Source organism: Paroedura picta, chromosome 7 (assembly GCF_049243985.1).
Source record: "Paroedura picta isolate Pp20150507F chromosome 7, Ppicta_v3.0, whole genome shotgun sequence".
Classification (NCBI taxonomy): Eukaryota; Metazoa; Chordata; class Lepidosauria; order Squamata; family Gekkonidae; genus Paroedura; species Paroedura picta.
In genome coordinates, this window is record NC_135375.1 from 59,503,869 (window position 1) to 59,792,226 (window position 288,358).

A 288,358-nucleotide genomic window follows, 5' to 3' on the forward strand; every position below is an offset into this window, starting at 1 on the left:
AACAGGCAAATGTATGATTACAACTGTGTTGTGTCAGTTACTGTCTGGCTGCATGAAATCAGATTTTGCATGCATGCTGTTATATTTCACAATCCAGTACACACATGAATGAGTAACCTCTACTAAGAGCAACAAGAAAAAGATTGAATTAATTTTTTTTTACGGTGGCCTAAAACGGTAATGACTGGGGAAGGGAATGGCAAACCACCCTGTATTGTGTCTGCCAAGAAAACACTAGATGGTGTCACCCCAAGGGTCAGACCTGACTCAGTGCTTGCACAGGGGATACCTTTACCCTTAACTGTTATCTATGCCCTGTCCTTGATAGCCAAGGCTAGCCCAATCTTGTCAAACCTCTCTGGCAAGCGTTTAGATGGGTGATCTCTGAGAAATTTTTATTATTTTTTTCTCTAAAGGGGCTGAGATATCTGCAGTTAATAGTTAACACCGTTCTAGAAAATGATATGAATCTAATGGTAATGAACAGTATAGATATCTCCCCTCCTCCCCATGACTACTTCTGTTAAGACGGACTTCACAAATTCAGTTTTTGCTATTCAAATAGAAACGGATAGGTTGTCAATTGATTGTTCCATGACACCACCAGCATATTCCGCATCAGATCGGTTTTACTGTTGTCTTCAAAATATGTATGGGATGTAAACTGGTATTCAAGGCAAATGGCACATTCTGGTTCATAGTTTAGCTAAAGAACCTATTAAACCACAGTAAAAAAATGCTACATCTTCTCAATCTCAGTTGCAGATCTTGGTCAATGCTTACAGATTAGCTGCAAAGCACAAGGAAGCTGTTAAGTTAAAAGTGGATGTAGGGCTGAAAAGCTTTGATTTTTAAAAATGCTTTTGAAATATGATCCTGGCCAGGGCAAAGAATGGTGGACTATCTTTGTCCTTCCGCCACTTTTTCTTTTTTTTAATCCTCCCATATGGTCTTCATTACTTAAAAAAAGGGTTCTGGGGTGTAGGCAGCTGCTGATCTCTGAAGCTGCTACTGCAAACCAAGCTTGCATCCTGTGATGATTCACAAAATCTACAGGAGCTATAAATGCTACTTTAGCAAGAGAAATATTCAAGGTTAACCCCAAGCATTTGTGTACTTAACAATTTCAGTGCTCCAGTAAAAGGGGACATGTCTGGAAAGTGTTTTGGGGGTTACTTAGCATTCTTTATAGCTAGACCTAGAGCTGGACCCAGATCTATAAAGATCTAGATTTAGATCTGCTAAGAACAAGCACAATAAAAATTCACATGAATGAATCACCTTAGGCATCAACTGAAGAGGATTTTTAGACACCCTTTATCATATATAGCATTTTGTGCCTGATAACCCCAGCTTTAATACCAAAAGTATGTTGCAGAAGCCAAGCACTAAATGGACCATTCTGTTGTTTCATCCAGACATTAATTACAAAGCAAGTTATGCTGAAGTAGCAATTCAAATATACTGTGTTAGAGAAGTAATATTAAAATGTTTGAGCACCAAGGATCAGATAGGTGTCACACTGGCTGTCAGTGAGTAGAATTTACTGGTTTATTTTTCTTCAAAGTGGATTGTCTCTATGTCAGTCTCATTCCACCCCATGTAATTAGCTGGGGTGAGTCACATTTCTGTGTCCCCCCCCCCCCCAAGTTAAAGACGAGTGTAGTATTTTATTTTTTTTTGCAAGGACTTGAATGGGAGGAAGTGGTCAATGTCTACTTTCTTAATTTTCAAAGTTGTTGCATGGGCTTGCTAAGTAGAAATGTTTTAGCCCTCATTTAAAATCAGGCACCTCACTTTTAGGGTGGCTGTAGCTATGCTACTTCAGAGAGACCAACATAAGCAGAGAAAAATTAGATGATCAATTCAACTGAGAGCCAGTTTGGTGTAGTGGTTAGGAGTGCGGACTTCTAATCTGGCATGCCTGGTTCGATTCTGCGCTTCCCCACATGCAACCAGATGGGTGACCTTGGGCTCACCATGCCACTGATAAAACTGTTCTGACCGAGCAGTGATATCAGTGCTCTCTCAGCCTCACCTAGTCCACAGGGTGTCTGTTGTGGGGAGAGGAATGGGAAGGTGAATGTAAGCCGCTTTGGGCCTCCTTCGGGTAGGGAAAAGTGGCATATAAGAACCAACTCTTCTTCCAACTTAACCCATTTTTGATATTTACCAAATGGTCGGTTAAATAAGCTATCCCCACCAGGGCTGTTAAGGAAGGGAGGGATGGTCACCTTCAGGATTTGTGGAAGTCAGTAAAGCCATGTGATTTGCTTACAAATTATGTTTGAGTCAAGGTGATGGGAAGAGGGTGCAGAGAGAATCACTGGTATGTTGTCAGAATGGTCCTGATCCACACAGTTAAATCAATGTAGTGGTTAAGAGCATTTTCTTCTGATCTGGGGAGCCAGGTTTGATTCACTGCTCCTCCACATGGGCGACCTTGGGCTGGTCACAGATCTGTTATAGCTGTTCTTGCAGAGCAGTTCTTTCACAGCTCTCTCAGCCTTGATCTTTCATAGCTGACAGCTGTCAAAAGTTATTTTGCCTTACTGTGTTCTGTGACTCTCAAGAAGTACAGAATTCCACCAATGGAAGACAGTTTTTAAAGCAGAGACTTATGAATGCAAGCAAGATGACTGATAACTGGGGGGTGATCCTAATTCAACTTTTCCCCTGTAATGCTCATTCCCAGACAAGAGGCCAAGGATTCCCAGAACTGAGCCTCTGACTATTCCTGCATTAGGAGACATACCTAATTTTAAACTTGCTTTGGATTTCCTTTGGATGCTGCAGGTTGACTCTAGGCTTTCTGTATTTCTGTACTTCCTCCCCTTGTTTCCCAGGCTGAAATTCACAATTTGCTTTCCAAATCTGAGTCTGACAGAGGCAACCTCCCATCGTGCTTTGATTCCTTCCCCTTTTCTATCCCCCCCTCGCGAAATGGTGCCTGCTCATACCTTTCTTTTTGTTTCCCCCTTAATTCCACCATTGTGCACCCTCAATCACTTCCCCCAAGAATAGGTTTTTTTTATGTGGGTTATCGCATTATAGCACCATTGCAGTGCAACACAGAAGACTGATGCTGTTTCTTATTGCTAGAAACAGTGTTGTAACACAATAACCCCATGTTTTTCAAATCAGATTTTCAGGAGGGAGGGAGGATAGCAGTGCATAAAGAGGCATGCACAAATGACTCAAGTGGGCACAGGGGTAAACCCCCTGTGTATGAATTTCTCCATTGGACAGCCCTGGATTAGATTTTGCCTTGTCTCATGAAATTGCTGTAACCAGGAATTTCCAAAAGGCACAGTAAATCAAAGAGCTATTCAGGTCGGTGCCTCGAAATGTGAATTTTAATGCAGAAACAGATGGAACAGTCTGCCCTGTGAAAATGCAAATTTGAACAATATCGCTAGTGCAGAAACTCTCCCAAAGGAAACACCCACCATCTAGACAGGGAGCTGAGCACATGTGCCAGTGCTCTCTCCATCGGGAACCCTGGCCTTTGCCCCTCTAGAGCAGGGGTTGTCAAACTGTGGCCCTCCAGATGTTCATAGACTACAAATCACATGAGCTCCTGCCAGTGTTCACTGGCAGGGGTTCATGGTAATTGTAGTCCATGGACATCTAGAGGGCCGCAGTTTGACTACCCCTGCTCTAGAGTGTTGACCAACCCTTGCCACACACTTTCTATCCTGACTTTTCAGCCATTATTTGCTCTAAAGGAGAAAATCCAGAGGGCTGCTTGATGCTACTTTCTGTACCAAATACCATTGTCTTTGTTTCTAGTATATAATTGCTGAGTACAAGTAGCTATAACTCAGCAAACTTAAGAAAAAATGAGCAAGGTCCCTGGATAGGGAGTATAGAAACATTCCAAATAAAGAAAGGTGAACCAAGGCCCCACCAAATTGTACTGAAATTGTATGCAGCGTTGCTGTAACCAGAACATGCTTGATCTTGTAACCATGATATTTTCTAATGCTAAATAGGATATAGAAACCCATTCACGGAAAAACCATTTCCCTGCCATATTAGCAGCCATTCTGCTTATGTTTAAGCTCCATGTATTCGATCTGGATCAAAATCTGTTCTGTACGGAAACAGTCTCTTAAAAGTTCATCCTTCGTTTGACTTGAAGCATCTTTCTGGAATTTGTTTCAAGCTTACTGTCCCTTTCAGCCAGAAATTTGACAAGTTAAATTACAGCTCACAACGAAATAAAACACTTTTTTCCCTACAATACTTGCGCACGTTCAGCTTTTTGTCTTGCTTGAAGTTATTGGCTCAGTCTAACCCTGTTCTTCGTATAAAATGTCTTATAAAAATACAATTATATGACAACACGTTCTCACATTTATCCCGGGGTCTGTAGAGTGTGAAACGGCAGGCTGTGTGTTGTGTGGTACCTTAGTGTTCATGCCTGTGCATTTAGATACATGCTCAGTAGGCAAGAGATGCTCCCACCACCATTGCATTAAGAAACTGGGGTGATAGTTGAACCCTAAAAATTGGCAACTCACAGATGTTACCAAGGCATTACCAAAAGACAGAAACAGAACAAAACAAGCGAGAGACCTGCAAGGATTTGCTGCGGGCAGTTCTCCTTCTCTCACTCTTTTCTCTCGCCCTGCCCTGAAAGTCCTCATAACCTGTCCTCTTTCCTGCTTCCTCTCTCCACCTACCAGCTGACCTAACCTTTATCAACCCTCCCCTGTCTTCAGCTTTCCGACTGTCTCTCCCCTTGGCTGCTAGGAACACTCTCACTGAGTTGCATAGAGCCAGCTGCCTGGACCTAGCCAGCATGATGTACTGGTTAAGAGTGGTAGCGGCTTCTAATCTGGTGAGCCAGGTTTGATTCCCTGCTCCCTCATATTCAGCCAGCTGACTGATCTGGGCTCACCACAGCCCTGTTAGAAACTGTTCTCACCTACCTCACAGGATGTCTGTTGTGGGGAGAGGAAGGGAAGGTGGGTGTAAGCTGCTTTGAGACTCCTTCGGTCAGTTAAAACTGAGATATAGAAGCCATCTAATCTTCTGTCTCTGTCCCTCCACCCCAATAGCCACTCCATGGAAAAATTCGGAGTGGTTTCAGATAGAATGGCGCTATATGCCAGGTTGAATCCAGTTGCACAGCTGGGAACTCACAAGGATTTCCAGAGGGGCCTTTGCCCACTCTCTCCTTTCCCATGACCCATTTTCATCCTTATCCTCACTATTTCTTTCTTTTTTTTCCTCTCCCCATCCACTAACTAATCAATCTTTTATCTACTCTCCCATATTGAGCTATATTTATTATTTACTTCATTTATCCCCTGCCTTTCTCTACAGTGGGGACCCAAAGCAGCTTACTTTACTCTCTTCCATTTTAGCCTACATTTTAGCAGAGAGCTTGTGACTGGTCCAAGGTCACTTATTGAGCACCATGGGAGAGGGGGAATCTGAACCGTAACATCCAGGGCCACCCCAAGGGGGAAATTGCTGCATCACTACGGTCCCATTTTCCAAAGCTTACGGTAATATGCTTGACATGACCACCCCATGAAAGCCAGTGGTTTTAGACCAGGATTTAGGTTGTTGCTGCCATGAAGTTAATTTATGGACAGCCATCATACAAATGCCTACCTTAACTCTCTGTCAGGCAGAATATATGAATTACCAGAATATATACATTGCCTGACAATACCTGCCCTTAGAAGAAAGTTTGAGTCCAGTGGCACCTTTAAGACCAACAAGGTTTAGTCAAGGTATCAGCTTTTATGCGAAAGTTCACTTCCTCAGATGTAGTGAAACAGAATTTATTCAAGCATTACATATAGGTGGTGATGGTGGGGTTTTAGTTGCCAGGAAGGGCAGGTTAGAATCAAGATGCATAAGTAACTGGGTGATAATATGATATTGGATTAAGGTGGTTGATCAGATCTGCTAACCAACAGATGTATGAATGAAGTTTGAGTCTGGTGGCACCTCTAGGTTCAATTCTAGGGCCCATTCCGCATGACTTTAATGTAGCAGAAGGCTTGCAAATTATAAACACTACTAATTGGCAGTTCCACAAGACGTCGCACACAATCTGCAACACTCCCGCGAAAAGCGATTTGTTGTAGCGCTTCTAGGGAAATCGGGAAAAGTGGATTCACCCTCCGAAAAGCACTACACTCTTGCGAACAATCTACAACACTAGCGAAAAAGACCTGTGCATTCCCATTGTTGCGGTTCCAGCCATGTCCCTCCCCCTGGCTCTCTCCTCCGAACTTCCGGTGAAGCGATCGCCATTTTTTTTCCTCGGAGCGAGTGGAAAGCAACGAACCAGCGAGGCTTCATTCACCCAGCGAGGCTTCTCCGGCTACAGTCCCTCCACAGAAGGGCTTTAAAGCTCCCCTAAGTCTCCAAGCACAACACAGCCCCGTTTGCAAGTTCCCTTTATTTTCGGCTGAAAATCGTGCCCGTGCGGGGGGGGGGGATTTTTTTTTCACATGGGGGAGCATGGTAACGATGACTCGCCAGCTCACATGCCAGCTAGATTGGTCTCTACGTTAGGAAGAATCAAGGCATATTCGTTGCAGCATGTGTTTTTCTTTTTTTTTAAACCTGTGCTTAAAGGGAAAGGGGCTTTTCGGGAGCATGATAACGGCCGCCCATTGGCTGCTTGTTTGATTGACAGCCAGGGGAGGGAACAAGCACAGAAAAAATTGCTTCCTTTATAGCGATTTTTGTGAGACCGGAAACCTGTGGGAAACGAATGAAACGCTACTGGATTCAACTACAAAGGCAGGTATGCATAACGCCGAAATTGCACTTTTGAAAATAGCGTTTTCGCTTTGTGGAACCAATTGGCAACATTGGTCCTTGTGTGGAAACACCCTAGGTGTGAGTACTGAGAAACTTAGTATGTGTAGATGCAATTCCTTCAGATACATTGAAACAGATTTTATCAAACATTACATATAGGTAGGGGGGCTTAATTGCCTGGAAAGGTAAAATTAGAGTCAAGATGCATGCATGAGCAATAAATACAGCCAAAATTGGAATTACACATTTGGTAAGACATGTGAACAGCAGCAAATTGTCATACAGATAATAAAGGAAATTATAGATTAGTATACAGCATGAAGGTGGTTAACAGATTCAAGGACCAACAGGAATAACAAGCATATTTTATAAGGCCACCATTTGTTTGGGTTTAATATGGAGGAGGGGAACATAGTGAAGAAAATAAATATGTCAAAATACAAATGAGAGGGCTGAATACGGTTAGCATATGTTGTCAGATAAGAAACCAATATCCTTGTTAAGTCCTGGGGATTCTGTATTGAGAATTGCAATAGCTTGCAATTTTGGCCATTTCCCTTTCCAAGTCTGTTCTTTGTTGTAATAAAACTAAGGTCTCCCATTGAATCTCCAGGAAGGTCGAAGTGTATTCCTACGTTTCTCAGCCTTGTGATTCTTGATGTCATTAAATGATGTAATTAATTTATTCTTGTATTTAAAATATGATGCCAAGTAGCCCAGCCACCCATGACATCAGGGTCTGCCCCAGGGAGATACACCTGACCACTCTGAGCAAACTGGCAGATACTCTGTTCCCTCCTTTCCCCCCTCTGAGGTGGTGCAGGTTCTGACCCAAGGCCTGGCCCTCTCCCTTCTTCTCTTTGCTGACATCTCACATAACCATGGTGAGTGGGATGGCTGAATGAGAAGGATGGTACCACCATGCCCGTCATCAGGAGATGATGGTGGGTAGCAGCTTATCTCTACGGTAGCGGGGAGCAGGGGTCATCTTCCCAACTTCCAGTGGGGGATGCAAGGAGGGCAGGCATCAGCCTGTACTGCAGGAAGGAGCATCTTGGGGACCCTAGTCTAAAGTGCTTAAAATGCTTGGGTGTTCCTGGCAGAGGAATAGGACAGAACAAGTTGTGAAACTATACAAGCTTGTTTTTGAAATGAAGAACAATTCAAAAATTCTCAAATTATATCAGAGGGAGAGAGAAATACCATGAACAGAGAGGTAAGCATGGAGACAAGGCCTGTATCAAGACTAAGGAAATGTCTTTGTCAAACTTCTGCTAGTTTCCATTTATAGAAGAAAAATGTCAAAGTATTGTAAATACTGGATTTGCTAGATCCTTTTGTTCCCCCCTAGTAATCTGCAATGTGTCTAGCTGTTTTCTGATTAATCCCTATATATCTGTATTTTGCTTCATGATAGAGTTTATGTGTACATATTAAAGATCTGTTTTTAAAGAGATTCATTGAGATCTGACTGATCTTAACTCTTAGCCTTTTACCTAGTATTAAGAGACAACGTGGAATAAAGGATAGGAGGTGTTTCATTCCCACTCAGACATATACAATCTTCTAGTGACCCAGGCTATGGAGGAAGAAGGGGACAAAAGTGTAATAGAAACTCTAGTTGGTGGCTACATACAGTATTGAAGCTTCCTAACACTGGGTGGGGATTGGGAATGAAATTGTTGATGTGGGACACATCTTCTGGTGCACCTCGTCAAATGGAAATGTAGATGGACTGTCATCCCACCTAAGAAGCACAGCAGAAGATGAGAAGGGTTCAGCCAGTGGCTGCGTTGGCCCCTGGGGCCTGGCCAGTTGCTGCACGACCTTATATTTCTCTACCCGAAGGAGGCTCAAAGCAGTTTACAGTCGCCTTCCCTTTCCTCTCCCCACAACAGACACCCTGTGAGATGGGTGAGGCTGAGAGAGCCCTGATATCACTGCTCAGTCAGAACAGCTTTATCAGCGCCGTGGCAAGCCCAAGGTCACCCAGCTGGCTGCATGTGGGGGAGTGCAGAATCGAACCTGGCATGCCAGATTAGAAATCTGTATTCCTAACCACTACACCAAACTGGGAAAGAAGTATGTGTGTGTTTGTGTGTGTGCATGCGCACAAGCTTGTGTGTATTTGCTTGCTTGGTTGGAGGGAGGTTGGGAACCAAAAAGTGAAGGGGGAAACAGGAGGGGGAAGAGGAGGGTGTGTATGTGTCTGTGTGTCTGTGTGTGTATGAGGGAGGGAGGGAGGGCAGAGGAAGCAAGGAGGAGGTTAGGAAACCAACAGCAAGAGGGGGAACAGGAGGAAGGGGAGGGAGTCTCTGTGTATGTATGTGTTTGGGACGGAGGAAGGGGCCCTGACAAAGTCACTCCACAGCAGCTATATGTCCCATGTACCCTTGGAGAGTCAGACTGTCAGGAGAATTTTTTTGTTTAAAGGGTACAAATGCTCCCACACCCGCATACCAGATGCTTTGTGTTGCTTATGATAGAGGGTCAAAAACAGCACTGAGAGGGTGAATATACAACAATGTCAAACATCTCCATGATACCTAAGTAGACAATAAGGGAAAACTTTATAGATCATACTGAAATGTTCAAACATGCACAAAAGATATAGCTGTACATCCACTCAAAAACATAGTGAAAAAAAACTTCTTTTAAAAATTATCTAGGATTTTACATCTTCAAGATGTATCACTTCACTATCACAATATGTTACATGACTCTTGAGAGGTAGGTGAATTAAGATAGGTCTGAACCAAACTCACAGATGGTACTATCAAAGGATTGTTTTATGTTTTCTGTCACTGCTGTATGCAAGCATCCCAGTTACTTTTTACACTCTAGTTCAGCTGCCTATGACATGGATTTGAAATCTTGTGGGAAAGGAATCAATCCTGACTTTCAAGCATTTAATTTTCAAGACTGAGGAAAGAAAGATCTCTTTTACTGAAAGATTTGTTGTGGTCCGGTGAAATATTTTAGTTGGGTCAGCTACTGACAGCGTGCATTAGTGGAAAATATACCCAGACATAAGAGCCCCTTATGGCGCAGAGTAGTAAGGCAGCAACATGCTGTCTGAAGCTGTCTGTCCATGAGGCTGGGAATTAAATCCCAGCAGCCGGCTCAAGGTTGACTCAGCCTTCATTCTTCCAAGGTCAGTAAAAAGAGGACCCAGCCTGCTGGGGGGTAAACGGTAATGACTGGGGAAGGCACTGGCAAACCACCCCGTATTGAGTCTGCCATGAAAACGCTAGAGGGCGTCACCCCAAGGGTCAGACATGACTCGGTGCTTGCACAGGGGATACCTTTACCTTTACCTTTATACCAAGACATAGATGGACAGAAAAGTCAACTTGGTGTTGCCTGGTCCCCTTGTCCACCAGCGATGGATGGGAGGGGTAGAGTTGCCAGATCCAGGTTGGGAAACTCCTGGAGATTTAGGGATAGCGCCTGGGAGGACAGGGCCCTTAGTGGGGTACAATGCCATTCTCCAAATCACAATCACATTCTCCAGGAAAACTAATATTTCTAATCTGGAGATTAGTTGTAATTGGGGGAGAGGGACCCCCAGATCCCTCTGGAGGCTAGCATTTCTAAGCATCAAAGATGCCCCCAGACTGAAAACTTGTTCTCGGAGAACTGAAGACTGTTCAATACCAGGATTGTTGATGTCTGACTTTGTGGTGCAGTGGCTAAGAGTGACAGCTTCTAATCTGGTTTGCCAAGCTTGATTCTCTTCTCCTCCACATGCAGCTAGGGCTTGTCACAGCCTTGATAATGCTCTTTTGACCAAGCAGTCCTGCCAGAGCTGTCTCAACCTCACCTACCTCACAGGGTGCCTGTTGTGAGGAGGGAAGGGAATGCGACTGTAAGCCATATTCAGACTCCTCCAGGCAGTGAAAAGCAGGGTATTCAAACCAACTCTGACTGCTCTTTAGAAGGCCAGATCCTGAAGATGAAACTCAAATACTTTGGCCACCTCATGAGAAGGAAGGACTCCCTGGAGAAGAGCCTAATGCTGGGAGCGATCGAGGGCAAAAGAAGAAGGGGACGACAGAGAATGAGGTGGCTGGATGGAGTCACTGAAGCAGTAGGTGCAAACTTTAAATGGACTCCGGGGAATGGTAGAGGACAGGAAGGCCTGGAGGATCATTGTCCATGGGGTCGCGATGGGTCGGACACGACTTCGCACATAACAACAACAAAACCAACTCTTCTTCTTCTTTCGTTTTAATATGTTGACTAATTTTAAAAACTTTTATTTTTATATTTTGATTTTAACTAAACGTTTAATCGTGTTACTATATGTTTTAAATGATGTACACTGCCCTGAGCCAATGGCAATTCAGGATGACTAGTAGGTAGTGTTCGAATAAACATAATTTCATTTTGGGAGCTACTTAATACCATGCAGTAATGTGTTTAAGGCAGGGTCACCATAAAAACCAAGCACACACATATTACTGCTTTCTGTGTACCTAGTAAGATAGGATAACATAGTGTGGCCGTCTTTAACACTTGAGGGCCAATTATTTATGGGTGCATTTACATGTTACAGATTTAGCAGATTCACAGTCTATATCAATTGTGTAAAATAATCTATATATTCAGTGCATGTTCACGTGGCAGAATGCAATATCATCTGTAGCTTCCAGAGTACTTAAAGGCACTAAAATAAATTCATTCAGCCACTGCACACATGACAAGTACAACAGATATGCCCTGTTCTGTAAGATGGAAAGTGAACTTCTATGTGCTTTAATTTATTTACATATTAGTAAGATACTAGTCTATTTTTAAAAGTTATTTTACTCTAACTTTAAGGTTTGATAACAACCAGTTTTAAAATCCAGTGCTCTAAAACTAATTATGATTAAGTTGCTTTAAAAAAATACAATGCCACTGCAAACACTGAGAGTATATGAACACTGATTATTGCAATACTTGCAGAAGGATATACTATAACAAGAAATAAATCCAGTCAAAAATTACATTGACTGATGATTAACAATTCACATAGCTCAAAGGTCAAGGATTGACCATATTCAACAATTCACAAAGAGAGGAATCAGGATATAGCCCTGTTTCCAGGGATGCTTCTTAAGTAAACAAATTCCAAGTAGACAAAAATGTTACTATGACCACAGATGAAGATGAATATACTCACAACACAACAATAAAAACTATATATTGTTTTTTATTTAAAACAAATATAAAAATAACTCTACTGAGCCTTATTTAACACAACTTCAGTTTGAAACATTCCCTTGTCATTTAAAATTGCTAACCTTTTAATTTTAATATAGAATTAATCATTCCTTTGTAATACCCTGTCTGAAGGGAGTTACAAAAGTTCACCAAATTGAAGTTTAAAAGAGTTTCATCTGTCTTGAACAAAGAGATAGGCGTCAACAACAGCATTTAAACATATTCACACTTCTAAGTCAGGAATTAGTGAACTATAATGTATTCTATAAACCTAAATGTGGGATCATTCATTTTGACAGATGATCCACTCATCCCTCTTAGCTTTATCAAGACATGCATCTCTGAAAGGTCTTTCCTTGAGAGTACATAAAAGATAATTGAAGTTTAATTATTGGCTAAATTGAAAAAGTAACACCTTTCCTCCTCCAGGCAGGTGGCTATGTTTTGGAACTTGTATACACATAGCTCTTTAATCATTTAGAAATACAGTAGATCTGAGAAGGTTCCAGATGGAGGCTGAACCTAAGACCCCCTTAACATGAAAACATCTCTGACACCAGTTACACCATCTGTTGGTCATAAAGCCGCATTCTCTATCTTTTCTTGGCTCTTGCATCGTACAAAGCTGAAGGTTGAGATTTGGGACTATTCAAGTTTATCCGGGAACTTTAATGCTGAACACATTTCCACCAGGAGAGAACAAAGCACAAAAGGCCTACACTTAAATTTGCATTCTTCATCAGTGAAAACAAAACAAAATAAAATAAGAAACAGTTGCCTAAAACTTGTTATTTATACTCAAAAATCTTTCTTCATTGTGTGTTTTCTTGTTCTGATATTTTTAAAGACAAATATTTATCACCTTAAAAATCTTTAAGTTTTCAATAGCTAGAAGTTATTCAAAATTGTAGTTTGATACCTGTAAAGCTATCAGCAAATTAGCAAAGGTATTACATGTTGAAGTTGTATATTCTGGCCAGAAAATGTATCTCAAACACATTAAATTTGTAGAATGGCTTTTACGAGAGAGATGCTAAAGCAAAAGGTTTGACGAATCTCTTGTATGACCCCCATGGGACCGCTGGCTGATTTTTGTAGTGTATGGCTCCCACTCACGAAAGTTAATTTCCGATGACAAATGATTTCCAAGAAATAGTGGACATGCAAAATTTTACCAGAATTACTTTTGTTGTTTTAGATAAAGCTGCAAGAGTGCTTTAGAAGAAGAAGAAGAGTTGGTTCTTATATGCCACTTTTCCCTACCCGAAGGAGGCTCAAAGTGGCTTACAGTCGCCTTCCCATTCCTCTCCCCACAACAGACACCCTGTGGGGTGGGTGAGGCTGAGAGAGCCCTGATATCACTGCTCGGTCAGAACAGTTTTATCAGTGCCGTGGCGAGCCCAAGGTCACCCAGCTGGTTGCATGTGGGGGAGCGCAGAATCGAACCTGGCATGCCAGATTAGAAGTCTGCACTCCTAACCACTACACCAAACTGGCTCTCAGTTGAATTGATCATCTAATTTTTCTCTGCTTATGTTGGTCTCTCTGAAGTAGCATAGCTACAGCCACCCTAAAAGTGAGTTGCCTGATTTAGGCAGAGTGCTCAGGTGAACTGCTGTTCAGGAAAAACAACTTATAGCAAAGTACATGTATGCTTGCATATGTGTGTGTGTCTATCATCGCCAAGTTTCTTCCCCGATGTCAAAGTGGCACTAAACCACTTTTAAATATTATAATAACATACATCTAGTGACTGAACTTTTGACTCATTCTGAATAATATTTTCTGTTTATGGTAGTGTGTTTAATAAGGCTATGTATTTATAGTTAGTTATGGTGATTTTGCATGTAACAAAGAGAGGCTGCAATCCTGAAATCTCACGGAGACCTTAGATACAACCATCCTTTGATATCAGAGTTTTAGGATTAAGGGATGTAATCTCCCCAGGTGCATTCAAGTTGCATTCTCATGGAAATCTATGAGAACTCCAGAAACATGTTAATGAGGGCCGTATTATGTGGTCCTCTCGAACTTCTCACATCCTGGCCATAAGTAATGAACTGAGCTTGCCAGGCAAGAATTCCATCTCTCAAATTCTCCCTCATAATGTAGATTCTATCAGTAGGAAGAGTCCTATCCCCATCTCTTGAGTCCTGAATCACTGTTGTCAGACATTTGCCCCACCTGCCACTCAAGTGATTCAGTCATCTAAAGCAGGCTGATCTCCCTCTCTTTCTCCCTCACCTAATCAGCATCTCCTACAAACATTCAAATCTTCCAGCCACAAAAGCCCTACAAGGGGCTCCAGCTAATAGCATCAGTCTTCAGGTAATCCATGAGGGATGTGAGATCTCCCTCACCCATCCACCTTCTAGAAGGCTGGTAAAAGGTACATAAAAAGACTTCCCAACCTCATTTTCTTCTTCTGCCTCCATGTCTTTTAAACATTCCCACCTCATTCTTCCTTCCTACCTCCCTGCTACTAGCTGGCTTTAAAATCCTCTGTCTTCCCAATGACCCATTATGCACGGGGGTTTTAGCGCACATTCGGGGTGGAATGGCGGCGACTAAAATCACGGATAACGCACGGAGCCGGCTGCAACCGGCTGCAGCTTCGGTGCATGCCGCCGAAAAAGCCGCGTCAGTGAAACGTGGAAGAAAGCGCAGCTTCCGGGTGAGCGGGGCGCAACCAGAAGTGGCGCCGGGATCGCCGTGTGCATAATCGGTTACTCTGGGTTTTGCCGCCGTCGCGCCCCGCCCCGTGCATAACCGGTATGCGTCGCGTCTTCCCCCTCCGCGTTTTCCACGTGACCCGAAATCGCCGTTTCGGCGGCCGTGCATAATGGGCCATAGTCTCCTCCCCTGTTTCCCTTTAGCCAAACTTCCCATAGGTCCTGCCATTAGTGTTTGTGTACCCATTTAGTGCAACCCCCAGATCATTCTTCTCTCACTGACAACTGTTCTCTTTAGAACAGCCATTTTTGAGTTAAACCATAATTTAAGTTTAAAGTAATGACCATTTAGACACTAGGATGTTGCAAAGTTTACTAGTGTGTTGCTAGTAAATAGCTGTAATATTTTATCAATTTCACTGGTTTCTAATACTATCATTGTATTTGTCTTTACAAATCTGGGCCATTCTGCACCCATTAAATGTAGTGAAATGCTTACCTTAGGTAGTCGTTATATTCCAGCCGCTCCGCATGACATCGCCAACATCCAGCGTCCAGGCAGCAAAACTGCTCACTACATCCTCCATTTTAAAGCGCTAGTTGGGGAATCGCATAAAGTGGATTCCCCAACCTAAAAAGTGTGAGCTACAGGAGAGCAACCAACAGGCCACCAGCCAAAGAAATGTGTGGAGGCGAAAAAGTGCTACCTCCACCTCCAATGTCCTGCCCTCGCACCCACCTCCCTCTTCCTTCTTCCAGGGGACGGGAAGTGCTTTTTAAAAATTAAGAACTGCCTCGAACAACAAATAGGAGGACAAGCGTGCAGGCGATGCCAGAAATAATTTTCTCCCAAAGTTGTGACACAAAACATGCCTCTCTAACGCCCCCCTCCCCAATCAGGATTGAAATTATTTTTTTAAAGTATCAAGACTCATGATTCCATAAAGTGTGGCATTCAAAAAGCACTATACATCTATGATTAGATGCATAGGCATTTAAACGGAGAAGTATTGAATTTTTAAAATATATTAGTGGGCATTGTGGGCCCTTTAAAACATGGAGAAAGGGGATTGGTTGCCAGGATTGATTGACAGGTGGAAGAAAGTCGGGTGTAAAACACGTTGCTCTCTTCCGCCATTTCCAGCAGGCAATGTGAAGTGTAAGAAGTGCAAAAAGACAGCAGATGCAAGAAACACATCAAGAAGATGAGGAATGGCTGGAGGTCTACTAATTTTTAGTGCTACACCATTCTGCTGGCATAACACTTTTTTTCCCGATGTACAGAAATGCCCTCTGTATTTTGACTAGTTAATATACATTTTCCCTCCTTATTCCCTTACAGAGGAATATTAAGCTATATCCTCTGGGATTTAGATTAAGGCTCAATATGTGTAGGGAGGAGTCATTCATATGTGCATATCCTAACTTGCGATCTAATTTGGAAACAATAATTTCCTGGGAATCAGCTCCATGGAATAAAATAGGACTTCTGAGTAAAGCATTTTTCAGATTGTTCCCAGTGTCTTCTAATTTGAAGTTGCAAAGGTGATGAAACCCCTATGGTTACAACTGTTAAGCTGTTGCCTATTGTGAGTTAAACAAGTAAACTATATATAACAGAGACTTTAGTGAAGGTGGCCAATCACACTCAGTAACTTTGCAATCCTGAGCACAACTTACTTCTGAGGCCATAGAAGGGTGGAGCTCTGCTTAGGATTTCGCTGCCAGAAATGTAAGTGTGGCAGGCTTAGCAGCAATCCAAACATTCAATAAGCCATGTTGAGGAACTTGAAAGGCAGAGTTTCCACATTTAAATGAATTTTGTTGCTATATAAATACTTGATTGCAGAGTGAGAGCCCACTCAGAAGCAACCCCCTACACTATAGGAAAAAGGCTTGCTTTGGAACCTCCCACCATTTTGTGACCAGCTCAGCCCTTGTGGCAGTGATTTTGTGACTAACTCCACTCCAGGCAGCCCTTTGTGATGGCTTCACTACCTTTCCTCAAACTTCCAAAAGTATGTAGATGCATAACTTTACTAGACTAAAGCACCATATGCATGTTCCAGTTAGCTTCTTATCCCAGTGGCTACCCTTTAGGCCCTCCGAAGCACATACCCTCTCCATCAGTATCTACCTGCTAGAAGGAAATATATTCTAATCTTGGGATTTGTGCAGAAGTTTTTCACAAATTCACACAAACAGATCTGATCGTTGCTTAGCGTACACTAGTATCTGGCCATTCACTCTATCCAGAATTTCTGTACTAACAGTGAATGTCAATTTCTTGGTAGCACCTGGGTGGTGCCTGGATATTGGTAGGTGTGAATAACTTGCTTCAGTAATCTTTTATCCCATCACTTTTTTTCAAAAAGGTCACAAGTATAGGGTTCATTTGTGTTTGTGCTAACATGCTACAGTGAGGGCAGACCCTCCTGGCCTGTCCAACACAGTGCATGATGTGGTGACCGTGAGAACACTGCGGGCCATTTCGCACGGCTTCAAAATAGCACAATGGTTACTAATTGGAAACGCTACTAATTTGCCATAACCCACGACGTCGTAGACAATCTGCAACAATCCTGAAACCGACCCGCAAAAAGCGCTTCATTGTAGCGCTTTCAGGGGAATCTAGAAAAGTGGATTCACCCTCCGGATAGCGATACACTCCTGCAACCAATCTGCAACAGTAGCGCTAAAGACCTGTGCGTTACCATTGTTGCTGGTTCTTCGAAGTCCCTCCTCCTGAGCCTGTCCTCCAAACTTCCGGCGAAGCGATCGCCATTTTTTTTTTCCGAGCGAGCGGGGATAAACGCACCAGCGAGCCTCTTTCTGTTTAGAGGCTTCCCTGGCTTCAGTCCTTCACCTTTAGTCACTAAGCACAAACCACATAAAAGCCCGTTTGCTGAAATAAAGTCCCTTTATTTTTTACACATAAATTCAGCCGAAAATCGGGCCCGTGAGAGGGGGGGGGGGATTTTTTTTTATCACTCGAGGCAGCGTGCCAACGATCATACAATCAAACGACGGCTCACATTAGGCAGCTGGATGGGTCTCTCCGTTGCAACGAATCTACCTAGATTCGTTGCTATGGGTCTGTTTTTTTTTTTTTTAAACCTTTCTTAAAGGGAAAGGGGCTGTTTGGGAGCATGCTAATGGCTGCCCATTGGCTGCTTGACGGCCAGGGGCAGGACGAGCTTGGCAATAGCGCTTCCTTTCTAGCGATTTCTGCCGAGACCGGAAGCCTGTGGGAAACGCTAAAAAACGCAACTGATTCCACTACAAAGGCAGGTATGCATAACGACGAATTCCACTATTTTAAATGGTGATTTTTCATTCCGCAAACAATTTGCAACAAAGATCCCCGTGCGAAAAGGCTCTGCATGTCTAACCTTCAAACATTAGACAATAAGGTTTGTAGTTAAAAATATATCATTAACAATGTATCAGCATACAGCTGCACAAAAAGGCAGCCTTCTATAACTGTGCACATATGCAATGCTAATTTTTATGTTTCAATAAAAACCAGCCTCAGAAGATTTGGGGGAGTCAGCTGGACCAACTCCATGTACGTGTGTATCATTCCAACATGCTAGCAAGTAACTGTATCTGGCTGGAGGCTTCAGGGGGAAAGGGATGTTGGATCCAGCAAGATCTTCTTATGTTCTTATAAGGAGAGTGAGGTACTGGAACTGGAGAGAGTGTGCAGTGACTGAGGATCTCTGTGCCATGTCCCCTCCCCTCTGAGGAGAATGAGCAAGGACCAAACCCTTATATATGAATGAGACTTTTACTGAATCAGACCCTTGGTCCACTGAGGTCAATATTACCTACTCAGACTGGCAGTGGCTCTGCAGGGTCTCAGGTTGAAGTCTTTCTCATCACCTGCTGGCTGGTATTTGAACTGGATGTGCTGAGGATTGAACCTGGGACCTTCTGCATGCTGAACAGATCTTCTGCCACTGAGGCACAGCCCCTCTCCATACGTACTATTATATTTGATACTGAGAACAAGAAAGCTGTAGAAGACTCATGTAACCTGACTACACTAGCAGGGAGATTGTCAAGTGGCCGAGAGAAAAAGGTCCAGTTGCTTTTTAAGAGAAGCTTAATGGGATGTTATTTATTGCCATGCTATGGAAAGCTTCATATGCTCATTCCCACACTATAAAAGAGCCAGACGTTTTTCTACAGGTCATTTGGCAAGCAAAACTGGCAGCCAAGGTCAGGGAAGAACAGTTGGGGGAGGGAGGGAGGGAGGGAGGGAGAAGCACCTTCGAAGCCTGATTCCCTGAGGCAGTATTCCAAGTACACAGCCAGAATACCCTGATGGCCTGCCCCCACACACTTACCTCTGGGGTCGCCACTGGAGAGCCAACATCATAGGCCGGTGTAATATAGGAGTGGGCTGCATGCCCTGTATTTCAAATAGACTTTGGGGGCTATTGTAAACTGTATTTTGTGGGATCTTCTACATTAGACATTGGGAAGAATGTTCTCTACAGACAATTCTGGTCCAAAGCTATCTCTTGATCAGCATTTAAACTCACATTTATGTGGAAACTTCCCCAAATAACATTTCATTAAACCTATAAACTTGTAAGCCAAGTGTGCAAATCAGGATTGGCAACATCCAGATGGGCCTGGCAGTATCCCTGAATTACAGTTTATCTCCAGACTAGAGGGATCATTCCCCTGCAGAAAATGGCTGCTTTGGAGGGTAGACTGGATGACATAATGCCCCACTGAGGTCCCTCTCCTCCCCACCCTCCCTCAGCTCCAACCCCAAATGTTCAGGAGTTTCCCTACCTTCTGGAGCTAGCAACCTTAGAATACCTTCTCAACTGGACGCCTGGTTGGTTTGTGGCAAGTCAATCATTTGAAGGTGACCAGGCCAAAGTGGTTCATAACAGTTTTATCCCTATTAAGCCACAAATAACACACCATGTCCAGCATGTCCAGTGAAAATATCTGCAGGTAGCAGGTTTTTTAGAGGTGTTTGCAACATTGTACTGGGTATTTCTCCCTTTTAAAAAGAACACCTCACTATTTTCAAACAACAGTTATCATTTCATAACTTTGGGCATATGATTTTCATGGAACTGTTCAGATTAAGTGGGAAAATGTTGTTTTCTGCTGACTTCCTCTGTGGGTTCTAGCACAACTCTGTCTTATTAGATCAGCACAGACAGGCATAAGTAATAAACTTTTATTTGTGTAGCACTGCTGCAATAAGATTCTACAGTTGACAATACAATCATTGTTTCTCTCAGGACTTTGGCGGGGAGGAAAGATGACAACACAAAAGCCACTCTGGGACTTCTTACATGGGAAAACACTGATAGAATTACCTTGTAAATGTTAATGTGAGTGCATTCTTCTGCAGCACAGAAAAACAAAGCAGATAAATGATGACTTGAGAAAAGATACAGCTTATGAATTGTTCTTTCACCTATGAGATATCCTTGGTAAGAGCTCATGGCAAGAACAGTGATTCATGTTTCTGTGCAGGGTAATTCCACAAAATATGCTATGTGAACATTTAATCCCTTTGTTGGAAGGTATGTGTGTGTGTTTTTTTTTTGTTTATATAGAAGCTAGTTACAATAGTTTGGATACATATGTCTGATTAGGATTTGCCAAGAAGGCTGTAAACTTGCTCCCAGGAGAATCCTCCTCCCCCACAGCCCCCCTAGCATTTGAGATTTTATTATTTCCATAAGCTTTCCATTTTATGCAGCTCTTTGTTTCAAGCCTCCCCATCCCAGGTCTTTTGAGTTGTTGTTTTTTAAATCAACTTAATATATTGCATCAGATTTTAAAATAAATGCTGACAGCAGCAGTACTGGACCCTAAATACCAGGCAGATGACACATGGTTTGAATAACCAAAAGAACCCCATGGAGTGTGGATCAAATCAAAATCTTTGGACAGTTATTGCTTAATGCTGATTCAAATCTCTGTCTTTAAAACTTCTCCTTGATTTTTAAGTAGACTCTTTGGGGGGTATATCCTTCTCTGGATTTATTTATGTAATTCCCATTGAAACTAATGAGAGTTTCCATGACTTCCTGGAATGGCATGTTCAATTACTTGGTCATCTAAAATCCTCATTCTGTGCTGGCAACCCAGTGACTTGAACACATGTGTTGGCATGTTATCCTGAAATGGCTGGAGCAATGTCCCTAGAAACCAGCAGGGCCCATTATGCACACACTGGATAATGCACTTCCAATGTGCTTTTGCAGCTGTATTTTCCTGAAATACAGGAAAATTAACTTATAAAGTTGTAGCCTTGCACTGGCTTTTTTTTTTATACTTATGTAGAGATTTTATACCCTCCTTTTCTTCCTCAATAGGAAACCAAAGTATCTCACACAATCCTTCTCCATTCCACTGTTTTATTCTCAACAATCTTCCCATGAGATTAGGCTGAGAGAGAGGGACTGGCCCAAGGTGATGGTGATGGAAATATGTAGAGATTTGGGGGTAGAAAATATGGATGGGGTTTGGAAAGGGGGGGGACTTCAATCACTAATCACTAATCACTAATCACTAATCACTAATCACTAATCACTAATCACTAATCACTAATCACTAATCACTAATCACTAATCACTAATCACTAATCACTAAATATTATAAAGTTGAAGTTGCACGCAAACAACTCACTGCCTACCTGACTGGCCCTCCATGGGGGTGTGCCACAAATAGGGCAAGCAGGCATGCACACCCCCAGGCAGTCAGGCAGCAACACAGAAACATGCTATATGGCTCTGAGCTGGGGACTGTCTTTACCATCCCATCTCTGCATCAGTATTAATTGGATGGGAGCATTTTCCTAAATTTCTTGTCAAGAAATTGGAAGGGAGAAAAATTGTTGTCCACGAAATCAGGAGAATCGGGGGGAAAAAGAGAGAGAGAGCAAGAGAGAGAGATGCCTGCTATCAACCATTAAATGGGCCTAATCTACTTGGTATGTATACCAAAACCCTTGGCTTCTAAAGCATTGCCATAATTCTATGACATGTAAAGAAGATAACTATGAAATATAATGCTTTTTTATAATGAATGTTTGAATATATATAGCAAACTTTTAAAAGCAATGGAAAATATAAACTCTTAGCTGAGATCTGAAATGGCGCCTTTGTTTACCACAAGCTGAGCTGAAATAGTGCACTGTACCACAAACTTCCTCAGTGTGATTGTGTATGGAGCAGTGGCATGCAGAAATCTCAGCTTCTGCCCATGATGAATGAGCCAGAAAACTATTAGCCACAAGAAAGGATCTAGTATGGGTGCATGAAAAAAAATGGGGTGGTATATGGACAATGTGTTAATAATATGCATTCACCCTTGTTTTCTATTAAACATGCCTAAAATCACAGCCTTAGAACCAAGCCGTTAAACAAATAAACTGAAAACCCAAATCAAAAACTCCTTTATCAATCCTTAGCTGAACATATGGTAGCATTTGTAGAAGAGAGACTTATTTGTGTGGGAGAGGTTTTAACATCATAATGAATCCTGACACCAACTGAACATGGAAAAAGGCCCCAAATATTTGTAATATTTGTGATACTGCAAAAGCTGTACCAGTTTTAGTGTCATTCAGTATAGGAATAAATAAAAGCAATGGAAATTTTATAGCACTTATATTTACACTTTGGAGGAATGACCCATAACCCACCCCAGCCTCCCCCCCCCAGCCTCCCCCCCCAAATCTACTAAGTCTCTGAGGGATATTATAATGAGGAACTCCAAGCTCCAACTCCAGCTCTAGAGGGGGCAGATCTTTCTTCCCGACCTCAACTAAAAGCCTGATGGAAAATCTCGGTCTTACAAGCCCTGCAGAACTGAGTCAGCTCCGACAGGGCCTTTAGCTCTTCCTGGAGGCTCTTCCCAGAGTCTTATTTGTACTCACAGAAGCAGGACGTTCTCTTTCTCTTTTGCCATTGCAAGTACACTGCAACATTGCTTTTTATGTATGGAACTCAAATGAACCCAGTTCCTGGGTGAAAATGGAGGCAAGCAGCTGTTTCAGAATTTTAGCGGGCCTTGAAATACACCATAAAGGAACTACAAGTGGCATGAATAAAAATGGAAGCTCACTAGCTCACTAGCTGCTGCTGTTCCATTAGGATGGGGCAAAAGGGCCAACTGCTCCCCATGTATGCATGGGGGAGGGGCACGCCCGGCGCATGCTGGCTGCGCTAATGCAATGGCCCCACGCTTTCAACACAGGGCAGGAAGTGCCAGGAGCGCTCCGGTACTGCAGCAGCGGTGGTGGGGGGGATAAGGGGCATGGTGCCCCCACTGCACAATGGTAGGGAGCAGCATGATGCTCTCCCACCATGGTGGGGGGATGCCTCGGTCAGCTCCGTAGAGCTGTGGAGCTGGCAGGGGTGAGAGGCATCCCTGCAGGGATACCATAGGTCGGGGGAGGAACCAGGCCGAAAGCCTGGCTCCCCCGATTATGCACAGGGCTAACCCGATCTAGCTCTTGCCTGCGCCCACGGCGGATTCTGGCGCATGGAAGAATCCACATTTTCTTAACCCGGGTCTTCTGAGGGCCTGGGGCAGGCCAGGCCTTGTAAGGCGGCAATACCATGCATAATCGGGGATTTTTCCCAAAGCACTGTCACCACCACCATGAGCATTCCAGCTTGTGCATAATCAGTCCTTAGGGCTAGGCCTGACTAGAATGGCCATCTTCAGATTGGAAAATTCCTGGAGATTTTGTGGTAGAGTCTGTGGAGGGCAGGGTCTGAGAAGAGGAGAGGTCTCAGCATGATATAATGCTATGGAGTCAGCCCTCAGAAGCAGCGATATTTCCCAGAGGGAGAGATCTGTTGCCTGGATTTTAGTTGTAATTCTGGAAGATATCCAGGTCTCAAATGTAAATTGGCAGCCCTAGGTTTAGCAACAACCTCTGGATGACTTGAAGCTTCCAAACTCGAATGACACAGCTAGATCTGACTGCTTGCTGCTGTTCAACAGCAGCCACTCTTTGAAAGTCAGTGTGGTCTAGTGGCTAGCGCTTCAGGATAATGTCTGAGACCAAACTTTGAATTTGCGTATAAATGTGGCAGATTTTTTTTGGAGGGGTATCTTTAACTGGGACCCCAGAAATGTAATCTGCCCCCAACCTGGAGAGATTATAGCTCGGAGGAGTACTGAGATCCCTGTTCTGATGCATCTAGAAACTAGCCTTAGTCAGCTAAAAACTCAAGGTGAGTACTGGTATTTCAAGAGAAGGGATCTGGGTATTGGAAAAGTTGTACCAGCCTTCAAGAAACCAAAAGAGTTAGAGAATTCTCAAAGAAACTATAGGGAAATGTTTGGAACAAAAGCCTCTCAACATCAATATTTAAGTCACTATGAAAAGCATAAGAAATTACTCTGCAACATAAGAACTAAAGTCTGTGCAGGTACTGGGTTTACCTCAGATTTCACTAGACCTTTCCACTCAATGTTAAATAAAATATCTTATTTGTATGAATTTCAAAATGCCTTAAGTGCCAATTATCTTTATAAAGTTTTTTTTACATTTATACCCTGCCAGTCCCTAGAGGTTCAGGGCTCCTGATCCTGCCCTCAGCTTCCTCCACAGTGCCAACAGCCAAAATATTGTAATGTGCCAGGATGGGACAGCCAGAGTTCTTCAACAAAGAAGAAAACATATTAAAGGGGTAACTCAGTCAGGAAAGGGAAAGAAAAACGGAGAGAAAATCTTGCCTCTGAGGGAGGGAAGTAAATGGGCTGTCATACCATGTTACTTCAAATACCAAAAAAAAAAAAGAACTATGACTTAGCTAAATGAAGGCAGGGGGAAATGAAAGAAGAAACTTGAATGCTGATCACAGAAAACATTCCAAAATAAGAAAAAACAACCAAACTGCTCCTGAGCAAGCAGTAATACCTAACAGCCTTGGTTGGTGAAGATATTTCCACTGCAATATATATATATCTTTGATGTTTCACTGTGGTAGCTGTATTAAGTATGCATACCATATGTGCTTAAGAAATGGACTGCAATTTTGCTATGTGCCGCTGTCTGGCTTTCTCTCTGCTGGCTGAGTTTGCCTTTTGTAGCTCCTGATGACTTCCTGGTTACACCCATGACAGGATATGGCAAACCTCTGTTCCATGCCCTGATTCTACCTTCCTTAGTTACTTTTTCCCCAGACATATGTCATTTTCTTTTCTGGAAGACATATTCCAGGATGCAGCAGGGCAACAAACTAGAAAGTTCTCTGTGGACATATATCCAGAATTCCTTTAGCAAACCTGTTTGGTTTACAATTCTGTTAATATATCGGACTTGGTATCAGAGATTTAATTAGATGTGATGAGAGATCTACAAGTATTTATTTGCATGTTTGATCATTCACACATCACATAGAAGGCAAGAGGATCTTTTTTTTTTTCTTTCTGAGGGGTAAGGAAACTGAACATGTGGGTTATGGTGTTAAATCCTGTCCTTCATTACACAGCACTTATTTGTTTGAAACATTTTTCCTTTGAGCCACATTTATTTCTGGTAACAGGGAAGTTTAAAAAATAGCATAGTCAGATAAGCAGCAGGTTTACATGGACATCCCACTTTTGAAAGAGCAAATAAAAAAAAGCAAATCCTATCTTTGCTTTACATGGTTAATACCAGTACCTTGAATCCTGCCCTGAAAAAAATTGGGAGCCAGTACAGAGAGGCCAAGACTGGAATGATTTGACCCATTCTTGTCAACATCCGGGCTGCAGCATCTACACCAATTGAAGTTTCTGAATACTTTTCAAAGGTAGCCTCACATGCTTGCATGGCAGTAATCTAATTGATCTATATTAATAGCTAACTAGTTATATGAAGGCCACATTGGCATTGCCAACATAGGACTTTTATTTTGTTCACAGTTCAGAAAAATCATGGCCTGACATCCCAGCTTCCTTTCAAAATCAATATACTTTTCCAAACAATGAAATCTGCCTCTTGGCTGATAGATGAAAACAGACATGAGCCTATGGCATACCGATGAGGACATAGGAGACAGGAAATCGTATTCCCTCTGCTGTTCCCTACTTCCTACCACTGAGGTTTTCTTCTTTGCCCCAGTTTCACATGCTGACACAGCTACTTTCTTCCTCCTCCTTCTATCACCAGCCTTCTAGTGACCACAATCTTCTCTTCTTCCCTTCAGCCCCTCTTTTACTATCTGCAAAACAGACAAACAAAAATGTTAGCTTGGGTTGCTAGTCAACCCCATCATTCTGATTGACTATCATAGGCTTTTTTAAAAAAACGTTGCAATGTGTGCACACCACTTCTCCATTGGAGGGTTAAGCCTCTTTTTTGTAAAATGTTTCTACAAACCTGGCATCACAACTCAGGCTTTTCCCTCTTGTATGGTACAAACCCTTCAGCCTGGAGGATTGTGTAAGATCACCAGCACTCTCCCCTGTAAAAATGTGAAGCAAATCTTTTTACACACGATTCCCTAATCCTTAACCCAAACCTTTTTCAATCTTTTGGCCATGGAGGAGCCCTTGAAATAATTCCTCAGGCTTCAAGGAGCCCTGGAACTGATTCAGCTGGCCACACCTTCCTGCTGCTCACCCCCTTGAAGAGACAAGACATCACCACAAATATTAACAAGCAGGCTTGAGAAGAACTGGACAGAGAGACAGGAGGCAGTTTAAGGTGCCTCCTCGCAGGCTCCTCTTGTGGTACAGGGTGGTAAAGTAGCCAATGTGCTGTCTGAAGCTCTGACCATGAGGCTGGGAGTTCAAGCCCAGCAGGCAGCTCAAGGTTGACTCAGCCTTCTATCCTCCCGAGGTCGGTAAAATGAGTACCCAGTTTGCTGGGGGGGGGGGGGGTAAACCACCCCATATTGAGTCTGCCATGAAAACGCTGGAAGGCGTCACCCCAAGGGTCAGACATGATCCGGTACTTGCACAGGGGATACCTTTACCTTTTACCTCCCAGGCACAGAAACCACAAAAGAACTCACTCATGCTCAGAAGGAGGAGCAATGGAAGTGGTTGAATCCCTAGCTTGTGGCCAATCCATTAAAGCAGGAAGGGAAAGTCTGCAGACCCCCTGCTTGCCCACGGGTTTGCAGAAAGCCTGCAAAACAGCTAAGCTGTTTTAGGCTGTCTTGTACTGTCTCTTTAAACTTTAAAGTGACTGCAGAAGACAGCTCAAAAAACAGCAGAGTGGCTGTCATAGCACATGTATGAACAACAACAACAACAAATAACAAGTGTTGTGACTCCGTGCAGCAGCCTCAAAGAGAAAAGGGTGGAATCTTTGGTTTTATACCTTACTGAGGTCCCAAATCTCCAGGACTTTTCCAACCTTGATTTGGCAACGCAGTCCCCCACTAATGGCCAAAGGGGACCTGGCAACCCTACCTGAACTCTATTGGTTTAAAAGCCAAGATAGTAATGCTTCATATGACCAGAAAGACATAACTGTTGTTAATATCTTAGTACAGTTTTTATAAAATTATTTTTATATTGTCCAGTCTCAAATGCCTCTTGGAATTGCCTATTATATATTGTCACACAGTGGGACAAGCGGAAGCTATTGGAGCATGTGTGTAAAAAATAATACAGGAGTAACTCCTCTCTCTCTAATAAAAACTGCTTAGGAGATGCATTCATGGCTTTCACAGCACCCTTGATTGTTCATGTGAATGCATGTGCATAAAATACAAGATGTATCTGCCTGTATTCTCAGATATTCTAATTTGGCTTCTAGAAAATATGGGAAGAACTTGAACTCCAAAGAATGACACTGCTAGCAACTCACGCAGATAAATATTTATGATGACATGCCCTCACAAAACAATCAGGTTCTAAATATAGACAGTGTTTTCAGGACAGTTATCAGAAACTAGGAACCATCTAGTAAACAAAAAAAATGGAGAACATAAAGTTTAATAGCTGAAAAAGAGTATTAGACTACATACATACATATATCAAGAAACTCTTAAATCTTTTGGTGCCTAGAACTAAAACATTTTAAACTGCCTTATTCACTGCATGGCAACCAATAATAGTAGCAAAAGTTATAATTATCTTTCAGTTTTCATGGCAAGAGCAACTAAAACATTTCAGAGCAATCTACAAAGAGCTACAGGAGGAAAAGAGTCTGGCATTGAGTCACTACCTATTTTTAATGTGATAACCTCCCTGTTTTTTTTTCCATTTTTAAGCATCGTCAAGACTTGTTTCCAGGGCCATTGCAGTGTTCCATATTTAACCTGCAGAAACAACAGGCACTGAGAAATTAGTATGAAAGGTTCTCCCCTCCCCTTTTTATAAAAAAGAGAAGTGTTTCTAGTTTTATGAGGGTCAGTAAGTTCAGACTGCAAAATATTACTCAGGATCTCATTAATGCAGATCACTTGGGAATTATGGGAGTAAAAGCTGTTCCTTTGAACATGTTTGGACCTTTCTTTTTCAAAAATAATAAAATAAGTGTTTGGTTTTTGCTTTTGTTTTCAGGAAGGGAAATGCCAGAAATACTATATGTGTACCCTTTCCCACATATCACTTCTGATGACATGAAAGCTCATCAGTATCCATCTGCTGCATGGGACTGTCCAACATCTGTTCCACTACCATGTGGTATGTTTACAGGAGCAAAAGAAAGCAGGAGACAGCTGTCTTGGGTGCAGACTTGAAAGAAAAGGGAACATGGAGCCAGAATGCCTTGAAAGTAGTTTTAATGATTTAGGATGCTTACAAAAAAAAAAAAAAGATGGAAGAGCTCTATATTATCATACAGGGAAAAGTATGTGGCTAGCTAGCTATATGAAGGCCACATTGTAAAAAGTTATCAAAGTTGTGTGGCTTGAATGCTGAGGAAAGGTAGCCTCTGCAACTGAAATGCTGCTTTGAAGGAAGATCTGTGATTCTTGTGCAAGAGTTATGACACAACTAAATAATTATTGCTCTAAGCAAATAATCTCAAAATGGTTTTAGTGCCCAGTCTTCTACAAACTATCCTTGTAAAGATCTTCCAACTAGTGATGTGTGATCACCTTCTGGCTCAGCTTGTGACTGGATCACCGGTGACAAATAGTATCTGCCAAAGCTCTGGAAATACAAGATGGTTTTCCCACATGCTCTCAATATAATCTAACTCACAGATAGGATTGTCAGTTCTGGCTGGAAAGACCTGGAAATTTTGGAGTTGGAGTCTAAGGAGGATGGAGTTTGTGTAGGGGAGGGCCTTCAGTGGGGTATAGCATCAAACAGTCCACTTTCCAAAGGAACTATATTCTCCAGGTGAAGTGCTGCCTGAAGATCAGCTGTAATCCCAGGAGGTTGGCAGCACTTCTCACAGGTTGCTGTGAGGTTAAGACAGAGGAAAGGAGAACAATATAAGTCACTTTGGGACTCAGCTGGCAGTTTAAATCAAGTAAATAATTTATCATCCTGAATACTTCTTTTGACTTGCTTTTATTTTCCTTCCTTTCCTTGAGAATTGTGTATATGTATTCCTTCTCTAGCATTTGACAACAGTACTCTGGATGTGGGGTGGGGGCAGCAGCGGCCTGCTCCTTAGGCATTCACAAATGGATCCCTTTCCATCTACACATGCCATGCATCCCTGTGCTGTCTTCACTGGAGAATTCAGACAGCATAGGTTTCATTGGATTCACTTATTATTGCATGTGTTTATTAGATTTTATATATCTTCACCATTAAAATAATGTGTGTGGGGGGCCCGTACACCTATGTCATAGCTAAAGAAAATGTTGAACCAAATTAGAGTCTAGTGGCACATTGAAGACCCACACAGTTTTCTTCAAGATGTAAGCTTTCCTATGTATGTGCACTTCCTCAGAAGATTGTATTATCAGAGATGAAATGGATTTCTGCACAGAAAATGTACGCCCTACCCGGCTCCTATTTTGAGACTTTAAAGGGAGCATAAGTGAGGCCTGTGTCATATCCTGGCACTCCACATAGTGATTGATTTCACCGCAGCCTGCTGAGTTGAACTCAGTAGTAAAAATAAGTTTCCATTTTCAGTTGAAACAGCAGGTCACATCCCATTGAATTTTACACAAACTACTGGAGTGTTGTATACAGTTTGAGTTCTTGCTCCTTCTAATAATGCAACTTGCTTATTGGATAGTGGTTTAATAGAGAGACAGATAAGTTATGTTTACAGCTAGAGAAACACCTCCCAGCAATTTTGTTTATTCCAGTTATGGTATGTGACTACCAGGTTTGGCTGGGAAAGTTTCCTCATGCATTACATCAACTGTAAGTGGATGGTGATTCATAACAAACTGGAAATGAAAGAGGATAATCTGTGTTGCTGTTTAGCTTATCCTTGCTTGTATTCTTCATTGTTGGTTGAATTTATTGCACTGTTGCTGGAGAGCTGATGTTTTCCTCAGTGCACTGACTGCTTGGTACCCCGATGCAAACTTCACTGATCTTTCAAGCAACCTAGTTCTTGGTGCTGGCAGAATTTATGTGGAAGGGGATGTCAGGCCAACTACTCACTGCATACCTTCCTACATACACCCCCTCTCCACTACCAGCCACTAAACAGGGATCAGGGAAAGGTTCTGCTCATATTCAAATAAGCAGAGGGCAATAATGGCAGTATATGCTGTGTCTAGAGCCTCTTGTGGCGCAGAGTGGTAAGGCAGCAGATATGCAGTCTGAAGCTCTGCCCATGAGTCTGGGAGTTCAATCCCAACAGCCTGCTCAAGGTTGACTCAGCCTTCCATCTTTCCGAGGTTGGTAAAATGAGTACCCAGCTTGCTCGGGGGTAAAATGGTAATGACTGGGGAAGGGAATGACAAACCAACCCGTAATGAGTCTGCCATGAAAACGCTAGAGGGCGTCACCCCAAGGGTCAGACATGGCCTGGTGCTTGCACAGGGGATACCTTTACCTTATGTTGTGTCTAAGGTGCCTGTTCATCTGTTTAGAATTTGCTCAGGGAAGAGCTACATTATGGCCACCTGTGAAAGGATCACAAATCAATGAGTGGTTAGTTTGATGTATGTCATTTAGAGTCTACAATAGTATAAAAACTATAAAACACATTTTCCCTAAGGCTATGCTACTGCAAATCAGAATTGGTAGTGCTGACTGAGATGGATCCATAGATTTGCAAACAAGAATGACACTCCTTTATATTCTTTTTTTAAATCTCTGCCTTAATGCCATATGCTGCCAGGACTGACAGGTTTTATTTTACTACTAGTAATCAAGCCCGCTGCAGCTAAATGCAGCGGGCGCTAGGGACTCACTGTGGGTGGGTGCTCCCTCGGCGCCGTTCTTCCGGCAGCGGGGGCGGTGGCTGCCCTGGGTGGCGTTCTTCCGGCCGCGTCAGGCCGGGAGCAACTGTGAGCCGCGCTGCGCGCGGCTCGCAGTTGCTGGGGCTGGGAATCGGAGGGACCAATCGGCAGGCGCTTCACGCCTGCCGATTGATCCCTCCAATTGTCTGTCGTGAGGAAGGGTCCAATCCGGACCCTTCCTCAGCACGGACAAATCCCACCTCGGCAGCCCTTAACCATTTATATAGTCGGTTTAAAGATAGGAGTAGAATAAAAGAAGAGCCATGCCCATTAGCTCTAATACTCTGTTCACATATGGTGGCCAGTCAGTTGTCTCTAGGAAGCCCACAAGCAGGATGACTGTAACAGAATCTTCCAGCCCCTGCTCTCCAGCAACTGATATAAAGAGGCATCCTGGAGGGAGCAGTTAGCCACCATGACTCGTAGCCCTTGTTAGACCCATCCTCCAAGATTTTGTTCACTCCATTTTTAAAGCTTTTCTAGTTGACAACCATCACCACATCCTGTGGCAATGAGTTCCACAATTTAACTATGTAAAGTACTTCCTGTCTGCTGTCCTGAATCTCCTGCGCTTCAGCTTTAGTGCTGAGTTCTAGTTTTATGAGAAAGAAAAGCTTTTCCCCGTCCACTCTTTCCACATTGCACGTACTTTTATAGACTTCTGTCATGCACCCCCTTACCTTATTCTAAGCTAAACCATTCTAAGTGTTTTAACCAATCCTCAGAGGGCAGTTGCTCTTGTTCCCTAATCAGTTTGATTTTTTCTGCATTTTGTCAAGTTCTGCAATACCATTTTTAGGTGCAGTGATCAAAACGGCGCACAGCATTCCAAGAGTGATCTCACCATAGATTATATATGGCCATATGATAGTAGCAGTTTTATTCTCTTTTCTAATGATGGTCAACATAGTATTTTCATTTTTTGTAGTAGGGGCATAGTTGACACTTTCATTGAGCGATCCACTAGCACCCCAAGATCCCTTTCTTGGTTGGTCTCCACCAACTCAGATCCCATCAGTATATATGGGAAGTTGGGACTTTTTGGCCCAATATACATCACTTCCCACTAGTTTACATTGAATCTCATTTGTCATTTTAACCAAACTGTTTCAGTCCCCCAACCATTCAAAAATGGCCCAAAGAACCAAACCAAACAAAGGTCAGATAAATATTCAGGGAAGGCACCTTTCCCAAACATTGGTTTTAGGGCTATGAACTAGGCCAAGTATGTGCTGAATTTTGGCTTGTGAACCAGTTTGTGCCTATTCTTAGTAGCTAGTTCCACGGTAGTGCTAGGAGAATCAAGTCTCTAACAAACAGCTAACTTTGGTAGAAAGTTAAGCACCTTGATCTAGAGCAAGTTCCTAGCAATGCGGGAAGCAATGCTGATATTTTATGAACTAAAGCTTCAGCAATACCAGAGCTCAACAGCATCCTTTAATAACAGTCAATTCAAGGATAAAGCATCATATAATTTAATTTTGTTTGAATGTCCGAAGTTTATCAATTGCTGAATTTGGCTGCAGTACTAAGCAAATAAGTCCCACAGAATCTAGCAGCAGACAAAATATGTATTGAATTGAGGTGGTGATAGTCCATTTTCCAAAGCATCTAGTGATTACAGATACCTCAACCACATTTTTAAACCAGATGTCCATGCAAACGGATTTCTACATAGATCTTTTTTCATCAAATATAGGAAGCAAACAGCCTGGGACCAGATGTTAAACAGCACAAGCATATATTCTAAGATGTAAAGGAACATGGAGAACAAAGCAGAAGTTGTCAGTTCTTTTGTGCTTGTGTCCTCCCACTCTTTTTCACCCTGACACAGAATAGAAATTATATTGTGGGGGTGGTGTTCTTCTTCACTCTTCTTAGGCCTAGGCTAAGCTGCTTCTTCTAGCTACAAAGGGCATAATCTGAAGCTGCCCTCGCCAGATCATTGGCCATAATAGTGCCCCCACACATCAGAAACTAACCATACACCACAGGCTAACACATGCAATACAACTCCAATGAATTCCCCCCCCCCTTCAGGAAAAGCAGCTTTGAGAGGAGCAGCAGGCTATGAGAGGCACTTTGCTTTCACACTTCACCCCACCTTTTGCCAACATTTTTTTTTTTGCATGCTGCTGCATGTAATTTTATCTCTCAAGCAAAGGTCCATCCTGCTGCTTGGAAACCTTTTAACTGGAAGTAATAGGAACTCAAACTACAAGCAAAATATGTATTTTACCACTTAGCTGCAGACATTTGGTGGGTTGATATGGAAGAAAGAAGCACTGTAGCTCTAAAGATATAAGCAGATATGCCAACCATTTGAGAAGATAAGCCTTGGATGCCACCACCATCCTTGTGTCCCTATGGAATCTTCAACTTTTCAATAACTAGTTTGAACTGCAAGGCATTTTTAAAGCTGCCTTTCAAGTCAACTTTCCCTAATCCACCAGGGAGTACTTCTGCTTGGGGAAATAAAAAAAGCTCAGCTAAAATGAATGGCATTGGTACTCAAGATCTAAAGGAATTTTGAAAATTCAGCTTATTTATTATTATTATTATTATTATTATTATTATTATTATTATTATTATTATTATTATTATTATTATTTATATCCCACCTCCCCCCCCGAAGGCTTGAGGTGGCTCACATAAAACCCCACCCCCTAAAATCCATAGCAATGAACAGTAAAATTACAGTAATTACTAACCAATTGGTCAACAATAAAACCACAAGTGATGGCATAATCCTAATCATCCAGTCTCTGCATCCTCAACTGCAGGGAGGTGGAGGGAAGCTGACACTCACTACCGCCAGTTTGTGAGGGGGGGGCCTGATCCTCCTCGCTGCCCGGCCTCAACCATAAGCCTGGCGGAAGAGCTCCGTCTTACAGGCCCTGCGGAATGCTGGTAATTCCTGCAGGGACCTCAGCTCTTCCGGGAGCTCATTCCACCAAGTCGGGGCCAGGACCGAAAAGGCCCAGGCCTTGGTTGAGGCCAGGCGGGCTTCCTTGGGGCCGGGGATGACCAATAGATTAGCCCCCGCAGAGCGTAAAGCCCTGCAGGGGGTATAGGGTGAAAGGCGGTCCCTCATATCCGCTGGGCCTAGACCATGGATGGCCTTAAAGGTCAAAACCAAAACCTTGAACCTGATCCGGAATATAACTGGTAACCAGTGCAGGACTGGCTGCCTCAGGACTGGCTGGATATGGGCCCTCCACGGTTTAGATGTGAGGACCCTAGCAGCCACATTTTGGACTAATTGCAGTTTTCGGATCAAGCCCAGAGGCAGGCCAGTGTATTTAGGCATTGGTTGTATTGTGGATATGGGAATTTGGATAGTTTGGCATACAGGGGTTAAGCCAGTGTCATGTTGTGATTACAAGGGCTTTTCTGCATTTTTGTTGTTGATTCTGGCTCCATACTGTTTTGATTTGTCCTCAGATTTCTGTATGGATTTTTGTGCCTTTAGTTTATATCTGAAAGCCCGTTGTATTCAGGAATGCAACGGGCGCTAGCGGTGGTCGCCCCTGAGGGCTCCACCGCCACCCTACCTGGTGTTCCCACTGGTGGCCAGCATGATGGCTCCACAGCCAGTTGGGCTGGTGCACAGAGGGTGAGCTGGAAGTCCTGCTGGCAGCTGGTGCGATGGCTCCGCAGCTGGTCAGGCTGGCATGGCTGCTGGTGGGCAGGTTGATCGGGGCTGAGGCAGGCCACCATGGGAGCGCCCTTCTCAGTGGGCAAGCAGGGGCTGGCTGTGAGGCTGGTTGAGTGCCTCACAGTTGGCTGAGCGCCTCACGGCACCCATGACGGCGCCAGCGCTGGGTGACCTGGTGTTCTCGCTGGCAGCTGGGCTGATGGCTCTGCAGTCGGTTGGCCTGCCGCATGGCAGGCGAGCTGAAAGTTGTGTTGCCGGATGGGTCATCAGCTCCGCAGCTGGTTGGCCTGCTGCAGTTGCTGAAGCCTGGGTAGATCGGCAGCTGAAGCAGGACACGGCGGGAGCACCCTCCTTGGTGGGCAGGCAGGGTCTGGCCATGAGGCTGCCTGAGTGCCTTGTGGCTGGCTTCTGGAAGTGGGCACTCCAGGGGCTGGCCCAATCAGTGGCCAGTGCAGGCTAGACACCCAGACGTGTCCTGGACAGCGCTCCTCTCAAAAGGCCATTTTACAAATATTAATGGTTAGGATAAGCATGAACAAACATTTAAAAGGAGGTTGTTGGGACACCCCTGATGAAAACAGTAGCCTCCCTTGATAATCCTGATTATCCAAGGAACATGCAGAAGAAAATTAACTGACTTAACAAGTGTGAAAAATACACAGAGAGGGCAGAGATGCAGAAGGACTGTGCTCAATCTAATTCCAACTGCCAAAAAAGTCAGGAGTATCCAGAAAAGCCTAGGGTCAAAAGGGAAACCCAAGTTGAAATCTCCACTCTTCCATGAAGCTAAGAGCCTAACTGTGCAGTCCAGGGTCACACTGTGGATCAAATGGAGAAGGAGAGAAACTTATCATATTAAGAACAAAATGTTTTGTAGGATTTACTGGGATAAAAGGAATACATTTTCATGTAAATGTGAAAGGTTGGATAACAGAATTTCTAAAAGATTCTCATTTGTTTCAATATAATTTCCCCCCCCACACACACACACACTAATAGTTTTAAGCTTGGAGTAATGGTCTCCTTTTATAACTGAACACAGATTCTATTTTTCTATGAGGTATGAATAGTTTATGCTATGGTCCTTAAAAAGGTTGACTCAGCCTTCCATACTTCCGAGGTCGGTAAAATGAGTACCCAGCTTGCTGGGGGGTAAAACGGTAATGACTGGGGAAGGCACTGGCAAACCACCCCATATTGAATCTGCCAAGAAAACGCTAGAGGGCGTCACCCCAAGGGTCAGACATGACCCGGTGCTTGCACAGGGGATACCTTTACCTTTACCTTTATGGTCCTTAAAACCACCTTTCATATGTATAAATTGAAATGTCCTTCCAGCTTTAGCTCTTAAATTATGAGATAAATGAGTGGAAGAAATGAAGAGGCAAAAAATCTTTGTCAGGATATTCTCAGACAAATCTTCCTGTAGACATACTCTTGAAAAAGAACCTCTGGTGATACAGAAAATGGGATTTGGACTAGGCAGTTTCCTCAGAGTTCCTTAAAAAAAATCTAGGTAGTCACAAGTTCTGAAAAGACTTTACCTTCAGGCTAAGGAACATAGCTTTGTATCTATGGTCTTCTCCTATGACATATAGTTAGAATGTTTCTGTGGTTGCTTTTGGGGAATTATTTCTTCAAATGCCAGACTCTTCATATGCATATAATACAAAAGAGCCCAAATAAGCAGGGGAACATGCTGTTTGAATTCTTTTCCAAATGACTTTGACAACTGTAATAAATCATTTTTGAAATGTTTTGCAAGTTTCAGAGAACAAACAAACAGAAAGAATTTGCAGCCCCTTAATGGGTAAAGTTACCCAATTTACTTAGAATTGTGAAATGCGTGAAATGCAATCCCCTGAGTTTTCAAAAGAGGCTCATGTTCTCTGTGATAGCCTCATCATAGACCGCATGTTACTGTTATAATGAATCTGGACAGTTTGTTAGAAAGAGTAATTGGGTTTTGATCACTTTACACACAAGTAACATAGGTGCTCCATCTGCAGCAAAGAACCAGAAAATGAGCTAGGGGTAAGAGTAGGTACAAGTGATGGTATACAGATATATGACCATATTCATACAAGTTTAAAGGATTATGTGCTCCTGGAAAAAAAATTTCCCTTCCTCTTGCATTCTTGGCCACACAGTATGTGTGACAGCTCTTTCAAACACATTAAGGCCTTGATATATGACTCTTCTAATGCATACTTCGGGCTGATAACTGGCTTAGGAAGCAATCCTATGACACTTGGGAGAAATTCTATTAGATTCAACAGGACCTACTTCTGAGTAAACATGCATAGAATTATTCCAAGGACAACCACTTGGATAAATTCCAGTGTTCCCTACTTCCCCACCACTGATCCCATAAAAGATACTATTAATTACCATATCCAAAGTCACTATGTATAGAATCTTTTCTGTCTCACCTACAGCAGGTTTTCTTGAGTTTTCCAAAGCTGAGCAGCTAACCTGAAGGTTGCTGTTCAGACATTGTTGAATTCACTATGAAAATTCAAACTGACAGGATTGGGTTTATGCCATGCTGCCTTCCCTCCTGTTAATCTGAATACTATATCCTTAATCCATTTGGGATGATGGATTGATACCTGTTTGTGTTTGGAAGGATGGTTTTAGTATTTACATTAATTGGAGCTCCACAAATCTATAGTTGGGCCTGCTGTCGCACACGATAATTAATTAAATAAATGAAAATAAAGCAAATAAATAAGTAAATTAGAGATGGCTCTTCCAACTACTGTCCTGATCCAAGTTTCTCTAAAAACCTTCAGATATTTTACTTGATGTAGGTAGCAAAATACTAAATCAGAACAGCCTGCCTTTATAGACTATTTCTCAGTGAGAAGTTTCAGAGCTTGTTATCAGGTCCCTCTGGCCACATTGGGAAACTCCTGAAGATTTGGGGTGGAACTTGGGGAGGACAGGGACCTCAGTTTGATACAATAACACAGAATCCACCCTCCAAAGTATACAATCCACCCCCCCAAGGTAACTGATTTCTGTAGTCTGGAGATGAGCTGTTATTCCAAGAGATCCCTAGGCACCACCTGAAGGCCGTCAAAGAAGCAGGAGACCCATCAGCCGAGGAGCAGAGAATGAAGAAAATCAAGCTGGTGGTGGCATCAAGAAAAGTTTATTTATTTCAAAGTGTAAAAAAATATCCCCTAGTGATTGCTCGCCTTTAGTTCTTTCATCAGTGATCCTATATATGAGTGAAACATACAAAACTGAAACTTAGAAATATTCAAAATAATTATACAATTATACTCTTACAACAGTATTCTAGTCTCCACCAAATGACACCAGCTCCACCAAATGACACCAGCTTCAACCTTACAGTTTGCAATTTACAAATATATTCTACAATATATATATACATATTACAATATATATATATACAATATATATATACATATACATATTCTTTTAAAGGTAAAGGTAAAGGTATCCCCTGTGCAAGCACCGAGTCACGTCTGACCCTTGGGGTGATGCCCTCTAGCGTTTTCTTGGCAGACTCAATACGGGGTGGTTTGCCAGTGCCTTCCCCAGTCATTACCGTTTACCCCCCAGCAAGCTGGGTACTCATTTTACCGACCTCGGAAGGATGGAAGGCTGAGTCAACCTTGAGCCGGCTGCTGGGATTGAACTCCCAGCCTTATGGGCAAAGCTGTCAGACGGCTGCCTTACCACTTTGCGCCACAAGAGGCTCATACATATTCTTTTAAAAGTATATAAATAAAATGTCCACCACATTACCTGTGTTTGTGTTGTTTTTTTACATTCACAATCCAGTAATTCAATAATTTTGACAAAATGAGGTTGTGATATAAATAAAATATTATAGTTTCCAATTTTCATAATAATAATAAACTGCCAAGCCCATGATCATATTGAATTAAAAAAACCTTTCAAAAACCTTTCACTTACCTACAAATATTCACATAATGATAGTGTGAAAGTTTTTTCTGTGACTCCGTGGTCATAGCCTACAAATTGGTTCCCTCAGCATTCAAGCCTCACCGTGCTAAATGCTGTTCATCTAAGTCCCTGGAAATTCTGCTAAAGGGTCCTAGTACTAAATACATTCATTAATAGTCCATGAACAATCTACAGATAGATCAAGAATGCTATCGAGACCAGAAGGTTGTAAGGACTTCAGTAGGAAAGTGAAATAGGCTTCATGGTGTGATGGCCATAGTTCTGTGATCGCGATCCTCCATGTGTTCGATACCCATAAATTGAAACTGTTCAGGATTATGGTGTTGTTTCAAGTAATGTTGAGTCAATGAGGCATCCAGAGTTTTTTAATCTTGATAAGTTTTAGAGGACGGGTGGATATTTCAATATAAATCTTTTCACAAGGACAGATCACTCCATAGATGGGGTTTTTATTGCATTACAGTTAATGTACTTGGTTGGTATTTTCACATTCATCACAGGCATAGAACAATTCAAATAATTAAGTCTCTATCATGTCTCGCACCTAGTGTTTCTGGGGAAGATGGTAGAAAGGGCTGTCACAAACCAATTAACAGCATTCCTAGAAGAAGCTTCAGTCCTAGACCCATCTCAGTCAGGTTTCCAGCTACAACAGGCTTTAATTCTAGTCTTGAATAAAACTTTGTTGGTCTTAAAGGTGCTACTGGACTTTAAATTTGTTCAGATTTAAGAGGAGTTCAAGGAAAAGCATCCTTAAGTTGCCATGTGGGCAACCTTATTGGCCAGGAGGCTCCGTAACTTGTGAATGCAAACTTCAGGCAGTTTGGAGCTATCTTCCCAGCTGAACAAAACCCTGTCTTGCCAGTCAATCTCCCCCTCAACCTTGGCTCAAACTCCATGTCCCAGGAAATTAGAACTCTTCCTTTCTGTTGAACAGAACAAGTTGAAGTTCCATGGGAACACGCAAAGGAGTCTTTCCTATCTTTATCTTCTATAAAACCTTGTCTGCACTAAAACCAGCTTCCTGAGCACACACTATATATATGTATGCTAAAGATATCCCTTACTCTGGAGCAATACTATAGTATAGTTCTACAAGTCTTAGATAAAATACTGAAAGAGTGTCTACAACAGATAGACTATGTCCTGAGTTTTAATAAGATGGTTGAACTCCAAGTGTTCAATAAGATGGTCCAGCACTCTAAATGTAGTTTGGATTCTGGCTTATTTACTGTGAAAAGTTTTAATTGCCAAAGATTTGGTATTGGATGATGGTGCTACCCTGCCCCCCCCCCCCCCCCCCCGTTTCTTCTTTTCTTCACAACTGAAGCACAAATTAATTGTCTGGTTTCAGTTGGCTGATGAGTTGCTGAGTGACCATTTACGCACTGGAGGTTTCATGTCAGCCTGCAGGCTGGAGTTTTAGTCATGGCGGATTGTTCCACTCTTCCTGCACCCACATGGGGGAGCATTTGGCCCAGTGCACCTCATTTGCCCCTGATCTGTGCTCCTGCACGGGACCTGAGGCAGTGAAGTTCCCAGTGTGTAAATGGTCAGTGAGGCATTGTTTGGTAGAAGAAATAATTTTTAACACACATAAATTCTTCATGTTGTTCTTCCATCCTAAATTGTACTGTGCTGCACCTGTTGACCATAGAGACATCCTGTTTTGTAAAGCAGGGGAAATGGATGACTAAAGGATGCCAACCTGAGATGCTTGACGATAGTCTTGAGTTAGGCAGATTTTTAGATAGCAGTAGTAATGTTTATTATTTTATGTCTATTTCGTGATTTATGCTGTGCAAACCGCTTGAAGCTAATAAACTTGATTTATACTTCAGAGAAGTCTTGAGGATTTGACTTGGATGTGGGTGTACCTCAGGCCAAACCCAGATGGAGGGAAGCTGTGGCCTTGGAAGGTAAAGCTTTCACTCTTATAAAGTAAAAAGGAGTTATACATCCTTATAGTCCTGAACAGATGGTCATGACACAGGGATAAACAAGGCATTTTCCATTTACTTGTGCAGCCGTCATTCTGCACTTCATATTGTGATTCAAATTTTCTCATAATATGGATATTGTTCATTCTACTTATATTTCTGTCCCCTGCACTTTCATTTTTCTCTGGAACTGTTATTATTGTATTCTAATTAATGGACATTATTTTACCATTATACAAGTTCCATTTTTCACTTAGGCATTTTGCTTCACTTGGGCACCCATATCCTCACTCTGCTGGTTTTATTGCACACATATCCCTTTCCCCACCCAACATCCTTTTGTTTTGGCATTTACTAAACTCAACTGATCTGTTGCCTTTCTGAGATTGCACACAAGCACCAAATGTCATCATGTAGACAGGGAGACCCACTGGAGGCATGCTTTGATTCCTTGTGAGGATAGAGAGTTGCAGAATAACCATTTTTTTCATCTAGTGGTAGAACAGATTGTAGATAATACTTTTAAAGAAAAAGTATTTCTTGGCTTTATGTACAGACTCAAAAGAACAGCCATTTGTAATAGACATGCATGTATGTGTGTATAAGAAAACATTTTGCTTTTATAATGTATTAGTAATTGTACTCATGTTTGTCATTCTCCTGATTTTATAGTGCTTTCTTTCCTCCCATGCCCCCCCCCCCGATCTTTGCCTTCTCAATAAGACTACGTTTCCCAAGGTGCACTTGGAGAGGAACAGAAAAAGAAGGCAGGAGGTGGAGAAGAGATTTTGTGCCCACTGTTCCCCCTCTTGGTAACAGTGAGGCAGTAGCCTAGTTACAGTACAAGCCCCAAGATATTTTGTCATGTGTGCAGAAAGTTACTTTTTCCTTCTTTCTATAAAATGTTAGAATGCACGCTCACTCCACTACAGCGGAGAAAACAAGGAATTTCTCAGCCCAAACCCCCTCAATTTACAGAATCTACTGCCACTAGATGCAGTGAGAACTACTACAAATTGCCTTAGACGGGGATTAGCCAAATTGACGAAGGATGCTGTCAGCCATGATGGCTAAAGGAGCCTCCATGACCAGAGACAATGTATCTCTCACTAGGAGGCTAACAGGCCAGGACGCTTGGCTTCTTGTGGCCACGCAAGGCCCTTCTTTGTCGACTTGCTTAGCTGCCATTATGTTAAAGAGATGCTCCCTCCCCCCGCCATGGCTTTCTCCCCCAGGAGTGCCACCGTCCCAAGCGACAAAAGGGATTGCTCGTCGTCGCCTCGCCAACAGGTTGCGCATTCGTTGCTCTTCCTGGCTGGGGCCAGATGGTGCCCCGCGGGCCTTCGGCTCTTTTGGCGGGGCCCAGGCGAGGCTTCCCCCCTTCCTCCTCCTCCTCCTCCTCCTCTCACGCCAGGGATGCCGGAGGAGGAGCCACCCCTCCCCCCCGGCCGAGCTGGGAGCCAGAGAAGCTGCTGGCCGGTGTGGAGCGAGGTGCGCGCCCGCCAGGCGGACTCAGCGGCTCTTTCTCTCCCGCGCACTCCCCCCCCCTCGCGGGCATCCTCCAGCGTGGCCAGCGCGGGGCGCAGATTCAGTCCGGGGAAGGCGCCGCCTGGCCAGCTAGAGGCGAGCCGGCGCTCGGTCAGGCAGCATCCTTGGAAACCCCTGGCTGCTGCCGCCGCCGCCACCGCGCCCAGAGAAAGAAGAGGCGAGAGGCCACAAAGGGCTCTTTGTAAGGCGCGGCGGCCCCTCAGTCCCTCGGTCGTGGCCGGCGCCAGCATGGGGGCAGCCCGCGCCGCCGTCCTAGCCCTGCTGGCGGCGTCCTCCCTGCTTCCCTTCGACGCAGCAGGTAAGAGCGAAGCGCCCCCGACGGCACCTCCTGCCTTGAGGCTGGCGCAGGAACTCCTTACTCCAGAGTAGCACTGCAGGCTGTTTGGGTATGGGGCAAAGCGGGCGTGCCTTGCGCAAGAGTAGCTTTCCCCAGTGGTCAGGTCCTCTCACAGGTCGATGGAAATGCCAGCCCGTTCCTCTTGCTCTCGAGTAGCCTCGGTCGGATCGGCGGTGAGCCGTGCTGTGGCGCGCCGCTGACTCCAGAGTTGCTTTCCAGATTTCAGTTTCGCCGCGCGCTGCAAGAGGAGAGGAGACTCCTCTAGGTCTAAGAACTACGGTGGCAAACCAGGAGAGTAGCCTTTTACCCTAGAGTAGCCGTATTAATCTCAATAGGCAGAGCTGCCTAGCGAGCCGGTCCTTCCCAGGGCCGTCGGCGGACTGGACAGCGTGGCTTCTGCAGAGCCCCGAGTGAGCCGCAGTGTCAGGGCAGCGGATGGGGGGGGTGGGGGGGCCGTTGGAAATTCTCGGAAGGTTGTCCGCCTGAAAAGTCCCTTGTAGCTCGATGTTTGTATGTTTACTTGGACTGAATTACAGGGGTTTACTCCTAAGTAATATGTGTAGGGTGTTAAGAATAGGCTGCGAGTCTTTGTTGCTTGCCCGTAATCTCCTTGGGTGAGATTCCAGTTCCGTCGTTTTTTGAACTCGATCCTCGGGCCAGCTCGAACACGCTAGCCGGGAGTCATTCCGTTGCCTTGCCTTGCATAAGAATAGGATGTGGAAAAGACCGCTGATCGCTCCTATCTGGTTTATGAATGCGGTTTAGCAGCGTGCGCCATTCAGATTCAGGAGGCTTCCTTAAGGGCTGGGCAAACTCTTTATCTGCAGATCCTCACCCCCCTCCCTACACAGGCGCACTCTAAAAGATTGTGTGTTAAAAACAGAAACTTGTGCTGTAGAGGGAGCTGAGAAGGTATGCTTGAGGAGCAGGGCTGTTAGGAAAACGTTATGTGGTTCTTTTCCGCATTGGCTGCCCCCTTCTCCTTCTGGGAAACATGATTGCTGTAGATTGTCACCTTTTGGGGCAGGACAACCTAGAGGGTGCAGGAAGAGAATTGCCTCCCCCCCTGTATTTTCTAGGCCTTGTTAGAGTCTGGCGAACTGGGAAAGCTCTTTTATTAATTTTATATAAGAACTCAGGATTAGCCAAGGGTGGGGTGGAAATGCAGTTCCTGTGGCTTTCTTTCCTCCTGGAGTGGCTTTAATGGCCGTTAGTTGACTTGTTGAATGTAGGTGGAGAGCAGTTCTCAGCAGAGGCTTGTGTGGGAGAGCAACTCTCTTAGGGGGCTTAATTGGGTTTCTCTCCCCCTCCCCCTTTCCCATGAGTATTTGAGTTTTTGGAGAGTCCCATTTCCTGTGTGTACCTGGCTGACCTAACCCAGAAACAAAAGGGGAAACCTCCGGGACCAGGAAACATTAGGACTCGGTTCAACAAGCCTTGCAATTGTTTGGAGAGCCTGAATTCCAGCAGCCCTATTAACATCTGACCTTGCACTGTGGTGGACTGACTGACTGACTGCTGTTGCCGCTGGGGAACGGCTGCCAGTTCGGCATCACTCTCTGTCCTAACAGCAAGAAGATTTATGGGAACGCTTTGGAGATGGAGGAGAGGGGAGTGTGTTGAGTGAATGGCCTGTGGTGCAAGCCTTAGCGGCTTGCAAAAGCAATTGACTGATTTGGTGCTGTGAGTTTCATTGAAGAGCTGTGCCAATCTCTTTTCAAAGTTGACACAACATAGTTCACAGTTTAAGTTTTCAGCACCCAACTTCCCAAGCAGGGAAGAAAGTGCCGGGTTCTTTGATCCCTTGCTAAGTCACTAACTGGTCAATTCCCCCCCCCCTGCTTTTCTGTGACAGTTTTGCCCCCCCTTACATTTCAGTTCTGGAGTAGGACTCAAGCAAACAGCAGGGAGATGAGAAATGCCTTCTGGAATCATGCATAAACCACTTGGCAGTAAGGTAATGTGGCTGATGGCCAGTGGCCCATCATTTAATTTTTTTAAAATTTGGCATTAGATTTGCTTCAAAAAACAATAGCAAACATGCCTTGTCCAAGTGGAGGCCAACACTGCAGATAAGAACAAGCCAGTTAATCAGTTATATCTTTAAAAGGACTTTGCTTCCTTTTGTGCAATGCTCTAATCCATTTACTTCTCCCCAGGAGGTGACAAATGCCTGGATTCCCTGTTATTCTGCTCTGGGGTTCCATGGGCATGTCGTTTGTTGCTTTGGTGGGGGGGGGTTGTTTCACAGGGTGGGTTTTTCTGGTGCGGGGGAATGACAGCACGGCTGTCTTAAAGGATTTTATTTGAAGTCCAGTGGCATCTTTAAGATCAACAAAGTTTCATTCAAGGAATTAGCTTTCGTGTGCATGTACACTTCCTCAGATACAATATCATGAAATGGAAGTAACTTTCATTTCAATACAAGTAACTTCCATTTCATCATATCATATCTGAGGATGAGTGCATGCACACAAAAGCTCATACCTTGAATGAAACTTTGTTGGTCTTAAAGGTGCTAAAGGTAAAGGTAAAGGTATCCCCTGTGCAAGCACCGAGTCATGTCTGACCCTTGGGGTGACGCCCTCCAGCGTTTTCACGGCAGACTCAATACGGGGTGGTTTGCCAGTGCCTTCCCCAGTCTTAAACACTTAAAGGTGCTACTGGACATTAAATTGTTCTGCTGCTTCAGACCAACAGGGCTACCCACTTCAATCTATCTTTAAGGACTAGAGAAATATAGCAGAGTTTTAATGGTCCCAGTACCCAAAGCTGCTTCTGGGGTGGGGGGAGGAGTTCAGTCACTGTAGGTTACAACTCTAGGAATGTTCCAGGTGTGAGAACAAGGCTGAAAGATCTCCAGAGCAGAGATACTGTTGCAAAATATTGAAGATTATTTATACAGACTTTGCAGAATGACTTGGAGAATGCCCCACAGAGGGTGACAGGCACTCTGTTTTCTCGAGTGCCAGCAGCCTCAAAGGAGACGGAGCCTTCCAGCTCCCCCCCCCATTTCCTTTGAACAGCTGGATCTATTTTAAAGAGGCCAGGAGTGAAGGACATGGAGGCTGGCCTTTTCTGCCTCTCCCTCCAAGAGGGTCTCCTTCCTCTTCTGACAGATTTCAGGCAGTTCTGAATTTCCTGAGCTCTGTGTCATAATGGAGCCTTGTTCTTTTTAACTAGTGTTGCTTTTGCTTTGATAACTTTACTGACCTTTGTGCTGTTACGAATAAAATGCTTGTTTCTTTTCTTTCTTCCTCTTTTTTTTTTAAATTGAAACTACTTAGGAATTCTATCTTGGCAAAATGTTGCCAACATTTTAATTGAGAAATAGGCACAGCTGGGTGCCTGTTTTCCTTCAGCTAATCCTCCCATTTCCCCTGAAATGCCTAATTTTAAGGAGTCTGTATTCCTCTCCTCTCTGTGGATATGTTAGATGGCTAAGTTTCCAAAACACTACTCCCAGGCAGTGGTCTCACTGTCCTAGCTTATGAAGTAGAGCTGTGTGATTGCCTCCCCCTCCCCCATCAAGTTCCATATGGCTTCAGGTAAGGATGAGATGTTTGCTCTGTTTTGGGTATTGCACAAAGTCTCTGCATGGGATGTGCTGGGAATTAGCAAAGCAAAGGATGAAGAGCACCAGTCAAATTATGATTGAGTAGCACAGAAAATATACATGTGTTTTTGGTTTGCTTAGACTCAAGCACTCATTCTGTAACCTTTTACTGAGGCTTTCTGTGAAGGTATGTGAAGGCTGCTTCCACAGACATGTTTTGCTTTGCCTTTGCCAGACTGTAGAGTTTTCCCCCTCCCCCTTTAGCTTCTACCAAACCAAGAAGCTACAGCTTCTCCTTGGCTGGAGGATTTGAGTTAGTATATATGTTCTAGGATCAGGGACTGGTGCTGATACTTGGAGAGTGCAACTGAAAGCTGTCAGTCACTGGGAAGAGATACAGTCATGAGGAAGTTCCTCAAGATGGGGACTGTAGTTCTCCAAAATAAAGAACTTGGAGAAAATGGTGGCTTGGAAAGACAGGCTACATGGCATCTCATCGTCGTCGTCGTCGTCATCATCATCATCGATTTATTTCCCTCCACTATCTAACTGGCTCATGGCGGGTCACAATGTCTTTAAAAAAAACATTAAGATTCCCATTAAGAGACTTCAAATACCCCCAACATGGCGGAAAAATCCCATTCCCACCCCCACTACTAAAGGGTGTGGAGAAGGAGGTCCAATGATGTTCACTTCAAACCCCAGGGGGGCGATAGATCCACCTCACCAACCCCAGCCTCAACCGTAGATCTGGTGGAAGAGCTCCGTTTTACAGGCCCTGTGGAACGGTGAGAGATCCCACAGGGCCTGTAGCTCACCCAGGAGCTCATTCCACCAGGTAGGGGCCAGGACAGAGAAGGCCCTGGCCCTGGTTGAGGCTAGGCACGACCAATAGATTTTCACCCACAGAGCGTAAGGCCGTGCAGGGGGCATAGGGCAATACGCGGTCCCGCAGATTTGTGGGTCCCAACCCACAGAAGGCCTTAAAGGTTAAAACCAAAACCTTGAACCGGATCCGGGCCCTACCGCCAAATGTTGCTCTCCCCAGGAATCGCACTTAAATAGCCAGCAATTTCCTAAAATGAAGTTGTAATCCTGTGACTCATTATGATCTCACAAATTGGTGCCCTCCCAAACATCCTATAATCATCAACAGCCATACTGAGGTCTTGCTCAGCATGGTCCAGATCTTGTTGGGTCTTCTTCTGTTCCAGTTGCCTTCAGATTTTCCTTGCATTGGTGTCTTCCCATAAAGTGGTCAAAGTAAGACAGCCTCAGTTCAGTCATTTTAACTTATAGGGAGCGTTCAGCCTTGATTTTATCTAGATCTAGTGGAATTTACTATTGAGTAACTTTGTATATAATCCGGGGGTTGGGTAACTGCTGCTAGTGCTGCTTATGGACTCTCGAGGCTTCACCTACCTTTGTGATGCATTTACTGAAAAGTCTTCTCTGGATCTAAAACCTACCCTTCTTCATTTACAATTAGAGACTGACAACTGTAGCATCTTGTCCCTGAGCCAAGAAGCAGATAAGGATTCCAGTGCAAAGAGCCGCCCAGTGTTCTGATTTTGTAAATAGCATATCTGTCACCAATGCTTTTCTCCACTGTGTCTTTTCTTTTGCAGAAAGCATAGAAATGCAAGAGACTGGAATTAGGGGGAAAGAAAAGAAGATTGACAGACTTGAGGGATTAATCCTGTTTAGGGAACTTTTTGTTGTTTGCAGGAAAGATGATCTTTTTAGGAAAAAGCCTTTTACTCAAGGATTTGGTAGCATTCATTGGTAGCTTGTATGGAAGCAATTTGATTGCTAATTACAAATTGAACATTCTCAAGTTCTGGGTGGCTAGGGCATGGACATGCAAACTGGTTTTGTTTCTTCTGTGCTTGATAAATGCATCTCTTTATTAACATTTATTAGGATTTCTTGTATGTAGCTTGAATATTGGTTGCTGAGGAAGAAGTTGGTGTTCAGTGAAAATTATATGTTGCAAGCAAGTAATGCCACAAGCATATAATTAAATGCCAGAAAAATGTTTTGTATTTAGTACGTTCTTTTCAGAGCCCCAAACATTACAAGCTCAGCCAAGATTTCAAACAAAACAAACCCACTTCTAACTGGTGTGTATCAAAGTGTATTTGCAGTGTGGTATCAATGTGTCTTTAAATTTCTGTTATTGTTGTAATATGCTTCTCATATGGGAAGGAGGAGCAGTTGAAGTTTATTTATTCTCTCTGGGATTGTTACTTTATAAAGGAAGCTATTATTAGGCTCAGTGTGTCTAGAAAGTATGCAAGTGCCCAAATCTTAATCCACTGAGTCCAAACTTGTTAGGGCTTCAAAGATAAGGAACTGACTGGCTTTTACTGCAATGAAAGAAGCAGTGTTGTTCGTTAATCCTGTTTTTGTTTTGCTATTAGCTAGTTGCTTCTTATAGCATCTGCGGTAACTATTTGGAACAAATAGCAGTTCAATTTAAATGATGGTCTTCCCTTTGATTTTTGGCTGAACTATGTGAAAGGTTAGAAGTCAGTGGCCTTTTCCAGTTTATGTTGCCCTAACGTTTTGCGAATCCTCTTGCAAATAGCAGTTTGAGTCTTCAACATTATTGCTTTAGCCCTGATCTACTATGTGGCTTATCTGTGGACACTAGAATGTTCAATGTGAGGAAGCGATCTTTAGCTGGTCAGATTCACCGTTTCCATCCAGATTGGAGCTGGTAGATGTGGAGGTGGGATCTTTCCAGGATGACCAGCATTTGCTTATCTAATCTCCATAGCATCCCAAGAACTGATGATTCTGGGGTCCCTATTTCACTGATAATTTGCAATACCAGGTTACAAAACTGCCCCTCTGTCTAAGATGATACAGGAAGAGAAAGTTGGCTTATATAACAGAGAGATAGTTGGAAGAAAAGGATGTGTATCTCTCCCCGTCAACTCCACCAGGTTATGGCTAGTGCAAACTATCAGTGGCATTGATAATGTGTTGCTTACATTTGGAACTAAGAATATGTTAGGAAGACTATTTTTTGCTATTAAGTCACAACTGACTTATGGTGATGTCATAGAGTTTTCAGGATACTGTTCAGAGGTGATTTGTGATTGCCTACTTCTGTATAGTTATTCTGATATTCCTGTGTGCCCTCCTTTTCTGCATGCACAGGGATATCCGTTCTTGGCTTCTGAGATCTGGAGAGGTGGGCTATCCAGGTCATGGTATTGGTATTATTTTCCAGCTGCCTAGTCCCCCAATAGGGACCCTCCATGAGTTATAACCAATATGCTATCAGGTGTAGTTCTGAAAATACTTTAGATTGTTCTAGATAACTCCAGCATAATGGATGTTACAACTCCTGGGATCAGTGGTGGCCACTTCTTGTACGTTGGATCCTTGTCTATCCTGGCTTCTAAAATAATCTAAAGACCATGTCAACAAATCCTTAGTATCTATTATAAATCAGTAACTAACTTAGGGCACCTATACCCACCCACTCAAAAAAGGTGGTTTATCCATCATCTACTAGCCCCCCATCTCTAAAAAAAATGATGTAACTAATTATTGCCCTGTCCCTACTCTACCCTTCCTAAGCAAAGTGATTGAGAGACCAGTAGCAGATCAACTCCAGGTGATCTTGGACAACTCATTTGCCCTAGATCATTTTCAGATTGGTTTCAGACCAGGCTATAGGATGGATATGGCTCTGTTGACTTTAATTAATCACCTCTGTCTAAATGAAGACAAAGGTCAGGTCTCCTTGTTGCTCCTACTGAATTTCTCTGCTACTTTTATCACTGTGGGCCATACCTACTTCTGCTTCTATGTGCTTCAACAAGATGGCACAAGAGGTTGTGCATTGGACTGGTTCAACTCATTCCTCATGGACCAGACCCAAAGAATTACCTTTGGAGATCAGTATAGCCCTTAGGCCAAGTCATTTATAGTTTGGGGGTTGGCTACCATCAATATATATAGATCACACAAACATACAGCCCCTCCACATCTCCTGGTAATATAGAGTAGCATAAGTTGCTGTCTGGCTGCTGTGATTAAATGGCTAAGAGGGAACAAATTGAAACTAAATCCTGAAAAGACAGTAATGCTAGTTGATAAGGCAGAAATGTAACATTTTTGCTGCTGTTCTTTCAGAGGGTTCTATAGCACAGTCAGATTCAATATGAATTTTAAACCAGCATAGACATCTCCCATTTCTTTTCAAGTCACCCAGCTCTCTAATAAGCTAAGTGGTCAGGTTCTGCTTCAAGAGTAGGAGAGGTCAATGAAGGGCAACCTTGTTAGTAGCTTCAATGAGTTTCATTTGCCAAGCTCCTACCTCAGCCTCAGCAAATTACATATTTGAAATCCTAAAATCCCCAAAAGCCTTTTGGAATCCAGTAGGGTCCATGTACAGATCATCAGAACTGTGCCCCCTTTGCAGCATTCCCATTCACCCTTGCCTAGAATCAGCAGTGGTCAAACCATGATTCAAGCCCCAACTCCAACCCTGAAACTCAGAGGCTTAGTTCAAAAGACTAAGTCTAAGGTTTGACCTCTTTTTTGAATTGAGCTCTTCACAATTTGTGATGGGCTCAAGGCAGTCAAAATACTTGGCCAGCCCTGGTGAGGTATCCCCTTATCAAATGTTTATCTTTATGTCATTTTTAGTCCACCTTCCTTAGAGGGATTTAAGGTGGATTACAATAATCAACATGATGGAGCATTCATAAACAGTGAAATATGGCTTGGGTTTTAGAGCCAACCAGAAATCTTAAAAACAAAATAGAACAGAATCAATGCATAAGTGAATATGATATAAACTAAATAATGCAAGATTTCATAGGAACTTATAGGAAGCTACCCACAGTAGCACAGACCACAATCATTAATAATTTGTCCAAGTAACTTTGTTAAATATTTTGTACAGTGCTATTCTGTTGCCTGCATAGAAAAGCCCTCTTGCATAGTTTGTAGAAAACCTGAAGAATGGGAACCTTCCTGACCTCTTCAGGAAAACCATCCCAAAAGGTGGGGACCACAACACAAAAGGCCCAGGTACAAGCAATTGTTGATTTTGCCTTTTTGCAGACTGGCACCTATAAAAGTCCCTGTTCAGATGAGTGAAACTGTAGTGGTAGAGCACATGAGGAGAGACAGTCTGACAGATGCAAGTGCCCAAGGCTATTAAGATCTTTGAATGCAATTTGAGGTTCGTTACTGATGGGCAACAGATGGTTAATGGGAGTAATCTGCATGCTCCATCTAGCTCCTGATAGTGTTTGACCTGCAACATTCTGCACCAACTGGAATTTCCAAATTGGTTTTGAGGGGAGACCAATGCATGCTGCATTATAGCAGTCTACTCTGGATATCACTATGGCATGGATTCAGTTGGCCAGATCAGCAGTTATCAAGGTAAAATGCCATTAAAAAAAAAACTAGGCTAAAACTTGCAACAGTATTAACTTGCTTCTCTCTAGCATGTTGGATGCAGTATAACCCTGAGGCTCTTAGCTGAGTTTGCAAAGGTGGGATAAACCCTTCAGAAGTGGGGAGGATAATGTCTTTCAAGTTCTCTGCTACCATTGCACCAGCTAGTTCATGACCACCCCAATTGTTTAAGGTAGCATCTGCTTAGTCCTAAATCTGATCCATTGTTGTATCAGGAATAGACAATTAGTTGTGATACTTTTTGCCAAGATTTTTGCTAATAAAATATTGCGAATACACTCTAATGTTTAATATAGGTCAGTTAGAAGAAATATCTAACACATTGCCCAGTCTGTTTATAAACTATTTTGACCCAGTTTCTATGATTGATGTTGACAGGGTTCTGTGATACGTACATGCCACAATTTGGGCTATGTATCCTTGTCCATCCTGGCTGCTAAAATCATGTAAGAAACACATCAAGTGATCCCTTAGTGTCAGTTTTAACTCAATAACTAATCCATAGAGGCAGTTATTTGCTCCACTCCTATAGAAAAACAATTTTACCAGTTTTTTCTCAGCCATAAATTTGAATTTTCTCATATAAGTGATTGAGAGGAGGGATGGGCATGAACTGAGGCATGAACCAAATTCTCCCATAAAAATGCCCCATTTCATGCCCCTGAACCTCAGTTCTGGGGAGACACTTGCCCCGAACATTTACTGGACGTTTGTCTGGTTTGGGAGTTTGATTGGCTGCCATTTCAGGTTAACAGCAAATGGACACGCTTAAAAGTGTGTGTGGGGGAACCAAATGGATTGCTAAAATGGCTGGAAACAATTTCAGACTGACAGCAGATTGGTGTGCTTTTCAACTGTTTTCTTTATATGGTTAGCAGTCCTTTAAACCCTCTGATTTGCTTCTGAGTGTGAGGAAGCAAATAAAATTGATAATTAAAATGGCTTGCTGCTGTTTTAGCCTGACAGCAGAGTGGATGTTCTGATATGCTTGCAGCCATTTTTGTGGTCTCCTTTGCTTTCCCTCCCTCAGTTTTTTCTGGGACTTTGGGCTATGTTTAGTTTGCATGATCAGTTGATGAAAAACCTGAACCAAACCAGAATTTTTCTGGTGTTCATCCCTTTTTGAGAGAGCAGCAGTGGGCCAGTTCCAAGTCTTTTTGGATAACTCATCTGACCTGCTTTCAGTATAGCTTCAGACTGTGTTGTGGGACAAAAATGGCCTCTGAATGTAGATAACATGTATGCCTATTTCATACTTATCCTGGTTTTACCTGCAGTCATTGATACAGTGGACCATACCATCTTGTTGAGGCATTTGAAGACAGATTTTTTGAGATCTGTATTGAACTCGTTCAGATCATTCCTCGTGGATCAGAATCAGGGGGTTACCACTGGAGAATTGTAGTCTTCAGTATGGAACCTATTCCATGGAGTAACAGAGGGCTTAGTCCTTTCTCCAAGTTTTTAAATTTATGTGTAAAACCCTAGGCTATCCTGATGCGTTTAACAATACTAAAATATGTAGAGTTGAAAACATGGACAGGAGACAGGTTTCTTTTGTGTCAGTTCTCCCCTCTCCCCCTTGCATAATGAATATTTTGGTGTGAGTTAATCAGCATGTGGGAGTGGGGGGGGGGGAAATCTACATAAAAGTAACATTTTCACTCCTATCCAGGTATGCTTTTGAACTCTGCATATTTTCAAGCCAATGTTTTCTGCCACTGGAAGTGTTTTTGTTTGTTCTGTGAACTGTTAATACATTGCATTTTCTCTTGGGATGCAACCTATTTAAGTTTTTTACAGGATGGTCAGAGGGCTCAATCATGGTTTGTGTTTATGCCTGGGCTATTCCAGTGTTTGGTTGTTCTTTGACTGTAAGCATTCACCTAAAATGGAAAAGAGGGCATTTAAAAAGCTAAATGCTGTTAAAGAATTAAGTCTAATTGACTCAGAGCCGAACTAGATGTGATTTAAAAAACAAAACCAAGAATTAAGTCTAGGTTGTTTGGACCCAGCTGCTGCCCCACAGACAATGACGCTCAGGAGGATGCTGTCTGTATTCACACCCCATCCCATTTTTTCTGTGCTGGGGGAATTATTTGCTTGTTTAAGATAAGATTCCCTACATGGAATATTTTATTAGAAGCAGAAGAAGATAAATCTGTCTCCAGTGTGTCAGAATGAAGGGATGATCCTGGTACAGATAGGGATTCTCCCCTCCAGAATCCCAAGGAAATCCCCAGAATTTTCTAAATTGTATATTTTAAAGTCAAAACTTGATAAGTGTCTGTACTTATTTCAACCTTGTAATGCAAATGAAAACATTCTGATAAACAGCTTGCTAGATCATAGTTGGCATTACACCTGGACATTTTGAAACTAATGCAATCTATGGGAGGGGGAAGGGAGGATACAATGTGAAAAGATGGGTGATAGCTGGAAAAGAGTGGGCAATGGATAATGGCTGTGGTGGTGGTGGTGGTGGGAATCAGCAGCAGGAGTGAGATGTGAGGAGTGGTCTGAAGTGGCAGCAGGATGGAAGAAAGACAATGTGGTGGAGGGATAAAAAGAATCAGGGATCATTAGGGGTGGGTAGTGCTACTCTATTCCACTGTTGTCTGGAATTGGGATTTTTTGGGAACCAGGAAAGCCACTTTGGGTTTCCATTGGGGATGAAGATTGGGTCTGAAATGCTAGGTAACACATGCTGAAATGCTATGTAACATTTTGTTGTGGGTCCCTCCTTGTCAAATACTAAACATTTTACTAATGTAGTTTTACAGTATTCCATCTGGATTTTATCTTTTTTTGTTTGTTTGGGCTTGTATTTTCCCAGGCAATCCATAAGTGTATATGTGGAGCCTTGTGGAAGCTCATACAACTGCTGTATTGTACAGAGCAACATCTTTGGGAATATCAGCATCTCAGTTCAAAAGAGTCCTGCAAATATTATTGGCCTGTGTATTCATGTGCTCTTCTGCTAATTGTGGCACATTAACAATGTCTTAAGCAGAGTTGCACCTTAAGTCCTTTCACTTTGGATGGCATTGTAAATGGGGTGGGGGGAAAGAGACAGAAAAAACTCTCTGATCTATAGAGCTGTCTCTGCTTTTCTGCCTTTCTTTCAAAGAACAAGGCAGATAAATATAATTATCTTTTTAAAGGTTAGTCTAAGTTGGTATAGAGCAGCGGTCCCCAACCCTCGGTCCGGGGACCGGTTTCGGTCCATAGATCAGTCGGTACTGGGCCACAGCTCCTCCTCATCCACCGCCCTGGATGCTGCCTCGGGGGCTGCCCTTCTACTCTGCCGCCAGCTCACCTTTGGTGCTCTCCAGTGGCTGCCGTGGCTGGGGCTCCCCCTCGACGTGGCACTGCACAGCTGCTGCTGGCAGTGCTCCCCAGCGGGCGGCGGGAAGCCAGGGGTGCCGGCAGGAAAGCAAGTGGAGCAGGGGCTTAGGTGGCGGTGACGTCCCTCGGTAAAAGACTACTCCCCTCCCGGGCCTCAGTAAAATTGTCAAGTGTTGACCAGTCCCCGGTGATAAAAAGATTGTGTACCACTGGTATAGAGGACTATGCAGAATACCTCAAATCATTGAGTGTCTGATGCCTGTATGATTGTGTTTCTTTCAAAAGCCTGCATAGTCTTACACCAACTTAAGTCTCCTCAAAATATCTCATAATAATGAGAACTTAAAACATTTTCAACTGTAGTTTAAGGCCAGGTCTGCTGGTCCTAGTAGAGTGGTGTTCAGTGATTCAAGTAAGACTTCATATGGTAAGTATTATTTCAGTACGAAGTGGATCTTCTAACGGAATTTCATAGCCTTTTCCAGTTTAATGCCCTAACATTATTTTTCTATGCTTTTGTGTATTTAACTAGAAGGACCTTGCATGCTGCATAAAGAAAGCATAATTCTACCGGAATTTGAAGCTGGAATTAATTGAGTGTGAAAGCTAACTTTTCAGCACAGACTATATAACTGTCCAACTAAATCATAAACTATTCCAGAAAATGTTTTATTTTTGCCTTGTAAAGATCATCATGAGTAATATTTTTGGTTTAGCATAATAATCACAGAAGTAGGTAATAGATTTATAGAAAAGAGAATGGTAAAATAAAAATCACCTTTGAAGTATTTGATGGGGAACCTCTAGGTCCAATACAACTTAAAAAGCATATTGTGTAAACTGTTCCATTGTCCAAGGCAAGCCATCTTATATATTTGCTACTGTTTGAATGTATAGCTTATATTAAACCAGATTAGCATTTTTCTATTGTCTACTGGTGAGTGCTGGGACCTAAATCATATACTTGGCCACAGATGCAAACAAAGATAATTGGCTTGAGGGGCTACATTTAGCAGCTGTATATTAACTTTCTGGCTGTCCCAGGCCCTCAGGATATCTGCCCGGCCTTGGCTCCAACCTGGTAGAATGAGATCCCGGAAGCGCTGAGGGATCTCTCTGAGTTCCACAGGGCTTATAAGATAGAGCTCTTCTGCCAGGCGTTTGGTTGAGGCCAGGGTGGTGCCCAGAGTTTTGATCAGTGGAGCCCCTTCCCCCATTTCTAATGTTTACTCAATCAAGACCCTTGGGTCATTTTGCTCAGGGTCTTCAGCAGGGTCCATTGGCTGGAACAGTGGGGCTAGGCACAATTGGGTTTAGATTTTAATTAAGCCGCCATCTGTTGTTGTTGTTATATATTGTTGTTGTTGTTATATATGGATTTTATATTTGGTGTAGTGGTTAGGAGTGCAGACTTCTAATCTGGCATGCCAGGTTCGATTCTACACTCCCCCACATGCAGCCAACTGGGTGACCTTGGGCTCACCACGGCACTGATAAAACTGTTCTGACTGAGCAGTGATATCAGGGCTCTCTCAGCTTCACCCACCTCACAGGGTGCCTGTTGTGGGGAGAGGAAAGGGAAGGCAACTGTAAGCTGCTTTGAGCCTCCTTTGGGTAGAGAAAAGCAGCATATAAGAACCAACTTCTCCTCCTCCTCCTTCAATTTTGAATAAAAATATTTAAATGGCAGAGCTTGAGTCTGCACACTTACTTATATTAGCTGCTGCTGAAGTGCCCACAAGGAAACTCTGAGTGTAGTCACCCAGCAGCTCCTCCTTTGACCAAGGACAGAGTGGAAAGTTCTGGGAGGCCCATGAGTCTTTCTAGCAGTGAGCAACACAGGAAATTCTTGTCTTCCATGCGGGGGGAAATATCCATATGGAAGCTACCGATGTACCGAGTTTCAGCCCTTTTTAAAAGCTGAAAAAGTCTCCCTCGGCTTATATGTGGGTATTTAAAAAGAGCTGCCAGACAAGAAAGGAGGGGGGGGGAGACAAGTATACTTAACTGAAGAAGCAGATGCCGGAAGAAGCAGAGATGCAGCAAGCCCAGCAGGGACAGTGGGAGGGGAGGGAAAGAACAGCCTCTGCCTCTCCCCCTCACTGCCAACGAGGCTAGCATGAGGCTAATACGTGCTGCTGCTGCAGGAAGCTCTGAAGCCTGTGTCTCGGAGGCAAAGCAGAGAGCAGAAGGAGGAATTGCCCCTAAAGGAAGGAATGAAAAGTGGAGGGAACAGAACACCTAACTAAGAAGGGAATTGGATAAGAAGAAGGATTGGATATAAAAAGACAAGAGGGGTCAGAAGGAAAAAAAAGATCCTGCTCAAAAGGGAAGGGGAGGGGGGAAAGCCACTATCCAAACACCACCCTCTGCTTATATGTGAGTCAATAAGGTTTACCAGCATTTTGTGGTGAAATTAGGTACCTTGGCTTATATGCGGGTAGGCTTATATGTGAATATATATGGTATATGTAATTCTGTACCTCACATCACATAATATGAGACCAAGTGCTTTACATCTAGGTTAGAGAAAGCTGTATAAGAGGTATTTGCACTTCATCCTCCCTGAATACTCTGTTTGAATCTCAACTCTGTTAGTTTTGAGTGCAGTAAGGATAGGAAGAAGGGCCAGAGATTTGGTCTCAGTAAACGAATGCAAGCACCACAGTCTATTTTATTGTTCTTTTTGTCTGAAAGAGAATATGGGATAGACATGACATGTGCATTTCTGGTTTGCAAATGGAAAGCTTTCAAACTAGTCCAACAGCCTATTCGCATGGTTACTTTGCATGTTTACTTTGAAGCTCCTCCTGTGGGATTTCTGAGAATTAACAGGATCAAGCTGCAAGTTTCGTTTTCAAAGGAGACGTTCATTAGATGAGTAAAAAGAGTTATATTTTTAGGTGCGTTTTCTAAGTTACTCGAGCTTAAAGTTGTCTTATCATTGTTCCTTTTGGGTGCAGGAGATAATAGTGGCAGGTGAGAATGATTTCATCCATGTGGGAAGGAAGCATGGGTCAGATGTTTCTTTTTTTCATGCAGAAGACCCCATATTTTTATCCCTGACATATTGAGCTAAAGAGGAGAATTGGGAATGCCCTGAAGTGGCAAAGTCATCAAAATAAGCAGTACTATGCTGCACGGATCAGTCTTCCGACTGAATACCAAGCAGGTTAAACAATTTCATTTGTTCAGTGAAGAAACAAGGCTTAAGTATGCTAAAAATTAAGGGATACAGTGTTTCAAGGAGTCAGATGCCTCCTTGAACAAAGGATGCCCCCTTTGAACAAAGCGCTTCTATAGTTGAAGGGATTCTTTGCGAGGAGAAGGCTTAGAATCTGTGAAAATGTATCTGTGCCTAAATGTTCCCTGTTCCATGCAAGATGTAAGAATTCTTCTGGAGGAGGTTGCCTAGGAGGACAAATGCCATAAGATGTGCACCCTTTTGCCCTAACTCCCCCTTTTCTCTTCTGCTTGCGTTCCAATTCCTTGACAAATTAAAGGCACCATGAATATGTAGTGCATGGGGCCAATGCAGGTCTTCTCTGTGTGTCAAAGAAGGTTGATTTTTTCCCCCGTGCAAGGGGAGTTGAGTTCCTTGGTCTTACTCCAGTTTTCAAGCATCTCTGTATGTTCACATCCCAATATAAGGAGCGTTTTGATTCAGCAGGCCTTTGATGCATATTAGATTTGGATTCTCAAAGGCTATGATATTTCTACTTTTTGTACTGTCTATATAGTTTATTTTATTTTATTTATTTATATTTATATACCACCCTCCCCCGAAGTCTCATGGCGGTTTACAGGGAACAGGAAGCAGGTACAGATAACATAAGGAAACACATGTGACAACAGCAATAACAGTACAGCAATAATAACTCAAGCATGATAACAGCAGTAATAATAAGATAGAACTGCAAAGGAGCCTCAACTCAACTCTTACTGGGACCCAGCGTGTTAGGCAGATTAGTGGCGGTCATAATAGGAGGCGGGTGGGCCTGAGAGCCAATTGGAAGCGATGGTCCAGGTCAACCTCAACCAAATGCCTGGTGGAGGAGCTCCCTTTTGCAGGCCCTGCAGAACTGTTTGGGTTCCATCAGGGCCCTGATCTCCTCTGGGAGCTCGTTCCACCATTTGCCATCTGGCATTTCTTCATTGGCCTTGCTGTAAGTCATTAGGTTAGAGCAGCTCTCAACAGAAATCTTTCCAGACCCAATATACTATCAGTATGCCTCCATTGTTTTGTATATTTTGGAATGACTATATGGGGATTCCTCTGCTAATTCTTAATCAGGTTAGATCCTAGATTTCTCTGCATGACACAGACTGCTAGATTGTACTGTAACACATGATTTGGAAGCATGTCCAAAAGGGCTGAAGTCTTGGCATCAAGCATATCTCATTAATTTAGAACCATGACTTGGAATAGAGCTATAGGTCTCCAGGGGTAAAAATCATTGGTGCTTTAATTTTTTTGCTGTTTAGTCATCATCCCCCCCCCCCACTGGCCTCTTATTGTGAAAGTATTAAGCTTTACACAGCTTAAAATACAGAGAGAGAGAGAGAGAGAGAGAGAGAAATGAGTTCATTTGGTTTAATGGTCTGTTCTATGATGAAGTGTCCTGTGCCGGTCATAGTTTAGTGTTTAACAAGATATTTATGATGTGATAAAGTTTCTCTACTCTGGCCAATTTAATCTCTGGGATAGAGCAGGAAAAGTTACTTCATCTTCTAGTTAAAGCTCAGGGCAAATGCACATTATACAGTTAGATGGAATACACAAAAGCTCTGTTTTTTAGAAGCTACTTAGATCAGCTGATTTATTTTAGTTCTCAAAGTTATAGTAAGTTAACCTTTATAATAGGAAACAGTTGATTCTGTATGAGTTTATATCACACATGGCCATCTTCCAGCAAGATTCTAAATGAGAATGCTATGTTAATCTTTTTACTATTTTTATGTTTAAGTATATATTTGCTAAGAGCCTCTTGTGGTGCAGAGTGGTAAGGCAGCAGACATGCTGTCTGAAGCTCTGCCCATGAGGCTGGGAGTTCAATCCCAGCAGTCGGCTCAAGGTTGACTCAGCCCTCCATCCTTCCGAGGTCGGTAAAATGAGTACCCAGCTTGCTGGGGGGTAAACGGTAATGACTGGGGAAGGCACTGGCAAACCAGCCCGTATTGAGTCTGCCATGAAAACGCTAGAGGGCGTCACCCCAAGGGTCAGACATGACCCAGTGCTTGCACAGGGGATACCTTTACCTTTACCTTACTATTTATGAATTTTGCTATATATATTTGCTTCTTAACTATGATAATTGTGAGGCCGTTTAACTGTAGAAATTATACAGAAGAATTGAAATACTTTATTTGTCTTAACGGCTGAGAATGTCCTCTAGGACTATCAGCTAACCTTACCAAAACCATATCAAGTGAATTTCAGAAAGCCTTTTGTCATTCTAGTCAAAATAACAAAGGAAATACTCCTATCGATCAAGAGCTGGTTCATATGTTGGAAAAAATGAAAATGCTTTACTATATTATGATGCAATAGTCCGGGATAGGCCATGCATAGAATCCTGGTGTTGAGATGAAGATGATGTGTTTATTTATGCGTACCCTATTTTTCTCTCCACCTGTGGGATTCAAAGGTGGCTTAGAACATTGTTCTCCCCTCCTCCATATTTCTTCTATGACAACCCTGAAAAAGTGGCCAGTCTGAGAATTTGTGTCAGGCCCAAAGTCACCCAGCGAGCTTTCATAGTAGATTTGAACCAGGTCATCCAGAGTCCTAGTCTGCCAGTCTAGCCTCTACACCACATTGGCTCTTCAAATATGCCTTTGAGTATTGCTGAATAGTTTCCATCTTACAAAAAAGTGAGGGGCTCTGGATAGCTGGTGAAAGAGCATAGCAGTGGATTCAGTGTGACATGTGTGAGCTCTTTCTAGGCAGTCTGGGGAAATGTATGGTCCTTGAAGCAGATTCGTGACCTGAATTTGTATAGGCTCTGTCTGCCACATGTCTCAGTACTTGATTCATGCATCATTTCTTCTATGTTACCACCACCATTAAGTTCCATGCAGGGTCAGCCATTCAAAGGAAAATCAGCAAAACTTTATGAAAGAGAGTTGTTTTTTCTTGAATTTAGGCCAATTCTTTTTCCCTAGGTGCTGTAATCCTATGAAACTCTGGCATAATATGTTGTCTTAAATTAATAGGGATGGGCATGAACTACATTTTTTGTGGTTCCCTTAATTACTAAAACATGAACTGATAGGCTGGTTTGCAAACGGAACCAGTTTGTATCAATTCATGAACTATATCACTTTCCTACTGGTGCTAAAAGTGGCGAGGAAAAAACTCTTGAGTAATGCCATAGAATTTTAGGGGAAGTTCAAAGTATCAGCTGATTCACTGATGTCATGATTGGAATATCATGTTCACACCTTGCCCTACCCTGAATGCTCCTGAGAGTGCTAGGAGCCATCTTGGCAAATCCTAATTTACCTTTATAATAATGATCCCCTACTTTCGTTTTAGTTTAGCTGAGCAATCCCTTTTCTTCTCTGTTTTTGTGGCTTTCCCACAAATGGTTTTAAAATATATGGATATGTAACGACTCAGCCTAGGGAACTGGGGAACCAACAAAAATCCTTCATTTGTATATGTCTGATAATAGCACATAATAGGTTAATATTAACTCAAAACAGATTGCTTTATTTAACTTCTCTGGGGAAATGGTCAGGTAGGTATCAAGTTTAAACTTGGCAGGTAAACAGGCAAATAGGAATGAAGTAATGTTATTTAACTACATACAACAGATAGTTTATCACACTAAAGTAGCTGTTTTGTTACACAGACAGACCTTTAAAACTGTGGATAGTTCTCTTGGCCGTCACTGCTTAAATAAACAAGCATGAATTTATTTTTCTCAAACGGAGATAAATTAGTGCAGGCAGGTACACATACACAGATTCCATGTTTCATTCTTTACCACTTGGTAGTAATCATCCTCTCTTCCATTACTAGGAGCTTGTTCTCTCAGAGAAGGGCTACATATCCCACTTCATTATTCGAGGATCCTCTCTCATCCTCTCACACTTCTTCAACTGTCAGTCTTAAACGTCCCACTCAACTGTAGAATTCTATTTAAATGCTTTCACTGTCTGTTACCCTATCTCTATACCGAGTAAAGTTATATTAGGCCAGTTGGCATTAATCTACCCTCATTGAGGATTCCAGTCATAATTTTATATTGACAGTGAAGAGTCTTCTGGAAAACTCATTATGTTGACTTGAATGTTTAAATATTATTTGGTAAAGAAGCATCACTAATTAAGCAATATTAATCTTTGTTTATGTGGGTTAATTATCTATCTCCTTTACTCCACCTCATTGATAAGATGTAACTATGGACCTGCACATACCAAGTATACAGAATGTCCAACTCTGGGTTGACTGACAAGCAGACATACTTTAGTCTAAGTTGTGATATTTTCCTTATCCTGCATACATTTACAGTTTACTATGCTATGGCTACCTAACATTTGGTTTGTTTTAAACCTAGGGCTCTAGGAAGATTACCAAGGGGCCTAGGAAGATTCTGGTAGACAAAACTGGGAATGCTGCAAACAACATTATTTCATAGTTTTTATGCATTTTTAAAAACTTTTATATACTTCAGTGTCTACTGTTTATTTATTTTAATGCCAGGCTTTGATTATTGTAGTCTTGGTTGAGAGATGAGAAGATCTGAAAAACAGAAAATAACTAGTACCATTTTGGATGCAGAGTCTTTGTTTAGATAAAAAGCATAAAATGTTTTTTAGTGAATTTTAGGATTTGTTCATTTAAATCTTTATTGACTGGGAATAGCCCTGTCTTATTACTGGCCTTGGATCCCCTTCATTATAATGTGCATCCTCCAAAGACTTTGCATAATTATTTCTGCTGCAAACCTGTGGTACTAATAATTACTCAGGTAAAAGTTGAGCTATTTGGTTTCACTGCAAATAATTCAGTGTACAATAAAACATTTGCTTGGTGGTTTGAGAATGTGAGAAAATAAGAGCGGTTTTTCTATTCTTATTTTAGAGGAGACTTTCAAGAGTAACTTTGCACGTGGTTATTTCTACATGGACATTATTCATGGAGTAAAATAGCATGTTGTAAGGTAACATATGATAAGTGCATATATGTGCTGTTTGCCATATGCCCTGTCAGTTTCCAACTGTGCATCTGTTTAAATTGGTGGTTGTTACATGTGATGTAATTATTTCTATGATGTCCATGTGTGGAGAGGTCTGAGGGGTTTGTTGATATCCATACTTTTGTTTGCTGCAGGCTACAGCTTTAAAAGTTCATGAAAAGTTGCTTTCATGTGCATTGGTCTTACTACAGTGTCAGGTCCTAACTATTTGGGCTGTAGTCGAACAACTAGATTTGAGCCCAGTGGCACCTTAGACATCAAGATTTTTGGATATAAGCTTTTGAGAGTCAAAGCTTCCTTCATCAGGTATCTGATAATTGGAGCGGATGAGAGGAACTTTGACACATGAAAGCTTTTATCCTCAGTGTCTTGTTGGTTTCTAAGATGCTACTGGATTGTAGCCAGTCTTACTGCAGTTACTTGGCAATACCTGGGAATATTGTTGTCAGTTGACTGGAGTGCTTGATCTAATCTAGACTTCATGAAATTATTTCTGTCTTTATAAAGCTTCATCTGCCCCATTGTGTATAAATGCCAATATTTCCAGCCTAGAAAAGACCCAGGTTAAATTTTTAAGATCCCTGCTCCATGTACCAACCAGCATTTCCAATGCTTCAATTCGGGTGGAAACAGGAATGTATTCTGTCCAGACCAGAATATGGATATGTACATCCATGTACTGGTTAAAATTGCTTTTTTCCACAAAGGGTTTGTTTTACCTAATGATATCTGAATCATTGGTTGTGCCGTGGATATCCACTCTTGAGAAAAAACTTTGCTCATATGGTCTATCCAAACAGTTAATACTGTCCCTGGGTTTCAACTGGGCAAAGGAAATGATAAAACAAAGAATCCTAGATATCCATCGCCAACAGGATTTCAATCAAGTAAAAAATCCACTTTTTCCAATGCCTCCACTTAATAATTTGAGGCCATTACCTTATTTATCTAATCTTGTTTTCCCAGAACATAGGAGATCATTTACTCTCTTACAATATAACATGCTCCCATCCGCTTTTAGGGAAGGCTTATTCAAAAAAATACCCATCTGTGATCGTTTATGCATCTGCCAGGATGGGAGCATTGAGACATCTGAACATGTATTACTCCAATGTAGGCTATACGATCAATTCAGGGGAGAACTTATATCTTCCCTACAGAATAAGCCCAACTTAGAGGCAATCACAGACATGTTGTCAGACAAAAGCACAGAAATAACTTCGGTTGTGGCCAGATTTGCTTGGAGAGCAATTAAAACAAGGAAGAGCTAGTTGGATTTGGAGCAATTTAGGTAGAGATAGTCTCAATTGCTTGAGATAATGCTTGTGAGTTTTAAAACCAGAATGATTCTTATAGCTGGAATGTTTTTATCTTTTATAATATTTATCAATGATTCTTTTATCTTGTTAATGCCAGATGTTTTTATGTACCTTGTAATTTGACTACTGGTCTAGTATTGTAATAATAAAGACTTGACTTCATCTGTCCCCATATCCTTCCCACCTTCCAGAACACCCACTTAACTTTCTAAAGATCTTTCAAGACTGTTCCTATCCAAGTGTGAAACACCAAGAGAAATAAAATAATATAGCCTAGTCTCATCAATTTTCAGAAGCTTAAGCAGGTAACAGCAAGTCACTTCTGAATGTCTTGCCTCAAAAACCACACAGGGTCACCGTATCTCAATTGTGACTTGACAGCAAAAGAAAAAAAAATCCTTTCCCTGCTTCTTGCTAATGTGTTAAGGGGTCAGTATGATTCCGCTATGCTTTCCATGTAACTTTGGTTATGTTTGTTATGCTATTATTTTGCCAACTTTGTAAAACAGAAATGAAATTGGCTTACATTTTGTTCTTAATGCCCTATTTTTTTTGGTCAACTGTTGGATCTTTTAACATTTTAATTTAATAAGGCTGAGTGGATGTGCTTGGTTCTTCTGCTAGACATTTTAGATTCTTTAAATCACACTCACATGGCCTTCTTTGGGAAGGGCTCTGGAAAATTACTTGATGAGAGAAGTACTTGGAAGAGAGAGGAGTTCTATGCAGCCAGGCTTCTAAAACAGACTGTTGTAAGAGTTATAATCCTAATAGTTTTCAATGTGCATTTATGATAGCATACATTTAAAAGTCCATATGGTGGATGGTGAACTACTTCTGTTGGCTTGAGCTTGAAAGGGAGCACCTATGTGTCTCATCTCTGTCTGTGCCTGTTCATGGCTGCTTTAAAAAAAAAACCTTTGGGATTGGCAGATTTCACTGGATTGTTCTTTTCCAGGACCCGCTTCATTTCTTGCAAACAAAATCATTGCCCCTTTTCCAGATATTCTCTTATTTATTTTGGAGCATTGTCTGTCTTACCTAAGTATGATAATAACCTCTGTTCTAATAAAATAATTTCTAACAGGCAGGAGTGCCTTTTGTCATTCATTTCTGCATTTATGTTCATTTAATACAATAGTCTGCTATAGGGTCAGATATAGGGCTGTGAGAAAATTTTATTTGTTGATGCCCCAGAACTGCATTTTCAGGTACCTTGGAGGTTTTTTTCAGCCATGTGATATCTTATCCTATAGTTAAAATGTTTTAACAAGATTTTAACACAAACACTGTTTAATCAGCATTAACAAAATGCATATTAAAGCAGCAAAAGTGGGTATAAAAAGTAGGCATACATTAAATTGAGTTGAGTTTTTGTGCCAAGTAGAAGGTTATGCCAAGGGTATTGCACCAGAGTACGAAAGACTCTGGCTTTTTTCTCTTGAGAATGCAGGGTGTCATGAAACAAACAACTGAACGCGCAGGCAGGATCATGTGGGAGCACGTGGTCCTAACCAGTAAGCAAACTGTTGAGTAGAGAAGTAAATTTTTCAGAAATGTTGAAGCCATGGACTGGGGAGTAGATGGGAATTTTGGTGAAAATACAATTTTATGACATACTCTCCTATTGAACCTACTTACACATAAATATATGGTGCATTATTTATAATGAATTGCCAGATTACATGTTTTTAAAAAGTAACATGGTCTTTGCTCTGTAACCCAGCCTGGTTTCCCTGCTATCACATAGCAACTGTGGGAAAAGTCAGAAAGATAGGAGGTAGAGATGAACTAAGATTTTTTTTTTAAAAAGAAACTCAGTCTGAAGTAGACTTGCTTAGGATTGCGCTCAAAGGCTAGTTATGCTTGGCAATTTTCATCCCAGGTTGCAAATATGAATCTGATCACCTGAGCTTTTTTGCATGTACCTAGGTGAATTGTGATATGTGTGAACTGCATGCTTGTCTATGCTGTTGCAGGATTATTAGTTTTCTCACATTTAAAAGGCAAATTGAAGATAAAGATAGGTTTAAGAAGTTGTTTTCAGTTGATTTTGGGACGCTATGTGCCTGCCAAGGAACCCACTTGAGAGTTTTATTTAAGGTATTAGCTTTAAAGCCCATTTGTAAGAACAGGCTTTGAAAGCGCCCCCCCCCCAGCCACTTCCCCACAGCCCGCAGAGCACACTCGGCGCCTCACAGAGGACAGCCATACCGTCCGCCACCCCCCCCCCCCCGGCGAGGCTGCGGCTTACCCGGGCGCGTGGCCTCCTAAGGCGGGTGCTCCAGGGGCCAGCCCATTGGCCCGCTGACCCAGACATCACCCAGACAGGGACACATACATGGCCCTTTAAATTTTATATATAGGCCAATGGTTAAGATGAGCTTTGGTGTGCATGCACACTTCCTCAGATACAATATAACGAAAGCTCATACCTTGTTGGTCTTATAGGTGCCACTGGACTCTACATTTGTATAATCTAGTATATAATTGACAGGTTACAACTAGGGATAGGCAACCCCAATGTGTCTCTTAGTTCCCTAGCTCAGATCAGTATTCAAGCCACTGAGGCACTGCTAGTACTGCTGGGATAGTGGAGAGGAATAAGGCAACAGGAGTGACTTGTGCTGCTTAAAACCTCCTAGACCTGCACAAAAATTAGCCAAGTCCAGTGCAAATCCCTTAGGTACTGGTAGCTTAGAAACAGAATTGGAAGGGGGCATATAGGCCATTTAATTCACCCCCCTGCTCAGTTTAGCTCAACCTCCTGCCTAAAACTTGCTGAATTTATCTGGCCAAGAATAAGGTAAAGGTATCCTTTGTGCAAGCACCGGGTCATGCCTGACCCTTGGGGTGACGCCCTCTAGCGTTTTCATGGCAGACTCAATACGGGGTGGCTTTGCCAGTGCCTTCCCCAGTCATTACCGTTTACCCCCCAGCAAGCTGGGCACTCATTTTACCGACCTCAGAAGGATGGAAGGCTGAGTCAACCTTGAGCCGGCTGCTGGGATTGAACTCCCAGCCTCATGGGCAAAGCTTTCAGATTGCATGTCTGCTGCCTTACCACTCTGTGCCACAAGAAGCTCTCAGTTCTACTTATATTTTCACTGGCAGACTTTGCATTTTTTCTTAGCATCTGGGCCAAAATGGTTCTCTACCCTTGTTCCCAAACATGCTCTTTCAGGTTTGCTCTACCAAGACCCTTTCTGTTCCTCTGGCACCATGCATGTTTGCGATGGGGTAGTTTGCCCTGCCTCTTCCCAGGTCCAGATGGGGGAATGTTTTCCTTGCCAGACCTGATCTGAATCAAATTAGTGCCTCCAGACGAGGCATCTGGGGTGGCTCTGAGCACTTTTAAAAAATGTTCAAGAAGTGATTGCATTACAATGCAACCCCACCTTTTTGGGAAAAAATGTCCCATTTGGCTCCGTGGTGCTGTGCAGCGCCACGGAGCTGATTGAGGCATTTTTTTGTCTCCTCCGTGACACTGTAGTTAGGGGAGGAGCCTGTCCAGGATGACCTTTATCTTCCCTGTCAGGTGGACCTGGCCCAACATGGGCCCTGATGCTGCCCATGGCAAGGAAGGGTTCGTGGAAGAATCCATGTTCCCTTGCCACAGGGCAACCAAGGGCCTGAGTCAGGCCAGCCTTGGGCTGATCTGGGCCAGTACTGACATAATCTGGAAGTAGGGATTAGCCCCACAACCAGACATCGTCTGGTTCAGATGTTTGATAATTTATTTTATAAGTGGACTGAGCATAATGCAGTACAGAGTACATATTTATATATTTCATTTACGATAAGTTGTTAAAGGAATCACTTCAGATATGCTATATTTACCTGTTTGCCAGTCATCAGGGTTATTTGGTGCAGTGGGCATGGGATGTTCTGGGTATCCTTCCAGTTGTAAATAAAAGAGCTGGAAGTTTATGAATCTGGACAGTTACAGAAATGGCTTTGTTTTTAATGTAAAGTCCTATCTCACTCCGCAAAGGATGCTTACAGAGCTGATGAAGACCTGTGTGGAACTTCTGAGTTCTGCAGTCCCTAGGCAAAGGTATCCTATGAGAAAACGTCCATGTACTACCAGTTATATATTTAAAGACTCAGTTGGAACTCCATGCAGTTTGTTGCAATTGTAACTGTGAATGCATTGTAATAACTTTTTAAAAAATCGCCTACCTGGTTTTTCCATTTCAGGATAAAAAAGGTGATTTTTCAGCTAATGATGCATGTCAGTTATATCATTTAGACTTTGAATTTGGTAATGAGCCTGACTTTTCCGGAGAAGGGGTCCCATATATATCTTATTTTCACTGGCTGGGAGCTGGACAGGTTAGAATGGCAGGAATGTACCATTGGTTCATAGTTGAAGGCTCAGTAACAGTAGAGTTATAACATGGTTATTGGGATGTCTACATTGCTTGTATCTGATCTTTGCAATGTAATGAGCAGGGCAAATTTTTGTGGTAAAATTTTAAAAAATGGCATAAAGCAGGTTGATGATAGCAGATTAATTGCATTTGTTGTTTCTCTAGCAACATAATCTTGGTTAGGCATATTTTTCTTTTTGAGGTTTGCTGCTCCTGTCTTTAACATTTTTGTTGTTATATCCCTCTCCCTCCCCCCCCCCCATGTGATGTTACACACCAGGACCTATCTGTCTGTTGGAAAGCAGAGCTCTTTCTAGCATTTGCATAAGTGGGGATTGTACCCCCCCCTTGATGAATACTGTGAAATCTCTCAAGGAGGTTTATGCAATTTACTTAAAGCTCTCTTGCTATCATGCCATTAACAGTCTTCATGAATTACACAATCTAGACTGAAAAGCAGAGTTAATGGTGCTTGTGAAAATGCTCCAAGACTTGAGAACTCTGGCGTTAGACATCTTGTGGTTTGTGGATCGCCTCTAATGGTTTGAATCTAGGCAATAGCTCGCACTGCCTCCCTCCCCCTTCAGTTTGCTAGTGCTGGAGAAATATATGTTTCCCCGCAGCAGAAGTTAGGAGGGACTATCCCAATAGCACTGTGAGAATTTAATAAACCAGCCAAGAAATATCTGACAAATTTAACATCCACATGGCTGCATCAGGGAACTACAAATTTACAAAACATTGTATTGGTACAGAGTATATTTGTTCCACATTGCTAAAGCGCATCTTGATTTTATACATAATGAATCAATTTGTCTTCTCTATGCAGCTGGGCAAAGTAACACAAGCTGTAGCTTTGTGAATTAATACTGGCACCTGGAAGGGGTAAATCTTTCCCACAATCAACCAGCTTATTGAGCTATGAGGTCTTGCTGAGATCTGCATGTCCCAAATTTTATTACCTGGCAGAAACACGATGGGTTTTGCATTTTGCGTGTGTGTGTGTGTGTGTGTGTGTGTGCACTATCAAGTCACAGCTGATTTATGGCGACCTTGTAGGATATCCAAAACAAGAGAAATTCAGGTTTGTCATTGCTTGCCTTGGTGTCATGACCCTGGTATCCCATCTAAATACTAACCTGGGCTGAACTTTTGAGATCTGCTTAGACAGCTTATTTTCCTTGATGCCCCTTCCCAAGCCCCTTTAGGATGAGGATAGTGGCCTTAGTGGAGGATTCCAGAGAGAGTGCAGTGTGTCATCTCCAGCGAAGCCAGACCAGGTGCTCTGCTTGGTGGGCAGGTGGAGGGTCACAGCAGTGGGCCGGTGTGTAGAAGGTGCCCACCAAAGGGCTGTTCTGGTGGTCCAGAGCTGCACACTCATTGAGCCTTGAAGGAAGGAAGAGCAGCTCGCCGACAGCCAGAGTAGTTCAGCAGTGGAATAAACTGCCTAAGGAGGTGGTGAGCTCCCCCTCACTGGCAGTCTTCAAGCAAAGGTTGGATACACACTTTTCTTGGATGCTTTGGGCTGATCCTGCGTTGAGCAGGGGGTTGGACTAGATGGCCTGTATGGCCCCTTCCAACTCTATGATTCTATGATTCTATGACTGTCGACACAGCACATGGAGGGAAGCAAGGGCTGGGGCAGGCATCTTGCAGGCACTCTGAAGCTATCGCCATCAGCCATCCTCCATAGGCTGGGACTCAGATGCTGTCATGGCTCTGCACCACCTCTGTTACCACTATCAGAGGCATGAAGCAAGGAGCAGAACAAGCCCCCCACCCCAGGTCCGCTGCCTTCTGTGGCTTATTCCTCCCTTTGCCTTTCCTTCCTTTGCCTCCTTCCCCCCACTGACCCCATCCCCTTACTTTGGAACAATAGGAGGGAAGTGACACAGCCTCACCCCAGCCCAGCCCGGCCAGGGGCAGTCAGGCAAGCTTGCAGTTTTATTGACAATGTATCTCCTTTGGTAGAGCAGCTGGCATGTTTAGGAATATTGAAACTTATCCTCATTTAAGCTATCTTTGTGAAGCAGGCCTTAAGGTGTTATTTCAATACGTATGAGATGATGATTAACAAATATTTTAATTATTGATAAGCAGTTTATAGACATTTCAGTTCCAAAGAATTTAAAAACAATAAAGCACACTTTGTGTTGAATAACTTTCATTAAACATTTAATACTGTTCTATTCAAATTGAACAAAGGTGTGATTGAAAACAGCAACTGTATCTCTACAAATAATAAAGCCGTAGGCTGAGTATTTCTATGTAGACACTTATCAGGGTCTCAAAAACTTGTCAACCATGAATGGTATAATCAGTATTGCAAAATAAGATAGCCAGGTCCAGCTGTGTTTGGTCTAATGCTAACACAATTATGTACAGTGTTAAGCTGATTAGAGTTCACAGGATCACAAATGTAGCTGTAGAGGCCAGAGCTAATGTTGCAATATTTGGGTCAATCCAGAGAAGCAACAATAGAATTGTGTTCTGCAACAGATCTTTCCCACCTCCACCTTCTCCCAGCAATTACTGAGGTCTCCAAAAAGCCATGCAGCCTGGAGACCTGTAGTGAGAAATGGGAGACAAAAATCCCCATCTTTGCTCTTTCACCAGTGGTACCTCTTTCCCCAAGAGAAGCACTATCAGTGTTTGAAAACTTTCTGCTTTTTTGACTTCAGAAGAGAAGACAGAGAAATGCCTCTGAGCGACATCTTTATGATCAGGTATGCTCGTGAGAGGGCAAGTTATTCTTCAGATACCTTGGGCTCACACTAATTAAGATTCTGTAAGTCAAAACAAGTAGCAGTGTGTGAGATTTAAACCAACTATGCTCTGGAGGTCTTTGGCATCCTCCTTTGCAACTATTAAAATATGAAAGAGGAGGAATATCCTTTTGGTCTGCTATATCATGGTCCTAGATGAAAGTAAGGTAAAATGGCTGTGATCTGATACATTGACTGCCATGGGTATCTTGCTGGAAACATCACTGTAGGACAAGAATACACTTAAAATGATTGTCATGTAGACTGTGAAGTAAATCTAATAACTACTCAGAAGAAAACATGGATAAGAAATACAAAAGAACTGACATTGAAAGTCAGACATAAATAAAAACCCTGAAAGCCCAGTGAATTCTAATCTGATGGCTACTGGCATACTTCAGATTGTCTTCTACAGAGAAATGTTACTCCTCAGATATGTAATATGCTTCTTTCTTTCTTAAAGTCAGCAATAAAATGAAGAGCTGAAGACACCAGTTTCTCTCTACAGGTTCTCACAATGCAAGATCAGAATTTTTTTACAGGTTGTTTTGAACTATTGCCCCTTTTATCTCAGTGCTACAACTCAGAGCCAGCTTGGTGTAGTGGTTAGGTGTGCTGACTTCTAATCTGGCAAGCCGGGTTTGATTCCCCGCTCCTCCACATGCAGCCAACTGGGTGACTTTGGGCTTACCAGAGCACTGATAAAGCTGTTCTGATTGTAAGCCGTGACTGAGCATTAATATCAAGGCTTTCTCAGCCTTGTCTGTTTTGGTGAGAGGAAAGGGAAGGTGAATGTAAGCCACTTTGAGACTCCTTTGGGTAGAGAAAAGTGGCATATAAAACCAACTCTTCTTTCTTCACCCAGAATGCTTTTGTCAGAGCTTTAGAACTTGTGAAGTAGAAATAGAAAGATCTAGTGGGCCTATCCCACAAGAAAAATCTATACATATGGCATTGGAGAAGAGTGCTTTTAGGTTGTTGGGAATAACTCCAAAGGTAGTTTTGGCTTGGTCAGCATTTCTTTTAGACATTAAGCAATGTGTGAATCCAACGAAAGAAACTTTGTTCCTAAGCCAACTATGCCCTCTCTAGTTGAATTCTTTACAAAAGTGTGAAGTGGTAACTTTTAAAATGAGATATGTTCCCCAAAGGAAAAAGGGGGAAGTTGTGGAGAGAAATGAAGTGTAGTAGAGCAAGACTATGTTTGCTGGGGCCAGGCCAAGTGGAAAGTTGATGCATGTCAGAACTGATTGAAGAATTCCTTATTGTAAGAGCACAGCACCTTTATAGGGGTGAGGGAATGAGGAGAGTATAAAGAAAAATACATCTTTGGATAAAATATTGTTTTACTTTAATCAGTTCTAAACCTGAAGGAAGTTTTTTTTCTTGTATGTAACCTCAAATGGATTGATTAAAAAAATCCTCACGATGGACATCTTTAGACACCACATTTTCATTCCAAACAAATTAATATTACCATTGCTTTTGAAGTTGGTGTAAATGTACAGGGCATCTTGAAAAACTGCACATTGCAATGTTTGATACTTAATTGTTGCTGTACAATAGAAAGTGTATTAACCCCAACAGAAAACTATGAGTATCATGCCCCCACATACATAGGGGTTAGTTATATCATTAGGCTCCTCCTATCCTGGTATGGATATACTCCTGCACTCTGAATTATAGCTACTGATGATCAAAAGGTGCTGATCATAAGGATGCATATCAAATACCTTTAAGTAGGAAGTAAAACTCGTGACCACAGTAAGTCAATCGATCTCATCTAGGCCTTTTCAAAAAACGAAATATCTCAAACTGATCTACTTGAACTTATTTGGTCCAATCACTTTGGGTACAAGTCTTCCAGTCCTTCTGATCATAGTTTGGTAAAATGGGGACATGGCATGAGTTTATGTCCAACATCCATCTTCCTACTCACCCTTCTGTATTCCCCCTCCCCTTCACACACTGTGTATCGTTGTTGCACCAGAACTGGGCAGACTTTTATATGTGTGCAACACCATTTGTCTGCAAACTTGAATTTGACCAGAACAGTAAACTACCAAGAAACTTGAATTCAAGGCAAACTTTGGATTGCCTGGTATGGAAACAGTGACATACAATTGCTTGCTGGGAGGAAGGAAGTATATGGGATGGCATGATACGAGAGTTTAGCATATTGGGTATGAGCTGCTAAACTGTGGTTGGCTACTAGAAGGGACAAGTGGGGATCCACAAGAAACATGAGGAAGCAGCTATCCCATTCCCCCCACCATTTCTTCCTTCTGTGTCACTGACACTTTCTCCCGCTTACCATCTGTTTTCTTATTATTTTCTCTGCTTCCTACCTGTCACTTCCATACTCTTTCTGCCCCATCCCTCTTGCTGTCACCCACCTGCTTAACCCTCCCCACAGCCGTGACTCTGCAGGACAGTGGATCTTACTACTACAGAGAAAAACTCCCCTTAGGGTTGCCAGCTTCCTGAAGAATTTTGGGAGGAGCCTTGGGAGAGCGATGTTTGGAAAACAACACAAGCTCAGCAAGGTATAATGCCATAGGGCCCTTCCTGCAAAAGGTCCATTTGTATTTATTTATTATTTATAATTGTATTTGTTTGGCCCCCCTCCCCCAGCACAGCTGGCTTGGGGTGCTTTATATGAGATAAAAACCATACATAAAATAATTGAAATTCAACCCCCCCTCCCTCCCTGCAGCTCACTGGACAGTCCCCCAGCCTCCTGCTGCATCGCAGGGTGTTTATAGGAGGGACCCAATCGATAATCCACCATCTGGCCTGGTGGAAGAGCTCCATTGTACAGGCCCTGTGAATTTGTGAGAGTTCCAACAGGACCCTTAGTTCTTCTAAGTGCTCATTCCACCAAAAAGGCCTTGGCCCTAGTCGAGGCCAGGTGTACTTCTCTTGGGCTGGGAATCACGAGTCTGTTTAAACTCGCAAAGTGTAATGTTCTGCAAGGGGCATAGGGAGTCGATGATCCTTTAGATACGCATATTGCCTTAAAGGTCAAAAACAAAGCCTTAAACTTGATCTGGAACACAACTGGCGTTTTGGGCCAGCTGCAATTTCTGGGTCAAAGATAAAGGCAGGCCTGTGTAGAGCGAGTTACAGAAGTCTAACCTATAGGTCACCATTGTGTGGATCACAGTGGCTAGGTGCTCTATAGCCAGAGAGGCACTAGTAGCCTCATTTAGTGCAAATGGAAAAATGCCACCTTTATGACCTAAGCTTCCATAGAAAGTGAGGCATCAAAGGTCACCCCTAAATTCCTGGAAGAGGTGAGATTTCAAGCTGTACTCTGTCCAGGCAAGGGATATTTGCTTCCTGATCCAGGTCCTTCCTACCCAGCCACAGGGCCTCTACCTTGGACAGATTGAGTTTCAGGCAGCTCTGCCTGAGCCATACCATAACTGCTTCTAGACAGTCTTCCATGACAGACTATGATCTTCTTACATGTCTTGTAAGAAGATCATAGTCTGAGGAAGAGTGCTTGCACTCAAAAGCTCACGCCTGAATAAATCTTTGTTGGTCTTAAAGGTGCTACTGGACTCTGATTTTATTGTGCTTCCAGACAATTGGTAAATGCATCCAGGGGAGAGTTGGGCTGTCTGTTAGCTGTCATCGGCATATTTTCTCCAGGGGAACTGATATCTATCATTGGAAGAGTAGTTGTAATTCCAGGTGATCTCCAACCCTCACCTGGAGGTTGGCAGTATTAGTTCCCCTGGCTGGTTGGTATGGAGGAAGAAGTCTATGGCATATCTGTCCAAGTTCCCACTTCTCCCAGCCTAGGCTCTACTCCTCAAATCTCCAGAAATTTCCCAACCTGGAGTAGGCAAAATATATGTAGATTGGTTCATTGGAGGTAATTGTTGCTACATTTTAGCTTCATTATTACTTTATTATGCTTTATTATGCCAGTTTGGTGTAGTGGTTAGGAGTGCGGACTCCTGATCTGGCGAGCCAGGTTCAATTCTGCACTCCCCCACATGCAGCCAGATGGGTGACCTTGGGCTCAACACAGCACTGATCAGAGTGTTCTGACCAAGCAGTAATATCATGGCTATCTCAGCCTTACCTACCTCACAGGGTGTCTGTTGTGGGGAGAGGAAAGGGAAGGTGATGTAAGCCTCTTTGAGCCTCCTTCGGGCAGAGAAAAGTAGCATATAAGTACCAATTCTTCTTCTCCTTCTCCTTCTCCTTCTCCTTCTCCTTCTCCTTCTCCTTCTCCTACGGATTGTAAAAACATGTTGACTGTAATCTGATGATTATTTATTCGTGTAGATGTAGATGTAATAGGCACTAATGAAGGGGTGTTTATTGAAAATGAGTTGGCTGGCATATTTATTTAATAAAACCGGATTCTTGGTTTTGATTTTAACATCACACCAGCTTCTTCATAATTTGGTTGAAGGGTCTTTTAGATTTTGTGCTGTTGAACAATAGCAGGCAGCCAGGCCTACTTGAGTCATGCAAGTCAGGTAGTATCCAGTTACCCAGAGGTTTTTGCACATTCTAGAATTGCCAGCCTACAGGTGGGACCCGGAGATCCTCCAGAATTACAACTGAACTCCAGACATACCTCCCTGGAGAAAGTGGTTGTTTTGGAGGGTGAGTTCTGTAGTATTATGCCATGCCTCTTTCCATCCCAAACCCTGCTTTCCTCTCCTATCCTTACAAAACCAACATGAATTTCCCAACTAGGAGCTGGCAACCCTAGCCAGCCCTGGCCCCAATGAATCCTGCCTCAAAAGCCCAAATAACCCTGAAAAGGACCCTGTCCCTTCCCACAGAAATTGAAGCCTGGAATCCTTTGGCTGCCTAGCAACAGTCACGGAGGAAATCTATTACTAAAACCACATGCAATTTCTTTTAGATTTCACATTTTCCTGCAGACCTGGGATTTTTATAGGTTTGTAGAGTGATATGTCTTATCCAGTCACCAAATTTAAGCATCCAAAGATATGGCTGACTTAGCTATTGCATTATAAGATTTTTTGGAAAGGCTTGGTCTTTGTTCACATCTAATTCTTCATGAAACCTCTGCTGATTTAATTGAGAATTGACACATTTTAGAAGGAGAAATAGTATGCTTAAAAGCATTTTCTTGAAGCTATGTATCGAAAAGACTAGGGTCTGTGTGGCTTCGTCATACAAAATAAACTACACTGCACTAATCCTGTGTATTAATCTATTGTGTCTAATGAATATACAGAAGTAGTTTTGCCTGTTGGGAATTCAGACTCTTAAGAAATAAATTGAACTTGAAGCTTTGATTCTCTTACCAAATATTTTGATATTTTGAGAACCTATTTGGGGGTGGAGTGGGGCTGGGGCTGGTAGATTGATGGAAAGAACCTATTTGTTTTAAAATACTTGGTTGAAACATCATTTTTGAAGGCTGCTCAGTAATTGAATTTATGGCAGTGATTGTTTTTTAGAAAAATAAGTATGAGCCCTCAAGTTTGTGATCTCAAGTATGTGACTGCTACTCAAGGAAATCATATTACTCCTATGGTTAATATTCCAAGTCTGTGGCTGGCAGTTTGAAAAATAGGGTAACTGGGCACCAGAGGTGGTAGCTATCAAATTGGGTTGATACTCAGTTAATCGCATGACCATTTTAAGATTAATATTATTTCACGTGATTTTATTTCTAATCCAGTGTGCTCTTGTGCACACACAAGCTTTAGTATGCTCTCTCCACTGAATGTTTTCATTCTTCTTGGAAGCTCTGCTTATATGGAATTTAAAATACAACAGGAAGTGCCGTTAGGAGGTACATTCCTGGGAAACTCGATTATTATACTTGCAAACTGTTTAAGAAAGTAAATCGCGTCTGGCAAAGGGTTTATATACCTCCTGCAGCTCTCCTTGCTTAATTCTGCAGAAAAAAGGACGCGGTCTGAAGGATTTGTGGACAAAAATGTCTCCAGTCACAAACTTGATTCTGCTTGGCATATTAACCTTACAAATTTAAGTTGTATGATTGGCTAAAGTTTGATTCTTCTTTCTGTAAACCTAAGATGAATATCTTATTGATTACAGTGGGATAAGAAATTAGCCCATTATATATTATAAATCTGTATAAGATGCTCAATGCAGAGTAAACAGCAGCACTGTTATAATTTGGAGTAGGAATTTTAAGCACTGAAAAATATTAGTTGAAAAGAATCTGCAATAAACTATATGGACAAACATTCCTTCAAAATATTTTATATCACAAATCTTTGTTAGTATAAGTTACTTTGAACTGGCAGTGAGTGGAATTATCTAGTAAGTTTTGTATTTTGTTTGTTTTATATTTTGTGTGAAAAGTGTAATACATTTTATATCTTTAAAGTTTTTAATAACGTCATTTGTAGTGAGGCTTTTGAAACATAGTTCCAGCTTCTGGCAAGCTTCTTTTTATTCTAAATTAGTGTTTGACAGACAGGCCAAAAGCAAATAAACTTATCCCCTGAAAGCAAGTAACCATGTCTGGAGCATCCTTTTGTGGAGCATTTGCAAAGAATGTGCTTTGAAGTGAGCTAGACACTTCACTCTGAAAAACAGATTAAACTTGAAGTTTTGGTTTTAAAATCTAGTACATACTTAATTTGAGTTAGGGTGTACTTGAAACATGTAAACCAACAGTTAAGAAGAAGATAGCAGCCCTGAGCATATACAAAAGTCTTTTCTTTCATGATGGAATAGTAACTAAAACCAGATTATCTTTAGGCTAAAGTTTTCAAGGTAGTAACTTGACATTCAGCTGTGCTTGAGTGAAGATATCTGTATTTGCAAATCAAATATTTGTTCCCTTTGTGCTAAGCGATGTACCACCAGTAACTGAGTTGCAAGGTCAGGCACAGTCAAAGGTACCCAAACGATTATGACATTCTAGTCAGTGGAAATCAAAGTGATCCACATCGGATACATGAGAAAATTCAGCCTGTATGTGCATGAAGGTAAGCAATTCACCATGGAAAGGTTATAACAAAAGGAAGTGTTAATAATCACAGTTCTTCTTTGACTTGCTGTTCACTTTAGTCTTGTGCCTTTTTTGTAAGTAAACAGAAAAGCACAATACCTCTGATTTTTTTAAATTAACAGTAAAAAGAAATACATGTTCTGTTCAAATATCTTTGCATAGCTAAAAGGACTGTCATGTCAGTTTCATTAAAATCTGTCAATTCAAATAATAGCCTATACTGTCCTTTTCCTTGAGCAAGGATTTTTATGTGCTGAAATTAGCTCTGCTGAAGCAGCCTTAAAGAGCAGATCAAAATGTAATCACTTTTTTTTCTGGCAGCTTGCAAGCCATATTTGGCTGTTGGTCATCAGGGAGATAACTATTGCTGAGAACTGATATACGAATATTGTTAGATATTTTTAAGACTTTGCTTTTTGGTCTCAGTAACCTTTTGGCATGGGATGAATCCCCAGTTTGGGAATTTTCTTTCACGGTGATCCAAAACGATTTGCTTATGAATGTTAAAAAATAGCCTTTAGTTGGGATCTTTAATAGGGGGCAAACTAGTCTAGATCCATGATTAGAATATTTTTCTCCCTTAATCCAGTAATCATCCCACATGTATGGCTGAGGCCAGGACAATCTGAAGTTATATTGGCCTCCCTCCACCACCTCTTTTGTGGCTCCCCCTATTTTGATGTCATCTTTAGCCCGGGGATGTGAAGAAGGGGGCAAAGAGGATGAGGATGGGGTTTTAAATTGTATTTTAAAGGTAAAGGTAAAGGTATCCCCTGTGCAAGCACCGAGTCATGTCTGACCCTTGGGGTGACGCCCTCCAGCGTTTTCATGGCAGACTCAATACGGGGTGGTTTGCCAGTGCCTTCCCCAGTCATTACCGTTTACCCCCCAGCAAGCTGGGTACTCATTTTACCGACCTCGGAAGGATGGAAGGCTGAGTCAACCTTGAGCCGGCTGCTGGGATTGAACTCCCAGCCTCATGGGCAAAGCTTTCAGACAGCTGCCTTACCACTCTGCGCCACAAGAGGCTCTTAATTGTATTTTACTTAATTTTATTGAATGTTTTTTTATAGTTGTGAACTCCCCTGAGCCCATATGGGGAGGGGCAGTATACAAATTGAATATTGCTATTATTTGTAGTAGTGGTAGGGTACTCCGTATCATTATTATTATTATCCATATTTATATTGTGCCTAATGTTGTACTAAGAGCTATTTGGCTGTGTCAGCAGGCTTGCAGCTGCATGGTACATAAAACATGGCATTGTGAGGAAAGCAAGAATGCCAGGATTTTCTTTCTTTAGAATAGAAGCTGTAATTGATGTACTACGCTGGAGTTTAGAACCTTGGATCTGCTGTGTTGATGGCAGAACTTTCTGCCAGTGCAAAGGAGGCTTCCCCCACTCCCGCCTTTGTGTCTGAGAGTGCTTCTTGCACCCACAGATCTGCAAGAGCCAATCCTTTGATCTCTTATTTTAGTAAGTAATGGGAATTACATCCACTAAATTTCACACTAGCTGACAGTACAAAATGTAATAGCTTTTGGATAGCACCATGGGGCCATTTTGCAAGGAACATGTTCCCATTTTAAGACAAAAGTTAATTTCCTTAACATCTTTAAGCAGTACTTGCTCTTGTGGGTTTTTCTTCTTGAATTTAGGAAATTATCAAATACAAGGGACAAAACCCATTGCATTCAGAAATACAATGGGTGCTAGATTGGAAGGGGTGGGTGGAAGAACTCTCCGGATGGCTCCTCCCCCCCCCCCAGGACCTGGAAAGGCTGCAGACTGGAGGCCCCCTGGGAAGGGAACTCAGTGGCAGGGGCAGCTCTCACACAGCAGGGATCTGCAGCCTCAGAGGGAAATGGAAGGTGGGGGTGGGGGTTAAGGGTGGGGGATGTAAGGCAATTGGCTGGCCACTGGACAGACAGGCAAGCTGGCTGGAGGTGAAGGCACTGAGGGGTGGGACAGCAGCCCTGAGTGGGTGTTAAGCGCTGAGTGATACTTAAGGTTCTCCAATTCCTTACCAGAAATATATAGTGGTATAGATAGTGTCCGGGTGGCATGGCAAGCTCTCCTTCTTAGTGGCTGTCCCTGGACTTTCCCTATGGATGTAAAATAAACTGCAGGCTTCTCTAAATAATAATGGAAGGCTTCAAGGCAGGATTGCTGACAGTGCAATGTGAGTGTGTAGGAAGGCAGAATCTCATGTAGCCTTGGTGTCCTTGTTTTCTTACGAGACAGAAGGGAAATCAATTTTTCTGGAAGGAATGTTCAGCTAGCAAAAAGGGCTTGGTAAAAACATGTATACCTATGCATTGATATCACTCCTCTGTGTTCTTATGTATAAATCACAGCTGCCTTCATCTTTAGGTTTAAATGGAAAATATCCTGATAAGTTGACAAAGCCTGTTTGTATAGGGTGCTTTATTTCTCCTTGGACATTTGGCTAGCAAAGCCAGGCCTATGGCCTTGCCAATTTGACAGTAAAGGTAAAGGTATACCCTGTGCAAGCACTGAGTCATGTCTGACTCCTGGGGTGATGCCCTCTAGCGTTTTCTTGGCAGACTCAATACAGGGTAGTTTGCCATTCCCTTCCTCGGTCATTACTGTTTCCCTCCCCCCAACAAGCTGGGTACTCATTTGACCAACCTCGGAAGGATGGAAGGCTGAGTCATCCTTGAGCCGGCTGCTGGGATCAAACTCCCAGCCTCATGGTCAGAGCTTCAGACAGCATGTTGGCTGCCTTACCACCCTGTGCCATAAGAGGCTCTTAATTTGACAGTATGTTTGTATTATATTTGTACGACAATACACACATTGAACTGTGAGATAATTGAGGGTAATTTAGTATATACATTAAAGATAAAATTCTGTATTTGTAGTCCTATTACCTTTTAAAGAAAAATGAGTAACTTTTGATCAATATATTTTGATGTATCAGAGGTAAGCTCACTTACTTTGGATATATCATACAGTCAAACTCGTTAGAAAAATCATTAATGCTCGGCATGTTCAATGGCAAATGGAAACGTGGTTGCCAAAGGATCCACTGGCTCGACACGATCATAGCCGACACAGGGATGATCTGAATTGGGCCTCTGCAATGCATTCGGATTAAGTTTCCATGAAGACCATGCTAGCCTTCTCTTTGATGACAAGTTAGATGCAGTAACTTCTGGGAAACATTGGACATTACAATTGACAGCAGGCCATAGGATCCCAATACAAAGGAACTGGCATTATTGGATCCTTAGCTCTCATAAGGACCAACAGTCTGCTTGGCGCCAGTTCTCATTTACCTTCAGTGCAGTATGGCTGTGTGCTGCATAGTGCTGTTGTGCTGCTTAGGGATAGGATGTCCTGTAAGCCTGTGGAAGTAGTGCTGACTTCAGGAAGGGTTAAGTATGAATGTATCCATGTAAATGGTTAGATTGCTGTGTATGAGTCATCTTTATAAAGGAGACATTAGCACACTTTTTTGAAGTATCCTTGGGTTTTGTTAAAGGTTATTGGATCTTTTTATTCCTTGGTAGCACCTCATGAAGCCAATGTGTGTCCCATAGAAAGTGTTCAAGTATTCACAATGAATTGCCCCCCTCCCCACCTTTACCTGAGGAGGTCATTCATTGCCTCAGTACAGCTCTTAGTAAAGCTACTAGTAATAACTTTGGATCATAAACATTAAAGAGAAGCTAAAATTGATGTAATCAAAAACTGCAGTTAATTAAAGGAATCCACAACCAGCCACCGCAAGAAAACCAACTACAAGTTTGGTGGCCACAGATCTGAATGCTGTCGAGATAATATTTTGTTCACCTAGGGGAAAACATTTATGCACACCAACACCAGGTTTCACTTAAAATCTGTTCCATGACTGTAGCCAGAAGCAATTCCATGTTGCCTGAAATAATGTATTCCAGAAAGCTGAAATGGGAAGGAATTTTCTTCCTTTTGACATCTGCATTTAACATTTGATTTGGCTTTTCTCTAAAAGCCAATGCTTTCTAGTTGGAGAAACCATGACCTTAACACTCCTAGTGATTTTTAAAAAATAAAAACCCTCAAAACTTTCAAGGATATGTCACTAGGTGGTCAATTGTGGTATGATATAATTATTTGGGAATAATTGTTTTAGGATGTTTTGATTTTGTATAATTCATTTATACATATAAGTATGCTGGGGGTATTCAGAATATCACTACTGGAGCTTTCTTGCCTCCCAGCTCCTCTGCCTGCAGATGACTGTATTCAGGAATGGTGCTGGATACAGTCAGGGAATCTGCAGAGAGAAGGGGGAACCTGTGGAAATCATTCTCTACCCACTATAGGGAAATTACTACTACTACTACTACTACTACTACTACTACTACTACTACTACTACTACTACTACTACTACTACTATTATTTCTATTTATTTCCCGCCACTCCCAAATGGCTCGTGGTGGGTTACAGTGTCTTAAAACCCCATTAAAACTCCCATTAAAAGACTTAAAAATACCACAGCATGGCGACACAATAATAAAATCCCCTTCCTACCCCCCTTCCTAAAAAAAAAGGGGGAGTGGAGGAGAAGGAGGTCAACGGTGTTCAAGAAGAAGCCCGGGGGAGAGCAGTCGATGTACCACAGCAGCCCCAGCCTCAACCATAGACCTGGCGGAAGAGCTCCGTTTTGCAGGCCATGCGGAACATAATTCATTTTATATATTGTAATCCATTTTATATATTGGGGTCCATTATTATATAATTTATTAGGTGTATGTGATTTGTGATGATTGTGAAGATGTGGGCTGGATTAAATGTAGGCTGGTTTACACATGCATGCTCTTTTCACTTCATACAGTAGTTATCAATGTGAATGAGTTATCATGGATCAGGTGATCTCAAATGTACAGTATTTGCTGGCGTATAAGACTACTTTTCCCCCCTGAAAAATATGCCTCCAAGTGGGTCATATTATACGCTGAGTGCACTTCAGTTGGGATAGACATAGCTGCCCATAGTGATCCATAGTACTGTATTTTGAGTGGAAATGTTGGGGGGTCATCTTATATGCCCTTTCTCCCTTACTCACTTCTCCTCTCTCTCTTTCCTTCTTTCCCTTTTCTTTCTGTCTGTTTTGTTCTATGTGTCGTTTTGCCTTTCTTTCCCCCCTCTTTCTGTCTGCCTTCCTTCCCTCCTTCCTTCCATCTTTCCTTTCCCCACCTGGAGTTCCTAGCTCCCATTGTATTCTGGGGTACAACTGGCTTTGCCCCTAATCAGACTCAAAATTGGGGAGACTCAAAATTGGCCACCAGCTTCAGAGTGACTGTTTCAAGGCCAAAATTGAAAAGCATGGGAAAATCCTAGGCCAGATGAGGCAAATCACCACCACACCATGTTACTTGCAACTGAAGCAAAGGGTCTCTGTGACAGGAATAACTCATCAGAAAATAGTGCTACATATTTGAAAACTGGCCACCAACCCCAGAATGATGATGGACATTGCAGTGCCAAAAATGAAGGGAATCGAAGCACCTTGAACCAGGTTATCTTCACAACAGGGAAAACATAAGAGAGCTTTTAAGTAACTTGTTATGTGTCTCTAATACTCCGATCCCCAACCCACCAGGGTGATATGCCCACCATGGTGATATGCTCTGTCTAACTCACAATATTGTTAGGATATTGTTTTAATTTATTAAGTTTATATACAGCACTTCCTGAGGGATCGGGGCAGTTTATATCAGGAAACAAACCTGGAGGGCAGGAGAACAGTGCAGCTTTGGATCCCCATTAGGAAGAAAGACTGGGTATGGTATTTGTTATAAATCTTATATAGCAAAATAGCCTTTGCAAACAGCTATTAGATCACAGTGCCTGAACTGGGAGTTGTAACTTCTGTTCCACATGTATAACCACTCAACAGATTAATGTTCCATTACCAGGTATGTAAAGACGTGGAGAGCATCATTTTAGTACTTGGTTACATCACAGGAAAATATTAACTCCTCCCTTCTATTCATAATATTAACAATGGTTTGCTACTATAATGCCCTTAAGTACATTCTGTCACCAAGCAGGATTGGAATGAGAAGATGTTGAGAACAATTAATTGAAAATAGTGGGGAGTGCATGGAAAATTGGGTTACAGATAGAAGTGAATGGGGGAAAGCATGGAAAAGACAGAAATTAAAGGAGAGGGAAAGGTAGTTTATTGCTTTGCAAGATATGGCTGAGCTTGGTGCAAGGAAGGAGAGAGAGAAAGGTTAGACTATTATAGAAAATGACTTTGGTTAATAGGCTGGAGGTTGGAAGTTAGTGTAGCAGCTATCTGCCAAGGGTTGTTTGTTTCACTCCATTGCTGGAAAAGTCTAGAGCCAGATAGAAAAGTGACTTTTACTGTGTTGAGACTTCCATGTTCCCCTAGTGGCTGCAGTCAGAATTGCATTAAAATAAATGGAAAGACATTTGGCTCAGTGCAGCATAACACTGTCTTCAAGGACCCTCCAGGTATGCCCCCCCCCAATTTTGTCCCATCAGTCTTCTCCTGTCGGTGTCCCTGACAGTAATAAAGTTATCCATTACTGCCCCTTGTTTTGCTTTGGCATTGTGTGCGAATAAAAGAATAATAACAATGTATCATTTTGTTTTCAAAACACTGCATACTCATCATCTAGTAATCCTTAAAACAGTCCTGAGGATTGGAAATTACAACTGGCAGTAGGGCAATGCCCTTGTATGAAGCTATGCTTCAATGGCATTTGGAACATTGTATAAATATCTGGTCACCTCTCAATAGGTGTACAAAGGAATAAAGTTATGAGCAATAGACAAAGGACAGACGGATGTATGTGCTTCTTTGTACAACATATGATTAATTTATGGAAGTTACTGACAGAGTACGTAATGATTTCCATTAGTGTCAATGGCTTTACAAAGGGATTAAACAGATTCACAGAGAATAGTCATAGTGACTAAACTAAATGGAGATTTCATGTTCACAAGTAATATAATGTTGAATTCTAGTTGTTGTTGGAGGGGGGAGGGAACAATGACAGTAGAGCATGGTTTTGTCCTCTTTACCCATGCTGTTAGTTGGCTATCATGATAAGGGTAATACTGGACTTGGAGAAATGTTGATCTATGTCAGTGGGGGTTTTCTTTTGTCTGCTAAGTAATGTGAATGGATAGCAACTCTTGCAACAAAGACAAATCTAGAGAATCTGACAAAATAGGCTTGGGTTACCATATTTTGAAAATCAAAAAAGGACATATTTTTCCAACTGACTACTTCAAATAAGTGACCACTATGACAAATCTAATTTTAAGTACCCTTACTATTTAAACTGTGATAATTGCAATGAACTAAAATATTTCTAACTTCCCAAGCCCAAAAGGACATTTTAATAAGTTTTTTTTAAAGACCCCAAAAGAGGACAGACACCAAAAAAGGACATGTCTTTTAAAAGAGGACATCTTATAACCTAAAATATGCTCATATTTAAATTAATATAATATCAAAACTTCATTTTGTTTTGCTTTGATTTTTTTCTAACACAGGATGTTCCAATAAAACCCAGGCTTGCATCATATATGAACAGCTATATATTTTGCATTGCAGTCATCAAAACACAGGAATAATTGTATTTCAGTTGTAATATTTTGGGAATGAACACATTTTGTGAATGCTTTATAGTGATGTAGAAGCAATAATGAAGAAAGTAATGGAGAGGAAAAGGCCACCTGCATGAATTTTTCCTTTTATTTTCTTATGTTCTGTTGAGCAGGATTTATGCTTGATTAAGTTACTGTCTTTTATCATAATTAAAGAAAAATGTTGTGGAGAATAAACCAAAAACATAGCTCAATGAAAAACAGATTGCTAGACCAGCAGTGAACAAAGGTGCCCTGTCACACATGTTGCCTCCTTCCCTCTGAATAATGACCAGTCAGTCAGAAAGATTTATCTGCTGTGAGAATGGATCAACTCTGTTTTTTAACCATGGGTGGGAGGAGGAGGAGGAGGAGGAGTGGGGAGAGTTTCAAGAGTTGGTGGGAAATTACCTTGGGATGATTTGCCAAGGAATCCCAGCAACAGTACTTATTTTTAAACAGTTATTCATTTGTTTCTACTGTTTTCGATAAAAAAAACTGGTTAAATTCAACAGAATGTAAATGAATTGTTCTTTATGCATGATTCGTTTTAAGGAATTAATTTCTTGTGATACTACAGAATCTTCCATATTTAAAAAGGAAACCTGTGAAGAATTATCTGAAGTCAAATCCTATTGAAATCAGTGGGTCTAGACTGGATACTTGGCATAAATTGCAGTGTTAATTCCAGTTTTCTTCATATAACTATCTACATAGAGTAGTACACATTGTGAAAACTGAAGTGTAATCCATACATTAATGGAGGGATGTAATATGTATCAAGGCTTTTATTTTTAATTTTTCCTTCATGAAGATTTTAGCAGATTACTGTAGGCTAGAATTAAATTCAGGGTATGGAGGGGATCATTCTTATTTTGGAATTATTTAACTTTTTTACATATTTATAACTCTAATTCTACAATATTACATCTAGTCTTATTTTAGATGGATGTTCATTTTGTTATGTTCCTCAGAGAAATCATGATCCTTGTAGTGAATGTATCCCAAAATTAAATTATTCATGACTTCTCACCACATATCCTAAGGCTATCCTGAAGCCATTTTCACTTCCTGTATACCATCTTTGCAGGCTGCTAGGCTGGGAGAAGTAGCAACCATTTTAGATGTAACCATTGAGCAACACTTTCTATGTAATTCAGGGCTATAATTCAGGGGACTCCTCTGTCTTCCCAGTAAAATCTCCTGGAAGTAATTCTGAATTTTCTACAGGTGATCAAGTAATTATTTACAAACTTATCCTTATCTATGGTTCCTCTATATATTTGTGAAACAGCCTGGGGGGTGGAACGTGTCCTGCTGTCCAAGTTGGAATAGGGCCCTGCCCTTGCAGCTCCCGCCCTCCTAATTGTATTCTGCTCCATGGCACCATTTCTGGGGTTTCTCAAAGTCTGAAGAATATTTCAGGAGTTTTCTCAACAATAGAAAGCTTGAGAAAGGCTGGTCTAAATACTAAATACAATTGTTTGAACTCAAAAATCTCTTGAAGGTTGAAGTAAAGTCACATTTCTGAGGTTTGCAGCTTAATGTAAAACTATTTAAATTTTTTCCTCATCTATTTAACTTTAAGAATCGCTGAAAGATCTATTAGTGGTGAGCCACAGATAGTCACCCTTAGTTCCTATTGAACTGTAAGATTCCATGATATAAATAAAAGCTAAGATTCATCTGTTTTTCATTTAGGACACTACCATCTCATACTAGCATAGGAATTACAATGGAAACACATGCACTTCCTTTTCAAGAACTAATCTACAAACAGGTTTCTTTTAGAAGATGGGGCTGGGTTAGACTTTGTTAGGAGTATAACTGGTGATAGCAATGAAAGATTATATACTGCCGTAATCTGCCTAGAGATTTGTTACACAGAGTGATTGTTTTCTCCCCCAGAATTTAAAAAAAAACACATACACACAAATGTCTAGGAACGGGAAGCAGAATGGGCTACCCGGCAAGTTGTGATGTGCACCTGAGTAAATAAAAGTTTTGGATTGGTTACACTGGATTCCAACTGACTTCCTTTCTTTCTCCCTCAAACTGAGATTGTTCCCACCACAAATGAGATAGTTTTGCATGAGGGAGAGCAGAATCCAGTGATATTTGCCTGGAATATTTGGAACCTTAACGACTACACCTTTCTCCTCTCCCATGAGAGGGAGTAATTATTTGTAATTATTTGAGGGAGTAATTATTTGTTTTGGGGCCAGTGTTTTAATTAGTTGAATATAATGGCATATGAATCATTTGCAACAAGATGTAGTGGGTTGAACTACAAGTGGGTTGCTTTTTATGAACAGTTGTAAATAAGCAAAAAAAGGGTGAAGAATTTTAAAAACTTTAAACATTTTACAATGCTAAGTTTACAATGCTAAGGCTTAGAAAATCTGTAATTTTAATGTACATTTCTTGTGGGAAGAAGGTAATAACAGATACTTCACAGTTTGAAGTTTCTTGTTTTAGGGTCAGAGCAGACAGGAAAGGAAAGAGCTGACCCATCTTCTGGTTCAGGAGGCAAACCCAGCCAAACTTTCCTAGTTGGAAAAGGCCTCCTAGTTCTTGGCACTTCTTATTGACCACAAATCTGTTCTCCTGACTCCAGAAAATTTTCTGGGCCTAGTGCCTACCCCTTTCACAGTTGAATGGGTTTTGCGATGACTAGAGTAGTTTTTCACTGCCTAGTGAGACATCAGACATAATGCAACAACAGCAGGCCAAGGATTCATCCAGTCCACAATAAAGTACGTAGTGTCGGGGTCTGCTTTGGCCCATCTTCAGAGGATTCCTTGGAAAAAGAAGACTTAACAAGGGGTGAGAATTTCCCCTCTGGCCATCAATAGACTTTTGGATTCTTATTTTTCAGGACCTTCAAAAGAAGAACCCCCATCTTCTCTTCCACAGCCAGTTCCAATCAGCTCAAGCAGGGGTCAACAAACCTTTTTAGTCTGTGGGTATTTTTGGAATTCTGAAGCAGTGTGGTAGGATTAGCCACAAAATGGCTGTCCCAGCTTACTTTGTGCTGCAGTGGCAGATGCTGATAAAGCATCATGTGTAAAAATGTGCAGAGCCAGTCAAATCAAATCCATTAAACAATCAGAAGTCTTGCTGGTTGAAAACCTCACCTACCTTCTAAAAACAAATAGCAGGTGCCAGTAAAAGTTTCCATGGCCACCATGTCTCCCTATAAGCATATCACTGGGTACTCCTGAATTAAAGATTCAGCTAGATCAAAAGTCCTCCTCACTGTACCCCATATGTAACTATTTCAGCAACTTGTCAGGGGACCCTAATGAGCATACTAACGTATGCATGGTAAGAAGGTGGCCTCTTTCATATCCTTGACAATGTATGAAATCTTAGCATACAAGCAAGACAACAAAACATTTAAATAACTCATCACCATGCTTAAAAAATTAGGTTGCTTTAGCTTCTCCCCATCAGCTATCTGCCTGAATAAATTCACTATCAGTTTCTCCATGCCAATCAGATAATCTCACAATTGTGAGACCATGTGCCATAATTTCATATTACAAAAAACAAAAATCTTCCCTCAAATATACATTGGAAAACATTTTGCCTAATTGTCAGTAGTAATGAGCTGAATTTTCTAAAATTATGAAACAAAAAAGTAACAATTGTTTTGCCACTAATATTCCATAATATATTACATGCTAAATAACGTCTGATATTCTGTGGTTGTCTTGTAGCAGATTTCATAATCTGGCAAAAATAACTGCTGTGTACATTTATTTAAATACTGCTCAAAATGGAGCCTTATAATTTTGACATAGTATCTTTTAAACAGCCAAGAATTGGTTACGGTGGTACATATTTGCAAAATGGCCCACTCACTGAACATCTCAGTTATTTATCTGTTAAAACAAATTAAAAAATAATAGAATAAATAAGAAGGAAGTATTACTTTCCTGTACTTTAATATACCTTTTGAATTACTTGTTGGGAATTTTATTCCTGTCCTTGCCCACATCTAGTGGTACAGGTTTCCTTGTTTTATCAGTGGACACATGTAAAAAGTTGTTTTGTCCCTCTTACATTCTGAACAATAAGGTATATTATCTGGGAATAGTCCTGCTCTTAAGTAGGAGACAGCTATTTTGACTTTTTAGGCAGATGTTTCCTTTAAAAAATAGCTTGCACAGTCTTGGAATAAAGATGTTCAAGAAAATATGACTATGCATTAGCAGTGAACATACAGGCAGATAGCAAAGTACAAGCAATGGAGAGGTAATTACTGCCTTTCAATACCCATTAGTTTCAAATTTAGATTAATTTTTCTTTGGGGAAAGCTTCCCATGCCTTTTGGTCTAACAAAACCACTATAGTTTATGATTGACAGGGTGATTAATTTTTCAGCATTTTCCTCAGATCTGTATGTAAAGGTGCCAAAACACTTGATGGCCTTTTTTTCTCTTTTTAGCTGTGGGCTGGAAAGTTGCTGGGAAACATGTAGTCATAGCTAAACCAGTTTTCTGCTGACTTCAAACTGGTTTGTGGTTTTGTAACAGCAGACTACAGGGAACCAAAAGTTATCTAGACTGCCTGTTATCCACCGATTCCTGAATTGCTGACTATTTCATGTGTATGGGTTGTGGGAAGTAGGGGCACATTTATTTGACTCAACCCCAAAATTGAGTACTATGAGGTCGAAATCCTTGATTGTATGAAATTAAAATTAGTTCCAAAGTATAGTGTTACAGGCTTAATTCCTGGCAGCAACTCAGTGAGATTGTGAGGATGATGTTTTAGAGCAGGGGTAGTCAAACTGCGGCCCTTCAGATGTTCATGGACTACAATTCCCAGGAGCCCCTGCCAGCATTCGCTGGCAGGGGCTCCTGGGAATTGTAGTCCATGAACATCTGGAGGGCCACAGTTTGACTACCCCTGTTTTAGAGCATGGACATGAAGGGCCAGATCTGACGTGACTTTGTTAGTTGGGTCAGGTGCCATAAAATGTAATGCCAGGCACCAGAGACATAAACTTCATAAAAAGGTAAAGGTATCCCCTGTGCAAGCACCGAGTCATGTCTGACCCTTGGGGTGACGCCCTCTAGCGTTTTCATGGCAGACTCAATACGGGGTGGTTTGCCAGTGCCTTCCCCAGTCATGACCGTTTACCCCCAGCAAGCTGGGTACTCATTTTACCGACCTCGGAAGGATGGAAGGCTGAGTCAACCTTGAGCCGGCTGCTGGGATTGAACTCCCAGCCTTATGGGCAAAGCTTTCAGACGGCTCCCTTACCACTCTGCGCCACAAGAGGCTCATAAACTTCATAAAGAACACAGGAAAAGCCAATTATTAAAAGTCAATTATTAAAACATTAACTTCCTTACATTATTTCCTTTATTTAACAGTCTATGATGATAACTGGCACCTTGTGCTCTGAATTAGGACATCAAAATCCGAAGTCAACATCTTTGCAAAAGCAATCTTGGGTATGCTATTTAGATGTGTATCTGTAAGCTGAGGATATACTTTTGAAATAACTTTATTTTACTGATTGACTTTTTGATGTATTACAGAAAAGAGCTGTTCACAGATGTGCATTGTCCCAACCACAGATATAATTTCAGAAGCAAAAAGCCTTAAGTTGGGGTAATTTGGCAGAATTTGCTAATAACAACTTCAGAAAGTTTATCTTTCAGTACAGCATCACTCTGCTCTCCCATTTGCCTGCAATTTGTGGCATCCTTTTGTTGGTAAGGGGGGAGCCATTTAGCAAATTCTACTGAGTCACTATGTGTAATCTAACTTGAGTATGTCTCCCACTTTGGAGAAACTTGTCTTGTCCAATTCCTCTCCCTCCCCAGCACAAGTAATTCCAGCGATCTCTTCTCTCTCTGAAAATAACATTTCCCCACTACACTAGAAGAAGAAGAGTTGGTTTTCATTCCATGCTTTCCCTCTCCCAACAACACTGTGGGGTAGGTCAGACTGAGAGAATTCTGTCAGAATCGGTCTGTGAAAACAACTCTAACAGGACTCATACTAACACAGGGACACCAAGCGGGTTGCATGTAGATCAGTAAGTTTTTCTCTACAACCCTGAAAGCATTTTTGTATGTGAAGTAAAGTTTCTTCCTTACAGAGAGGAAGAACCACCTCAAAACATACCCATACCTAAGGTAGCGGTCCCCAACCTTTCTCAGGTCAGGGGCCGCCTCTGGGGTGAGGGGAGAGCTGACGGCCCAGGTGCTGCAAAAATGCGCACGTGCAGTTGCCACACATGTGCATTTTCGCCACCAGAAGACGCTAACGTGCAGGCGCAGCAACTGCGTGCATGTGCGTTTGTGTCACCGGCGTGCCGGCGGCTGTGCCTGCCTCTTCCCTTCCTTCTCGCTGTGGGTGGGGGGAGTCAGGTGCGGCTGCCAGCAGCCTGGTACCGTGGCCTTTGCGGCCCGGCACCGGGCCACGGACTGGGGGTTGATGACCCCCGCTCTAAGGAACATAAGCCATCATCCTTAACACTTGCTGAATCCACCATTAAAATCATGAACCCTCCACAGATTCACCATCCACCTGTCAGTGACCAGAGCTGCTCTTTCCCACTACTATCTCTGTGTGATTAATCTGTACCACTCCACTCTCTCCAAATCTCAAGGCTGCTCTCAGTGGCAACTCCAATACATGCACTTAGAGACCTGATCTTCCACAGACATGTACGCCCTATGATGCTGATGTTCAAACTTCGGGACTAGCAATAGGACTCTCCGGTTCATAAGCCTCATTCTGCCATGGAAGTTGCTGGTAACTTTGGGTCAGTTACTCAGCCTGACATACACTGCACAGTTATTGTGATAATAGAAACCTAGATGGGGATAATGATACTTGTAATCCCCATTTGGAGAGAAAAGCATGGTACAGATGCCAAGAAAATAAAAATGATATAAAAAACTGTCATGAAGTCTTTAACGTTGCTTAAAACTGCTTTATCATAGCCTCCTCTGTTTCTGCATTCCACTCCCTTCAAACACAAAAACTTAATTCCTTCCCTCACCCCAACAGTTACATTTCTCCTCTCTTTCATTGTTTTCCAAGTGCAGTCTCTCCATGCACCCATTGCATGCATTTCAACTCTTCCCTTCAGTCCTTATAACTTTCCCCCTGTTATCCCAATTGTAGTCTCTTAATTAGTTTGGGAAAATCTGCTTTTAATCAGAGACCTAGTAGTAATAATGTCTATGGTAGGCTTTCTCAACCAAGGTTTCATGAAATCCTGAGGTTTCTTGACAGCCCTGGAAGGGTTTCCTGAATAGGTGGGATTAAAATAGATTAATTTCAAATATATTTCAAAAAACTGTTAAAACATTTATTGGGTGGTATAATCGTATATGGTCATGTTGACCTGTCCCCCCCATGGCTAATGGAGGGGTGGTGAGGGGAGGGGCCCCATGTGGGTATGTATACAACTATGCTTCCCTAACATATGCTGCATGATCACACCATTTCTGGGGTTTCTCAATGGTAAAAAACTTGAGAAAGTCTGGTCTATGGGTATTTCCCTTAAAGAATTCCCCTTAAAGAAATTCAATAACCATGCTTTTTATTAAGGTGAATTACAATGCTTTTTATTAAGGGGAATTAAAAGGGTATAGCACACACACAAATACACTAAAGAACACAAACAAGGCTGGTTAAGAAAATAAGAAATCACAAGGGAGATAGTATTGTGGGAAAGGTGGTATTTATCACAATGTGGTTCACAGATTCAGCAGTGAAAGTGAGTGTTTCATGGAGGAAGAAGGTGGACATGCTCACATGTTCAGGTGTTTTTATGGTGCCCAGAATACACACACACACACACACACACACACACACACACACACACACAAAACCGGGGTAGAATGCCTCAATAGAAGGAAAATGTTTCCTGGGGTAGTGCTAACATGTGAGCCTCTAAAACAGTGTGGTGATGAGAACTCAGGTGTTTGACAATGATCTTGGGAGATATGTGATGGGTTTGTCCCCAAGCTTCGCATCAACGCAACCCCTTATGGGGGCCTCCAACCTCAGGGGAGGCCAGCACTCAAGCAAAGCCACCCTGAACTGATCCAGCCCATGTGCCACAAACCACAGGCTGTGACAGTTAATATATAATCCATCTTTTTATCATAAAAAATTGTAACTGTAAACATTTCTTAAAAATTCATAACGTTTATTGCTGCTCCGGCTCAGAGGAGGGAAAGAGGCAGGGCCCGCAGTGCACGCTCCCTAAAAGGAGATGCCCACACAGCCGCCCCCCCCTTTTTCTGTTGTGGAGCCGCCACACTGCATGCCACCCCAGAGGCTCCTGGTGCGGGCCGGCTGGCGCACCACCAGCGTCTTTCTCAGTGCTTTACCCCACAGCAGCAATCGGCACCCTCGCTGATACTCGGGTACATTTATTAAGATGTTCCTTATTTTATTCCTCCTTGTTTATGATTATTGCACCATTTATTTTAAATTTATTTTGAAAGTTTTGTTGCAGTTTTCTCTGCATATGAACAGCGAAGATTCGACCTTCCCTCAAGTTCACAGCAGTTAGTATATTGACTCCACCAAGCAATGAATGCTTCCTTTGAGGATCCTAGAGTAGGATTTGTTTAGCACCATTGGATGCGTTGAGTATCATTATGGACCCTGATTCCATAATTTATGTATTGGGAGATCTAATAGAGGAATAATTTCTTTTATTAGCTAAGACAGATCTCCACCCCCCCCCTCCCCCATTGTGTTTAAGAAGGCTTTATCAAAGAGTTCAATTGATCCTGCAGGGAACTCGTCATCTGGGTGAAATTTTAACATGAACAATGAACAACATAACATGTAAAACTGTACACATGAATCTTTTATTGTTGTATAGATATAACACTGATAGGGGATGATTGTGAATGATAGAGTGAAGCCACAGTTTTCTGAAACAGCTGCTGGCTCATATAGCATGACTGGAAAGCTTGCTGTAAATATATGGTACTTGTGGTTCCCTTCTTAACCAGTGGCGCCAGGAATTGGTCCCATGGTTTTAATTTTTCTTTAAAATGCTCCATATTTTGTTACACTATTAAGGGATTTTTGGTGCTATTGTTCCATATTTGAATTTTTAATAGCCTTCCATTTTTATGTATGGATGTCATCAGGATCCCAAACAGAGCATGTATTCTGTATCTTTATTTAACCAATATTCTTGAATCTCCATCCACATTTGAGTTATTAGGTTTCCCTCTGTTAGAACAGAAATTCGTCTAGAATTTTTTGGGGGGAGGGCATTGTACAAAGGGGCCTTATTTCAGTTATAGTTAGTTTTACTGTCGACAGCATATGACTTTATATTACTGTTTTTTTTTAAATGTAGGAACAAGCCATTTATTTTTATGAATGCTTCAGTTGCAAAAGGTGCAGTATCTGTTTATGAATTATTAGGTTATATTTGAATTGAGTCCCCTAGTTTTTCAGTTGCTTCAATGCACTGTAACTTTTGCTATATATTATAAATCTGTAGCATGGTTTCATCATGCACCTCACTTTCTCACACCCAGGTTTTATGACCCACCTTTCTGCTCAAAGCAGCACATAATGTGAATCTAGCTAGACCTGCATGTGAACAAGGGATGAGTGCAGGAAGAAGGACAAAAATAGAGAACACTGAAGCAGATTGCAGATGATGTAATGAATCAGGATACAGGGATCTAGGCACAAAACATTAAATGTGAAAAAGATGATCACTTTGTTCATCACCTTTGTACCCGTGCATTCTAATATGGATTGCCGCATTGTGCAGGTCTGCTGCAGAGATACCAAATACTCCTGAGAGTGTTCATATCTCCACATTTCTTTCCCACCTTTCCCAGTGTAAAGCAGAACACCCTTCTCTCTTTCCTGCCATAGAAAGAAGTTTCTTTTCTCTGTAGTGAGCAGTTGATTTGCATGGTGAGATTACCTGAAATCAATGTCTGTTGTTATGACTAGATGTGACCACAGGCTCCTCTCTTAGACCAGCTTCTCTGTCACCATTAGTCTGCAGAATCAGAAAATGATATAGCACCAAAAAAGAAGGCTACAGCTTCCTACAGCCAACTCGCAGGTCACCAATGCAGTCAAGGAGAGGGAAAAAAGGGTTCTTTTGCCTTTGCCTTCAAAATTTCAAATTAACAATGTATAATGACCAGTTACCAGTTTTTCCTGTGGGATGATATAGCTCCCTAACATAGAATTCCAGACAATAAAAACCTTGCCATGTTTTTGATACTAGAAGCATCAAAACTTTGAGAGCCAGTTTGGTGTAGTGGTTAGGAGTGCGGACTTCTAATCTGGCATGCTGGGTTTGATTCTTTAGTCCCCCACATGCAGCCAGCTGGGTGACCTTGGGCTTTCCATGGCTCTGATAAAGCTTTTCTGACATCAGGGCTCTCTCAGCCCCACCCACCTCACAGGGTGTCTGTTGTGGGGAGAGGAAAGGGAAGGCGACTGCAAGCCACTTTGAGCCTCCTTCGGTTAGAGAAAAGAGGCATATAAGAACCAACTCTTCTTCTTTTCTTCAAGCTCCATGGTCAAATGCATGGCAGGTTGTGTTGGTCTGCAGCCTGGTGACCACTATATCATGATGATGCCATTCCTGGCTTTGTTCCACAGTTGTACCAAGTGAAATTCAAGGCAGAAATGAAGACATCCCTTTTGATGGGAACTGAACAGAAGAGGAAAGAAACCTTTATGGCCAAAACCTTAGGCCTCATTCCTAGTGCTCCAAACCCACAGAGGCTACAGCCATACTCCAGGCCTTATCAAAACTGCTGTGAGGCAGGGGACAGCAATTTCCGTCAACAACTCCTATTAGCATCCTTAGGAACCACACATTCATCCTATTGCTCACTATAGGAAAAGATTACCCTCTCAGAAGGGACCAGGTCTCGATCCCCAAATCCACCCTCCCAAGCATGGTTCTTGACAGTTATTTATTTTCCACCTTATCTCTTGGGACTCAGGACAGATTACATCAGAAGTACAATTACATATAAAATTAAAGATGCATATGTCCATGTTATGTATAATAAAGTTCCCCAAAATTATTTGTTGTCTTTTTTAATACATTTTCTTTATTCTAGTAATTTGGAAAGATCATATGGGAATGACCACATTAAAATCTGATTTTATATGGACAAATGGAAACCAGCCTGAAGTTATATGGACAAATGGAAACCAGCAGGCTAGGGAGGAGAGACTGTTGTGAAAGGAAAAGATGGGTGCTGTGAACTACAGTCAAGCTATATGCTCACATTTCCCATTATATTGTAACACCCAGCAAATAAATACATTTCCTAGTATGTTGCATTTATACATATGGCTGTATAGAGCTTGGTGTGTTTATTGGTAAGGCAGCTTTCTTCCCATCCTTTCTATCTTTTATTCACATAGATGAAAGTTTAGTTGTAAAAACAAACTGATTTCTCACATGACCCATAAATGCCATAAGATTGGTGTGAGCAGCCAAATGGAGTGTTGAAGATCAAAGCAGATGCCCTTCCGCTTTCTTGGCCAGTTTGCCTTATCCTCTTGCTACCCAGGTTCATTGTGATGTTGATGCATATGTGATCGTGTTACGGAACATGGGCTGCAATTCTTGGTGATTAACAAGGATGAGGGTGCTAGCAGATGTTCGGTACAATCGTAACAAAGGAAAGAAAATGCATTAAAGGAATAAGAACTGGGGTTTTTATATCCTACATTTCACTACTTGAAGAAGTCTGAGAATGGCTTACAATCACCTTCCCTTCCTCTCCCCACAACAGACACCCTGTGAAGTAGGCGGTGCGGAAAGAGCTCTAAGAGAACTGACCCCAGATCATCCAGCTGGTTTCATGTGGAGGAGTGGGGAATCAAACCCATTCCTCCAGATTAGAGACTACCACACTGGCTCTAAACACACACACACACACACACACACACACACACAACATCTGAGGAATGGAAATTAGCAGGCTTGAGCAAATTGTTTAAACCGGAGTGTTTTAATGAAGCCAATAATGCAACAGACTGTAGATTAAATATATAGTCTAGAAAGAGAAGTAGTCTAGCAGTGCCCATGAATATGCTAGCCCAAGAAATGGGAGAATGGTCCTTAACTTTGAGTCTATCTGTGTTGTGTTCATGTTTTGAACTGCCCTGACAGAAGGAAACATGTCAACCTGTCAGTGTGTGGGGAGGTGGGGGGGTTGGTGGTTATCATAGTTTTATGCTTTTATTTCTGGTTTAACTACACCGAATTCACATTACTATAGTGACATGAGTACTACAGAATAGCTAATTTCTCATGTCCAGACAGTGGGATACACTGACGCAGACACTGATCAGATCCCCAGATGAAGTGAATGAAAAGGGTTTGTGCAATTTGTTACAGTTCTTTGCTTGTATGAGACACATGATCCTTATATAATTGTTGTTTCTTTTGAAAGGGACTGCATGCATATATTCCAGTTCTAGTACATGTAGTGTGTACTGATGTGGGAAATACCCTCTTTTCCCTTTCTAGAAGAAAATGGGATTGCAGACATTTAGGAGGATTCCCTGTAGCTCATGTATTCCATACCTACTGTCACAGTGCCAGGGTAATGATGATAAAAGGGGCTATAACTTCAGATTATGCGGCTGCTTTTGAGCCCACCTGTTGGAAATGTGTTGCTGGAAGGAAAATAGGTCTAACATTTCTGGAAATGTTGATGCTCTCAGTGCCAACCTGCATGGCTTATGAACTTCTAGCAGTGCTGTAGGGAGGGTGAGACCCACCTCTGCTAGAGCAGAACCCACCAGACTGCCCCCAGGTGAGCCACTGCCAGCATTGGGAATGGGAAGGGGTGGGGGCTGAGTCAGTTTGCTGATGCTACCTGTAGAGGTGAGCTGCAGCTCATGAAAGCTCATAGTGAACTATATGGCAGGAGTCTTTAATGTGCCACTGGACTTGTGACATATTTTGCAGGTGAACAAAACTGGTCCAGTGGCTCCTGGACAACACTTATCCCTGCATTAACGCCCTTGTGTCAGAGTTTGTACCTTTGGATGTGCAAAGAGGGAGAACATTCCATATGGGAAAATCACAGAAGGGGAGAGAGGAGTCGGGGCAGAGATTAGTACAGTATTAAGGAATGGGGCTGGGAAATGTCAAAGAGCAGCTCTTACCCATTTCATGATGATCAGACAGGGATGAAGTTGCAGAATGCTTCAGGTGTTGTGGAGAGTATCCAGTATATTGTCTGTGCTCTGGGAAGCTGCTTTGGACAGCCATGAGGAGATAGAGCAAGCCCTCCCTATCACAGCATGATTATGAGTTGTGAAGACATACTGGATGGATAGCTGCCGAAGCTGGTATACTGCAGGAGTTGGGCTGGAAACAGTGAGATGATAGAGTGGCAGGAACCATACTGTTTAGTGCAGCCATCCCATGAATGTCATCCTCCCAGGTCTTCCCGATGTTGAATCACTCTGTACAGATGCCAGACAAATATATGCAATAATGATGATTAACTGAACAATGGTCCTGACCACTTAAGCCATGCTTGTAGGGTTCCAGTAGGTTCTGTCAAGCCCTCTTTGTGGAGTAAGGTCTTCATATGTCAAGATAGCACTCCCATCTCCTGCAGTGCCATGTCCCCCTTGTGGGCAGAGGGGAAATTCTGGCAAAGACCAGTGCCAGCAGCCTAGTACAGGTCTGACATTATTATTGCCCTATCATTATAACTAGCACCCTTACATACACTTTCCTGACAGAATGCCTCATTGCGTGACATGGGGAATACTACTGGGTATGGCTTCCTTTGGTTGCTTCCATGTTCACACCATTAGTCTTGGCTGTAGGAGCCTGCTTAGCCAGGGGGCCCGTGGTGCGGCGTGGTGATGGCGTCTGGAAGGAGGCCAGGACGGAAGTGGGCAGACACGTGGTGGGGCATGGCCGGCGAGGGCGAGGTGTGGTGCTGGCAGCGGAGCGGGTCAGCGGTGGTGTAGGCTGCGGGCTCCAGTGGTCGTCAGCAGGCCAGCGAGGAGTGGTGGGCGACACGGGCTGCAGTGGGAGGTAACGCCTGAGGCCACACATGGTGGTGGCAGGTAGGTGGGCCTCGCGGCGTGTGGGCGGCACAGCCGGGGACAGCTGGCCAAGCGGGCGAAGTGTAAGTGGGGGCGCAGAGAAGGCTTGGACGGTTGGGGTCGGGGACAGACGTTTGAGCTCGGGGCCAGAAGGGCGTGGGCGGCGGGCGGCGGCAGCCAGGGAGGCGGAGGGGCGGTAGCAGCAAGGTCCGTGGGCAGGGAAGGGCTGTTGCTGGGCGTAGGGAAACTACCTTTCCCTGAGTCCAGCGGCGTGGGGTGAGCCTCCTCCCCGGCAGCGATCCTGCGAGGATGGCGGCTCAGGAGGACTGGAGAGTCGGCGGCTTGCTGTTCGGGAGATGGGTCAAGTAGCCAATGGGGAGGCGCGCACTTGGCCCTGGAGTGCCACTCGCAGCTCCTGATTCGCTCCTCTGAGTTTTTATCCTGGCCAGAGCCCGCCCACTCTCCTCCCACTTAGCCATTACTCTTTTATTTAATATCGCTGAGCGGTTTAAAGATTGGTTCCCCAGTGCATTTATATTTTTCTATACTTGTCTGTAGGATACCTCTTGGAATTCATAGCCTAAGGTACCAGCCTCCCATAATAATTCACTTAAGGAGTATAGTTTAGGAAGATTGTGGCAGTTTTTTCGTGAAACTGTTGGCTTGCTAGGCATTTTGTAGATGTACCTCTGTGTAAGAATAAACCTGGCATAAATGCTGTGTATATTTACTTCACATAATTTGTAAACTTCCAGGGTGATCAGGGGATACTTTTCTCTTATGAATGTGCTACCTCAAAGACTAATATCTTTCATTGCTCTAAACTTCCTCATTATGGAATGTCCCTTTCTAGACTCAAGTGTTCTTTAAATCTAATCTTTTTGAAGACTCAAGGGAAATTTCTCATCTAGAATAAGGCCAGGTTTAACAGCTGTATAGGTCATCAAATGGTGAGAGGGCCCCAGCTACATACAAAGAAGCAGTATAATATTTCAACTCTACTTTTTGAAGATACAAAGATTGTTCTGTACTGGTGAAAAGTCTTACAAATTTGAATGGATGGAAAATGGATGTGTGAGAGACAAAGATTGAGCTTGTCTTTTGATAAACTGCATTTTATTAAGAAAAAATGTGTTTTCAGTGTTTTCTTATCTCTAGCCTAAAAACATTGAAGCAAACAACCCAAGAAATGTTACAGTTTTCTTTTTGCAGCGTAGTGTTTCTTTCCTTTTTTGCAGTGTATCCTTATCTACATTTTAATATTTATAACTTTGTTTTTCAGTAAGCTTTGTGCTAACATGAAGCATGTAATAAAAGTATTACATTTAGAAAAGTACAGTGAATTGTGTCTGTTAATGCAGACTGCCGTTTGGTGGGTGGGTAGCCCTTGTGGGGCTGCTTTGAATGGAAATGGGGATGGAAGGGATACTTTGTTTTTCTCTCTCCTGTTTGTCTTGTGTGGGGAGAAGAAAAAGGATAGAATGTGACGGGGGGGCAAGAAGGAGGCTCCTTTTCCTAGGATACCAGCTTTCCCCCCTTTGTTTTGGCTGCTTTCATGAGAAGGAAGATATGGGCTAGAGTGTGCCAGAGATGGATTCCTCCTTTTGCTTGCATAGTCAGGTTTCTCTCTCTCTCTGATCTGTTATAAGAAATGCAGAGGGAGGTAGTGCATGTTCCTGAAGGATCAACTAATATGACACCATCTGCTATGACCTGCTGCTCTTGGTCCTTTTATTTAATTGGAGCTCTGCTAGTATAGAATAGCATTTTGATGAAATAAGTACTAGAATAATATTCATGGTGAGAATGGAAGAAGGCATAGTACACAGTTTATTATATGTAAGGTATGTCAAAGTATGCACTAAACGTATTACTAGTAGCATCTTAGTTGAGTGGAGGGGAGTATCTTTGGAGGATTTATTTGAGCAATAATGGCTGTATGGGTGTTAGAGATGGGTAAAGACCAGTCTATGTAACAAAATATGTGCAAAATTTAGGACAGGTCAGGGTCTGGGAAGCAATGTTCTGTGAAGCACATGCTCCATGGATATGCCCTGAACTTTAAGGTTTGCCTTCACACTCCCATGCAACAGTGTGGATGGAATTCTCTCCAGCCTTGGAAATAGCATCTGGGACCCTCCAAAGCTTGACAGTCACTGCTGGTTGCCAGTTACAGAGCTCTCATTCAGCTCCATGGTATCTGAAAATGATAGAAGAAGTGGGTGCAGGTCCATGTTTGTTGGGGGTTTGCAGCAAGTAGGAGAGGATCAATATTGTCTTTGTGAATTTGTGATTAATTTATGTGGGTGGGCATGTACACAGCTTTGTTGCCCAACCATATTCTCCATGATCGTGCTACTTCTGGGGCTTCTTGAAGCCTGAAGAATGTTTCAGTGGTTTCTCAGTGATAAAAAAGTTGAGAAAGGTTGATTTAAGGTGTAGAATTTTTATGATATGCTGATTCTTTTGTATGTAATTAGAGAACAGCTGGGAAACACTCAAAGTGCAGCTTTTTCAATGCATAGTTCTCAAATCTCTTGTAGAATCTCACCGTCTTATTCTTTATTATTATTTGTTACAATCTGCAATTAGATGAAATGATTCAGAACTTAAAGAGTGTTAAAGTTATGGAGCCAGACATCCTGGAATGTGAAGTCAAATGGGCCTTAGGAAGTCATGGCCTTGTCCATGGGGTCGCGATGGACACGACTTCGCACCTAACAACAACAACAACAAAAGTTATGGAAATGAAACTGAGATAAATATGTTGAGAACAAAAGGTTGAGAACCAAGATGGCAGCAGCATGAAAGCGTCCTGTGAGTGCTCCCCAGAAACCAGGGATTTTTCCTGGTTTAGACCCTGACCATCTACCTGATTTGCTGCTATGATCACCTGTTTGCATGTGTCCATCTCACCATCTGACTGATGTTAGCTACTGGCCTCCAACTGTGTACTGAGTCCAAAAAAGTTATCATCAAGGACTTCCATTGGCTGTGGTTAGGATGTGAATTGGAGACCATGGTTGAAACTAGGGTTCTGTGAGACAGCATCCGAATTGGCTGTTCCAGGCTGACGCAGCCAGTGCTGCGCTGTGGGGAGGGGGGAGGGGGGCACTGGTGCATCAGTCAGTGCATCTACATAGAATTACTTTTTTAAGATCCAAACTAAAAACAACTTCTAGTTGGGGGCCTAAGCTCATTTATTTCCATTGATTTAGGTAATTTGGTGTGGCACCATCAGCTGTTGAATTTGAAAGTTTACAAATGGTCCAGCTGCTGTGTAGGTTTCCCAACCATAATCCTATTCCTGGATCACCCCATGATTTTGTTGTATCCAGGATAGTAGATTGTCTTTTGGTATCAAGGAAGAGCATTTTGACTCTTTCAGGCCTCGTGACAACCATTGATTCTTGATTTTTTATCTGTATAATCTGTTGCTATAGCATTGGTGCTTTGCACCAGATTGTGGAATAGTAATGGGTGCTGATAGAAACCGATTCAGTGTGACAGCTCCCAGTCACATTGAGGTCATAGCCTCTGAGGGCTACATTGTGAGAGAAGAGGTCAGGAACTTGGAGACTGTTGACAGTGCCATACTTTATGTAGCGTAAATAACAGCAAAAGCAAAATATGGATGACCTTAGTCCATTTTCATTTCCTACAAGTATGTTCATGGGTATTTGAAGGTGTTATTTACATTTTTCATGTGGGAGATCTTGCATCTGCACAGCCATCAGGTTTGTTGTATATATTTCAGAGTTGGAGAGAGTTGTTAAAGCCAAGGACATAGGTTTCTATGGAAATGAAAGATGAAGTCTTTTTAAGTAAAGCAGGGAATTGGAACAAATAGTAAAACAGCAAATGACAGTATCTAAGGAAATGCTTAATTAACAACTGAACTTGTTTTAGAGCCGACTGGGTAACCATAGGCCAATGCTGTAAGGCATTGGGGAGAAAAGTAGGATAAAAAGAGATAAATTCAGAGTATATTTATATTTGTATATTTATCATTGTTGTCACCCTGTCTGGGTCCACCTTCTACCCCTCCCCCATTTATGGTATGCGAGTGTGTAATATGCAAGATACCCACAACCTACAGTACCAGGCCTTACCCCCCCCCCCCCCCACACACACTTTTCAGTCTACATCCAGTATTCGTTGTATTATTAAATGGACTGAGTAGAAAGGAATGATTCTGTACTGTGAAAAGGCCTCCTGTAAGATCAAAATCTGTAAGTACATGATGACTAACTTTCATGGAAGATACAGAAGGTACTTACTTCATGTACCTCACTCTAAAGAGGGTTGTCCTTTGAATACTGACTATGGAAGAACCTGAGTTGTCTCATCTTGCAAACCTGGCATAATGTCATGGCAGGCAAAAGAAATCTGAGTACAAAGAAAATTGCTCTTGTACAACATGTACAAGAAAATGATAATTGCTCTAAGATACAACGTGTACAGAAAAACAAAGTTTATAACAGAAGAAAGCACACATTGATTCAATATTGTATTGCAAGTCATATAAAACAAGGTAGCCTGTGGGTTTAGTGACATAAAAGTTGTTGTGTATTTACAACAGTACACACTGAATTGCACTGGAGATGGGAAGAAGAAAAAAGGTATTAGAAAACGCTGCAGTATATTTATTTTACAAAAAAAGTTATTTACAATATTTATATCCCACCCTTTTGCCCTTACAATATATTAAATAGTCCTTTTCTAATGTAGAGTCTGTTTCTAATGAGAGCAGCATGACATGAGCAGTAAAATTTAGGACCAAATCTTAATCCTGTCACCATTATCTGAAGCCCAAATGGTGTCTCTGAATCCTCCAGCTTCAGCCCACCCATAAATGCAGACATTTTTGCTAGCAGACATAAGGCAGAGCAACATTCTTTGGCTGAACTGGAAAAGCAACAATTTCCTGGTAGGGAACACACTTGGACAAGTTATAAAGTGGTTTCATTTGAACAGAGCCCCTGCTATCAACTTTTATTAGGGCGCTGTTTATCTTGGGCTCTGTGAGAGTCAAGAAGAAGTCATTCATATGGAAAATTTAGGTAAACTTCTGCACTGCATCTAATGGGCCATGTCTTTGTGAAATATGCATTGAGAAAGTGTTTTTCGTAATGCCAAAGTCAGCTTTCAGCTTTGAAAGGTATTCTTTGAAAAGTAAGCAAATGTTAAGTAAAACGTTTAGTTCTACATGTGTAAATGGTATCTTCACTTTATTTACAATTTATAGCCATAGGTGTTTGGAATTGTTGCCTATATAGAATCATATAATAGAATAATAGAGTTGGAAGGGACCTCCTTAGTCATCTAGTCCAACCCCCTGCACTATGCAGGACACTCACAACCCTATTGCTCATGCAGTGTAACCTGCCACCTCCTTGAACCTTCACAGAATCAGCCTCTCCATCAGATGGCTATCCAGCCTCTGTTTAAAAATCTCCAAAGATGGAGAACCAACCACCTCCCAAGGAAGCCTGTTCCACTGAGAAACCACATATGTTGTATACGTTATTGCATCAGTGAGGCTTGATGATAGTTGATGATGTAAAGTGTTGTTGTGCAGTAAGTTGTTTCTGAGTTATACTATACATACTTCCTGCTATGGATTTTTTCTGTTGGTTGAAATTGCTTGACTTATTCATGAGTTCTGAGAAACAGAATATAATGTTGAATAAAGTGTGAGTGCAGTGGCATCTTTAAGACCAACAAAGTTTTGTTCTGAGTATAAACATTCATGTGTATGCACACCCAAAATAAAACCTTGTTGATCTTAATGGTACCACTGGACACAAACTAGTTCTGGTACTTCACACTGACATGGCTCCTTACCTGAAAATGTAATGTTGTAATACAAGGGTACTTAGGTACAATCAAAATGGAGACCAGCCAGAACATTATATACAACTAAAAGAAGTGGTGCAAGATCAAAAATCATGGTGACACTTGAGCCATAGGCTTGCCAAGAGTTGGACTCAACTGAATGGTTTAACATCATCAATGCAAAGGTCTGAAAGGGGCTGGGTTCTGAATATAAAGAATGGAATGAAGAAGGGGGAAAATGTTGCTTTTTTGCAAGCCTGTTAAAACAGTTTCCCTGCTTCATCCAGAGACCCCTCATCCCTCCAAAATGGCAATTAGCAAACCAACTGAGTTTCAAGCTGGTGAGGGGGCTTTCAGTTTCTTGAAGCATTTTATGGGAAAGATGTCACTGAAACTTGATCCTTAATACACAGCTAGATCTAGGTGTATCTTTTCCTTATAATTCTACAGATTCAAGTGGGTAGCCGTGTTGGTCTGAAGTAGCACAACAAAAATAGAGATTTATTCAAGGCATGAGCTTGTGAGTGAATGCACTCTTCCTCAGTCTTAAAGATGCTATTGTACTCTATTTTTATATAATTCTATTGTTACACAGAGCCTCTTGTGGCACATTGAGCCTCTTGTGGCACAGAGTGGTAAGGCAGCCGTCTGAAAGCTTTGCCCATAAGGCTGGGAGTTCAAGCCCAGCAGCCGGCTCAAGGTTGACTCAGCCTTCCATCCTTCCGAGGTCGGTAAAATGAGTACCCAGCTTGCTGGGGGGTAAACGGTCATGACTGGGGAAGGCACTGGCAAACCACCCCGTATTGAGTCTGCCATGAAAACGCTAGAGGGCGTCACCCCAAGGGTCAGACATGACTCGGTGCTTGCACAGGGGATACCTTTACCTTTACCTTTATTGTTACACATTGATCACCTGATTTTACCTCCTAACACTGCCAAAAGGTGTAAATTTCCATAAGAAGAAGGTGCTGCTGGCAGATTAGAAGAGTCAAAGCCCTGGCCTGAAATGCTGGGAAATGAATATTCTTGTGGGACACAGAGGGTTCATATGAGATGCTGAGGCTGAAAATGAAAGAAAAGTTGGAAGAGAGGTAAAAGTGTGTTGTCCAAATAGGGTGCAGTGAAAACTTTAAAAAGTAGCTCCGAATAAGGATGTGGGCCCAGTCAATATATTGTCATACAGCGTACTGCCACCAGTATGCTGATGACACCCAGCTCTATCTCCTCATGGACGGCTGCCCGGACTCTCCCCCGGAACCATTTGCCAGATGTTTGGAAGCAGTGACAGAATGGTTCGAGCAGAGTTGCCTGAAACTCAACCCCTCCAAGACGGAGGTCCTGTGGCTGGGACGTAGGGGGCGGAACAGGAAGTGCGTTTACCCACCCTGGGAGGGACGCACCTTACCATCGCGTCCCAGGCCAGGAATTTGGATGTGATCATTGACGCCTCCCTGACCTTGGAGGCGCAGGTCAAAAGAATAGCGGGCCAGGCATTTTTCCAGCTTCGCCAGGCCCGACTACTAGTGCCCTACCTGTCCCCCGAACACCTAGCCACAGTGATCCATGCAACGGTCACCTCCAGAATAGATTTCTGTAACTCGCTCTACGCGGGCCTTCCCTTGTCCTTGGTCCGGAAACTCCAGCTAGTGCAAAACGCAGCTGCCAGGGTCCTCACTGGTACACCTTGGAGGGCCCACATTCAGCCAGTGCTGAGGCAGCTGCACTGGTTGCCAATTGCTGCCCGGATCCGGTTCAAGGTTTTGGTTTTAACCTTCAAGGCTTTACGCGAGTTGGGACCCACATACCTGAGGGACCGCCTATCGCCCTATGCCCCCCGCAGAGCCTTACGTTCTGCGGGAGAAAATCTGCTGGTCGTTCCCGGCCCCAGGGAAGCACGCCTGGCCTCGACCAGGGCCAGGGCCTTTTCGGTCCTGGCCCCTACCTGGTGGAATGAGCTCCCGGGAGAGCTGCAGGCCCTGCGAGATCTTCCATCATTCCGCAGGGCCTGCAAGACGGAGCTCTTCCGCCAGGTTTACGGTTGAGGACGAGGCTAACATCTATGCCCCCCCCGGGGACCCGGGACCTGAGATTGAGATTGGGGATTAGTACCATCAGAATCCCCTCTCCACCTGCTTGTAGTAGGAGAGGGAGGTTGATTAGCCTATCTTGCCAGGTTAGCTTGCTAACCGATAATGTTATATTGTAATTGTTGCTGAGGGTTTTTAATGGATTTTATTGGGGGTTTTAAAATGTTGTAACCCGCCACGAGCCGCAAGGGAGTGGCGAGCAATAAATCGAAAGATGATAACAACAACAACAACTACTACAACAACTACAACTACAACAACAACAACAACAACAACAACAACAACAACAACAACAACAACAACAACATGACCAGAGGCTTTACTACTTTGAAAACTTTATTACTCATTCCAGCATCAGCTAGAGGCAAAAATGGGTATTTGTTTTAGAACACTGTTACAAAAGAATGTAGTGGAGTCTGGATTACCTACATGCACAAAGTGGAAAGACACTATCCCTGAGCAATGTCAGCCTAATCAAGATAGTGATTTTGGAACAGTAATCTGTATAGCACCATAAATTCTTAACATGATAGACCTAGTCTGATAATACCTTTTCTAGGTTTTTACTACCGCCTAGGAAAGTCAATAATTAACAAGAGAGCTCCATCTTGTTAAGTATTGATGCTGCTGTGTAGATGATTTTTCAAAGCATGCATGGAAATTCAGGGTGTGCCTTTAAGAATTTACCAGGTGCTATCACCCAAGGATTTAATTTTAAAAAGAGTGCACTTTAAGTTTAAAACACAAGAAGAACCTTGATGAATGAGACCAAACATCTTATGCTATCCAGAGACTGAGTAGAAGCCAACAAGAAGGCAATAATTTCCACTTCCTCCACTGTTGAGGTACAAGGATATGTTCGCTTTTATGCAAAACACAATCTTGTAGCCTACTTTGCGTCCCTGTTGGATATGGAAGCAAGATATAAATATCTAAATTAAATATATAAATTATCTTTGGAACTTTCTTATACTGTTTTCTCCACATAATTTTGAAATGGAAGAGAAATTCATGTGTCTATGGACATGTCTTAAACTGCAGAAATCTGAGAATTTGATGCAACAAATGTGAATATCAGCTAACACCAGATTCTTTTGAGTGATTGAATGTGTACAGTTTATCACACGTAGATGTCAATGGGAGAGTATGTTCATATCAATTTGCCATTTATGGAGTTTCGCTTTTTTTAAAATTTCCTTTTTTATGCCCAGAATTGATCTGCTTTTATAGGAGACAGTTGCTATAGTTTGGCCTAATTGTTAAATTGCTGTTTTGTGCTTCTCCCCTCCCCGCAGGCTCTGTTTAATTGACAAAAAAGAGAGAATGCCTGGCATTCAGACTACCTCCTGTTAGCCTACAATCATGAGGTCAATTTGCACTAATTGCACCATGGCAGCTGTTGCTCCAGGGGGACAGGCAGACAGTATCTCAATAAGAAGCCAAAAGGAATAAGTTGTTCTTTCAGGGCATTCTTCAAAAACACCACTAGAGAATATGAGGCAAAATGAAAGGGATCAAACAAATCTACTTGATGCATCAAAGGTAATTAGGCCTTTACATTTTGACTTCATTGTAGATGGCAAGCGATTTTCCATCAAACTTTTGACAAGTGCTTCAGAGTGGCATCTCATAAGAAGCCTACTGTGTACAGTTTATCAGACAATTGAAATTTTTGTGTGCTCAGCTGTATTGAAGCTTTTGAAATGAACAAAGATACTTCTGTAGCTTCCTGTTCTCTACCTGGAAGAGAGTTTTAATGGATGAATTTTCATCTTGAATAATTTTTATGCAATTGTTACATTTAGGCTTTGGGTGCTACATTGCATGCTGCATTTCAGACCAAGGTCAGTTAAGGCTGTAAATTTCTTTGTGAGGTTAGGCATGGAAGGAGAAGTACAAGAATCCATGCAAAACAATGATATTTGTCCCTTGAATAGTTTCAAGACTCTGCACATATTTAATAGTGAGCACCTTGTAACTATGCTCTGTATACTTCAAAACCCCCCAGCCCTGAAGTCCTGAGGATTTCTATAATCAACATCATGCACCAGATGCCTGATTCTACATGCTGAACCTCAAAAAAAGAATAGTAGGTTAGAAAACTAGTTGTAAATTACTAGTTGGCCATAGAGTAACTGTTAGTAGAACAGATTTGAATCAAGTTGCACCTTAGGGACCGAGAAGATTTGATAGGGTATAAGGAAATACTGGAATGCATAAAGCATGATATATCAGAGGAAGGCAAAATCATGAAACTCTAGCTCACTTACTTTGGCTATATCATGCAATCCAAACCAGGCCGACAAAGAACATGATGGTTAGACATGATCAAAATGGGCACTGGCCAGAGCATTATACAGCTAACAGAAGTGGTGCAAGATCGAGCCATAGGATTACCAAGAAGAAGAGAAGTTGGTTCTCATATGCTGCTTTTAAGAGCCTCTTGTGGCGCAGAGTGGTAAGGCAGTAGACATGCAGTCTGAAAACTCTGCCTATGAGGCTGTGAGTTCAATCCCAGTAGCCAGCTCAAAGTTGACTCAGCCTTCCATCCTTCTGAGGTCAGTAAAATGAGTACCCAGCTTTCTGGGGGGTAAACGGTAATGACTGGGGAAAGCACTGGCAAACCACCCCGTATTGAGTCTGCCATGAAAACGCTAAGAGGGCGTCACCCCAAGGGTCAGACATGACTCGGTGCTTGCACAGGGGATACCTTTACCTTGAGCCTCTTGTGGCGCAGAGTGGTAAGGCAGCTGGGAGTTCGATCCCAGTAGCCGGCTCAAGGTTGACTCAACCTTCCATCCTTCCGAGGTTGGTAAAATGAGTACCCAGCTTGCTGGGGAATAAACGGTAATGACTGGGGAAAGCAATGGCAAACCACCCCGTATTGAGTCTGCCATGAAAACGCTGAGGGCGTCACTCCAGGGGTCAGACACGACCCAGTGCTTGCACAGGGGATACCTATGCTGCTTTTATCTACCCGAAGGAGTCTCAAAGCACCTTACAATTGCCTTCCCTTCCTCTCCCCACAACAGACACTTGCATAATTGTCTGTATGGTTGGGGTCACTATAACATGAGGGACTGTATTAAAGGGTCGCAGCATTAGGAAGGTTGAGGACCACTTCTGTAGTCCAAAGAAATGAAAAGTCTTTATGGACGACTAATGAAACTCTTAATGCTGCTAAATATAGACAAGAAGCAAAACTAAGAGGTGACCAATAGAATTAGAAGTATGGATTTAGTGTTACAGCTACTGGCACAGAAAGACAAAGAGAAATATTATAACAACCAGTGTAAAGAAATAGAAGGGGAAAAAAAGGAAGAACGAGAGACCTGTTCCGAAATTATTAGGCCTGTTGAAAGATCAACATAGAGATATATTAATCGAGTAGGAACAAGACAAAGGAACAGTACACTAAAGAAATGTATAGATGAGAGGAAATGATGACTAATTTCTTCCAAGAATTATCTATTGAAGAAAAAACTATGGTTTTAGAAAGTGAAGTGAAAGCAACACTAAGAGCAGTTGAAAGAAACAAATAACCAGGAGTAGATGAAATATCAATATGTCAAGCCACAGAAATGAAGTCCATAAACTGATTGTGGTTCAGATCATTAGCTCCTTGTTGCAAAATTTAGCCTTAAATTGAAGCAAGTAGGGAAAAGCACTAGGCGACTCAGGTATGAACTAATATATAGTAGAGGTGACAAATACATTTAAGGAATTACATCTGATAGACAGAGTGCCTGAAGAACTATGGACGGAGGTTCGCAACATTGTACAAGAGGTAGCAACTAAAACCATCCCAAAGAAAAAGAAATCAAAATGGCTGTCTGAGGAAGTTTTACAAATAGCGAAGGAGAGAAGGGAAGTGAAAGGCAAGGGAGAAAGATACACCCGATTGAATGCAGAATTCCAGAGAAAAGCTAGAAGAGATAAGAATGCCTTCTTAAATGAACAGTGCAAACAAATAGAAGAAAACAATAGAAGACCAGAGATCTTTTCAAGAAAATTGGAGATATGAAGAGAACGTTTCATGCAAAGATGGGTATGATAAGGGACCAAAATGGTAGGGACCTCACAGAAGCAGAAGAGATTTTAAAAAGGTGGCAAAATTATACAGAAGAACTATACAAGAGGGAGCTTAACATCCCTGATAACCACAATGGGGTAGTTACTGACCTGGAGCCAGACATCCTGGAATGTGAAGTCAAATGGGCCTTAGAAAGTCTAGGCAACAATAAAGCTAGTGGTGGTGACAGCATTCCAGTTGAACTATTCAAAATCTTAAAAGATGATGCAGTAAAAGTGCTACACTCAGTATGCCAATGAATTTGGAAAACTCAGCAGTGGCCACAGGATTGGAAAAGGTCAGTTTACATTCCAATCCCAAAGAAGGGCAATGCCAAAGAATGTTCAAACTACCGCACCATTGCACTCATTTCTCATGCTAGCAAAGTTATGCTCAAAATTCTACAAGCTATATGTGGACCGAGAACTTCCAGAAGTACAGGCAGGATTTCTAAGAGGCAGAGGAACTAGAGATCAAATTGCCAACATATGCTGGATCATGGAGAAAGCTAGGGAGTTCCAGAAGAACATCTACTTCTGCTTCATTGACTATGCTAAAGCCTTTGATTGTGTGGAGCACAACAAATTGTGGCAAGTTCTTAAAGAGATGGGAATACCAGAGCATCTTATTTGAGAAACTTATATGCAGGTCAAGAAGCAACAGTGAGAACTGAACATGGAATCACTGATTGGTTCAAAATTGAGAAAGGAGTTCGGCAAGGCCTTGCCTATTTACTGTCTCCTTGTCTATTTAACTTGTATGTGGAGCACATCATGAGAAAGGCAGAATTAAAGGAGTCACAAATTGGGATCAAGACTGCAGGAGAAATATCAACAACCTCAGATATGCAGATGATACCACTCTAATGGCAGAAAGTGAAGAGGAACTAAAGAGCCTGTTGATGCGGGTGAAGGAGGAGAGTGTAAAAGTTGGCTTGAAACTCAACATCAAGAAAACAAAGATCATGGCATCCGGCCCTCTCAATTCCTGGCAAATAGATGGGGAAGAAATGGAGGTAGTGACAGATTTTATTTTCCTGGGCTCCAAGATCACTGCAGATGGGGACTGCAGCAAAGAAATTAAAAGACACTTGCTCCTGGGGAGGAAAGCTATGGCAAATCTAGACAGCAACCTAAAAAGCAGAGACATCACCCTGCCAACAAAAGTGTGTTTAGTCAAGGCTATGGTATTCCCAGTTGCAATGTATGGCTGCGAAAGTTGGACCATAAGGAAGGCCGAGCATCAAAGAATTGAGGCTTTTGAACTCTGGTGCTGGAGAAGACTCTTGCGAGTCCCTTGGACTGCAAGGTGAACAAACTGGTCAGTCCTAGAGGAGATCAGCCCTGACTGCACCTTAGAAGGCCAGATCCTGAAGATGAAATGCAAATACTTTGGCCACCTCATGAGAAGGAAGGACTCCATGGAGTCCTAATGCTGGGAGCGATCGAGGGCAAAAGAAGAAGGGGACGACAGAGAATGAGGTGGCTGGATGGAGTCACTGAAGCAGTAGGTGCAAACTCAAATGTACTCTGGGGAATGGTAGAGGACAGGAAGGCCTGGAGGATCATTGTCCATGGGGTCGCGATGGGTCGGCAACGCACCTAACAACAATAGCCACAGTTCGAGATTGTATATATTTTCTTCTATTTTATGTAATTTTATCATTTTATTATAAACCACTATGAGCCAGAATGGTCCAGAAGTGGTGGTCAACAAATACAATAAATAAATAAACAACCAAACATTCATGTGTGAACTACAACAAAATTTACATACCCAGTTACACATTTTATCTTCCTTGTTCATGCTGTTGTCAACAAGGCAGTGGGGAGGCATGTTGGAAAAAATGCTCAGATCAGCAGTTTCAAGTGATATATCATTTTTGGTTTGTGCTGCAAGAGGCATATATGTATATGTTGTCTGACTGAATTGTTTTCTGTGCTTTGTATTCTGCCGTGTGTCTCAGTTGGAAAGACAAGCTAAAATGAAGTAAATTAATCAGATTTATTAATGTGATCTGAACTGAGTCTGGTATACTCCTGGAGGTGTAGGTTCTTTTGTTGTTGTTGCCATCAGGTCACAGCTAACTTATGGCAATTCTATAGAACTTTCAGGGCAAGAGAAGTTCAGAGGTACTTTGCCATTACCACCCTCCATTTTACAACTCTGGTATTCCTTGGTGCGTATCTTTCCAAATAACTAGCCGGAGCCAGTGGTGCTTAGCTTCTGAGATCTGAAGAAATCCTCAGAGGGGTATCCTAGGTCAGAATTCTAAATAATGATAGTATTTTTTTATTTGCACATTTTCTAATATTTGATGTATTTTGTCGGTATTTTATGATACCAATAATTCATTTTGTTAAAACAGGCACCAGAAGAACTAATTTGGCACAGCCAAGCCACGAGAAAGGCAGGGATTTGTTGACATTGTGAAGTGTGAAAATTGTATGTTATGTTATTAAATCATTAAAATGAAAAAAGTTGCCTTAGGATTTCTGGACATGGTAAACCTATACACCTGGACAATGAGTCATAAAAACAAAATAGCGAATGATTGTAGTTCTATCTAATATGAAGTAGCCTATCCTTTGAATCACTTCTCACCCTTCTAATTAAAAGCTAAGTCCTGAAGTGGGCTATAAGTGTTCTATTTCATAGCTATTTATTCTGGTGTTCATTGGCTTTGGAAAGTTGAGAGAAATTATGGAAAAGGGACAAAATCATAGTTAAAAAGGGACTGAAGTTGAAAAAATCAAAGAGGGCAATCAAGAAAATTTGAGAGACTGATGTTAAGGCTAGTTGATGTAGTGAAGGGTTTCTTCAGATGAATGGGGGAGATTTTCACTGGTTGCCCCTCTCTCACTGCAGACCTCTGATTCCCTCATTTTGTTCTTCTGCAAAGGGTGTCCTCTTCCCCCATGAGCAGTATTTCAAAGGACACTGGTGGGCTGTAGCAGGAGGGGACTGCAAGTCATGCTGCACTTTGGTTGCCAGCCTCAAGGTGAGGCCTGGAGTTTCCCCCAAATTTCAACTCATTTCCAGGCTAAAAAGATTACTGTCTCTGGACAAAATGTTAGTTTTGGAGGGTGGATTCACAGAACCATAGAGTTGGAATCACAGACTCCATGACATCACATCTCTGCTGAATTTATTCCCCTCCCCAATCTTTGTCCTTCTTCTGATATCTGCTCTCCACTTCAACCTCCTTTGTGGAATGAAGGAATATTAGGGCAATTTCCAGCAAAACTTTCTTGCCTTCTGAACATTGATTGAATAACAAATTAGAAATATCTGCTATGAACAATCTTAAATGGCATATAGTTATTTGGTGTTGGTTCTTCATTTAAACTTTTTTCTTGTAAGGAAGCCCTTGGAATGGGAATAGCTCAAGTGTGGTAAAGACCTATGGAACAAGACGATTAAATGCCTTAATCGGAGAGAACAGTACACTTAATACAACTTAAGTCACCAAAGATTACAATTCCAAATTATTGGCAGGTATATGCTGTATGTGTCCTTACAAGAATGTGAAAGCTTCCTTTCATAAATTGCAGGAGTTTATATTTCACTGTAAGAGCCAACAATTCATAAAAAGTAGCTTTATTTTGTCTTTTGCAGCTGAACAAACAAAAAACCACAAATTAATCTTCTTTACTCCAACATACTTATTGTGGTGTAAGCATTGAATTGATGATCCAGAGCTCTCTTCAGCATGAATGTGGGAACCTCATGTACACAGAGAATAAGCAGAAGTGTGTGCATGTGTGTATGGAGTGGACATAAGCCCCAAAGACTAGGCAATGGAGGTGATTACTGTACAAGCACATATTGAAAAGATCTAATTTAAAAAGTAATAGATCCAGTTAGAGTTAGTGTGGCTCATTGGCAAAGCAAGATACTCAATCAGGAATAATTATGTCTGCAGTGACAGCCATTCGGAGCTGCTGCTGAATCCACAGTTGATGTTGGGTGTCCATATAATCTGCTTGTATATGAATATGATACAGATAGGCCTACCAGGAAGCCATAATGAGCTGCATCTCTCTTTTGATGGTTCCTGAGTGACAAAACCTGTCAATGTGTGAAATGTCATATCAAAAGCTTGGAGGAGTTTCCTTTGTCTTTTCACTCATGTGTATTTACTTGGCAAGTTAAAGAAGTTGTTCTGTCACTATTGTTCATACAGCACCCTTAAAAGGCAGTTGTATCTTTGACTTTGTAAATGCACTACCCTGGAAACCTGATATTTTAACATTTCAGCTGGGGAAACCAAACTACAATAGCTTCCCAATGCCAGCCTAAAATATTGGCTGCCTCAAATAACAGGACTGTGCAGCATGGAAGCTGCATCCAGCATCCTTTGCAATATTCTTAGCAATTTTGGGGAACATATTTTGGAGTATCTGATTATTCTTATGTCCCATGCACCCGCTTGTACATTAACCTAGCCCTGACCTGTCCAAGAGCCAGTTTGGTGTAGTAATTAAAAACAGTGGCCTCTAATCTGGACAACAGGGTTCGATTCCCCACTCCTCCTCCACATGCACCCAGCTGGGTGTCCTTGGGCCAGAAGGTTCTCTTGAGGCTCTCTCAACTTCACCTAACCCATGGAGACCATTTCCACACTGGCAGTTTTGTGCCAGGCTACAGGCTGGAGTTTGAGGTGGGGCAGGTTACCCCATCTCTTCCTGCCCCTGCATGGGGAAGCATTTGGCCCAGTGTACCTCGTCTGCCCTGGATTTGTGCTCCTGCATAGGAGCCAGGGCAGTGTAGGTCCTGGTGCAGAAGTGATCAGTGTCTGTTTTGGAGAGGAAGGGTGGGTGATTGTAAGCTGCTTTGAGATACATTTGGGTAGTGAAAAGTGGGGTAACCCCCCCCCCCAAATCCACCCAGCTACCAGCTGTACATAGTTTAAAGAAAAGACTGCACAAACCAGTAAATAGGAGCCAAGCCACAAATGATTGCTAGTGTTATATTTAAGATTATTTGTTAAAATTTATTTTGGGTTACAGATGGAAATATAGTTTAGTATCTTTTCATAGAAATTCCTATGGTATAATCTTTCATGATTCAAAGGAAGGTTCATCAGATCTGTAACTGAATCTTCACAGCATTTTTTAAAATACATTTGGGTGTCCACACAAAAGTTCATACCTTGAATAAAACTCTGTGTGTCATAAAGGTGCCACTGGACTCTACATTTGTTTTTCAGAGCACGTGCATTACCACAAAAGGGCAAAAGCATCACTTTACATTTTCACTTTAGGAAAATGGCATGACAAGGGAGGCTGGTGCTGCAATACTAATCAGAATTGGGTCCTGCTACAGCTGAGGAAACTGCCATGTTAATACAGGGAAAAAGTATCATATAGCTTGTTCCATTAGTAGGGACCAGGAGTGGCTCACTTCACAAATTTCACCTTGGATAAATCTTTGTTGGTCTTAAAGGTGCTACTGGACTCTGATTTTATTGTGATACTTCAGACCAACACAGCCACTCATTTGAATCTATCACTTCACAAAGTATTTTATTTATTTATTTATTAGATTTATTATCTGCCATTGTCATAAAACATCTCCTGGCAGGTTACAGAATAAAACCCCACATCAATTAAAAACATTAACAATAACAAGACAACAGACTCCGGCAGCGAAAAACTGATCCCCCCCCCCCCAATCAACCTCCACTCTTTCAACGCTTCAGGGCATGCGAAGTAATTGTTCTTCCTTATATATTAATATATGTCATTCATCTTGCTTTTTATATTCTGAATTCACAAAAGCTTACCCCACAATTACTTTGAGCATTTAAGGTATCAGAAGCCTCATAGGGTCTAGAATAGAAGTAAGTAGCTTGCAATTACTAAGGAATCTTTAGATTTTGGTAATTGGTGATGGAAACCCCTTCTATATCTATATTTTAGGATAAAAGAACCCAATTTTATGTGTTTTTGCTATTACAGATGTTTGTGTATCTGATTGGTGCTTTCTGCTCTTACGTCTTTTGCCACATAATTTGTCTTTTCTCTGTTTGCTTACACAAAGGGCAGCTGGAAAACATAGTGTTTCAGTCTCCTGACAATCAAGGAAATATTACATTTTCCAGCAGAGGAACAGAATCTGTGTTGTATGGGTTAACAGGCAGGTCCTGCTTCAAGAACAGTGTTCACTTTGTTTATCTGTGGATTAGTGAAAATCCCGTAATTCATCACTAGTCTGTCAGAAACAAGTTTTAGTTGATTTAGTGCTTCATTCTACACTGAAATGTATATATTTTACCTTAAATGTTTAATGTTCTTTCTCAAGTACTACTTTGTGGTATCATGTTCTATTTCAAATGCATTTCGTTTACCTTTTCAGATGACAGCTCATAATAATGAATTAAGCAGTGCTTCTTACAGCATTGCTAGGAAGACAGATATAGGGCCTGATAAAACTTCTGCAGAAGACAGTTATAATGCTCAATTCTAGGGAGACTGTAATTCACTTATGCATATACAAGAACCCATCTAAATCTTGATTATAAAAGTTTCAAGCAGATTATTAAATGTGCACTTCTGTTTTGGAGTTGTAGTATATTCAGCTCCCTCTTCCACCCACAGGAGACTCTGGAGCTACTGTATGGGATACGATAGTCCATTAACGTTATCATCCATTCTCTCTCGCCCCATCCCTCCCTAATATTAATATGTGCAGGACAAAATATGTGAGAGTTACCAGAAGCACAGTGTTCTTATGTAAGCATGTATTAAAAAATTCATTCAGAACCATACTTGAGAACATACATTAAGCTGTCTGTTGGTGCACACATAATTTATCAGAATCCAGGGGGTTTCTTTTTGCTCTTGTCCCACCATAGCAAATCTCTATCCCAATAGCAGCTTCTAGGTATGAGATTGTTAAGAACCCTCAACTAAGGTCTTGGCTTCTGATAGGAAACCCCTATTCCACAGAGGTCATAGCTGAATGCTGCATGCTGAATGCTTGGACCTTACCAAGTTAAATTATGAGTTCCATGACATCTGTGTTGGGTGAGCTAAGAACTAGGTGGTCAGATTAAAAAATAATGTTTTGAAATCTGTTCCACTTAATATATTTCTGGTAAGGCCTTGGAGGAGGAGCATGTCTTCTTGTCCTGCCCCTGAGTGCCTCCTCCTCCAACCTGCTTGCCTGTCTGTCCAGCAGCCAGCCAATCGCCTTCTGCCCCCCCAACCACCTCCTCCTCCTTCCACATCCCTCCAATGCTCAGAGGCTTCAGATCCCTGCTGCATGAGAGCTGCCACTGCTGGTGAGTTCCCTGCCTGGGAGGCTCCAGCCTGCAGCCTTTCGAGGTTCTGGGGATAAGGAGAGGCCATGCACCCCCCCATCCCCCAATCTAGCTTCTGCTGCATTCCTGAATGCAACGGGCTTTGCCCCTAGTATGGTTATTAAGGATTTTAGTTTTCTTTGTGTCTAAATATGGTAGGTATTCTGGATGCAAACAAGCTTACAGAGTGATTCAGGGTATATAGGGATCCAGAGAGGTAAATCCAAGTAAGTATATTTATTTTATTTTTCAATTTATACCCCACCCTTCCCAGCATTTCAGTTCAGGGTGTCTTCCAACATTGTTACGTAAAAACATATAATAGGTTAAACATATAAAATTTAAAATATCACTATTATAATCATGGCAGCTGTGTAGACAAACCTCAGAGCATCTTGATATTCAGAGAGCGTATCCGAGTAGATGGGGCCCAGGTTGTGTTAACCTTAAGTCTTCCTGTTCATTGGCCCCAACCAAATGCCAATCAGAAGAGCTCTGGCTTGCAAGTCCTGTGGAACTGACTCAGCATATTGATACTTCTGCCAACAATCTTTAGCTAATGTATGATTTCCAGGAGGTTTGTTTGAAATCCTTGACATTCTTCTTGACATTAAAATGTGTGAAATGAAACTGCTTATAGTTGCTGTGGTCTCCTTGTGCCTTAATATTTTCATTTTTTTTTCACTATGATACTGCTGTCTGAGCACCGGCTTGTTTGGTTTAGTGGTTTAGGAGTGTGGACTTCTAATCTGGCGAGCCAGGTTCAATTCTGCACTCCCCCACATGTAGCGAGCTGGGTGACCTTGGGCTCGCCACGGCATTGATAAAACTGTTCTGACCAAGCAGGAATATCAGGGCTCTCTCAGTCCTACCTACCTCACAGGGTGTCTGTTGCGGAGAGAGGAAAGAGAAGGCGACTGTAAGCCGCTTTGAGCCTCCTTCGGGTAGAGAAAAGCGGCATGTAAGAACCAACTCTTCTTCTTCTTCTTCTTCTTCTTCTTCTTCGTAAAGTTTTAGGAACTCAACTTCTTTAAAGTTTTCAGGAACCCATAAAGCTCATTCACTGAGAAACTGAAAGAATATCTTCTATTTAATGTATGCAAACAAACAAAAATCCTGTAATGTAAAACAATTAAATAGGAAAAATAGATTTAAAAAAAACTTAATGGAAAGTCTCCATTGATTAAAAATACTGATATATTGGATTTGAAAATAACTCAACAAATTCATCTAGTGTTGCATCAGTTCAGATGTCCATTTTCTTAGAGATTATTATAATTCCTAAAATAGCCACATTACTGTTTAAACAACTACTATAAATAGTGAGCCACTCCATTACCATTAATATAAATAAGCCAAGAAATGTAAAAGTTCAGTAGACCTAAAAGTTTAGCTTATGGAAAAGCTTCAACAGCTGTAATTTGTAGTTCCTTGAAGACTGAGAGGTGCAAGTGATGTGAACTGTGGAAGTCAACATTTGGTGAATGTATATATTGTCATTTTGCCAAAAGTGCGGGTTGCATCTTTAGCTGTGTAATATTTGAATTTGAATAGGGGTACATATAATAAAAATAGTAGATTAGAATATAAGAATGTATGTTTTGTTTATAAGCCTCATATGATTATATAGGGTATATGATTATATTGGTGAATAACCAAGCTGTTCGCATCATCAGCAAAGATAATGGGTATGGTAGCAAAGAGAAATCATTATTAGACAAAATTCATTAGAAGCTTTTCTGTCCAAAACCCATTTAGAACTGTTTTTAAAGTTATAAAACTTGGCATTTTTATAGAAAGCAAAAGAACAAGTTACAACATCACAAATCCTGGTCTTGTCACTCATCTCCAGTTGTCTTGGCCATATGTATTTAAGCCAAGACTCTCAAAGTGAATGAAGACAAATGGCTTCACGCCGCCAAAGTGGAATTTTCTTCTGAAACACCATCTTTTCAGGGTTTCAGTGGAAGCTTAATTTTAGTTGTGAGCAGAACTGGATATTAAGGAGGCCTTCTGTTCAGATTGATCCAGATTTCCTTGCAACATTGTTAGATCTTGCAAACTCATACTCCCCTTTCCCCACAATTTCCTACCACGACCATATCATAGATTAAATGTTCAACATGTACTTTTAAATTGTGTTTTAAAAATAGTATTACAACAGAATTTGAACTGTACATGTCAAAGCATTGTGGGATAATTAAATATAAAATGCTAACTTCAAGTCATGGAGCTTAGTGTCTCAAAGTACCTTGGTTCTGCTGATCGGGTACTTTGTTTTCCTTGGAAGAGTAGGAAGGTGTTGCATTCCTTTAAAATATGTTGGAAGAGTAGGAAGGTGTTGCATTCCTTTAAAATATGTTTGTTGTTGTTATGTGCGAGGTCGTGTCCGACCCATCGCGACCCCATGGACAATGATCCTCCAGGCCTTCCTGTCCTCTACCATTCCCCGGAGTCCATTTAAATATGTTATGCTATGGATAAAAAGCAAGTTTCAGAAAATCTTTCAAAATGTTCCATCTTCTGTAATCTAACTTCCATTTTTTGAGGGGGGGAATCCTATAAACAGAATCATCATCATCATCACTTATTATAATACCTGTTTCTCAGTAGAAATTGACACCTGCAGAGTTCCACTTTGTTCTATTCAGATGGAGTCTATGAGTGGCAGCTTTGGTGGCTTGCTGCTATCATATTTTTAATACTGAAGGATATGTATAGTATGTATATTCTAAAGCCTCATTTGAAACACCAAGAATAAGATTATTCATCATAGTAGCGTTTAGCATAAAGTTTTATAGTGACGAGGGAGGAAAAAAAGAGGTATTTTCAATATTGGAGAGGAAAATAGCAATAAAAGGAAAACTCATAAATTTAGGGATTTAAAAAATCCAGACAGAGCCTGGTTCATATTTATACATCCAAAATATTTGCAGGCATAGCACAACTTACTTTCTGAATGTAGCCCTTAATCCGTGGTGATAGTGGCCTGGGTCCAAAATTCCAACTGCAGGAGCCACTTTCACTTACGAGGAATGTTCAACTAATCTTCCTCCATCTGCAGCCCTTCTCTAAAAAAGCCCTGCTCTGATTCAAGAAGTAACCCTTAAGGACACATCTCTGGGTATGAGGAGGAAAATCAGCAAGTCCGTTGTCAACTCTCACAACAGAGTCTTTTGGATCCAAATCTTGGAAGTGATGCAAACTGTTCATTTAAAAGACTTTGTATCTTGTGAGGTAGGTCTTTGAGTCAATTCTTTAATATTTCTGTTCTCTTGGTTATAGTTATTACATCTGTTAGGAAAAGGTCCCTTTGTTCATTTCCTCCAAAAGTGGACACCTTTATGCAGTTTGTATGTGTGTGCGTTTGTGTGTATGCTTTGTTTGTTTTCCAGCTGATTATGATGAGATTTCCAGGCATTGTACCTCTTATCTAAGTAGTCCTTTCTGCAAAATTTCAAGCGGATGGGAGAAAATGTGGGCAATTAAATTTCTCACTTGCACAGAGGCTGTGAACGGATTTTTCCTATTTTCTAGGATCATCAAGGAGGTGTTAAATTTAATTGTAAGTAAACATGTTGCATTCTGTGTTCCTTTACTGTGGTTGGTTTATTTCAGTACTTTCCTTGCTGACTTTGCTCACTTCTCACATCACTGCCTGGCTGGGAAAAACTTGTTTCAAGCACTCCCCTGCGTACATGGGCCGGCCCAGCATGGGTGCCGATGGCGCCCATGGCAGGAAAGGGAAGCTGAAAAAATCAGCATTTCTTGATAAGGGGCATCAGAGGCCCTAAATGGAGCCAGGGCCAGTAGGGGCCTGGGCTGGCAACAACAGTATATGTAAGTGAAGATGTGCATTGATGTTCTTGACAGACAACAGAATGTTATTGTATTAAATGTTCCAGAAAGTCAATATAAATGTAACATCAACTGGCACCTCATCTACAGCTCCTGATTATTATCTTTCAATCCTCTTATCAGGTTAAATTAGTCTCTGGAATTGCATCAGACTCACAGAGATATTGTGTCAACTAGACGTGGAATTCAGTAGAATTTGCCCTGTGGCTATTAATTACTGATTTTGTACTCTTGGAAAAATTACTGCAAGTTTGTAACTTTAATTTAGGCACAAAAAAGATTTAAACAATTTTGAGCCAAGACCCAGTGGATCTTGGCTGTTTTACAAAGAATCCCCCCCCCCTCCACTCATATAATCTCAAGGACAGAATAGTAGTTTTGTATGGATATTGTCTTTTAATGCAATGTCCTATTCATTTATAAAATTTTAACATCATTATTTATGTAAACTTGGGAATGAAATTGTTTATTATATATTACAGCAACCCCCAACAAAGCCTGTTGGCGAAATGCATATAGGATTTTGAAAATTTTAACTAATAAAATATATATATATATTACCTTACTTTGCACCATTGGCCTTGGCCTTATTTTTTTCTCTTAATGAGTGATGTTGTCCATTTTATTTTGTCTTTGAGGATATGGGATTTTCGAGAGGAGGGAAGGTGATTCAGAAGTATGGTGAGATAATAGAGGAAAGTATCAGTCACTGAGCAACTTGGCCATAGTTTTCCCAGGGAGAAATGCTAGAAGGGGGGGGAGGAGGAAAAGGTAAGTAGGTGTGTGGGAATAAAAGAAGCAAACAAACAAAAGGGGGAACCTTTGGGGGCTGCCAGGGAAGGGAAAGAGGGAATAGTGAGAGAAAGGGAAATGAGAAGTTCTCCCCCTGGATCGGAGGACATCTGCAAGGATGGGTTTTCCCTTCGGCTTCTCGGGGAGGCAGGGGTTAATTAAAACATCCTCCCTCACTTCCTGTCCTGCCTGCAGCGCCTAGAGATAGGGAGACAGCACAGAGATCTCTGCTACTTTCATTTCTCTAAAGCCTTTTATCTCAAATTTTCTAGCCTTCTTTTCTTCCTCCCACCCCTCCCTTCTCCCCTGACCTCCAGTTTCATTGTTTGCTAGTCAGATTAGTGGCTAACTACCGCCTGGAGGGGAGATTAGTGAGAGCTAAAGGAGAAGGCCTGCTTGGCCTACTTGGCCTGCTCCTGGCTTTTTTTTTGGGGGGGGGGGGGAAGGAGCTGTAATGGCCCCTTTGAGAGCCTTATTCATTGCAGCTAAGCTCCTTTCATCCCTGATTGAGTTCTTCTGGGACAATGAAGACTTCCTCTCAGGCTCTCTTAGGGGCCTTGGAAAGAGAGGCAAGGGGCCCCAGTGAGCGACGCCCCACGCCCACTCCAACCATGGCAAGAAAGCCCAATCAAAAAAGCTAGCCTAAACAATATCCGCCTTGGGCGAGGGCAGCTCTTCTTCCTCCAGGGCTTTTTATAAACAGCCGGTCCAGCCTGGCGGCCAAAAAATAAAAAAGCATAGCAGAGGATGATTCCAGCAGAGCTCCTAAGCAAGGTGCAGCTGAGGCACCAGATCCTGCTGTGGCTCCAAAAGACACCGTGGACAACCATCCAAGGGTTCACATGAGTCAGGGGGATAAAAACCCCTTCAGTGATGAAATGTTATCATCTTTTGTAAAACCATGAGACAAGAAATTGGATTTTTGTCAAAATGCGGGTCACATTTCTGAAGGGGGAGACTCCCCACATCACTCAACTAGCTCTTACGGGCAAGATTATAATATTGGCTGTGGCCCACAGAGTTGCCCGGAAGAGGGGATCCAGTGCATCTGTGCATTATGACTCCTCTGATATTGCACAAACCCTCAAGTTAACTCAGATTTTCCTTTCAGATGGTAAAATCACTGAGGAGGTATCGGTTCCAGATCAATCTGGCAGGCTCCTTAAACAGGATGGTTACAAATACATGTTAGCCATAGCCATGGCAGCAGTCAATTTAAAACAATCTGAGGAACCTGATACACAGGCAAGCCAAAACTAAAAAGAGCAGGACAGCTGTGGATGTAGAGGACTTTTTCCCTACTGCAGAGGCTGCTCCAAATTGCACCCCCTCCCTCTATTTTTTACTAATAAATAAACAAACAAAAACCTTTCATTAACATTAATTTCTTTTGTTTATTAAAAAAAGTCTTGCTTTCTTCACCAATATGGTAAAGAAGTACTTCAGGTCTCTTCCTTTGAGGTCCCTGTGGTGGCCATCCACTCTCCAGGTGTAGTCTCTGAGGAGGGAGAGGGAAACATTAGAGATACAATGGCTCTCCACAGAGCGCATGAGGCAATGGCGATGATGGTAAGAGCAATAACAATAACTTCTATCCTTAACAGGGCAGCTATCGTGTGGGCAAGAAACTTGATACAGCAATTGCCAGCTGACAGCGCCAGGTTTCTTGAAGAAGTCAATAGACTCTTAAAGACTGCTTCCTCCATGGCAGATGCAACTTCAGAAGCATAATATTTAATTCCAGGGCCATGGTGTACAGCACTCCGGCAGGCAGGTTTCTTTGGCTAATAGCATGGCCTGCAGAGATAAAAACATAACAAGTAACTATCAGGATAGCTTATTCCTTTGTGGGAGATCATCTATTCGGCCCTGGAATGTATCCTCATCAAAATGTATCCTCATCAAAATACGTGAGGCGCAACACTGATAACAGATCTTCCCCTGGTGCCCTTTGCACACAGGGTGCCCTACAGGACCTTTGCCAAGACAACTGCAGAGGATTGTGGTCACACCTCCAAAGGGGGCAAAGAAGAGGCAACTTCTGCCCCAGATGAAATAGGGGCACAGGTAACAGAAGTGACAAGATAGATAGAGGACAGCTCCCAGCCCAGAGCATGACTGTGGAGCGTTCCACAGGTAGACAGCTGCAAAATCAATACTGTGGAACAAGGTTACAAGATAGAATCAAGTACATTCTACCAAATAGATTTTGATCTGTGTAATAGATCATCTCTCCATCCAGGCAATCGAGGTAGTTCCCATTTCAGAGTGCTGCTGAAGTGTACTCTTCTTCCGGTTCCATAACTAAATGGGGATTGGAGAACTTTCCTGGACCTGAGGTTCACAAGCAGGTACATCAAGCCAAACAAACAAACAAGCATAAAAACAAAAATGTTTTGCATGGACACACACTGCTGCATTGCTGAATCCCTTCAGGATGTAGCATTCCTCACCTCTTTTGGACCTCACTGAGTATACATTAATGTACCCATCTACCTACCCCGCCGCAGATCTTCTGGTTCTGCAGAGGGAAGATCACTACCAGTATTGAGCCTTCATGTATGGCCTTGTGACTGCACTGAGTTTTTTCTCTAAGGTATTGGTCAACCTAATCCTGATCTTGAGGACATCAGGAATGCATTTGCATCCATACCTCTATGACATTCTTGTGAGATTGAGGGCTTGAGCCAGCTCGCAGAGCAGCACCTCACAGGTGCTGAAGACCTTACAGGATGTTGGTTCCATGGTCAACAAGAGTAAGGGATTTTTTCACCAACACAGTCGATTCTCCACTTGGGGGTAATCATAGATACGCTACAAAAGAAGTTCTTCCAGGGGGGGAGGGAAAGTTCCTCAAAACGCAGAACGTTATCAGGGAGCTGATGAAGAAGAACATGTCACTGCTGACGCTGGAAAGCGCGCAGAGCCTATTAATGGTGAATAAAGATGTCTCCAAATGACATACAAAGGGGATACAAAAATTCCTCAGGCCATTCCATTCCCTCATAATAGTAGGACAAGACAGATCAGTCAAGACCGAACTTCAGTTGGAATAGAGTCTCACCTGGTGGGGCAAAAGAAACAATCTCACCCAGGAGAGTTTTTTTGCTCAGTGTTCTGACAGTTTCAAATTTTCACAGATGTGAGTCTGAAAGGTTGGTGGAGAGGCTGTCTTGGACTAGACTCATTGTTGTGCCTTTGCAATAGGCTAGTTCGCCCCTTCGTGAGTGACTGTCCAGGGCTCCTGGATGAAGGAAGGGGTACCCCTAACAGTCAACATGCAAGAAGTGAGAGCCATCTCATTGGCAAAACAACACTTCAAGCAGTGGGTCATGCACAGACACCTTCTGATATGGATGGACAACATAGGGACCAGAGCCTACCTCAACAAACGGGGGTTCCCAGTCCAGAGTCTTCTGAAGGAGGTAGCCAGGATTCTAGAGTGGTCGGAAAAGAATCTCCTATCAAGTCAGGCAGAACACATCAAGGGAATCCTAAATATACAGGCAAACTGGCTAAGGTGCAGGACCTGCGAGAAGGAGAGTGGTTGCTGAAGACTAATTTATGCACAGATTCCATCATATAAAGCAAAAACAAAGACAAAACAAAAGAAAAGAAAAAAATCATAGATGTCCCGACATTGGACTGGCCAGAAGGGCTGCTTTTGCATTCCTGCCGATCCCTATAATGTCCTTGCTCCTATGCAAAAACAATCAACAGAAAGTAGCAGGCATCCTGGTGGCATCATACTGACCCAGGAGACCCTGATTCTCAACTGTACTACAACTGACAGCGGAACCACAATTCAAGCTTCCATAGATGCCAGGCCTACTACACCAGAGTCCCTTCTGGTATCCTGATCCAGACTGGATGAGAATGATCATCTGGATATTGGACGGAGACATCTAACTGATGCCGGGTATTTACAGGAAGTTTTAGGAATAATCCTAGCTTCCAGGAGAGCTTAAAATATTAGATTTTACAATGTCACCAGGAGGGCCGTTGTGAGATGAGGAAGAAGAAAGAAAGTGTATTTTCCTAAAGCTTTCAGTAACAGTGATTTTTAACTTCCTACAAGACATGGTGGCTCAGGGTTAAAACCAGCCACCTTAAGAAGACAAATAACAGAAATTGTGACTGTTTGTCCACAGACTTTAAAGCCTCCACACATTGTTCGGTTTCTCGAAGGGGGAAACCGTGAAGCCCTGCCACAGATACATAGTTCCCCTACATGGAAACTGAATGTGGTCTTACAAGCTCTGACAAAGGTTCAATTTGAGCCTGTCACAAGACTTTGTTAAAAAAACTTGGGTATAAAAGTGATATTCACAGCCATCACATCAGAAAAATGCACGTCAGAATTGGAAGTCTTATCCAAAGGATCAGACTTATGTATCCTTCACAAGGATAAGGCAGTGCTACGCCTAGAACTGACCGTCAGGTCTAAGATAGACACCATAGTACACAGTTCACAAGAAATCATTCTTCCATTAGTCTGACTGGATCTAAAACATCCGACAGAATGAGAATGGCACAATTAGAGGTTCTGAGAACTCTTGTTGTTGTTGTTATGTGCGAAGTCGTGTCCAACCCATCGCGACCCCATGGACAATGATCCTCCAGGCCTTCCTGTCCTCTACCATTCCCTGGAGTCCATTTAAGTTTGCACCTACTGCTTCAGTGACTCCATCCATCCACCTCATTCTCTGTCGTCCCCTTCTTCTTTTGCCCTCGATCTCTCACAGCATTAGGCGCTTCTCCAGGGAGTCCTTCCTTCTCATGAGGTGGCCAAAATATTTGAGTTTCATCTTCAGGATCTGGCCTTCTAAAGAGCAGTCAGGGCTGATCTCCTCTAGGACTGACCAGTTTGTTCGCCTAGCAGTCCAAGGGACTCGCAAGAGTCTTCTCCAGCACCAGAGTTCAAAAGCCTCAATTCTTTGACGCTCGGCCTTCCTTATGGTCCAACTTTCGCAGCCATACATTGCAACTGGGAAGACCATAGCCTTGACTAAACGCACTTTTGTTGGCAGGGTGATGTCTCTGCTTTTTAGGATGCTGTCTAGATTTGCCATAGCTTTCCTCCCCAGGAGCAAGCGTCTTTTAATTTCTTTGCTGCAGTCCCCATCTGCAGTGATCTTGGAGCCCAGGAAAATAAAATAAAATAAAAATAAAATAAAAATAAAAGAACTCTTAACACTCATCTAATTTGCACAGAAAGCATAAGAAGATCTGACAATTTTCTCCTTTCAGTAGCTTCTCTGAATATTGGACAAAAGATCACTAGCAGTGATCATTAGAATTCTGAGAACCTACATAGCTGAGACATACAAATTACTTACTTTGTCAATACATACAGGGATCACTGCACAACCCACTCACAGGGCATTTACTAATGCAGCTTTCGCAAACAGAGCATCAGTTTTAGAAGTCTATAAAGTGGTAATGTGGTCATCTATTGCCACGCTTACCAGGCATTACGGGATTGATCAATACAGTTTAGCTGTCGCTGCTCTTGGCAAGCGAGTCTGGCAACATGTTCTGGAACCAGTCTAAAGTACCCACCCGGGTATATTAGGCTCTAGAAGGGCCCATCCTTGCAGATGTCCTCTGATCCAGGGGGAGAATGACCATTGGACTTACCGAAGAGGGTCATTCTTCCCTGGAATACGGAGGACATCTGGCCCTCCCGATCTGATTCCGGAACATGAAACATTTCAGGTAGCAAGAGACAGGTAAGCCTAGCGAAAGGCAGCATATTTCCTCTTTCCTTCCTGTTCTTTCTGTAACAAAAAAGTTTACAAATTAAGGTAATTAATATGTTTACATTTAATAAGTTCTAGTTTCAGTTATTCTACTCTATGGCTTTCGGAGTGTCTAGACTGGGGAATGAGACGCTGCACGCAGGACAGGAAGTGAGGGAGGATGTTTTAATTAACCCCTGCCTCCCTGAGAAGCCGAAGGGAGAACCCATCCTTGCAGATGTCCTCTGTATTCCAGGGGAGAATGACCCTCTTCAGTAAGTCCAATGGTCGCTCCCTATGACCCATTATGCATGGGCCAGAATGCCCGCGCTGGCAGTGGCAGGGCATCAGGGAAAATCCCTGTTTATGCAACCCCCCTGCCGCCTTCCGTGGTCCTGGGCCGGGCCATGCCCGAGCTGGTGGTGGGGGCATGCATAATCAGGGATTTTCCCCGCTGCCCTGCTGCTGCCAGCGCAGGCACTCCGACCCGTGCATAATGGGTCCTTGTCAGGACATCACAAAACATTAAGGAAAGGAAAGTATAAGAAATGTTTCACTTCCATTGAACTTTGAAATAGAAATTCTGTTCCTACAATTGAGATCCTTTAGCAGTTGTTCTACACAGCCAGAACACCCCTTTTCACTCCTATGTGGCCATCCTTTCCCTGCTGCTCCTGTCCTTCTCAACTGCAGTCCTCCAAGCCTCCCGCTTTCAACATTCCATCAGCTCTCACTGGTTGCTCTTGGAGAGGCATAACCTAGCCTGTCCGCCACACCTAGCCTTACTAACCAAGAATGAAAGGTAGCTAAGCCACATAAGAAGAAGAGTTGGGATTTTGTACCTCACTTTTTACTACCCAAAAAAAGTCAAAATAGCTTATAAAACCTTACTCTTCTGTCCCCCAAAACATACCCTGCAAGATAGGTGAAGCTGAGAGAGCTCTGAGAGAACTGTGATCACCCTAAGGTCACTCAGCTGGTTGCCAGTGGAGGAGTGGGAAATCAAACCTGATTCTCTAAATCAGAGGGAGGTTCATCATACACATTATTAACTAGCTTTATAAATTCTGAACTCTTGAAATCAAGCCACACTTGGGAGTCCTTTTCTCTATTGCTCTCTTCAGCTCCTGCCAGATCAGAGGTTTATAGGCACGCAGCTGGCCTCAATGGGAAAATGAAGTCCTGGACAGCAACTGGACCTCTCTCGTGGTGCTTTGTTTTTGCAGATTGGTATTGAACAACAGCAATATATACACACCCACACACATCATGTCTCATTAATACAGATCAGATCAACAGTCTCATTCCTTTGTAAGCTGCATATTGATGCAATTTTGCCATTTGGGGCTTTGCCTTACCTGAGGCCTCAAGTTGCCATGGTGGAGGTGCGAGCCCACAGGAGCAAAGATGCATCATTCTGATGCACCATTTCTGTGAGCCCTTGGCCTTTTTTCTCCCCAGCGCCACAGTAGGAAGCTTCCCACCCACCCCACCCTATGCAGTATGTTATGGTTATTTAATCAAATAACTGTTTAACACTTGTTCGGGTTTTTCCATTGTTTACTATGTCACAGTTGACAGGAGGATCCTTTTGGGGGAAACCGGTCTGTAAATCGGTCTCTCCTTTCTTGGGGTCTCCATAAGAGGCAGTGCATATGTGAGCAGGCTGCCAACCCAGCTGGGAAGACAGGCTTGCATTACCAGGTGGTTTGGGGAGCTAGACAGAGGCTTATGCCTTTGGGTCCCCATTAAGCCATCTTCCCAGGGAGGGCTTCAGATGGCAAGGGGAGCCACACTCCAGGATGATGCCTAGACAGAAGGGTCCACTGATCATATTAGTTGGATTCCTCCTCATGTCATGCCAATGCTTCAGTTGGAGTTGAAATAAAGCTGTGGCCTATTTTATTCCTAAATTAGTTGTGTTGCTCCTTTCTTCAGCGGACTGAAATGCGCCATCCTGCTAGGCAAATATGCTTTCTCCATGTTACCATGTTTATTGGGATATCACTCAACTTGCCATCTAGCCCATCAGACACAAATTCTGTCAAACTCATCCAGCAGAATGGTTGTTAGCATTAACAAGGACTGAGAAAGTGACAATTTGACAAGAAAAACCAGCTTCTTCTCCTACCAGTCTTCACAGATAATCCAACAGTACCAGTGCTTGCTGTTTTGTTTTTTGAGCATGCAGGGTATTTCAGTAATTTTAGGGGAAGCAAAGTAGTTATCACTATGTAGTTTTTTGGGGGGAAACAAGATCAAAAGCCCTTATTTATTGTCATGGCATTAAATTAACTGCTTAGATTATCATTGCACACATTTATTTATAAAAACTGTACCAGTTACCAAGGTTAGTCTAGAAAGCGCTTAGGTAAAACCCAGGAGTTTATGAATTTAAATTACACAGAGAATCAAATGTTCATTAGCCTTCCAATAGATGGTAACTGTTAGTTAAGTCCTGCACCAAATAAAAATACTTTCTGACAACGAGGGGACATTCCATGCACATTTCACTCCCTGAGCCTTAAATGCATCCAAAAGCAGCACTAGAGACACCTGCAGCTCAAAGCACACTAAGTAGCATAATAATTATCCATGACATTATTGCAAGATTGATTAATGCTTCTGGCTGCAAAAACAAAACAAAAGCAGCCTCCAAAAACACTGTAAAATAATAATTTATGAGACTTACACTCCATATATCTGGTGAGCAAATAATATTTCAGGTTTTCTTTTTCTGTTAAAAAGGCTAAAAATAAATAAAATATCAGTAAGATTTGTGCTATTGCAATTAAATCTTTAAGGAAAAACAAAATCATGTTCTTCTATATTCACATTTGTTTTGTTTTGGTCAATGTGACCAAAACAGTTTTAAATGTTTAATTATATAAGTAATTAAAAAAAAATTAAATTTCATTTCTGAATTACTAATTTTATTACGTTCTCCAAATAGGTAACCCAGAGATTCCTTGGAGCCAAATAACCCTATTGAACAAGTTGCTGTGATGCACTGATTAGTTAGCAATTATCCCGTTATAAAGATCGCTTTTCTTAAGTGACAGCCTTCATGGGGTAGGGTATGTTCACTCTTCCTAAACATCACAGTGTTCCAACTTTTCAAAAGACACGACAAAAATATGTAAGAAAATCTCAGCAGTATAAATAAGCAAAAGAAATATAAAATGCTGAGCCACTGAATGGCAGAGATTGAGAATAATTTTCATTACATGGATATATTGTCCTTTTCTTAGAATAGGTGTTGCAGAAAACATATTTGCTGCTTTAAAACAGCAAATTTAAATCTCCCTGATAAGTACCAGAATCATGGGGCAGTATTTTTTATTTTATTTATTACACTTATATACTGCCCTCCCATATGGCTCAGATGGCTTTTGCAGGCTCTGAGCAACTGTTTTAACTCTGGCAGAACCCTGATCTCTTCTGGGAACTCGTTCTAACACGTGAGAGCTAGGACAGAGAAAGCCCTAGTTCTGCCTGAGGCCAAGCAAGACTCCCTGGGGCCAGGGGTCACCAGCTTGTTGGAACTTGTAGAGCGTAGTGCTCTCTGGAGGTGTAATCACTGAGGCGGTCCCACAGGTACTCATGCCCCTGACTACATATGACCTTGAAGGTGATTACCAAAACCTTAATTCTGATCTGGTGTTCAACTGGTAACCCCTGCAGCTGTTTTATAATTTTTTAAAATAATTTTTTATAATATTTCTGCATTTCTGCACAATACTTCCACAAAACATTACATTATCATTTTCTTTCACTCATTTTGCTCTAGCTCCCAAATTGGGAGGATCATGATCATTACAGGTGCAGATTCTTCAACCTGGAAGATAGCTCCTGAAAATAAGCTGCAGAAATCTTACAGAAAACTTCTAATCTTAATAGTGCTACCAGTTATCTTTATTACTAAGAAAGTGACAGCATTATAAATACCTTTCCCACCTTTCTCATCCCATCCCAACTGTCTACATAGTCACTGAGATAAAAAGTTTAATTTACAATCCAGCTGAATGTGTGTTGTGAACCACCACAAGCTGGCCAGTCTGGGAGTTGGTGGTATAGAAATGTAATAATAAATAAAAAATAAGATATATCTGAAAGATTCACTATCAGCTGAAGGTATTATTTCTAGAGTTGTACCACAAATATTGAAATTGAAAGGTCTAATGCATTTCTTACTGACCTTGCTTTGTTCATCTATTTCCTTCATATCTCCAATCTAGCATGGCTAGGTGACTTTTACATATATCATGTTTTATAGATAAACACTGTGACAAGGACACAGAATGGCTGCTTAGGCTCAGAACACGAGTGCCTTCCCAGCCTTTTCTGGCCGTGCAGAATCAGCCAAGGTCAACTAAGCCTTACAGCAACATATCTCAAAGACATGCTGCCATATTTAAGGATACCTTGATATCAAGTCAACATTGAGTTGGTGAAACTCTGGCACTAGTATTTTTAAAAAGGATAAATGGACATGCCAGTGCTAGAAAAGCTTCCTAATGTCCCCTAGTTTTAGACACATTATTGGATCCCTTGTAAATTTATGCCAACAACAGCCCTAGCATATATCCTTTTTATAATCCTCTGAATTGTTCTAAAGCCCTTTCAGTAACTGCCAAGAATTCCCAAAGTGCACAGAGTGTGTAAAGTCTATAAAATACTAAAATAGTGCCCTGCTGGGCTGAACACTTGAGTAGTTATCTCAATGTCTACGTGCACTATATCTCTTGTCAAACTTGTGTGTTTTTTTCTTTCACATAAGAAAGCAAATAGCAACTCAGCTTTTTTGTCACAGTCACCTGACCTGCTATCATTCCAGACCTCATCTAAATGGAAATTCAAATGCTCCAAGGTATTCAACTGCATAAAAAGCCCAGTACCTCAAACAATATATAAATGTAACTTAACGTTTAGTGTTTGAGTATTTTGTATCTAAATTGACAATTTCCTACCAAACAGTGCTCTTAAACACAGGAGGAGATATAGAGTATTTTAATCTACTGTGAAAATAGCCTCAGGCTAGTTAAAATATGGGCCATTTTCTGCCTATAGTAAACCAAGGAAGGCATCCATCAAGTGGACGTTCTCTGCTTGGTCCTCAAAAACAGAGCTATCGCAGAAATCCAGAGCACACTGTGATGAATACATGGCTACAGTAATTCATTAATGACAAGAAAATGTCACCGTCTGACAATTCAAAGAATTAAATGTGGGTGGCAGCAAGCTATTACTAAATTCATTTTAAAGAATCTTTCTCAGGCTTAAAACTTTTGGCAACTTGAAGTTCCATATACATCCATTCAAAACAATTTAAGTCTCACAACAGTAAGTGATGAAGGGGAGAAAAGGGTTAGGCATCTGTGAAATTTTTATTCTGTGTTGAGAACTCGCCATGTTTAAGATTAAAAGAAATGGGTAATCACACCCAAACCATTCTTCTGCACTATTTATAGAACAGAGCTTTCCAAACATATACAGAAAGCCGCTCATTGTCTATGTATCTGAAAGGCATATATACTATACCAAAGATGGCTCTAAAATGCAGGGAAACCAACAGGCACCTCTTCCTCTTTCACAAGTCTCACATGTTTTGAAGTAATGGAATTACAGCATTTTATAAGAAACCAGCTTATAAACAAACCAAAAGTAAAAGAGATGGAAGGTGCCAAATGTATAAATTCCCAAAGACCTTTCTGCCACATCTTGTGCATGTTTTTCTTCATGCACAGAGACTTCCGTCCTGTGGTCTTGCTGATTTTGACATGTACAACTCACAGTATCTGCTGTATGTTCTTTTATAAAATTTCCCTCCCATCCATCCAAACATATTGCTCTCTTGTTTAAAATGACACCGAGCCAAAGTTTGCTTTAGCTGGCTATCAGTGTCAGGTCTATCCTGGGATTTAACTTGGGGATGAAGACTGCCCTTTTTACAAACTGGATTGTTTCTTTTCATCATTCTTGATGGACTATTTGGCTGTAGGTAGAAAAGAGGTGTTGACATGCAGATCAGCAGGAAAGAGTGCTGCCAAGGACAGGAAAGAACTTATCCAGGAGCCCTACTTTTTCTTTAAAGAGAACTACTTTTGCACAGAAAGTAATATCCCGAGCTATTCTCTTCCGCCCCTGGAGGTTTTCATTCTACCCTAGAAACAAATATGGAGTAAGAAAAGCACCAGAAATGAAATAAAGCTGAAGAGAAAAGTCAGATGAAATAAAGAGGGTTTTATTGTTGCTATTTGTTTAAAAGTCCAGGGCAAGGCATGATATGACAAGGAAAACCATTCCCTGGTTTTCCAGGGAATGTATGAGTTACCCTGCAACAGCCAGCTAGTTATTGAATGTTCACAATCTGTTGGTAACAAATTCCATAATACAAACATAGCTAACATATTCTCCCTGTCATAATGGTCAGTTCAAGAGTGCTTCCACTTGAAAGCTCACTCCTTGAATAAATCTTTGTTGGTCTTAAATGTGCCACTGGACTCTGATTTTGTTTTGTTTTATAGCTAATGAGGGTAAGGCAGGAGATAAGGATGAACTTTAGGATAAAATAAGTTGGGGATCGACAAAACTTATAGACCTATTATGCATTGTGGCCGCTACGTCGGGCAGCCGGTGTGTTGTTGCAACTTTCCCTGCCATTCCCTGTGTATGCACGGGGGCGGGGCTCCCCGGTGTATGCAGACGCCCTGACGTAGTGCGTGCACACGCGCTGTGCCGGGGCCGGGAAGCCCAGGATCCTGCCCTCAGTGGCATCGACAGGGGGGGGAGTGGGGAGGGGCCTGGCTCCCACCGTATGCTACGGTGGGGGCAGGGGGGGGTACTCCTGCTGGCTCCATGGAGCATGCAGGGGTGTGTGGTATCCCTACAGGCATACTGTAGGTTGGGGCCGGGCGGGCCGAAACACCCGGTGCTGGTGTTTATGCATGGTGCCGGACTGCACCAGCCCCTGCTGGGATACCGCAAGTGCCTGCAGGGGCTGGGGTGGGCTGGCGCTGTGCATTAATTGACAGCGCGGGCCTTTTGGCCCGCCCAGCCCCAACCTACAGTGTCCCTGTAGGGACACTGCACGCCCCTGTGGGCTCTGCGGAGCCTGCAGGGGCATCCTCCTGCCCCCGCCATAGCATGTGTTGGGGGACCGACCCCTCCCACTCCCCCTGGCCTCTCCCCACTTCTCCCCCCGGCCGCTGCCACTTACCCTGCCTGGCAGCATCCTGGGCTTCCTGGCCACAGCGCAAAGCACATGTGAGCGTGCTATGCTGGAGGAGCCCCATACGCCATGCCCCCGTGCATACATGGGGAACGGTGGGGCATCGGGGCAACGGCATGGCAGCAGCGCGGAGTAATGGGCCAAGGAAAGCTTGACAGAGTTGTGTCAGTGTAGCTTGGAGAACAGGAGGGCAAGGGGTGATATGACAGCTGCGTGAGTGGGCCGAATTGTTTACTGTAGCCTTTGAGACAAGGACTAGGAGCAATGGGTTCTAATTATGGGAAAGGAGGTTCTACTTAAAGATTAGAAAGCATTTTCTCATGGTGAGGGCTGTTTGTAGATGGAATATGCTGCCTCGAAAGGTGGTTTCTGAAAGCCTGAAGGATGTTTCACGAGTTTCTCAACAGTAAAAAAGTTGAGAAAGGCTGCACTAGGGTCCTGTGATGGCATGATGGGCACTTCTTCATGCAAAAGGCATCCAGGTAACCTTTTTGCTCTCCAGCTAACATAAAAATGAGGCCACTGTAGGTTTGGATATGGGAAAAATAATACAAGGACATATCAAAGAACTCTCAAGTCACATATGTCAACAGGTCCTGTTCATGAGGGCATTATAATGTGATTAAACCCCCAGTGTATTCTTTCTAGCAGGACTTCCTGTTACTGTAGTTGTTTGAAGGCCAGTCTGGTTGCCTAGGCAGCAGCAAGTATAGTCATTATCCTGATTGAAGGTCCATTTGTCCAGAAGTTTTTCTGTCTTGCTCAGACAGCTCAACAAAGAGAAACAAAGAAGTCAGCAAAAACTGAAGAATAAACAGCAATCTTATGCCATCTTAAAGACTATCTAAATCAGGGGTAGTCAAAATGTGGACCTCCAGATGTCCATGGACTACAATTCCCATGAGCCCTGCCAGCATTGTTGTCCATGGACATCTGGAGGGCTGCAGTTTGACTACCCTTGATCTAAATTGTATTCAGCTTAAACATTCATGAGTTAAAATATCTTATGCTGACATACCATTTAGTTAGTCTTTAAAGTGCCACAAGGCTCCTGTTTATTTTTACCACAATATACTGTCTCTGCTGTCCTGTTGGAAGACTAAATCTGCATTTCAGAAATTGGCAGCTTATCTTACGTTTTTGTTCTGCGGAAAATTCCTACTGTCTTGAAACTGGTCATCTTACTATACAAGTTATTAGATCCCAAATATAAAGCTAGCATTTACTGAACCACATATGTTATAGGTTTTAATTTTTAAAAAAATTCTGGTAAGATAAAGAAAGCCTCACTAAGTGACCTTGGGACAGTCCCCTAGGTCAGTCTAATTTCGTAGGGCTGTTGTGAGGATAAAATTGAAGACGAAGAAAAATAGAAGTCAACTTGAGTTTCTTAGAGAAATGGTGGGATAAAAAAGTGAGGGATGCACTATTCAGGCATGAAAGGGTTGAAAGTAAACGGGAATAAATAGATTTATGGGAGCAAAGTTTTGATGACATGCATGCTTAGGAATAATCAAGGAGACCTTGACTTCAGAAAATGACTTTTTGTCACCAGTTCTGGATGGCTTCTTCTTGGAAAGCTGGCTTTCTTTGAAAGTTGGCATTGCTGTTAGATTCAAAACCCTTTAATGAGATTTCATTTCAGTTTATGTGTACATGATGCAATTTAGCTCCAGTCTTGAAGATTTTCATGCTGCAAACTGACCATTACTTTGAATTCAGAATGTGAGAAATGCAGAAGTGTTTTCTTCAGTGAGAATAAAATAAATAAATAAATAAACACTGAAATCATTAGCTTTGCTTGTTTAAGGAAGCAAAATGCCTCCCTCTGTGTGTGTGTGTGTGTGTGTGTGTGTTTATCTTATAATTTAAACAGGAAGACTTCAGCCTTGCCCATTTGGTCTTGTTTTTATTTCAGACAGGAACTGTAAGTAGCAGAGACAGTGGAGGTCCTATCCATGCATCACTATGAAAGGGATGTGCTAACTGTAGCAGTAACTGCCTCTTTGTAGACATTTCAACACCCTTTGCTTTTTTTTTGATGTCTGTTGCCAGGAGCTGCAGATGTTGGGGGAGGGAAGAATTTCAGTGAAAGGCTGTGATTCAGCAACCTAAGTAGCTTGCGTTTCACAGTTAAAGTAATTGGATTGGCAGCTGAATTACAAATCTACAGTGGCTCCTTTGTTTGAGGAGTTATAGACGTTGATAATTGACGGTATGCCAGCAAGAGTGCAACCAAGGAAAATATTAGTAAGTTGGAGGACATTAATTTGATAGGTGAGTTAATTTATTATCACACATTATACAATATAGCAACCAATCTTTTCCAAGAGTTGAGGGAAAGTCTCAAGATTTGAGCATGGTCACCCCCACTCTTTATCTATACATTTCTCTATGCTGTTGGCATTATTGACATTACCCTTCCTGGATCAAATTCTATGATGCTACAGAGCGTGATATATAAAAATTTTTCTTCAGTTATTATTCATCTTTACTGTGAGTTACAAAAAATTAGTTGCCTATTGTGATTTTTGAATTTGTAATAAATCATACGTAACATTTAATAATGTAAAGTAGTGTACCTACAAAATGAGAATAATACCTTTAGCAGTTCTTCCTCTTGTCTGGCTTTTATCCTGAGGTGTTTCCACATCCCCTGTTTTGGTACAATAAAATCAGAGTCCGGTAGCACTTTTAAGACCAACAAAGATTTGAATTCAGTTCACTGAATTTGAAGGGACTGATTGGCTGTTTTGGTAAAGAATTATCATATGGCTATATTTGGATGTGTGACACAGTTTACTAATTTAACAGAATTAATTTTTGCTTTACCATTGTCATGATGGTCAGTTCATAGTCTGAGGAAGAGAGCTTGCAAGCTCGAAAGCTCACACCTTGAATAAATCATTGTTGATCTTAAAGGTGCTACTGGACTCTGATTTTATTGTGTTATTTCAGACCAACCCATTTGAATCTATCCCTGTTTTGGTGTGATTAAAAGGATAATCAATCAGTTCTTTCATCATGAAGAAGAGTGCAATTACATTAGGTGACCAGTTGGAGAAGCTGTCCTGTGCTGTTAGGTGTGCATCTGACTACTGCAAGCCCAGCAGCCACTCAGTTCTTAGGAATCTTTTTTGATAGAAGATAAACAGCCTGTGTAGAACTCAACTGTACCATTTATATAAAAATGTATTTTGATACAACTAGTTAAAAATATTAATGCATGTGGTTATTGCTGTTTTCTGTTTCCATTTTACTTTCCTAATATTTTCTAGCAACACCTTTACTTTCCCCCTCATTGTTGCAGTATATCTTTCCATGAGCTTTCTTTCACAGCCTCAAAAACCTACTGGGATAGTACATCTAATTTAGAATCCCCCTTTATGTGAAATCGAAGCTGTGCCATTGAATAGGTTCAACCTGCTGTGGTCTGCAAGGTCATTGGTTCAGTGGTGTTAAGATGTTAAGTTGAAGGAAACTTCGGCACTCGGTCCATATCAGTCTGGCTTCCGTCCTGGCCACGGGGTGGAGATGGTGTTGGTTGATCTATTGGATGACCTCCGTCGCCAGCTGGATAGAGGTGGGTCAGCTGTATTGGTTCTTCTGGACCTATCGAGGGCCTTTGACATTGTGGATCATGACTTCTTGGTCCACCGCCTCACCAGCACGGGGGTAAGGGGCACAGCCTTGTGCTGGATCCGCTCCTTTCTCCAGAACTGGACCCAGAGGGTAGCAGTGGGGGAGGAGTTCTCGCGTCCTTATACACTCTCTTGCAGGGTCACACAGGGCACGGTTCTGTCCCCTACATTGTTTAACATCTTCATGCGCCCTCTGGCACAGCTGGTGTGGAGTTATAGACTGGGTTGCCATCAGTACACTGATGACACCCAGCTCTATCTCCTTATGGACAGCCGCCCGGACTCCCCCCTGGAACCATTTGCCAGATGTTTGGAAGTAGTGTCTGAATGGTTTGAGCAGAGTTGCCTGAAACTCAACCCCTCCAAGACAGAGGTCCTGTGGCTGGGAAGTAGGGGGCAGGATCAGGAAGCGCGCTTACCCACCTTGGCAGGGTAAGCCCCAAGCCAGGAATTTGTGGGTGACCATTGATGCCGCCCTGACTACGGAGGCACAGGTCAAAAGAGTAGCAGGCCAGGCATTTTTCCATCTTTGCCAGGCCCGGCTACTAGCGCCCTACCTGTTCCCCGAACACTTGGCCACAGTGATCCATGCGATGGTCACCTCCAGGATAGATTCCTGTAACTCGCTCTATTCAGGCCTACCCTTGTCCTTAATCCAGAAACTTCATTTAGTGCAGAATGCAGCTGCTAGGGTCCTCACTGGGACACCTTGGAGGGCCCACATCCAGCCTGTGCTGAGGCAGCTGCACTAGTTGCCCATTGCTGCCTGGATTCAGTTCAAGGTGTTGGTTTTAACCGTCAAGGCTAGACACAGGTTTGGCCCCACATACCTGCGGGACCACTACCACCCTATGTACCCCGTAGGGCCTTATGCTCTGTGAGGGGAAACCTATTGGTTGTTCCCAGCCCCAGGGAAGTGCACCTAGCCTCAACCAGGGCCAGGACCTTTTTGGTCCTGGCCCCTACCTGGTGGAATGAGCTCCCGGGTGAGCTGCGGGCCATGCGGGTTTTGACATCTTTCCGCAGGGCCTACAAAACGGAGCTCTGTCGCCGGGTTTATGGTTGAGCTTATTCCATTTTGAGAAGTGTAGTAAATACAATACTGACTCCAACCCATTCTTTTTATCATCACTCACTATACTAATGAAAAGTATTTGGGATGAGGTTCCTAAGTCTCTCACACTGGCATCATATGATGAGCTCTTACACTGGATCAGAAAGGGTTGGCAGGGACGTGCCTAGTAACAGAATTTCAAACTGACCATAAGCTAAGTGGCCTAGATGTTTCAATTTTTTGTCTTATTTGCTGAGGGTTTTTTTTTTATTAAAGCAGAAGGATGCTTGTATTTTTGTTTTAGTATTGATCAACACAATTGCTTTTATTTCATGCACATACTTAAACTGTATACTTTGATCTTGTGTATCAGGTTGTTAAGCATACAACTTCACATGAGGTTGCATGGTATTGCAGTTGTTGAGATTGCATGGTATGCTTCTTAGTTTCCATTTCTACAAGCTCTCATGAGGCAGAAGAATTAATATGAATGACACTGCACTGTGTCCTGTGATACAAGCTGTGTAATTACTGAATTGGCCTTTTACACAAATACCTTTGTTAGTCAAACCTCACTGGAGAACATAATAATGAAATGTATCTACCATATCAAATTTGGCCATCAACCCATTTTCATTGCTTAGCACCAAAGGTCAGTAGTTCATTTCACATACTGGCCTATTTGCAGATTCTTATGACCATGCTATAAATCAGTCACTGAAGAAGTAGTGCAACATTATTCCAGAATGCTATCTTTCAGATAATTTTTTCAAAGGCATATTGCCAGTATGTTGTCTCTGGGGTTCCATGTGGGTTATTGTATTGATCATTTAGATCTGAGGGATCCTGTTTGTGTATGTCAGATTTTCAAAGGAGGTTATTAACATTATGACTGCTATGTCGAATTACTGCAATCCAAGTTAATGGGTTTATAGTGGAGTAATTCTACATAGGCCTCTATTGCAAGTTCCACAGTGGTCCTAGTAACCTTGCAGCTGAATGATGTTTGACATTAGTTAACTAGTTTATATAAGAAATAATTATATGGTTTCAAATGCCAGTAAAAGGGTTGGATTTAATGTCACAAACACTAGACAGTTAAGCATGGTCACACAGCTTTTGATCCATAGACCACTGGTATCTTCTTGTTGTTCACAAAATTAGGCAGGCATGCTAGTCCACAGTGGTGGGGATATTGGTAGTCCCCCCCCCCAGTGCTGAATGTATAGTGTGGGCTATGCTAATCCACTACATAGAATACTGTAATTGTAGAAGTCCTTTTAAACAGGCATTGCTTGCTTGCTTGTTTTGTTTAGTATTTCCCCCCTGCTTTTTATCTAATATAGCAGACATGCTTCTACTCATTTTATCCTCTCAGTATGCCTATAGCTGAATTAGTCAACAACAGGAAAATATAGAAACATTTTTGAATCACCTCCATATACTGAAACTATTTCTGTTTTACTAGAAAGGAACAAATGTTCTTTGGCTTTGATGGTTTATTGACATGTATTTTGTAAAGATCTATACAAAGTTAAAGCTACATTATGTTCTGCCGCTCAGAGTCTAGTGTTGCATTGATTTCCAGTTAGAAAAATGTCTAGGTTGAAATTCAGAAACAATTACAATCAAAGGTGAATGTTCAAAGTCAGAACACATTTTTAAAGTAAATTGAAAGGGGAAGGTTTGAAATGACATGTCTGTTTCTGATATATAATTTGCAGAATGCAAAGAGGATCTTTCAAATTTAACATAGACTATTCATACAGATTTTTCTGTTTGTGCTTTCTGTGGCTTATAATTATCCACTGATAAGGCACATCTGGAGGTACGTTGCTTTGCCAGAAATAAACATACCGAGCACATGGAAACCTTGCACAAAGCTGCTATTTAAGAGGGGGGTTTTTTATGTCAATACGTTTGTCTCTTTCCATCTTGATTTGAGGGTTTTAAAAATCAGTTAGGAATGCAGGAGGGTAGGAGCTGGGAAATAACTGTTCCCCCTACCATTCTTCTATTTGTCACTAGGATCTCACCAGCTAGAGGATACCAGCTAGAGGACACTGAGTTTCTATAAATATTCTAATTTTTAAAATGTTTCTTAAAATCTAAGTATTTATTTAGAAGTCATAGTATGGCTATGCCAGCTTGGTTCAGTGGTTAGGAGTGCAGACGTCTAATCTGGAGAGCTAGGTTTGATTCCCTGCTCCTCCACATGCAACCAGCTGGGTGACCTTGGGCTCACCACAGCACTGATAAAACTGTTCTGACCGAGCAGTGATATCAAGGCTCTCTCAGCCTCACCCACCTCACAGGGTGTCTGTTGTGGGGAGAGGAAAGGGAAGGTGACTGTAAGCCACTTTCAGACTCCTTTGGGTAGAGAAAAGTGGCATATAAGAACCAACTCATCTTCTTCTAAATTGTGTTGATGACTTCTGGGTGTTGATTTCTGTGCCATTATTATTATTATTGTTGTTGTTGTTGTTGTTGTTGTTGTTATTATTATTATTATTATATTTATTTCCCACCTCTTTATCATTTATTTAAGTGCTATGCCCTAGTTAGGGTTGTGTGCTCTGGCGCGGTTCGGCTGCTTCAGCAATCACTGAAGCCCAAGGTGGCCAGTGGGTGGTGCACCACTGCTGGTACTGCCCCTCCTCTCTGCAACGTGGTGCTGGTCGCCTCAGGCTTCAGTGATTACTGAAGCAGCCGAACTGTGCCGGAGTGTGCAACCCTAGCCCCAGTAGTGGGTTCTGTATAACTGGAAGGAACCATCCACCATTGGTCTTCAAGAGCTTTCTGCTGATTCTACGTCAAATTCCCAGCCAACATTCCATTCATTCTCAATTGATCTCTGTGCTCAAAGCTGTATGGCACAGCATTTTTTTGCTTGGTTCATCTTTTCTATTGTCAGACAAAAAAAGAAGTGAGGTGCTAATGTGATGTAATGAGACTTCTTAAACAAGTAAAACACATTTTGTCCTTACACAGATTTTGGTGTAATGACAAAGTTATTCTGGAAATTACTCTTGTACCTGCAATCCATTGTGTTAAATCTAAAGAAAGCAAGGAATTTGCATTGCATTCATTTGTGATACATACTTTTAGGAACAGGCAATTGCAAACATTTTGCTTTCAATATCAGTTCTCTTGAATTTAGGTGCAACAGTTCAAAACAAATAGAGAAACATTATGCAAAACCATGGGGCTTTTTGCACGCCTTCAAAATCGCATAATGGTTGCCAATTGGAAACGCTATTGATTTGCCTTAACGCACGACGTCGTAGACAATCTGCCACACACCTGAAACCAATCTGCAAAAAGCGCTTCCTTGTAGCGCTTTCAGGGGAATCCCAAAAAGTGGATTCACCCTCCGGAAAGCGCTACACTCTTGCAACCAATCTGCAACACTAGCGAAAAAGACCTGTGCGTTAACATTGTTGCGGTTTCTTCAAAGTCCCTCCTCCTGAGCCTGTTCTCCAAACTTCCGGCGAAGCGATCGCCATTTTTTTTTCTCCGAGCGAGCGGGGATAAACGCACCAGCGAGCCTCTTTCTGTTTAGAGGCTTCCCTGGCTTCAGTCCTTCACTTTTAGTCACTAAGCACAAACCACTGAAAAGCCCGTTTGCTGATGTATTTTCCCATTAATTTTTACACAGTCATTCAGCCGAAAATCGGGCCAGTGAGAGGGGGGGAGGGGGGATTTTTTTTCCACTCAGAGGCAGCGTGGCCACGATCAAATGACAGCTCAAACAGAGGCTTCCCCGGCTTCAGTCCCTCCCCTTCAGTCACTAAACACACTACTAAGCAGTCACTTTATTTTTTACACAGTCATTCAGCCGAAAATCGGGCCCATGAGAGGGGGGGGGTTTCACTCGGAGGCAGCGTGGCCACGATCAAATGACAGCTCAAACAGAGGCTTCCCCGGCTTCAGTCCCTCCCCTTCAGTCACTAAGCACACTACTAAGCAGTCACTTTATTTTTTACACAGTCATTCAGCCGAAAATCGGGCCCGTGAGAGGGGGGGAGGGGGGATTTTTTTTTTCACTCGGAGGCAGCGTGGCCACGATCAAATGACAGCTCAAACAGAGGCTTCCCCGGCTTCAGTCCCTCCCCTTCAGTCACTAAGCACACTACTAAGCAGTCACTTTATTTTTTACACAGTCATTCAGCCGAAAATCGGGCCCGTGAGAGGGGGGGGTTTCACTCGGAGGCAGCGTGGCCACGATCAAACGACAGCTCAAACACCCCAGGCAGCTGGATGGGTCTCTCCGTTGCAACGAATCTACACAGATTCGTTACAATGGGTGTGTGTTTTTTTTTTAAAAACCTTTCTTAAAGGGAAAGGGGCTGTTTGAGAGCATGCTAACGGCTGCCCATTGGCTGCTTGACGGCCAGGGGCGGGATGAGCTCGGCAATAGCGCATTCTTTCTAGCGATTTCTGCCGAGACCGGAAGCCTGTGGGAAACACTACAAAACGCAACTGGATACCACTACAAAGGCAGATATGCATAATGACGAATTCCACTATTTTAAATGGCGATTTTTCATTCAGTGACCAATTTGCAACAAAGATCCCGGTGCGTAAAGCCCCCATATGTCCATTTCACATTGGACTGTTTATCTGCAAATTTGTTTGGGATATTTCTGCTCAAAAATCTTTATCATCTAGGAATAATATGTCATGTAGGGTAGCAGTGTAATGCTTTTTGCATTTGCAGGCACCTTAGAAATTTTGAGGGGATATGGTGAGTGCTACCACAACATGGTTTAGGAGGCAGAGTGAAACACAGTAGTTCTGTCCTCAGTTTTCCAAAGAATTACAGAATGGAGATAGAAAGAAATCAAGGAAAGCCTGAGGGGAGGGAGGAGGATTAGGACATAAAAAGAAAAGGAGCAATGCTCAGGGAGAAGGATTAAAAACAAAGAATGCCTGGAGAGGAATTCTTATCAGTTCTCCAGATCCTCCATCAGCTGCTATTCCAGCCATGGAAAATCATTTCATTTGAATGAGGACAGCTGATAACAAGCTTTGCCTTAGAGAGGGCCCACTCACTTTCTGAGAATATCTGTATAGTGCCATGGTGTCGCCAGACTCCACTCTGGAGAACTCTGCTGTGGTACTCCAATATTGAGATCTCTAACATCGAGATCATGGTTAGATCTATTGTATTGGTGCCACCCTCTTCTGAACATTATTCTCTCCACCAGGCTGAACTAAAATCAGAATTGTGACCACCGCCGCTATATGTTATATGCAACTTTTAATTGGGGTTTTTATGGGGATTTTATTGTGTTTTAACTATTATGTTGGAAACCGCCCTGAGACCTATTGGGAGAAGGGCGGTCTAAAAGTAAATAATAATAATAATAATAATAAATAATAATACTGTGAATTGTATGTCAGTTAGTGTTCCTTTTCTTCTGACCCTTTGACTTTTGGGGGTTGCCTTTCACTTGTTCGTGAGAAGGATAAAAGAATTCCATTGTGGAATGGATAAAATAAAGTCTAGCAAAGCAATATATTTCTGTAAATTTCATCAGTGAAAATATACACAGAAAGTATACTATTTTACAGTGGCCTTTGAAATCTTGTGTCAAAAATCCTTCAAATACGGAACTTAAAAACTCACTGTCAAGTGTATAGGCTGGCGCCTCTTTTGCTAGTATTGTGATAGAAAGAAGCATTATAAATATTATCCTAGCCCTGGGCAGTTTGAAGTATTGCAGTTGGTGTAGTGGTTAGGAGTGCGGACTTCTAATTTGGCAAGCTGGGCTTGATTCCACACTCCCCCACATGCAACCAGCTGGGTGACCTTGGGCTCACCTCAGCATTGATAAAGCTGTTCTGACCGCATTGATAAAGCTGTTCTGAAGGTGAATGTAAGCCGCTTTGAGACTTGAGTAGAGAAAAGCAGCATATAAGAACCAACTATTCTTCTTCTTTTAACTCCTCATTCTGTTGCATGTGCAGACCCAGGATCACAGTGTTTGCAGGATCAGAATGTCCGTGCTTTATTACTGTTGAGAAACCCCTGAAACATAAGTGGTTCAATGGTGCAAATTATGGTTGGAAAGCATAGCTGTGTACACATCCACTGATGGCCCCACCCCTTCTCACCCCCTCCAGGCCATTTGGGAGGGTAACATGACTATATATGGTCACATCAATTAAAATATATTAAAATAATTAACTTACCTGTTTAGGAACCCTTCCAGGGTCGTCAAGAAACCTGAAAGCCTAGTTGAGAAAGCCTGGGCTACAACCTCAGAGTTAGAATCATAGAATCATAGAGTTGGAAGGGGCCATACAGGCCATCTAGTCCAACCCCCTGCTCAACGCAGGATCAGCCCAAAGCATCCTAAAGCATCCAAGAAAAGTGTGTATCCAACCTTTGCTTGAAGACTGCCAGTGAGGGGGAGTTCACCACCTCCTTAGGCAGCCTATTCCACTGCTGAACTACTCTGTGAATTTTTTTTCCTGATATCTAGCCTATATTGTTGTACTTGAAGTTTAAACCCATTACTGCGCGTCCTCTCTTCTGCAGCCAACAGAAACAGCATCCTGCCCTCCTCCGAGTGACAACCTTTCAAATACTTAAAGAGGGCTATCATGTCCCCTCTCAACCTCCTTTTCTCCAGGCTGAACATTCCCAAGTCCCTCAACCTACCTTCATAGGCTTGGTCCCTTGGCCCCAGATCATCTTCGTTGCTCTCCTCTGTACCCTTTCAATTTTATCTACGTCCTTCTTGAAATGAGGCCTCCAGAACTGCACACAGTACTCCAGGTGTGGTCTGACCAGTGCCGTATACAATGGGACTATGACATCTTATGATTTTGATGTGATGCCCCTGTTGATACAGCCCAAAATGGCATTCACCTTTCTTACTGCTGCATCACACTGCCTGATCATGTTTAGTTTACAATCCACAAGTACCCCAAGGTCTCGTTCACACACAGTGTTACCTAGAAGCGTATCCCCCATCCAGTAGGCATGCTTTTCATTTTTCTGACCCAGATGCAGAACTTTACACTTATCTTTATTAAATTTCATCTTGTTCTCATTTGCCCATTTTTCCATTGTGTTCAGATCTCGTTGAACTCTGTCTCTATCTTCCGGAGTATTTGCCAGTCCTCCCAATTTGGTGTCATCTGCAAACTTGATGAGTAGTCCCTCCACCCCCTCATCTAGATCATTCATAAATATGTTAAAAAGTACCGGGCCGAGCACTGAGCCCTGAGGTACCCCGCTACTCACCTCTCTCCAGTCTGATGAAACACCATTGACAACAACTCTTTGAGTGCGGTTGTCTAACCAATTCTCTATCCACTCAACTATCTGAAAATCCAGATTGCAGTCCTTCAATTTATCCATCAGAACATCATGGGGAACCTTGTCAAAAGCTTTACTAAAATCCAAGTAAATGACTTCAACCGAATTTCCACGATCCAGCAAACCTGTTACTTGGTCAAAAAAGGAAACCAGGTTGGTCTGGCAGGACCTGTTGGAGACAAATCCATGCTGACTTCCTTGGATCACCAAATTGTCCTCCAGATGTTGGCAGATCACTCCCTTTAATATCTGCTCCATTATCTTCCCCACAACAGAGGTCAGACTCACTGGTCTGTAGTTTCCCGGGTCATCCTTCCTCCCTTTTTTGAAGATTGGAATAACGTTTGCTCTCTTCCAGCCCTCCGGGACATCTCCAGTCCCTAAAGAGGTCCCAAAGATGATGGACAAGGGCTGTGCAAGTTCTCTGGAAAGTTCTTTGAGCACTCTCAGGTGCATCTCATCTAGTTCAAATCCAGCCCAGGGGATTTGAACTCATCACACTAGAAGACCTAGTATGATATAATTAGGGTTGCCAACTACGGCTTAGAATTTCCTGAAGGTTTGAGGGTAGAACCTGAAGAAGGCAGAGTCTGGGGAGGAATTCAGTTGGGATGTAATTCCATACCGTCTACCCTTCAAAACTGTCATTTCCCCCAGAAGGACTGATTTCTGTAGAGATAAGTTGGAACCTACATGAAGGCTGGCAACCCCAAGTCTAATGGTTAGAGTGTTGGGCTAGGCTCACTTTGTCATGGAAGTTTGTTGTGTGACCTTTGGCCAGTCATATATTCCCATCATAAGCTACCTCACAGGATTGTTATGATGATAAAATTAAGGAGAGGGGATTGTTATAAACTGCTTCTACATCCCATGACAGAGAATATAATTGAGGTAAATAAAACAAGTAATCTAACCAAACTTGCAAGTAAAAATGGTGAGAGAGAAACAAATAAATTATATGTGACCTAGGTTTGATGTTAATATTTATGTTTTTCACTTAGGGGAAATGGAGATACCAGATCCTGATGATCCATTAAGTCAAATGGATAGACATGATAGACCAGTTCCAACGCACAAAGGTAATAATATTTTATTGATCTTTTATTATTGATAGGAACTGTAAAAATGTTAATACTGATAGACAAATATATTCAACAATCCCAAATATTTACAGAAAAACCTGTTTATTTCAAGTGTGGCCCCAATCCAGAGATACATAGGTAGAGGGTATACTTGGAGAAAAGATATACAAATACTATGGAGAATTCTTATAGTTATGCTTTGTGCCAGATCACATTCCTTCAGGTAGCTTGATGTACATTGGATGTAAATTCAGGCATCACTGGCTTGACTAAGCCAGAATGGGCACAAATTTGGTTTGTTGCCATACATGTCTCTGTCTACCCTCCTAGTGCATTCCATTACCCATAACAGGAGAATGCAGGCACACAGGTTAAGCAAAATGGGTCCTCTTTGAATTAATGTTATAAACCAGGGTTTTATTCCTGTTTTGGATAATTAACTCCTGATTAATCCATCTACATTTCTATGTCAAAGGTAAGCAGAATTAATTTCTAACTGGAATGCAAGAAATGAAGGCAAAAGTGAAGCATGGACACAGGCGTGACAATAAGCCTGGATCATACACTTCCCAGTTTAATGTTGGCTTGCTTTAGAGTGATAATGTGAATGTAGTAACCATTATTTTACAATAATGTTTTACTGCCAGTAAAATAAGGTCGTAGGATAAACACATACATGTTGAGATGTTCTTCATTTAGCTAAAGATTAATTCTGATTGCATTGTGGAACTTCTGTATTTTAATTGACAAATGTGGTGACTTTCAGTGAATCACTGAGACAGCTGGATTAGACACACATCAGGTACCTGCTGTGTTGAATAGCACTTGATGGGGTTTATATCCAGCTTTCTCTTACAAGGTTCATTAAATATGTAAACAACTTGTAAAATACAAGCATACTACATCAAGGTTCTTATTAAGAGTATAAAAATGACCAAAAAAGGCAAAAACTCTTAAAGCCAAGTGCTTACCGGGTGCCTTGCAGGGATCATTAGCAATATGTAACCTAACTCATGGAACATTTAGAAAGCTAAAAACAGTCAGTGTAATGGAGAAGTTGAAACACATGAGGAATGAGGCTTCAGAAGTAGCTCTAGAGCAGCCCTGCACAACTAGATTCCACCATGCCAAACAAAGCATGCCCACCATGGTTTTACAACTCCAGGCAAGTGATGAAAACAGGAGATTTAATTTCTTCTAGGCTGCCTCATGTGGCTCATTGGCTGCCCTTAGCCTGGTGATACCTATTTTAAAGTTTTACCAGGTCATCTCTCAGATAGAGATGTGAATTATAAGAATGCCCACGCACAACACCAATAGCAGAGCACTGTCTGTTTGCTGCCTAGTTTAGAGTGTGCAATACCAATGACAGCTATTCAAATGCTGCATATTTTTGGCTTTGGGTTTTTACTGCAGAATAGTGAGGGATGTATGTTACGCCAGTAATTCTCACACTCTATATCCAGAACTTGTGCTGAAGCTCAATGCCATTGTTTATTGATGGTAGCCAGGTTGATTAAAAAAATTGTTCATGTCTACAGTTAAGAAGATACATGTCCCATATCCTCCCCCCCCCCCACCACCACAATTTTGAACCACAATGCAGAAACAGGTTTAGCACAAACCTAGTATCAGTACCCATTTAGATTCCTTCTCAAGGCAGATTTTGGAGAGTATTAGATACCTGTTGAACCTCCTGACACAACAGCTACCTTATATTAATTCAGTTCCATCAACCAAGACAAAAAAAATAAGCATAAAAAATAAGCATAAGAGAATATGATATTCATTGCAACCAAAATCGGGATAGGTTCTCCAGTGCTATCAAAGATGAATTAGTTATCATAGAAATCCATCTAATGAAAGATTTTGAGTGAGTCCAATCATTTGATTTAAGCTTTAATGGCTTGGATTTCAAGAACTGCATCAGTAACTTTGCATGCCCAAGGGCTATATGAATTCAAGGTTTTCTCATAGCAGCCTTTTCCATGTCAAATAAGAAATCTGTTCTGAAACTAAAGTTGCCTCAAATAGTTTGTTATCTGTAAGAAACAAAGCCCAACTGAGATATTAGAGGAGTTGGGACTCAACACTTACTTGATTGGCCATCCATCCAATGAACAACCAATCAGGTACATTGTCCTGCCCCTGGCCGCATCTCCTTCCAACTTCTTCCATGTGGAAGAAGTGCCAGCCAGTGGTAAGCCAGGCAGTGAGCAGGAGCTGGGTAGAAGGGGTGAAGGCCTGGAACTGTGGGCTGGGGGGGGGGGAAGGAGGCATCCCTCACCAGTGCTTCCCCACCCCGAGCAGCCCTGGCCATTGCCATGCGAGGGCTGCCTGGATCAGGGGGGCAGAGGGTGGGAGGACTCCCCCCTGAGCAGCCTCAGCCGCAGATTCATCAAATCTTGGTGGCCTGCTTGGGTTGGGGAGGGGGAGACAGTCTAGCACCCATTGTATTTTTTGTACAATGGGCTTGTCTGCTAGTATAGGATGATACGTATTTTAACAATGAGTCCAGGGTCCTACTGGACATGCCCAAGCTCATTGATGCTGCTAAAGTAGATCTTTGTGTCCTTGTCAGCGACAGCAATGACAGAATTTAATGTTCAAAATGAATTTTGAGGCAATACAGTTATGTTGTTGTCAGTGGTAATAAAATTTGTAGCTATTAGTTTCACATTTGGTCAGAGGTGATTTCCCCCCATCCCAAGAATGTTAAAAGTCAGTAATCAGTACATGACAACTTAAGCACACCATTTTTGCATTGCCTTGTTTTGCAGTATACCTCTTTATGTCAGCTGCTGGAGAGCATGGTCAGAAAGGTATTGTTGCAGTCATCCTGCTTGGTGCTTCCTAGAGGTAGCAAGTCATTCACTATGACTGATTAGGTACCGCAGCAGCCATACCGCCGCCACCAATTCCTAGCAGCAGGGCAGCATGCCGCCCCGCTTCCCGAAGACAAAATCCCCCAGCTCACACTGGGATCGTGTGTATGTGTTCAATAGCAATTGAAATTATATTACCTAATTTAAAATAGTAATGCTTTATTATTTAAGACAAAATTCTTTTCTAATGAACAGCTAGGGTATCTGAACTGAAAATATAGACTATTAGGTTTGCTGTTTGAGTGGGGGGGATCCATTAAAAGGGGGAAATTCCTTAAATCCTGTAGGAGGCACTTTGCACCCTGAAACTTGTAATTCTAGATCTTCCAAAACAACAGAAAATGTTAATGTGTTGTTTGTTGAAAGGTTCTATTTCTTCAGTTTGGTATTGTTAATGTACAGATGCTTTTTAGAGGGTTGAATATATCAAATATCATTCACATTTCACTAGCAAGTAGATTTGAGTGCTTTGCATATGTTCTGTTCTCTGTCTTGCTTTCTAGTTACTCTGTGTCCTTGAAAAGAATGGTATGGGGTTTAGATCTATTATGTGTGCATTAAAATAGTGTCTTGTTGAATGGTATACCATGCTGTACACTACAGACTGTTGTAACTCAAAACAGATTTATTAGCATACTCTTGCAGTGACAAATGTAAGCACAAAAACATTCTAAACCCCATAAATTAGTTTCATCTGAACACTAACACCACAGTTGTAAATGCCATCTATTCCATGTATTAATAAAGCCTTGGGAATCAATTGTTCAAATTTGAAGCATTTTTAAAAATTCTTAATGTATCATTCATATTATTTCTGCAGAAGAAGCTATTGTTAAAGCATTCATTCAGAGGAAGGACTTTAATATAGAGTCTAGTGACATATTCAGAGACCTCCTTTAATATTGGATTGAGAACAATGTCTCAAAATATTCACATTTCTAGAAATGTAATTTCCAGAACATGTATCTCCTGCTGACAGAAATGATCATAGTTAGTAACGAATCTTACAATAAATTCTGTTCTGCAAAGCTATGCAAACTTAGCATATTGTCTAGCATAGGATTTAGGTTGCCTTGTTAAATGACTATAATGCAAAACTGAAGCATATCCTCCATAGCTTTCACAAATCAAAACAGGACTGTGTCTCTAACACCTTGTATTTAAAAAATCACTGTGCAAGCCACATGCCCTGCAAAAAGATCACTGTGCTGGGGTTTTACATCTATTACAGCTTCTCTTCATCATTATCATCATCATCATCATCATCATCATTATTATTATTATTATTAAACTTTTATACCGCTGTTCCCTTAGGCTCATGGTGGTTTACAAGATAAAAATTACAATAAAACCCATAGTTAAAACCATTAAAACCAATCCACACTATCAACGTTAGGCAACAGGCAAGCACTAACTAACCCGACTAACCCCCCCAAACCACCCCATGTTAGCCGAGGGACATCAGGTTGCTAATATGGGAGTGAGGCAATTAGATCATTCAGATGAATCAAGGAAGCCCAGATCTAATGTCGGGAGCACCCACCCTGGCCTCAACCATATGCCTGGTGGAAGAGCTCCATCTTGCAGGCCCTGCAGAAAGCTGTTAACTCCGACAGGGCTCTTAGCTCTTACAGGAGCTCATTCCACCAGGTTGAGGCCAGGGCCAAAAAAGCCCTGACCCGGGGTCAAGGCCAGGTGAACATCCCGAGGGCCTGGAACCACCAGTAGGTTTGCACCCACAGAGCAAAGGGCCCTGTGGGGGGCATAAGCAACCAAGCAGTCCCATAGGTAGGCAGGCCACGTGTAGCCTTAAAGGTTAAAACCAAAACCTTGAACTTGATCCGGAAACAAATTGGCAACCAGTGCAGATGTTGGAGTACCAGCTGAATTTGGGCCCTCCAAGGTGTTCTAGTGAGGACCCTAGCAGCTGCAGACTCGTGCAATAGAGATCAGTTCACCTGGAGAAATGGGCCACTTTAGAGGGTGTTCTCCATGACTTTGAAGTCCATCCCCTTCCCCAAACTTCATCCTCCTCAGGCTCCACAACCCAAATCTTCAGGTATTTCCCAACCTGGAGCTGACAATCCTAGTGCCTACTCTACCCTCTATTCTGTAAAACATTGTTAAAGCCCCTCCAGAACAGCCTGTGATATGTTGCATACATTCATTGTCTGCACCAGTTTAGAAACCAAGAAAATGCATGGTATTCTGGTTAAAAGTATGTATTAGGAAACCATAATTATCCTATAATCTGTTGGATTGGATCTACATTTTTGTTCAACTAGAGCAAGCTTGCAGAAGGACTTATTGTCACTTTCATCTATCTTGTGCAGTCACTGAAAGGCACTGGCAAAGTATGGGCAAGGAGGGGTACTGCGAAATTTGGTGTGGGGTAGCAGCAGGAAGGCAGAAATTGGCAGAAATGTCCCTCCCATGCTCCGGTATGTGCTAATGCTCCATGCTAATCAACATCTACATCTAGTGGCTGAGCGGAGCAGCAATTACCTTGCAGTGAACAGTCATAAATATATATATTTATACCTTTGACCTGCTGGTGCAAACTGGAAACTTTACAGGAAAAACACAGTATTGTCTCCAAATGAAGCAAACCTCTCAAGTATCTAATGAAGGGTATTTTGACTCTAGGAAGATTACCCCCTCTCCAACTTCCTGGTCTCTAAGGTACTACTGGTCTTGATTCTAGCAGTAAATAGGAAAGTGTCCATAGTAATGTTTGGGAACAACTGGAGCATAAGGCTAAAGCCTCAACTATGTCAACTCTCAGCCTCTACTATTTCACGGTTGTGGGGAAAGGCAGGGAAGGCAATTGGAAGCCACTTTGAGACTCCTTTGTTTGAAAAAAGGTGCTGCATGAAATCCCAGCTCTGTTCTTCTTAATCACTTGTTTCTCTGCGTGGCTCCACTCTCTCTTTCTCATGGCCATTTTGGTTTGTAGAAAGTGATGCACATGATTATATGTCCTTGTTATCGCCTGATTTATGTTGCAGCTTGAGGGGACTGTTCATGCATCACCAGGAACTTTTCAGTAAACTCAACCATCCAAAATGTATGCAAGTGGAGGATCAAGAAAACGTACACCACATTTTGGAAATTGGAACGAAGCAGATAACAATAGGCAGGAACAAGCCAAAACAAACTTAAACTACCCGCAGTGCAAATGTGTTCTTAATTCAGGGCCTTTCAAGGCTTGGAGAGGAGAGAGCAAGCTCTTCAGTCTGGGGTCAAGCTTTACCCTGATTGGAAGCAGAGGAGCTCATTGCTGCTACAAAGTTTAAAACATTAATACTAAAACTATTGTTTGCGCTTTCTAGTATTCTGCTAAGCTTTCCAGCAGAAGTATCTATGGCAGCAAAAAAAGAAAATCCATTGCAAATGAATTCCAGCTGGAGATACCTTAGGGAAATATTTTAGTTTATATCTTTGCTATTCACATCTGAAAATCCCATAAATAGTGTAAGGGCATTTTGGTATTCTGTCTCTGATGATGCTTATGACAGTTTTTCATTTCAGTTTGAACACATGTGGTGTGAAGTCACTTTTTAACTTGCCTGAGAGCTGAAATTGAAAAAGCCCCTCCCATGGCTGCTGGTGTTAATACAGTTATACTGCTCTGACATCTTGGCCTAGTAGATTATAGAAATCAGAATCCCTTTGTGGATATGAAAAACAAATGAATATACCAAATGGAATTTTAAAAGATTGCCATTACATACACAGCAAATTGTCTTACAGATATGTTCTTTTGCAGCACTAAAGTTCTAGTTATCACATGATTGTATTAAGGTCTGTTGTATATTTTGGACGATCTACTGGGAACATAACCAGCAGCAAAGAAATTTTTATCACATTCTTCATTTTAAAACATTGTATGGTACTATCTGCATTTTAAAAATTGTGTGGGCTAATCAGTTAGAAATGATTTGGGGTTGGATCTAGACAAAATTTGCAATGTTCATTTATTCATCCTTCCAGCTGAATTTCCTGCCCCCTATCCATTGTTCTTCAGGGTCCCCTGTCTCCTGAGACAACATTTAATGGTGATTAGTGCAGGGGAGGAGTATGAAAGTTTCTGAGTGATTGAAGGAACTACATGATACTTTAACATTTGAAGCTCTTTAATTCTCAAAGTACTGCTTGTTTTTCTTTGTCAAACTTAATGATGTCTTAACAAATAAGAGGTAGAGAAGGTAAACCAGAACTTTCTTTTAGGAACATACTTTGAGTACAAAGACCCCAGTCAAAATCACTAGCATTCTTGTCATTACAACTTGGTCCCAGTCCAAGAAAACACACCTTTGTTGTGAGAAATTCTGATCAAATGACATCAAATAAAAATATACCTCAAGAACACATAATTATGTTAGGATGACTATTGATAACTAACCTGGCACCTGGAGACCTGTGTACATGCACAGTGTTCTAATTAACAAACTGAAATTACAATATAAAAGCTGTTCATTATTCCTAGGCAGTTGAGTGTTCCATCTCACTTATGATCTTTCCTGACCTTTCATTTTTTTAGGTTACTTTCTGACATTTTTGGAGCCAGTAAACAATATCACCATAGTCCAAGGCCAGACAGCGATCCTTCAGTGTAAAGTAGCAGGGCATCCATCACCCAATGTCAGATGGTTGAAAAATGATGCACCAGTGGTTCAAGAACCAAGAAGGATCATCATAAGGAAAACAGAGTATGGCTCCCGATTAAGAATCCAAGATCTTGACACAACTGACACCGGCTATTACCAATGTGTAGCTACTAATGGGATGAAGACAATAACTGCAACAGGAGTTCTCTTTGTAAGGCTGGGTGAGTCACTTTGTTTTAAAATATGGTTTTTATAAGTAACTTTCTTGCTTTATAGACTCACTGCTAGTTTTCACAATAGCAAAATGAGAAATTAATTCACTGGATTCTTTCTTCTTTTAGAAAATAAATTGCAACATGAAAGAAAATCAGTCAAATCATTGCCTGAGGCTTCCTCCTCAACACAAAATATCTTGGTTGAACCTGATACCATTTACTAGTAATAAAAGAAAGTAGATACAGATGGAATGGTCTGTAAATATGGCATTCAGTGAAATAAGCCTAAGATGAAAGTACAAAACAAACTTTCATTACTCCACATTTCACAGTACCACTTGAACTCATTCTGTTCTCGCTGCCCAGAAAGTAGCAACTTTCCAGGTGACATTTATAGCTTTAATCGCTATCTTTGTAAGTTGCAGTTGCAGGAACCCGGTATCTGCCCAAAATCAAGACACTACCATTCTCTTACAATTACAGTGATATTGTAAGCCACTTTAGGCTCCTAGTGAGGAGAAAAGTGGGGTATAACTATCCAGTCTCTAGAGGAAGCAATCATTGTTTTATTCCAGTAGATGAGATGCTTGTACTTTAAAATTTAACATAAGGAAGATAAAAATATGGGAAGAAGAGATAATGTAATAAAGTCGAAGTGCACATACTTATGCCTAGATTCAGTAATGGTAGGGGTCTAAGAGGTAGTAGTATGAGAACATGGGAGAACACTGGTCTGTTTGAGTTCATTGGGGATGGAGCTATAGAAACAGCACAAGTAAATTACATGACGGCAGGGAGGTTGCAGTTTGAATGCAGGAGATTATTTGTATAGAGGTTGTCTGTAGTCAATATTAAATACATATTAGTTCCCTCAATTGAAATAGATACAGAACCTCTTACATACATTGGAACTATGGAATCATAAATGATATCTGAATCAAATTATTAAATTACACAGAGAGCCAGCTTGGTGTAGTGGTTAGGAGAGCTGACCTCTAATCTGGAGAGCAGGGTTGATTCCCTGCACCTCCTCCACATGCCCCTCCCCCGCATGGTGGGACCTGTGCACCATGGCTACATCTCCCAAGGGGACACATTTCAGTGGAGGATTGAATACCCTGCTGAAACATGTCCCCTCTGAGGACACAGAAAGGTGCAGAGCATGCAGCTTTGTAGCTACGCACCGCCAGCAGTCTGGAGTGGCGTCAGTGGTGCAGAATCAACTTCAGTTGAAGAATTAGGTCTAAATCATATGTGACAAGGCTGTTTGATAGCTTACACCATACAAATCTTATTTTTAATTATTTGTTTGCATTTATGTACTCCCCCTCTACCCCTTGCAGTCCTCTCTTACTTGTTTGTAAAATGCTGGACTCAAATCTAGCTCTTCAGCTGCAGACCGACCATTACCACCTAAAACTATCTTTTGAAATATGAGTTGCATTTGTTTCAGCAGAAAAAATATTGATTTATTATTTTGAAAATAACAATATGATATAGTGTAGGAAAAACAAAATACTTGTTTAACAGTGGACAAGTATACTTCTAAAATATTTTAATGATTTATTTCAAGGGCAAAACTGTTAATTTATTGTTTCTATGTTTATAGGTCCAACACACAGCCCAAATCACAATTTTCAGTAAGTACTAATTAATAGTCATTTCTTGTATTCCTAAGGGTTTGTGGGGTTTTCTTTGGCGGTGGGGAGTTGCAGAATACTGAGTAATAGAATAATTGAAAAATGTCTGAAAACACTTTATATCTTTGCCAGCCACACTTGATTAAAAACTTTCAGAATGGTTGCAGATCTTGTCAAACATGGAAGTGCTGGCATTGTGTGTCTTGACAGAATCTTCCTTCCTTCCTTCCTTCCTTCCTTCCTTCCTTCCTTCCTTCCTTCCTTCCTTCCTTCCTTCCTTCCTTCCTTCCTTCCTTCCTTCCTTCCTTCCTTCCTTCCTTCCTTCCTTCCTCCCTCCCTTCCTTCCTCCCTCCCTCCCTTCCTTCCTTCCTGCCACTGCCCCCTCAGACTAGCCATCTCCAGGCAGTGAACAACAAGGTGTATAAGATACACAAATATCATAAAACAGTTCAAGATTAAATTATTTAAAAAATTTAAATGCCTGATGCCTGTTATTTGATCTTAGTAGATGACCTAATTAGCAGGGTACCAGACTAGAGGAGTCAGGATGAAAGGCGGGAGGTCCAGTAAGTGTAGTTCTGATTTTAGTTGGCTTCAACCATAGACCCAGCAGAAGAGCCCTGAGGAACTTAAGAAATTCTGTCAGGGCCCTGATGTTCTCAGGCAGCTCATTCCACCAGGCAGAAGACAGGACCAGGTTTAGGCCAAATGTATTTCTTTAGAGTCAGGGATCCTCAGTTGGTTGGAATTGCTTGACCATAATTGCTCCCCTGAATCCTTAGCCAGCTCCCTGAAAGCAGTGCCAAGATGGCTCAAGCAGACTTCTTCCAGTCTTGGAAGCTAATTCTTCAAAGACAGAGGTCCTATGGCTGGGTAGGAAGGTTCCATGTGAAGAAGCACGTCTGCCCACCCTGGATGGTGTGCAGCTCTCAACAGCTCACTTCACCAGGAACCAGGGCTTGATCCTGGATGATTCCTTCACACTGGAAGCCCATGTCACAAAGTTAGCGTGGCTGGCATTCTACCACCTCCACCAAGCAAAACTACTAGCGCCCTACCTGGCCCCGGAACACCTAGCCACAGTGATCCATACAAGTCACTTCTAGACTGGAGTTCTATAACTCGCTCTACGTAGGCCTGCCCTTAGCCTTGATTTGGAAACTACAGCTGGTCCAAATCACAGCAGCCAGGGTCCTTACACCAACATCATGGAGGTCCCACATTCGGCCCATTTTTCACCAGCTGTAATTTCCAGAGTAGGGTAGGGCTGTGTAGAGCAAGTTACAGAAATTAAGTCTGGAGGTGACAATTGCATGGATCACAGTGGCCAGGCCCAGATAGGGCACTAGTATCCTCACTTGATGTAGGTGGGAAAATGCCAGCTGTGCTACTTCAAGACCTGAACCTCCATCATTAAGGAGACACTGAAGGTCACTCCCAGGTTTCTGGCTAATTGTGCAACTGCAAGTTACATCCCATCCAGCCTGGGAAAGCATGCTTTCTGGGATTCTCTGTCTCTGAAGGGTTCAATTTAGGGCGGCTTGCTTTGAGCCATTCCATCACCACCTCCAAACCCTGGACCAATGCGCTTGGAAGGGAATCTGGCCAACTGACTATCAGGAGATAGAACTGGGTATGATCAGCATACTGGTGATACCCAGGCCCAAAGCTCTGGACTAGCTGGGTGAGAGAGTGTATGAAAATGTTAAATAATGTCATGGAGAAGATCACACCCTGCAGAACTCCACAAGGAAGTTAACTGTGGTGAGATTGATTCTTCTCGATTGTGACACCCTGACCCCAGTCATGGAGAAATGAGGTAACCCATTGAATGGCAGTTCCTTGGATTCCCACGTCGACAAGGCAGCGAGCAAGAAGCTCATGGTCTATCATGTCAAATGTTGCAGTGAGATCAAGCAGTACCAGCAATGTTGACCTGTCTCTATTCAGCTGTTGCCAGAGATCGGGGCAACCAGTGCTGTCCCGACCTCATGGCTAGTGCAGAAGCCCAACAGGAATCCAGAATGGATGCTTCCTCCAGGAATATTCTGTGAAAATACAATAAATCAGTGGAATGCTAGCACCTGGTCTGTGGGTGCCCTTTCAATCACATTTCCCTAAAACACAAGATGCAAGACAGGGGTGGTAACTTTCCAGGTCCCAGGGGTCCAGCAATGGTTTATTCAATAGAGGATGAACCACTGCCTCCTTAAGATAAGGTGACCAGATTGTCCCACTTTTGGAGGGACATCTGGGGGCGCCAGGCAAATTGTACTTAAGTTGAAATTAAAAAATATGTATTACAATACTATTTTTGTGTTCTATGTGTTCTATGAACATTTTTGTTGCTCCATATAGACCAAATTTTTAATCAAGAACCCCGCCCAGTCAATGGTGTCCCACTTTACCAATGTTAAAATCTGGTCACTTTACCTTAAGACCATCTGGGAACACCCCTGTCAATAAGGACAGATTTATTATCTCCCAGAGTGATCTTCATACCTTCTTGTTGCTCACTTTTAGGAGCCACAAGGGGCAGGGGTCTAGTGGTCGGTCTTATTGAAGCTAGCAGCCTGTCAACATTGGTCTGCTCAAGACTTCTAAAACTGTTAAAGGACTCCTTTAGAGATTACCAAGGGTCCCCCATTTCATTTGCTGTAATAAATATTGGGAGAAGGTCATGGGGGAGTGATGAGATTTTATCCACAAAGTGCCTCTTAAATGCCTTGCAGCTAATGTCCAATTGACTCCTAATTCGGCACCCTTCCTGCAGGGTGGTAAGGGACTGAATTATCCTAAATAACTGAACTGGGTGTAAGCTAGTGGACACAATGAAGGTGGCATAAAACTTTCCCATAGCTTCTCTTACTGCCATTTAATAGATTTTCAGAAGCAGCCTATAAGATGCTTTCACTGCCTCGTCATAAGTTTGCCTGCAACCTAGCTCTCGTTGTCTCAACTCCTGCCTTTTTTTGCACATCTGATTATACCAAGAGGCTAAGAAGGAACAGAGAGAGGATGTCAGGGAGTGATCTCATTGATGGTGGTTGACGTCTTGTTATGCCAGTCATCAGCCATCTCATCTAACAAGTTGTTGGGAAGCTTTGGATCTCACAGACCATTCAGGAATCTTTCTTGATCCATGAGTCCTGGTGGGCAGGCAGAAATCTTAGCTAGTTGGCTGAGCTCTCAACCAGATCCTACCCAGTTCCAACACATTCATTTCCTGCCCCCTGATAACCTTTGATATCTTCCCCTTCCGGAAGAGTACCGGGTTATATTTTTTGCTGACCCCACCCTCTCTAGAAGATGTTATATGTTGGCACTCTTAAATTCACTGCCAACAGCATTAACTAAAGGCTGGTATCTAAAAGTCCCTTACCTGGAAAGAGTCTACACTTGGCTAAACAATCTGAATCCATTGAGCATGTCTTTTTTTTACTGTGACCAATACCACCTCCAGTGAAAAAGACACCTGTTACCATTAATGAGAAGAGATGACTCCCTCAATAATAAGCTATTTTCTTCAAGATTGTTACTCTCAGATGAATAAAATCATAGCCAGATTTCTGTACCTCTCCCTATTAAAACATCAGGATAAATCATTTGGAATTTTGATTTGCTTTACTTTGTTCTACAGTCTAGTATTTTGTTTTAGCTATGGCAGTAAAGGTATTGAAAATGAATTTGAAACTTACCTGGAATTTCTTTTTGCACGTTGTGGGTTCTGGATGTAGATGTCTTTGTGACACAGGAAAACAAGAAGGCAATTAGGTTCTGTTCCTAGGCGGAGTAGGAACTGGTTCTCTAGGAAATTTATTCCAGCCGCTTTGACAGTAGGCTCTGTTTTACAAATTTCCCACATTTCTGTTCTTCATAAGGATCACAGAGAAGGCCAAGAGAGAGACATTAAATATGATAGCACCCTATTGGCCTTGGCAAATATGGTTTCTGGTTCTCATGGAAATGTCCAAGGGCCAGTTTTTCCCTCTTCCAGTTTGGTCATGTTTGATCAGTATCTACCATATGTTTCTTGTCTTCACTTAATGCCATAGAGCAGTGGTCCCCAACCTTTCTGTGGTCGGAGACCGCCTCCGGGGGTGGGGGAGAGCCGACGGCCCAAGCGCCAAACACGCGCGGCAACTGCGCGCAAATGTGCGTGTGCAGTTGCCGCATATGCACGTTTTCGCCAGGAGGGGTGCAGCAGGGGGCACAAACACACATACACAGGAGTTCCGCGCATGCGTGTTTGCGTCACCGTCATGCTGGCGGCTGTGCCTACCTCTTCCCCTCCCTCTCACAGCGAGAAGCTAGCCGGGCCGCGAGTGAAGCGACGGCTTCGCTCGCGGCCTGGCGAGCTTCTCGCTTCAGGGGGGGAGGCGGGCACAGCTGCCGGCGGCCCGGTACTGTGGCCTTCGTGGCCCAGTACCAGGCCGCGGACCGGGGGTTGATGACCCCCGCCATACAGGCTTCAGACTGAGACTTAATATTCTCTAATGAGATTAATGAAGCACTTCTATCACATAAGTGCAGCACTAGGGGATTTTATATGTATAAGTAGAGGTAATTTTCACTTTGGTATGGTAGAAAGAAGGTGTCACCAGGGAAAGCATAGTTGCTCTTCATCTTTGATTATTTATTATACCTGAGAGCTAGGGGTTGATGTTTTCCTCTTTGAAGGTTCGCCTTGCCACTGTTTCATGTTATCATAGAAATTTTGACATTAGGACTCTTTAGTACCTCATGGCCTATATCTGTGATATAGGCTCAGCTAATGCTTAAGACTTTTAAAACTCTGGCTACTTGTTCTTTAGCAGAACTTTTAATGAATATGTTTTTGATGGCTATCACCTCAGCAAGCAGGAGGAGTTGGCAGCTCTCCAGATAGATCATTTTAAAGCTTTTCCCCCTGAAAGGATAGTACTTCGATCTTGTGTTGAATTTCTTGTTGTTGTTGTTAGGTGCGAAGTCGTGTCTGACCCATCGTGACCCCATGGACAATGATCCTCCAGGCTTTCCTGTCCTCTACCATTCCCTGGAGTCCATTTAAGTTTGCACCTACTGCTTCAGTGACTCCATCCAGCCACCTCATTCTCTGTCGTCCCCTTCTTCTTTTGCCCTCGATCGCTCCCAGCATTAGGCTCTTCTCCAGGGAGTCCTTCCTTCTCATGAGGTGGCCAAAGTATTTGAGTTTCATATTTAGGATTTGGCCTTCTAAAGAGCAGTCAGGGCTGATCTCCTCTAGGACTGACCGGTTTGTTCACCTTGCAGTCCAAGGTACTCGCAAGAGTCTTCTCCAGCACCAGAGTTCAAAAGCCTCAATTCTTGTTCGGCCTTCCTTATGGTCCAACTTTCGCAGCCATACATTGCAACTGGAAATACCATAGCCTTGACTAAACGCACTTTTGTTGGCAGGGTGATGTCTCTGCTTTTTAGGATGCTATCTAGATATGCCATAGATTTCCTCCCCAGGAGCAAGTGTCTTTTAATTTCTTTGCTGCAGTCCCCATCTGCAGTGATCTTGGAGCCCAGGAAAATAACATCTGTCACTATCTCAATTTCTTCCCCATCTATTTGCCAGGAATTGAGAGGGCTGGATGCCATGATCTTTGTTTTCTTGATGTTGAGTTTCAAGCCAACTTTTGCACTCTCCTCCTTCACCTGCATCAGCAGGCTCTTTAGTTCCTCTTCACTTTCTGCCATTAGAGTGGTATTGTCTGTGTATATGAGGTTGTTGATATTTCTCCCTGCAAACTCCTCTAATCCTGCCTTTCTCATGATGTGCTCTGCATACAAGTTAAATAGGCAAGGCAACAGTATACAGCCTTGCCAAACTCCTCTCTCAATTTTGATTGTTGATATTTCTCCCTGCAATCTTGATCCCAGTTTGTGACTCCTCTAATCCTGCCTTTCTCATGATGTGCTCCGCATACAAGTTAAATAGGCAAGGCAACAGTATACAGCCTTGCCGAACTCCTTTCTCAATTTTGAACCAATCAGTGATTCCATGTTCAGTTCTCACTGTTGCTTCTTGACCTGCATATACATTTCTCAAGAGACAAATAAGATGCTCTGGTATTCCCATCTCTTTAAGAACTTGCCACAATTTGTTGTGCTCCACACAATCAAAGGCTTTAGAATAGTCAATGAAGCAGAAGTAGATGTTCTTCTGGAACTCCCTAGCTTTCTCCATGATCCAGCGTATGTTGGCAATTTGATCTCTAGTTCCTCTGCCTCTTCGAAATCCTGCCTGTACTTCTGAAAGTTCTTGGTCCACATATTGCTGGAGCCAACTTGTAGGATTTTGAGCATAACTTTGCTAGCATGAGAAATGAGTGCAATGGTGCGGTAGTTTGAACATTCTTTGGCATTGCCCTTCTTTGGGATTGGAATGTAAACTGACCTTTTCCAATCCTGTGGCCATTGTTGAATTTTCCAAATTTGCTGGCATATTGAGTGTAGCACTTTTAGTGCATCGTCCTTCAAGATTTTGAATAGTTCAACTGGAATGCTGTCACCACCATTAGCTTTATTGTTGCTCAGACATCCTAAGGCCCATTTGACTTCACATTCCAGGATGTCTGGCTCCAGGTCAGTAACTACCCCATTGTGGTTATCAGGGATGTTAAGCTCGCTCTTATATAGTTCTTCTGTATAATTTTGCCACCTTTGTTTAATCTCTTCTGCTTCTGTGAGGTCCCTACCATTTTGGTCCCTTATCATACCCATCTTTGCATGAAACGTTCTCTTCATATCTCCAATTTTCTTGAAAAGATCTCTGAACCTCCCCAATCTATTGTTTTCTTCTATTTGTTTGCACTGTTCATTTAAGAAGGCATTCTTATCTCTTCTGGCTTTTCTCTGGAATTCTGCATTCAGTTGGGTGTATCTTTCTCTTTCTCCCTTGCCTTTCACCCTTCTCTCCTTAGCTATTTGTAAAGCTTCCTCCGACAGCCATTTTGATTTCTTGCATTTCTTTTTCTTTGGGATGGTTTTAGTTGCTACCTCTTGTACAATGTCGCGAACCTCTGTCCATAGTTCTTCAGGCACTCTGTCTATCAGATCTAATTCCTTAAATCTATTTGTCACCTCTACTGTATATTCGTCGGGGATATGATTTAATTCATACCTGAGTGACCTAGTGCTTTTCCCTACTTTCTTCAATTTAAGCCTAAATTTTGCAACAAGAAGCTCATGATCTGAACCACAATCAGCTCCTGGTCTTGTTTTTGACTGTATAGAACTTCTCCATCTTTGGCTGCAGAGCACATAGTCAATCTGATTTCTGTGTTGACCGTCTGGTGATGTCCATGTGTAGAGTCGTCTCTTGGGTTGTTGGAAAAGAGTGTTTGCTATGACCATTGTATTCTCTTGACAAAATTCTACCAGCCTGTGCCCTGCTTCATTTTGTACTCCAAGGCCAAACTTTCCTGCTATCCCGGTTATCTTTTGGCTTCCTACTTTAGCATTCCAATCCTCCATGATGATAAGCACATCATTTTTGGGCGTTGCTTCTAGAAGGAGTTATAGGGCTTCATAGAACTGATCAACTTCATCCTCTTCAGCAACAGTGGTTGGGGCATAGACCTGGATCACTGTGATATTGAATGGTTTGCCTTGCATTCGAACTGAGATCATTATGTCATTTTGGGGATTGTATCCCAAGACTGCTTTTCCTACTCTCTTATTGATTATGAAGGCTACTCCATTTCTTCTGAGAGATTCTTGTCCACAGTAGTATACCTGATGGTCATCTGAATTAAATTCACCCATTCCTGTCCATTTTAGTTCACTGATTCCTAAAATGTCGATTTTCAGTCTTGTCATTTCTTGTTTAACCACGTCCAGCTTGCCTTGATTCATGGATCTGACATTCCAGGTTCCTATGGAATAAAAGTCTTTACAGCATCAGACTGTCTTTTCGCTACCAGTTACTTCCACAACTGAGCGTCCTTTCGGCTTTGGCCCAGTCGCTTCATTCATTCTGGCACTACTCGTACTAGCCTTCTTCTCATCCCCAGTAGCATATTGGACACCTTCCGACCTGAGGGGCTCATCTTCCGGCATCATATCGTTTTGCCTTTTGGAACTGTCCATAGAGTTTTCATGGCAAAGATACTGGAGTGGTTTGCCATTTCCTTCTCCAGTGGATCACCTTTTGTCAGAGCTCTCAGCTATGACCTGTCCGTCTTGGGTGGCCCTGCATGGCATAGCTCATAGCTTCACTGAACTACACAAGCCCCCTTGCCACGGCAAGGCAGTGATCCTTGAAGGGGGGATTGAATTTCTACCTAAGGTAATTTCGAGGTTTCATTTGTTCCAGGGTATTGTATTGCCTATATTTTTCCCCCCAAGCCAAGCTCTGAAAATGAACGCACACTGAACTCTTTGGATGCAAAGAGGACATTATTATTTTATCTGAAAAGGACTCTTGAGTTTCAAAAAGATAAAACAGTATTAATCTGCTTTAGTTGCCCAAAGAATGGTAAGACAATGTCATCTCATACTCTGTCAAGATGGATTGTCAGGACAGTTAAGAAATGTAATGAGAGAGCTAGGTTACTGTGCATGTTGAGTTTTCATTCACATTCTGCTAGGGCAATGGCATCTTCCTCAGTTTTACGGGATGGAGTGCCTCTGACACAGATATGCAGAGCAGCTATGTGGTTGTCAGCAAATGCATTTGTACATCATTACACATTGGATGTAAAGGCAACACAAGAGGCGCAAGTGGGCATGGCAATTCTTCATTCATTGTTCAAGCAGTGGAGCCTGTTGAGCAGCTTGTTAGAATCCCATATGGGACTGCACAGAAGATTGATAATGAAAGCATGGTTGCACTTAACTGTAACTATTGTTAATCTGGTATCTTCTCTACAGGCACCCATGCCCTTCCTCCTGCCCCACTTTGCGTTGGTCGTGCGAGAGGTCCTTAGGGTAAAACGGATGCTTCTGCACAGGAGCACATGTTGCTGGGCGGGAACAAGTCTTTGGCTTTGGTGGTGCTGTTAGCTGGAAAGACCCATCCAAGTGCAATCATGTTTTGTTTCTTATATAACTGGGAATACAATCACAGTATTATTCTAAACATTGAACATTCAGTCCTAATGTGTTTCAATATCTTTGGGCTTCAGTGTACTGATAATGTAGCTCTGTTTAGGATTGCAGTGTTAATGTCTGAACGTCTGAATACTTACCTTGCCCAGAGCCTCAGGAAAGGAGGAAAGTAGAAGATCTGCAAAAATAGCAATTAAAAAGAGCCTTTTCCAAGCCCTGACAAGGAACAGGCTTAAGGCAACCTAGAGAATCATCTGATGCTGGCCATTTCCTGAATAAAGATGGCAAACTGGTCCAATGAGACAAGCATGATTGGGCTTGGCCCAAGGGCAATTGGGTTAATGGGGAAGGGTAGCTGATTGGCTCTTCAAAAGTGGAGAAGGTGGGATAAAGTCAGAAGGGAGAAATGAAAGGAGGACTCTAGAAGCACAATATTAGGCGATGAGGCTTAGTACTGCTCCAGGGAAGGAAAGGAAGGACCTTGTGATATGCAGCCAACATCCTACCAGCCCCTACCAAGAAGAACTAGTGGCCATTTCCCAGCAGTGAAATCTGTGCTCTGAAAGAACATGAGAGCATTTATTTATATTAATCTGTGAAACCAGTAATTATTGTTCCACAAACTTTGGACCACCAAAGTTGAGGAAGTCTCTACATATTAAAACTAAATAACCAGCATAATAGTTGCAAGGAAAATGGAACCATTCCAGCATGTTTCAAGCAGTAATAGCTCTTCAAAATAAAAACAGTAATGTAGGATAATCAGGGCTTGTTCATGTAATGGTTATTTCTATACATCTTGAGCACAGGATTGTGTAGAGATATACTTGTGTGACCCGTGTCGTGCATGACTCAGGCCAGCAGCTTAGTTGGCAGTGACCAGCAGACCTTTCCCAAACCACAAAGAGAGTCAGGAAACAGACGTATTGCTAGTAATAAACCACACAGTCCCAAATGAAGTTAAATTATCTATTCCAGAACTAATATACATTGAGTGCCCATGGAGAGGCTTGCATTTTTTACTAATGAAAAGATTGCTGTGACGATTCTCATTACAAAATGCTGGTTTACATTTAGGAAGAAGGAATTGGCCAAGGAATGTCTTTACCATCTGTGACAGAAACTGAAGGGATACACAGCCTTTTATGATGTGGGAGGATCAGACTCATTGAAATGACACCTTCCCCACACCTCTACCCTAGTTAAAATATGTAGTAACATGAGCATTATAGAGAGTTCACTACTGTGAGGTCAGTTTTGATATGTGATAGCAGGGCACTGAAATTTCTGAGGCAGGAGATTTAAAATAACAACTTTTTGTGTTAAAGACATTTATATGAACACTTTAGCAGTCAGGGCTTCTATACACAGTCCAGGAACAGGCTGGCTGAGGCATTCACTAGTTACAGCTTCAGGTTGGAATTTCAGTTCTCTTTAATGTAGAAGATCACAAGCTTAAGCTCTAAACCACAAGTGTATCATAGCTATTCCATTCTGTCATTCACGGGCTTGCCCTTAAAACAAATTGTTTCTGACAGGCTTGTCAGCCTAAACACCAGGTTAGACAGCTGACACAAGGGAGTTCTAACCACACCAATCTTGCCTTTTTCCTAAGAGGCAGACTGTGACATCTCTGCTCATCACCAGAGACAGGCCTGAAATGGTCACAGTATTCAAATTGCCTGTTCCACCTTCAGGAACTAAACTGCTTCCTGTCTCTCACTGTAGCCATAGTTTCAAGGATTTTGTACATGTACTAAAATGACTCAGTTAAGGGAGGGCAATAGAAGAATCTTCTATTTTTTCTTCCTTTGTTGTATCGTTTGGTTTTACAAACAAAATTTGTCAAAGAAAATCAAAAGAAGTGGTGCACTTAAAATAGAAGTCTTAGAGGAAACTAGCTCAGGCAAACATCAGAATGACTGTAGACGCACTGCTGTGCAATACTTGTTTCATAGAATCATAGAATCATCATCTAGTCCAACCCCCTGCTTAACGCAGGATCAGCCCTAAGCATCCTAAAGCATCCAAGAAAAATGTGTATCCAACCTTTGCTTGAAGACTGCCAGTGAGGGGGAGCTCACCACCTCCTTAGGCAGCCTATTCCACTGCTGAACTACTCTGACTGTGAACATTTTTTTCCTAATATCTAGCCTATATCGTTGTACTTGAAGTTTAAACCCATTACTGCGTGTCCTCTCCTCTGCAGCCAACAGAAACAGCATCCTGCCCTCCTCCAAGTGACAACCTTTCAAATACTTAAAGAGGGCTATCATGTCCCCTCTCAACCTCCTTTTCTCCAGGCTGAACATTCCCAAGTCCCTCAACCTATCTTCATAGGGCTTGGTCCCTTGGCCCCAGATCATCCTCGTCACTCTCCTCTGTACCCTTTCAATTTTATCTACGTCCTTCTTGAAATGAGGCCTCCAGAACTGCACACAGTACTCCAAGTGTGGTCTGACCAGTGCCGTATACAATGGGACTATGACATCTTGTGATTTTGATGTGATGCCTCTGTTGATACAGCCCAAAATGGCATTTGCCTTTTTTACCGCTGCATCACACTGCCTGCTCATGTTTAGTTTACAATCCACAAGTACCCCAAGGTCTCGTTCACACACAGTGTTACCTAGAAGCGTATCCCCCATCCAGTAGGATGCTTTTCATTTTTCTGACCCAGATGCAGAACTTTACACTTATCTTTATTAAATTGCATCTTGTTCTCATTTGCCCATTTTTCCATTGTGTTCAGATCTCGTTGAACTCTGTCTCTATCTTCCGGAGTATTTGCCAGTCCTCCCAATTTGGTGTCATCTGCAAACGTGATGAGTAGTCCCTCCACCCCCTCATCTAGATCATTAATAAATATGTTAAAAAGTACCGGGCCGAGCACCGAGCCCTGAGGTACCCCGCTACTCACCTCTCTCCGGTCTGATGAAATACCATTCACAACAACTCTTTGAGTGCGGTTCTCTAACCAATTCCCTATCCACCTGACTATATGAAAATCCAGATTGCAGTCCTTCAATTTATCCATCAGAACATCACGGGGGAACCTTGTCAAAAGCTTTACTAAAATCCAAGTAAATGACATCAACCGAATTTCCACGATCCAGCAAACCTGTTACTTGGTCAAAAAAGGAAACCAGGTTGGTCTGGCAGGACCTGTTGGAGACAAATCCATGCTGACTTCCTTGGATCACCAAATTGTCCTCCAGATGTTTGCAGATCGCTCCCTTTAATATCTGCTCCATTATCTTCCCCACAACAGAGGTCAGACTCACTGGTCTGTAGTTTCCCAGTTCATCCTTCCTCCCTTTTTTGAAGATCGGAATAACGTTTGCTCTCTTCCAGTCCTCCGGGACATCTCCAGTCCTTAAAGAGGTTCCGAAGATGATGGACAAGGGCTGTGCAAGTTCTCTGGAAAGTTCTTTGAGTACTCTCGGGTGCATTTCATCCGGACCAGGGGATTTGAACTCATCCAGTGCAGCTAAATGCCTCTCGACAACCTCTCTATCCATGTTAACCTGCCACCCAGACAGTGCCACCCAGACACTGCCACCCAGACACTGTCCTTTGGCTATGGCCATCTCTAGATGTGCCTGAACACTTTGACCTGTGGGAAAAAACAGATGTAAAATAGGCACTAAGCCTTTCTGCTTTCTCTGCGTCTTCCGTTAGAGTTTGTCCATCCGCACCCAACAGTGGGCCTATTGCCTCCTTTACTTTACGTTTGCTCCTCACATAACTGAGAAATCTTTTCTTGTTACAATGGGCTTCCCTGGCCAATCTTAGCTCACTCTCAGCTTTGGCCTTCCTTATGATTGATCTACAGTGCCTAGTAACCTGTAGGTACTCTTCTTTAGAGCTTTGTCCTTCCCTCCATTTCCTGAACATTTTCCTTTTCTTTCTTAGTTCCTCTTGAAGTTCTCTGTTCATCCAAATAGGCTTCTTAGAGCTCCTGCAGTGTTTTCGTCTTTCTGGGATAGTCATTGATTGAGCATGCAATAGCTCCTGTTTCAGTAGCGCCCACCCTTCACATGCTCCCTTCCCTTCCAGCATTCTCGCCCATGGTATGACACTCATCATGTCTCTGAGTTTATTAAAGTTTGCCCTAGGAAAATCCAACATCCGCGTCTGGCTACAAGCTTCCTTGGCTCCCCATCTCAATTGGAATTCTATGAGGTCATGGTCACTTCCCCCTAGGGTCCCCACCTCCTTCACCTCATCCACCAACTCTTGCCTGTTTCCTTCATTCTCCCCATAAGAGAGATGCTGTTACTTTCCTCTGGGCACTGACACAACTGTTCTGTTGTTGTTTTTGCCTGTTTGGGGTCAAGGAAGTCATTGTCAGGTTCTCTATCTACTCTATTTTTTTTTTGTGGTTGCTTCTCATGCTTGCCTTTTTCAGTTCTGTACAATTGGAGCAACTGCAAGTAAGATAATAACGTAGCATGGATTTCTTTGCTTCCAAGCAAGTGAAAAGCAAGGGACTTCCAAAGACTGGAGTGGCCCAACATGGCAGTGAGCCTCACCTTGCAAAGAGCTCTTGGTAGAAGAGGATTGCCAGTATGCACCCGCCTAGGCTAGGTGGTAGTTTTTACTAAATCTGACTTGAAATGAGGACCAAGAGCTGCTTTAAGTGTTTACAGAAATGTTCTACCTACCAGTCATTTTTCAGCTCCAAGTATAAGATGGCTTGGATTGTAAATAATAGCATTATATTGATACAAGTCCCCCACACCCTATTTTTCAGCCTTGGTCTCAATTTTTTCTCATTCTTATCCTGGATGGAAATTTATGATGCAGCAAATCTTCATTAATATTCTGAGTTAATATTTCTACATGTTCTATCAGAATAGTGAAAGGATGTTCCCCCAACCTTTACATGCATGGTAATAGAATTTTAATCTGCCTTTACAGTTAGAACTCCTTCCCTTTGTTCTGGTTGTTTTAAAGACTGTTCAAATGGTAGATTATTTATTTATAATATTAATTATCCCTTTCTTAATGCTGCCTTACAGTTGTAGGCATCAAGCTTCATGTTACATGGCAAATGGAGAAATATTTTAGGAAATACAGCAGAAAAATCAATCCCAATGATTCCATTACTTCCTATCTAGCATGTTTTCCCGAAAATATGACACTGTCTTATATTTATTTTTCCTCAAGAAGACACACTATGGCTTATTTTCAGGAGATGTCTTATTGGTATTTAGAAAAGTCGATGCCATCAACAAAGGTGTTTGTGTGGGGTGAGAGAGATCCCCAGACTGTTGCTGGTCAGTTCTGTGGAGCAGCAGCTTTGCTGGTGTTTGTGGGGGGTAAGAGGGACTGGGGCAGTGCCAAGGGGAGAGATGCTGATACTGGCGGCATGCCAGTTGATGCTGGCAGCACATCAGCCGGTGCCTGCATGCAGGCGCAGAGCTCTGCACCTGCGTGCGGGTGCTGGCTGGTGAGTGGGTGCTGGTGCCACCCCTCCGCGCCATGATGCTGGTCCCCTCGGGCATCCATGAGTACCAAAGCGGCTGTAACCCTACCACAGACTGTTGCTGGTTGGTGCTGGGGGAGAGAGACCCACAGTGCTGAGTTAAATGGCAGCCACAGTTTTACTTACAGTTTCCCCTCAAAGGTCTTAGAGGGAAGATTCCACCATATCCCATACCATGCGAGACTCTGTCCGTGTGGTTCTGGTTGCCCTGACTCTGTCTCACACATTTTGTTAGATTGCCCCTTATATGAGCAGTGTCGGGATGACAGCTTTGATGCTTTGCTGGGAAACAAGCCTTCTGTAAGTAAATCTATGACCTTGCAATTTCTGCTCTCTGACAAAGACCCAGAGGTAACCATTTTAGTTGCCAGAGTTTTAACTAAGATGCTTTTATAATATGCTGCCTACCTTGTATTTTATCTCTTATAGTTTATTTAATCATTTTAAGATCTGTTTGGTCATGTAACCCCATTTTATTATTTTGTTGAAATTTTAAACCCTATTTTTATATGTCTTATACATTTTATGCCAATAAAAGGTTACTGACTATGGGTATGTCTTAGTTTTGAGGAAACAGGGTAGCACCACTACATAATCAGTTTGCTTCTGCCTTTGTGCTTGGTAAGGGAACAAGTACAAGGGGAAACTGAAATAGATTTCTTACTGATTTAATTACTGAAGATTTATTATGACATGGAAGTTTTTGCAGCCCATTTTATCAGATGTAATAAAAGTATCCTATTTGGTATACATACAAAGTTAGATACATGGCTATAGAGAATAATACTGAGTGGAATGGCCATTATTTTCTGCTGAATTACACCTGCCACAAGCAGAGACTTTTCACTTCCATTGCAAATAGCGTGTGGGTGTAGAAGGGTGCTGGGAAATAATTTGGCCATGGAAGTCCTGAAGACAGTGGCCGATTTCAAGATTCCTAGCTTTATTTTCTAGTGAGCTATGCCCTTCCACAAATGGACAGGCAGATGGATTCATTTATTATTATAGATGCATGAAAACAGCAAGCCAAGTGATTTGTTTTGTTATGATATTTGGGTTGCCTCAGGTCGTATGGGGGAGGCAGGTAGAATCTTTGTTCAGGGACCTGCAATGACTCTTGGCTGTCCTCTTCATATATCATTACAAAGGGAAACCAGAAAGTTGAGCCCAGCAATCTAAAAGATAAGGGTGTAATGTATAGAGTGTAAATGAAAATAATATCTGGTTATAATATTAAGCAAGATCGTAACAGTGGGAGTGCTGGAAAAGCAGAGTGAGTAGTAATCATATACAACTAAAGTCAAACAAATACTTTATTAGCTGAGCTACCAACTCACTGAAGATATCTGTTTCTCTGTTCTATCAACTCTTGGAAAGGCATGACAGGGAAGAAACTCTGCGAAAAAGTTCTGATCAGGCCCTCATGACATTTTTAAATTGTTTTAAAACGGTGGCAACATCCACAGATCCCATCTGTGGACATTGTCTTGTCTAGTTTAGCCCTGAGATATGTGCAAAGGACAAATAAACATATTTAAAATAAATATTCATAGGAAATAGCTTCCTTTGAAACTGGCTTGTGTTGGTGAATAACATCCCCCATTTCTGAGTATATCCACTTTTTTGTCTGTTGTGTTCATTTATTTTCTTGTCTGATCTGTGTCCAGCAGGCCTTTTTCTTCTTTTGGATGTAACAGACTAATAATTTCCTCTCTGGAATTTGTCATTTTTGGCAGAGCTATTTAGCCAACCAGCTTAGCAAGCACTTTCCTAAACTGGATAACAGTGTTGCTGAGGAACAAGACAGATATTTTGTAATTAGTTTTATAGTTTGGGAAGAGGTGGTGTTAGTTTTAATGAATAAAAATATTGTTAATGCATGAAAACGACTACTTTATTGATTAAACATAACCTAGCTACTATTTCTATATCTCAAAAGCTAGGACATATTTCAGATGTTAGTCCTATTATGTATATGTACTGAAGACAACTTTGCTACATAAAACAAAACAATATATGCTGTAGTTTTTTTTTTAATGACATTACTGATATAACAGCTCTACAGTTTTCCTAGCAAAGGATAGATAACCTGGAGGCAGTTACTGAAAAATTCTTTTAAAAAGAGCTCCAGCTGATTATCTGTGTTGCATGGTCTTAGGTATAAACTATATTGCTCAGAAAACCGTATTGCAAACTTAGAATAGTCTGATATAGTACTCTTCATCAAGCCAATTTTGTTTGTTTGTTTTAAAAAGGAAAGAAGTGGGGGAATTAGGGTTTTTTCTTACCTGCTCCCCATCCCCTCCAATACCCAATCTTAATGAAGAGTTCTCAGAACTTGAAGGCTTGTTCACGGTCGTAATAAAATGTATTGCATGGACTTTATAGATTTTGCTACTTTGTGACCATTTCTGCACTGGGAACTTTGCTGCCCCAATTTGCTGCCCCAGCTCCCATATGGGAGCACAAATCTGAAGTGGACAAGGTACACCAGGCCAAATGCTCCCTCATGTAGGGGCAGGAATAGGTGGGGCAACCTGCCTCTGCTCAAACTCCAGCCTGAAGCCTGGCATAAAGTCTCCAGTGCAAAAATAGTAGCAGCAAATGCCAGAATTTAGCCTACAGAGAAGGGACAATAACTAGGGTTGTGCGATGCGGCTGCCAATGTGGCTGTTCCTGCCTATCGCAGCCAGTGCCGCACCGCAGGGGAAGGGAGGCATGGCCGCCGTTCTACGCACGTATGCAGGCACCCCTTCCCATCTTCAGCATTTTTTTCCTTCCCTGCTCCTGGCAGCCCTTCCCTGGGAAAAATCTGGCCTAGTTATGTGGTGCCAGTCTTCAGGTTGGGCCTAATGGCAAGGTGGAGAATCAGCAAGGACTTGCAGGGGGCATCTCATTTTCCTCTGTATCCCTCTCCCTACACTCTTTCCACCTGGCAGCCTCCATATCTTCAACTTTTCCTCTTACTACTCACTCTACCTTTTATCTGCCCCCAGTCTTTAGCTATATTATTTATTTATTTATTTCATATATTGACTGCCTAAAGAGATGGAATTGACTGCCTAAGGAGGTTGTGACTTCCTCCTCACTGGCAGTCTTCAAGCAGTGGACAGATACCTATCCTGGATATATTAGGCTGATCCTGCATGGAGCAGGGAGTTAGACTAGATAGCCAGTAAGGCCCATTCCAAGTCTATGATTTTATATTCTATGTACCCTACCTTTCTGCCCAACGGAGAACCAAAGTAATTTATATAATTCTCCACTCCTCTCTTTTATCCTATGGGTTATGTCAGCCTGAGACTGTGTGACTGGCCCCAAGTTACCTAGTGAGATTTCAGGGTAGAGTGGAGATTCAAACCTGGGTAGCTCAGATCTTATTCACTTAGGGCAGAAGGTACCCCCCCCCCTGAGGTCAGCAGGCAGTGCATGCTGGAGTAGGGCTCTTTGGCCCATGATGGACTATTGATTTGAGAGGGAATAGAATGGAGTTATGCTGCCAGGGGATTTTATAATTTGTAATTTTACTGATGTTTATTGGGGCTTATTGTAAACCACCATGAGGCAGCTTGGCCCAGGAGTATCAGTCAATAAATCAAATAATATTTTTTTAGAAAAACAACTAACCACTATATCATATTGCTTTATGTAGGTGGTTGCTGTTGAACAGTTGTAAACAGACAGATATGCAAGTTGCATGGTAGCAAGTTGCCTGCGGTTGTCAATGCCCTTGGCCCTTATGAGTCTTCCCTCAAGGTCTAAAATATCCCTGGAATGGGCCCTGGGCCTATCTCCCACCCCCACCTTTTGCAGACAGAAACCAAAGCTTGAAAGGGAACAATACTGTAAAGATTGCCTAGCAATGGCCATTGAGGGCATTTGTTTCTTAAACCTACAAGTGCTTTTTCTATTATAAGAGGGGTTAGCCCCCAGTGTATCGTTTTAAAGATTTCCCTCTTTTTCCCTCAAACATTCGGCTGTTTCTGATTTATAGAAAGATCTGTTTTCTCTGTTCATGGATCCAGTGTCTGGATTTAAGAATCTTCAAATGGGGCCATGTTAAGAATTAGCTATATTAGTAGTAATTGTAAATAATAGTTTAATTGTAAACTATATTGTGGATGGTTTAATTGATGATTTTGTGATCTGCCCAGAGGCGATTTGTTGGGAGTTCAGTATATAAGCCTAAGAAATTTAAATAAATGAAGGAATAAATAATGATCTTGTTAAAACTAAAAAAATAGTTCAATCCAAAACTGAAACATAAATCCAGCTGATACATTCAGTTTTGTGGTAGAAAAAGGATTTTGGCACTAGGTTTAAGGGGGGGGGGGGTTATGCCCTTATTGCTTTGTGTTTATCTAAGTCATAGTTCAGAATTTTGCCATATTTTAATTAAATCTTGGCAAGACCTGTTTTGCTGTTCCCTGCAGGAAATGAAGAATTGGAGGAGGAGGTGGGAGAAAAGAAACGACTGCTCCCCTAATTGTCTAGCCTGCCTTTAGATGCCAGCAATATATTATAATTCGCAACATGATACATATTGCTGTCTTGGTAGAACAGCTTTTTAGTAGAATCACCTGTCACATCTCATTATCATTAGCATAGGATTTCTACTATAATTCTTGTTTTTACATTGTGGAAATCCCCCCTTAAAAAAAACCTTGGTGCATTTATTGCTTCAAAAGCACTGCTAAGTAAAACAGGTCAGAGAGCAGTGTCTGGAGGAATAAAAAATGTCAGCTTTACCATATCTCTTCCCCCTGCCCCTGGAAAATAAATAGTTCTTTAAAATTCATCAAGGACACACTGACATCTGCAGATCTACTTGCCAAGCTCTTCATTTATCTTTTTTTCAGGGAAGATCACCATGAAGATGGGTTTTGCCAACCATACAGGGGAGTTGCTTGTGCTCGAATAATTGGAAACCGAACCATTTATGTGGACTCCCTTCAAATGCAAGGAGAAATTGAAAACCGGATTACTGGTAAGCCTGCATACCTCTCTCCTCCTTTTGCATTTTGTGCAGAATATTAAACTCCATTTTAATACCCTAAAAACAAACAAAAAAGCCTTTAAAAGCTACAACATAGGACAAATCTGTTGTTGTCCTCTGGTGTAGTACTTGCAAGTAGTCATCTGGTGGAAGCCCCAATGGATCTTGTTTGTCTGGAGGAATTTATTGTGCAATGGGTTGCTTATAAATTCAGTTCTGTTACTGCAAGATCTCTTCAGGGGATGGTTTCTCATTGCTTTATTTTCTACTACTGGGCATCATGATTATAATTATACTCAGAATGTCACATTCATTGTGTGTATGGGTATAAAACATTCCAAATCAGATTGTACACTGGAGATATCATCTTTACTTTGTAGACTGTTTCTTCATGTGCTTAAGTATTTGGAGATTTCTGGTTTGTAGACACCTCTAAGAAATATTTATTGTTCAGTCCTGATGTTCAGCAGTACAGAGTTTGTAGGTTGATCCTTGGGAAATGGATCGATGTATTGTAGAATCCTATTATTTGGAAGGAGTTTGATCTTCTGCTCTTTGCATTCAGCAGTCTTCATGGCAGCTGCAGCCAAGTATCTCAAGATATGACTGTCCAGCTGATGACCCTAGTGCTTTGTTAAATAAGGTGGAACTGAAACCAAGAAAAGTAAAAAGAAACAAACATATTTAACCAAGTGGCCATGAAAACATATAATCCTAATATGTTGCCCATGGATTTTTAGCTTTGGCAAAGCAATCTGACTCATTGCATTACAAGCTGGATAATATGGACAAGTCTTCACCTACTACATCAGATATTCAATTCAAGTTCTTGCACCATCAATACACTGTAAATAGTAAGGTTTCTGGAAAGTGTATCTCTGAGTTGGAAATGTCAGATTATCTCAGTGACTGAGTCCAACAGCATCCTGGTGCAATTGGAAGACTGAGTGACTAACAGTGCCATCATTTGCAGAATTACTCCCATTTCAGACTATTTTTGAAATAACATTGCATACAATTATTATTATTTGGATTTATTGGCCACCCCTCCATGGCAATGGGATGGCTGACAACAATAAAACATATACAAAGAGATATAAATACATTCATAAACAACAGTTTAAAATTTAAACTGAGAACCCTATAGAGTGCTTTGTCTCTGGCCACATAGGTCAGAGAGATTTTGGCATGATATTGTATCTAGACTTCAGATGGTAAGGAAGGTGGACAGGGGATGGGCCCCTTCTGGAAACTCGTTCCACCAGCCTGGAGCCCTGGCTGTGGTTGAAGCCAAATGAACTTCTTTGGAGCAGGGGACTATCAGTAGGTTGGAATTTGTAGAGCTCATAAGACTTCAAAGATGGAACCTGATACCTTAAACTTGATCCAAAATTCAATGCATAACCAATGCAGCTGCTGGAGAATCAGTTGAATATGTGCTCTCCATGGGGTCCTCATAAGCAGTGTTCCCCAACCCCCGGGCCGCAAACCGGTACCAGGCCGTGCAGCCCTTGGTACAGGGCCACAGTGGGGGGGGGGAGACGTGGGCACCAGCGCACCAGTGGGCATGCCTTCCTCCCCTCTGGCAGCGCAGCGAGCGCTATGCTGCCAGGGGGGGAAGGTGCGGGCGCAAACGCGCAGGTGCGTAGTTGCGATGCCTGCACATTTGTGCCCGCTGGTGTGCCGGCGCATGCACCTCTCCCCCACAGCGCAACACTCTCGGGATAGTGAGCACCGCGCTGTGAGGGGGAGGCGCAGGTGCCAGCGCACTGGCGGGCATGCCTCCCTCTCCTTCCCCGGTCCCCGGCCCGAAAAAGATTGGGGACCACTGCTTGTAAGGACTGAAGCAACCACGTTGTGAAGGTCAAAGGTAGGCCTATGTAGAGGAGTTACAGAAGGTGACCATCACATGGATCATTGAGGCTAGGTGTTCTGGAGCCCTATAAATGTAACTGTGCACATCCCATATGAGAATCAGAAGTAAGTTTGAGATACAGCTTAGTAATGATGCAAATGAGCATTTAGTGGAGACTTTCTATTGACAGATATTAGTTTCATGTGATAAAAAGGAATTGAAAATAAGAGCTAAAAAGGTAGCACTTGTGATGGGAATAGACATGAGAGGTAAATACCCTAATAAGAAACAAATAAAATTGTATGCAAAATGAAGCCTTCTGAAATCCTTCTTGGTTTGTACCCATCCTAAACCCACAATTCCAAAACTTACAAAATATTTGGTTGTTGGGCTTTTAAAAAATTGTCCCAACATTCCACAATGATTGACTTATTTATTTCAAACTCTGTATTGCATTTTTTTCTGTCCTTACTATACTCTTATTGGTACTTTAATTAAAACCTACTGCTTAGCTGTTGTATATTTGTGCAGCCAGCCCATCTCTAGGAATGTTATGATAAGAAGCCCTAAGGATATGAAGAGCACCAGCAGGCCATATTGGAAGTCAAGTCAGAAAAAGTGAATCGTGTCATTCTTAGACATTATTTACAGTGCAATCCTAAGAATGCTACCTGAGTAGAATAGATCTTCTTAGGATTCCTTCTGTCAGAGTTTTGAATGTCAGTTACATAAGAACTGCTGTAAACTTTAAATTCCAGCCTTACCATTAATTGCTATTCAGAACAGAAAAATTATATCTGCCCTGCATAGCATTATCTGGCAAAACCAGGTTTTCAAATTCTAGACCATGACCTCATTAATGCCAGTAAGAAAGATTAAGCCAGCTACAAAATAAATATCTGAGATATCATTGCACAGCTTGGGTCAGTGACAATAATGCTGAGCTGGAACCCTCGTGCTTTGAATTCTTTCCCAAAAGTCACATCTGAACAGAAGTCAGGTTTTCAGTGTATGAAAAGAAAGCTCGGAAAATGGTGACACATCATCTTTATAAAATGCTGATCAATCTTTATTATTAATGGTCATTTAGACCAATACAAAGTGTAATTTTATACATAAATAATTTAAAAGTTGCTAAAATATGTGAACAATAAAACAAAGACTATCACATTGCATCTCTCTGTGCGCAAATATTATTTTCTGAGGTCTGTTTCCCTGAAGAACTTTAATCTCATGTTTTGGTGCTAATTTTTAAATTCTTAGAGGAGTATTAGCCATGCTTTGGGAGCTCAGAACACTTATTTAAGACACCCACAGGGTACAGCCATGATTTGGCAGTTTGGGAAGCTAATATACATATCAGACTTCAGTATCATGGCATGCCATCAGCTATTCAGCAAACAGGGGTTTGTTTATAATCATCTGATGTATCCCTTATTTGTAACTCAAGAGATAAACGTGAGGAAGAGTGTGGAGCAGGATTCAAAGCTACTTGGAAAAGCAGGGTGCATATACAGAGTAGATGTACTGAATTAGTACTTGAGTTACTGACACTACAGATGGCAGACTTGCACACGTGACAACCTAGAAGCTCATACAAGTAGATATACCTGGTTGTTGTGTAGTGAATTCATATCCAGAACTTCCTTCACCTGTTTTGCAAACATGACAATTAAAAACAAGTTTTGTCTTATTTCAGATGCTTAGAATTCCTCAAAAGGCTTTGAGGTGGCAGAGTATAAGACTACTTGGATATAATATTTTTTGGCTTTTTTCAAGAATATATTAATTTTATAACATAAAAGAAAAAGACAGAAAAATTCTCTGGCTTTTTTACTCTGTGCAAACTTCTTTTTTTCTGCCATGAGAGATTCTGAGGTATTAAACCTACCCGGGCATCATGCCACCTTCAGGTCTTTTACCTGTAATTCCAAATGGGAGGGGAAGAAAGTGAATGGAGACTGATTCCTTGGAGTGCTCAGGCAAGTTCTAGCATAGTGGTTTGCAATTATCCCTTCCGGTTCCATGCTAACTAAATCTGAGTGCTTTTTTCTTCCCATGATCCCAGACACAAAAGGTTAACACCCCCCCCCCAAAAAAAAAAAAGCATAAATGTAGCTCATGAAAGGAGAGAATGTTATGAAAGAGAGTATATCTGATATAAGCTTGGCCAGCAAAGAGTTAACTGATTCAGGACAGGAATCAACTTTGAAGTTCTCCTGCTCCCATCCTTTAAGAGCCAACCAGGTGAAAGAAACTGCTTGCAAATTTCCCCGTATTCTTGTAAGTAAAAGGGCAAGTATTTTTTATTTTTGAAGGAAGATTAGGGGAACACTAATTGGATAAATTTGTATACATTCAATGGAACATGAGAATTACGCAACACACATTTAAAGAAAAATCAAGTGTACATAGTACATGGATTGTATGTGCCTTCCTTGTGACTTAAGTTACTGAAGGTCAGTGAGATACATATTCCTTTATCAAGTGACTTCCACGCCTTAGTTGCAATCCTGCCTTCTCCAGACAGCTTTTGGATTGCTTTTACCTTCAGCCAGTGAAATTTGTCATTCTGGAAGTGGAATGTGGTGACACCTACTGTCCAAATAAGAAATTTTGTTTGAGAATCATTTCTCCTCTTAATGCTACTTTCATTCTTCTAACTTCTTCTGTCTTAACAAATCTTTCACTTTCTCCTTTTCCTTATTTCCTCCTGTTTCAATGTTTGAGGCCAGTAGCCTTAAGGAGGTTCAGCCTGCATTGTATTCCTTCCCAGATTGTCAGTTATCTGATCCTTTCTCTTGCTAAAGTATCTCTGGCATTGGTTTTAAAACAACACAATCTATATTGCTTTGCTCTTCATTCTTCAATCCCTCAGCATAAAACTTTGCAGAAGGCACATGGGTTCTAATTAATTAGGTGCCCAGTTGGGGTAGTATGCATTTGCCAGAAATGTTACATTTAACAGTATCACTTGTGGAACAAGTCCAGATTGTCCTTCTGAATCACTCCAGGTTATTTGTTTAGTCCTTGTATGTTTTTTGTTGTGCTGGGACTTGTTTCCTGTTAATGTTCCAATATATTATGTTTGTGATTCTGGACACACTGCTATTATCATCAAATACCAGTCACCTGATATTGCCATGCCTATGTATGTACTTTGAAGAACTCTGGTCATAAACAGTTGTCTCTGCTTAACTTGAGGCTTTGGCTGCCAGAATTTGAAGAATGATGGGCTGGAAGTCATGTGTGGATGGGAGAGCTGATCTTAGTGCAGGCCCCATCAGGGGTTTTGCAGTTGTGTGTTGTTTTGTGGATCCATTAAAACTGAACAAGTATGCTTCCCTGATACAGCAGCTTGTGGAGAGATGGCTTTAGTTCACTCAGCTATTACCCTGGTCTTTGGCTTCCCTGGCAGACTGTGAGTGAACAGCAGTCCCAGAACACCCAACAGGCAGCTTAAGCATGTGTTTAGGGCATCAGAAAAGAAGGACACTAAGAAATAAGATTTGTTGGAAAAAATGTAATATATATATATCACATTCTTTCCAACAAATCTTTGGTGTACTTTTGAATTGTGAATTATGCCTGACAGGGGCACCATAATCTTTTCAGTGCTTATGGCCTCTAGTGGTCTTAATCCTCCTCTAATGAACAGGCAAGATTTTGCAGTGTGCTGGCAGATGGCACATGGCTCCTTACCATCTTCCATGGGATGTATGCCTGTTAAATTCAGCTTTCATTTTAGTGATGTGCTGGTTTACCTGACAAGTGCAGTAAATTCTGAGAAATTATAAAATTAAGAGTAAGTAAGCTGAAGTAAAAAATGTCAGTGACTATATCGAGGGGTCATGTCAGTTCCCGGGTTCCATAGGCTAGAAGTGGCTTCTTCTGATGACTCGGTCTATGATTCTGACAAACATTCAGTATCATGATATGCTGTGTTCATGACTTCTGGGTCCCTAAATGGTGAGTATCTTTCTATAGCCATGAGCAAAAGACTTGATATAATCTCTCAAATTCCCTTGAAAGCAGCAGCATATGATACACTTTGCTATTCCTTGATAGTGAGTAACTAGCTAATGCATTCTGCGTATTGCAGTTACACACAGCCATCCTTCCTAAACTCACAGAATCATAGAGTTGGAAGGGGCCACACAGTCAATCTAGTCCAACCCCCCCCCCCCCCCCGCTTAGTACAGAATCAGCCTCAAGCATCTTTGATAAGTATCTGTCAAGCTACTGCTTGAAGATGAGGCTGTAGGAAATGCAGAGATGGGCCTTTCCATCCTAAACTGTGGGAAATGCAGAGATTGGCCCTCTGGCTGATAGTCAAGGTGTGAGTTCCTGTACAAATACTCATCTGGAACTACCCTCCACAATTCAGTCTATGCTGGACTGAAATGCATTTAATCTGCAGACTTCCAAGTAGGCCAAAGCTCCACTGACTGCACTTACATGTTTGCAATCTTACTTGTTACTGAGGTCCTTTAGAAAACATTTCCAAGTGTCTGTTTCGTCTTCCTTTAAATCTGCCATTTGTGCTTCTGATTGAGTTTTCTATCACTGTGTTGTAAGCACTGCTGCTTCTGCTGTGTCCTGTTTTAATCTCACTTGCAGTGTCTGGTTCTGCAATCCTCCTCCTTTGTATTATGTTATGCTGAGAGTGATTGGAATGTAATCTAGGGTTGCCAACTCTGGGCAGGAAAATTCCTGAAGATTTGGGGTGGGGATGAAGCTTCAGGGTTTGGGAAGGGGAGGGATCAGTGGGTATAATGCCACAGAGTCCAAAGCAGCCATTTTCTCTTGGAGAACTGATCTTTGTTATCTGGAGATCAGTTGCAATTCCAGGAGATTTCTAGGTCCCAACTGGAGACTGGCAACCCTCATGCAATCTCTAGTGGTTGTCTTTATGCGGTGACATATGTGCCTTCTTTTTCTCTTACTGTCCACACTTGTTTCAGTTAATCACATTCTGTATATTAGCTTTTGGGGATTTGATAGTACTGTTCCCACCTGGATTTCATTCCTGTATCTCTTTTAAAAGCTAATGTTTTCTTTGTCTCCTCTCTGCTTGAACTCTGTTCTGACTTTGTATCCGAAGTCTCACGAGTCAGATTCTTTTGGCTTCTAGTAACAGTCATGCTGATGTTATCCAGCTCCGTCTTTCTCTTTCCTCTTTTCATTCTGTTCTACTCAATCTTTTCAGTTGATCCACAGCTATTTCTGCCTGTATTGTTTAAAGCCCAGTATGTAAAAGATGTTTTCTTCTCAACCTTTACTCTTTGTCTCTCAGCTGGCAGAAACACCTTCCAATCTTCTCTGCAAATTAAGAGTTTGGGTGCTTATCTTTGATACATCTCTCTCTCTCTCGGCTCACATGGTACTGCTCTATCTAAGGTTTGTTCTAATATTTCTAAAATTATCTTTATCCCTTATCCTTACCTATTTTCTCTCATGTTGACTATTGTGATGTTTGGCTTATCAGTCTGTGTCCCTCTCTGTTCTTGGTTCTCTTGTTCACAGTGATTCATTTTTCATGCTTCAGTCACATTAGGTGTCTTATGTTCTTCCTTCCTTCCTTCCTTCCTTCCTTCCTTTCTTTCGTATGGAAATTTCTTCACTTTCTTGTATCTCTGTGCATTGATTTCTTTTGTGGTGAGTTCAATAGTTATTTTGGCATTGCTGTTATCTGACGTTCTTTCTAGCCCTTCTAGCTCTAGCATGCTTATGATTGATTGAAGTGTTCCATCATTCATCATAATCTTTAGTGCAGATTACTGTAATAATAAGGAGATGTCAGATTCCTTGTTGACTTCTCATGCTTTTTTCTTTAGTGCAGCTACAACCATTGCAAACAAATAAAGGTATTATGCAGAATCTGAAGCACACCAAGCTTAAACACATATTCTTTGTTTGTGCTTCCATTTGCATGCTTGGGAACTGTTCAATTACTGTTGAAATACTGTTTATCCTGCCTCATGTTCCCAAGTAAAGCGACCAGTGCCTATTACTACTATATACCTGAATACAGCGTAATTCCGAGATTTGTAAAACTACTTTAGTAACTGCAGGGGTAACTGCAGGGGTAAATCAATAGTACTCTTGTTTGCAATATAGGTCAGTTGAATTAATACTTCTCCACGACTTGCATAGAGAAATGAAATAATTCTGCCAGTGTGGGTATATTTGCTCCTTGGCCAAGACTCAAGAGGTGGGGAGCACTTCTCCCACTGCAGCCATCCATTATAGCCCTCACTGTTTTGCAGCTTCTTCCCTTTGCAGTCTACTTTTTCCTATATGTTCTACTTCCACCACATTCTTACAGCCTTATGGAAGGTCCCTGATGTCCACAATGGTAATATGCTTTTATGCCAATAAAGGTACTCTGATTCTGATTCTGGTAATATGCTTAAACTTGGATCTGTTGCAAACCAGTAGAAAGGAAGGGGTGCTTGTTCCTGTTCCAGGAATGAATAGAGCACAGAGGATAATAAACTCACACCAGCCGATGACTGACTGATTTACATAGCCCTGTTCCCTAGTGCTTTTCTTCCAATACTGAAGACCTTGATAGGAGAGCTGAGTCTGGAGCTGCAGAAAGGTAAGATGTAGGTAGGGAAACGTTCTGCATTTCTTGCATAAATGCCTGCCTTTTGCTCCTTGGATGGAATTTATTGACAGCAGTTCTCTCCCACCTTTGTTTGCAAGAACGTTCAAGTGTGTTCAGAAGTATCTGCTGATCTGGGTTTAAAGACTTAGTTCTGCCACTACCATAGTTTAAGGAGGACTAAATTATATATATTGTAGTCTGCTAATAGTGGCTCAGAAGCCACATTTGTGTCAGGAATGTTGGCTGGCCCATCTTGACCTCCATAAACAAAGGTTTATTAAAGAATCAATACAGTGGTGTCAGCAGCAATTCTTGACACAAGAACAATTGATGAAGACGTTTTCCAAAACAAACCATGTGCTAAATAACTTTTCTAATCCTGCCCAGACATAACATCATATAAGGTATAAGGTATAAATGTCATTGATATATCAAAATCGATGGAACATGAGTGGACTTATTGGAGATTTTCCATGGTGGAGACCAGTCCCCATGGCTGATGCCTAGGTCTTTATCAGGTTCCAAACAGGCACAGCTTAAACACAGGCCTTTATGGTACAAGTAGGCCTCATGCTTCCCATGACAACCAACTGATGGAATGTGCTGAATGGGACAACACCAGGTTCATGTTAGATTCCCCCCCCCCCCAGTGCTGTTTATTCTAATTTCCCGGTTATCCCCTCCGGGCTTCCCAATTCTAAAAACTAATATAGTCTTTTATTATTTGTACCTTTATAAACTAGAATGATTATATGTATGTATATATGTTTACTATGAATATATGGGAAAACATGACTATGTAGCTGTGTAGCTAACCTATAAGTAAAACTTAACCATTGAACTAATATATGTGTGAATAAATAACCTATTGAATAATATGAATAACGTGAAGAGTTATATATGAGAATTAATAATTATTAGGAGCTGGTCAAGGCATGCTGGGAGAAGGAACAAGAATTTAGCCAAGGTCACTCAGGCCTCCCCACAGGCTACCTGAGAATAAAATCAAAATCCCACACGAAAAGATGGCAGGATCAGAACTGATTTTAACAATATGGTTCTTTGGCATGCCACCTGTGGCTGTTCAGAGCACTCTTCCTTAATGTGGCACATGCCCTCTTTTCTCAGAACGTGAGTGAGGCTGTTTCCCTGTAGGGTATTTGATGACAAGTGTTGCCCACCTTGAAACAGCTACTGCCACAGGGACAAGAGGACAGGTAAACTAAAGGAGTCCTTGAGCTACTGCTTCCATGCCCAAGACAAAAGTAAAGTAAGGTGACCAGATTGTCCCATGTTTGGAAGGACATCTGGGGGTACCTGGCAAATTGTACTTATGTTGCAAGTAAAAATATATATGTTACAATACTATTTTTGCGTTCTATGCACTCTATGCATTGCTCCATATAGACCAAATTTTTAATCAAGAACCCCCCTGGTCAATGGTGTCTCACTTTACCAATGTTAAAATCTGGTCACCTTACAGTACAGTGCTTGACCTCGTTAACAACCCTTCACATTTCTGCATACTCAGCCTCTGCATACTCATCCTAGCTCTTAGGCATCTCCCAGAAGGAGAGCAATCTGGCTTCAAAGAAGAGAATTTACAGCTAACTCCAGCACTATGGCTGTCTCCCTGGAAAGGAGCAAGTGGGAGTGGTGATGATTTTATGCCTCTTTCTCCCTGATCACTTGTGTTCCTCTGGGTGCCTCTCTCTCCTGAGCTGCTGTATGTCATGCTGAAGAGGGAGGATAAAGAGGAAGAAGAAGAAAGCTGGGGGGTTTTTTTGTTGCCAAGCCTGTCTGTCACACCTAGCCTGACTAACCAGGAATTAAGAGCTACTTTTTACTATCTGAAGGAATCTTAAAATGATGTATAATCACCTACCTTTTCTCTTCCCAAAACAGACACCCTGTGAGGTAGGGGAGGCTGAAAGAGCTCTGAGAGAACTGACTCAAGGTCACCCAGCTGCCTGCATGTGGAGGAGTGGGAAATCAAGTTGATACTGCAGATGAGAGGCTGCTGTTCTTAACCACTACACAAAGTGACTCTCCTTTTAAGAATATAAGAGAAGCCTTGCTGTATCAGACCAATAGTCCATCTAGTCCAGCATCTTGTCTCACACAGTGGCCAGGCAGTGCCTCTGAATGGACAATAGCAGGGCATAGAGGCTGAGGCCTTCCCCTGAGGATGCTACCTGATTCAGAGGTGTAGTGCCTCTGAGACCTTTAATGCACTGCGGTGGCCATGCCAGGCTCCTGCTGGTTTCTTGCCATGGGGCAGCATGCCCTGCCACTTCTCATGCATTGGTGGGGGAAGATTTTCCCCACCAGACATGGTCCGCCCTGGATTTTGGTGTGTACGCATGCCAGCCAGAGTGGAAAGGTTCTGCCGTGTTTCTCTGTAGTGGTGGTGGAGAGGAGGGTCAGAGGCAATCCCACCTTTGTGAAAGGTTTTAAAACACCCTGTTCTATTCTGTGGTATCACGAAGCCAAAAGGGGGATTTTCTATCCCTGCTGGGACACTGTAGGTGGGGAAGGAGCCTGGCTCTTCCCTGTGTGCATGGACCTGGCCAGCATGGCTACTGATGGTGGTTGCAGCAAAAAAAGGAGCGCAAAAAAATCAATGTTCCCTTGCCATGGAGCATCAGCATCCCTAAGGCAGGCCACAGCTGTGAGGGGGCCAGGCCAGCGTCAATATCATGCACAAGCAGGAATTTGCCCCACTGCCATGTGAGCGTCGGCCTGGCCCTCTCCCCCACCCCGTGCATAATCGGTCTGAATGTGGAAGTTCCCCCAGACTTCCATGAATCTATCTAATCCCCCTGTAAAGCTGATGATTCCTGCGGCCATTGCTACCCCTACATCCTCTAGCAACAAATTCCACTTTTTAATCACTCTCTATATAAACTAATATTCCTTTTGTCTGTCCTCAACTTACTGCCCATCAGCTTCACTGGATGCCCACAACTTTTAGTATTGTAAGAGAGGGAGAAAAATTTCCCTTGTCAACTCTCTCCACCCCATACATTGTTTTATTAACCTCTGTCATTTCCCTCCTTTAGTTGTCTCTGTTCCAAAGTTAAAAGTCCTAGACTCTTCAGACTTTTCTTTATAGGAAACATAGTTCAACCCCCTATCTTCTTGGTCGCACTCCTCTGTACTTCTTCCAGCTCTTTTTTGAGATACAGTGACCAGAATTATATGCACTATTCCAAATGATGCTGCACCATAGGCATATACGGGGGCATTATAATATTGACCTGTTTATTCTTGGTTCCTTTCCTAACAATCCCTAACATAGAGTTTTGCCTTTTCCCAATGCTACAGCACGCTGGGTTGACACTTTCATTGAGCTATCTACTATGACCCCAAGATCTTTATCCCTCCCAACTTCAGCAAGTTCAGACCCCATTAGCCTATACCTGAAGTTGGGATTTTTGTCCCATTGCACATCACCTTAACACTTCATTTGCCAAATTGTCACCCAGTCAACCAGTTTGTTGAGGTCGTCTTGGAGTTCTTCAGCTTCTTGAGTGATGATCTAAGCACACTACCTCCGATTGAGTCAAATCCATTATGAGGTAAGTTTCAAAATTTATAGAAAGGATAAAAGGAGGTGTCAAGGAAAATGTTAAACTTTAGAAAAAAGGCTGTTGTACTGGTGGCCTTAGGCAAAAAAGCTTAAGTGAGAGAGAACCTGACACATTAATGTTTCCTTTGTCTACCCAGACATTCAGTGTGGTATGACAAGTTATTCCAAGCAATAAAACATGCTAGAAGATTGTGGACAACCAAGCTAACGGCATACAACAAGTTGTAACAGGAAGAAAACATCTGCCATTGGGTAGATGCCAAAGGCAAAGTTCAGTTCCTTGATTCTGATGCAAATTTTAACTAAATCAGTACATATACAAGAGCTGGTACAGCATAGTGCTAAGAGACTGAACTACAAATTGGGAGGAAGTCCCCAATTTAAATCTAATTCTGCCATTTATAGGTAGCCCTAAGGAAGCTGCAATCTCTGGTTCAGCATTTCATGTGCAGTATGGGAATAATAGGGATCTGCAGGCCTATTCTATGACACTGTCCTGTACTGGTTAAGAGTGACAGACTGTAATTTGGAGAAATGGGTTTGATTCCCCACTCATCCACATGAAGCCTACTGGGTGACCTTGGATCAGTCACAGATCTTTCAGAACTACCTCCCTTGCCAGATGCCTGTTATGGGGAGAGGAAGGGAAAAGTGATTGTAAATCTTTAAAACTTAGGTAGTGAAAATTGGATATAATGAGCAGGGGTGGAGGTGGGGGTTGTACTTTCTTCGCTGCCTAGGTCTTCTTTTATGACTATAAATTGATTGTTTGTAATTCAGGGTTTTATTGTGTGGTTTTACTCTGTAAACTGCTGAAAGCCATCTTGTCTGGGAGCAGCAAGTAACAAATCCAATAAACAAATACCTCAAAATTAGTGTAAGCTTTATATGTCATACCCTCGTTCCATTGGAAATTCTCATTATTTCTTCAAAAACTGTAATTTAATTTTTTTTTGTAAGTGAATGAAGGAATAATAATTGTGTGAAACCTCTTAGGACACTGTGAATTAATTGGGAAAATTTACCGGGGCTTAATACTGGGACCATTTCCGCCTGAGAAATATGCTCCTGGATAGCCTTTGAATGTTGATGGGATTTAGAGCCCCTCCACATGACGTCACCTGCATCCAGTAGCTGGGTCGCGATTTGGCCATTGTTAACTCACGATTTCAGGAATCACCAAAACTGGATTTACCACCTTAAATTGTGCATCCCATCAGTGAGCAATCAGGGATAAGACTGTATGGAGGGGGAAAGGCACGATAGTCTCTGCAGTTTTGTCCTACCCTTGCACCCACCCTCTCTCCATTTTCTGCTCAGAGTAATTTCTTTTTTAATCATGCAGTCCCTATTGCAGCACAACCTCAAAACTACATTATCAGAGGTAAAATACAATCTCTTTAAAGTGTCCATGGTCTTTTTGGGATGATGCAGGCAGAACACAGCTCCTTTTCTGTTTTCTGGAGGTAGGAAATAAGCTGGGAAGAGGAAGGGCAGTTGATCATGCATCTTTCTACCAATCACACAGGGGTCTGAGCACCTTGTTCTAAAGCCAGCCATTTACAAAAAAATGTCTTTTTGAGCTTCAGTTACCTGTCCAGCCTTCTCACAACTCGGGCAGGCAAAAACAGCACCGTTTGCATTGTCTGGAGGTGGGAAATGAGCTGGCAAAGGGGGGACAGGTGATCAGGCTGCCTTCTCCAGATCATACAGGGGTCTGAGCACTCTATTTCAAAGCCAACCGTTAGCACAAAATGTCTTTTTGGGCTCCAGGGACCATATTCAGCATCTCAGAAATCCACCCAGACAGAATTCTAAAAGGGGGGATACGGTATTGTTCTGATGTTTCTCCAATGCATCTGTGTTGTGCCATTACCGCATGGAAGTGCTTTAAAAAAAATTGGACCTAGATGTGTGTGTGTATGAAAATTTCAGTATATGAGATAACTGCTGTGCTGTGATTGGTGACTTGCTGTGATTGTCAAGCCAAGGAGTGGAAGGAGAAATTCGTTTTGTTTTCCCTTGCAGCCTCATCAGGAGTCAAAAAGCCACAATGGGTCAGAGGGAAAATGCAGGAGGGGTTTCCCTGTAAGGAGAACTGCAAATGCGAGATTTCCCATTCCGCATTTGCAAGCAGGAAGCCACTCGTATTTTACCCCTCCATGTGGAAATGGTCTGGGGCTTGTGCTGAAAAATTATGGAATATCATGTATTTGATTTTGTGCCTCATGCCTCTTTATATGATTCACTATGCATTCATCACCCCAGAACTTCCTGGATTTGCTGGAAGGCTGTCCAGGCCCTGGGGGTGATTTCTAGACTGCCCACATTTCTGAAATTATTGTAAGAAATTCAGAAATTAAAATATTAAAGTAACAATGCTGATAAGAACATAAGAAGAGCACTACTCGATCAGACCAATAATCCACCTGTCTTACATAGAGGCTAACCAGTTTTTTGGATGACCAATAACAGGGTATAGAGGCCAAGGCTTTCCCCGTATGTTGCCTCCTGGATCTGGCATTCAGAAGCTTATTGCCTCTCAGTGTGAAGGTTCCCCTCAGTCACCATGACTAGTAGCCACTGAAAGACCTATCCTCCATGAATTTATCTAATCTCTTTTAGAACTCTTTATTCCTGCGGCTATCATGACATCCTCTGACAGTAAGGTCCACATTTTAACCATTGTGTAAAGTAGTGTTTCTTTTGGTCTGTCCTGAATGAACTGTCCATCAGCTTCATTGGATGCCCTTGAGTTCTAATATTTTGGGAGGGGGAGAAAAAATTCTGTTAACTCTCTTTACCCCATGCATAATTTTATAGACCTCTGTCTTGTCTTTCTTCTAAACTGAAAAGTCCTATGACTCTTCAGCCTTTCCTCAGAGGGAAGGTGCTTCAATCACCTAATCATCTTGATCCCTCTCCTCTGTACATTTCCCTCCACAAATTAAGAACCATATGGTAGCAATCCTCACATGATATTTTGGAAACTACTAGTAGCTCAGGAAACATATAAAGGGGAGGTTCAGGAACTGCAGAAGAGCTATAGTGAAGGTGACTTTTAGAACCACAGGTTGGCTGGACAGTCTTACTGCAGACACACAGAGGAGATTTTAAGTGGTAGGTCCTCAGAGAAGTGACCCGGGAGTCACTAGTGTTAGGGGCTATTTTTTAAAACTGCAGAAATAAGAGCATAGATGTATACTTCACCAACATGCATGTTTATAGATGTTTGAAGTGACTGTATGTAGGCTAATTAGGGATTGGGATGGAGCCTAGGGAGGGCTGGGTAACAGGAGGAGCTTCAGAAGGATATGTTCCAACAAAATCTGCCCTCCAAAGCTGCTATTGTTTCCCCAGGTGAACTGATATCTGTGGCCTGGAGATCAGTTGTATTTCCTGGAAGTCTCCCAAGACCCACCTAGAGGCTTGCAGCTAATCCTGTGCTAAAAACTAGTTTAAAGCAGGTTAATTTTCTTCAACAGGACTCTGGAAAATGTGAAATTAACAAATGGATTATTTAATTTATCTTGAATCAGATTTTAATTACTGACTTTGCTTTATTTCTTTCTTTTCAGCTGCATTTACTATGATTGGTACATCCACCCATTTATCCGATCAGTGCTCTCAGTTTGCCATCCCATCTTTCTGTCATTTTGTGTTTCCTCTGTGTGATGAACACTCTCGGACACCCAAACCAAGAGAGCTCTGTCGGGACGAGTGTGAAGTTCTGGAGAATGACCTCTGTAGGCAAGAATACAACATTGCTAGGTCTAATCCACACATTCTGGTGCAGCTCCAACCCCCCAAGTGTGAAGACTTACCATTACCAGAGACTTTAGAGGCTGCCAATTGCATAAAAATTGGAATACCTATAGAGCGGCTCAACAGATGTAAGTTTGGCCAGTTTTTTTACCTTGTTTTTACTCTGATAAAATATCAGATTTATGTGGAGATACCTATAAATTAATGATTTTAAAATTATTTAATATATATTTTTAAAAAGAGTCTCTCTATTGATTGAAGATGAATTCCTATGTGCTCTTGATGTACTTACTACCCAAATTTGTTGAATAAAGGGAGAATAAACGAGTCATTACAAAGAAAAGATACCTTTAATATTTATCAATTTTATAATTTTATCTTAAATGTAGAATATTTCCATATTCTTGAGACAAAAATGAACCGGTTCAAATCCTGTTAATTCTGTAGAAGTTTTTTATTTGGTTTTTTATTAGTTGTATTTTTGTATATGGAGGTGATGTAACACTGTAAAAATAAAATGCTGGGGAAAAGTCATGAGCAGAAGAGGACCAGGAGTACATATGGAAAGAAGAGACAGTAAGGGAAGTAGATTCAGACCGTCAGCTTCTTCACTAATAGTGTCCAAAGATGTTGCTTGGCTTGCCTTTTTTCATCTCAAAGAAGATAGGACGACCGAGGGGAAAAACCCATACAAATAACTTTTAAAAGATCTTTTAAAAGATTTTTTCAATAGAGAAACTGTAAATTTGAGGGAACACTGAGAAAAAATGATGAAGTGCTTTTAGAATTATAAGACTGCTTTTTCACAGAAGGCTTTACTGACAGTACATAGTGAAAATATTTTTGCATGACAGTCTACAATATTAGAAATGAATTTCTATGTATAGCATATTGTTAAGGATATTTTTTCCTACAATTATTTTGTGTGTGCATAATGATCATGATAATACTATTGAATATTTTGAAATGTTCAATGTTACGAACCTTATGAACCTTATTTCAGTGTCCAAATATACTGTTAGTCCTATTGTGACTCTGTTTATCTCCAATTTAACATATCACATTACAAATTTTTGTGTGCTCTGCTTTCATTTTTTTACCTTCCTTACAAATAGAAAACACAAGATGTGGTAGTCACTCTCTTTGATTCTTTAGGAGTCATTGCATTTTGCTTAGGAGTCAGTGTCTTTGCTTTATTCCTTTCTTTTCAGCTGCATTACACTGAAAGCAACTCTTTAGAATGATGTGTTATGAATGGTGCATTTTATGTTGTTAATGTAATATGTTGTTAATGTAAAACAATTTGGTATTACATATTTTAAAATATTTACCAGAAGTATTATACTTGGAGAATGCAGAAAAAAACAAGTTTTATGGTGTGTTTTTTTAAGCCTTGAAAACTGGGATGGAGAATTCCCTTTATGCTCAAGTAGCAAAAATAGAAGAAGAGTTGGTTCTTATATGCTGCTTTTCTGTACGTGGTATTACTGCTCAGTCAGAACAGCTTTATCAGTGCTGTGGTGAGCCCAAGGTCACCCAGCTGGTTGCATGTGGGGGAGTGTGGAACCAAACCTGGCTTGCCAGATTAGAAGTCTGCACTCCTAAACCACTACACCACGCTGGTGTAGTAAATGTTGAGAAAGCATATATAGATCTCTGATGAGGAAGGTATTAGTTTGTGTACTGGAGACAAAGTATATTAATTAAGTCTATTTTCTATGATGAAAAAAGATACCTGATTTGGGCAATTTGTTTTTTTCTGTTTTAACTCCTGCCTAAAAAAGAGAAAGATATTCTGAAACTGAGAGGATGTTGAGCTCAGGCAGTTTTTTCTCTGGAGGAATACATGTGTGAAATGTTCTTACCCCAAAGTTTAGATGGATATTGCAAGAAAATCTGTGGCCAAAAGACCAGAGTTCTGCCTGCTCCTAACTGTGAATTTCCTTTCAAAGTCCACATGCATTTTCCTTTCCAGTTTCATGTTTTCCCACGTGTATTCCTTTGTGATGTAAATCATTATGCTGCATTGGCTCACACTTCCTCTAGAATGCCTGTATGTGTGTGGGGAGAAGAAACAGCAGATGCAAAATCTCTGTTCTGCAGCCTCTGTCTCTATGATGTAAACTGCAGTTGCCAGAGGAATCCAGATTCTGCCCTAGGCAACAGAGCAACTGCCAGACCTCCCTGGTAGGTAGGGCTGCCCTCATACATTCTGAACATTCTGAGTTTCATTGTTTTCAGCAACATGCAATGTGTACATGAAGCTGTGGCATAACCTTTTGCTGCTGTTGAGATGTTAAGAATGCACAAAGAAATCAGTCTGGCAGAAAAGTGTAGGATTGACATCTCTGGAAAGATTTTCTCTTTCCCCAGAATGACATGACAAGAGGCAGGCAGTCAGTGCAGATCACCTTGAGTGGCTGGGGCAGTTTTTGATGAGATACTAGGGGTGTGCATTTGGCTAATTCAAACCCCCACCCCCACCCACCCCAATCTGAAAATGCCTGATCTGTATTTTCTGGATATTTTTTTCAGCCGGATATAATGGGGTATTTATTCAGCTAACTGAAACCACTGCTGTTGAAGTGCCAAAGCTGTTGGGAAGGTCTGTGAGGGATGGCATCACTGTTTTGAAGTTGGGGAGAAGGCTGTAGGAGGGAACACCACTCTGCAATTCTCTTGGGTCACCACTTGTCTCATTGTACTTTTGTTCTATGGTACACCATAGAGTTTGAGGGGAGGATGAAACGGGAGTGGCTTTGTACTGACCATGCATCTTTTATAAAATGCTTTTTGCAGATCACCAGTGTTACAATGGCTCTGGAGTGGATTATAGAGGGACTATCAGTGTCACCAAGTCAGGTCACAATTGTCAGTATTGGGACTCTCAACATCCCCATTCCCACAGTTTGACAAGTACAGAATTTCCTGAGCTTGGAGGAGGACATGCGTATTGTCGCAATCCTGGTGGCCAGATGGAAGGTCCCTGGTGTTTTACACAAAACAAAAACGTACGCATGGAACTGTGTGAAGTACCTTCTTGTAGTATGTATTATTTTTTCCCTGCTTCCAGTATTACCCTTGCATGTCTGCAGTAAAACTGGTTTTAAAATAATGCATTCATAATGGCCTTTTTGTTAGACACTTACATGTTGTTTTACAGAGTAAAATTAGTCTGAAATCTCTCTCAATGCATTCTTTATTCAGGATGCTGAAGCCAGTGGAATATAAGTGATGTAATTATGGTCTAGTTTGTCACTGCTGTCCTTTGCTGAAAGCAAGATGTGCCTTAAGCATAACACACAGGTTTATAACACAGAGGCAACAATATTTTTATAATGAGCTTCCCAAGGTCAAGAGGGTAACTGTTGACCCTCCCCAAATATAAGCTTGGTACTTACATGTGATCAGAAACCTTTCCAGTGGCCATATGAGCAGTTCTTCAAGTCTGCATGTAAAAGGCGGAGCTGGGATGGGTGAGACCAGAGGCCTCATGTTCCACAAAATCATGTAATAGCATTGCAGGTGGAGGATCAGGTCACATTTAAAATATATTGTCTTTCCCTGACTTGCCAGCTGTCTATCTGCTGTGTAGGTTTACTCTTGCTTTTAATATTAGGAAGCACTCAACAGTATCATCTCTTTCTTTCAAACTGACATGCTATATTTCTGGAAAGGTCTCTGGGCACATAACTTTGTTGTGCACATTTCGTAAATTTTTTTCTAGAAAGGATTATTAACATTTGTCTTTTAAATAAGGCTTGTTGCAGTTTTGGCTCTGGAAGGTTCATTTAAATGTCGGTGTCCATAACTAGTCAGTTGGTAGGTCTGTGGCTTGTGTGGTTTGTGGCCTATGCCTCTCATAAAAGATAGGGGTGGAATTACCACAGAAGAGGGCAACCAAAATTATTGACAGGTTAGATGAGATCTCTTCTGAAGTAAGACTAAAGAGTCTGTGATTTTTCAGTTTAGAAAAAGATAATAAGGATGTTTGTTTGTTTTAAATGAGGATTATAAAATTGCACATCGGATAGAGAAAGTGAATAGAGAACTTTTTTCTTTCTCTCCTATAACACTGGAATTTGGGAGTCACCCAGTGAAAATACTTACAGATTCAAAATAAATAAAAGGAAATACTACTTTATTCAACTAGTAATTACTGTGGAATTCATCAACAATAGTTGTGTCCATGAGCATAGGTTATTAAAAGGAGGAATTAGACAGATTAATGGAGGAGAGGTCCATCAAGCCATGATGACTAAAGGGAGCCTCCGGCATTTTGAGGCAGTAAACCTCTGAATGCCAGTGCTTGGAGGCCACATCAAGAGAAGGCCTTGCCTCTCAGCTCTGTTCATTGGCCCTCCAGGATAACTGGTTGGCCGTTCTGTGAGACAGGATGTTGGACTAGAAGGAGGACCACTGGTATGAGCCAACAAAGCTCTTCTTACATTCTCGTGATACTAAGAGGACTAACTGACTGGATCCATGGAATCTCATATTTTAGATGTGTATCAATTATTTAAGACTTTATTTATTATAAATAGGAAACAAGTGTGTTGATAGAAACAATTTTTGTGCTAGTTATATTTTAAATTTTACCTTGCTTTTTGATGTTTAAAAGTTTTTCTGAAAACATGAAATATTTTCAATATAAACAGGTCCACGTGACAGCAGCAAACTGGGGATCCTCTATATTCTGGTTCCCAGCATAGCCATCCCTTTGGTTATTGCTTGCCTCTTCTTCTTGGTATGCATGTGCAGGAACAAGCAGAAGGCAACTGCTGCCATTCCACAGCGTCGCCAGCTGATGCCCTCTCCTAGCCAAGACATGGAAATGCCTCTTATAAACCAACATAAACAGGTAACATTTTTCAAAACCCATCATTCTTGAACACACACACAGTGATTTTAAAGTCTCCCCAAACTGGAATGAGTTTAGAGTGCTGATGAATTGTTGGCTAGGTATGTGTGTTTGTTAATGATAGCATTATAATTATAATAACTCGCATTACCAAATGATCCTTTTCATTTGAGAAATAAGATAATTTCTCTTATATTTATTAATCGAAATATTCAGACTTGGAATACTCTTTCCTTAATGTTGACATGCTATTCAGTCAAGGGAAGGTTGGGGGTGTTGGAAGGGACTTTCGTGAGCCTCCCCACCTCAAGCATCCAAAGCCTTCCAAAGTGGAGCAAGAAAGAGGACTTCACAAGAATCACTTTCTCTTTCTTGCACAAGCAGAGCAGCTCTGTGAATTTAAGGTCCAAGGGAGGGAGGGCAATTTATAGATTTCTCAAATAAACTGTTAAACAAATGAGAGGTATATGAATCAACACACACAAAATGTATTTTTTACTCAAACTTAATTTTTGCAAGTGATTTCTTGTAACCCAGTCCCTTAAATATCGAATTACTAAATGTTACATAACCTCTGTCTGTTTATTTTCAGACTAAACTAAAAGAAATCAGTCTTTCCACTGTGAGATTTATGGAGGAACTAGGTGAGGAGAAGTTTGGAAAAGTTTATAAGGGTCACCTGTTTGGTACAACTCCAGGGGAACAAACTCAAACTGTTGCCATCAAAACACTTAAGGATAAAGCAGACTTAACTCTTCGTGAAGAATTCAAGCATGAAGCAATGATGCGTTCAAGATTACAGCACCCAAATATAGTTTGCTTGCTAGGAATAGTGACCAAAGAACAGCCCATAAGTATGATTTTTAGCTATTGCTCCCATAGTGATCTCCATGAATTCCTGGTTATGAGATCGCCCCATTCAGATGTTGGCAGCACTGATGACGACAAAACAGTGAAATCTACTTTGGAGCCAGCAGATTTTTTCCACATTGTGACTCAGATAGCAGCTGGAATGGAATATTTGTCAAGCCACCATGTTGTCCATAAAGATTTAGCCACAAGAAATGTGCTGGTGTTTGACAAGCTCAGTGTGAAAATATCTGATTTAGGTCTTTTCAGGGAAGTTTATTCCGCTGACTATTATAAATTAATGGGAAATACTCCACTCCCTATACGATGGATGTCCCCAGAGGCAATCATGTATGGCAAGTTTTCTGTTGATTCTGACATTTGGTCATATGGAGTGGTGTTGTGGGAGATCTTCAGCTATGGTTTGCAGCCTTACTGTGGCTACTCTAATCAGGATGTCATTGAAATGATAAGAAACCGACAGGTTTTGCCATGTCCTGATGACTGCCCTGCATGGATATACTCACTGATGTTAGAATGTTGGAATGAATTTCCTAACAGAAGACCCAGATTTAAAGACATCCACAACAGACTGAGAACATGGGGAAACCTCTCTAATTACAACAGCTCTGCACAAACATCTGGTGCAAGCAATACAACACAAACCAGTTCGCTCAGCACAAGCCCTGTAAGTAATGTCAGCAACACGAGGTATGTTGGGCCAAAGCAAAAAACACAAGCTTTCCCTCAGCCACAGTTCATACCAATGAAAGGACAGATAAGGCCTATGGTCCCACCTCCTCAGCTGTACATTCCAGTCAATGGTTACCAACCAATGCCAGCCTATGGAGCCTACCTGCCAAATTTTTACCCAGTCCAAATCCCAATGCAAATGGCTCCTCAGCAGATGGCTCCTCAGATGATTCCAAAGCCAGGATCCCATCACAGTGGCAGTGGTTCCACAAGCACAGGATACGTAACTACAGCCCCCTCCAATGCCTCTGTGGCTGACCGGGCTGCTCTACTGTCAGAAGGCACCGATGATGTACATAATGCAATAGAGGATGTTGCTCAGAGTCTGGTTCAGGAAGAGGAAGAGGAGGAAGGTTCAGTGCCTGAAACAGAATTATTAGGTGACAATGACACTGTTCAGATTGATGAGACAGAGTTTCAGTCAGAAGCCTAAGGCAGTTGCCTTATAACACATGCAGAACTTGACATTTCTTCAAGATGGCTGGAGACTGTAGTCCTGACTTGCATAATTCATGTTTTCTTTTTGCTCTCTTAGGGGCACCTTCTAATCCAAGACCACACAGAATGCAGCAGTAATGATATACCATGTTTATGCACCATTATTTCCAATGGACTTTTTTAAACGGTGAAGATATAGAATTGCCATGTTGAAATCTATAGCTGACTACAGTTCTTGCAGGGAGGCTGCTTTTATAATATACTGTTGCTGTGCAACATATAGTTGAAATGCATTGCACATCATGTATATCTTGATCTTTGATTGTAATTTTAATGAATTCTGGGTAAATTAGTAAATCTCCCCCAAAAAAGCTGAACTACAGTAGTACAGAGACTGATTCCACTTGACAAGATGTACCCAGGATTCAATGGATATATGGATATCTACCTAGCCTTTTATCTCACTGATACAAAATTGTGCAAGGGGGTGATTGAGACATAGGAAAATTCAGGTAGTAATATTGATCCAAATTGGAAATAAAAAGAATACAGGCAAAGTTCAGGAAAGAAGGCAGAATGACTTAAACACATTCCTGTTACTGACTGAGTACTGCACAACTTTCCTACGAAGATCAGTTATTTCTTTATGAATGAATGGCAGTCCCACACATGTTTGCTGCCCAGATGATAAGTCTGGACACTGTGCACTAACCTGGGAAAAGTCAGGCTCTTTTTACAGTTGCAGTTCAGATTGTGGAAAAGGACTCTTACGTACATTAGCATGTTGTATTTTTCTCACTGACCATTAAGAATTGTAATCTCATTTTGGTTCGTGTTAAGATGGTGCTATAATTGTACACATAAAGCTTCCTTTGTTTTTATCTTTGTTTAGTGACTGTAGATTGATAAAAACCAAGACACGCAATGTTGTACAGAATGTGGGGTTTTCAGTGTTTTTTCTTGTGAGATGAATCATGTACAGACTTTGAAATGTAATTTATGTTTTCTTATGTTTTATATACCTTTTTGTGGAAACTTTTGGATCTTTGCAAAAAATGCTTATGTAATTTAACCGTTTAGATTACAATTTGTAATATTTTTAATTGGTACTGGTATGGCGATAAAGCTGGTCCAAACATTTCATAGCCATACGATACAAAGCCAAACATAACATTTTAGTCCCCAGTCTATAAATCTAATCCATGACATGGGCCATCTATTAAAGCAGCACACAAATGTTTGACTAATTTTAAGATATTGTAAAGTGTACACTGTAATTTCTCTTTTGTTACATTTTACAATGTAAACAGTGCCTTTGCTCTGTACTTTTGGATTTGCTTGAGCTGTCTCATGGCAGCATGCAACCAGAGTCAGTGGTGGTAGGAGCTACTTAACTGATTTTCCGTTTCTCATGAAAATGACCATGCACTGGTGGGTGAACATTGAATGGCTCTCTTTCTTGTTATTATAAATATGAGTTGGAGATGGTTAATAAATCATTTGAATAAATTTTGTTTATTTACTTTGTAAAGGTTTTTGTTTTGTTACTCCATATCTGATCATTTATTTTTGTTTAATTTTCTGTTCTCCTTCCATTCCTGTTAGCTTGTGGAATTACAAATGTGTGGCAGCTAGGAAGGAAAGCCATGTATATATGGAAATTGAGGGAGACTTGTACACCAAGATTTCTAATTAATTGTTTGTTATGACCCTAAGAATACCCCATTCACTGTGTCCTTGTAGCACACAGATTTTACTTTAACACTCCCTATCTCCAATCCTAAATTAAAACATGAGGCAAAACAAGAAAGAAAACAGAAGAGCAAGGAAGGATTTCAGAATTGTGAATGAAACAAATTAGGGGATTGAGGAGGCATCTCACTTTCTACTGTATTTCATTTCTCTACAACTTCCTTTTTGCCTTCCCAGGCAGTCCCCACAACCTCTCCTCTTTTTCTACTTCCTTTTGCCTCCCCCCCACCTACCAGCCATCCTATCTTCAGCTTTCCTGCCTTCGTCTCCCTGGCACCAAGGTATGATAGCCTCCAGTGTTAAACTGGTCTCAGATGTGGAGTGGCCAACAATAGCAGATCAAACAAGTCCCAGTTGTGAGCTAGCACCAATCTGGGCCCAGTAGCACAGTGGCCATTGCTACTGGACCTGTTTCCTTCTCTCATTCCCATCTATCAAACTATCTTAATATGCCCCTATTTTTTCAGTTTTTCCTTCTTCCCTACCCTGGCAGCCTCTTCACAAGAAGAGTCTTGTATTGTATGGTACCTGCCGCTGGGCAAGGCCAGTCCAGTCCCAAGATGTGTGGGTAGTGAGTTTCTAATAGTCATTGCTGGCCGGCTTTCAAGGACTTCTACTCCATGACTAGGTGACTGTGGAGCAGGGTATGCCCTTTTTCATGACTGCTTTAGCCTCACAGACCACTCACATCCCCCAGTGGCTTTGCTTTACGGAAATCAATACTTGGAAGGCTAATATTGTGGGTGCTTAGTAACACCCAACAGCCACTGAGAGTGTCTGTTATTTGAGAGGGATCTTAATCTCTTGATCTTTTGGGGGTGGGGGAATTTTAGACTTTTATGCCACCCTTCAGGTTTGCAGGAAAATCCCCTCAGTCCATATTGTGGCTCAATCAATCATATACTCTGGTGCTATTCAGAAACTGATATATGGGTTAATAAATCCTTAGTCTGCTAATGCTACGTTATGTGGTTCAGTATATCCTGTTCATTATTTAAAGGGACATTGGTAAAGGTAAAGGTAAAGGTATCCCCTGTGCAAGCACCGAGTCATGTCTGACCCTTGGGGTGACGCCCTCCAGCGTTTTCATGGCAGACTCAATACGGGGTGGTTTGCCAGTGCCTTCCCCAGTCATCACCGTTTACCCCCCAGCAAGCTGGGTACTCATTTGACCGACCTCGGAAGGATGGAAGGCTGAGTCAACCTTGAACCGGCTGCTGGGATTGAACTCCCAGCCTCATGGGCAAAGCTTTCAGACGGCTGCCTTACCACTCTGCGCCACAAGAGGCTCTTTTAATGTATATATGAAGACATGCCAAATTAAGTATGTTTGCTGCCACTCTCCCCGAGTGGGTAAGAATTCTATCTGTATCTCATAATCTGCTGTTAGCAGGACTGTTAAGGTAAACTTCTTAGAATACACAAGGATCATTCAGCATCTTTTGAGTGACTGTCATAAGGGGAAGATTTTCCAAGTTTGAATCTCATAACATAGTAAGTTTCTATGTTTATGGAAGAAATATGTCACTGTTGTTGATACACTGCTTATGCAGTGACAGCATTGTTTAAGCAATTCTTTGAGGAGTCCAGTGTACTTTGAGGAGAGCCAGTTTGGTGTAGTGGTTAGGAGTGCGGACTTCTAATCTGGCATGCCAGGTTCGATTCTGCACTCCCCCATATGCAGCCAGCTGGGTGACCTTGGGCTCGCCACGGCACTGATAAAACTGTTCTGACTGAGCAGTGATATCGGCTCTCTCAGCCTCACCCACCCCACAGGGTGTCTGTTGTGGGGAGAGGAATGGGAAGGCGACTGTAAGCCGCTTTGAGCCTCCTTCGGGTAGGGAAAAGCGGCATATAAGAACCAACTCTTCTTCTACTACTCTCACAACACTATCTTTTATGACTCAAGTCTCAGACATGAATGTAAGGAGAAGGAAGAAACAGATGAGCTGTCTTACATGTGTTGCACTCCGTTTAGAGAATGGAATCTAGCTGAAAACCTTATTTAGGTGAGTATATCAGAATATTTCTGGTTTGTCTTGCATAGCTGTAAGATCAGCATAAGGTTCTTGGGACATACTTCATGCCCTCTTGGTGGCATCTAAATCATGATTCATACATTTGAAAAGTATTTCTTTCATCTAACATTACATCATGAAGCACTGAAGGCCACAACATCACAATAATGGGGATGAACACATTTTGCTTGTGTTTGCCTCTCTTTGACTTGGCACAACAGCCAAGCTCACCTGCTTGAATTAAACCAAGGAGTGTGTCTTCACTCCCTGTAAACATACTCTGCAGAAAATTGTTTTTCAATGAGGAAAAATGGTTTGAGGTTGATAGATGTGTTCAGTTGTTGAAAACAACCTTAAGAAGCAGATACTTTATGCTTCTGGGGAAAAATGCACGTAGGTGGTAATCATACTGTCTTAAAGTGGTTAATATTCTGGCTTTGAGAAATACGTTCCAACATGTGTGCTCCAGATATAAATGCTACATTTCCTTTTCATGAGAAACAATGTGGTATTTTATGTGCTTTTAACTCTCCCTGTCTCTCTGTCTGTCTCTCCTAGGATATATTTGAACTAGTACAAAATTCTGCAGCCATTGATTAAAGAGGAATGCCACCCCTGAATGAAAATCTACAGTGGCTCCCTATTTGTTGTCAGTCGCAACTCATAGTACTGATGCTAGATCATGAAATTATAAATTGCTTCAGGCAGCAGTACATGAAGGGACCACCTTCTTTTATTCCACCATCTATCTCAAGCTTAGTGCTTCTGGCGAAAGAAGTGAGACAACAGATGTAAAGCCACATGAAAATAATACACAAATCTATCCACAATTTAAAACTATAAATCTGCCTAAACCTAGAATACCCATATATATTCTAATCTGGAAAATCACAATTTATATTGTATTTCCTGCTAAGAGCTTTCAGTAACATGATTATGATCACCAGGCTTTGGATGTTGAGATTGTCCATGTTAGCAAGGATGTGCTTTTCTGTCACAACATCTATTTTGATAATGCGCTTTATCACCAAAGCAGCAAAGAAGAGACATTTTCAGTGGTGGTGCCCTGTCTGTGGAATGCTCTCCTCCAAAAGGTTTGACTTGCCTTTTAGGAGCAGGTAAAGACAATTTTAGTTTCTCAGGCTATTTCCTGGCCATTTTCCAAGCTGTTTTTATCTGCCATATCCTGTGTTTTACCAACAGTTATTATATTTAACTGGCTCTGCTTTCTGGCTTGTGTGCTTGCTTTTTTTACTGCTGTCTTTTTTCCTTAGTGGATTTGTTGATTGTTGTGGTAGTTTTTATCTTCTCTTGGTCTTTATGATCTTAAATTGTGGGTTGATTAGTCGTTATTGTATGTGATGCTTTAAATCTATTGTGAGCTATCTTGAGCAATCCTCTGGAGAGGCCTGCCAAGCCATAGTTGAACGTTCAAGTTCATATGTTCCACTGGAAGTGGTACAGTGCTGATGGGTGACATCCTATTAATAAAACCACATTATTTTTTATTTATTTTTAATGATTGATTTTTGGATTTTTGTACTGGACCCTCATGATTAATTGCATACAATATACACTACACTCTGCATTCTGTACTCTTAATTGTGTGACTGCAGATGTCTCAACTGCAGGGGCAGACTGGGCCCTATGGCCACCAGGATTTATCTTGCTAGGCCAAAAGCTGCCCCAGGAGTGGGAAAGGCAACTTCGGACTTCCTGGGCAGACAAGGAAGATGTCATAGCATTTCCTTTCCTCCAGCTGACTTTTTCTCTCCCTCCTTCTGGGGGCCAGGGTGGACAAGGCCATTTTCCAGGGCTGTTTTTTTCTCCCTTTTTTTCCTTGCTAGAGAGGGATTGTGCCAACATGGATCCATTTCATTTTCATCTTCTTCACAGTAAGGCCAAATGAAAGACTTGTCTATATGTTACCATCATGTTCAGTATGACCGTTTATGCCCTGGAGGTTTCATGCTGGGCTGCAGGCTGGAGTTTTAGTCATGGCAGGTTGCCCCACCTCTTCCTTCACCCACATGGGGGAGCATTTGGCCTGGTGCACCTCATCCACCCCCGTTCTGTGCTCCTGACAGGGGGGTGGGGCAGTGAAGGTCCCAGTGCATAAACGGTCTATGTGATCCTTTACTTTATATTAAGAAGCAAGAAGCAACTTCCCAAGATGTTTCCAAAGCTTTTGTGTATTAGATCTCAAATCAACAGACATGAATAAAATATGAAAGACCACTTTGGTAGAGTACCCTTTTTGAGGAGCAATTTGACCTTTCAAAATTCACTTTGCACATCAAAACCAGTCCATATGAAAATTCAGCTCACTCTATTTTTTAGTGAAAGACATGCTGCCTTTGCATAGGCCAGATGCTCTCATTTGACAAAGTGTTCATGTAATACAGTAATCAGAGAGCAACCAGTTTATATAATAAACAAGTAGGGATTGCTTTGGAATCCTAAGATTTCATACTCAAGATTATATAAGCAGTCTGATGGGTTTATACTTTAGGGGTTACTTCTAGAGTTGCCAGTTCAGAGTTAGGAAATGAGACATGCTCCTCCTCCAAGGCCTTACCAGAAATATTAAGCAGAACAGATATTTATATAGACGACCCCTCTTGAACCAGTCATCCTAGGGCAGGGTATAGGACAATAAACAATAAAGCCATAAAACACAAACTCAGTTCAAAGCTACTAAAAAGCTAACAATATGATATTATCAGCTGAGTTGTCTGATGATCCTCTATGGAAGGAAGGCTGTAGGAGGAGAACAGGCTAGTAGGGGAGGCCCATGATGTTCTAGTTTCTCCAAGTATACTGGCATCAACCATGTGCTTGGTGGAAGAGCTCCATCTTACAGACTCTGTGGATCCTGATGTTCTCTGGGAGCTCATTCCACCAGGTGGGGACCAGAGCCAAAAATGCCTTGGCCCTGGTCAAGACCAATCACACTTCTTTGAGGTTAGGGACTACCAGTTGGGTTGCCATGGCTAACCATAGCATTCTCCAGGAGACAAGTGAAATGTATCAATACTTTCACTATAGTAATGAAGATAAGGTTGAAAACTATGTTCAGTTCATGTTTTCTTAACTGTAATTGCTTTGGAAATGAATTTTCTGTGTAAGTGAAACACTGGAAATTGTGCATTGATGCGTTGATTAAAGTCATCCACTTTTCAGCTAACATATACATTTAAATGTTCTATAAAATGTATTATGCTGATTATCCAAAGTGATTTAATTCTCATTGCGTTTGGAGCACTCCAAAGAGTTTAAATTACACTTCAAATGACAATTAAACAGTAATGTTCTGTAGCATTAATTTGCTATTCTGTAGAATGCAAGAAGTTACAGAATCTCAGTGATTTCAGAAAGTGTTGCTAAAACTGATAATAACAGGAAGTTCTACTGGTGAACAAAATTGGTTTAAACGTGAGTGTCAGTGGGATAAGAATAAAGAACATTTTATTTAACACACTCTTTAGGGAGACAGGGCACAGCACGGAGTCGAGATAACTATAAAGAATTATGTCTGTTTTACATGTTATTACTCTTTTAATAAAGATTCACAAGTATAGGAACATCCAGGTTGCTTCACAAAGCAACCTGTGAGAAATTCCTCTAGTAACTGATTATCTGCATAAAGTTGCACTCCAATTCTCCAGTGCTCCCTTCAGGTCTTGGAGAGCCTCCCCCAAAAGGTGCCGATCTTAGTACATGTGAGCGGTGCCACAAAAAAAGCCTTACTGGTATGTATTGCTTCCCCCTTCCCAAGGAACTTAGAGCATAGTTCTCCTTTACCCTCTTATCATTCCAACAGTCCTGTGAAATAAATTAGGCAGAGAGTGTGCCTAGGCAAGGTCATCCAATGAGTGTCATGAGTGGATTTGGACCTGGGTCTCCCAGTGCCTACCTACTATACTGCACAAAATTATTGCTGCAATTGCCTTCAAATAAACACCACCTCAGCAGAGCCTATCCTATTCTGATACCGAATCCACTGACATTTCCTTTCCCTGCATGATGTTCTGCGTGCGTATTCCTGAGCACTGAGGAATGTGACTTCTGTCAGTACTATTTAGTCTAAAGAGAGGATGCAATGCCTCCCATTTTTTCTCCCAGTGGCACTGCTGATGAAGGGGCCTGGACTCTGAAGGAGCACTGGGACCCTTTCAGTATCCAAAAGTCCTTGCTACAGCCTGGTAGGATGCTGGTCTGATCGGGTGATGCCTAGAAGAGTTCAGTGCTAAAAGTCTGACAAGAAAAATAGGTTGTAAAGAAATCAGGCTGCCCTGCTTAGATAAGCTTAATGAAGATTTCCTCCAAAGCCAATGCACTCGAATTCATATATCCCTAGGGAAAGAAAAGATGCCCTTTTCTCTACCTCTCAAGCTGGGCTGCACTTTCTGAACAATTAATGCAGGTTCTTGTCCTAGGAAGGTTGCTTAATACATTTTTACATCTTTTAATGAGCTGTACAGGAAGCTTCTTCCAGTGCCGCCTACTAAAGTGACACCAACTTTCATTTACTTCTGTCAAAGCAAGTAGATCTTATATTAAGCTACAGAAAGCTATAAATTCTCAATCTACTAGTACAGACACCTCTATTGTGAAAACAATTATGATTTGTTAAGAAGTATAATGTATTTGCAGTGAATAAATGTAATTAGATATAGGTCAAGAATACAAAACAATGAGTCTTTATGGCCACCTGTTGGAAAACATGATCATGGCCCAGCTACAATAATAAATCAAAAGAAAGAAAGATCTCAAAATAGTTTGTTGCGAAGGCAGTGGCTCAAACTGTAGCCAAGTAGCTGATTCACAGAACCCGTTCAGAGAGCAAATAAAAGTGTCTGACTCACAGTCACTTCTCACTATTCTCTTAAAAAGTCACAATTCCTTTTAAATCTCAAACCTAAGCCAAAACTCCGGAAGGAGGTTCTGAAACTGCACACTTGCTTTCCAAAATATATCAGGTAATTCCCATGTTACACTTCCTCACCTGTGGGAAGAACGTGATTCCAGAAAGTATAAGTATAAATGTGATTCCAGAAGACGTGACCTTCTGCATATCTTGTTTGAATCAAACTAATGCTAATTGGAACAGTCCATTTGAGTCTGTACCAGTAGAACATTGTTTCTAGAGGTCTGATTATGACGCACACCAGGGGTAGTCAAACTGTGGCCCTCCAGATGTCCATGGACTACAATTCCCAGGAGCTCCTGCCAGCGAATGCTGGCAGGGGCTCCTGGGAATTGTAGTCCATGGACATCTGGAGGGCCGCAGTTTGACTACCCCTGACGCACACATTTATTAAGAACTAGAAAAAAAAGCCCATTTATAAAAATGGGCAGAGAGCAGGCATAGTGCCAGGGCTCCGTACCTGGGAGCTCGCAGAGCAGCTGGTGGGGACAGGCTGGTAAGCGGCGCGGTTTGGGGGTCCGGTGGTGCAGGCGATGGGGAAGGGAAGCACGCATGCTCGGGAGTCTGGGCATGCGTGCTGGAGCTAGGGGCGGGGGCGGCGCGTCGGGGCAAGCAACCAGGCATGCGCGTGAGTCTGCGCATGCCTGGTTCATTCACGTGGGCTGCCGGCCAGCGGGCAAGCCGCGCTGGCTGGCGGCGTGGCGAGCAGGACAAAGGGAAGAAAGGGAGAGGGAGCAGGAGGCCCGGCAGAAGGTGAGTGCGGAGCAGGGAGCGGCCGGGGGAAGGGTGAGTTGGTGTGGGGTTACGAAGTGTGGGGACAGGGGCTGGGGTAGAGGCGGCAGATGGTTTTTGGGGCGTTGTGGCGTGTCGGGAAGGGGTTTGCGGAGGGTGGGCGGGTGAGCGGGCTGCGGGTGGGAGGCGGGGTGGGTTGTTTTTTGTTGGGAAGCGGCGGGAGGTAGCGCAGGGGTCTGGGGAGGGTTTGGGGGGTTGGGTGGCAGCGGGTGGGTGTTGGAGTGTGTGGCTGGGTGGGTTTTGTTGTCTCGGGAAGCGGCGGCGGGTTGGGAAGGGGTCTGGGGAGGGTTGGGTGGTTGGGTGGCGGCGGGTGGGTGTTGGAGTGTGTGGCTGGGTGGGTTTTGTTGTCTCGGGAAGTGGCGGCGGGTTGGGAAGGGGTCTGGGGAGGGTTGGTTGGTTGGCTGGCGAGGTTCTATTATTGGCGGCGGGCTGACGCGGCGAGAGGCGCTTTGCGCCTCTCGCCGCGCCAGGCCGCCAGGCAGGGAACCCCCGGCAGCCGTGCTTTGCGCAACTGCCGGGGGCTCCCTCGGGCGGCGGCCTGACGCGGCGAGAGGCGCTTTGCGCCTCTCGCCGCGTCAGCCCGCCAGGCAGGGAACCCCCGGCAGCCGCGCTTCGCGCGACTGCCGGGGGCTCCCTGGGTCGGTGGCCGGGAGGAACTGGGTCGGTGGCCGGCATCGGCCGTGGGGCGCTGCGCGCGGCTCGCAGTTCCTGGAGCTGGGACTCGGAGGGACCAATCGGCAGGCGCTTCGCGCCTGCCGATTGGTCCCTCCGATTGTCTGTCGTGAGGAAGGGTCCAATCCGGACCCTTCCTCATCACGGACACATCCCGCCTCGGCAGGCCTTAACGAATTATTTAGTCCGTGGCACCCGTGGCGCCACGGGCGGTTTAAAGATAAGATATGTACAGCAGCCAATAAAAGAACCAAAATAATAGCTGTAAAAAAACAGAGTCAATCAATGGAAGGTGCCTGTATATAAGTTGTTAGTTCTCCATAAAAAATTAATTAAGAAAAAATTTAATCAAACTATTTGCAAAATGTGAACGAAAAGGTGGAGTGAAAAATTGCCTTACAAATGCTGCCCAAAATTTCAGTGATGTGATCAATTGTTAGTGCATGTATTGCAGTAGGTAAAATAGTTGCCTGATGGAGGATATCTTACATAATGAGAGGATAATGCAACAGTGCTTATGGAAAGCTATGCCCAACCTGCTGCAACAGCCAGGCTGGGGGGGGGGGAGGCTCCTAACTGCGTACCTAAAGTGGACATCTTTCCATGTACACTTAAAGCAAGGAGGGGATATGAAACAGCATTTCATGCTTAAGCACATATCGAGTCAATCTCTTGATTTAAACCTGCTGGTTCCAGAATCCCAAGGGTGAATATCCAAAAGGTCTCTCTTCTCTTCAAGGCAAATATAAGAGGTTCCTTGGATGCAGTAATCTTTTCAATGCCATAAAGCTGAAGATCTTTCATGGTTGGTTGGGCAGTTCTGAAGTGTTGAACCACTGGAGCCAAGACTCAATTTTTGAGATTGCTTAGATGCTCAAAGATACGTACTCTTAAAGTTCTAGATGTGAAACCTCTATATTTCTTATATTTACTTTCCACTAAATATGTAACACCAGATGCAGCATGAGTTATATACTGACTAGAAATTAAGCCCGCTGTCAAGAGAAATACAGCGGGCGCTAGTGCCTGGGGAAGAAGAATTTAGGGAAGGGTGGTAGAAGAGGGGAGGAGGAGTGGGAGGGAGAAAGGAGGGGAGGGGGATTTTGCAGGGATGGATAGAAAGCAGAAGAACAGGAAGTGAGCAAGGAAGTAAGACAGGAAGCCAGTGAGAGAGAGAGTAAGAGAGACAGGAAGGAGATGGTGAAAGAGAGGAAGGAAAAAAGGCAGGCAGGGAGGTAGGTAGAATGGGATGGGGGAGGGGTGTCTGTGAAGGGGGCAGGTGGTTGGGGGGGCAAGTGGGAGGGAGACGGCTGTATGTGTGCACGCGCGTGTGTTTGTGTAGTTAGGAGGGTGTCCAGAGGGCAAGGGTAACGGAGAGGCGAGGTGGGGTGGCCAGGGGGACGAGCGGTGTGTGTGTGTGTGCGCGCACATGCGTGGCGCGACCTTCTGGCGGGTCCAGGGTCACCCTGGGCCCAACAGAAGGCCTCTCAGAGCAGCAGTGGGCGGCAGAGCCTTCTGCCAGGGCCAGGCACTCCCTTGAGGTGTCCTGGACGTCACGAGGGAGCGCCTGGGCCCGGCAATAGGCTCCGCCGCCCCCCGCTGCCCTTACAAGCCTTCTGCTGAGCCCAGGCGCTCCCTCACATTGCCCTTACCCTTTTATTTAATCCGCCCCGCAGGAGCGGTTAAAGATTGATGCGAAAAGTTCTATCATTACTGGAACCCTTAAAGCTCTTCATTTTTTTACATTCTGACAGGCTTTACAATGCTAGGAATTTACTGCCAGTTTTGTGGGAGAAACTGCTGTGAACGAGCATGTCCTTAGGTTTTTCACTCATTTATGGGCAAACAAAGAGTTACATCATGGAATGTTAGATAGGAGATAACTTCTTAATGATATTTCTAATTTTATTTCAATGTTTGTTGCAAATATTCTGCTGATATTTGGGTTTCATATATGCCAGATTTTGGTTCACTAAGCCATCTTGATTTTGATTTTATATGCTAATAGTTTTATTTTTTACCATTCTATTATCATCTGTACCTTCTAATTCTTATACACTGATGTTTTCAATTTCCTGTTAGAAATTCCATTTTCAGTATTACTTGAAACACACATTTGAAATGACAGGCATGCATGCATACAAGAATGAAATAACTGCTTATTCCACAAGGTGGCGTGCACAGTCAGTCCATTCGTCATATTTCTTTTCCTGCACAGGGATTCTGATGGACAGGTATGCCCTCCTAGCAAGCTAGGAAATAACAAAGCAATTACAAAATAATGTTCCCATCGGAGGATATGGCATTTGTTGTACATTAATATCAGATAAAACATTTGGCAGGGATGCCTCCTCCCGTCTGTTTATCAGAGGCCATATAAACTGTTCGTTCTGCAGTATGATTTTCAAGTAACATACATGAATATTCATGGAACTCATATGAATTAAATTATAAAGGCATCTGCTACCCCATGAGGGACTTACTGCTAGAGTGGTCACTTACTGCTCTGTTGGAAAGGAGAAACGTGCAGGAACTCTTCCTCCAGATGTAATGCTAAGTTCTGCTAGAGTCCATCAAGCTAAAGATGAGGGTTTATTATTCAAACACAGATGGATACTTTAAAAATAGCATGAGCTACTTACAGAGGCCTCGGAAATAGTGGCTATTAATAGGGTGCCATGTCTAAAATTGATGCTCATTATACTATTTGAATGCTGCCATCAGAAGGAGCTGCAGGAACATGAGTGTTTTAGTCACACTCTATGTCGAAGAAAGTAACCAGGCCTTAAACTGAAGGGAAAGGACATAAAATAAACTTTTGGAAGGGATGTACTGAACAATCAGGGCAAAGAAACAAAAGTTTCCGGACTGCATTCCAGACATTCTCTAGGTTCCTTCAAAAACTGGTGGAATATCTTAAGTTTCTCAAGTGTGCCCATTTTGTGGTACAAAAATAAAAATGGGAGCAGATGGGAAACAGAGGTAGGTGGGAAAAAACAAAGTGATAAGAATAGCACAAGATGGCTGAACTATAATTAAGAAGGCAGAAGGAGGCACAGATCCCCACCCACTCAGAACCAAGGGCTAGATCCTAGGAACAAAACAAGAGTAGTTACTGTGAAGGTGCAAGACCAGTAAAAATGGAATAAAGGATGGCTGAGGCAGACCCATAGAATGGATTCTGATGATGAAATCCCCCTGTAATTTCCATTTTTATCCAGAGGTGGCTACACAGGCTGAATTCTCATGTAACATCCATTAGGTTCCAGGTTCAGCATCCTCCTGACCTCTATTCTGGAGATAATTGTGTTTTGAGACAGGAGAAGGCCTGCTATTCACAGGCCTTCATAAATACAAAACCATCATCTTTCTATAAATAAATTTCATATTATGATTTGTGATTGCATCACTCAACACCATTTTAAGCATTACCCATGAAGTCATTCATATCTAAATAAACAGAACTAAATAAACAGTAGTGACAATCCCTGCTCTTTCCCCCACCTCTCTGTGTTCTGTTGATTTTAGCACTTTTTATCTCTGTTTTGCTTGCTTTTGGCATTGAATCTGGGTGGAAGAAGAGCTGGGGTTTTATACGCCACTTTTCTCTACTATGAGGAGTCTCAACAAGGTTTACAATTTCCTTCCCTTTGTCTTTCCATAACAGGCACCATGTGAGGTAGGTGCAGCTGAGGGAGCCCCGAGAGAACTGTGACTGGCTCAAGGTTATGTGGAGGAGAGGGGAATAAAGCCCAGTTCTCCAGATTAGAGGCCACTGCTCTTAACCACTATACTAAAATATTGAACGATACAGAGCACAATACAACAAAGGCATACAGTCAAGAGGAGTAAAATCCTTTGGTTTACTGTTGCCTGCGTTCTCTTTTAAAAACAGACTTCCCAAGCCCAGCTATACACAAAAACAGATTAATGGATGTACAGAAATACACATGAATCACCACCCATATTTGCTCTGCCAAATTACTTGAAGAAAGGCAGAAGCCTTTGCAGTTACAGATGAAAGCAGAGCCATCACTGTATATTGTTCTGCCTCTCTGGATGTATGGCAAAAATATTGTAGCGATTAGAGCAGAGTGTCAAACTAAGCCAGCTTGGTGTAGTGGTTAAGAGGGGCTGCTTCTAATCTGGTGAGCCAGGTTTGATTCCTCGCTCCTCCACATGCAGCCTGCTGGGTGATCTTTGGCTAATCACAGTCCTAATAGAGCTGTTCTCACAGATCAGTCCTGTCAGAGCTCTCTCAGCCTCACCTACCTCACAGGTTGTCTGTTATGGGAAGAGGAAGGGAAGGCAATTAGAATACACTTTGAGACACCTTTGGACAGTGAGGTACAAAAACCAACTCTTCTTCATATTGCCTGAGTGGCAGAACCGGCCGATCCAGAGCTCTTCGTTGGCCTGCGATCAACTGATACAAAGGAGGGAGGGCAGGAGGCTACAGGGGGGCAAACAGGTGAGCAAGTGCAGGCAATGTGGTGTGTGTAAGCAAAGCTGTCAAGAAATGGGGCAGGACTATGAGACAGGTAGAGTCATGCTGGGGTAAGGTGACCAGATTTTAACAGTGCTAAAGCAGGACACCATTGACCAGGGGGGTTCTTGATTAAAAATTTGGTCTATATGGAGCAACAAAGTTTCATAGAATGCATACAATGCAAAATAAGTACAATTTGCCAGATACCCCCAGATGTCCCTCCAAAAGCGGGACAATCTGGTCACCTTATGCTGGGGGAATGATAGTGAAGGCAAACTAAAATCAGAGTCCAGTAGCACCTTTAAGACCAACAAAGATTTATTCAAGGCGTGAACTTTCGAGTGCAAGCACTCTTCCTCAGACTAAAAACTTAGTCTGAGGAAGAGTGCTTGCACTCGAAAGCTCATGCCCTGAATAAATCTTTGTTGGTCTTAAAGGTGCTACTGGACTCTGATTTTATTGTGCTACTTCGGACCAACATGGCTACTCATTTGAATCTATCCTTAGTGAAGGCAAAGAAAGGGATGAAAAGATGGGGCTGGCAGGGGAGAGAGAGCCAGCATGTGGATTGGGAGGCAACTGGGTTGTCTTGTCATGCCAATCAGAGAAGAAAGACATTCTGGCCTTGGGAGTTAATGGAGGAGTGAAAGGAGAAAGGGTGCTGCTGTCACCAGAGGACGTATGAACAGCCACAGAGCTGGGAGGCAGAGTGATTATTAGGGAGGGTGGGGTAGCAACCTCCCTTCTCATCCCATGAAGGAAAAGAGATCATGAGAAGACAAAAAGCACCCCTTGAAGGTTTTGAAAACAGCCTCTCCATCAGGCGTTCCCCTCAGCCCCACTGCATCTGTGAGAAATGCAGGAGGAGATCTGGGAGAGCCCAGTTCAGGCCACTCCTCCTCCAGAGCCTGGACCCTGTCATCTGGGCAGGTATTCCAGGGCTGGTCAGTAGGTTGGCCCACCTCAGAGGACTGGTGGTGGTGGTGGGAGGGATGGAGTGGTGGAGGCAGCAGTATGCCTCCTCAGAGATGGGACAGGAGAAGAGCGGACACACAGAGCAAGAGTCGGATCATAACCATGCTCAGCTGCTGAAGCTGGGCATATGGGGAGCGCTGAAAAACTACTTTATTTACTTGTAAGGAAAGGATAAGGATAAAGAAGATGACTCATCTAGAAGTGCTATATGTACACATAGTAACTAATTTGTATAGAAATGTAAGATATCCCCTTCTTTACAGTATCCCTTGAGGAGAAACACTTCTTGCAGTGATTAAATACATTTATTGAGGCTTTCACGCATTCTCCAGTAAACCAATTGCTTTCACTCCTGAGAATCAATTCCTTTTGTTTGTATTTTGAGTGAAAAATAATTTTGTTGACTAGGGTTTTAACTGCGTCATTTATAATATTATCTCCAGTACCTGGCATTACCTGGTACATGGTATACGTGGCCTGGTATATGGTATACCTCATCCTGCAAGCTTCTATAGCAGAGTGGGGATTTGAGCATGAAACATAGCTACTCTCATCATGCTGACTCTATAAATAAACCAATCCACCAAAGTATCATGGAGCCATTCTTGAGTCTGGGTACTCTAATAATTTCAGTTGAGAGTCACCAGGTAGCTCAGTGTCACCTGTCTATTAAGGAAAGGTACATGGGGGAACTGAGTAAGGTGTAGACATGTTATCTTTCAGTAATCAAAGAATATGACACCCCCTTAATTTATGGTTTTCCTGTATTTTCCAATCCTTGGCTACGTCCTTTCCCAGTTAATGCCATCGCAAAGATACATTATCTTCCAACTGCAGGCAGGCATTCCTTTTCAGTGTAAGGCTATCCATTGAAAATGAACATGTGTAACCTCTTTATATTTCAGTGTATATAAAGAATGTCTCTTAAATCATTTTAACTAGTTGAGATGAGGTTTAGAAGCATTAAGCACCACAGATTTAAACTGGATTAATAGCAATATTCTGTGTCTGAGGAACACTCAGAATGGCTGACATGTAATATATTTATTTCAGTTTTCTACTCGGTTTCCTCTTTGAAAGGTTACTTGCCCAGAACACTTGGGGAACACTGAGAAGAAAAACCACATGCATGTTTAGGGACCTACAATGAGAATGAATAAAAAATATTTAATCTATAATAACCTTTTCGGTCCTGGCCCCTACCTGGTGGAACGAGCTCCCAGGTGAGCTGCGGGCCCTGCGGGATTTACCAGCTTTCCGCAGGACTTGCAAGATAGAGCTCTTCCGCCAGGTTTTTGGTTGAGGCCGGGGTCAGCAAGTGAGTGCCAACATTCCCCCCCCCCCCCGGACCTAGTAAGTTAGATCTCTTCCCCACCCTCCCTGCCGCTCTAATAGCAGGGGTGGGAATAATGAGAGCTTCCGCCATGTTGGGATTGTTTTTAAAGTTTTTAATGGGTATTTTAATGGGGATAGGACTGTTGTGACCCGCCACGAGCCTACGGGGAGTGGCGGGAAATAAATCTAATTAATAATAATAATAATAATAATAATAATAATAATAATAATAACAACAACAACAACAACAACAACAACAACAACAACCCCTTTTTAAGGTGTTGAGGAAATGTTGTAAAATGTAAATGACCATTTGAAGAAGACAATGGGGAAAGCTTAGGGTTTTTTTCTTCATCCATTCCATGATCATTGCATTAAAAGTTTATTTGATTAAGACGTAACTCCATGAATGCTTATGTGAGATGCATATCATCTCGGCAGTATATGACTTGACCATATACAGTATAGTGTCTGCTCAAGGAGGTTGTTTTCTATAATGGGTTTTTACATAGCATGAAAGTGCAGCGCAAAAATAAAATTGTATAAAATTACAATTCATCTGGAAGGCATCCATTTTTCAAAAGTGCTATCTCACTTAAAATTTCCAGTGTTACTTAATAGAAAAATAACCTTTTTCTTGCAATAAGAAGAATCAGCAATCACTAAACATTTAAAACTATAGTTACTAAAACTGAGATAAACCAAGAAAGCCAATATTGTATATTTGGGGCCACCCTAATTTCCTAGTTTTTTTCTGAAAACATCTTTGTTTTAAGTTCAGGCACGAATTCCTCTTGTTTCCTATTATCTGAAGATGAGGGAATGATTGATGGGGTATTATTTTTAACATCTTCATTTATCTATGACACTTAGTTTTGAACAAGTCTTGAATGATGGATCTACTTACTCCAAAAGCAGCCTTAGAAATTCTATTTGAAATATTCTCTATTGTTGCTGATCTTTTGCTCTGACTAGATATGCAGTAGTGTCCTATATCTCCATTGTCATTAAGAAAACAGAAATAATTTTCCTGTGAGGTGAACAGAGCCCCAGGCTTATTTTTATTCATTTCCTTTTTCTTTTCTCCTCATTCCCTCACCATATGTTGTTTTCCTTTGTTTACTGCAGCTGCTGTAAGCCAGTTCTGTTGTGTTCATTTCTTTTGAGAGAGTTTGGATGAAGGCCACCATATCAAATACACTGTGCTATAAGAGCACCTACCACTTAAAAGGTGTCAGATAGTCACTGCCTCTTAGCAGACAGTATGCACAAGCTTGTGTTTGAAAAGTCTTTTGTATGTGATATGTTTACTGACAAAGGCTCTTTTCTTGAGATTTTCCAGGATTCTCTCTCTCTCTCTCTCTCTCTCTCTCTCTCTCGGATGTCAGTTATTCAGAGACAATTTTGTATACTCTCATTGGCAATCTAATGGGAATGCTTTACTTCTCTGAGAACCAAAACATTTCTTCTGAAGTGAACAAAGATTGAGGTCTTTTAATGTTTGAAATGTAGAGTATCATTTTGTTCCAAAGAGGATGTAAGTTTTTACAGGTGAATATTGACAATCATACTCTAATGTTATCGATATAAAAAACTAGCATTCTGTACCTGTGATTGCCTCCATGTGATTGATAGAATTCACTCATATATGTTCAAAAAGTGGAGCAGTGTTGGATGTACATACAACATGTATGTGGGATTGTCATTTTCATCTGAATGTCAACATTCCAAGAGCATTCTCCAATTTAAATGGCTAACTCCAGGTTAGAAAATGCCTAGAGTTTAGAGGGTTGAGCATGGATAGTGCCGGGTTTGGAAAGGGATATGCCATAGATTCCACCTTCTAGGGTAACAAATCTCTGAAGAAGAAGAACCCTCTAGTTTCTCCCCTATGGAGGGTTTCTATGTCTGACATTGACGGCCAACCATAGGTTATGGGCTGGCTGGTTGGGGCTTCATGAAGGGTGGAAATTAGGGGGAGTTTTATGCCACTGTAATAGGTCTGTACGTGTAAACTGAGTTTATTGTATAGGGGTTTTAACTTGTAACCTGCTGCAAGCCAGAATCCCCAAGAGCGGCAGGAAATAAATCCAAGAAAAGAAAAAAAAGAGGAGTAGGATTTGGTTTTTATCTGCCATTTTTCTCTACCGGAAGGCATCTCAAAGTGGCTTACATTTGCCTTCCCTTTCCTCTCCCAAAACAGACACCTTGTGAGGTAGGTGAGGCTGAGAGAGCCCTGATATTACTGCTCAGTCAGAACAGGTCTACCAGGCTGTGTCAAGCCCAAGCCCACCCAGCTGGCTGCCAGTGGAGGAGCAGGAAATCAAACCTGGCTCGCCAGATTAGAGGCTGCTGTAGTCTTAACCACTACACCAAGCTGGCTGATCAGCTGTAATTTGTGGTGATATCCAGACTCCATCTGGAGGCTTACTACCCTACACAATGCTGTCCATCTCACGTATTTTTCCTTGAAAGCAGCTGTTTACTTGGAATCAATAGGGAGCAGGAGGTAATGGAGGCCAACCCTAGCTGTGTTGGTGGTACTGGCAGCACAACATCTTTCCACAGCCATAAAGCTCCTTTTAGCCATTCTACCTACTTGGGCCTACTCTACCTAGTAAGAGAATTTCTGTGAGAATACAGTGAGGGAATGGAATAATGCATGTCACACTGAGGTCCCTGATATAAGATCAGGATAAAAGAGTAATAAAGAAACAAGCAATGGGATTCATCTACAAAGACCACAAGGTAATCTTTAAGAGGCATGATAGGTATGCTCCCATTTCCAGGATTGTGCTTCTCTTTCAAAAGGAAGACAAAATCCAGTAAGTAAGCACAGTGGAACTCAAATGCTGGTGGTTCTGCTGACTGAGCTTCCTCCATTCATGATTTTTGAAATGACAGGTGAGAGGACCTAACTAGAGGAGAAATGTATAAAGGCTCAAGAGGAGAAATCCCATCCTCCCATCAGTTCTAGTTTGCTGCTGTCATTACCTTATCTGGTCATCACCTTATATTAGTTGTCGATGCACAAAAGTCAGTGGCTTGCAGGTAAGATTTGGAGTTGGATATTTTGCAGCAAATGTCAACATTTACCTGGTGTTCCCCACACCACAGCTGTAACTCTTGGATATAACAGTATGGTATATAACAGCGGGGACCTGTGAGAAACTCAGGGTGGCTTCTGATATTCCCCACCATTCTCTACCCTTTCCTCTCCTCTATTTTTCCTTCCACACCATGATCCTTTTCCTTCATTACTCCAAAATTGGTGGTTATAAGCATAGTTTGAACAGACTTGAAAGCCATTTATAACATTTGAAATTACTAGCAGTTATTTGTAGTTGACCCTCAACAAGTCACTGATTAAAACTGACCGGTTAAAAATGACCGGTTAAAATTATATCCTAGGTTCCAGACCAATATGAGTTTTTTGAAAGGCAGGATATAAATACTACAAATCAATGAATAAAATCACTGTAAATTTTTACATAACAGGTATGAGTAGGTATGTGAGAAGGTGCCGTGACCAGGATGGTTCAGGCTAGTCTAATCTCAGAGCTAGGCCATGTTGAGTGAGAGACCACCAAGGAAGTCCAGGGTCGCTTTGCAGGAACAAGCAATGGCAAACCCACTTGAAATGTGTCTTGCCTTCAAAACCTTGGGGGTTCACCACAAGCTGACTTGATGGCACTTTCTACCACCTCTTCCTCCACCACCACATCAGAAGCCCTGCTGATTTCCCTTCACCCCATACCAAGCTGTCAGTTTGGACTGGACAGAAAAAGATAAGATTGCTCCTGTTGTACTTGTCACCCCTCCCCATTCTGAGCTTTCCCAATCGCATGCAGAACACTTTTTGTTTGAAGTGTGTGTGTGTGGGGGGGAGGATAGAGGAAGACCTGAGTTCAAATCCATCTGAATTCAGCAGGATCCACACTGGAAAAACAAAGTAAGTGCAGAATCAGCCAGGGTCAGTATTGTCTGGTCTGACTGGCAGCTGCTTTCATAGGTCTTTCATATCACCAACTAGCTTATCCTCTTCCCCCTCCCCCCCCCAAATTGATTTGCTGGGGATGGAACCTGGGACCTTCCATGCCACGCAGAGGTTTTACCACTGAGCCACAGTCCCTCACCTCTGGAAAAAAGTATCATGACAGAGTAGATATTTGAACATGAACCAACAGATCACACCAACTCTCAATGTTGCCATGAAAATAAATATACTATCCCCCCAGCAATGTGGAGATTGATCAATAATAATGTAAAATAATCAAATAGCATTGTAAAAACAAAGCATTCAGTTTGTATGAAAATAGTCATCCGAAAATAGTCCATTCTCACAAAACACTCCCGGATTAAACTTCATTGTTCTGATGAAAATGCATTAGACTGATGTTTAAACAAGTAACTGTGTCAATCAGATCTAAGAGCAAAAGGTTGGAAGATTGATAACATATGTAATAGTTAAACTCTCAAAGTGTTGCTGTCTAATGGCTTCACATTATTGTCAAGATATTGATCTGATACTTGCATAGACCTAATAGCAGGACAGGGAGTAGAGCAATTAAGCATTGCAAATAGATGTTCTATACTGGAACACCCACTTTCTCTGCAAGAGTTCATGAGAAGAACAATCACTTCAGAATGAGTATTTACAATGGCCATACATGCTGCTTTATGTGACAACTTATGATGCTGTGCAAAAAAGAATTTAAAAATGTGATCTGGGACTTGCTACAAAGACATAAATTTCAGAAGGTGAAAGTGACATTGCCTTCCTAGAATTTGTGTAAGATCTCCCATAGAGAAAATGATGTTTATAGGTAAAATGGAACAAAAGCATACAATGATTTGAGGTGGGGCTAGAAAAGTGTGTTGTAATAGCAGGAAAAGGATAAAGTCTTGAATATTACACATGATACATCAAGTTCCTTTCTAATGAATAAGACCCATGGTCCATCAAAGTATTATCTGAGACTGGCAGTGCCTCTCCAGGGCCTGATGCGGAGGTCTTTCACACCACATACTTCCTGAACCTTTGACAGGGAGATGCTGGGGAATTGAACCTGGGACCTTCTGCAAGTCAAGTAGTTGCTCTACCACTACTGGATCTTTCCCAATATACCTACTGGTCATTGTGTATCCTCTCAAACTAGTCACCCACTGAATCTAGTTGAATTGCTTCCAAAGAAAATTGCTTTAAATTTTCTTAAAGTGAAGCCTAATGTTTTAGGTGCCAGATAATAACTTGAATGAAATTTCCTCCAACTTTCAAGTCCAAGTGAACTAGGCCATTTGCTGCTACTGCCGTTACACCTGAGGCTAGACTGTTGTTTCTACTTCCATTCTGCTGTGCCATCTTTTCCGAAGGGCTGTAAGTGCAGGGTGAAGATGGAAAGCAATTTGGCTGATTTGTACCCATCTGGTGCACCATCCAAACAGAACATTTCACAGCATCAATTTTGATATTCTTCAGAAGAAGATGAAGCACTACCCCTGCTGATGTAATCCTACTGCGCCAAGGCTGTGGATGCATCTTTTGCTCCTAGGCGATTCTGTGAGAAGTTGCTTGATTAAAGCCTTCTTTGCATGAAATTTGGGATGAAGGATCCCTTGAGTGAAGCAAGCGATCCTTGGGTGGAGAACAGAAATTTACAGGCAGTCTTGTATTTCCCAATGAAACCAACAGGGAACAACTATAGCAGTGGTAAATCCAGACAGATGCCATAACAATAGTTAGTAATCTAAAAAGAAAGAAAAGTTAAAGAGGCCTCGTCGAAATCTGAATAAAATTCACCAGATCTAATAGTACCCACATACCCATTTCGCAAAGTCATGCAAATTTGGCTTTTGGAAGGAACCTGGCTTCATTTCAAGGTTTCATTCTCATGTATTCCTCCACTGTAAATCAAATTTAAGAGTGGCTTCTGTACACAACGATGGAGGGTGTGATTTTTTGGATATTGGTGATGTTTGGACAGGTTGTCAAAGCTAGGTACATTGAAGTCACTAGAGTATTATGGGGTTTAAGTTTTGCAATGTGATTGTGAAGTGAGGAGACAACTGAAATGCAATTTGGTTTGAAGTTACAGAAAGCAGAAAGCATCTTAGTAATGCTCAAGCAGTCCATTGCTTTTGTAACCAATTGGAGAGTGCCATGTGGGTGCACGCCAGCTGTACCTCCATCTATCCAGCTGCAATTTTTTTTTGTATTATGAATTAGGTTTTACTCTCCGTCTCATTTTCATTCATGCGATAAATTGCAATCTGCAGACTGAAACTAATCTATAAACACTTATTTCAAAAAAATGAAATTGACATAACTGAATAGGGAGGGGAAGAAGGGAAATTAAAGGTTCCACATATTTATGTATTCAGTACAACATACATAAAACAATAAGGTAACTGACTCTCTGTGACTTTTAGGAAATGGAATTGGCCTCATTTGACAGCTATGGCATATATACTCTGCCGATATTCATACATGGGTCTGAGAGGCTGCTAACTATCACAAGCCTGCTGGCAGAGCTGGTTTATCCATGTAACTGCATGTAGCATGTGCTACAGGCCCCACGCTTTCCAGGGGCCCTGTGTGGTGTGCCCCCCCCCAATGATTCAGGGCTGTAGTCTTTCTTCTCCCTCCCCTTTTCCCTTGACCCTTTCTGGCAAATGGATGTTAGGATTGCAGCATCAAAGGGCCAGGGCAGGAAGGAAGGTGGCTGTGTTGCACGAGCACAGCCCGAGGGAAGTGGAGCCAGGACATTCGGCAGGAACGAAGGGTGTGCCCATATGCACATGCTCTCTGCACTAGAGCAGGGAGAAGAAGAAAAGGCCTGCTTTGTCCTCCTCCACCCAAGTCGGGTCCCTTTCTCGCCTGCTGTTGTCTTGCCACCGCTGCTGTTCCCTCCTTCATTCTCCGTGCTCATATTGTCTCCAACGCCCTCCCCCCTCCTGCAAAAGGGACCGCCAAGTAGCAGGGGAGTCGCAGGCCCCCTCCTCCTTTGCTCCTCCAACACACTCTCGGTAAGGGCCTTTAAAAAAAGTGAGCTGGAATGATGGGGCTCTTTAAGGACACTCGGTATGACACCCCTTTTCACTCTGTGTGTGTGTGTGGGGGGAGGGTCTCCACCCACAGTCTGGCTACTCCCACTGCAGTTGTGCTCTGCTAGGGCCTTGCAGATCCTTAAAGCAGTCCTGCTTGCTAGGATATGTATGTGTGTATCACAGATAATATGATTCTCTTATAAGAGCTGAGTGAACCCAACAGGATTGTTTCTGTGCTGGATTTGGCTCCCCACATCTGTGCAAAACATTTCTGCATTCATGCTGATGCAGCTGCTGGGGCAGAAGAGAGCAAAGGCCATGGAGCCATGGCCAGATGGGTCAGCAGCATCCTAGTCTCAGCTTCACAGCTGGAACCATCACTTGCAACACCCTGTCCACAATATCACTGTAAGCGACTCAGCATGCAAACAGCTACACGCATAGTCTCTTCCTCCACCCATTCTGAAATGGGCAATCTGGCTCATCTTTCAAACAGGTCAAGGTAATGGGCAGCAAAACAAACAGCCAAGGAATAGCCATTATAAACTCCCAAAAGTGGACTGGTCCCAGGGCCCTAACTAGATACAAGGACACATCCCTGGATCAAGCATATACAGTCCTCAGCAGAAGAATACAGTGCAATCGCCACAATGGGAGCCATTGCCCCTCCCACACACCACCATTTGGTTGTTTTGGATAAAGACTGAATGCAAAATGGGAATGAATATCTACCAAGTGATACTCTGCCTGTTCTTTTTAAAGCAAGCCTAACTGTTTTTGCAGCTTTTCTGGTGCTGGGCATAAATCTGGATCCCCCGGGGATGGGGGAGATCATTGTTTCTATCTTCCTGGGCAGCATAACTATCTGCATGTGTTTCTGAGTTTCTCTGATGTACAATAGAGGTGCAGATCCATTCTTGATCCCCTGTGTAAATTTGATTCATTCAAATGGGACATGGTCAAGCGACTTCTCTGAAGCGTTGAAAACATGATGCTGACTTGTACATGTTTAAAAAGCAATATATTTGCTGATGCTGAAATAGCTCTTCGTTCCATATATTGCTTTGTATTCTCATCACACGGGAATGTTCTGGCCATCACACTCCACCCACCTGAGAACTCTCTGGAAGAAGAGAGCAGTTATCTGATTCATGCTTGCGTCAGCCATGTAGTAAGTACTATGAAATTACCTTTGATTACAGAGGTGCAGGAGAAAGTATTTTATTGTTGGAAACAGTGGTGAAGTTTCAGTTGGTAGTTTCATGGTGAATACCTTTTGATTTAGAACTTTCAGATTGCAAACAGGATTACCTTGCTCCAAATCCTCTTGAGCCCACTGTATTTATACAACTGAGATTATCTGAGCACTTTCTTTGGCAAAACGGCCCCATCATCTGTCTGATATGTAGCATAAGTTAAGTGGCATTGTTATTGGATGTCCCAGTGGAGAAACATCTCCAGCCAGAGAAGCTTTCATAGCACCCGCTCTCTTGGCTCTTAGCAGATGAAATCCCATCATTGAGTTTTTAAGTGACCCAGTTCTTAGACTGGATAACTATAAACTGACCCTTCACATGGTGAATATTGTTAACAGTGCCAGTGCTTTTAAATCCATGGTTCAGAATACATCTTGGGGGACTAAATCATAATGCTTCCCTTATGAGGTGAATATTATGATGACAGAATTCTCCTCTGTGAGAGACCTCTGTTACTCTCATGGCTGCTGTTACCTCATCTCTTTCTTTCCATGCATCAGGAATACTGCTATGGTAGTGACCAGCATGCAAGTAACTGTAGGTTTTCCCATGGCCATAGAAACATGCATGCATGGGTTTGTGTTCACATACTTTTTAAGTGTTTTGTTTGTTCTTCTCATTTGTAAGGTCCTAATGTAAAATGAAATGTTATTAAAACCTATTGGTTTTATAACTGGTTAAAGGTTTTGTAATCTCTTTAGTTTTTTTTAAACTTTATTGAATTCTGAACCTATCCCTTTTCTCATGGAGTGGCAGTACAGACAGAAAAGCCATCTGTGCAAACAATAATAACTTTAATCACGGTTGTTATAAGCTGACAGACAATTTAGAATACCTGTCTCTGCACAAGCTATGGTTTCAAGACAGGGGCACCTGCTTGTTTTTTTCCATTTCATGTTTTACAGTTAGCATACACTTGAGTAGTATATAAACAGAGAACATTTGCTCATATATATTTAATAATAGTGATGTACTGCCATAATAAAAATACCGCTGCATTAAAATAGAGAAGAGGTTAAAAGTTTGTATCCATAATTCAAGGTTCATGAGTGCAATTGATACAAAATATGTACTGAATATTCAGCTTTTGAAGGATGAATGGCAGAAATCTAGTTGATTCATACTGTTCAACTAATGTGCAGGAATAGCCACATGTCAACTCTGTATGTTAACAGGCTTGCCACAACCTCATACACCCCTTGAGAAGCCAGTAGTGTAAACTCAGCAACCTACATTAGCCTCTAGGTCATAAGAGCTATCAGAACAAATGTAGACAAAGCTAGCCTCCAAATGTAGAGTAGAGATCAGAAATTCTGAAATACCCTCATCATTCTCTGTGTACTTAGTTCTTAATCAGTAGCTAGCCTTTCACTCTAAGCCTCTTGTGGCACAGAGTGGTAAGTGGCAGAAATGCTGTCTGAAGCTGTCTGCCCATGAGGCTGGGAGTTGGATCCCAGCAGCCGGCTCAAGGTTGACTCAGCCTTCCATCCTTCCGAGGTCGGTAAAATGAGTACCCAGCTTGCTGGGGGGGGGGGGGGTAAAACGGTAATGACTGTGGAAAGCACTGGTAAACTACCCCGTATTGAGTCTGCCATGAAAATGCTGGAGGGCGTCACCCCAAGGGTCAGACATGACTCGGTGCTTGCACGGGGGATACCTTTACCTTTAGCCTTTCATGGCAAAGAGATCTAGGCGTCTTTTAAAGAACTTAAGATTTAGAATCATAGAATCATAGAATTATAGAGTTGGAAGGGGCCATACAGGCCATCTAGTCCAACCCCCTGCTCAATGCAGGATCAGCCCTAAGCATCCTAAAGCATCCAAGAAAAGTGTGTATCCAACCTTTGCTTGAAGACTGCCAGTTCACCACCTCCTTAGGCAGCCTATTCCACTGCTGAACTAGTGGTAATATAATCTAGCAGGTAATATTCAAGGCCTCAATACCTTTTGGAAGGATGGTAGGCTTTATGACATCTGAGGGGAAAGTTTCCATTGCAAATGAATGCCTGACTGTGCATCTGAAGCATGCAGTCCAGTGTAGGCTGTTAGTGGTTGGCAGAAATTGTGGCCTAGTTTGTTTTTGTTTCTGGCTCTGAAGCTAACTTCTGTGTCACCAATTTGCTCCTCAAGTTTTGGTATAGACCAAAAAGCCAGCATCTAGTCATCAAATTACAGAGACTGGTTACAGGCATTCTGGGTTTTGGCATTTGGCAGATAAACCAGACTTTATCTTAAATGAATCAGCCTTTCACAGAGCTAGCATTCACTGCCTTCCTCAGTCAGTTTGACTCACAAGGTCAGGGAAATCTTGTGCTAGAAAGGTCTTATTCTGTTTGGCAAATATTGACTTTTCACCTACTGCTTCATTTTTAACCCCAGCCAGTACAGCAATGGGTTTTAATAGCTTTTATGTATTACATGAAGAGAACTGGAGAGCAACCAATTATATCAATTAAGCTATACAGTGGACAAGAGCAGCTTGCCACAAATGCAAAATTATACTCCCAGTCTGAATATTTATGAGCACCTTCCATTTTGGGATGCTCCACTTTATGGCATGATGTACAGGTTGTCTGTAGCTTCAAATGCCCAGTTGGCAGCTGTTAAGTAGCACCTTTCACTACTCATTGGCTCTGATCCAGAGAGCATTTGGAGAAGCCAGAGCTATACATGTTAGTACATTACTATTTATTAAAAGTTTTTTAAAGACAAAGAAAAATCTAACAACAATTATAAGAAAAAATTAATAAGAGAAAAATTGAAGAAACATAAAAACAAAGCTTCTGATTTACTCTACAGCAAATACATGTAAAATGACAACATAATCACTTAGTCTAGAATGACAAGCATTAATCATCTCTTTTTTGCTATTATCTAATAATGTTTATTTCTTAGAATCATAGAAGAAGAAGAAGAAGAAGAGTTGGTTCTTATATGCCGCTTTTCCCTACCCGAAGGAGGCTCAAAGCGGCTTACAGTCGCCTTCCCATTTCTCCCCCCACAACAGACACCCTGTGGGGTGGGTGAGGCTGAGAGAGCACTGATATCACTGCCCGGTCAGAACAGTTTTATCAGTGCCGTGGCGAGCCCAAGGTCACCCAGATGGTTGTATGTGGGGGAGCGCAGAATCGAACCTGGCATGCCAGATTACAAGTCCGCACTCCTAACCACTACACCAAACTGGCTCTCATAGAACCATAGAGTTGGAAGGGGCCATACAGGCCATCTAGTCCAACCCCCTGTTCAACGCAGGATCGGCCCAGGCATCCTAAAGCATCCAAGAAAAGTGTGCATCCAACCTTTGCTTGAAGACTGCCAGTGAGGGGGAGCTCACCACCTCCTTAGGCAGCCTATTCCACTGCTGAACTACTCTGACTGTGAAAATTTTTTCCTAATATCTAGCCTATATCGTTGTACTTGTAGTTTATACCCATTACTGCGTGTCCTTTCCTCTGCAGCCAACAGGAACAGCATCCTGCCCTCCTCCAAATGACAACCTTTCAAATATTTAAAGAGGGGTATCATGTCCCCGCTCAACCTCCTTTTCTCCAGGCTGAACATTCCCAAGCCCCTCAACCTATCTTCATAGGGCTTGGTTCCGGAGTATTTGCCAGTCCTCCCAATTTGGTGTAATCTGCAAACTTGATGAGTAGTCCCTCCACCCCCTCATCTAGATCATTAATAAATATGTTAAAAAGTACCGGACCGAGCACCGAGCCCTGAGTTAACCTGCTACTCACCTCCCTCCAGTCTGATGAAACACCATTGACAACAATCATCAAATCACCAAATAGTCATTTTTTCCCATTTCATGCAAAAGTCTATAAGGAGTTTCCAGTTAGCCATTCATGTAGATATTATCTTATATCTGATCAAAGCCATTTCTACAAATTTCATCATCTTAACCAACCATTCGTCTATAGTAGATAATGTTGTATCATTCCATTTTTGAGCATATAATATCTTGCTGCCATTGTCATATATAAAAACAAAGTTCTATGACTTTTTTCCCAAACTGCCTGTCCATTAGTCCCAAAAGGAAAGCCTCTGGTTTGTACATAAATCTTTAGAATCTTCTACATTAATAAATATATTTGTATTAAAAATGGATTTATTGCACATCTACCATAAATGGCAACAGATCTCTTCATATAGTCCACATTTCCAGCATACATTTAAAATACTTTTATACATACAAGCTAATTTCTCTAATAATATATACTAACTGTATGTTACAAGAATATTATTATTATTATTTACATCTTTTTATTTATTTATATATTCTTTTACTCATTCTTACCGTTTCTAATTTCAACAAGAATGTATATGTTTTGCCAATAACATATTTGTCATTTTTCAAATACATGGCTCAAAGCCATAAGATCTTTTATCTGATAACTTTTCTGATAATTGTATGTATATTAAAAAATATTGGCAAGTGTATCCTGGTATTATCAAATTTCTTGTTTTCATTTTAAATCTCTCTTGAGGGAATTCTAATATTTCATGATTTGTTTGGTTAACATTTCACTACTAAATGCTTTTTATGTTGACAGATACAAATGTGTTTTCAAATATAACCTAGGTTTGTATTTATTCCATATTCTCAAAAAAGTCTAACTATGACTGATTATGCATGGTGGTGGCCATGCTGCTGCCATTTCCCACTGCTTCCTGTGTATGCATAGGGGAAGAAATCTGGTGCACATGGTCTGCCCCAGAGGAGCGTGTGCGTACTCACAACTCTGGGATGGTTGAGTTCCACTGCACTTTGCAGCAGTGGTAGGAGGGTGGTGGGCATGGTGGTCCCACTGCATGATGGTGCTGTTCTCCCACCATCATGGGATGTGTGTGAAAATGCTCCATTCAAATCTGTAGCACCGTGAAGCTTAATGTGGCATTTTGTGTTCCTGCAGTGACATCATAGGTGGGAGGGAAGGAGCTGGGCCTCAAAGGTCCCTTAAGCATGTGCCTGGCCAAGCTGGGCCTCTGATTGCCACTGTGGCAAGGAAGGTAATGTGGAAGAATTCACGTTCCCTTCTCATGGGCCATCAGAAGCCTTAATGCAGTCCAGGGCAGAAAGGGGGCCCAGACGGCATCAGCATTATGTATAAACAGGGATTAGCCCTGCTGTCATACAGCCACTAGCCTGGCCTTCCCTGCCCATACATAATTGGTCACAGTGGTTTTAAAGTCCAACTTTAACTTCTCATACCATAAAGAGCCATGCCACCTAAATCTCAAATCATGTCTTTCTAGCTCCAGTAGCCTTTTGTTTCTCAGGCACACTTACTCTTTAATCCAAACTAAACAGCCAGCACAAAGTATAATTTCAAGTCAAGTCTCTTTTCTTTGCAATAACTTAAATTTAACTTGTGTTTTCCCCCTTACCATACAAATTTAGATATATCCGTCTGCCACTATTTACGTGGTACAGCATTTGCCAAAACAGGTATAATCTAAAGCAAAAATAACATTCTAGGAAAACATTCATCTTAATCACAGATATTCTCCTCAACAGTTGCACATTATCCCTTCTTAATTGTTTTAAAACTTCATTCTAAATAATAACCGTTATTTTTGAAATAACATAAAATTCATATTTTTGAGTGCAGTACCCAAGTATTTTACCTTCTTTTCATCCTTAAAAATATTTTATTCATCAATTCTCTTTTTTGTTAACTTATTTGTTAACTTATTTGTTTAACTTAACTTATTTGTTAACTTATTTGTTTTCTAATTAGTAATCTTAAAACTGCACCTAATTTTTTCAATTTAATTGTTAGGGGATCTTCCAGAGTTAACACTAAATCATCTGCAAAGGCTGTTAATGTATACATCTCTTTTTTCATCTTTATACCCCCAATTTTCTCATATTGTCTTATATGTATGTTCAGTATTTCAAAAACTAAAATAGAGAGGACAATGAGCCACCTTGCCTTGTTCTTTTTTAAATCTCACATGGTTTAGTTAGATTTCCATCAATAATTATGTGTGCTATCTGTGAAGTAGAGATTTATGTCACCCATTTTATAAAATTGTCTCCAAAATTCATATTTACTAGAACTTTCAACAAGAAAGTCTGGTTCAGGTTGTCAAATGCCTTCTCTGCATCTAAAAAACCCCCCCTAATACAGCTCTTTTTTCATTATATTTTTTCAGATACTCCAAAATCATTGATACTGGTTTAATATTATTCTTCAATTGCCTTTTAGGTAACAAGCCACACCGATTTTCATGAATAAATTCTTGCAAGATTATTTTCAGCCTTTCAGTTAAAATAGTAGTAAATGACTTATAATCATTATTCAATAATGATATTTTTCTATAATTTCTTGTTAAAGTTAAGTCTTGTTGATCTTTAAGGAATAATAGATTAACCTTTTTTCCACGTGTCTGCCATTGGGTTTTGTAAAGACTGTAAAATTTCATCCTCAAAACACTTGTAGTACAGACCTGATAATCCAGGTTTGTAGAGTAAGGCCTTAAAGGTCAGTAAAGGTAAAGGTAAAGGTATCCCCTGTGCAAGCACCGAGTCATGTCTGACCCTTGGGGTGACGCCCTCTGGCGTTTTCATGGCAGACTCAATACGGGGTGGTTTGCCAGTGCCTTCCCCAGTCATGACCGTTTACCCCCCAGCAGCAAGCTGGGTACTCATTTTACCGACCTCGGAAGGATGGAAGGCTGAGTCAACCTTGAGCCGGCTGCTGGGATCGAACTCCCAACCTCATGAGCAAAGCTTTCAGGCGGCTGCCTTACCACTCTGCGCCACAAGAGGCTCATATAAAGGTCAGTACCAAAACCTTAAATTTGATCCAGAACACAACCAGCAACCAATGCAACTGCCTCAGGACTGGCTGGATGTGAGGCCTCCAAGATGTTCCATGAGGACCCTAGCAGCTGCATCTGTATCAGCTGAAGCTTCTCAATTAAGCTCAAGGGTAGAACAGTGTAGAGCAAGTTACAGAAGTTCAGCCTGGAGGTGACCATTGCATCCAGCCTGACCTCTCTGGGGGTTTTGTCTAAGTTATCATTTTATCTGAAGCCACTGTTAGATTATTGTTGATATGTTATTTATGACTATGTTATACATGTAGACTGTTCTGTCTATTACCCCTGCAATGTTTTCTATGAACACTGAGCTGTATGGGAGGATGGCAAATAAATTAACAAAAAACAAACAAACAAATAAATAAATAAAGCTAGTCAGGTGTTCCAGGGCCAGGTAGGGTGTTAGTAGCCTCGCTTCGTGTAGGTGGGAAAATGCCAGTTGGGCTACTCTTGTGATCTGCACTACAATTGATAAGGAGGTGTCAAAGATTGCACCCAGTTTCTTGGCCAAGGGCGAGATCTCTAATTGCACCCCATCCAGGCTGGAGATACTAGTGTCATTTAATTTTCATGGCCAAAGTTTTATTTTAATACTATGGCAGTGATATCCCAGTTTGAACTGACTGCATCTTATTCTATCGGATGGACAACACAGGGTGCAAAGAACCACACACCTTTGCAGAGAGGGCTCGCAATACAAACAGCATGGTACCTGTCACTGGCTAAAACTGTATAGGTCAAAACTGGTGTGTTGAGATTAACATCACCTTTTTACTGAGTCCATATAACACAATTCAGAATGCTGGTGTCAGAGGCTCCCCAGTGACCAGTTACCAGAAGCAAAAGCAAATTGCTACCATCTACTACCTTTGAACAAACAACAATCAAAGAAAGTGAACAAATCGCAAGACCAAAAGTGACCTGTACTGAAGCATAATATCTTGACTGAACATTTATTGAGCATCTGGTACTGCATTGACCAATTTACATGTTTTTTGAACCTGTTCCTTCTACATGTTGAAGTATTTTAGCAACAAAAAGCAAAAGAATATTGGAGACCGAGATATGGAGTTAGTCATTCTTTGGTTTAGGAGAAGAACTCAGCAGGGGTAATTTTATTCAGGCAGTTTTTGTTCCTCAAATACTCTTTCATTTAAAAAAAGCATTATTACATTATTTCTGCTCCTGGTGCTTTACTGGCTCTCCTACTATCATGCTGACTTATCTGAACTGCTTTGAAAATGAGCACAGCCCCCTCCTGCATCAAATCCTGGCCTCATTAAAATTCATCCACAGTCAGGCAAAAGCTTTGAACACTTTGCTGAGGCTGGGAAAGCAGAGGGTCCTTTATCCCCCCCCCTCGATAGAATTATTATTTCAAAGGGTGTGCACATTCATGGACACCTTAAGTTTTGATTGATAACAGTTTGGGCTGGCTATCAGAAAAGCTGGGCTTTCATTAAAATGCTGTGAGACGTACACTGCCAACAGCGTTTCACATCAGTACCATTTCAATACATAATTACATTGCTCCAGTCTGCAGGAGGTACATCTTGACACTTGTTAATCTGAAGCCTCTTTTGGTATAAAGTGTTGCAGATGCCAATCTGAAGCAGTATGTGAAAGCTTGGAACTGTGGCTGCACATGGAGGAAAAGGAAATGTGAAATTTAGATCGGCAGTTCTTGTGATTTTTATTGATCTCGTAAAAATGGTTTGAACAACAAACAGTAAAGAAGGCCAACAATTTTTCTAAGGGCAGAGCAATGGCTCAGTGGTAGAGGATCTTGTTGGCTTCACAAGGTTCCATGATTAATCCCCAACATATCTAGCTGAAAGAATCATATACAACTGTATATTTAAGGTATGGTGGCCAAGTTCCCATGAGTGGTAGGAGCTGCATGCCCAACCATTCTGTATTTGACCCTCACCCCAGCAGGCAGAAAATGGTTTGGCTGGCTACTGACAGCCTGGCTTCCTGATTCCGCAGACCTGGGGCTGCGTGCAGCAGCTCCTCACAATGGTGTGACACCCAACAGTTGCCCAGCACAACCCCCTGCAGCCTTCCCTCTGGCACAGATGTCAGTGTAGACAACTCCCCAATGGCAGCGAATCCCCTATCTCATCTTTCCAATGGTGGGGATGAGCTGAGGGACTTGTGGCCCAAGGCAGATGACCCCTCTACCACTGCCGTCAGTGGAGGTGGCAGGACATTGGGGGTGGGATTGCAGGCATTTCTCTGTTGAGGCCCTACCACCTGTGTTACCAAGCCCTGCCCACCCACTTGCCCCAGGTACCAAATGTGGTAGGTTTGCCACTAGTCACATAGTAGATGATACAAAAATAAAGATCCAGGATTAAGTAAAAGATTCTGGAGGGCCACTTTCAGTTGGCAAGTAGACATTAATGTTCTTAATAGATCAATGTTCTGACTCAGCATAAGGCAGCTTCATGGTAATAAAAAATAGGCATTTAGAGCAGACAGACAAAGTAAGAGGTAAGAAAGAAGGGAGCACTGAAGAAAAGGAAGTATAAAGGAAAAGTCAAGGGGAGGTGCAGTAGCAAACACAGGAAACACATGGAGGCACTGCTCAACAAGAGAGGGAAATCTTGTCAAGTCAATTTATTTATATTTACATCCCATCCTTTTCCCACTGTAGAAGTTGAAAAAGCTTCCATAGTTTTCCAGGTGGTCTCCCATCCAAACAATATCTCCATAGCCTCAGCTATACTACTTTAGCATTGCCTTTATAACCATACCCTTCATCCACAGTGAACTATCTAAACCTTAAAGGGTGCCCATCTTAATTTTCCCTCATCCCAAAGTTTCAGCATGTTACTACACCAGAGATTCATCAAGAGAAGACCTATAGGATTACAGGATTAGGTTTTGGTCCTGTTGGATCACAGATCCTGGTGAAATCAAGGTTTCGTGGGAGGAAGGGGCTAACTATTAAATGTTCCATCTCATTCTTCAGCCACAGTTTATAGCACATCCCCCATGCTTGTTAACATCTCCCTTTTATATGGGATTGAAGTTTATGGTATTTTCTTATGACACACTAAAAACATTTTACATGTTACATTTTATGTCATTTGAAGCTGGATGGTCTACAACAGTGGTCCCCAACTCCCGGTCCGGGGACCGGTCCCAGTCCATGGCTCAGTCAGTACCGGGCCATGGCTCCTCCTCGTCCTCCTCAGGGGCTGCCCTGCCACTCTGCCGCTGGCTCACCTTTGGTGCTCTCCAGTGGCCTCCATGGTTGGGACTCCCCCTCGGTGTGGCACTGTGCAGCTGCTGCTGGCAGCACCCCCCAGTGGGCGGTGGGAAGTCAGGGGAGCCAGCGGGAAAGCAAGTGGAGCAGGGGCTCAGGAGGCAGCGATGTCCCTCGGCAAAAGACTACCCCCCCTCCCCGGGCCTCAGTAAAATTGTCAAGTGTTGAGCAGTCCCCGGTGATAAAAAGGTTGGGGACCACTGGTCTACAAGATGCTGCAACTGTCCAGATAGATGCTGATAGTTCTCTTAATACACATATAGTAACTTTATTCAGGAGAAATTAATAAAAGAACACAAAGTCAATCTGAGTCTTTCATGGCATTTCTTCTAGCCAATGTATCCAGAGCTCTGAGTAATTCAGGCTGAAAGAGATCCAGATTCTAGTATCCTGAAACTAATACAAATCATGAAATGTATTAATGAACATTACATGGACTCTGAGACTGATCTAATGTATATTAGAGGTATTGGAGCTTTTCTATTTGAGAGTGTATACAAAGAACCTCATGCCTGGATGGTAAGCACAGGTCACATTAACTGTTAGCTGTGTAGGGGTGGTTATGCTTAGACCAACAACATCATGCACAAATAACTTTTACAGTTCTGCTCTTGCAGTGCTTCCTGAGTACTTGGCGTGCTAAAGCTCAGTGCACATGCACAGCACAAACGGAGAGCAGCCAGTAGAAGCAACTGCTTCCAAAACAAGGCATATTTGAGAATCAGCACCTAACCAAAAGCCTACTTGAAATCCATTTGTGAAAATGTCATGTACTGCTTGCTGACTGACTGACTTGTAAACAATGTCAGTGTGAGATAAAAAAACAGTGAATAACTATTACAAGATCAAATGTACGTTGTTCAGTCCATTTCACATGGAAATGCAGGAATGACTGAAGCATGTGAAAATACTTTGGTGGATCATTCTTTTTCTGGCATGAATGGTCTTCGTGGTTCTGGGGGCCCTAGGACCTCTGCTCCCCATCCACCCCCAGCACAGGGACAAGCATGGGGTGGCCTTCAGCCTATATGAGGTGGGAAAGAGCCAGAAAAGTGCTGCCCATGCCCCAAGTGGGAGAGGTGCAAGGGGTGGAAGTAGCCTGCTTTTCTTCAGGGTTCTGGAGCCATGAGAGGACAGGGCCAGAGGCAGCTGCCCCTATTGCCCGTTGTGTGATTTCACGGGGCCACCCAGAAGAGGAAATGGGGTGGGGGAAACATTTGCGGGGCCTGACATCAGCTTGAGGGACCCAAGCTTGAGGAGCCCAATAGCCAATGCTGTATAGCTTTTTTCTGGAATACCTCTGATCTGCCTTTTCTGCTGTTATCTCCTCCTCCCTCTCTTACTCGCATGACAGGATGCAGAGGTTGGCTCACTTTCCTTTGCCCATGCCAGCCAGTCTCATACTCTGCATACTGGGACTGCAGCACATGGTGCTCTTTCTCCCTTGGATGGCGATCTACATAGCAGCAGCCATTCCCCCATCTGCCATTTGCTCCAGTCCCTGTCCAGTGTCCTGAGCTGCATAGAGAAGCTTCTCTACCACAAGAACAGGATGGTCATTTGGCCAATGAACTCCTAGCTGGAGGCACTGAAAGAGGTAGGGGTGTACCAGTGGGTGAGTCCTCAAGTATCTCATGCCCCAGAGAAAGATATGAGAGAGGGGGCAGCAGTGTGATGCTGGAGAAGCAAAAAATAAATAAAAATATCAAGGCAGTTGCTCAGACTGAACATGACAGGAAAAAGCAATAGGAGTTCCAAATAAGGTGCCAACTTGCCAAGGAAGAGGGTTGGTTTGTACCTGTGCCTTTAATGGCAGTCCGTGCTATATAAATCAGCAGGAGAATTTTTGACAAAGCAGAGCAAACACCTATTATTGGCTTGTTCCTGCAGTTTGAACAGATGTTAGAGGCACAGGAGTAAGAACTAATAAGAAAAAAAAGTTGGCAACCCCTAAATCTGGACAGAGATGATTGTCAGGAATTATGCATTGGGCAGGGTATTTGGTGCTGGTAAATGAGAAACGGATGGCTATTGGATGGATTTGGGAGTGCAGGAATTGGGGGGGGGGGTTAAAGCTGCAGTCCAGTTGTGCTTATTTACATGCAAGTAAATACCATCCCAGTCACACTTTGCGTTCACAAGGACAGGATCCAGCTCACTGGAGCAAGGCCTAGGAATAGGGAATGTGCTGGATTTTTTTTTTTTAAACAGCAATTTTACACTCTGACTGGGAGAGGAGGATGGGGGTGGTCTCTCTCTTTCATTTTTAAGGAGGCAGCAGCAGAAGAGGAGAGGAAGGGAGAACTGGACCAGGACCTAGAGTTCCTGTCTAAATTTACTGCAGATGCAGGACACTGATCACCTGGCATGACTCTGTTTATGAAAAGAGATGCTTTGGTGGAAGAAGAATGTACTAAGTAATACACCTATGAATGCTGTGGTGCCCATGAGTGCTAGTTGCAATCTCTGTTTTCTTATCTTGTTTAATTTTGAAATGTCCTAGGTAGTTATTATTTGAAAGTAGGAGTGGGGTTGCACCATATCTTATTGTGCAAGTTAAGTCAAATCTGCTCTTTAATAATTCTGCCCATTTCCCTTTCATGATTTAACAATCATTATTTAAGTATCATGTTTTAACAATCATTATAATAATATTTGGTTTTAATCGGATTCATGTTGGGGCGGGGTGCAGATGGAATCTTTGTCTGAGGACCCAAGCTGGCCCTTAGCAGCCCTGGGTCCAAAGCCAACATGCTGCTCACTGTGCCGGAATGGTTCTTGTCCTTTCACAATCATTCTGATTCAAAGTCTGAATCTCAGTCCTCTGGAATAAAATGTTGTTGTATTAAATGGGACTGCAGTAAATTATTGTAGTATCCAAGGGTCTTTCCCCTAAGAAATTTGAGATATTGGATACACAAACAGCTCTTCTTGCTATTGTAGAATGAAATCTGCAATTTATATCTATGGCTAGTTCCACCCTAGCCATTTTCTGGAACTGACATCATTCTCATTTTAGAGGGAATCGAGATAATGTTGTTAACTTGTTGTTCTGCAGCATTTTCTGAGTAGTACTTTTAGAGTCGATCTACAGCATCTTCACAAATCACTTAAAATACAATTACAGCGCCAGGCATCCACTCATGATCTGATAAAACTCTATTGACTCTTGTGTGCTTTAACATTTTTCCTCCTGTTTTTAAGGCTGCTTCTTTTCTTTTTCTCAATGTTCCTGACTGATATTTAGTCAGCTGCCTTCTGGAAGGAGGCATGCAACTTTCAATAACTGCTTTTACCTTTGCAGCGAAAGTGATATTTTTTTTCCATTTTATGATCACAGTTGTAGTGATGTGATTATGTTCTGTAGAAACACCATTTGAATTCCTTTGCAGCTACTTGTTGCTAAAAGAAGTTAATGTGTACGTGCAGCCTATTACAGAAGACCTGGGGTGAGTCGGTATACTGTCTTTTGAATTCTACTAATTCTGTTTATCATGATCCATTCAGTTTTATATATAGATGAATGAGGGGGGAAACCATACTGCTAATGGAAACTGTAATCATAAAAAATCTACTGAGAGTCAGATTATCACACGGTATGCGAAACACATACCTGCTTTGGGACCCCCTGGTTCTGGCCTTCTCCCTCTCCCTCTCTGTCACAGACACACACACATGTAGACACAGACTCTTCCTCCTTCCCCCTTGCCTCTCCCCCTTACCTCTCCTTCCTGGTCCCTCTCCCCTCCCTCCCTCTCAGACAGACACACACACACATGCGCAACACACCAAGAAAGACCCCCCACCCCCCCTTGCCTCTCCCCCTTACCTCTCCTTCCTGGTTCCTCCCCTATCTCTCTCAGACACATAGACACAGAGAGAGACTACCTCCTCCCACTCCCCCTCCTCACCACTTGCAGTTGCTGGCAGCTGCAGAGCTCCTTTGAGTCTCTGACGTGGCAGATCACCCTGCAGTGCTCAGAGCTGGTCTTCACTGCTCTTTGGTTGCCAGCTTGCCTCCCATCTTGTGAGGCTGGTCCCACTCTCCAGAGGATGGGACTAGCCTCAGAAGACTGGCAGTGCAGCACCAGAGCAGCGAGCCCCAGCACTGAGGCCCGCTTGTTGCTCTAGCACTGCTGCTTTTGCTGAGTGTCTACCAAGGATGGTCCTGCTCTTTGGAGGGCAGGACCAGCCTTGGAAAACTGGTGGCATGGCACCAGAGCAGCAAGACCTAGCACTGAGGCTCAGTCATAGCTCTGGCACCACTGCCACTGCAGATCATTTTCTGAGGCCGGTCCTGCTTTCCGGAGGGCAGGACTGGCCTCAAAAGACTGGTGGTGGTGGCAGCACCAGAGCAATAAGTGGGCCTTAGCGCTGGTCCTCACTGCTCCAGTGCCACTGCGGTGGGCCATCTACTGGAGTGCTCCCTGAGGCGAGAAAATGGACATGACATCTGTTATCATTTCCATTATAGGGAGCACACCAGTAGATGTGTTCCACATCAACAAAATGTAAACATTCCAAGGAGATATTTTTGCCAGTCCCAGTAAAGGGTTGGTTTCTTATATCCTTAAACAAGTCTGAATTCTTGTTCTTCTTGGATTCATAAACTGTCCATGGAGATTCTGTACTCGGGAGACCAGATGTAGATGTTTAACTCAAGTATTTAAATCTTTGACCTCTGGCTTACTAAGACTTTTTGGGACTAGTTGTTGTTCAGATGACCTGTTCTTTTGGCTGCCAGGAGTTTTTTTAAAAAATAACCTTTGTAACCACTGTAAGTGAACATAGTGTACAAGACAAACCTGAACATTCACTAAATACTCAGAACAATTGCAACTGATTTTCACTGCCTGTAGTTTTCAGTTTAGTTGATAATATGAGAAGTTCAAAGGGGAAGGATCAAAAACTGTTTGAGTTGGAAGTTTAGTTTGAGTCTCAGATACAAGATTGTTTGCTCCCTGTTTATTACATAAGTTACTGTAAGTCAAAACTATCAGGTTTACCTCCACAGTTTTTATACAGTTTAAAGGTAAAGGTAAAGGCATTCCCTGTGCAAGCACTGGGTCATGTCTGACCCTTGGGGTGACGTCCTCTAGCATTTTCATGGCAGACTCAATACGGGGTGGTTTGCCAGTGCCTTCCCCAGTCATTACCGTTTACCCCCCAGCAAGCTGGGTACTCATTTTACTGACCTCGGAAGGATGGAAGGCTGAGTCAACCTTGAGCCGGCTGCTGGGATCGAACTCCCAACCTCATGGGCAGACAGCTTCAGACAGCATGTCGCTGCCTTACCATTCTGCGCCACAAGAGGCTATTTACCTTTATACAGTTTATATTACCCAAATAAAACTGTAAATCAAGAGTCATGTCTTGCTCTAGTATTCCCTTGTCTATGCTCATTCTCATACCCTGCATCAACCCTCTCAACCAACCATCAAAGCTGACTGCCTTTAGTGCAGTGGTTCTCAATCTAGGAGTCGTTACCCCATTTGGGGTCACCCTTTGTGGGAATCCCCTGGTTGGTTGCTGCTACTGGGGCCTGGGGCAAGCAGTGGTGGCAGCCGGGGCAACAGCGGGCGGGGGTGGACAGTGGTGGCAGCCGGGGGCGGGCAGTGTTGGTGGCGGGTAGCGGTGGTGGCAGCAAAGCAATTTCAATGGCTACATCCATGATACCCACCTGTTGTGCACACGCTCACACCCATATGCTGCCTGTGCACGCACACATGCCACTGCCATGACCCCACCGCTGCCACACTTGGGGTCGCGGCATGGGAGTGGTTGAGAACCGCTGCTTTAGTGGTAACCATGACAAAAGCTGTGAACACTTTCTCCTCCTTCTGAGGAACTATGAGCTCCACTTATTGTGCTTCTAAGCTGTAGTACAGCAGACATTTTTATGGTGCAATGCTAGCTTAAGCAGTCACCCTAAAAGCAGGCTTTCATACAGCACATTTATTTCAACTTGTCTTCTATTGCATATCAGACATGCGTTGTGTATTTAGCTGAGCTGTTAAGAACTGCTATTCTGTTCTGGTAATGTTGTGGCTGTGTCTACCATCTTGGAGTGGTAGATTCAAATGGGTAGCCGTGTTGGTCTAAAGTAGCACAATAGAAACAGAGTCCAGTAGCACCTTTAAGACCAAAAAAGATTTATTCAGGGTGTGAGCTTTCAAATGCAAGACGAAGAGTGTTTGTACTCGAAAGCTCATGCCCTGAATAAATCTTTGTTGGTCTTAAAGGTGCTACTGGACTCTGATTCTATCTTGGAGAGGTGTACAACAAGATCTAACATTGGTTACAAGGTAAAAGCAATAAAATAATAATATAAAATTTACAATTAACAAGATTAAAAACACCAAAACATCATCACTGATGATTATTAAATTCTGTCCTGCTGGCAATGCAATAATTTTAGGAGGTGGTAGAGGTAGAGGAGGGGGGAGGAAAGCCCTATCAGCTGTTTTCATTTATTTCGACTAGCCTCAACTATAAGCCTGATGGAAGCGTTCCATCTTGCAGGCCCTGTGGAACTGGGCCATCTGGGCCCTGATCTCTCCTGAGAGCTCATTCCACCAGGTGGGAGCCAGGGATCTGGCTCTGGTTGAGGCTGAGCTCACTTCCTTGGGGCTAGGGAGTCTCAGCAAGTTGGTATTGGCTGACTGTAGTGCTCTTTAGGGATTGTATTCAGAAAGGCAGTCCTTCAGATACATGGGACCTGAACTGTGTATGGCCTTAGGTTAGTACCAGAACCTTGAACCCAATCCGGAATCTAACTGATTTCTCTTCAGATCGCGTCTAACTGGTGTCAGAATCCTTGTAATTTATACAGTCCAATATTCAGACATCTTATGTTTTTAATTTTACAAATGTTTTAGCGTGAAACTCTTGAAAAAATTTTGTGGCATCCATAAGGCTACTGAATTTGTTGATTTACCCACTGAGCTGCTTTCAATGTTTATAGTGCTAACTTTTTAAAAATTATGTTCTGATAGAGTTATTGATGTTAATGTAATGTTATTGATGTTAATGTTAAAGTTGTAAGTTGCTTTGAGGAGCTATATTGGAGAAAGCGGATCTATAACTACATATAAACTGTTTTTTTAAATTAAATAACTAATAAAATTAGCTGCTAATTTGAATGATATTTTTTCAGTTGAACTGCAAACATGGAATCTCATGAATAAGCCTCTAGCCCTGTTCACAAGTTACAATGAACACATGTACAATCTGTGTACAGTGTATTTTTTTTTTAAAAAAAACATGTGTTGTGTGATTTTAATGTTACATTCAACACATATATAGCTGAACATGTGATGAAACCCTTCATTTACCCAGGTTTCATTTCCCTGGTTTCATTTATCAAGTGAACATGTGTTGGCTCTTTATTACAAGCCAATTTACACATATATATATGCAGGATGTATGTGTATTCACTGTAACATGTGAACAGGATTACAGGATGAACTAGGAGAGCTGGGCTCACTTCTCAGCGAAGAAGCTGGTTGGTCTTGGGCCAGTTATTCTCTGTCAGCCTCACCTACTTTACACGGTAGTGAAGATAAAATGACCATATATGCTATCCTGTGGAAGAAATGGAAGGATAAAAATGTAAAAGATTTTTTGTGTGTGCTAGATTTAGGTAATCAGAGTGGTCTTCAGAAATACATAATATAATAATAATAATAATATGAGTTAAATGGAATCAGGCCAGCGTAGCGTAGTGGTTAAAGGGTGGCGGACTCTATGTGGGACCAGCTCGGTGACCTTGGGCTAGTCACAGTTCTCTCAGAGTTGTTCTCACAGAACAGTTCTCTTAGGGTTCTCTCAGCCACACCTACCTCACAAGGTGTCTGTTGTGGGGAGATGAAGAGAAAGGTGCTTGTAAGCTGCTTTGGGATTCCATTGGGTAGTGAAAATCAGGGGTAGATAGTAGCTTTTCTCTTCTTCTGCTTGTCTTAAATTGCACTGCAGAGAGCCACCCCAGACACTGCAAGGAAGGCACAATGCATACCTTTTGTGGCATGGTCTGGAACTATGTTTAGACATGCATTTATTGACAACCTTCGATATAAAGAATAACTGCTCAGACATATGATTATTCTTTGAGGTTTTGGTTAGAAAAACACAGTGACCTTAAACCTCTCCGCGCAATGTGATGTGTGTGTAGTAGTAATTGAATTATGATATGACCCATTGTTTCTTCATGTGTGTGTGTGTGTTTCTATACTGTGTTCAGTGAGCATTTATAGCAGGATTTAATGTGCCTTCCCCTGAAAAATTAAACCTGAAAAATTCTTGCTTTCATTCTTTGAACCTTCACATAAACAGGAATCATCTAGCCATACCTCAACTGTGTTGTGATTCTGGTCATTTATCACTATTGTTTTCATTCCAGCAAATAAACCAGGTAGTTTTGTCACTTCTTGGAAACCAGCCAAGTAACCTGGCTCTAAATTCGTTGGCAGTATATGCAAAACCCCTCTATTTTCTCTGAACTGTAAATTGAGTATGAACTGCTCTCTCAGTTTAGAGGTCCTAAGATGCTGCACTGAGTCACAAGCAGTCCATATCACCCATGTACACATTTCACCTTTCATTTGTTTCTCTGTTGCTCGTTCTGGGCAAACTGCTGGGGTTAAACTACCCCCTACACACACATATACACACACATATACTGTGTGGGAACATGGCTGGCATTCTTCCTATCTAATGAAAAAGCTATCTTCCACTTTGTATATGGTAGAATTCTTCAGAGCATAGAAAAGAAAGGATCAGGCCATTTTGGTGCCTTTTCTCAAGATGTGCGAGACAGTCCTCTTTAATACCCCACCCACAATGCATTTTTGCTTGACCGTGAATAAGAAATACTTTTCTTATTGCATTTCTGTGGTGCTTGACTGTGAGTAAAGGTTGATCTTATTGCATTTTGTATTGCATTTCTGTGGTCAGCGTTACAGTTCTTTGAAAGGTTTGACACTGCAGTGCTGTGCTGGAATTACATCTCATTTAGGATTCAATGGTTCACTGTACAAAGCATGATACAAAACAGGTGGCTAGCCATTTACTACCTGTCTTGCATTGTTGCCATAATGCCAGGATGTTTCTGATGCAGCTCATGAAAGGATGCTGTAGCTCAGTTAGGAATGACTAATTCTTTCTGTATTATAGTGACTCACTATTTGTTCTGAGAAACAGCCTTTCTTAAGTCATGGTGCCCACTCAGTTATTTTTCTCCTCATTTAAAATGTACTGCTTATCAAGCCAGGTGAAGAGGATGCACTCTTAAATTTGTCTCAAAAATATTCTGCATTGATCTTTCTCTATGTTTTGTTAACAAGGTTGTATTTTGAGGAAACAATGCGGACAGAGAGGCCAGTGTCTCTTCTTGGTCTTCTTGGAGCAAGGGTAGGATAGAATTTAATTAAGCAGAAAAGTCTAGTTTCTACTCTAATTGCATTTTGAAAATATGTACATGGCACAGTGCAATTTATATACTACATTTTCCACAAAACACAAGCTGAATATTTACACGATACATTATTAGTTGTTAGAACTAGAATTGATGCATATATATAATGCAAAAATCTAAATAAAGATTATTTACAAAGTAAGTAGCCCTCTATACCCTTAGTGTTCCTTGGGTCTCCATTTAAAAAATTGTTGCAGCCCACTCCCAACAAAAGCCTGTGCCCTGCCGTTTCTTGTATACATGAAGGTATGTACACATGACTCCACTTACAGCACCATTAAAAAGCTTTTTTCTCGGAGCAGGAAATGGGTGGGTGCAAGGGTGGGACAAAGCTAAAGAGACTATCATGTGTTTCCCCCTCCATACAGTCTTATCCCTGGTTGCTCATTGGATGCTCTTGGATGGGATACACAATAGAGAGTGATAAATCCACTTTCCTAAACCATTTCTGCACAGAGGGGTAAAACATGAGTGGCTTCCTGCTTACAAAGATGGGATGGTAAATCTCATGTTTGCAGCCCTCCTCACAGGGAGACCCCTTCTGTGTTTTCCCTCTGCCCTGTTGTGGCGAGTCTGCAAGAAAAAACAACACGAACGTCTCTCTCTGTTCCTTGACTTGTCAATCACAGCAAGCCACCAGTCACAGCAGAGCAATTATCTCATGCACTGAAACTTTCTCCCCCCCCCCCCGCCGCCAGCCCCGAAATTTCTTTTTTAAAGGCACCTCCAAGTTGCTATGTGGTAATGCCATAACACAGATGCTTTTAAAATAGAAATCAGGTTACTGAAGCCCAAAAGGGCATTCTATACTAATGGTTGGTTTTAAAACAAGGTGCTCAGACCCATATATGATCGAAGGCAGTCAGATCATCCACCCAACTCTTTTTCCCAGCTCATTCCCCACCTCCAAAAACCAGAAAAGGGGCTGTGTTTTGCCTGCCTGATCCCCAAAAGACTGCGGACACTTTAAATAAGATTTTATTTCACCTTTGACAATATAGGTTTGCGGTGGTGCTGCAACAAGGACCACACCATTAAAAAAAAAATTATTTGGATCAGGGTGCAAGGGCAGGACAAAGATGCAGAGATTATTGCGCATTTCCTCCTCCTTACAGTCTTATCCCCAGTTACTCACTGTTTGCTCACTGGTGGTTCATGCGATTTAGGGTGGTAAATCCACTTTTCTGGATTCCTGAAATTGCAAGTTAAAATGGCCAAGTTTTCCTCATGTGTAAATGGCCCTGGATTTACCTGATCATGCCTTTAAAATGGCTACTGGAGACCCTCGATAAGCAGGCAACATCAAGAGGAGGGGGTTCTAAAAGCTGCCAACATTCAGAGGCTGTCTAGTAACATATTCCTCATGCAGAAATGGTTTATTTTTCTTGCTACCAAGTTCCATACAATACAGGCATCTCTAACACATACTTGGTTGATCCAGGTTTCAGGGCAATGGCAGCTTTGAGACCAACAAAGTTTCATTCAAGGTGTGAGCTTCCATGTCCAGGCAGATGTCTTCAAACAATGACAAGGAAATCACTGGACTGCATATATAAAAAGGTAAAGGTATCCCCTGTGCAAGCACCAAGTCACGTCTGATCCTTGGGGTGACACCCTCTAGCGTTTTCATGGCAGACTCAATACAGGGTGGTTTGCCAGTGCCTTCCCCAGTCATTACCGTTTACCCCCAGCAAGCTGGGTACTCATTTTACCGACCTCGGAAGGATGGAAGGCTGAGTCAACCTTGAGCTGGCTGCTGGGACTGAACTCCCAGCCTCATGGGCAGAGCTTCAGACTGCATGTCTGCTGCCTTACCACTCTGCGCCACAACAGGCTCTGAGACTGCATATATTCTTTAAAAAAATGATTTGCCTTTTTCCATCTTAAAAAGGCAATGCTGAATGAATGCTATAGTGCAAATTCCAGTTGGGAAAATTATTTGAAACCTCACTGCTTTCTGTGCTTAGATTAAATAATCTCATTTGACCTGTACTGAAGCTCCAAATACATATTACAGCATGTTGACTACATCCATGCCCTGTAATGTGTTTCCTCTTACATGAGCCTTCCAGGATGAATTTGCCTGATCCCTGTTATTCAAGTGGTTCAGTTTTCCAGTTTGTCTGCCAGAGTATTTAGGTGTGGAGAAACTGGTGGAAAGTTTCTGATTTTCCATGCTTTCAAACAGACAACAATATTTTGCCCTCTATATAGTTTGTTTTGGCTGTCCTGACTTAAATGATGCCAAGAGCTCTAGTTAGTAGTGTGACAGTGTCTCGTTTAGCCTGGAAGATATCCAAAAATCTTTAAATAATCAGGTTTGCAAAATGGAACTATTTCCAAAAGGTGATATTGGGCTAAAAGGAAAACAGAATGCATTTGGATAAATGAGAGTGTTTATTTCATGGATTTAGGCCTTGGTACAAAAATGCTTGTGGAAACAGGTGCGAGCTCTTACCTTCTAGACATGTATACACCACCTAAGTGGTCAACTGCCAACCCTTTTTTTGTTGTTGAATATAAGAAATTCTACACCTTTTAAGAAAGGGATGAATGAGAGATTTAGTTGGGAAGATACACTCCTCTGTTTATGTGTGTGTGAGAGAGAGACAGAGAGAGAGAGACTGCTGAAGATTAATGACCCTTGCTGTTAATGAAATCACTTTTGTTCTTTGGTCTCCATGCCTCTTACTGTTCTCTCTCCACTGAGCATATATATATTAAAGCCATGACTGCTTCACTACTTTTTCAGGAAAATATCTCTTTGGAAACTGGTATTTTCTCTCTGTGTTTGTTTAGCCTCCTAAATGTTGGACTTGTCTAATGACTTTGCTCTGAATGTGACGGATAGTTACCAGACACTGATGAAGCAGCAGGAGAACTTGTTTAGAAAAGGCCAATAATATGGCATTCGTAACCTTAGAAACACAATGCTGAGTAATGCCTCTGGTCACTAAAAATAAACTGTAGGTTCTATCCTCTGTAAAGAAACAGAGTTTAGGGGTGACAGCTGATAAGAAAGGGCAAAAGGGGACCTTGAAAAGGATAGAGAAGAACACACTGGTATTTGACTCAGACCCTCTGCAATTAGCAATTTACCATAGTTCAGGGGAAGCGTGACTTTTTGGTTTTTCAAGCTTCCAGAGAGACAAATTACAGGGAAGGGCTGAGGCTGTGTGCTGTCACCATGGCTGTCTGACTAACTGTAGGAATTATTGAGTGTTGTTGTCATAGCACTGCTCGATGCTTTGCAGAGTAACAGAAGCAAAATATGTCCCTACCCTGAGGTGTTTCAGAGTAAGGTTCACATTTCAGTGGCAGAGCACATGTTTTTCATGCAGAAGGTCTTATGTTTAATCCCTGTCATTTCCAGTTAAAGGTTATCAGACCTGATATGGGAATGCCTATCTCTACCTAATAGATTCAGGTGGGTCTGAAGCAGCAGAACAACGTTTGAGTCCAGTGGCACCTTTCAGACCAACAAAGTTTTATTCAAGGTATGCCCATGAAAGCTTGTGCCTAGAATAACACTTTGTTGATATTAATGATGCCACTGAACTCAAACTTCATTCTCTCTACTAAAGACTATAGAGGGGCAATGGAGAAGGAACTAGACCAATGTGCCTACTCTGCATTAGGCACTTTCCTGGTATTTGAGTTCAAAACCAAAATCTGGACAATATGTTTAAAGAGCAGATAGGATTTTTAAAAAATTAAAACATTTCTATCCCACCTTTCCTCATGATTCAAGGCAGCTTGTAGGATGATGGAGAAAACCTTAAAAGTTCTCATCTCCTGCAGAAATCTTCCCAGATAGTGCTCAGCACTGTTCTGACCTACTGCAGGACCTCTGCTTTACCATTGCTCATGTGTTGTTGCCTTTAGAACATAGCCTTGGCTGCCATTGCCCTGCCTGCCTGCCTTGCTTTTCCTTGACATTTCTGCTGAAAGGGTAGAGGGCATGAGTAGAGGGAGGCTTTGGCACCTGGGCTTTCTTTGGGCCTCTTAGGGCGCTTGATTAGATGTTCTACATCAGGAGTAGTCAACCTGTGGTCCTCCAGATGTTCATGGACAACAATTCTCATGAGCCCCTGCCAGAATTTGCTTGATTACCCCTGTTCTACATGATTCTAGACTAGCTAGTCTGTCTGATCCAGAGGGCTACTCTTGGGTTTTTATGACTCTTTATCCCAGTGCAATCCACTCCCAATAATAGATGTTTTGGCCTAGTAGCTTCAGGGTCAGTTCTGCCAGGTACATCAAGTAGCCAGAGTCTGCATTCAAGAATCAAGTGGACATAAAAGAGGCTGAAATCCAAATTACAGCACTTGGTCAAAGCTGTGTCAAAGCCATTAGGCTTTTTTATCCAGTAAAGGGGATCTGTTTAGGATAAGTAGAGAAACTTATTCCATAATGCAGGAAAGGATAAGGCCAGGCGGGTCTAAATTAAGCTAGCAACAAGCAGGAAACTAAATGAGAACAAAAAGTTCTTCCACTCCACCCCCCTAATCTAGTGCCCGTTGTATTCCTGAATGCAATGGGCTTGGCCCCTTGTTAGTTAATATTTCTAGTATTCATAATCTTCAGTACAGAAAAAAGCATAATTCACACCTTTAGAACTCTTGCTAAGAATGAAAGAGAAGGTAGGGAAGTGTTGCTTTCCTGTGGTAGCCCCCTGAGGTATAACAGGCTTTAAATATAACTAATGCATTTTTTGACATTGTGTGTTTCAAATCTAGTATATCAGTTCTGATCAGGCATTGAGCAGCATAAAGAAAACAACAGACCTCTAAAATTATGTCAGACTCCACACTAGCATATTTACATGCTCCCCTCTCTCTCTCTCTCTGCTAGTATAAAATTTAACAGAGAGAGAGAGAGAGAGAGAGAGAGAGAGAGAATTAAGATATGAAATTCTAGGAAACAAACTGGACAGGAACATTAGGCAACACCTAACTTTTAAGACTCCATTTATTCATGTTCCTGCTTTGATATGCATCAACATATGTACTACAATTTAGCTGTGTAACTGAAATGTTAAAATACCCTCCCAAAGTTTGGTAGGTTATATTATGCTGTCTTGTACTGCATATTCAAGTATCAATGAGATTGATTAATGCTATGTCCAACAAGTGACATTAATACCTTTATAAGCTCAAACCAAAACAGTTTTATACCTTTGGATTGGAATGGCTCTCTATGCTGAGATAACTTGTTTGAGAGAGGTGGTATAAAAATGAAATAATTTAAAAATAAATTACTACATTGGTCTGTTACTGACTTGGAATTTCTGTGCCTGCTGTACTCAACATTCCTTTTTCTTTGGTGTGTTTATTCAGTAACTACAATCCAAAAATATAGTTTTTCTTAAGGGGGAAGGAATATCACTTGTGACATGTGGAACTTACATTCACCTTCCCATTCCTCTCCCCACAACAGACACCCTGTGAGGTGGGTGAGGCTGAGGAAGCCCTGATATTACTGCTCAGTCAGAATAGCTTTATCAGTACTGTGGCAAGCCCAAGGTCACCCAGCTAGTTGCATGTGGAGGAGCATGGAATCAAACCCGGCTCACCAAATTAGAAGTCTGCACTCCTAACTACTACACCAAGCTAGCTCTACAGACATAGAAAGCTAGTGGGGGAGTGTGGATCAAACTCAGCTTGCCACAGTAGAAGACTGCACTTCTAACCATGACACCAAGATGGCTCTCTTGGCCTCAAAAGTTGCCTTAGAGAAAATAAATATAATGATAACAATTAAAATTACTAATTTGAATGTACTATTTGTATATTTTTAATGAAGGATTAACAGAGAATCGGCACAGTCTAGTTTTCATCTTTTTGATTCTGTGTTGAAGACAGCCTCAGAACAGAGTTGCTTGGGATGGGCACATTTTTGCTAAAATAGGTCAAAGGGCAAAATCTGAATTTCCTCTGATTTTTCCCTATAAAAGAGAGCCACAACATATTTCTGCCTCTTATGTTTATTTTTTCTTGGGAAATTTTGTTTGGATTATAAAAATACTCTACAGAGCACACAAAAAAGCTGTAGCCAAAATACCTAAGATTTTTGTTGTTTTTTCTGTACTTGTGTTTTGCACGTTTAATTTGGCTTTAATACAATTATTCCTTACACATAAAAGAAGTGCATTTTATTTCAATGTCAATGATGATGAGATTTTAAAAATCATAAACGAACACACAACAAAGGCTTAAGATTATGGATAAGTATTATTCATGCTTCACACTACCAGGACATTTGGATGCTAAAGATTCAGACTAGGGGTGTGCAGTTGAAAACATTAAATGAGCTCTGATCCAAACCATGTCCACGTATTAATATAGTGCATACCACACATGCAAACAGATTCCCAGTATTCAGAACTAGATGGAAACCTCTGATCTGATCGTTATTCTGGCACCCGACAGTATGGTTTCAGTGGAGAAGGACGTGGCTAGTATAGTAAATGACTCAGGATATATGTCTATGCTTCTACCAAGCAGGACATTCTCAACCGGAGTTTCTTTGTGCACCATTTTGACCAAACATTGCACTTAGTATGGACCCTATTTCTGTGTGACCTATCACATTCTCCATGGCTATGCCAGCTAGGCAGAGGGCATTTTGCTTACTGATATGAGAAGGGAGGCATGGCTGATTGGAGAGGGGAGGACAGAGGCAAAAGACTGGATTCCTGCCCCCATACATGGTTGGAAATTTTTAGTTTTAGGAAAAAGCCACCTAAGTGGGAGAAATTATAGAAGTTTACAATACTGTAATTAGGTGAAGAAAATAGAGGGAGATTTTCTCCTTCTTCCATAATATTCATCTTGGGGCAGCCAGTAAAATAGACTCTGGAACCTAGTGCTAGGAGGCAACATCAGTGGAGAGCCTTGGCTTCTATGCCCTGCTTGTTAAACCTTCTTATGAAAAACAGGAAGATAGAATAAATGGGCTATTGGATTGATCCAGCATGGCTTTCCTGATTTTCTTATGGCTCACCTAAAGGGGAAAGGGTGTAGGGGGGTATTAAGTCCAAGGACACTTTTGCTTTCTCCTGGATGGCTTAGGGATAGCCCACACTCTTCAGATTTTGGAATCTAAATAGGATTGGTCCTGGTAAATATTTGGCTTGAAGACCACCAAGGAAGCATAGAATTGCTAAGAAAAATCTGGCCTTGAAAGCCCTAAGGACTCATGATCTTTTCCACAATGGAATCTTTTCCACAAGCCTTGCAGCTTGTCCAGTTCCACATGACATTGACAGAGAGTTGGGCCCATCCTGACTCAGGGCCTGACTCAGGCCCTCTGTTGCCCCACAGCAAGTGAACAGGGATATATCCATGATCCCTTTTTTGCCTCAGGTAAAGGTAAAGGTAAAGGTATCCCCTGTGCAAGCACCGAGTCATGCCTGACCCTTGGGGTGACGCCCTCTAGCGTTTTCATGGCAGACTCAATACAGGGTGGTTTGCCAGTGCCTTCCCCAGTCATTACCGTTTACCCCCCAGCAAGCTGGGTACTCATTTTACCGACCTCGGAAGGATGGAAGGCTGAGTCAACCTTGAGCCGGCTGCTGGGATCGAACTCCCAGCCTCATGGGCAAAGCTTTCAGACGGCTGCCTTACCACTCTGCGCCACAAGAGGCTCTTTTTTGCCTCAACCTAGGGCCAAATTCCTTAATGAGATCTTACGTGGCTTTAACCTTCACTCTGTTGTCAAAAAGTTACTCTATCTCCTATCTGCCTGTGTTGACAGTGTTACATATAAAACTTCATTATTTGCTTTGGCTGCAAGGAACATAAGGGCCAACGCTGTCACCGTTAAGGCAGGCTCTTAACACTCTTGCATCTCTATATTTTTGGATGCAGTTTCACAGTTCTATGGTTTTAAATTTTATGCTGTTATACAGTTTTATTCTATTTTACTATTTACAAACTTGTCACTTATATTTTGTAAAGGCCTATGGCTATATACAAATACATTTTACTACCCTTTTTTGCCCTGGGCGGCAACAGGGCCTTGGTCAGGGCATGCCTGTGCCATAGGGAAAGAGTCAGGCCATCCAGACCCAGCTCCCCCCCCCCACCTACAGCATCCCAAAGGGACAAAAATGCCTCAGCCAGCTCCACGGTGCTGCACAGCTCTACCAAAATGGCCCCCACTGTTGTCCCTCCCCCCTGTGCAGCAGAACCTTTTTGCCCCAGCTGCCTTGTCCAGAGGCAGAAATCTGGGGTGGATGGGGTGCACCATGAAAAACAGTCCCCCGAGGGGACGCAGGAACAGTCCCCCAAGGGGACGCAGGAACAGTCCCCCAAGGGGACGCAGGAAGTGGTGGGGCAAACTGCCTCATCACAAACACCCAGCAGCAGCCTGGCATGGCATCACCAGTGTGGTAAACATCCATATTAGCTACAACGACAACCTTTTCAACCACCACCAAGGACTCTTTCCCACTGACTTTTTATTCCATTTTGGCCACTGAAGCCAAATCTGATGAAGGACTGAGGAACCAGGCAAAGTGAGTTCTTTCAAGAAACACCTTCATGTGCCTAGGTCTTGATCTTGCATGCCAGGTTCACCTTTGCTCCATGAAGTACATGTATTGTTGTTTATGGACATGGCATTCCACAACCTGAATATCGGAGAAAGGTTAATTTTCCTAGCCTGCTCACCTATTATGGGATGAGACAAAGATTAGAAAGGATGTGAACATTTCTATATTTCACAACCTTTCATTTATATCTTCTCCCTCCACCATATCAAATTTGTTTTGAAATCTGTCTTCTGAAAATGAAACAAATATGTCCTCAAATAGCAAGCCAAATGGGGTGAGTGAACTATCATGAAGGAGAAACTCTTGACCTTTTATCAAGGAAGAAAAAGGTTATGTGGCTCAATGTGGTCTAAAAAGGAAAGAGCAAGTTAAAGACACAAAATAAGTTTAAATGGTATGTGAAATCATCATACAGTCTCCCCTGAGACATATGGCCTGGTTGCCCTTCAGCAAACAAACACATGCTCTGGTTATACATGCTGACAGAAGGACAAATCTGCAAAGACCCAGGGTGGGGGACAGCAGCAAATGACCAAGGGCATTTCCACACATAAAAATAGTGTTACACCTGCAGAATAGCAAAGTGCAACATTATATCACCCCCCCCCGTGCCCTCTTCACCTTTTTTCTGTCTCATCTTTCTCTGCCTTCTTTTTGCACATCTTACCCTCATCACCTGCTGCCGGAAGAGAGCAACTGCCTTATACATGTCACACTTCTACCTGTCAATCAATTCAGGCAACCAATTCCCTTCCTCCATATTCTGACACAGTTTAAAGGTCCCGTGATGCCTGCTAGTTTTTTTTTAAATCATACTTCTCCATTGCAATGCCTATGCATAGAATCATAGATGCACAGTACTTTTGAACACCACCCCTTATGGGATCACAAGTAGGCTTATACATGAAGGGTATATTAGATATAATGGAGGGATGTGGGCACCATCTTCGGGAGCCTCTAGACGTGGACCCCTTGGACCAATCATTTTGAATTTTGGAGACAAGTTAGGGAAGAGCCTCCTGGAGCTGCCCTGAAAGTTTGGAGACTGTACCTCAAACCCCCACCCTGGCCCCAGGAAAAGTGGGAATGCCAACTTTCCCATTATATCCTATGGCACTATTGAGTTCCATGTGCTCTGAAGCCTAAGCAGTCGAGTCCTTTGATAAATCAGTAAATTAATATTGTTCCTGATTTTTTTGGGAGGGAGAAAACCTTTGAGAGGCACGCTTTGTTGAATGAAATATTCTTCTATTTCTGGCATCACCTGCACACGTCTGCCCATTCGTTGCTCCAGGAAGTTTGCCATCTTTAAAAAAGTAATTCTCGTCCCTGGGAACAAGGGAGAGGGAGGCGAGAGCGAGGGCGGTATGCTGCAGACAACTTTAGTGTGTTTGAGCCTCCATACCTTTTTTCTGCTGGTTGTCTACTGGTTGCTCTCCAGTCGCTAGTGCTTTTTGGGGTGGTGAATCCACTTTTTCAGAATCCCAGAGAAGTGCTTTAAAATGGACAATATAGTGAGCAGTCAGCGGGTCAGATGCTGGATGTGGGTGATGTCATGTGCAGGGGCCAGAATATTCAGCTTGCATTTGATTGGTATGATGTTACATTGAAAGGGTGCGGAAATCCCGTAAGATTTGTTCTTCCTCAGCAACAGGCAGCTCACTGCCCTAGATACTGATGAGGAGGGCAAGAGACTGACATAGCAGAAGGTGGTATGACCACTAAGTTGTTCAGGTCTTTAAAATTAAGAATCAGCCCTTTGAAGCCAATCAGCAACTAGTGGAGCTTATTTAGTACAGTTATTATATAACTAGGCTTCAAAGCCCACCCGTAAGGACGGGCTTTGAAGGGGCTGGAGCATCCCCCCACCTGCCGCCCTCCCCACCGAGTCCCCTGCTTCCCTGCGGGCCTCGGAGCAGGCCTACCACATTGGGGACGCATTGGGCCTGCTCTGAGGCCCGCAGGGAAGCCTCCCCCAGCTGGCTACCTACCTGCTGAGTCCCCGGGCCACGGCAAACTCCAGGCAGTCAGGTAATGGGCCAATTAGAAGGCACTTTGCGCCTTCCGATTGGCTCCTCACCCGACTGGCTGGAATTCTGGTCAGTCCAGGTGAGGGGCCATTTGGAAGGCGCTGCGTGCCTTCCAATTGGCGCCTAGGCCCCGTATCCTGGACTCGGTCTGCCCCTTGTTAAGCCTTAACCAATTATGTATACCGCTCCCCGAACGGTTTACAGATGTGAAACCCAGATAATAACTTGACTGCAAAGTTTTATATCAACTGAAACTTCTAACCAACCACAGTTTTAAAATGACAACTTGAATCTATTTTTTTTCTGTGCAGGAGTGAAGATTGGCAGGGTTTTGAGCAGAGAAGAGAGGTGATCCTGCAAATATGGAGCAAGGCTATGGAAAGGCTTTGTATATGCTAGCCAATACCTTCAACTGATGGGCTCCCAAAGGAGTGACTGGGAATGATATGCATGCTCTGCCTATCTTACAGATTTAGTGTTTTGTACTAACCAGAGTCACCAAATTAACTTCAAGGGGAGACCTACAGAGACTGCATCACAGTAGTCAAGTTGTTATGATCATGATAGCCAAATGGCCTAATTAGGGTTCTTTTACCCAGCCCCAATTAATCACACTGAGAGAAAAACTTTTAAAAATATCTTTACTGCAGAAGAAATATAGATACAGGGCAAGTTCCTAAATCTGCGCAGAGAACAATAGGATTACATAGTGTTCTTGGAAATTGGGAAAGATGATGCCCTGGCAGGGTGAGCCAATAGCTTGGAGTCTCTACCTCCCCACTCCACCTCCCGGGAACATCCTGCAGCCCTTATGCCAGCCTTCCAGGAGCTGCTGCAGGGATCCGGGTCTTTGCCTGGCATCAATCCCAGCCCCCAAGGTTTACATATTATAATGGCTTACTCATACCTTCCGGCCTTGGCGCACAAGAGAAGACTGGTTTGGCCCTGCTCAAAGCATTCCCTTTTCCAACTCATGGGAAGCTACATTGTAGAGAGGAACATACTGCCGTCTTGATAAGAACCAAGGGTCTAAAACAGTCAAACTAATACGCAGAACTATAGTCAATTTCTAATAATTCTAATAATATGATAATATGATGAATAATAATAATTCTAATAATATGATCAATCAGAAGGTTGCAATTATTTTCTTTACTATCAGTCATGTGGTGCCTCCTGCTCCCATATGAACTTGCCTACTTGTTCAGGTCTTGGACAAACACTTTCCTCTGTGTAACACACCTTCTACTTTGGTATGAAATGCAGAATTTGGTATCCTGAGAATCTAAGTTTCACATTGTTAAACATTATGAAGAGGAGGAAACTTTATTGTGAAGGATAAAAATGGAACTAAATTAGTAGAATGAAACTGCTCTTCCTAAGAGGCTTAATTCCAGCAGCACTGGCTATTACACACCAATACATTAGATATGAACCATAACACGGGGGAGGGCTGGGCCTTTCTTGCATGTCCCTCTTTTCATTTCATCAATCTTTCCCCCAAAGAAGCTAGAAGGGGAGGCATGCAAGTAGCTTCCACCCTTTTGCTGCTTAAGATATACATGCACCAACAAGGAGAAAGAAACTGGGATAACTGACAAGCACCAGGCATTTATTCTAAATGTTTTGAAGGTAAATGTTACTGTATTAATTTAATGAAATATATAAACAGGAATGTATTTGAGCAGAGTGGGCTACGTAGCCTATATTTAGGTTCTGGCAGCTCACACTGATTCATTCCCCACCACACCTCCCATATACACACTCTTAGGCCTCTCATTTCTGGTTTTGGGCCTCCCCAGCTTTCATTTTGTCGGTGGCAGCCTATAGCAAAACCAGTTCTGACCTACTGCTGAAAATAGAAAGCTTCTGTCTTCTTCTGATAAGAGAGGCTTAACATAAAAGCCAGTGGTGAAGTTTTCAACTGAATGGTTGCATTCCAAGCTGTACAATACCACAAAGCACAAACAATAATCTTATGAAATAAGAGGATAATCATCCTTTCTCTGGCTTCCCTTTGAAGGCTGATGTCATCAACAGGAATTGTTGGTTTCATGGGATCATAGCTAAAGCGCTAAGGCTTGCCTCAGAAACATAATTTGTAAAGTGACAGAAGCTAATTGTCCTTTGAATTTGCCCTTCAATGTGGAATTTTAAGAACAGGGGTTTACGTGAGTCTGAACTGCTGCAACCTTTTGAGCATGTCCCCTGACACTTCTCACATCATTTCCTTATTTATTTTTTAAAAATTCTTAGGAAAGTTCCTGCTTTCACAGGTAGCTGCTTTAAAAAAATGATTTAACTTTAGGGATGAAACAGATTGCTGCACAGAAAATACACTTCTTCTGTTGTTATTAGGTTTTCCTGAAGCTTCTGTGGCCTCTGATGAGTTTGCAAAATAACAATAACAATAACAATAACAAAGCCAAATATCTTATTATTATTATGTGTAAAGAGAAAAGAACAGAATCAAAAAGAAATAGACAAGTTTGCATAGTCTGTTGTGGGGAGAGGAATGTGCAGGCGACTGTAAGCCGCTTTGAGCCTCCTTCGGGTAGGGAAAAGCGGCATATAAGAACCAACTCTTCTTCTTCTTCTTCTGAATACATGTTTCCCCCTGTATCCCCATTCCCACTTCCCCAAGATCCTTCTTCGCTCCAAATCAGAATAGATGGTATTTCTGATGATTTCCAGTTTTTGGCTAACACCAAACTTGCTGCTGTTGTTACATTAAAAAAGAAGTTTCTTGTTTGTGGTGGTAGACTTGAAGACTAATATCTGAGCTGTTTTTCTAATCAACCATCTTTGTAGTTATGGAAATATCATAACACATTAACACACAGCATATGAGTGTGCCAGACGGGCCAGTTTTTTGGCTTTCATTGCATTTTGCTGTTTGACAGCTCCTTCTTTATAGGTAAGGATTGCCAGGTCTCTCCTGGTAACTGACAGGGGATAGGAAGGAGACTTACCAGGGTTTTTTTTATCCCTAGTGACCCTGAATTTAAGAGTCATCTACACATTATTTGATTTCCATTTTGATATTTAGCACTTTAAATTTTCCCTCTGCAATGTCTATGATTGTTCCACAGTGACACTACCCTTCCCCTGCAATATCCAGGAGTGGATATAACTCACTACATTTGAGGAAACTGCTCAGAGAGTCCCAGTTTCTGCATTTTGCCAGATTAACTTCCTGCCCTGTGCCTCCAATGCTGATGTAGCGAAGCAGTCTGTCGCTGATTGGTACAGTTAAAAACTGCCTGGTTCCCGGTTGCCATTCCCTCGCAAGACTTATTGTTGCCCTCATTTTGGGATTTGTTTTAAAGTGACTGTTCTCCAAATGCCCATACTTATATGAGTAGAGATTTGCCTCTTGGGTTTACTTCCCCCCCCCTTTGTTCTGGGGCAATGCAAATACAGAAGTGTGATGTATTTAAAATGGGGGGGAAGGAAGGCTGTAGAAATGGGTTCAAATCAACCAGAATTCGGAAAGATTTACAGTGGGGGGAAAAAGTAAGTACAGAACCAGCCCAGGAGAGATAGGAAGGCTCAGATGACATAGACCGTTTATGCACTGGAGGTTTCATGCTTGGCTGCAGGCTGGAGTTTTAGTTGTGGCAGGTTGCCCCATCTCTTCCTGCATCCACACAAGGGAGCATTTGGCCTGTTGCACCTCATCCACCCCCGATTTGTGCTCCTGCACGGGAGTTGGGGCAGTGAAGTTCCCAGTGTGTAAACGGTCATAGTGATGTCAGTTTCAGTTTGAAGTGATGTCATCACACTGCACTGTCATGACAAAACTCTGGTATTTGGACAAAAACTCTGTGATAACAATTAACTGGCTTCAGTATACACACACTCACCTACAATCTCAATTTGAATGTTGCAAATTTCTTTGGTTTGTATGGTACAGAAAAAGGTACAGAAAAAAAATCTTCATTAAGGGTGGGTACAAGCTGGTTCACAAACTAAAGTTTGTCATGAATTTTGATTGGTTTGTGAAGCAATGTTTGTGGAAGAGCAACTGGCACAAACATTTCATAAACTTCAATGTTTAGTGAATTGATGCTTGTCCAAACAGACTGGCAGCACTTAATCAAACTGTTTACAAAGCAAAAGGGGGGTAGAATTCTTCAGCCTTGGAAACACTAATAGGAGCCCTTCAAAGCTTAACAGGCACTTCTGGTTGCCGATAACAGATTTCCCATTCTGTCTATGGGGTCAGAATGCTATATATCAGTTCAGCCCTGCAGCATCTCCTCTGCTGGCAGTTAGAGAGTCAGGGAATTTGTTAACCACCATACCAAAAGCCAGCTTGGTAGTAGTTAGGAGTGGCAGCACTAATCTGGAGAGCTGGGTTTGATTCCCCAATCCTCCACATAGAGCTAGCTGAGTGAACTTGGGCTACTCACAGTCCTGTGTTAGAGTTATTCTCAGAGGTCTCTCAACCCCACCTAACTCACAAGGTGTATGTTGTAGGGAGAGGAAGGAAAGGCAGTATTAAGCCACTTTGAGACTTCTTCAAGTGGTGAAGAAGTATTACTGATTGTGAACACCTCTTCCATGCTGGGATTTGGGTGTCAGATGGATTTGGGGCTCTCAGGCACTCTGCCTCTCTGCTCATGCTGAGCTTAGCTACTGGGTGTCTTCTTCTCTCACCTGCTGGGGTTCAGGTTTTAAGTGGACTCAGGGCTCTGAGCCAACCCACCTTTCTGTTCATACCTCCAGCTGAGGACCATATTTATTCCCTCCTGATTATGAATTTCTCTTCCCTGCTGGGGTTTGGGTTTTAGGTGGACTCAGAGCTCTGAACCACCCTGTCTCTCTCCTTACAGTGAGCGGTGAGGCTTAGCTACTGAGTGCTTTGGCTGGGGCCCCATATTTTATATCCTCCTGACTATGAGCTCCTCTCCACTGCTGTGGTTTGGGTATAAGACGGACTCAGAGCTGGTGACCAGTACTCCAGGGGATTAGCATCGGTGGGTTCAGGAGACATGGTGACCGATTATGCACAAGCTGGAACGCCTATCATGGTGGTGACAGGGCTTTGGAGAAAATCCCCAATTATGCTTGACGTTGCTGCCATCCTGGGCACTGCTGAGCCCTGGCCCAACCCAGGTGCTCAGAAGGCCCTTGTTAAGGAAACACGGAGTCTTCCATGTTCCCAGATCTGCCGCAGGCACCAGCGAGGGCTAGGTCGGGCTAGCCCGGTGCATAATAGCCCAGACACCTCTCGCCCCTGCCAGCTCCATGGCTCTGTGGAGCTGACAGGGGCATCCCCCCACCCCTACCATGGTGGGACAGCAACATGCTGCTCCCCGCCATCGTGCAGTGGGGACCCCTTGCCCCTGCTTTCCTCCGCTGCCACTGCTGCCATGGACTGCTCCTAGAACTTCCAGCCCTGCGTTGCAAGTACGGGGCCATTACGTTGGGGTGGCCAGCGTATGCCGGGGGAGCCCCTCCCCCATGCACATGCAATGGAACGGTGGCAGCCCAGTGTGGCTGCCGCCATGCATAAGGGGTCAGTGAGGTACTTCTTCAAATCTAGCTCTGCCAAATCCTCCACCACTGAATGTCTGGAATCCCCACTGCTGCAGCTGACCTCCCAATTCACTACTGACAGCCAGTAATGGGGCTTCTCCCTGCTTGGGCTCTCTGAGCAAAAGGTGCTGGCCTGTAGCTCCTCCTTCTCCCAAGCTTCCACCCGCTTTTTCCTCTTGTCACATGTTGACCTGTAGCCTCTACACTTCTTGGCAGAGTGCATGCTTCCTTTGCAAGGGCCCTGAATTCAGGGGAATGAAGCAGCCTTTTATCCAGGGGTCATAAATACAGGCCACCTTGTAGTTTCCTTTCTTGCAGAGAAGATGCAACCTGGTGATTATGTTGACCTGCAACCAAAATCCATGAGAGAACAGCCAGCTCCAGTGCAGAGCCAGGGGGCATCACACATAGATATACTGACAGTATAAGTAAGATCCTTCCTGGATTAATTATAGTGTTCCAGGAACTATATTTGTAAAGGCATTCTAAATGGTTTTGATTATTTATCCTGCAAAACCAGTGTCATGCTTTAGGGCCAAGAAAGTGTGAGGGACTTCAGAAAATTTAAAAGGGAACGTTGATCAATGCTTCTGTTGGTGTATTTAGGCAGTTGGCCAACTCCCAATGCCTTAAATCAATGCTGTGCTTTGATGAAGAGTATGGGAACACAGAAAATATGTGCTTCCCTTCACTCTGTCTTCCTAAGGCTGCAAGTTCTTGGAGCACTGTTCTCCCACGCTCCTTGTGTTTTAAAGTTTATAACTCTGATGTAAGATGCTGTCCTATACTGTTAGGTTTTATGTGACCAAAGGATCCCTATGTGATAAAAGGACCCATAACTGATATAGATGGATTTGTGTGACCAAAGGGATCAAGAACTGATAATGGTGGGGTCCCTCTGGGCAAGATTTTAGAAGAAGAAGAGTTGGTTTTTATATGCCACTTTTATCCACCCAAAGGAGTCTCAAAGCGGCTTACAGTTGCCTTCTTTATCCTTTCCCCACAACAGACACCCTGTGGGGTGGGTGAGGCTGAGGGAGCCCTGATATCACTGCTCGGTCAGAGCAGTTTTATCAGCGCTGTGAGGAGCCCAAGGTCACCCAGTTGGCTGCATGTGGGGGAGCACAGAATCAAACTTGGCATGCCAGATTAGAAGTCCGCACTCCTAACCACTACACCAAACTGGCTCTCTTATGTGACATTATGGCTCATATGACATTATATGACATTTTGACATTATGGCTCATATGACATTATATGACATTTTGACATTATGGCTCATATATCAAGTCAAACATACTATATCTGTGGGGACAAGGGGGTGAAAAGGCAGCAATATAATTAATGAATTCAAATTCCATTGCTATCTAAGTCAGGTTGTCTCAGCTTAAATAAATGAGAAGCTAATTTATTTAAAAGCTGAGCCAACTAAAAGGAAAAAAAAGAGTGTTGATAAGTGTGGATTTTAATGGGGATTGATCTTTAACCATTTTATATTTTAAAGGTTATTACATCTTTGTATTATTTTAATGCAGTATTTTAAATAGCCACCCTGAGCTTTGTTTGAGGGAGTGGGAGCAGGATATAAATTTGATAAATAAATAAAAATAAAGAAGTAGAAATTTGGAGCTTGTCTCACTGGAATGATAGGTTACAAAAAGGTGCCATCTAATTTCCTGGAAGAGCCTAGAGAAGTGTTGTTACTTTGAAAGATAAGGAGCACCCCTTCCACTGGTCTTGATAGGTATTCTGCTGTGTACACAGAGTTTTACCTCTTGAAGGGACTCTCCTATTCCTTTCCATTTACACACATGTCTTTTGGCATGTCTAAGCCAGCCCCTTCCTTATTCTCACCAAGAGTACACCATTGCTAGCACATGTACAAGGAGACAAATGGATAAACCTAAAGACAGTGCCTTCCGCATCCCTCCTGCTTCCGAGCATGCTTTGTGTTTGGGTGTGTGTGCAGTTATGTTGTCCTCATGTTGCTTTTCATGTGACCTCTTTGTGATTTTCATAGATGGATGCTTGATGTAGGTGTTTGTTTGGCTTTTTTGAAACTGCTAACTAAAACAAGTCCAAGTTATTTACTGCTGTTTTAGTGCTGCTATTGTTCTGAAATTGCTTTTAGTATTTGTCTTGTCTGGCTATTTTCTGTATTTCTTTTATGTTGATTCGATTGTGATACGACCTGTTTTAATTAGCTCATTCTGTTGCAAATTGCCTTGGGCAGTAGGTATATAAATAGTTCAATATAAATAATATCTTGCAACCTCCTAGTAGGCCAGTTAGTCCTTTGCATCTGGCAAGTAATCACTCTATTTTCAACGCAATCAGAATATGCTTAAAATTATGGTCTTTCTTTGATGAATGGGTAAAATGTTTTGTTAAGAAAGATTGTATGTGCAAAGAAGTAGGTGCAAAACCACATAAGATTTGACTTTTGCTAGGATGATTTGTAAGAGTCTCTGGTACACTATGTGCTAAGAACAGCTTAGAGAAAAGAAATGTCTAGACTATTGTCATCATACCGTACCCTCAGCTGTTTTTGTCATCCTTAATGGTCAGAGATATAAGCATTGCAAAATAGCATGGGTGTTTAGACTGCATCCTGCATGCATGCATGCACTTGAAAATGAGTTTCCCTGAAATCAGAAGGTCTTCCAAGCAAATATGTCTCAGAATATGGTTTCCACAAATAACATACCATTGTAAACATGCTCTTTGACTTCCAGAGATCAGGGCAAAGTCCTTATTTTAAACTGCTTATGCTTAAAATAGTGAACAATGTGAACAGATACCAGTTCTGGGGTTAGGATTGTTTAAAACTACTGCTATGGAGCCAAATTTTTTATCCTCAATTGACAGCACACATTGCTCTTCATCTCCACAAACCCTTTCCAGATATCCTAGGGTCTGTTCGGTTAATTGAAGACTGCAATCTGACCCACAAAGAACAGTTTGCCTTTGGGAAAGACAAGACAAACAAGTAGTGTTATGAGGAGAAAACGCAGCAGCATTCCTCTTGGAATACTGAATGTTTCAGGTCTATGATACCTGCTTTCTAAAAGGTTTGTAGCACTGTTCCTGTATTGTCCCTTTGAAGTTCAATGAAAGGTTTTTTTGTTAGTGATTGCGGTAGCAGAGACAGTTGATAAATATATTTTTTGTCCCTTTAATGGCTGAGAAGCAGAGGAGTTGTGCCATGGAAACCTCAGTTGCTTTCCTTACAACAGACTATTGCTGAGCTTCAATGAAACAATTTGACATATCCAGCAGTCTCCCTGCCTGAACTGACAGAGACATTCTTGCACTTGGCCCTGAGGGCCCTGAGGTCTGTTGTTTGTAGGGACCTCAATGTTCATGCTGAGGCTGCCCTAACAGGACTGTCCACGCCTGGAAGTGGCATAGCTGTCCTAATGACTGCATACTGGTCTGTTTCTGGGTGCCATTCAGAGTTCTGATTTGTACCTTTAAAGCCCAAAATGTCTTGGGGACAGGACACCAGAACACCTCTCTCTTCCCATACTATTCATCCTACCAGTTCTCCTTGTACTCTGCACTTTTCAGATATGGTGGCTGGAGAGAAGCGTAATGCACTACTTCTCCATGCTGACCTGGATCTCTTCTTACATTGTTTTAGGTGCCAAGTCAAAACAAATATTTTAACTGTTAACCCTTTAAACTAGGGTTTTATTTTATCAGCTGTCTGTTTTATCAATAGTTTTTATGCTGTTTATGTTTCAGGGCTTGAACATAGTTTTAATTGTAAGCTTCCTCAACTGGGACTTTGAAGAGGAAGCATAAAGATATTACGTTTTTACCAACCATAGGAGAATTAAATAAATAAATATTTATTATATTTATATACTGCATTCCCTGAAGGCTCAGGGTAGTTTACATCAAACAGGAACAATACAAACAACTCAGTTTATAATAATACAATAATAACAATAGCAACATTATGGGACAATAGAATACTGGGAGAACAATAAGTCAATGCATACTGATGGCCCAGTGGGGTGGACTACAGTGAAAGTTGTAGCAGGGAGGCTCAGGGGGGTGCAATTGGAAGTGGTGGTTTGGGTCAACCTCAACCAAATGCCTGGTAGAGGAGCTCCCTTTTGCAGGCCCTGCGGAACTGTTCAAATTCCATCAGGGCCCTAATCTCCTCTGGAAGCTTGTTCCACCAGGTGGGGGCCAGGACAGTAAAAGCTCTGACCCTGCTTGATGTTAAGTGGGCTTCCTTGGGGCCAGGGATCACCAAGAAGTTGAAAGTGGTGGAGCATAAGGCTCTTTGGGGGGTGTAGGCAGAGAGGCAATCCCTTAGGCACCCTGGGCCCAGACCACGTATGTCCTTAAAGGTGATAACCCAAACCTTAAGCCTGATCCAGAATTCGACAGGAAGCCAGCGCAGCTGGCGGAGGATGGGTTGAATGTGGGACCTCTGAGGTGTTGCTGTGAGGACTTTGGCAGCTGCGTTCTGGACCAGTTATAGTTTCTAGATCAAGGATAAGGGCAGGCCAGCATAGAACAAGTTGCAGAAGTCCAGAGTAGAGGTGACCATCGCATGGATCACTGTGGCTAGGTGTTCCAGGGCCAAGTCAGGAGCTAGTAGTTTGGCTTGGTGAAGGTGGTACGCTTTATACACTACTCTCTTCTGCCTGTCAATCAAGCCAGGCAACCATTCCCCTGGGTACAAGGGTAGGATATTGTAGGTAGAGATAGTGCTTCATTACCTCCATACATTTCTTTAGCATGTAGTGTGCTGGTTGTCCACTGGGGGAAAGAGCTTTTAGTTTGGGGAATCCACTATGAGATTCCTCAACTAGCACCTTAAAATGGAGGCTGTAGCTTTAGGTTTGCTGTCTGGAAACATGAGATTGGCGACATTGTGTGAAATGCCAAAAATATAGCATCTTCATAAGGTAAGTATGATGCTATATTAATGTTGTGCGGAAAGGCCCTGTGTGTAGAACGGTACCAGCTAGTTATCAGGAAAAAACATTCACACTCAGAGTATAGATACAGATACAAAAGCCTTTATTGGCATAATGAGCAATACAAATAGGGAGATACAAAGTATTAAAATTAAAAATCAAGCAGAGTTACTCAGTTTCATTAAAAACAAGGAATTAATTCTTAAAACCTTGCCTAAAAATACTGCAATACGGGAGATTTGAGCAGGATCCACTCAGACTACTTCAGCAGTGGAATAGGCTGCCTAAGGAGGTGGTGAGCTCCCCCTCACTAGAAGTCTTCAAGCAGCATCTGGACTTATCATGGATGCCTTAGGCCAGTGGTTCCCAAACCTTTTTGGGCCACTGCACTCTTGGCTTTCAGGCCACATCTGTGGTGCCCCCCCCAATAGGAACGCACACTTCTTTCCTGGTGTTAGGTATACTGCGAATTCAAAACACACTATTTTGCCTATACTCCTTTTATTGTTCTTATGCAGCAGCCATATTGTAGTCTGGAAAAAGATATATAAGTTCTTTGTAAAAGTAATTCATAAAATCCACTTTGGGACCTCATAAGGAAGAAAGACAGAATGGGGGGGGGAGGGGGCAAGCAATGGAAAATCCCAGAGTTGCTGCTACCCTGAAACAAGCAACGGCAAGCCATCCTGGAACAAGCTAGGGAAATGCAGCTGCAGCAGGAAGAGCCAGACCGCTGCCCCTCTACTGCCCCCATATTTATCACTGCCCTCCTGGACCCTTACACCACTCTCAGGAATCAGTTTGGGAACCCCTACTGTAGGCTGATCCTGCATTGAGCAACTGGTTGGACTAGATGGCCTGTATGACTCCCTCCAGCTCTGCGGTTCAAACAAACAAAGGTTAAAATGTACAGTAAAACCATGAACACATGGAGTTGCCTTATACTGAATCATACCATTGGCTAACCAAGGTCAGTATTGCCCACTCAGACTGACAGTGGCTCTTTCACATCATCTACTCCCTGATCCTTTTAACTGTTAGGTTTGTGAGGACAGGTTAGCTCCTGCTCCTTTGTCATACCTTAAAACTTTAAATCAAGAGTAAGCCTGGAGGTGGTTGTTGTTGTTAGGTGCGAAGTCGTGTCCGACCCATCGCGACCCCATGGACAATGATCCTCCAGGCAAGCCTGGAGGTACTTGGATGTAATCCTTTTGCAATCAATTTCCTTTTTCATTTGGCCTAGGCACCTCCATATAGATCTTATTAGGAGAAGAAATATTTTCCAATTTCAGAGGTGGTTTTTCACTTGAATGTCTGCACCTACAGACCTCTCTACGGCAAATCTTCATTTGACATTGGCTGGTTATGTTGAGTCTTTGCTCTTGAGATCACTGCCGTACATACAAAATAAAGCCAGATTTGTGACTTTTTCAAAATGTCGCCAGCAATCTAAAGCTACAAACAAAGAGCTGGCATGAAAGATGCTGTGAGATACTCAACATCAAACTATAGCACGTGTGCCAACAAAAGCAACACCCTGCCAGAAAGCATACATTACATCAGTATTTGTTCAGTGTGTCTAAATATAAACTTTATTGGGCCAAAGCCAGCCCTGAGGGAAACAGGCTAAATTCCAGGGATATCAGTAGTTCTGCATCCATTTTCACCAGAATTGCATAATAACACCATGTGTTTAAATGTACACTGATTATAAATAGGTTATACTTAGATCAATGCCGTAGTCTTCACTCACACAATTGAATCTTGGGTGTGAATCAAGAAAGAAAAGCCAGCTGCAGTTCTTAATATTAAAAAAAGCAGTATGATAAACCACAAAGTTGCCACACTCCATTTGAAATCTCCCTTTCAATCATAAGAGACTTAACTGATCAAGAGACTGATCATGCACAAATGCAGTATCTGGCCAGGACTCAAGGATCTGAACCAGGAACTTCATGGCTTCTATCTTTGAAATGTGTGGGATACTGTTCAGGCATGGAAAGTATCAAGGTTGCAAATTATCATAAAGTATTCAATTGACAGGCAGCATAAATCTTCTGGATGAGTTAGTCATAGGGTCAGTCCTGGGAACGTGGGCTTCAGCACTTCTGGTTTCTTATGCATTTCTGGTTCCAGCTTCTACCCACTGGCCTGAGGCCACCTGAAGGTTTTGGTATGTCCTAACTCTGACTGGACAGGATAGGATCAAATAGGTAAAGTCTGTTAGAGCAAATTTCGAGTCCAGTGGCACCTTTAATATCGGCAACACTGTAATCAGTTCTGATGCTTCAGACCAGCGTGGCTACCCACCTGAATCCATAGTAATTCTCTCCCCCCTCAAAGTAGAGTTCCTTGTTTTTTATTAAATGTAAGATCTGTTTTATAGAAAGAATTCCTACTTATTTTCCTAAAACCATATAGTCTTGTATCAAAAAGTAAACACAGCTTATTTTGGGCTTCCAGGGTGAAACAATTGGCCTATGTGCATAGATATGTCTCCACGTTGTGTACAAAGATGTAAGATCCATTCTGTTGACAAAGAATGAGAAAAAGACAGCAGCAGGTCTGGTTATTTTCTGTTGGGTATTCCTCCATGCTAGAAAAGCAGGGGGGGCACATACTTAACAAGAATTTGAGCAAGGAGAAATCCTGCCAAATTCAATCCCGTGTGACAAGGGCTGTAGTCTAAGAAAACAGGCTCGTAAGCTGGTCTTTTTTCCATACATCTTCTCTCCCCGATGCCTATCATGATTACAGGTGTATTATTTGCTGCAGGCAATGACTGGAATTTCTCACATGACTGAATTTGTCTAGTCAGGTAGGTTACACAGGCCCACTAAAGAAGGGAAAGCCAGCATGGTCTGGTTGTTGAACTATGGCTACAAATCCTGACTCAAGAATGGCATGGTTGAACTTGGGCTAGTCAACCAAATTCATTTTATGGGGTTCATGAGGATGAGACAAACTGTATGCCACTCTGAACTCCTTGAAGGAAGGGCAGGGTAAAAATATGATTCAAGTATTGGTCATCTGATCCAATACTGCACTCATAAAAAGTAAAATCTTTTTTAGAAAATCAGACGTTAAGTGACCAGACTCAGAATGCTAAACTCTACATTTTGTATTGGTCAGACTATAGTGAGTCATAACTGGACAACAAGATGCATCACTTGGGAACAGAAGCATGTTTATGAAAGACAAATTGCTCAACCAACTCACCATACTTAAGAATGTAAAGCTAGAAAGCTAATAACAAGTATTTTCTGCACAGTCAACTTACTGTTGATCTTCTTGGTAGTCCATTCACAAACAATAGAATCAGTTTGGGCATGGTTGTTCTGCAAATGAGACCTTCCTGTGCATTTTCAGAGTTGTGGCATCAATTTAATTTGTTCTAATGTGTGTGCAATAATGAGGATTTTCAAGAGTAGGTGCTGTCATCATGGGTGGTGTCACTGGTGGCAGCATGGCATCCTCCCTCTAAAAAAAAAGCATTTAAAATATTAATAAATCATTGGGACATTTTAACTAGGGGTGTGCATTCAGCTCAGTTGAGTTGAAAAACAAACAAACAAACCCATACTGGCGTTTTCCAGTATTTTCTAAGATCAGTACAGATTAGAATATCTCAGCTACTACTACAGCTGACCCAAATATCACTAATCACTAAACATTATAAAGTTGAAGTTGTGTGCAGCCAACTCACTCCCTACCTGATTGGTCCTGGGGGTATGCTGTCAATAGGGAGATACCACTCTGCCAGTGAGGACCAATCAGTTCAAATTGCACTCTGCCAATTAGGGTCAAGCAGTGCAAATTGCACTCTGTAAATGAGGGCCAATCAGTTCAAATTATAGGCAGGCAACGCAATCCCTACTTGGTTGGCCCTCCCTGGGAGGGTGCAGCCAATAGGGAGATACCACTCTGCCAGTAAGGGCCAATCAATTCAAATTGCAATCTGCCAATGATGTCCAATCAGTTCAAACTGCATGCAGACAACTTAATCTCTATCTGATTGGCCCTCCCTGGGTGTGTGCGGCGAATAGGGAGAGAACATTCTGCCAATGAGGACCAATCATGGGGCTTATCTGTCCTCTTCCAGCTTCTTGCTGGGTGGAAATGGGCTGACCTCTCTGAAACGCCCTTCTGCTGGTTAGTTACTCCATTCTCAGCCAGCTGTTTCCTTTGCACCCAGTGTTGGTCTCAGGTTTCAGCTCTCTGCTGGAAGCAAGCACAGCTGAGCTGCAAGGGACACAGAGATAATCAATATTTCAAAAACAGAATGTAAGGGACAGGCATAATGTAATGAATGTCCTAATTCAGTCCAGTGAGTCAAAGGTTTCTTTAGCCAAGGGTATCAAAAGAAGGAGGTCACAGGTTGTGTCCACAACCCAGACCTCCCAGCCTCAAGTTAATATAGGCTGTCATCAGCCTCTCAGTCCTCACTCTGTGATAAATCTCAGTCTTCTGCAGTCAACAACTGTCTTGATAACATGGTGTGGTGCCTTTTAGACTGGAGCTCTCTTACAGCACATAACTGCATTGCATAATTGGCTGCAGTTGATGGATGGGCAGAGGAATGAGGAGCTCCTGCAACAACTTTGGACTCTAAGCCCTAGCTTGTCTGCCTGATTTGGGAGAGGACATGTCTCTGAACCCCACCTAGAATACTGATCTCAGCATTTAAATGGAACTTGGTCCCTTTAATTGTCTCAGTGCTGAAAATATTCAACTATTTTCTGAATATTGGGAAATACTGATATTTTTCAGGACCAATATATCTGAACTTGAGAAATATTATTGTTTGAGATTTTTGCACATGCCTGGTTGTAACTGTGGGCATAGGAATTCCCAGTTTTCCTTTTTAAAAAACTCCAAATTGTCTGTAGCCCTTTCTTTTTCAGAGGTATATGGGAAAAGGCAAGAGAAAAGACTTGAGACTGTTTTTTTAAATGAAGCTGTTGATTTAAAGAATCTCCTAAGACGATAGTTACAATGCTCCATTAATTTTAGTGCCTTAAAAAAACTGGGAAGTGGGTGCTTTGACAATGATAGTTCAATCATTGAAAAGTAAACTGGAGGTTGGTGGGGGTGGGCAGGAAAAAGAAATATGACAGAAACATTACACATGAGGAAAAAGCTAACTCAAATCCACCTTTCAAAAGGGCTCTTTTTAAAAAAAAAGTGAAAATGGAAAACTAAATGTACAAAAATGCATGTGGGAATTATGAGTTAAACTGAGGTAGTATGGAGCCAGAACTGACCCCCCCCCCCCAAGAAAAACCCATGTAGGTATGTCCATCATCTGATCTGTACACATGGGTGGGTAACATTTAAGAGCACTGTCAAGAAATTCCTGCTGTCGTAAATAAGGTATCAGACTTTAGGGGGAAAGATAAATCCATCTGTTCAAAACTGTATTAGCAATTTCTGCTTATTGGTTTCTTTTCTTCCTTCTAAGAACACTAAAGCACCATGACTGAGAGAGAATGTGATGAACTACATGAGGTATGTAGGCAGTTTTCTCCTAATGAGTCATGCAGGTAACAGACCTGATTAAAGTCATGATTTAATATATTCACAACTGTCTTACAAGGTATGTTTCTTGCACAATAGGAAGTTATATCTGTACTCTTAAATAGGGAGATGCTAGATTTTGTTTCACTCCGTACAATAGTTTGCTAAAATGTTCAGAATGTATAACAACTGGTAGCAAAGCCCATTTTAAGAACAGGCCATAGAAGGGTAGGAGTGGGGAAGGGCCCCTACAGAAGACAGCAGTTAAGCTTGCCAGCTGGGCCACCAGGTTCTGCAGAAGCCACACTGTCCCTTGCCACCTGCCCTCCACCCTAGCATCCCTGCTTGCACAGTACGGAGGGCCACATAGTGAGCTGGGGTGGATGGGCCCTGTGAGCTGCTCTAGTGGTGGGTAGGCTTGGGCACGGAGCATGGCCATTACACAGGAGCCCTGTTGTCCCTTGCTTTACTGTCCCTGCTCACACAGAGCAGGGACACAGAGCAGGGACGGCCCCATGAGCTGCTCCAGTGGCAAGGAGGTTTGGGTGCATGGTGCAGCTGCTAAGCAGGAGTCCTGTCAGGCTTTAGCCTCTGACTTTATGGCCCTGCTCCTGCAGAAAAGGGAGGGCCAGGCAGCAAGCTGAAGCAGAAAGCCCCCATGGGCTCTCCCCATGGCGAGGAGGCTGCAGCACGTGGTATGGTTACTGCACAGGAGCCTGGCTGCCCTCCGGCCACCATTCTAACCCCCCTGCTCCTGCATGATGAAGGAGAGATGCAAGGGCATATTTGCATAATTGATGCACTTTGTACTTTTCAGCTTTGTTGGTGAAGAATTTGGGCAATCTGCGTATCAGGTTTTGATTTTGTGCAGACTATCCACAGCCCTAGTTGTGGTTCCTTTTACTTCATAGGCAGGCAGATATTCAAAACAGACTTGTGTGATTTTTTTCTCCCCTTTTATCATCATGATGTTGTTTCAACTATCCCTTTTGAACATACTTTACGACTATTCTGTATGGGGGATTCAGAGCTTGACTGCATGCCAGCGTGCGGCTTCTTGATAAAAGAAGAAATGCCGTCAATAAGAAGGCTTGATTGTGCTCCCTTCTCTTGCTTCCCCCGCCTCATCATCTTTGTGTGACTCATACTGGATTGACAACATGTCGGAAAGGGAGATAATGATTTATATTAGCAGTGTTGCTTGCCCACAAGCTGTATTAAATGATACAATATTAGATGCATGTGTATAGTACTCATTTTTTCCTTTGCCACCACTCAAAGGAGGAATAAAAGGGGAAAGGGGGAAATGCTTTGTGGTGCACTGGAACAAGGCCTGGGTTTATGTAGCAGATGCTCAGCCAGCCACGCAGTATAGATGATTTCATGGATGAGGCGAGTTTACTCACCAATCACACGCGTGGCTTTGCTGTCTCCCCCTCCCCCCCCCCCGCCAGCACTGAGTCATCACTCCTTGACTGCATGTTTTCAATGGCAAAAGCAGAATGCTGCAGAAATAGTTATGACCTTTCCTGTCTTTTACCGATATTGTTACTATGCCTCACTTCCAAGCTAAACCTCTCCATTTTTCTCAAATCTGGGAATCGTTTTTTAATAACTTGCTTTGCCTTCATCGAAGGAAACTTATGATTAGCACTTGAATGTTTATTTTCCTCACACACTTTCTTTCCTTCCCGATGCCCTTCACTAATAAAAATGCAAATCCAAAGTGATTGACGATAGCAAACAAAAAAAGGCCTTTTCCAAAATGGGAAATGAAAAAAGAAGGTATCTTTGGTCTTTCATAGCTAATTCTATTTTAAAGAATTTTCAGTTGTGAAGAAATAGTTTTGCATAGATACTGAAGCCACCAGGGTGGGCAAAGCAATTTAAATTCCTCTGCTCAGTCTCCATCATACAATAGACCTTCTTTTGCTCACTCTACCAACAGAAGCCTGCATAAGGCAACTAGCAACGCTTAAGCAGAGCATTATAAAGCCCAAATTGTGAAAGCAGGAAGAATAAAGTTGCCAAAACAGAGAAAAAAAGCATCATTTTTTCTTTTGTCTGTTGAGCATACTTTCCTAAAATGTACAGGCAGGGAACTGCTGGTTTTTACCTGCCTTGACAGGAAAATGCAGCAACAGAAGGCACAAGCCACTTTAGATCTATTCCTCTGCCTAAATGAGCCAGTAGAATTTGTTTAACTCAGCTATGGATCTATGGACACTTGGCATTTACAAAGTCATCATTGTTTGCAGTTGGTCTGTCCATGATGATGTATGTGGCTTGCTCCTGCTTTCTGCTTCTGATGCTCAAGGAGGGTCATAGAATCATAGAGTTGGAAGGGGCCATACAGGCCATCTAGTCCAACCCCCTGCTCAACGCAGGATCAGCCCTAAGCATCCAAGAGCATCAAGTAATTTAATCTGGGTTGATAGATATGTGAAAATGTAGGTGCATACAGTTGGTACCCTTCTGGTCTAAGTGTATGTACACATTGAGATCAGTAGTTCAACTGGGGGGAAGCTTTTGCTCCATGCGAGAACATGAGATTTTGTATCTTGAAACATCAGGAGTCTCCTGTTTGCAACCCAAAGGAAATGGGGCATTGACAGGATGGTAGCAAGTAAAAACTACTTCCACATGAAACTGGGCTGCATACTAGCATGATGTTTATGGATCTCAAATTTTAATGGTATTCTGAGGAAGGCACGCATGCTACTGGCAATGGCCTCTAGAAAGCTGCAGCACTTGGAAAAGAAAGATTCCAGTGATAGCTAGGGCTGCCAGCCTGTAGGTGTGACTGGAGATAGACCATTGGTTCGGCAAGCTGAAAATGTGGTGTATCCGTTTTAGTGACCTAGTATTATTGTAAGAAGTTGGCTAACCAGCTTTAAGAAATTGATTTGAAGACAAACTTGAAACATTAAAATTGCTTTATTGAACAACCATGGGTTGTTCTTTTATTGGCTTGTAGCCACTAGGACCGTTTATGCACTGGGAACTTCACTGCCCCAGCTTCCATGCAAGAACAAAAATCGGAGGTGGATGAGGTGCACCGGGCCAAATGCTCCCCCATGTGGGGGCAGGAAGAGGTGGGGCAATCTGCCACGACTAAAACTCCAGCCTGCAGTCTGGCATGAAACCTCCAGTGCATAAACAGTCTAGGTGAGACCTGGGGATCCTTGGAATTACAGCTCATCTCCAGACCATAGAGATCAGTTTCTCTGGAGAAAATTCCTGCTTTAGAGAGTGGACTTTAAGACATTATGCCCCATGGAGATTCCCTTCCTCCTCAAACCTTCTCCTCCCAAAGCTCCAGGAATTTCCCAACCCAGAGTTGGCAACCCAACTAACATTGAGCCCTGTGGTCCATAAGTTTCTGTTGGCTACCATATTGGGCTAGAGAAATATGGCATCTGCATTGTTTCTCTTTGTCAGCCTTCCTAGAACACTTTTGCAACATGAGTTAATTCAGGCCACTGATTCTTTTGAGGTATCATGCACAGTTTTGGATTATGTGAACTATTGATCTGATTCTGAATAATGTGTCTTGTCATGGAACTCTAAGTAATTTTAAATTAATGCACATAGTTTCCCTCTGTGGTGACCACTTTTTTCCAGCCTTGGCAGCTTCCTGTTTGTAGACAGAGGTACTTTACAGAACGTGCGGTTTTGCATGTGCAGTGCACACTTGGCTGGGTGTGGATTGCAGTATATTCAGAACTTCTCCTTGAATAGAATTCGACACAAGTTTAAAGGAAAGAAGTTTATATCCAAATATGTATAGTTTTATCCTCATGTTAGCACTCTGTCCAAATTAACAAAACTATTACTTGCTGATTATTGACACCATTATTGTAGAAAATGTTTATTTTGGCTTTCTTAAACTTTCATAATAATGTCACACTAATCCATATTATGCCTTTTCAGATATTGAACTTTCATGTTTATAAAAAAATATTGTACTCACCTTTTTTTTTAGTGTGGCTCAGCCCACTCTCTGAGGAGGAAAAAAACTGATGATTTAATTTTTTCCCTATGGCAAAAGATTATTAATGGCAAGACGGCATCTGTGCACAGAAAAACATGTCTATCAGCTTGTAGATATTAAACAACCATGTTCTAGTGACTGTCATTCAAATCAAAATATCTTTTTCCCCTGAACACTCTTGTAACTACACTGATTAGTTTTCAAAAGTGTCTCAGACAAATGCCTCAGCCTAACTAGGGTGGTCCCTGCATATACTTTGGAAGTCTTTTGGGTCTTTCTTCCAATGGGTTTTCTCTTGGTGTCCTTCAGGCTTTGTTGATCTGTTTCTTGGCCTCACTGGCTGGGTACTTTAATTCCAAAAAGTTATGATGATTGTTCATTAGCCTGAGGAAGATTGCTTGCCCTTGAAAGCTCGTGCCTTGAATAAATCTTTGTTCATCTTAAAGGTTACACTGGACTCTTTGTTGTTGTTGTTGTTGTTGTTGTGCTGCTTCAGACCAACATGGGATCCACTTGAATTTAAAACTGGCTGCAAGTCTAGTACTGTAAAGGTCTTGAGGGAACCAATACATTTGCCTTAAACTATACAGCTTTGTTTTGTTTTTAAATGAAAAGAAGTCTCTCTGATAGTGGGGCAGAAAGGGGGAAACTGATAATGAAAGTTTAAAACTGGCCAGCTGGCAACCCATACATTTGGGATAGAATCTGAATGTATGTCAGAGTATGAGAATACAGTGACGTTAGATGCTGACTCAAGTACATGCTATATGAATGTGTTGCCTTTACTTTGGGCAAAGTAATGGACAAGGTAACTTTCAGCTTTTCCATCTTTCTGACTGTCACTCTCTTCCAGCTTTGTTTAGAACTACACGGTTCCTGAGAGCTAAGATGTAGCTTTATGCTTTTTGTTTGCATATACATCACTGTCATGTATGACCTGGTGAACCTCAGCAATGTACTCTGAACAAGTACACAGTTTAATTCCTTCCTGTATTGCTGCATTCTTTTGGAGGTCTGGAGTGATGACATAAGAGGGAACCTGGCTTATGACCTAGACACGCATTGTGCCTGCTCCCATGCTACAGCAGCAAGTGGAAGAACAGCCTCTTCATACTGATTCTACTTTCCTAGTGTACCAACAACAATTTAGAGAACAAACACAAACATATCATGATACATTTCATTATCAAACCTAGAACAGGTTGATCTTTATGAGAGCCTCCGGGAAATGACAACATATAGTGATTTACATTACCAATCTGACTTTGTGGACCTCTGGAAGGAAGTTGATAGGTACTGTGGAACATCTGGTGCAAAATGACTTATCCATTAGGAATGATGCTATAAATGCATGGTCTTCTCAAAAGTGATAGGACAAAAACTGGCAATAACAGCATGGAATTGAAAGCACGGATATCTTGACAACTTAAATATCATAGAAAAACATTACATACACAAATACATTTGTGGTTCCATCCTAAGCAGCATTACATTCTTCTACGTCCATTGATTTTAGGGGACTTAGAAGTGTGTAACTATGCTTAGTTTATTTCTTTATTTTTAAATTTTTAGACCACCAATCCCAGAACAATCAGCTCGTGGTGGGTTACATAAATTTAAAATCCCATAAAAACCCAAATCACATAAAATCCCATAAAATATCCCAGTAAAAGCCCAAGATGGTGGTAATAACACAACAGGATAACCCATTTGACTGTTCCCACTCCCCAACCCCCACATCCAACAGTCACAAATCTTCCAGGGCGCAGCTACAAGGGATTGTCCTGGCGGTTCTCCCAAGCCCACATAGGGAGGGAACGGTTCTCCCTAGTCTGGCCTCAACCAAATGCCTGGTGGAAGAACTCCATCTTACAGGCCCTGTGGAACATTGAAAGCTCCATCAGGGCCCTTAGCTCTTCCAGGAGCTCAATCCACCAGGTTGGCGCCAGACGTACTGCCTGGGGACTGGGGACAGCCAGCAAATTCTTACCCGCAGAGCAAAGAGCCCTGCAATGGACATAAGGAGACAGGTGGCCCCTCAGATAAGTGGGGGCCAGGCCACAGATGGCCTTAAAGGTAAGTACCACAACCTTGAACCTGATCCAGAAGCCAATCGGCAACCAATGCAGCTGCATGTCCAGCATGTAGGCTGGACATGAGCCCTCCAAGCTGACAATGAGAGGACCCTAGCAGCTGCATTTTGCACCAGCTGGCACTTTCAGTAAAGCATGAGGTGCATATGTGTAAGTTCCAGAACTTCCATGCCAAGATGGATAAATTATACTGCTTAATACTAAAGAAGAGGATTGATATAGTGGGAGTGTTAGAAGATCAGAGATGTTTTCTCAGTAGATTTCTATAGAAAAAGGCAGCATAGAGTACATACTGAAGGTGTATTGCATGGCAGGACAAAGAAAGTATACATTTTAAAAGGTTTAATATCTTACAATGAATAAATATGACCTCAGAAACCACAATCCCACACATTAAGTGTGCTTAAACCACAAGGAAAGTCAATGGGTCTAAGTACATCTGTCTTGGATTATGACCAGAAATTATTATAAACACAGATTTCAGGACAACTAAGCAATACATTAGGAGCATGCTATCATCCATCTGACCAATATTTTTACATGATCTTGAGATGTAAACAGAAATCAGGAAGATAATAAAATGTAACATCAGAGAATGTAGCAACTATTCTCAACAAGTGAAAGTAGGGCTTAGTTGTTTTGGCTAGTTTCCATTGGAACACAGTATAATTTCTGTGCTCACTACCCAACTGAAATAAAATTCTAATCAATTGAACTCCCATACCCTTAGGTCTAGCCTCACTTCCCGTATTTCCCATATTTTAGACAGACATAATTGGAAATGGAATTCTTGCCTGCAGATTGAACGCAGATGAATTGTCATAAGAGGAACTTTCCCCCTCCTCTACCAGAAATTCAGCATTTCAATAAAAGCAAAGGACCCTAAATCAGGTCCCACTCTCCTTGCTTTGCTGCAGCCTTTCCCCCCACCCCCAGTCATGCTGACTTCTTATATTGGGGTGTGGCTGGGAAAAGAACTTAAATTAGCCATAGAATGCACTTGGTTTACTTCACCCCGGTTCTTGATCAGTTAAAAATCGTTCATAGTCTCTTGCCTTCATTAGACATGAATGGTTGATGGGTCTCTAATTGGGGTTGTCTGTGAGATTCTTCATTCACTCCGAGAAAAGCAAACCTTCCTTAGAAAAGTTTATTTATTAGAATAAAGCAAGTTACTACACTTAAGGCATAATTAGAACTAACATACAGATTACAGGCGAAGACATATAGGGTTCAGAGGAGGTGCCCCCATTTCTGGGAGCATAAAACAGATACCATGTCAAGGAAGTCACAACATCCTGATAACAACTATGCATGAGAAAATGACAGGAAGGAGGGAGACCAAACAGACTTAGGAGGGGAGTGGGAGGTGAGGAATGTTAAGGCATCTGGTGTGCTCGGAAAACTACAAAGGGAATTAGTCCTTGGGTATCAGCTAGGCCTAGGCATGGCAAACTACTAAATCAGAACAGGAATAGAAACTACTAAATCATGACAAAAATACATGTGGGTTTCTGACATTGTCAACTCCAGGTTAAGAAATTCCTGGGGTCCTTGGGAGGAGAGGGATCTCATCTTTAAACCGCCCGCTCAGGAGGAGTGGGAGGAATAAAGGAGTAAGGGCAAGTGGGGAGGAGTTAGGGTGGGCCCTGTCCAGGATAAAAATTCTGAGGAGCGAATCAGGAGCCACTTCACGGCTCTTGATTCGCTCCTCAGAGTGACAATCCGGGGCCAAGTGGCCAACTGGGAAGCGCGCAAAGTGCGCCTCCCTATTGGCTACTTGGCCCATCTCCCGGACGACGCGCCTCCAACTCTTCAATCCTCCTGAGCCGCCATCCTTCCCGGATGGCCACCAGGGAGGACCCTGGCCCCACGCTGCTGGCCTCCGGGGAAACGACGTCCCCCCCCCAGCCAGTGACTGCCCTCTGACGACTCCTGCACTCGCCGCGACCCCCCCATCCCCTCCCCGATGCCCGCCGCCCGCCAAACTTGCCAGTCCGCCACCCACAACTAACCCCCCTGGATTCTGCCACGCCACCGCTGCTTCCTGCCCCAACACGCACAACCGCACCCACCCCCGGCTACCCCTCTCGATCCCCCCAGCCCTTTCCGCGCCCCCCTCCCCCCACGACAACCCAACGCACGCAGGCCCCCACTCTAACTGCCGCCCTCCCGCCCCTTCCCACCCCCACCCCGTCCGTCCCTTTCCCACAACAGTTGCCTCGCCCCGCCTTACCTGCATGCTGGCCTCTGCTTCCCTCGCCCTTTTCGCTGCTTGCAGCACCACCGCGCCTAGATTGCGCCCCCACGCCTAGGCTGCGCCGCCACTCGCCTAGGCCGTGGCATGCCTCGCCTGGCCAGCGCAGCCGGCGCCACCTCCCCCAAGCCGCAGGACTCCAACGGACATGCGCGGACTCCCGTGCATGCTTCCTGGACCTCGCCGCTGCGCCGACTCAGCCCCGCATCTCGCCCCGCCCCCCAGCCTCAGCTGCTCTGCCTCTCCGCCATCCATTCGAGCCCCGGAGCTCCGGTAAGCTTGCAGGAGGACCGCGCGCCCTTCTCCCGCCCCAACAACGGCCTTCCTCCCTGCCCAGCAGCCTTCTCCCTGCCCCCACAACAGCCTCACCGCGTCTGCCATGCAGTGAGCCTCTCCATGTCCCTTGGACAATGCTCCACTTCCCAGACCCCTGCCTATGCAGACCCAGGTCCCGGGAAGCCTTCGCCCTGCGAGGGCTTCCACAGCCAGTGGTCGCTAGCGCCCATTTTATTCCTGGATAAAATGGGCTTTAGTTCTAGTCAGAGTATAAAACCATAATCCACCCTCCAAGGGAGCCATTTTCTCCAGGGGAACTGACCTGTGTAGTCTAGAGATCAGTTAAAATTCAAAGAAAGCTACAGACCCCAGCAGGAGGTTGGCCACTTTAACAATAATAGCTGCCAGAATGGGTTGTATATGTCAGCTTTTTCCAGAACTTACAGGTGTGAAGAAATCCTGAATCAGCCACTGTCCTATCTCAAAGAAAAAAGTAATGGGAATCTTAGTCATCAGTAATCTCTCTTACATCTTGCTTGATTTGCTCTGTGCATGCATACTGAATGGAAACCTTAGCCTCTGCCTCCCCCCTTCCCCCCTCCTTGTCCTGCAGACTAAGGCAGGATAGTTTTACACAGGGGTAGTCAAACTGCGGCCCTCCAGTTGTCCATGGACTACAATTCCCATGAGCCCCTGCCAGCAAATGCTCGTGGGAATTGTAGTCCATGGACATCTGGAGGGCTGCAATTTGACTACCCCTGGTCTAAGGGATTCCAACTGTCTTGGGAGCCCTGCCTGCCTCCCAGCTATTGCAAGTGAAGTATACTACAATTGCATAACTTGTTTACTCTTTGAGCTACAACTTGTTCTTCCCTTTTTGTCCTCCTTATCAGTAATCGCCATGCACGTCCCAGCCCATATCACTTCAGACACATGACAGTCGCATCTTGGCGCACTTTGACATAGAAAAACATAGCTCAACACATTCTTTACATATTTGTTATAGAAATGGACAGGTGTTGGCTTTCTGAGACACTCCACACCCAGAACAGTTTTGGGGTTTTTCCATATATCATGCAGTTTTCTGCAGTCCTTTTGGGACTCAAACGACTATAACAACTCTCAGTCACGTGTAGCAGTACTGCCTACCTATTGTCCAGGCAAGGGGAGAAAAGAGACACTGAAGCTCACAGTTTCTGTCCTTCTGTCCCTCCCATCTATGTTAAACCTTTCCTATGCCTGACTAGCACATGCACATATTACAGTCAGAAAGTAAGCCTCAATTTAAAAATGATTGGTGGAAAATGGAAATTCTTGAGCACAAATGTGTCAGTCTCCAAAACCTCAGCCCTAATGGAACTGACAACACTGAAAGGAAACAGAAAAATGGTTAAAAAGACATTAAGTGAATTCTTTGCACCAGTCTTCCTTGTAGAAGATGGAATAGCCAAGCTGAAACATTCATTTCTGGCATACAAGAGAAGCTGGAAAAGGGTAAACTTGGAGAGTGAATGGACACATTAATACAAAACAGATGCTTGATACCAGATGGCATTTGCCAGAGAGTTCGTAAAGGCCTCAGATATGAAACTGCAGAATTGTTAATTAAAACATGGACTCAGTCACTGAACATTTGTGTTATATTTGCCACTATTTGTTCAGGATGCTGAATTCAGGGTGTTTAATCTTTTAATTAATGATGAAGTAACATCAGACTGGAGTTCTTTACTAACTTAGATGTATAGTATCCAACACCAGGCCTTGGTCAGCTGGCCAGTTAGTACTAAAGGTTTATCCTTGCCAGCTCCATGCGACATAGCCCCTTCTAAAGCACCATCAGAAATAGCTTCCTGCCCCCAAGATGCAGATTCTTAGGAGGTCAGGCAGTAGCCTCTATAGAAAATGAATGCCTTTCAAGGCGTTAGGGCAAAGAAGTTCCCACCTGGGAGGGATTAGAGTGCTAGCAAAGAGGAAATGGATGCCAGCAAGAAAGATGCTGAGACCACCTTTCAGCCATCCTTCCAAGTTATCAGAGAACATCTGCAGCAGCCTGCAGAGGAAGGGAGGCTAGGGGCTCATCATGGGTAGAAGTTAGATGTGACTCTGTGTGTGAGGGGACAATTATGAGCAGCTTTAGAACTCTTGATGAAACTATTCTGAGAGTTTTTAAAATAATACTCATAACTTTTGGGGGCCTTTCTTATTATAGCCTGGGAAAATTTGCCCATCACAAGCTGTTAGGGCTGCTAGCACAAGTCTGGGGTATGTGTGTGTGTGTCTTTGCTGGTGACACAATGGCATCACTTTGGGCCTGATCATAGAGTTTCACCAACAATGCCCTGATGTCACTTTCAGTCGCATTAGAAGTGATGTCAAGGAGTGAGGGCACTGACCCCTCCCCCATTTTTCTCCCACCTCACAGCTGAGTGAAGATGGGTAGGTCCCACAGAGAGTGGGAGATCCATGCCCAATGGGAGAATGGCAACTTTACTAGCCCTAGCTGAAGAAGCAGACATTGCACAGTGGAAGATTTTTGTTTTTCCTGGCTGAGAGAAAATGTGGATGGAACTCTGGTCTGTCCTGGTGAAGGCCCAATGGTTTAAGGCAGCGGTCCGCAACCTTTTTCTTGTTGTGGCCTACTGCCAAGGGGTGGGGGGAGAGGGAGAACTGGGGGCACCAGGCTGTGGACTGGGGTTTGATGACCCCCGGTTTAAGGGATTCCTCCTTTGCGCCTTCCGATTAGCCCTTCACCCAACTGGCTGGAATTCTTGTCAGTCTGGGCGAGGGGCCAATCAGCGCCTTCTGCTATCTTGGACTGGCCCTGCCTCTTTCTCCTCCCACTTAGGCCTTAACCAATTATTTATACCACTTCCAACGGTTTAAGATGTTAGCTCCACCAGGGAAAATATATATATATTGCAATATATATATTGCAGAGAAGATGGACTGAATCTAAAATGCTAGCTTGACATTGTCTTTGTTCTTCTAATTGGGGTGGGGTGGGGGATCACAATGAATTGTCTCTGTTGTCTGGTTTCTTTCCCCTTCTATTCCTAGCAATCCCTATGAGTCACAGATTAAAAAAAAAATGGAATGGAGACACTACATTACCAGCAGAACACTGAACAAAATCAAATGAATCAGTACAATCACAAAAGAAAATGAGTCTACTAGATCTCTTTTGGATCTATTGCAGCCTATTTCCCATTCTTTGTGGGTTGCACTCAGTGTTGTCTGACTGCTCCTCCTCACCTGTTTCTTCACACACCACTGTCTTTGCTGGTCCCAATGCCACCAACTGGGTGGCATTTTGGAGGACTCATTTCAATGCCTGACTTGCATGTCTGCATACTGCAGGCTCATTGTAGGAGATTATACTGCTACTATATTCTATACAGAACCCAGAGAACAGCAACAACAATAATGAAAGCATTAGCTACCCTCCACTTTTCAAAAGGAAAGAAACTATCCCCTATTGGATACAGTAAAGACTGTAGCCCAGAAGAAATTCTTCCAGGATTCTTCAATCTTGTCAGATCTCAGAAGCTAAGCAGGTCCATCCCTGAACAGTATTTGAATGGGACACCTCCAAGGAATACCACAGTCATGACATGGAGGCAAGCAATGTCATACTACCTATGAATGTCTCTTCAAAAGTGTTGCCCCTCCTCCAGCCGACTGGGAGAGGACAGAGGCAAAGGCTTAAGCCTCCCATAAAAATACACACAAAGCTAGGAGCTTCCAGAGAGATATTTGATAGTGAAATATCAGATCATCTCTTTGTGGAAATCAGAATTCCTGACTCAGGACATAACAGACATCTTTCCCGTATTTAAAAGCACACAACTGATATGCACATGTTGATCCACTGTGGCACAAAGAAGGAAGTATAGACAGAGACCTTTTTTAAGTAAAACTAGAGCTAATATTTCTTCTTCCTTCATACACCTTGTGTCACTGCATGCCACTGCTTCAAGCATATTTTCTTCCACTCCAGTTCAACATGGAAAGCTAAGTGAGGAGAAAGGGCCATCTCTCACCGACAGAACATTTGTTTTAAATGCAAGAGGTCCTAGGTTCAATCCCTGACAGCACTAGGTTAAAAGATCAGGTAATAAGCAATGCGGAAGAGTTGTTGACAGAAGGAGAAAATAATAGGAACTCGATAAACCAATAATTTGACTCTGTGGCCAAGTATGCACAAACAGCTCACTTTCCATTTTCACTGAAGCTGAGTCAGGAGGGCTTTACTTCGAATGGTGTGCCAACGCTCCACACCTTTTCTTTCCTCTGATGTTTCTTTTAGGCACATTTGGAATACTAATGAGAACAAGTGTCATGGCGCCAAATTTCCTTTTTTTGTGTGCAGTATAATTGATCTCTCCTTATCCATCAGTTTCATACTGGGCATGATTTATTTTACAAAAAAAAATATTCTTCTATCTGATTTTTCTATCAGGTAACCATTTTAGCAGAACATTAGTGTACACCTTCATTGGTGTACAAGCTCCACAACTGCAAACTTTCCCCCATCTTGTAAATGGGGGGGGTATCAATGGGATGAGTCTATCAATATGAGTTTATTGCTAAACTTGGATTGCTGAAGGGGTGAATTATTGACAGAGAAAGGAAGTGGTACAGGCAGGAGTTCCATCATTTGCAAATTTATTTATAGCCTTAGGAGTGATATACCAACAACAGAACATTTCATACCAATTGTCTCTTACTGACACATGAGTTTAGGTAGCTTAAACCATAGTCTCTCCCATTCATCCACTGAAATATTTCTTTGTAGGTTTTGCATCCATTTAATCATGCATTTTTAACTTGCTCAGTTTCCATGTCATATTTTAACAATAACTTATAAATTTGACCTTGCAGGTGTGGTTTTTTTGGAATAGAATATTTTCAAATTCTGGAAGTGGCAAGATCAGGAAGGGCTGCAGCTCCTCCCCCTCCTTAACCAATTTACAAGGGAATCCTTTCTTCGAACGGGAGGCAAGCCAGATAAATACATTCGTTAAACAAACAAAGAAAGAGCTTAAAGAAAAGAGAGACTTTAAAGATTTGTTGAAGAGAGTTCAGTGGGGGACGCTGACTTGATACGGAGATCGATAAACTGATAATTCTGGATCGCTCGAACTCCCGCAAGATCTCATGAGACTTTCTGTTTATAATCTGTGACTGCTTAGAACTATGGAAAAATTAACTAAGGCACAGCTTTTTCATTTGTTATGCGAAGGGGATTCAGAGATACTGCAAGCAGTCAACAAGGTGGAAAAGGAAATCCAAAAGACTAAGAAAGAGCTCTTAGACAGAACCGACGGTTTGAAAAAAACAGCTGATGAAAACACAACTCAGCCAACAATACACCAAATGAGAATTCAATGTCTGGAAGTTAATCAACAGGAGTGGGAGAGAGCTAAGAACGAAAAAATCAAAAGCACCTTGGAAGAATTTGGGAAAACAGATTTAAGGAAGGAAAGCACCAAAAGCCTAGAAGTCTATTTAGAGCAGGAAGTGATTCGGATCGACAAAATAAACAGAGTCTACTCAAAGGCGACTGCACATTGGAAGCAATCAAGAGAGATCCCTGTGCGACCTGATATCCCTGTGAGACCTGACAAAAAGAAAGAAACACAAATACTTCAAGACCTGCCAGCAGATACATCATGGAAAAGAACACAATTTCACCTCTTGCAGCCACCTGAAGAATGTGATGAACAGTGGAGCATTTACTTGGTCTCTCTTAGGAAAGGCAGCAGTAACCTTTAGGTTAAGGCCGATATACGATGGGAACTGACTATATATTATTTGGGAAAATAATAGATTGTACCCTTATAAGTATTAATTACTTGGCTATTTTTTTTCTTCTTTCTTTTTTCTCTCTTCTTTAAGATAATAACAGACTATACCTTTATATGTATCAATAATTATTTGCTCAGCTGGTTGTTTCTTTTTCTCTTTCTTTTTGTAAGCGCTTATATATAACAAAAATAAAAATATTATTAACAAGAAAAAAAAGGAAGGGCTGCAGCTGGTTCACCAGTCAAAGCTGCTAAAGGGCACCCCTGACCACCATGAATATCTATCGAGCAAGAGGCCTGGGCCCTCGGGCTCATTCCCAGGCTACAAACCTGCTCCTTCAGGCACCTGTAACTCATTCATTGAACTGTTAATAGGCAACTGATTGATGAATTTAATATTATTATCTGTGCTTACCGTTATATTTTTCCTTATGTGCTCTCTCTCTTTTAAGAAATACAGAAATGCCTTATTATAGTTTCACTTTCATACTCTTTTAGGATATATATAAATTATATAAATGAAAACTTTGGCTTAAATAAGGGATGTCCATTCTTTGGACTCCTACATTACTCTGAGCTAAGCAGACTAAAGTTTTCCTACAAATGGCTCAAGAACTACCAATAAAGTGCAATAGGCATAGAAGATTTCAACTGAAAATCAGATATT

At 42.3% G+C, this 288,358-nt stretch overlaps 1 protein-coding gene and 1 long non-coding RNA gene across 4 annotated transcripts; one reads left to right on the forward strand and one right to left on the reverse strand.

The window, feature by feature from the left end:
• Positions 1–42,017: 42,017 nt before the first annotated feature.
• Positions 42,018–203,364, forward strand: ROR2 (receptor tyrosine kinase like orphan receptor 2). 3 transcript variants are annotated; one of them, XM_077344481.1, is made up of 9 exons: positions 42,018–42,413; positions 150,133–150,210; positions 157,642–157,929; positions 159,533–159,563; positions 178,971–179,098; positions 194,746–195,060; positions 197,732–197,977; positions 199,591–199,793; positions 200,386–203,364. In XM_077344481.1, exons 1-9 carry the CDS (start codon positions 42,344–42,346, stop codon positions 201,826–201,828), a joined length of 2,802 nt encoding a protein of 933 aa, XP_077200596.1. In that variant the 5' UTR covers positions 42,018–42,343; the 3' UTR covers positions 201,829–203,364. The 3 variants fall into 3 exon arrangements, with proteins under 3 accessions (XP_077200596.1, XP_077200598.1, XP_077200597.1); XM_077344483.1 differs by lacking the exon at positions 42,018–42,413 and adding an exon at positions 44,391–44,409; XM_077344482.1 differs by lacking the exon at positions 42,018–42,413 and adding an exon at positions 122,585–122,718.
• Positions 203,365–267,883: 64,519 nt separating this feature from the next.
• Positions 267,884–281,842, reverse strand: LOC143840976 (uncharacterized). Its single transcript, XR_013232507.1, has 5 exons — positions 281,588–281,842; positions 277,238–277,267; positions 271,877–271,989; positions 271,028–271,227; positions 267,884–270,276 (listed from the first exon to the last, which is right to left on the reverse strand). It is a non-coding gene; the product is annotated as an uncharacterized LOC143840976 (long non-coding RNA).
• Positions 281,843–288,358: the final 6,516 nt, after the last annotated feature.

Excerpts from the sequence above, each read along its gene's own strand:
- ROR2 (XM_077344481.1), top strand. The coding sequence starts at position 42,344 with ATGGGGGCAGCCCGCGCCGCCGTCCTAGCCCTGCTGGCGGCGTCCTCC. Across the intron at positions 42,414-150,132 it reads GCTTCCCTTCGACGCAGCAG|GGGAAATGGAGATACCAGAT; the intron begins GTAAGAGCGAAG and ends TTTTTCACTTAG. Across the intron at positions 159,564-178,970 it reads AGCCCAAATCACAATTTTCA|GGAAGATCACCATGAAGATG; the intron begins GTAAGTACTAAT and ends TCTTTTTTTCAG.